Source organism: Clytia hemisphaerica, unplaced genomic scaffold (genome assembly GCF_902728285.1).
Source record: "Clytia hemisphaerica strain Z4C2 unplaced genomic scaffold, Clytia hemisphaerica genome assembly, whole genome shotgun sequence".
In the NCBI taxonomy this organism is placed as follows: domain Eukaryota; kingdom Metazoa; phylum Cnidaria; class Hydrozoa; order Leptothecata; family Clytiidae; genus Clytia; species Clytia hemisphaerica.
Window position 1 is genome coordinate 2,000,064 of NW_027103286.1, and position 287,600 is coordinate 2,287,663.

Below are 287,600 nucleotides of genomic sequence, written 5' to 3' on the forward strand. Positions count from 1 at the left end.
TCACATAAACAATGACAAATTAAGATAGCCGATCACTGTCACACCCCCATATTTAGATCATTCTATTGTGGGCGCAAGATAAGGCAGAAACTTTAGTGCTCTTGGCGCAAGATTACCAGTCTCGTACAGTTTGTATGACAGTATGTGAAGTTAACCCTTCATAGTAGGTTGGTCCCACTTAAAAATTGAAAATAGTCCCTCTGCCCCTTGGTTTTGAAAAAAATCTCCCCCTTGAAAATTGTGTTAAACTTCTCTCAAAACTTGCATTGAGTTTGTAATATGTAGAGCATTCATAGCTTCAGCCAGGTTTCTAGCTCCCCCCAACAATTTAGCTCCCCCCAAAAAATTGCCTAACATTTGGGGAAAAAACAAAAACATTTCCATTTCCTTCTTTAGTTAGCGACCAGAGAGGAAAAAATCTTTTGTCTATCAGTGATTCTGACCTTACTATTATTTATTGTAATGTTAACCCAGACATCAAAATAAGGGATAGAAAGTGCATTGCAATTTTTTGGTAAGAATGATTAAATTACATCCTAAAATGGATCAATTTTCAATTTTTAGCTTGTAAGTAAGCCAAAAACGCATCACAAATTGCGAAATGCGATACGCTAATAATTTGATCCCTGGTTACCTTACTAAAAAACTGGCTGTCGGAATTTAGAAGAGGGATCAACATTAGACCAACTTACGGTACAGTGTAGTGACTGTGAAATAGCTTACAGTCTGAATATCAATTTACAATTAAAGGGACCCTCCGGCCCGTTTCTCTTTTCCCTCAAAAGCTCCACATAAGGAGATTATGAGCACTTTTTGTTTAACGAATAGAAAAAGAAAAATCAATAGTCGCCATCTTGTTTTAAAACGTAATTTTTAACCGGATACCGGGTTGCGACGTAGATTGTTGTCACATAAGAAGTTGAAAAGCTTATTTTACAGTGAATTCCAGTGAATTGGACTGAGATTACCAATAACGTTTTAATTTTTATTTGATGTTTCTTTTTTCTCCCTTCAAAAAATGAAAAACCTTGTTTCTGAAGCTTTCATATAACTACATCATTTCATTTTCATGGGTGTTTTGCGATAAAAATCACGGGAAATACGAGAACGGTTGCAATATATTTTGCCTTTGAATATAGTTGGAGAATGATACGAGAAGCTGGCAGATTGGGCTCCAATGATAGTAAATCATTTTTATTGGGCGGTACAAAATTGCAACGAAAACGGAGAAGAGCTGACAGAGCGGTTTAACAGGGTGATTGTTCACATTGTTAACAAACACGAACTAGGAAACTACTACACAAGTTCCCCACCCCATGACAAATCACATCAGTATGATTGGCTAAAGGCAGGCTCTAAACCACACGAAGCCTTGAAGAAGATTATCTTTAACGTGGAATTCCAAAGAGGTCTTCGCAAGCTCAATTTAAACGTCTATACAACACACTTGGAGGTTTTCCATGCACTGAAGATAAGGTACCTGCCCAAATCTATTTTTTACGAGCAGGATAAAATGGAATGTGGTATGATGCTTGCTGCCTTAGACCACAACCTTAATATCAATAGGGAAAAGAAGCAAACGCTCAAATAGGGAAAGTTAGTAGGGCGATTCAAGATTGCCTATCACAAATACTCCCACCGGTTTGTGGCAAAGCAGGTCAAGAAGGAGAAATCATACGACTTCCTTCGAGACATTGCTGTTCGATGCTACCACACAGTCGTAGATGGAAACAGGAAGTTCATGACGAAGAGAAAGCGGCTTTACGTTACACCTGCTGATAGGGCTGCTAGAGAAGAAACTATCGCTCTACAAAGTTTTCCTGAATGGCAGTGAAAGACAATCAATAGATAGTTAGTTATAGTTCTTAGCACACAAGCTGGTAATCTTCTACGGACATTCTTTTTTCCTTTGCTATGAGCCCACCAAGTGAAATGTTTATATGCGGCATATCAATAATTTCTGGTAGTAGCTTTGTCACGTGGAGGCAAGTAATCACTAAATAAATCATGTAAGCAATGCTAACCAAACCCATGTACAGATAAGATACATGAAGAATAAATTTAGTGAAATCAGAATGTTGAGTTGCGCATTTATTTCTCTCCATAGCGTAATATGAATCGGCTTTCTTAATTATCTTGTGGCAGCAAATTCATCCTCCTCCAAGAAACCATAGGCCGTCATAACACTACATCTATCACATTTACACCAATCATTTCTTTCAGATCTCCCAATTATTTCTGACTGATCTTGTTGATTTGTTCTATTTTCTGGTGTAGTCAATGATGTACTAGTGGTAGTCGTTTTATCCTCGCTTCGCGTTGGCTGGTGTAGTATTTTGAATATAAAGTCTCTACGATGGAGAGCACCCTGTATATAAACGCCCTTAAGGCCATGTGATCAGTTAGTTTATGAATAGATATGAAAGAGATAACACAACATTAAATTGGCGACGAAGATAAAAATTATTTTGAAAGTATTTTGTGTTTTGTTTGTGGATGCCTAGAAGAAGAAAAGATATGGCAGTTAAAAATTTGAACTTACCAGCGTTCCCGACGCTCGACTTGGGAGAAGTTGATACAATATCTTCAAGATGGAAGAAATATAAACAACGCTTTGAACTTTTGTGTACGGCGATAGGAGTTACAGAAGAAAAACAGAAACTTGCAATGTTTTTAACTTATGTAGGAGATGAAACCTACGAAGTGTACGAGAATGTCAAGCCGAGTGACACAGGATTCAATACAACTATTGAGGCTCTCGATAATCATTTCACACCGCAAACAAACACCAGCTATGAGACATTTGTTTTCAGAAATTTAAAACAAATGGACGGAGAAGGTTTGAATGAATTCTACATAAGACTCCGTGAACAAGCCCCAAAATGTGGATTCGAAAATACAGATTGAACATCAAACAACAAATCGAACTTTCAACAAACATAGAGAAGTTGAGATTATACAGTTTCCAACATCCAAATAAAACTTTACACGAATTATTGACAATCGGTCGAACCTACGAAGCCACTACAAAACAAATACAGGAAATCACGAAAAACAAACGTGTTTCAGATGAAGATGTTTTCTACGCCGAGAGAAAAAGAAACCAACAAGACAGGAGATACCAACCACAAGACTCCAGAAGACCAACAAATGACGCAAGGAGAGATGGTAAGAATTTCAAGCGACGTGGAGGGAGTTACTAGTCAAAGCTGTTATAAATGTGGAGGGAAGTTTCCACACAAAAATCGGTGCCCAGCAGAAGGGAAGACATGTAATAAGTGTCATAAAATAAATCACTTCGCAGTAGTCTGTAGGAGCAATAAGGCCAGGGGTAGTAGCTCATCTTTTGATAAACAAAAATTTCAACGAAAAACACTTAACAGCTTAGAAGACGAAACTCAATCCACGACGTTCGCAAACTTTCTTGATACAATGGAATCACTTAGCCTTGACGAAATTCTATTTAATATCGAAGTCGAAGAAACTGTATTAAAGGAGAATACTCCTAAGGCTGAGTGTGATGAGGACCTTAGACCTACGCGCGAGCTTTCGCAGTGAATCAAAAATGCAATAAATTCGATTCTGTGATCTTGGTAGAGGGAGTAAAAGTAAACTTTCTAGTAGACACTGGAGCATCTATTAGTATTTTGACATTGAGAGCTTATAAACAATTATGTGAGAAACTGAAAATTAAACCAAAACTAGAGAAAGCTAAAATTCACGTGCACACGTATGGGAGTGAAAAAGACGAAAAAAATAATTTGAAAGTTTTGGGGAAAACAACCCTTCGATCGAAACACCTAAAAAGATCAGCTGCGAAACGTTTTACGTCATTGACAACAAAGTACAAAAACCTCTTATCAGGAAGCGCTGCAATTTCTCTAGAGATTCTTTTGTTTAACAAACCTTTATACAATTTGCAAGAAAGCGAAAACGTTGAATTCCAAAGCGAACATCTGATAAACAACCCGAGTTTTGAACAATGCATTAACTCTGCACCGGAGAGTCTTCGCCCTTTGTTAAGAAATTTTGAAAATGATGTTCTCAGCAATAAAATTGGAAAACTAAAAGGTCATTAGGTGAAACTCCACATCGACAAACAAGTTAAACCGGTTGCACAAAGAGAAAGGCGTATTCCATTTGCGTTGAGAGAGAAAGCTAGAATAGAACTAGATAAACTTGAAAAAGCCGGTATTATTGAAGACGTAACAAATGAACCTACACCATGGCTTAATCCTTTGGTTATCGCCCCAAAACCAAACGGCAAAATAAGACTTTGCTTAGATATGAGATGCGCAAACAAAGCTATTTCACGAACTAACTATCCAACGCCAACAATTGACGATTTAAAATTCAAATTGAAAGGCTCAGCTATATTTTCGAAACTTGATTTACGAAGCGCTTTTCACCAGCTTGAATTAGATCCAGAGTGTAGATACATAACTGCTTTTCAAACTGACACTCGTATAAAACGTTTTAAGAGATTATTATTCGGTGTAAATTCCGCACCAGAAGAATTACAACATGTATTAAGAGCACTTATTGCCGACATCGACGGGGTATTAAACATTTGGGACGATTTACTTATCCATGCAAAAACAGAAACAGAACACAATGAAATTCTTTTGAAAGTCCTTACACGCTTTAGAGACAATGGACTTACACTAAATTTGGGGAAATGCGAATTTTTGAAAGACTCTATCGAATTTTTCGGTCATGTGTTTTCCAAAGACGGAATGAAACCCAACCCTGTCAAAGTTGAAGCTATTCTTAACGCTAAGCGACCAGAGAACCAAAAAGCCCTGAGAAGTTTTCTAGGACTAACAAACTATTTGAAGTCATTTATAAATGATTACAGTACAATTACTTTCCCACTACGTCAACTTTTGAAAAAGGACACTGATTGGCACTGGACCCCTGAGTGCGATCGAGCTTTTGAAAAACTTAAAACGGAAATGTCTTCCGACAAATGTATCGCGTATTTTGATAACAATAAAGAAACGTTTATGTATACAGACGCTAGTCCATTTGGCGTCTCAGCTATTGTTCTACAAAAATCACCAGGAGAAGAATCCCGAAAAATCGTTTGCTTTTCGTCACGCGCACTGTCAAAAACTGAAATGAGGTATGCGCAGATTGAGCGAGAATGCCTAGCTCTAGTTTACGGCTGCGAGAGAAATAGACTTTATTTACTGGGTCGACATTTTACTGCAAACACAGATCACAAATCGTTAGTAAACATTTTAACAAATCCATGATCGAACATTCCGTTGCGAATAGAAAGACTAGCTCTACGTTTGCAACACTACGACTTCACTCTGAATTACGTCAAAAGTGAAGACAACATTTCTGACTACCCGAGTCGACACCCACACGACACATCCGACAATGAACTTGCAGACACGGTTGAAGAATACGTCAACGAAATCACCGTCCAATCATGCCCAAACGCTCTTACTCTAGAAGACATCAAAGAAGCAACCAAAGCTGACTCAACCTTACAAGAAGTGATCAAATTCATAAACGATCGTAAATGGTACAGACTCGACGAGAAAAACGATTACGACCAGACATTATCAAATGAACTCAAAGCATTCCGAAAGTTTAAAGACAAACTTACAGTAACCAGTACCGGTATTTTATTGAAAGGTAGACGAATCGTTTTACCAAAAGTATTACAGAATGTCGCTATAAACATTGCCCATGTTGGACATCAAGGAATTCACAAAACAAAAGCTCTGCTCCGAACAAAAGTATATTTCCGAAACATGGACAAACTAGTAGAAAACAAAAACGCCAACTGCCTCGCCTGTCAAGCCGTCGAACGCCAAACTCGATCAACTCCACTGAAACCAACCGAAATTCCAGAAAACGTTTGGGATACTGTCAACGTCGATTACCTTGGTCCATTACCCAATGGTAAATACTTGTTCGTCCTTATCGACCAACGTTCACGATATCCCGTAGTTGACTTTACCAAGACAACCGATGCAACAACAGCAATTTCATCCCTATCTCGCACCTTCAACTTGTTCGGAAATCCAATATACATTGTATCCGATAATGGTCCTCCATTCACATCGCAAAGATTGAAAGAGTTTCTCCAATCCAGAGGAATCAGCCATCGAAAAATCACACCGCTTTGGCCGCAAGTGAACGGAGAAGCCAAACGTTTCATGCAACCACTTAACAAAACAATCCGTACCGCTCATCTCGAAGGTAAAGACATTGAAACTGAAGTTCAAAAGTATTTGTTCGCTTACCGCAACACACCACACTCATCGACCAAAGTCTCACCTTCCGAAGTTATGTTCAATCGAAAAATAAACTTTAACCTTCCACAAATTGATAACCCCGCCGAGACAAATCTCCAAGCCAACACCAACGAAAACGATAGAAAAAGTAAAAGTTATAATAAGAACTATATAGACACTAAGAAGCGAGCGCAAGACATCCTTTTTAAGCGCGGCGATAGGGTTTTAGTCCGTCAGCCTAAAGAGAATAAGCTCACACCATATTACAATGCAACACCTTTGCGCGTCACTAACGTCAAAGGAACTATGATAACTGCACAATTCGAAAACCAAGAGAACGGTATTACAAGACATGCTACACATTTCAAACGAATAGCCCCTTCTACAGGCCTTCCTACAACACAGCGAAACAAAAATGAGCAAAACACAGAACGCAAACAATACTCCTTGAGAGAGAGAAAGAGATAATTTAAAAACTTGTATATAAAACAACAAACTTGAGACTTGTATAAAGCGAGCAGACATATCCACAACGACATTTATTTGCATTTATCAAGACATTCTTCTGCTCGTTTCTCCCTTCCTTTCTAGTTTTAGCGCACCAACCAAGACGGTACTGCTGACAACATCAAGAACATAGATCATTGGTAGGCAACGAGCCACCAACAATTATCAGGGAATATTCGGTAGACCAATAGGGTCACCAGAGTTGAGCATAAGCCACTCCCCTGACTCATCAATATGACAAGGAGGAAGATGTAGTATTTTGAATATAAAGTCTCTGCGATGGAGAGCACCCTGTATATAAACGCCCTTAAGGCCATGTGATCAGTTAGTTTATGAATAGATATGAAAGAGATAACACAACATTAAAGCTGGAACTGCAAACCCATTATTTTCCTACCTTAGATTTTCCTAGGATAATATTTTTGACAAGAAAAAGTTTTAACCGTTCACAGAAGGGAGAAGAATTGAAAGAAAGATAACTTATCACTAGACAAAAAAGAGAAAAAACTTGAAAAATCTGAAGCTTTCTCTTCTGTTAAACAAATCATAAAAGAAGAGAGGGCAACAAGTGACGTCACATACGCACCATTTCGATTCAGCTGTTTGGAAGGGAAGGTCGAAGAGATAATTTTTTATGAAGCTTCGACTGTTTTAAAATTTCATTTTCATGAAATAGATTTTCCTTCTCATATTCACAAACGAAAATTCAAAGCCGAACTTGAAGTTGATATTTTCTCATATCAAATCAACAATTTCAACCTTCATGACTCCAAGCAAGATTTTTCCAAAAATATGTGTCACTTTTCAAAGTAAAAAAAAAGCCTCCAAGAATTTGGTGGTGTCACATTACTATGTACAAAACACTGAACAACTTTCAAGATGGATCAAGCAGCCACATAATAGGGTTTTTAATGAAGACCGGACCATGAATGGCACAGTTCACAGATACCGTCAACTGCTCTAACTTGGGACTATCTGACAAAAACCTCCAAAGTCATTTGATTTGAGTTAAATGAACGACGTATTAAAAAATACACGATTTCTCTTTTGCACTGAATACCGTAAGTTGGTCTAATATCGACATCCCTCGTCTAATTCAGACATCCTTTGTCCAATTCCGACACTCTTCTTTAGAGACAGAAATAATATGAAAGCTTGAATCACTGATTGAAAAAGAATTACTCCTCTAAAGCCAAGAAAAACAGTTTCAACCTTTCTATCAATTTCAGCTGATAAAAGGGGTGTCGGAATTAGAGGAGGGATGTTGACATTAGACCAAGTTACGGTAGGCTTTTAAATCGAAATATATGAAAAAAAATCCGTAGTGGAACACACGCGAATGTCTGGAACAAAGAAGAAGACCAAATTAGTGGAAATACGATGAAGCGTTTGACGTCACTCGCGCGGCATATTACACATATTACTCATTATTTGTTAATCCCATGCATCGGGCGATAGACGGTTAAGTGGCAGACATTCTCTAATTCTCCAATCGGTGTCCGGTCATTTTGAATGAAAACAAAAAAGTTATAAAGAGGGCGCGCTATCAGTGAAAGTTCTCGTGACATGTTATGACAGAAAGTATGATTGATAAACTTGGTGGAGTTATCAAAACAAATCTGTTGTCAAAGAGATTTAGCAGTAAGTGAAAATACAGGCGCCAGAATATCATCAACAGTCCCATGTTTGGTTCGACCAATCGTCCCAAGTTATACCAGTTAGAGTACCCTGCCCAGTTGGCGACCAAAATTTTTAGATTCAAATTTTTCACTTATACTTTTTACTTTTTTGAAAATCCTTTTCAACCAACCGTTAGACAACTTTTAACATGTTCTTCGTGTTTATTTTGATTATTTATTTGAGGCAATCTTCTTAGAATAAAAAACTTTCGAAGCGAGCGGTACTAGTGCCCAGTTCCCGACCGACGTACCAGTCTGTGACCGATCGCTAAAAAGAGAAAATCAGTGCTCCACTTGCAGGTAAGGTCATATTAATTGATCAGGGTGATAAAAAAACTCATAAGCTTTCGCGTATTAAATTTATTTGCACTCATTCTTTTGTTTTAAAATAGCTCACTTACATTTCGGCATGTTTTTTCAGAATTTTTCTTCAAGTCGCCATTTTTTTCTAAAGTTTGTTTTTGTTTTGTTTTGAAAGTGACGGTCTATGGAGAGTCTTCATTTGATAAAAACGCGGGAATTTTCTATGTCTACCCGGAGATTCAATATACCCGTTTCCTTTGTTATTTCAATCCGGAGCTAGAAACTTCGTATTGGAGATGTCAAGTTGAAGACCGCGGGCATGCCCCTTGAATGTTTTGATCGCAATGTAGAGTCTTCTTTTTCTTAGTTTCGATTTTGTGGGTCGCAGACTGGACGTCTAATTTCGAAACTGATTGCATCAACTTTTTTATCAATATTTCAGACGAAGGGAACTGTATTGAGCTGAATTTTATAGAAATGCTTTCTAACATACTCGTTGTTTTGGACAAGTATTTTTTGGAGTGGCAGTTGAAGCGTTTTTTCTTACGTAGCTTTTTTGTCCACAGGTAGCCATTTTTAATTTTTTTTGAAAAGTCCGTTTTTTTCGTGTGCTTCCATGCAAAGTTTGATCTTTCAGATTCTATTTGTTCTTTTCTGGAATTTTTTTTACACACTACGGGAAATAGGTCAAGGCAGATAGAGTACCCTGCCCAGTTGGCGACCGAAATTTTTTGATTCAAATTTTTCACCTACTTTTTACTTTTTTGAAAATCCTTTTCGACCAACAGTTAGAATACTTTTAACATGCTCTTCGTGTTTGTTTTGATTTTTTATTTGAGGCGATCTTCTTAGAATAAAAAACTTTCGAAGCGAGCGGTACTAAAGCCCAGCTCCCGACCTACGTACCAGTCTGCGACCGATTGCAAGAAAGAGAAAATCAGTGCTCTACTTGCAGGTAAGGTCATATTAATTGACCAGGATGATAAAAAAACTCATAAGCTTTCGCGTATTAAATTTATTTACACTCGTTCTTTTGTTTTAAAATAGCTCACTTACATTTCCCTTCGGCATGTTTTTGCAGATTTTTCTTCAAGTCGCCATTTTTTTCTAAAGTTTGTTTTTGTTTTGTTTTGAAAGTGGCAGTCTATGGAGAGTCTTCATTTGATAAAAGCGCGGGAATTTTTTATGTCTACCCGGGGATTCAATATACCGGTTTTCCTTGTTATTTCAATCCGGAGCTAGAAACTTCGCATTGGAGCTGTCAAGTTAAAGACTGCGGGCATGCCACTTGAATGTTTTGATCGCAATGTAAAGTCTTCTTTTTTTCTCTTTGCGTCTGGAATGTTTTGATCGCAATGTAGAGTATTCTTTTTCATTTTTTGAGTTTGGTCAGTTGCAGACTGGACGTCAAATTTCGAAGCTGATTGCATCAACTTTTTTATCAATATTTCACACGAGGGAAACTGTATTGAGCTGATTTTTACAGAAATGCTTTCTAACATACTCATCGTTATGGACAAGTATTTTTTGGAGTGGGAGTTGAAGCATTTTTTCTTACGAAGCGTTTTTGTCCACAGGTAGCCATTTTTTATTTTTTTCTAAAATACCGGGTTTTTCGTGTGCTTCCGTGCAAAGTTGGATCTTTCGGATTCTACTCGCTCTTTTCTAGAACTTTTTTTACACAGTATGGGAAATAGGTCAAGGCATATAACTACCAAAAGAAATTCTCCAGAGGTTTGTTTTTGTAAGACTTTTCTGCATTCTGGGTTCAAAGAGGACATGTTCATAAAACATAGGGCGAAATGTTACACTTTGTACCATTGATTTTTAATTTGTTACTGATTTATCTCTCATTCTTTTCAAGACAAAAGACTTTGGTTTTTCAATTGTAAATAGATGATATTTTGTAACTGTCCAGGTTAGATTTTTAAATAATAAGCGAGGCTTAAGATATCAGCTCCCAAAGTCAGGCAAGAAAAATGATAAAAATGTAACAACTGGAAATTTTCCCAAAATGATAAATACATAATATCTCTGGAAGTAATGCATATTTTACTATGAAACTTTCACAGATGATAAAAATGTAACTCAGGAGTGTTTCTAGCTTTTCAAAACTGCTGAAAATGGTTTTATGATAAAACTGTAACAGTTTGAAATTTTAATTTTGTACATTTTTATCACTAATTTCAAGGAAATGGTTTGGGTCTACTTGATTGCAATAAGTTTAAATTGCAAGTCAAATCATTGATAAAACTGAAACATTGGTTTATTTTCCAATAATCAAATAAATTCCTGATAAATAAGTAACAGTTACTTTTTGATCCAATATCTTTTCGGGAAGGGTGTTACATTCAGTCGAGCACACTGTCATATTTTAAACGACAAAAAAATGAGTAATCACATCATTTAGCGCCACGCTAAACAAAAGAAAAAAAAGAAAGATCAAAGGCTTAAAACAAAAAGTACTTAAAACGTTCAATAACACGTCGTGGTGAAAACAAAAATACGATATTCGTATAGCGGCTCTTATAAGGAACACATTGATATATATTTCTGCTACCCCACAACTTGCAGTCGAAAAATTAAGCAAAATATTGAAAATATTTCTGCGGTGAAGTTTTTCAAATTTCCTTATAGAAATCTCATGTTTGGCACTCCTGCACGGTAGAAAAAGTGAAGAGATGAGAAATATGACGTAAACATGATGCAAGTAGTAATTATATTCCCAAGTGATTACGAAAAGTTATTCTTTCAACAATGGTAAGTTTTTTATTACGTCTATTAGGATGACGTCTTTGCAGATTCCTGCGAGAGTTACTTTAAGAAGGTCATTGACATGCAAATGAGTTCAAGGATATTATCTAAGGCCCTCTTTATATCACGATCAATAGGGGATAAAAGCTTGCTTTTTTATGCTTTCTCACAAGCATTAATGTATACTAAGGCAACGTAAAAAGCTCGGTAAAATAGTGGGAAGAAATATAATTTTATCAGATACGTATTATCCCTGTATCACGCGAGTGGTATTTTAGCTCTCCCGCCTCTCGCACATCCCTGTGTCACAACAAAGGAAATATACCATATTACATCCCTGTCTCATGCGAGTGTGCGAGTGATGTTTTGCTTTCCTATCTCCCTGTCTCACAACGAAGGAAATATACACATCATGTCCTTGTCGGAATACACATTACATCTCTGTCTTGTGCGAGTGGGATTTTTTACTTTCTTGTCACTTTTGTCTTAATGACGCGACTTAGAATACCGCTATTATTACCCTAAGTTGATTAATTTTCGCATGTACTTTTTTTTAGCGAATTGAGAATTTGAAAAAATTACTTGCGAAGCAGCCTCTTTTTCGCTAGATTTCACCAAATTTCTTTAGTTTTAACGGATTTTCAATTTATAGCAAGAACTGAGTTTTGCGAAAAGGGCCAAAACTCATGAAAATTACGAATTTACCATTTTCATCGACCTCTAACGTTAGAGGTCGATGCCATTTTCCATTACTCCACGCGAAGTTAGAGGTCGATGCCATTTTCAATTACTCCACGCGAAGTTTAATCCACCTAAAGCGGCAGATACGTAAGGTATTTGAGTACATAATTTCACCGGTTTGGGGACTGTAAAGATCTTCTAACGCCACATGATGGACATTTAAAAATGTTAGAAAGGTTTTGAAACGCTGTTGTGTGTCAACTGTTTCATATTTGATCGGTATTAAGATGTGGTTTTGCCAGTTGAAGATTAAAATAATTTGAATATATTGCTTTTCTTTCTAGATATTCCAAATGGACTTGCCGAATAATGGTACATCTATCAAGTATCCCGGATCGAGAAGTGAACGCATCGTCATATTGCACATACAACATTAATTAGGAAAAGGTATTTCGTTCTCGAATGTTTCACCTGGTTTTATCGTCATCCTTTCATACCATTTTAATATGTATCTTTTCTTCTAGTAAAATAATTTTGTCATACACCCCTAAGGTCGTTGACTTCTATCTAAAGATAAGCTCAATAATCTAATGAAGCCTTGAATATACCGCAAAATTAGTTTCATGACAATTTTTTTTAATTCATTCGTTGCCTTTTATAGGGACCACTGGGTGAACCGATAATCAAGATCGTTCTCAGGTAGACATGACTCTTAATTGTCAACTTGACTAAAACACGACAGAAAAATCGTTTGTTCACCATCGAAGCGCGAAGAACTATGCACCCGATTGTATCCACAGAGATTATATATACAAATTCTTTTATTACACCCCTATATCAGTGACCCGGTCAGTTCCACTCAATGATGAATTACCCGGTGAAAGAAATTGCATAGAACCCAAATCAAAGATCTTATTTATGGTCTTACCGTCTTACCCCGGTCAATCTCAGTTTTTTTAAGAATTCTTGAATATTAGTTGAAAGTCAATTTTTCCCTACCAAAGGAAGTTAAAGGTTATCACTTAGTGAGCTTTGGAGATCCTATATTAAGACCCGGTGGGTTTCAAAACTTCACTGGGTCACTGAGAAAGGGGTGTTCTGTTATATATGAAATATAGAAAATGTACGTCTATGCGTGTTAGTAAATGTCCCGGGACAATGTATATCATCCGTTTATGAATTGGGGAGAGAAAAACTCCATATTGAGTAACTAAGTCATTCTGAGGGGCTCAGATAGCCGATAGAACTTTCCAAAGGGGATAAACTTGAAAAATTTTTGGGGGGGGGGATGATGAAAATTTCGAAGAGTTAACAAAAGTACACGCCGTCGCAATTTTTCCCCGACCATTTAAAACCCCAAATTTTCTTCCCCGTCAAGATATTTTGCAATAGAAATTTCCCGCTGTAGGTCCCCACCGGGTTCTATGATACAAGAGTGTTGTGCAGATTATTATGTTCTTCTATTGCTCGCTTATCCTTCTGACATGTGATCTTCACAGCTTTGGTAAAAAAAAAAAAAAAAACGCAAAGCAAATGCTTGACGAGTTTTTTTGTTCTCATAAAAAGTCTTCGTTTCTTGCTCCATCTTGATTCCAAAGAAGACAGGCCCTAAAAATGAAATCGGAAAATGATCAAATTATATCTAATCTCACTAATTATGCCAATTAACTAAGTGTTAATAACATTTTCAAGTTTCAATTTATACCGTTGCAAAATCAAATTGCTTGCGTATTCTCGAGTTTTTGGATTATCGTGGGATTTGAAGATTTCTAGTGTTTTAATTGCTTTGATAGATTCAAAACACAAGTTACTCTGCGGTGGAACATTATGATGTTCTCATTCGATAGGTCTTTTTGCTTTTCTTTTTTGTATAGAGATGACTTGAAAAGATCGCTCAGTACTCGACTGACATTACTTGCCTAAAGCTACATTACCAATGCTTCAAAATTATCTTTGTTTTTACAGAATTGTAAATAATCCATTAGAACCTTAATAATTGATAATTTAGTAACAAAGTTACAATTTTATCATTTTCCTTGTTTGAGGAGTATATTTTTTGAAATTTTTTGATGCAGTCCTTTTTGTTACATCATTATCGTCATTTTCACCAATTTTCAGCAAGATTACTGCAATACTTACCAAGTTATTGATAAAAATGTAAAAAAGCCATTTTTCAATGTGTAACATTTCGCCCAATGTTTTATTATGAACATGTCCAAGACGTTCGGTTGCCAACTAGACCGGTCGCCAACTGGGCATGCAGGGGACTCTAACTACCAAAAGAAATTCTCCAGAGGTTTGTTTTTGTATGACTTTTCTGGGTTCAAAGACGTTCAGTCTACAACTGGGCAGGGGACTCTATAGAGCAGTGTTAGTTGACGACGGTACTATACCGTAGAGTCGTCTAATCTCGACATACGTCTTGCAATCTCGACACCGGATCTGTAAAATAATCAAAACAAACCTTGAATGAAATTCTTGGTATCATTCTTATCGAACAAGTTCATCCATCAAACTAGAAGTTCAGTAAACATTGCAATCCTTTCAATTAAAAAAACAGCCAAATTATAAGCAGTTTTACACAACACATGAAACGCATGCAAACTTCCTCGTAACTTTCTTGTGTCCATCATTAAAATTTTACAACTTTATTACGCTTCAAGTCACGTGATAAAAATAATTCGCGCGCTCAGCCTGGTTTCCCCTTGGTTATATATAAAAACACACGCTCTAGGCGCTAACAGGCCGCACGCCGTGATTGCCAGTATGGCGGTCACATTAAATTCAAAAGGAAACCGGGTTCTTTTTATTATTTTCGGTACACGGTAAAAATGTCTACTAAAAAATTCCTCGCGTGCAAAATGTTGTGTTTTGTGATTTGGACATCTTCGTTGAAAGTATGCTAATTAGTTTTTAGCGATTACTACATCGTTAAAGTTTTCTTTTCAAATATAAGTAATAACTCTTCACATTTCTCATATTATATTAACAATCTGTGACGTGATAGAGAGAGAGTACATTTTAGTGATTGATTGATAACTTTGGTATGTATTTGTTTATGTTTGATTTTTTATTTCGAAGACCAGCCTACAGCTATGTCGAGATTGCAAGACGTATGTCGAGATTAGACGACTCTACGGTACCATGCAACCCCTATAATTTGAAAATGATAAGACTCCAAATTGAAGGTTGAAACAAAATTCTACTTACTTGAATTTGATAGATAAGTGGCTAGGAAAAAAGCAAGCACCCCTCAGTTCAAGACCTCTCTAGTATATTGGAGAAAAGAGACAACAAAAGCGGCGCCATAAATTTGAGTGTGGTCTTCTAGGATAATTACAAGGTCTCAAAAGAAGGTTGTCTATTGCTCATTCCGACATTTTAAATTTTCCGGGGGTTTTGTTGTTTGGAATTGATTAACTAACAGTTAGGTAGGGTCAGGGTTGCTAGTAACGGCTTGTCACTGTGCCGGGTGCATACTCGGCGCCTTGGGCCCCGCAGGGTTGCTAGTAACGGCTCGAATTTCAGTCAGGTTATAAGTCGATGTCGGAATGAGCAATAGACAACCTTCTTTTGAGACCTTGTAATTATCCTCTCCCGGTCTTCTAGGATGTGATTTCGCCAACTTGTTTCAGTTTCACTTTTGAAATGCGTGTCAAATCGGTGTACAAAAATTACAAACTATGGAGTTGATTGCTATAGATGCTTTCTAATTTTATCTCCCTAGTAAGCAAAGCTCTATTATTCCAGGTATGCAATAGACTGAATATGAACTGAACCTAACCTTTTGAGCTGCATGATTTTATTAAGCAAAGAAACACGCAATGTTTTCCTGACCTACTTGGCCTTAAGGCCAGTCTACATTTCAAACTTTTGGAAACAAAACTTAAAAGTGTAGCACCAGCTTTACTGAAAATGTCAATATTCGTGAGTAATGGTACAAAAATATGAATTCTTCAAAACTCACATCAAAAGAGTATATCAAACATCTACAGAAACATTAAAGCTTCATGATGTAATATTCAAGACTCAATCGATTGAATGGTGGTAGTTTTAGCAAGAACAGCTTCAAAGGTCTAACTAATTTCTTTCATTGTATGTGTCCAGTGTTTGTGTGTATAAAGAGAGATTTATTTCAAGTTATAGCTAAATGAACAGGCAACAACTTTTCTCACATGTTACTATCATCTACTAGATCATTTTATTGAGAAATTACCAGGGCCTTCCCTTGAGGAAATCAATGAAATGTTTTGTTTGCTTGGCTTGGCTGGCAATGATGGGCAGGAATTATTGTACAGTAAATTCAGTCTGGGAAATCCTCTAAATTGCATGCTTATGTTTCGAGGCCGTAAGCGCCAAGAGATTCTTCTCTCATCACCAGGCAATGTAGAGGATGATGATGATTGATCTGTCCGTTATTTTGTGCTGGTTTTAACCTTGGTTCGGTTCTTGCCGTCCTTGATGTGTTTATTCGTTGATTTTCCTATAAAAGATTAAAGCCTGAAATGGAAGTGAGAGGAAATGGTTAAGCAAAACTGTTGGTTTAATGTGATTCTTACCTGATGGCCTTGTCCCAATGATGGTTTATTTACTTGTGGTTTTGATCGGTTTAGGTTTTGAAAAAAAGAAATCGTTTTTTTTTTTTTTTTTTTTCAGGTTCGAGTTTATGTGTTTATGACAGTGTATATGTATGTATCACGATTCTTTTTTTGGTGGTTTTTTGTGGAGGATGTTTTCCCCACTATTTGTACTAATAGACCTTCTGATTACCCATAATTATCAAGTGTAATATACAAGGTGTGAATTCCCATGTTACTATAGGTGTAAGGTAAATTATCTCTTGAATTTACGAGATTACCCATTACTCTGATTTCCATTTCGCCTCTCTGTCTGGATGTTAGGCACCCAAATATTGGGTAGAATGTATGAAATGCTGTTAATGTGATTCTCATCCTTTAAGGAATGAATCGTCTCTTTTATCTTTCTGTCCTTGATATATGCCTCAGTAAGCTATCACTTTCCTTTCGTTCCAATTCATTTCATGGTCATTCTCCCAGCAATGATCAGCTATTTCGTTTTTTCTGTATCACCATTTCGAACAGCTCTATTATGTTCTTTGTATCTGACACCGAAAGATCTCTTAGACTCACCGATATATGTAGCATTACAGTCTTTACAAGGGATTGACAATTCGCTCATTTTCATTTTCTACCAGATCTTTCTCGTCACTCACTATATCTTTTGCTCTTTGGAATAAAGATGATATAACCGCATCTTTAGTTTGAGAGGGATGATTTGAATTGTAATTCAAGTATTGATCTGTATGTGTGGGTTTTCTGTACACTTTGACAGATATCCAACCATCTTCGTTTATTTTCAACAGAGTGTCTAGAAATGGAAGTTGACAATCTTGTTCCTCTTCAACTTAGAGTTCTTAGAGTTCTCAGAATGCGGCCCCTTGTTGTCTAAGTACAGTCTTAGTATGCTAGCAATGTGTTTGGACACTTTGTACAGAGATGTTCCTCTATAAGATACGATGGGTCTCATAGGAATGTTTGCTTTGTGAATCTTCGGAGTTCCGTAGAATCTCGGAGCAGGAGAGTCGATCGGTTTAAGCCTATAGTATTCTTTCTCATCAATGATTTTGTTGTCTTTGAGGTTTCTTTCTACATTCCTCTTTTTTACCGCCTGTTGGATCTCTCTACACTATTTCGTAATTGTATGAACCTGTGGTTATATTATGTTCATCGCATTTTCTATAGTAATCTGTTTTGTTCATGACTACTGTGGCTCTTCCTTTATCCGCTGGTAGGATCAGTATATCTCTATCTTTACGGCGGTTTTTCAAAGCTTGCCTTTCTTTTGCTGTCAGGTTATCTTTTGGCTTTTGCTTGTTGTAAAGTTAAACTCTTATTGTGGCAGCTTCTGGCTTTTTGAAATTTGAAAGAGAATCTTCTACCTTCGTAATGATATCTTCCTTTGGTATCATTGTTTGCGTCATTGCAAACTTCATACCATTGGATAAAAGACTCGTTTCTTCTTCACTTAGCTGTTTATCAGATAAATTCATTACCCATCTGTCTTTATCGAGGACACTATTGTGACAATTTAACCCATCTTCTGTCTCTTTGCGTGCTTTTAACTTGTCATATTTCTTTAAATGTCTTTCTTTTGCTTTAGCAAACACCTTGTCTTGTGTGAAGTTGTGGACAGATTTCATATTATGGTAATGAAGCTTGCGAAGGATGTCTTTTATCTTGGTGTCCACCTTGTCAATTTCTTGTTTCAAGAAATCTCTCTTGTTATGATTCAGACAAATTCTTTCTTGAAGAAGTGCCTTTCCCACCTTGTTCAGTATATCCCTTGCTTTCTGTGTATGTACCTTACACCGAGGTCACTCGGGAGCAGATCCGAATGTTGACATCTAAGTGAAAACCTTAGACCCAGTGATATTCATATTGGAAGTTTATCGTGGCTTGGATCATGAGATTGATTTACGTTTGGCTACGTTTCGAGAGATTCTTCTCCCATCATCGTAGGAATTGGATTGAACTTCATGGTCAAGCAAAAAAAATAAAAAGTGACTCTTTCCAGCAAGATTTTAAGCCAAAAAGTCAAAAAAATGATGGCAGTTCTGTTCCTCAAACCTTCCGGTGCAAATCTCGGAAAAGAACTCCCATAGGAATTCTGATACATAATCTGATTGGTTAATTTCAGAACAGCTTCAAGAAACTCATAATCACAGTTATTCTAATGAGGAAATGTGTTGATTGTCAATGTTGACGGCTTGTTGATTCTGTAAAGAAATGAGAAAACAGGTATTATATAGCTTTTTTCCAACCAAGGATTTGGAGAGTTCCAGCTAAAAACTGCCCTTGACCAGTTGGCAACCAAAGTTTTTTAAAGTGAAATTTTTCTTTTTTAGAAATCTTTTTGTTTGTTTTGATTTTTGTTTGAGGCAATCTTCTTATAAATAAAAATTTTGCAAAGCGAGTGGTACTAGTGCCCAGTTTCCGACCAATGTATCAGAGTGCGACCAATCGCTTGAAAGCGGTTATGGTAATATGAATTGTTCAGGATGATAAAAAACTTATAAACTTTTTGTATTAAATTTCTTTTTGCTCTTTCTTTTGTTTTGAAATAGCCATTTTCATTTCCTTTTCGCAGGTTTTTTTCAGGTTGTCATTTTGTTCTAAAGTTTGTTTTTGTTAATTTTGCCTAGCGAAAGTTTTATGATAGGCTTCTGTGTATGTGTATGTATTTGATGGTGGACTTTTAGGCGCCCTTGTATAAATAAAAATATAAGATTATTCTATTTGTAAGAACTATAGAAAAGTTTCCATTGGTAATTGATGAAACTATTCGTGTATTACAATTATCTTTCTTACAAATAATACAAACTAAATATTTTTTTCTTTTATTATATCTTATTCACTTATTGCAAAAGTTCTAGAAATGAAAATAAAAAGATAATTGAATACTATCCACTGATGATCCACAGCACTATCGTAAAGCTATAATCGCTTTGTGTACTCTTCGCTCAAGAAATTGATTGAATCATCATCATCATCATCATCGGTCGTCAATGACTGATGGGAAAAATTTTGAACAAATTTGACTCACTAGGCTGACTTATGACTGGAAAATGAATGAAGAAAAGCTATGAGATCAAATCAAAAACTAAGAAAAATATGGTCCTTTTTAACAGATTATCTTGCATGTAGCTAGCTTCTTAACATTAGCAATGTATCTAGATAAATTTTACATGACATTTCATCAATCCTCTCTTTGAACAAATTGATTGCATTGTCAAATTAGATAGATAGATATGAGCCATGCATTCGGGATGGAGTAGGAATCACGGCGCTGACAGACACTGCGACTTCACAGGCGCAAGCTGCCAAGCCATGGCGTATACCATGATACTCAAACGACACTGGGAGAGCGATGCTCACGCAAGGCCGAACCTTATTAGTGCCACGGCATGTCACAATGTCTGTCTAATCTACCCACACTCTTGTATCAGAGTAATGGTACCCAATTCCCCTCACATGGCATGGGTTGACCCAGGCGAAGGTATATTCACTTGCCAAGTGAATCGTAGAGACACTGTGGGTATTCGATCTCGGGCCTCCCAGGCGGGAGTCAAGGATAGTAACCACTATACCACTACGCCTTTTAAATACGTCAAATTAAATAAGGGAATTAACATTTAAAAAAACTAGATGTGTGGTTTTTATTTTTCGATTACCCTGTATTATGCATTATGTTTGAAGTGTTTTGTAGCTGCCAAAAAAATACTACCTTTAATGAAATGATTTGGAGCTCAATCTTCGAATAGCAAGTATTTTTGAAGGTAAATTTTTTTGAATTTCCTTGAGATTCCATCATACATCAAGAAAGCAAGAAAGTCAATTTTTCTCAATTCGAGATAAAGCCCAGAGAAAAAAGTATATTATTGACAGGCTAAGCAATCCTAGGCAAAATTCAGCAAAATATTTTTGACATTCTGGCTTTCTTCAAATTTTTGATTTCATTATTTTTGGACAAAAGTCTGGCTTTGAAGAAGTTCATAATGAACAAACAGCCGACTTTTTTGCTCCAAAAAATAGATAAAATTCTGAATAAGGCTGTAATCAGGGGGGGGGGGTCGATACTTAAATCTAGGACATCATGATGTTTAGTGATGTGGTGGTATACCAAAAAAAACTTAAAAATTCTTTTAGTACCTTTTAAGGCCAGTCTCCACTTGTGCGAGCTGCGATTGCACCTTTTGGCTTCAATCCTTTTTGCTTGCAAAAAAGATTACGTCATAAAAGTGTTGCACGCGCTCGAAAAAAAAGTTGAACACATTTGAACTTTTTTTTCAACCGTTACGTCAGATCGCTCCAATGGAGTTGTTTTCTTTTTCTTTTAACCAATAGCATAGAAGCTTTGCTTGAAAAAGTGCAATCAAAGAGTGCACAAGTCGAGATGGGCCTTTTAGTACCACAAAAATTTAAGAGTTTTTTTAGTAAATTGGTACTAAAATTAGTAACTTTCAGAATTTTTCATGATTTATTTCGAATTTTTCCAATTTTGCAGCAAAATTTACTCATTTAAAGAAAATTTCCCAAGTTCAATTATTTTTGCATCACCCAAATGTCTTTAATGTTTGCTCAATTCATAAAGCATCATTGTTTAAATGTATCAGTTTTTGAGAAAAATGGTCCCAAGAAAGGACAAAAAATGTCCCTAAAAATTTTAGTACATGGGTACTAAAATACCGCTTCCCTAAAATGGGGTGGTGGTATGCAAGAAATTCTCTAAAATCCTTTTTTTTTTTCTTTTTTTTTTTCTTTATTGAAACAAAAACACGTGTACACTACGAACATATATTACAAAACATTACTTAAACATAAAATATAGTCCCTCCCCCCGCTAGGAACTAACGTTATATCGCCAGAGGTACTAGACTATGTAAAAAATAAATAAATAAGTAAAATAAAGAAGAAATAAAAGAAAAAATCTTGGAGAAGGAAGCTACAATTGTTAGGTAAAAGCCCAAAATAAAGCACCGCTAAACCTTCCAGTTTCGTTAAGAAATTCAACAACATATAATAAAAGCCGACAGAAAAAAGGAGGGTTAAGTGGCAGATGAAAAATTATGCCTAGGGTCTGAAGTTTGTCGAACAAAGATTGTCTTGCATGGGAATATATAGAGCAGTGCAGAAGAAAGTGCTGAGTGTTTTCAACAGAGTTAGTTCGGCAACCACAGAAAGGGTCTAAAGTGTCGCGGAAGCCATGTCTAAATTTATGCTCGTTGAGATGGCTGAAACCGACCCGAAGTCGATTAAGAAAGATCACTCCTTGAATGTCAGGAACATCAAAAACATGAGATTGCTTGGGTCTCAAAAATTCATAGATTGCTTTTTTGAAAGTTTTAATTGAAGGTAGATCTCGGATATTACCTCCCAGAACATTCCACTGAGATATGCAGTACGGAAAAAAAGTGTTACGGAAACGCTCAGTTCGTATATTAAGAGGATAAATAGGATTTCTTGTTCTAAGGCCACCTGGTGATGTAAGTCTTACTGGCAGGTAGTTACGTAAATACGAAGGGGCTAAATTGTTAATGATTCCATAGAAGAATGTCATTCTTCTAGCAAAGCGCCTGTCAGCAAGACTTTCAAGACCAAGTTCTGAATATAGTTTTTCTTGAGACGTTCCACGAAAACAGCCTGTTATAGCTAAACAGGCATTATATTGAATAGATTCAAGCTTCTGCACAAAGGTAGCATTTCCTGGCAGGGGGGGTGAAGCAGTTACTACAAGACATCATGCCGGTTAGTACCGTGGTGGTGTGCCATATGAATTGGATAAAATCACTTAGTACTCAGATGTACTAACTGCAAAAAAGGGTGGTCCCCTGCTAAAAATTTGCCAAATTTTGGTACTAACTGTGTAAAAAATAGGATTTTGTGAGAAAATTTAAAAAAAAGACCATATTTTACCAAAAAAGATTTTGGGGAAGTAGATTTTTTTTTCAAATTTTCGAAATTTTTTTTTAAATCTTAAAAACAATTTGCTGGTTGCAATAGAAATTTGATTTTCTAAAATGTTGTTTTTTCCTATTGAAAGCTATGGAAAATTGAATCATTTTTAAGATATTAAATTTTATTTTATTTGATTTTATTGAATTTATGAAGGTCAAAAGCCTTTTTCAAGGCTAATTTCAGTTAGTACTAACTGTACTAAGTGTACCAAGGTGGTGGTGTTACTAACTTCTTCCGAGAAAGCAGTTAGTAGGCATGATGTCTGGTACTAACTGCTTCACCCCCCCCTGGGCGGTCATATACGATATCACCATAATCAAGATGAGGCCTAATGAAAGATTTATAAATGGTTAGTAGAGATCTCCTAGGCACATGCTTGCGAAGTCTGTTAATAAGACCAATTCCTTTATTGGCCTTTTTTATCTTCTCGTCTAGATGGCGATCAAAAGAAAGTTTTGAATCTAAGATTAGACCAAGATGTTTCTGGTACTCACTGGTCGCGATATTAGAATTATTAAAGGAGATTACTGGAGCATTAGGAGGAGTGAGTCTACAGGTAAAATAGACTTCAATGGCTTGCTTAGATGGATCAGGGTAAAAAGACATCTTCCATTGATGAGCCCAGTCAGTTATCCTGGAGAGATCTCTGTTAAGTTCATCAAGGCTCAAGAGTTGATCAATCACAAGAGAGAATATAGAGGTATCGTCAGCAAAAATCTTGGGTTTTAACTCAAGGTTTTCTGGAAGATCATTAATATAAATTAAGAAGAACAATGATGAAAATGAAAATCCTTTTAGTACTCATATGTCCAGGATTTTAGTACCGACCTGCCCCCCCTGCTGTAATGGTAGCTCGCTTTTCGAAAAAAGATTGATCTACAGCACTTTTGCTTTCAAGTAACAGTTTTCCTGACAATTTTTACAAAAAGTTGCAATTTTAATAAAGTTGCATTACAACGAGTCTTATTTTTTAAGGATTTTTTTATTTAGGCTTTTATTTAACCTTCATAAGGGGGTAATGCATGAGAATTGGTGTTGTTTCACTTTCATTACAACAATTTTTGTTTTCTGAGCTTTCTTAATAAATGAATCATGAAAAGAGCTGATTATAACCTGTAAATTGTAAATTGGTTTATCTTTTATTATCCCATCGAAATTTATTTGAGCTCTTGTTTTGACAGTCTTCATCAAGTAGGTCCATTTCAACAGCACCCAGCTTGTTTACATTTGTGTCAAGGCATGTCATCTCAATTTTAGGTCTCCCACATTCAGGTCCTTATTTTCTAAATGGCTCAAACATAATGTACAAACAGAATCTATTTTAAATTACAATTCAGGGTTTTGATCTGACAATTTCTGGTGTCCAAGGGTAATGCTGTGTAAGCACTTCACTGTCTTGATTTGCAATCAAAAAGATACCTAAACTTCTGAAAAAAGGTTTATTAACATAGAATGCAACCCCCCTGGCTCTTAGGGGGGGGCTAGAGCCTAAAGTTCTGGTTGGGGGCTCTTTTTCCCTAAGATCAGGGGGGGGCTACTTACTCAGGGGGGGCTATTTGTTTAGGTCTGTTGACTGGGGGCTAACCTAACAACTTTTTCCAAGAACTAAGAAATTTTTCTTACTTAATTTTTGATACCCTTACAGTGCACTTTTTCAAAATTTTCCAAGAAAATGTGGAATTTTTCCTCTGAAATTGACCAATTTTGTGCCAATTTTACCAAAAAATCGTCCTTTTATCAAATTCCTACCCTACAGTGCAGTTAGTGCAGTTTTGTAACCTACCTTAAAGTGCTACCTAAAACCCTTACCGAACGTCTGGTAGGCATTTAAACTTGAGTGCCCCCCCCCCGGGTGTAATTGAAGTCTACTATTGACGTTTGTTGATTAGAATTTCAAAGAAGACATTATACATTTGGTATCTCTTTCTCTTGTGTGGACATGCAAAATGAAGACCCTGCATTGTTTGAAATTTTTTCCATTCTAACATTTTTGTTTTTTGTGTATTTTGGTAGGGGGGCTGTCTATTTCGAATTTTGGTGGGGGCTAAATCTCTGGGGGGGGCTGAACCTTCAGGGGGGGCTTCAACCCCTCTGCACTCTATGATTAAAGAACAACCTAGAACTTTTTTTATAAGTTTCACAGTGAAGTTACATTCTCTAAATTTTGAGCTAAAAATGGAAATACTTTGAGCCAAGCCAACTGAAAAAAATTTGTAACAAGACCCTTGGGTGTGGATTATGGAAATTACGGGTTACAGGTTAGTGATGACAGGTATTTTCTCATCAATAGAGGTCAATTGAGGTGGGTCTAGGGCCGGTCATATATTGTTGAAATAGGCGCCTCAAAATGGCTTCCTTAGTAACTGGACTTTTCGCAGCCTACCGGCTTATTTTTACCAGTCATTTACTTGCCTTTGAAAGGCAGGCAGGATTCAACATGCAAAATTGCTTAAGTAACTTTTTGCATGTATAATTGTCATTTTAAAGTTAAATAGAATTTCCAATAAGGAAAGTGGCATGTAGAAACACAATTTAAATTATTTCAGAAAATCAAGTGTGCAGAGTGTGCAATGGATTAAAATTTTGCTTAAAAATCGAGGCAATATTGCTCCTTAGAATTTATTTATTTTTTAAAGTACTGAGGCCAAATAAAAAAAAGTGTCTTGTTTCTGGAAATCAGCCAGGTAAGAGTCGTTGGGCCGCAAACTTTTTTGAACTGATTATTTCAGACAAGTGAGCTCAAAAAAGCAGAACGTTTTCAATAAAACATTAAGGTTTTATAACCGACGAAGGAACGTTCTTTTATATTTGTTTTGTATAAAAGTTGTGACATATTCATAGTAAACAACACATATAACTGTATCTCTGCTCAAAAAGAAAAATCGAGAGAGTAAGGAAATCCTGAAAAATATAAAAAAAATATTTTGCGGCCGACCGGGTGAGTTTGTTTTGTCGCTCGCATTTCTGGAAACAAGATTTGTTTTTTGGCCTGGCATTATGAAAAGTAGCAGATTTTTTTTTAGAATAATAAAGGTATGGAAAACAAATACGATAGCTTAATAGTCCAGTAGAATGAACATTTTAAATGGACTAAATTTCCAAAAAGCTGAGACTTTATTGTAGATATGTTATTATTAGTGAATTGAGCCTCCAGACAAAAGCCCCATTGATGTACATTAGCAATGGGGAAAAGTTCCATAGGCCTTGAGAGTTTGTTGAGATTTTTTTCCAGGTTTCAGTGGAATTTTTAGACTTATTCTACTGAACTTCAAGGTCTAAATTCTATGGGAAAAAACAGTCAGGGGGGTGTTTCTGACCCTTAAGCCAAATAGGGTTAAAAGGGTTTGAAAGTGCATTTGATAACTTTAGGAAATTAGCTAAAGTGTTTTTCTTCAAATTTGTATTAGACTCAACGTTTTGTTGGACCTACCCCGGTGGATGTCCTATAAATTAACCTGTGCTTATTCGTCCATTCTTTCGTTCGTCTGTTACCAACTTTTCTCAGGACTGAATCATAGGAATCTTTTGATTTTTGGTACAAAGGTGCAAAATGGTAGTGGCCAAAATGTGACGGAGCCCGATTTTCGAAAAAAAAATTTTTGGGCAAATTTGGGCCAAATAACGGCTAAAAAACGGGTTTTTTGGACTTTGTAAAAAATCGAATCATTAATTTTTTCTGATTTTTTGCATGAAAGTAGGGTACCATCATAGGTATAAGATGGCTCAAGCAGCTCAATTTTTTTATGAGATAGATGTTTTTTTTTGCTCATGAGGGCTTACTTTTAAAGAATATGTGTGTTTAGACATGAAATTTTGGTTGCATAGCGTGTTTTTATAGAAAAACTGACCAAATTCGATATTTTTTTTTAAGCACATTACAATTACTTAGGTATTAGCTTTTCTCGAGATTGGCTCTTTCATTATTTATGATTTTTTGCACAAAGATGCATAACTATAAACCGAAAAAAAATGTTTTGGGCAAATTTGGGCCAAAAAACGGCTAAAAAAAGGGTTTTTTGGACTTTGTGAAATATTGGATCATTGTTTTTTTATGATTTTTTGCATGAAAGTAGATAAAAGATGGATCAAGCAGATTTTTGTAAAAAAGAATTTTTCAGCTCAAAAAACGCATCTTTATTTATAAGAATCACTATTAATAAGCATACATCAATGTTCTTAGCCAAAATTACTCAATTTTTTGATGAGGTAGATGCTTTTTTTTGTCTTGAATATGAAAGATTATTTCAAGAAATTTTGGTTTCTAAATGTTTTTTCTATAAGAAACAACGACTAATTTTAATAGATCGTCACTATTTGTGTTCTGAATGATTGTTTAACGGTCATGCTCACGTAGATATCAATTATATTTGTTAAATGCATAACCAGGTAGGTCCATAAAAGTATCACTTATTTTTCTTTTTTTTTATTTCCAAAAAATATGAAAAGGAGACTTTTTGCAACATTGTTGGTATATTCTCCTCATCGGACAATTAAGTTTTATTAAAATAGTATCTGAATAAATAGAAAATTATTCAGCCCATTAAATTGTCATTATAAGAAAGATGGGTCGTTTTTAATGACTTGTTCTCTATTATTCTTTTCTGATGATACTACATTTGTGTTTCTATGTGCGCAAGAAAGAAAGAGAGAGAGAAAAGGTAGCAATATGTATCAGCACGTTTGTTTCTGAAGATATTGTTTGCGTTATTTTGTTGTTGTTGTTGTTGTGTTTATTTTCCTATAAATATTTTGATTATTTTGGTATTTGTTAAATTTATCATGTTAAAATTGTATTTTTTTTATGTTGATATCAAAAGAGTATCGATTTAGGAAAAGAATGTCATTTGCCAAGTCTTTATTAATCATCAATTTGGCATTCTTAACCGATTAACGAATTATGTGAAAAGAAAAGAGAAAAAAAAGACGAAAATTGAAGGAGTGATTTAAAGAAAAGACAGTTTTGTTTTTTTAATGAAAATGTAAAGTTGAAAATGAATCTACTATCAATGGAAGAAATTTGCTTGATGTTTTTCTAGTTTAAATTCTTTTTTTTTTCAGCACTCAGAAAAGAAGGGATTGTGTTGCAAGTGCTTGCTTTTTTATGGTGTGTCAACTTTGATAGTATTACAACTTTATGAAAGGTGATACTAAAACAACAATTTGTAAACAATTTGACCCATACATCCCTACTTTGATATTTTTTCTATATTACTCATACTAAATCTATTTTGGAGAAGTGTTTTTTGACATATTCTATCACCCCCTTCTCTTCAAAGAGTATTGATGTATCACTTTTTTAAATGGTATCACTATTATTTTTGATTCTTTCTCACTCTGTGCTCTCTGTCTCTATCTTTTCTTCCTTGAATTGTGTATTCATGATGTTTACGATTTTTCAATTCATGGGTGTAATACATATCAGCACTCTACTTTTTTCTTCCATTTTATCACCGACGTGTAAACTTTTTAGTCTTATTTTTGACTTTTTTAACATTTTCTCATTAATTTTTCAGCTACATGTTCTATTTTTGTGCGTGTGTAAAATTTAGTAATGCAGCTTGTCTTTACATTCAAGCTTCGTCATCCATAGTGCAATATCAATGTTTTTTGAATAGTATACTCATTGGGAATTAGTTAATAATTTAAAGAACTGTTGGTTTTTTTTTCAGCAAAAAAAAACGAAACGAAAAACGAAAATATTTAAAAAACAAAGTGATTTTATTGGTTACTGAGTGATAATTGATTGACTGATATTAGAAACTTCACACCAACAAGCAACAAAGAATTTTATTGAGCATTATTTTATTGGCTGAAGATTTTTGACCAACAAGAAAGCATTAGAAGGGCTTCATGGAATATAATTTTTTAAACGCTTTTTCATGATAGATGTAATGTGAGCAAGCTATGGAAACATGCATGTGATATTTTTATGGTTTGAAAATATTAATTTGATTTGTTTATTTGTCAACAAAATTATACCGCCTTTAACGCCAACATGAAAAGCAACGGAACCGCCCCTGGTGAACAAGGAAAAAGATTTCTTTCTACCAGTATTCCTACCTCGCCAATTCGTAGAAACACAACACCACCACCCACAGATGGTGACAATAGCACTGGTATCATTATAGGAGCAACCATAGGAGGAATAATCTTATTCATACTGATAGTCATATTATTCGTATTTTATACCAAACGTAAACGACGCCATTTGAATCGTTCACAATCTCAAGGACAACATTCTAATGATTTTACTGATCTACATATTAATGGATCCATTGAGAGTGGACAACACAATCCTGGTCTTGATGCCAGTGTACAAGGTTTGTTGATATAATGGAGAGGACAGTTTAATTGTTGAATAATGTTGTCTGATTCAGTAACACACAAAATGTTGTTCCAATCTAGCTAATAAAGTTGGTTTGGGTTTGGTTGGGTTGGGTTGGGTTGATGGCTTCGAAAGTATTGATTCATCTTGTAGCTTTATAGTACTGTAAAAGGGTGATATTTTAAAGATTTGAAATAGTGTATTAATATGATGAGCTATTTTTGTATTTAGGGAAAAATAGTGTGGGATCAGCTCTCTTCAATTTGTTTATGAATTTGATACCTTTCAATTTATACATCAATCAACATTTTAATTATAACTGATTTTTTTTCAGAGATCTACAAGGGACCAGAAAAAGCATTAGAAGCAGCAGTCATCGACGATACGCTACCAGAGACTGAAAAAGAAGGTATTATCACCCTTAAACTTCAAATGTCTGTCAAAAAGAATTATTCTCAGTAAAGTTTTGTAAGACTAAATCTCTAGATAGAAAAGAAAAGAAATACATTACATCGTTTACGATACTTTTTCTGTTAGGATCATTTCCCAGAATTCAATTTCCATTTTCAGATCATTTCACAACTTTCTAAAAGATTCTGCTATACTTTCCTAATACTTCTTAAAAATTAGGCTCTATATATTCCCAATTTTTAATCTCTTTCCTTTTTTATGCAGACTAAAATTTCTGCAACCTTGCATAACCCCTACTAACGAAAGTGGCTGTTTTAGAAGACATTTAGTAATTCTTTTTTCTAATGAAGGTTCAAAAAGGGGAAAGGGGGAACATGTAAAGATTTTAAATTTAGACCTGAAATTTATCTGAAGTGAACACTTAGAGAGAAATCTCAGAAATAAAATGTATCTCTTAGCCAAGAAGAAGCAACCTAACATAACATTGGACAATCTTGTTTTCTCTACAGAGACCAGTAAGAACCTGATCCACAATATCAGTATCAAGCTGTTGACAACGTGGAGTGATATCTACACCATGATTGATTCGGACCAATACATTCGGATGAAACAACACGTTGAAGATTCTGTAAGTTTTCTTACATTCCATGTGTTTTTTATTTCCTTTGCCCTGCTGGTTTGTCTTATTTCATTCTCTTGTATGGCAGATTTCAAGTTCAGAATTTTTTCTTTTGACGGGGGGGAGCTTTAAAAATGTGCTTGGGCTGGGGGCAATTTTTAAGAATGATCTCTGCTGATTATTAAAAAAATTTTACATTACATTCTTTTTTTATAAGAACCAGTAAATTTACATTAAGGCTCATCAGTTCTCATTGTTTTACCCTTTGAGCCTCAAATTGTTCTCGTAATTTTTAATTGTCCTTATTAAAAAAGAGTACGACCGACCTTCTTTAAAAGCCTTCTTATTCTTTTTTTGTCATATCGAGTATTTTTGAATGGAATTTTTCCAGTCAATAAAAAACAAAAGGTCGACTGTGAAAAATAAAAGGTCGACCGTGAAACAAGCTTCGAATTATAGGAAAGAATCATCTCTTTAAACATTCTTCATCGGTGAACATTATGGATAGGTGATGATTACTCATTAGAATGTTGACGTAAAAGAAAAAATTACGATTAATCAGTTTGTTAGTAATTTTGTTGTTCCTATACTACAAGACACAAGATTCATTGACATAGTGTTGGGTTTCATCTCTTGCCAAACGAGAAGACTCAGTGACTTGTCATTTTTTTAATAGTATTGCAAAATAATCAACAAGCATGATGATATTATATTCAAAGAGGAGATCATTTTCCAAATGATAGCATATCAAATTAAAATGACTCATCGCAAAGGAATTTATTATATAGTTGTCTTTTTTCAATCGAGTATTGGGAAAAAAATATTTCCAAAAGAAATCCCTCGGTAATTTCGAGTGGTTTTTTTTTCGTCTTTTACAATTTTCACGATTTTCACATGTGAGAAAGTGCTTTCAATACTTGTTCATAGTTCATACTTTCTATATAAATCGGTCGTTAATGTATGCAATTAAGTCGAACCTATTAAATGGTAATTGTATCAAAATTAACTTCATGAGTCAACTCAATGACATAATGATGTGTCTTTCATTCTAATGAAGTTCTAGCTTTCGTCACTGAGAAGTGAAACAAAACTTATAACAAGCCTCCCTTCTTGATGAGCTCTTTTTCTCTCACTTTGATGATTACGGAAACAGTTTTTATTGATTGATTTTCAAGGGAAAGCATTCGAAAGTAGTGTCATTAGACGAGAATTACGAGACTCTTGCATGTGATCATTTTTGTCATGTGTTTTTTCCCTCAATTCCATTTTCGTGTGAATTTTATAAGAACTATTTTAAAATAAAGACATCGATCCTACAAAAATCACGAGGAATGCTGTACACCAATCAAATTTCAAGCTTTAAGAGGTTTGGATTGGAGTTTAGCACCGGTTTGAATGCCATCAAATATCTTAATCTTCAACCCCAATAAACGCTAGCCCCTTTATGTAGCTTTTGGTTTGTGTATTGTTGGATAAGTGTTAAGTTTTAGAACAACAGGGTTCTTCATTGAAAAGAGAGTAAAGTTGCCAAAAAATCACATCTTACTGACCCAATGAAATGAAAGATCATGATTATGGTTTTATAAACGGACCAACGATATATGCGCCGTCTTGTTTTCTAAGGCTTTTGCCAGTAGTGGCAAATTTTTAAGCCAATGAAAAATTGTTTAAAATTTGCTACTGCTGACAAAAACCGGTGAGGTTTCTGAAGTTGGTTGCGTATCACCACCGGAATTTGGAGAACTGTTAAAGTACAAAAACATTTTGACATGGACCTAACCTAATTTTGAACAATTTTCCAAAAATTGTTGATTTCTGCAACTTCAGCTTGAAATGGTACTATGCTACTACTCTCTAAGCCTTTGCTGTGTTTGTTAGTAACAATAATATCCACAACACCAATCGCTAAGCGAAGGGTTTACAGGGTTTCAATTTATCCATTTTTTGTATGATTTAACGATTATCTGAAGTAATTTCCTTTTCTTTTTAAGATGGAGACAGTATATTCGCCATACAAAGGCTTCGAAAGTGCAACTTTACTGAAATTCAGGTATTTCTTTTCTTTGGTTCCGCATTTTATCCTTCTTTTCCGGAGCGCTGATCGTTTTCGGATACACCACGTTAGCAACAGTTTGATACCTCGTTTAAAGGATTTAAGATTCGGATTAACCCTCATATCTTAATTAAATCAGGGTGTTAATCATAATGAATTTCGATTTATAGGCTTAATGGATTTGAAATTATCGAAGACTTTCAGTTATTCTTCTTCTCTGAAAAGGAAGAAAAGGAGAATAAAATCCGGTCTTTTCAGGAGAAAATAATGGCCTTCGTGAATAATAATGCGTCCTTTGCTTACTAATTCCTATAGCTTGTACAGGCACCCATGTAAAACAAGTCTTATTGTAGTTTTAGTAAACGATTATTGTTCTCGAGAAATCTTACTTTTGTTGAGTTCGCGAATTTTTGACTATGGGAAATTGCTTTACCTTAAACCCGTTACTTTGCACTTTCTTAGAAAGGCAATCGTGCGAAGCTACCATCTGTTGGATTATGACTGAATGCCTCGAAGTCAGAATTCGTCCCTGGAGAGTCTTCGGTCAAAGAGAGTTTTCAACGAAAAAAATCTTCCAATACTGCAGAACCTTTCTTCCTTTGAAAAATAAATACTTTCTAGCCTTTTTGTAAATCTTAAAACTCGGTTATTCGAACGAAGGATTTTTTGTTATTCTTTAGTCTGTTGAGTCATAAGTTTGTGGTGATATTAATATACTAAACCGTGTTATTCTTTAAAAGATGGTGAACATTTATTTTCATTTTTTTTTCATTACTAAAATTTTTGGAGAGAAATATTTTTTCGAGTTTCTTCATCTTTATAAGGGTTTTAGTTATTTTCAAAACCAAGTCGTTGGAATTACTTGTTTTGATTTTAAGTGTTTTTTTGCGCATGATTCAACTTAAATGGGTTGGCTTTCAAGACCTGCTAGGCTTTTTTCCTTTCAGGCCATAATAACGGAAAAAGACAACCCTTTGATAAATATGTCCTCTAATTTTTCACTCCAGTTTTTTCTTAGTTTTATTCTTTCCTTTGTTGCCATAACAACATTCTAACATTACGTGACCTTTACTACTACATGTTAATGAGCTCTTACATAATTTGCAATATGTTCGACAAAGTATCTCATCATTACATCAATTATTACCGTTTTAATGACTAATACAAGCCCCCTTTATGTGACGTCCTCGCCATCAATGGTTTTGTTATTGCTGGTTTTCTGCAAAATTATGAAGCTGTGCAATCTTGATCGGTTTTCAATACGCCTTCCAACGGCCCTTAAATTTATCTATCATTTTCTTCTTTTTATTGGGCTCCTTTTTATTGGGCTGCTCCAGGAAATTTTTTAACATGGGGATGTTGAGGATATTTTGTCTGGGGGTAGTTAAAAATCTGCAAAATTTGCCTTGTTTTTAGGGGCAAAATGAATGTGTGAGGGGTCCAACTGATGCTTGTCCAGGGGATGAGATCTGATGTCTGGGGGGGGTCAAAATTCACAATTTCCGGAGGGGGGGGTAAATTTTCTAAAAATTTTATATCCTCCATCCCCCATATTCAATTTTTTTTTTGAAGTGCCCATTATTCAAGTTTAGGCGCACTTTTTGACAATTACATTTTTCTCATTCGTCAGATTTTCTCACAAACTGTAGCAAATTTTTGCTGACTTTCCCTAAAACTGCAGAATGCAGAAACAACCAAAGTGTTGCATGTGAATGTGAAATAGTCATTTTAATGAAAACATAAACAATTTTTTGTCTTGCTGAAATCAAAAGACTGTCAAACTTCACTGATATGTGACGCTGGACGGAAAGTCATGCAATGGTTACTTTCCGTCGATTCTAAAATTTTTATTTCCCGAATTTAAAACTTATCATACTCGTTCTACTTTATTAGTTAGGTAGATTTAACTTTGTACAATTTAAAGCGTTGGTTTTATGTAAAAGTTGAATACAAGTTAAGCTTTAGTAATATTGTAGTAAATACAACTATAATAAAATTGATAAAGATATTAAAAGCTCTATAATAATACCTTTAAAAGCACTATTTATTTCTTTACTACCGCTTACTATGACTTTATATCTTTGTATGATTTTATTGATATTTTTGTGTTTTGTCTAGGGAAGGAAGTGTGATAGCGGATATTCAATTGAGATTTGATGCAGGAGTCATAGAACCTCTTTTAGTATTGGAAAAGGCCATTCGAGCAGGACGATGCGCTGATTTAGAGGTTGATAAAAACTATTTCTGCATCATCACACCGAATTTAGGTGAGTGTTTTTCTGTTCCTCCTCTCTCTCTTGTTTTTTGACATTTTTGTTGTTTTGACATTTGATGAATATTTCATTCGTGAGAGCAATCAGGGAAGGATAAACTTTTTTACTAGAGCTTTCATTTTCCATAGTGTTGATCTGTCTACACCAGAGACAGAAGTATGTGGAATTTCTAACTTTCTTTCGTTCAGTTTTTAAGCCAGGCTTGAACTTTTTGTACTTTTATCACTATTTATTTCTTGATAATAATAGCAAATAGAATAGTAGAAGCTTTAAAGAGATCAATAATTTTTGTTTCTAAATTTTCTACTAGTTCTAGTAACTTTATCGTTCGTTGATTTTCAAATATTGAAATTTTGACGTTGTAAAACTGACGATAGTTAGTCACGAATAGTTTTTAAGTATTCATTATTTGTTTCCATAGAAACGATCGACGGATTCTCCAAGAAGAGGATGATTGAGAAACAACGCATCGAGTCTGGATATTACGAAGGTACTGATTTCGATGAACATCATCCCAACAAACTATCTCTTAAACAACGGAATGGTCATTCCACTAAAAGCACAGAATCAAAGGAATCGATGACTTCAGAAATGGGGTCTTCTTATGTCTCGTCCACAAATATTTCCATCTATTCTGGAGCTGAAGAGGGGCCATGACACGATACAAGGACATAAGAAGAAGACTGGTTTGCTCCCACATTTTACTAAACATTACGGCAGCCGAAAAATGGACGGTGGTGGTAACAGCTTAAAAGGAAAGTCGAATAACGGATTACAAATGGGTGAGTAGTCTACACTTTTTCACAATCAGGGCAAATAATTTGAAGGAAATGGAGCTTTTGATGAGCTTATTTCTTTTGCTCAGAGTGTAAACTCTTTTTAAGCACGAATCAGCCTATTATGTAGATTGTTTTTTGGTTATCCTGTCCTAATATACCGATACAAATTGTAAGTTTTGCGTGAACAATATGTTCATAGAAACAAATTTATTCATTATCGCATTGTTGTCCAATGTTAAATAACCAGTTTTTTAAGTTCATACTTAACTTTCTCATTTGCCAGGTGTGCCACACATCGCATTGTTTGATTTCCAACCGCAAGATTATCGCGAGTTGAAACTCACCCGAGGCGAATTGGTCGAAGTGACGTCAGTCGATTCAGGGGGTTGGGCCAAAGCAGTAAACAAAGAGAAAAAGTTTGGATGGGTACCGCAGAACTTCATCTCGCCTATTGAGCCGAAGAAATATCAAGAAATCAAAATGAAGACAGAGGTATAGGCCTAATCTCATTAGATTTTTACATATCATACAATTGAAAATCTCTAGTTTGACGTTCTTCTATTCGATACGATCCATTGTTCGATAGTATTGAAAGTCGATTTAGATAGCGTTACCTGTACATGTGTACGCATATATACTTCGATTGACAAGAGAAATGTCCAGTTGACGATTTCAAATAGGTAGTCTGAATCGCAGACCTCTCTAGCACGGAAAATGAAGCATTTTGTACGAAATTTCGATCTTTTATCTCCACTGACTGTCATTAAATTGCACGATACAGTGTTAAATAGGTCTCACTAAGCGTAAAAATTCTTCAAATATAATTCTGACGTCATTCTGAAACAAATTTCTGTTACCGCTCATCGTGGAGACAATTTTTGTTTTCAATTATGTGAGATAAATTTGTCAACAAAATTGATTTATGAATTTTCATAGTTGAACAAGACATTGTACTCGAGGTAAAAGTTAATTTTACGGTGCGCTCGATGTTGCTATTAATCATTGTATTTTAATAAAAAATTCGGAAATTACTTGATGAGGATTTAGTTTCCACTCTGCGATAGGAAGTTTCTTTCGCAATGCTTTTCTTCTCTCAAATCCTTCGTACACCGTACTCATTGCCTAGTCTGTCTCCTTTTTGTGTCATTAGCGATATATGATGACTACTCATGATGTCTCTAGCGGACATTTTTGAAAATTTCCTTTACATTACAATCTTTTGCCATCCTGTTTGTTTTTTTCTAGCGAAATAGCTTACTAGCTTTAGAAAATAGCTTACTAGCTTATCTTTACAGAGAGGTTCTGCATAACACCAATCAAGTCTTCAATTCAATTTTTACACACAAACTCTGAGATCATTCTTCTTAAGATATATCGAGACCTATGATTGGGAATGATTGTGCCATTAAAGTCATTTTATAGAACGTTGATAAATGATTTGTTGTTTTTTGACGTGTAGACGCAAAATTTTACTGTTCTCAAAAAACGTCAGCGATGCATTTTGTACAGTACAATGTGGTCAACGAAATTGCTATGATAATTAATATGTTTCCACATGCAATTTGAGCGGTGGTCTTCTTTTATAATGAGCTGCATTCAGTGGTTAAGGTATTGAACTATCCGCAAAAAATAAAATAACATATACGGGAAACCATTATCTTATATATTCCTGTCTATTTCTCTGATGTTTGGTTTCCAAGCCACCTGTTTTGGATTAAGACCTTGGAAAAGGAAATTGGTTTTTATATCCAAGCAATATTTTGCGGTATCCTACTAATTGATTTTGATTTGTACGTGATTCTAGGCTCTACACGAAACCTTGATGCGTTTGAATCAAAATACGTTGTCCTTTTGTCTTTGATATAAATTTTGATTTCTATCGTTCAAAACTTTCCCTTACGTAAGGATGTGAGTCAGATTGTCTTTAGTTTGACTTTTTTATGGTCGATGATTACCTGCGGTGCTCTTAAAGCTTTGAAACCTGTAAAACCTAACGGGTTTATCTTTCTTCACTCGATTATAGCTTCAATTTACTTTGATAGAACCGTTAGGCATAAACATGAGCCTCAAAAAGAACTAACCTTTGTTTTATAGGCTATCCACACATTAGCTGGATTGGATGTAGCTCTTGGAGCAGACGAGGAGGAGGAGTGTTATCATGTACCGCACTCCATCCCAAAGCCTCTTCATCATAAAAGCGATTCTGATTGTAGCGAAGAGATCAGTCAGCTCTTCATCACCATCTATCCTTTCGAACCAAACCAAATTGAAACGGAGTCAACGTCAAACGAATTGAAATTAGAAGTTGGTGATTTGATAGATGTTTTGAAGACCAATGAGACTGGTTGGTGGAAAGGACGCTGTTTGAGAACGGAAGACGAAGGCTGGTTCCCTTCTTCATACGTAAAGGTATAGTTGAGTCCCTCTAATTCGATCTTCAAGGGACTTCGATCTTCAAGATTTTTCTTCGGATTAGAGAAATATTCGAATTCGAGAAAGTATTTTGTACTGATTTATAACTGAGGGAACAAATATTTTAGTTCGAATTACGGAAAGATTCGAATAATCGAGATTCGAATTAAAGAGAGTTGACTGTAAATGGAAATTCTCCTTTTTGTCACGAAGAACGCCTCTTCTAGTTTGAATCACAGGCCTCTATACTTCCTACATAAGACACTTTTTGCTGGAAGATGAGCAGAAAACTAGCCTCTTACATACATCTCGGATTGGAAAAACTGATTATCATATCTGCAATCTCATAAGCACGCGCTTTTTAAGGTTTCCCCACCCTAGGTCGATGTTAGTAAGTAAACTCCTTTTACGTAGTCGTCTTAAAAGTATTTCTTAGGTACCTTTCTATGGAAAGGTCGATCACTTATTTTAACCGTTGCAGTATAGCCTGATAATGTCAGTTTAGCCGTATCTGCGTTCTCTAAACAGTTATGTTTATTTATCCAACAGCCGTACATGCCAGAGGTGATCGAAGAAGAGAAGAGCATCGCTCTTTCAGATACTGAAGTCATTCGGCGTGCAGCTGAATCGTCCATCTTGAAAACCAAACCTATTGATGGCTATTCAAGTGATAATGGAGAAGTCCGAACAAAGGTTAATATTGTTTTCTTTATTTTTTACTATGAATTGAAAATTGTACTACCTTAAGCCAAAATACTTCTTTAGTTTGATTTACAGATCTATACAAAGACACATATAGTATAAGAAGTTCAATTCGTTGAGAATTCCAGCAACCAAAAAATTATCTCGGTGAAAACCTTTGTTTTCTACATGGCTTTCTGGGATAAGTGATCTTGTTTTTGACAATGAACTTTTGACTGGCTGATGACTTCTGTCGAAAGTTCTAGCCTGCCCTTCATCTTATATTGACTCAGAAGTAGTTTCATCAGTTGATATAATAGAATAAGAATTTCAGTTATTTAACCTATGGTAGTTGTCCTTATTTTACTGTAGACTAAGTCATGAGGAGGCTCACAGAGAGAAACAATAAACAGAACACAGTTTCTTGATTTTACAAGAATGAAACTTTACCCTATATTTTGGGCTTCTCTTAAAACAATTTAAAAATACACTTACATCGTTATATCTTTGCTTCGTGTAAAATTTACGATGCTTCTTAATTAAACTTTTTACACTCTCTGAATAATTTTCCTATATTTTTAAAATCTTATATCACTCTTACATACAATTCATAATAAGTATTAATAACAATACACACAAAGAAAATAGCTGAGGCCTAACAAAAGGGGAGGCAAGTAAGGGGTGTAGGAACGGGGATGGAATTTGGACAGAACCAACAACAACAGGTGGTCGACACTAAGCAAGCTTATGGTCGACCAAATGTCAGTGAGCGCTGACGGAACTGTCATGGATAGAAGGGGACTATTCTGGGGTTTATGTCCAGTGGCGTTGTGGCAGGGGGGGGCCGGGGGGGCCATGGCCCCCCCAGCGGAGCTTTTTTGAAGGGGCGCCGAAGAGCAAGGGGCGCCAAAAGAGATTTTTTTAAACGCCCCAATCTTAAAAATCATACTTTATGCACCTTAATTTTATTAAGATAGTTTTAAAATACTTGCGATTTTCTTTCGCTCGCTTCGCTCGCAATACAGCTAATTGGTAATTTCTTTGCAATCTAGCTAAAATTTACAAGTTTTCTTGTGTACAACATAGCATTATTAAATGAAAATCTAACTTGATGACAACAATATTGAAATCATAAATCATAATTTTTTTCGCTCACTTCGCTCGCATTACACATTGTTTCTTTAATTTGTCAAATTTGTCTATTTTTATTTTGTGATTTAGGGTATCTTGTTAGTCGATTTTCAAAATTTTCTAGTCCGGCCCAACCATGGTGGGGCCTGTTTTTCCATTTTTCCATTCATCAAAGATATTTAAACTAAATATTTCCTTCCTCATTATGCCTAGGCAAATGAATAAGTAAAAGCCTAGAAACTAGTGGGTGGGGGCACCACTTTGAAAAATTGGGGGGAGGGGGCGCCATTTAAAAAAAATTGACTTTGGTCCCTCCAGAAAAATCTTCCCACAACGCCACTGTTTATGTCATCGGTGTCAGGGATTTATGGAAGTTAGAATTTAAAATAGCACAACATGAAATTCTTTATGGTAGGTTACATCATAACCATGTTTAGCTGTTAGAATAGTAAAGTAAGGCAAGAAAGTCTATAAGGGAAGGCCTAAAAGAATTGTATCCTAACTCCAGATATCGAAGATATTACGACACTTCCCATTTATTTTCTGGTGCCTACAGCAGCTACACATAGTCAGAGCTTTTTATCTTCTTTCCTCTGATTGAGATTCTTTGTTATTTTAGATGCTCCGTGAGAATAGTACAACTTCCAAAGATGTGGAAGATTCTAACAACGCTGAAGCCGCACCAGATATTACCGCCAAGAAAGAGTCTGTCATCCTGAGACCAAAGAAAGGTGAGCAACTAGCGATTTTTAATTAATTTGAAGTCTGTCTCAATATAATCTGCACCGGAAACGAAAAAGTCCTTAACTTTTGATAGAATTCGAATTAGATTATGGTATTCATGATATGCACCACTGGAGAGCCTTCCAAGAATTTTCAAAAATTTCCACCCAATACGTCATTTAAACAATAGAAAATGTGACGTATTGGGTGGAAAATTTTAAAAGTTCTCGTAAGACTCCAGTGGTGCATATCATGAATTAGTGGTAATGTTGAAAAGATTTGCTTTTGTGAATTATCAAACGCAAGTTTTACTTTGAAAACTCTATTTCAAGGGGATTTGACACAGAGTTCCACATTAAGAGTCTTCATTTGTTTTATAACAACGTCTATTGATTAATTGTCCTTAGGTTCACCAAAAGAACGAGCAGTGTCACTTTACATCGATACAGAAATGCCAACAACCAAGATACAATCACCTGCGCCCTTAACGCCTCCGCCAAGACTTTCAAACCATCGAGATCACGGAACTGAGAAAGCGTTTGCAGTGCCACCCTCCAAACCAGTACCGCCCCCGCCTCGCCAAAAACACATCGAAAAAGAATACAGTCATTTAGTGGCGTCTGGGCGACTCGGTTCACAGGACAGTTTAAAAACGGTTTCAACGGAATGCTTAGCTTCTCTTGGAGGACGTTCACCACGCAAACGTGGGTCTGATCGAAGACGGAATTCTGAAGAAATTAGTAAAACAAATATCGATGACGTCGTTAGGAGATACCAAGACCCTGCTAAGTTGAACCGTATCCGACCGAAGTCATTCCAAGCACCAGAAACACCCAAGAGTTCCTTTTTATCACTAGTTACTAAAATGCATCAACAATCAAGTATCAAATCTGCTTTATCTTTACCTTCGTTAGTTGGTGATCAAATGAAATTGAGTCCCGATGATGATCGACCGTTCCTGGATCCAATCCCGCGCAAAGCTAAAAGTCGTTCATTTGTTGGTTCGAATGCTACCATTGGCTTGTTTTCTGAACGAAATTGTAGTTCAATGAAAGACTTATCACAAGCAGGAACAATCGAATCAAATTGGTTACAACGACATCATTTGAAACAAAGTAGCTTGACTGATATTAGCCGGGATTCCATGCGTTCAGCCTCTGCAACGTCCCTTTCATCATCTACCAATGATCTGAACGTGATGAAAAAACCTCTCCCTCCTGAACCAAATGAAAGCGAGGCTGACGAACTAAGATCGAGTCTCACATCCAAATCGTTTCAAGGGATGGGTTTATCCCATCATGGACTGGGACCAAACTCTATGATGTCTCAGCTGTTACGACCTCCACTGATCAGTCAGAAACCAGTAGCCCCTCCACGATCCTCGTCCAAGAACAACAATGCTAAAAAATTAATCGAAGAACAGAGATCGCGACAAGGAGGTAGTGGTTTACTATCAGAACATTACAGTAGAGCTCCTTTCGTTTACGGCAGATTACGACAGCATATCAGTTTCGAGAGTATAAACGAGGAGAGCGAACAAGCGAGTACACCGAAAGACGAAACTGTAAAACTTCCCGGTGATCATGATCACCGGAGAAGCCGGTCAGAACCTCATGAACGTATTTTACAAAACGAAGCTCGTAGTTTCACTTTATCCGGTCGTAAATTAACAGAAACTGAAATTTCATCGCCGGTTTCTGAACAGCCCGAATCGAATAAAACCCTCCGCCCAACGTCAATTGAGGACAGTGATTCACGTATACAGGTAGCATGTGATGAACGTGGCGTCAGGACTTTAACGTACGACAGTCGTGTGTCATCCCTACAAAGTTTGACGTCAGTCGGTTCTTCTATACGATCGACGGTGTCGTCTAAACACGAGCAGCAAAACCTTCGTAGGGCCATCATGAACGTTCATGGTCAAGGAGCATACGATTTATCGTATAAAGTAGGAGCAATTGTATACGAATGTCGCCCTAAGAATAAAAACGGTCTGTGTTATGGTATTTTAGACGATTCTACGGAAGGCTGGTATCCTGCCGAATCTGTTGAGCCCTTTTATATGGATCAACAATTGTAGTTGAGAATTTATTATTGAAAAAATCAATCTCATATTGAGATTACTAGTTTTATTTAGTGTTTTAGGGATAATCTTACTATTAGTAAAAAAAAACTTATTACATCCATGTCCGACAAAATATGTGTTTACCTAAGGGTCGCCAATCACCTTGTTGAGGGAATTTAACCTAAAATTCTTTCAAGCTTGTTTTTGAAAATTCTCTGAACAAACGAAGCAAGTAATATTTTTACTGGTCTATCAAAAACATTTTAACACACTTAGGTTTTATTTGTGCTGGTTTTCTGATTCGGATATTCCATGAGCTTTGTAGATGATTTTTTGGTGTTTTGCTTCGTATTCAGCGGGCTGATTACGAGCTTCATATTATCATCTGTTTAATGATATTTTTTTCTTGATCTTGGTTATCAGGAATCTGGAGTTTTAAAGAAACTTTTCTTAGTATTAGGTAAAGTACATTTTTAGTACCAGTATTTTTTTCGATTTCAGGACTACCTTCGAGCAAAATTAATAGTTTTTTTTTAAAGGTTTTGTATTTTTTTGGTGTTGTGTCATATATATCCCCTTGCCTCTATTTTTCATATAATCATGCTTTTATAGTTAAAAATTATATTAATCCTCAGACATATTTTTCTTTCTTTTTGTAAATCCAAAACATAAATACTATTTTTATTCAATTTATTACAATGTATATATATTTTAGTGCTATCATTTTTTAAAACACGTTTATTGGTGACTTTCCAGACCCAAAAGCTATTTTGATTATTTGTATCCGATTCTGTAAGAGGGGCGATGCTCGATCCGAAAACCATTACATTAAGTCTGTTCCCAAAAAAAGTTTTGCAGTTCGCACATTTTGATATATTGCTCTCGAAGGAGATAAGATTATGTCTGACTTCTCCTTACAGAGGATGCCCAATTATGTATTGAGTGGTCTAGGAGTCGTCTCGTTTATACTGCCTGCCAGCTTGTAAGACATTAATGTCAATATTGACACACAGAGAAGTGCGCTAATCCAGCGTGGACCACTAGGGAAGGCCAGTATCATATCACATCCGATATGTATTGTAGAATTGATACCTAACACAGTCAAAGACAAGTTTCTTGAGTTTCTGTCCACTGAATTTCCCTCAAATGACATGGGTTGGCCCGGGCGAAGGTACATTCACTTAGCAGGTGAATAACAACACCGAGTTGGAATCGAACCCCTGACCCCTGGACGTCAGTCAAGATCACTACTACATTACTGAACCTCTAAAGGAAGGAAATAAGATATAACGAAAAGTATAATAAATACAGGACACTTCTTAAGCATAATTTTAAGCGAATTGATTAAACGCTTTAATCTAAAATTAAATAGTTAAATCTAAAAAGTAAAAAAAATAATGATTTTTTCTTCTAGAGTAGACTCCATAAATCTTGAATTTAGATTCAAATTATTTTAACGAATTCGTCTAACTCCCCAAATTAGGTTCCTGCCAAAGCTTCTTCCTGTTAGCTAACAAAGGTATTCATTCCCCAAATTTGTACCAGTTCTTATAAAACCAGTGTTGGCTATTTAACAATCGCCTAGTTAAATGTTTACAGCCAGCTACCAAATTAAATTCCAATCTTGTGATAAAATTCTGAAAAGTTTCAACCCAATCAAGAAATATTTCTCATTCAAAGTTATTTTGTTCGTGTGAAAAATTTCATCTTTATCTTGATTCGCGAAAAAGATTTTTTCGGCATATTCGCGAAGCGAAAGTGAATGTCGTAAATTTTGCGATTTTTCGACCTCGTGAACGTTGGTACGCCTGAAAGTAATGTTCAATTAAAATCTCGAGAAAAGAAAACGACTAAAAAACCGAACCAAAAAATATTTTCATCGAAAATCGGGCTCCGTCGCATCAGAGAGCTTTCTTTCTTAAAGTGTGTTCAATCATTCAAATTGATTGTGAATTATTGTCTAGGTGCGGGTAGAACCTTGAAAGCCTTGAAAAATGAGTCTTAAGACCTTGAAAAGCACTTCATCCTTTTTGTTCTATTTATCTTGTACATGTTTTTTTCTTTATAAGCATTGCGCTTATAAGCATAACTAGGCTCATATGGCAAAAATTTAAGTATCTGCTAAACATTACCTTGAGCCTTCATGCTCAGAGTTAGTTTCTTTTTGACTGGAATTTTAGGGATTTTCGAAATTTCTCTAAAATTTTGCTTAGGATATAAGCATCCTTCAAAGCATTTTCAGCTTTGTAAATCTCTCGATCTAAGCAATTCCGAGCCTTTTTTGGATTTTTGTATGCTTATAGAAAAAACATGTACTTTATTCATAATAGGGCAGTGACTGAAGACTAGCTTTTCCACGATTTCTACTAGCATTCTAAAATGCTGAAAAAAATCCACCCTTTGGCATGGTCGTAAAACAGATTCTGAAATCTGAAAATACAATGCTTTTGGAAAGAAATCTCATGAAAAGGGTATACTTACCTTGAAACCTTTTTCATAGAGCAAATGAGCAAATCCCTAAGAAAAACTGATGAACATGCAAACGAACGAATGAACAAATGAATAAAGGTTGATTTGTACCTCTAGGTACCTTAAGGGTACTAATTTTCGCGGTAACTTATTTTCGCGAGACAATTTTTTCGCGAAATAATTTAATTTTCGCGGGACTTATTTTCGCGAAGACGGGAATTCTAAATTTTCGCGAGGATTAAATTTCGCGAATCAGCCCCTTTTTAACCGAATTTCTTTCATTTTCCTAGGGGTTCAGGCAAAAATCATGATTTTAAATTTTTCGCGAGGATTATATTTTGCGAATTTCGCGAATCCACAGGTTTTTAAAATTTTCGCGGGGATTATATTTCGCGAATTTCGGAAAAACTCGCGAAATTCGCGAAATATAATCCCCGCGAAAATTAATACCCTTAAGGTAACTCCGAAACATTAATTACTTTAGGCGTACAAACTGCTAGGGGGAAATTTGTAAAATCGCTCGATTTTTTTAGTCAAAGCACTTATTGCTATACATTTTTGGAAAGCTAAGGGGTAGGGGAATCAAAATAACTTGGGTGTCAATTTCGTTTTTCGGACACTTTGGTGTGATTTTCGGACAAAGACGACGGTCTCAGGCAAAAATCATAGGGTGAAAAATTAATGAAAATTTTAGCTTGAGAAAACGGAGACCTGTTATATATTTTTGGAAAGCTCTCAAAAAATTAAGATTAGTGATATATTGCGAGTATAGGTGATTTCTTTACCTAACTCGAGATATTGAGCTTACGAAAGCGCAAAAACTGGACAAAACTGCTGTTTCTGGCTGAAAAACACCGAAAAACACTGTTTTTAGGATTAATATCTCAAGTTAGGTAAAGAAATCACTTATACTCGCAATATATCACTAATCTTAATTTTTTGAGAGCTTTCCAAAAATATACAACAGGTCTCCGTTTTCTCGAGCTAAAATTTTCATCAATTTTTCGACTATGATTTTTGCCTGAGACCGTCGTATTTGTCCGAAAATCACACCGATTTTCGCGATTTTTAGCCTTTTTCGAGAAAGTAAATGTTATTGAAAATTCTTAACAGGGCAATTCGTGAAAGCTTATGCTCGCGAAAAATTCAAAAAAATGGGAAATCTATGAAACCGCGAAATCGTAATAAATATCAAATTCGCAAATTTTCGACCTCGCGAAAGTTTCTGCTCGCGAAAGTTTGTACGCCTAAAGTATTTCAAATCAGACGTTAACTGATTCTTTTCGTTCAGACTGGTCAAAACAGGTTTTAAAAAAGAAGATCGCAAACGAGTTCATTTTTAAGGCAAATTTTTGGAAGATTTGAGCATTCCCTTTATATTCTAAAAACCTTTATCGTCCTTGAGTAAAACCACAAATAACTTTTTGATAGGACATTTTTAAGTTATTTAAAAGAATGCAGATACCATAAAAGAAGGAAATTTGTGTTGTTTGATTAGATGAATTCTGAAGTCGTTCGTCATTATTGAAACTGATTATATTGATCAAAAGAAAGTAAAAATTATGGTACAAGAAAATTAAAGTCTTATAAAATTTTTAGTTATCTCAACAAGATTTACATGTTCAAACCGACAGCAGCCATTTGCATAAGTTGTATTTGTCCTTCATCAAGGGTTGTTTGCAAAAGTTGTTGGGCTTCCTCAGAGTTAGGATCGACTTCCACCGCTTCTACCGTCTCATGTTCACGCTCAACGTCGCTTTCGGTCGCCGTTATAATATCTGCACTTTGAATGGATAACTCTTCGCCTGTCAGATCATCTTTGGTACGTTTTATTTGAATAGTGTTGACAGGCTCCATGCTGTTCTCGCGCTTCAGTTTTTTAATGGCTTTAATGGTTTCACCAGCTTTCAAACCACGTTGGGGTTGATATTTACGCAGATCATCCTCGATATTGATCCCCAAACTCATTTTGACGGCTAAAACATGAGCGCACAGTCCGCTCCTCATATCCTCACACGAGCATGAGATCTTTGGGAATAACTTGACTTCGTAATACGTGACAGGGTTAGCTTTGATCGTAAAAGTTTGTTGTTTACTGTTCATCGTAATAGCACCGGCTTTGACAAGTTGAGTTGCCGTTTGTTGTAGGTTAGCTTTCAATTCTGAATTTGTGCTGTCCTCTTTCAAAATACCCTCAGCGATCAAAGCTCGTTTGTTTTGAATATAGAACAAAATCTGATCGGGTGGACAAGGAGTGGTGGGTTGCGTAAACTCGGATACAGATCTTTGGAGTGGTTGGAATTCCGTGCGCACTGTGTACGGGCCGACTCCACAGTAACTCTTCCAAATCTCACTATGCAACCAACGTTGTAACAAGCATAACGATAGGACAGTCGAATGAACTGGTGTGTTTCCAGAGATCTTCAACTGACGAATAACGACCTCCATTCCTTCATTGCTTTTATCCGTGACGCCAGTATACGGATTATAAACATTCCATTTCTCCAACGCCCATCTACCTAAACGATCGTTGACAACTTCGTGGATTTCCTTCATGTAATACTCTTCAAAGAAACCGTGCCAACGAGTTTTGCATTCCGCTAAAGCTTCTTCGTAAATTTCTTTAGATTTCCTTGAGAAGAGCTGTCGAAGATCTTCGATGTAAACCGTCACCTCTTGTTGGCTGGCCCCATTAGCGTATAACCATGCTTTGGTGTTGGCGATAACATCCTTCCATGAAAACAACGTGTGCATGTTTGGGAAAACAGTGCTGACTGCCGAAAATTTGTTTGGGTCAAGATTGAGAACCACCGGGTTTGAACTTGCAGCAAGGCTTGGTACCATTTGAGAAAGGATTCTACACATTTCTTGGTGAGCCAAACCACAGCTTTTCTCGTGAATGACAAAATGTGAGGGTATGGTTGGACGTTCTAAAAATGCTGGGTGGGTGTATAAGAATGTTGAGACGATGTATTCGCCCAACTCGTACGAATTACTATAGGAAAACAACGGGCGGGGCTCTTGATTCAACTTCAAAATGTTTTCTAAGTCGTCGGATATTTCCCTCATGCCAAAGACGATGATGAGGTCAGGATAGTGAGAGATAAGTTTGACATAAGAGCCCAGACCGTAAGATAAACGATGAAGTTCTTGAAAGTCGTCTTTGGATAAAATACATTTCTTAATGTTCTTAGGTTTCACTGCTCTATGGACTGTTAATTTTTTATCAGTGCCATCAAATTTGGAGTATTGATGTTCATTAGAGACGTTTCCACCAGCACCATTTTCGAAACCTTTCACGTCTTTTCCTTTTGTGTCTCTTGTGGCAGCAATGGAGTGATCACCAAAATAATGGACTACAACAGGTATACGTTCGCGATCATCGTTGATTAGTTGGTAAACGTTCTTGTGAAATTTGGAAACTTTGCCATTACTCATGTAAGCAGCATAGTATCGTTTTTGAACCAAAGGACTTTTTCCTGGGACAAGTTTTGGTCCATAGTGACACCATCTGTAGCCATCGTTCTTCCAAGCATCTAGAAATAAAAACAACAGATCAAATTGGTTGAGCATCCTCAGTCTGGACAGGTCTGGAATACCTGAAAATTGACCATAAGACTAATTAGGGAAGATAAAAATGTGATGTCTAAAATTTGCGAAAGTAACAGAAAGTAAATGTTTTGGAAAATTCTTGAAGGGACCTTTTGCAACTGTTTGCAAAAAAACTTAAAATTTCAATGTAAGATTTAAGTCACTTTTTAGTCTGCCCCATAAGCCAAAAGACAAAAGTTTAAATACAATTTGAGTAAACGTCCCTCTAAGCCATTTTTTTGTGTGAAAAATTTCATCTTTATGTCTTGATTCACGAAGTTTTCAAAAGATTTTATTGTCAAATCTGCAAAAATAAATGTCCTAAATTTTGCAATTTTTAGACCTCCCAGAAGTTTGTGCTCACAAAGGTTTAAAATCTTCAAGTATTTGTTTCATAAAGAAACAACCAAAATACATCAGCATCAGGCAATATCATTGAAAGCAAAAATTTTGCAAAAGATTTGGGAATCGATTGCTTGTTTAAAGAACAAACAATTTCAACCATTCAAAAAGCAAAAAACTTCATGGATATTAATTAGGAAGCTTTTTCAATGCAGTCATTTGAATGTATGACTACACTCTACAAATCGTTGGTAATACCAATTTTAGAATATTGCTCCGTTTTATGGAGTCCAAATACTGTTGCTGTTGGTCTTATTCAGAGACTTGAAGACATTCAAAAATCCTTTCTAAGATGGGTAAAAGGTACCTCAAACAATTATTGAGAGTGTCTCAAGCAGTCCAAAATATATTCCCTTCAAAGGAGAAGGGAACGCTATCACATCATCTATGTTTGGAAGGTGTTAGAAGGGATAATACCTAACGTGAATAGCAGTATAAAAGCTTATGAAATCCTCGGCTCAGCCTGTTTATCTCCAAGAATCAGATATCCAAGCTTAGAGATTACACTCTTTCTGTACAAGGTGCAAAACTATTCAATGCAATGCCAAAGAGCATGCAAAACTTAAAAACACTTCAACTGAAAAATTTAAAAATACTCGCCTGTTTCACTTTTGATCCCGGATGAACCCCAAATTCATGGATATACTGGGTGCAGGAGAACTAATTCAAATTCAATACTTGACATGAAAAATATCTGCGGAGATTCTTTTCTCTCAAGAGATTGATCAAACAGATGCGTGGTTCACCAAGAATTATACCTGAGCACTTCGGCCGAACACCTACACAAGTAACACATTAAACTGTTGATAAGAATCTGACAATCCAAAAGTTTCTTTGATCTGATGGTCACAAGTAAGTGCAGCGATAAAATAAGCTATTTGGTTGTTTAGTCTGAAAAGGTAGGCCTTCTGAAAATGGACTCTCAGCTCTCACTTGCTAGGTATACAGATTCAGATACCAAGACAGGTTCTCATGTTATATCTGACAGGGTCAAACTCAAGGGGCACAACCCCATTGGCCTTCAAGGTCAGTGTCCCCCATCCTAGACAAGTAAGCAGAATCTTATATATATATATGGCTTTCGTGATACGTCATTTGCTTACTCACACGTGAATTACCACCTGATTTTTTGGAGGCAAAGAGACCATAGCATTAGCTGGAGGCAAGCAGATTTGTTGTTTTGACGTCTGTCAAAATTGAAGTCTCTGGTAGGACTTTTGAAAAGAAGTTTTAGTATATTTTCTCAGAGGTATATATATTATATATAGACTTACCACCATTCAAATTTCGAAGAGATATGACTGGTACAGTAGTTATCAAAAATTTGATTGATATTCACTCGCCTCAATACCGTGAGTGGTCCTAAATCCGACAGCCCTGCCTAAATCCGATGGGGTCTTTCAAAGATACAAACTAAAATAAAAACAAACCTTTCGCTGTGACGCAACGAAGATACCAAAGTGTCAACTAAACTGAGAAATCTGATACACTGAACCAATCTGCCAATTGAACCACCAAATAACAATAATTGCTTTTATACAAAAGTGTCCGAATTGTTAACGTTAAACACGAGCAACGGATTCAGAGTACCGTAACTTGGTCTAATCTCGACATCTGTCTTCTAATTTCGACACCCTTCTTTAGAGATAGGAATAATATGAAACTTGGAATCGGTGATTGAAAAAGAATTATTCATCTCTTACCACTAAGCAAAGAAAAATAGTTTTGATCTTTCTACTATTTTCAGCTCTAGAAAAGGGTGTCGAATTTAGACGAGGGATGTCGACATTAGACCAAGTTACGGTAATAGAGGTATATAATTATTTTTACAACTCACACGTTTTTGATCTCATTAATTGACATCTTGACATTATAGTCATATTGTTAGATGTTTTGTTTCAAGAGTTCTTGCAGGCAATAGTTTATTGTTCAACTTGGAGAGGGAATGTTTGTAAACATAGAATTTTTTTTCATAACAGTTATTTGGGGGGTCGGATTTAGGCAGGGCTGTCGGATTTAGAACCACTCACGGTATAAATCTTATATTTTTTTGTCTCCAATAATCAAGCACGATCGCCCGCCTAAATCAGTCCGCCCGTACAAAATCAAAACATTGAAACCTGTCTATAAATGTTAGACTGGAAGGTTTAATCTTAGTCAAAACAATGTTAGTATAAAGATTGTAAAACTAATGACTACAAATGAGATAAATTTGTTATTTTAACATATCTATTAAAATAAATGAATAATATTATATAAAAAAATTGTTTACCATCATCTTTTTGAGCAGGTATCAGCAAATATGTGTCTCCTCCTTTTGGGTTCTCTGGAACTTTATTTATCACTTTGTATTGGTCAGTGTTATTCAAGATTTCTATGCTGTCTCGAGCTTCAAGGTTTGGTTGCATCTAAGAATTACTGAATCAGAATCTGGTTGATTTACAGGAACATTGTGATTGTTCAGGTCTTCAGCAGTTCCTGCAACAGCAATTGAGCTGTCTATTGAATTTGTAGCCATACTTTTATTCTACTGACTGACCAGAATGGCAAGCACCAAAAATGAAGACCGCCGAAAACGTTGCCGAATCTGCTGAAAGGAAAAAAATCGAATGCTTCTAAAACGGGGGTAAATTTTGATTCATACGCTGAACAAAATGGATGACTAAAACTCAAATAAAGACTTTAAACCAAAGATGCATCATAAAATATTATTTAAAATATGGATTTCTTACATCATTTTTTCTATAAAAACGAATCTTTTATTAGTGAGTACATATCATATTGTTCAATATTACCCCCTAAAACTTTTTTTTTGAGTCTGTATTTTTACCTCCACAATATTAGGATGTCATTTTGGATTTCTGATTTCTCAAGTTAATTCAGTAGAATTATTAATCTCCCTAATGTTATTAAGAGATACCTTGAGATATTAGTATCCACGGCGCGAATGACACACAGACTCGAATCCAAGATGGCGACCGTTAATGTGGCTGAACTGTCTGACAGTGAACTCAGAAAGAAGATTAAAGAATTGGGTAAGGAGGCAGGACCAATCACTAAGACTACTAGACATATTTGGGAGAAACGTCTACTGAAATACTTAGCAGAAAATGATGAAGTCGATGCTCCAGTTGTTGCAAAGAAAGAGAGGAGAAAGTCTGGTGGGAGGGCGGCGGCGGTGTCATCCTTAACCAGCACCACATCTTCTTCACGCTCTTCTAGTCGAACAAAAACCCCAACACGAAATTCTAAAAAGCTTGCTATGTTTTCAAGTGATGAAGAACCAGAGGAAGCATCTTTACGCTCCGTGCAAACCTCTCCAATAGGATTTCCATCTCCCAATGTTGTTGTAGCAGACAAAAAATTATCAGAAGATTTGACCTCAATCAAAACTGTTTCTCCAAAAAAAGTTAATGAATCGAACATTAATGTTAAGAGAAGAGCATCAAGTAGAGTAGTTTTAGACTCTAAGAAATCAACAAGTACAGCCAGAGCAACTTCCAGTGTTGCTGCTGATGATCTAATTTATCAAGTTCCAAAACCACCAAAGCTTTCAGAGTTTAGTGATGACGATTTCACAGACTTGGTATCAAAAAGGAGGTCTAAAGCATCCTCTCACGTAGTCATTAACTCTCACACTTCTACAAATGGTTTACATAATGATGACATAGACTTTAAACAGCGGGAAAATGTTTTAATGAAAAGAACATCAGTTACAGTTCCTTCATCAAGCACTCCATCTGCATCTCCCCTAAATTCAACCACTCGAATCTCAAACATAACAAGAAGAAACACACCAGATAGAAATAAAGATACATCATCCATTGATAAGGAAATAGAGGCAACTCTCAGTCAAGTTAGGAAGTCTTTTGTATCAAAGAAGCCGAGTCCTCTAGGGACCGCAAGGATCATTTCAAATACAAAAAAAGTTGAACCAGAGGAGGAAGAGGAAGAAACAGAAGATGAAGAAGAGCTGGAAGTCCAATTTGCATCCACCTTTTTAACCTTCCAAAACATATTAAAGAATAAAAAGACATTAATCAGTATTATATCACTGATCATCTTGATTTTTGCATTTGGAATTTATTTTTACACAGCTGGAGATAGAGAAATGAAACTTGGAATTACCCAAGGTATGGATAGCTTTATCAATTTTGCTCTGTTTTGCTTTATTCTCAAACTATAACGGGTTGTAAAGTGTCCATAGAAATCATAAAGGGAGGGATAATAAAACAATGTAAAAAGCATTTTTATTGGCTAGAAAATCATAAATACACCTTATCGGAAATTCCACCTCCTCGCGCTGTTGCTACGCAACACTTTTTGGGAGGTAAACAAAGCTCGATATTGCGGTTTTCAGGCAAAAAGCCTTACAAAACACCCAAAATATTGATGCCGAAAGAGCCTCCAAATCAACTGATGAACCACCGAAGTTGTTGTTTTTCTCTTTCTAATAGCTTCTGCTAGCATCTTGAAAGCTTTGTTCTGTTTGTTTTTTTCAAATTCATTGTATTTTTAGGAACATAAACAAGCCAGATATAAGCAAATGAGTTCTTGTTTTACGCGGGAACTTTTTTACAGGCATGGAATTCATGTAGTATATTTACGTGACGGAAATGTAGTGTTGGAGCTGGGCCGTACTACGCAAGCGTACTCCATGAATTGCAAGCCATACCGCCACTACTCGCGCTACCATTTATGTTTACCTCCCAATTTCAACGGATCCATTTTAGCGCTATTGTTTTTGTGGAATTTCCGATAAGGTGTATTGTAATTAATGAAATGTGACTCAATTCCAAGATCAATATTACTGTAAGCTGGTCCAGGGATATGTTATAGGGAAGCTGGATGAAGGACGAGAATTCCTTAGGGGTCTTCGACAAAAAACTTTCGAATTTTTTATCGGCATTGGGCCGATAAGCTTCAGACCCCCTCCCCCCCTTGCTCTTATCGGCCAAAATTTTTCAAATCCAAATTTAACATCTTCGAAAACACAATTTCCTCCAATCTTGTCCACCATCGCCTTCCCACCCGTCATCGTTGAATTTTTGTCTATTTGTGCACCAACATTGAGTTTGTTCATACCCGCATTGATATTATTAATCAAAACGAAAGATAAAACTACGGGATGAAGTCGCAACATTTCGAAGGAAAAGGCAGCGCGCTGGCCAATGAAAAAGAGTTTTTTATCAAAGCTATTTCAAAACTGTACCTGACTGTACTTTTAAAGTTGCAAATTTGCGCGCAAAGGTGAAAGCACCAAGTGAAATCATATGCTTTCAGTGGAGTTTGTGGACGAAATCAGAAAGAAATTGGCTGAAAGGATTTTCGTCTCAATACTTGTTTTTTTATCGGTATTTAGTTGGACCCCCCCCACCCCCTTATCGGCCCAATGCCAATAAAAAATTCGAAAGTTTTTTGTCGAAGATCCCTTAGCAGATTGCTTCTTTGTCTTTTCTTTTGTAAGGTGTTCATAATAGAAATCCCTCTCTCTCCCCTTGAGTTTTCTGTTTTTATAAGAAAAATGAAGCAGACAAAGTATTCATGCAGTACGTCTGGACATATTTTGCTATGATGTATGATGTTTTACATCAAAAAAATATTTGCAGACTAGATACCCCAAAAGCTTCCTTGTAAATGAAATCTAATTTTATCAGTGTGTGTTATGAATTTGAGAAGCTTTCATGATTTCTTTTTTAAACTTTCGGATGTAAATATTTTGACAAATAGTGTTTCAATTGACTTGAAATCTTTTTCCTTAATCAGACATACTGGCTTGCTATCTGAAAACATCAGTTAGAAAGTGAGGCACCCCGTGGTGTAGAAGCACGATATTTCAAATGAAAAAGTGCCATTTATAATCTTACAGAAGAAATTTCTTACATATAACTTTTGTTTTTCATTTTTTTAAATTGTCATTCACCAATGTTTTACAGACCCTCTTGCTAATTAAAAGTTTTTAAACGTGAAGGATAAATGCAGCAGCAGAGTCATTGGCGAAGAGGAAATCCAAAATTTCATATCAAATTTTAATGTCAGGGTTAGAGATAGAACAAGGCTTTTTTAAATGTGCGTTATCACCTGACTGGTGTAATGCTGACATTCCTCATCTAATTTCATGAATTAGAAAGGTTCAAATCACTGATAGCTAAGCAGTTAGAGAGAAAAAAAATATTAACAATCAGTGAAATTCAATCTTCCTTTTAATCTTATCTCTAAGAAAGGTGTCAGAATTAGATGGAGGTGTCTCCATTTTAGACCAACCTTAAGGTTTGTTGAAACTTTTCTTCACACTTACTTATACTTGGAATACTTAAAAGTAGTTCAATGCTTTGTGGCATTGTTGAAAAAACTTTTGAATCTACCTAAGGTAGATTGATAAGCAGTTATTAATGAATCACAATAATAATCATTTAAAGTTTTTGAAACCATCAAGCATACTTCTTGAAGTACCAGATGTCCCAGAAAAAAGTCCCCCTCTTTGAAGTGAATTTTCTTGATTTATATGGACTGTTAAAGAATCAATCCTTTTGATTTTGATGCATTTGAAAGAGGAAGGGTGAACTTGGATTTTGAGGGGTCATTTGTTGAATTTGGTCAAATAGATCAAAAGTTATTGTCTAAATGCTAAAACATTACTTTTCAAAAAAGTCGAAAAAGGCAAAAATGAGGGTATAAAGCCATGCAATATAAAGCAATAACCCAATGAATATATCCCATTCATTGTGAAAACGTAAGACCTTTGCTTGAACTTTTTCATGATTTTCTTCTTTCTTTTTTACATTTTCTAACCTAGTTTGCACCTTTTACTAATGCAATGCTTTTAAATTACCATGTAGTACTTACAACTTAGCCTGACGTCATACCATTAGGGTACAATTCAAATTTATTTTGCCAGGATTGAGAAACTGTCTTCAGGGTTATGATTTCACTCAGTGGGTAGGATACATGATTTCCAGTTTTAGTAAAATGTACATTTTTAACCCAAATACTGATTTCCTCATCATTGTAGCCTATGGCTATTTTAAAAATAATGCATTTTCTGAAAATCCTTTCATGAATGACCACTAATATTAACCGCCTTTCAATAATCAAATTATCACTGGTCAAATAATATGTATATATTTATGATATGCACCATTGCAATGTCTTCCACAGACCCAACAGCTGATTGGTTGAATGTGACGTATTGGCTCCATAGTGGGCACTTTAAAAAGGGGGGTTTGAGAATTTTACTGAATTTAAAAGAAAGGGGGGGCTTGTGAAAATTTCAAATAAAAGGGGTGGCTTGGACAAAAAGAGGGGGGGTTAATTTTTTAAGGGGGGGGCTTGGAAGATTTGGCAATTTGCAAAAGAGTGTTTCCCATTCATTTTTAAGTTTCTCAACAATTATTATATTTCCATTCATTTGAATGAAGCAAAATCTCTGTTTCTACAACTCTTGATGGAGTATGTTGTTAAAAGGTCGAAAAAAGAGGGGGGTTGAACTTAAACCTGGGAAAAAGAGGGGGGTTGAGGAATTTTCATTTTTAAGAGGGGGTTGAGCTAAAAGAGGAGGTGCCATTTTTAAGGGGGGGCTTGATACCCCTCTGCCCACTATGCTGGCTCACTGATTTTACGTCACTTATAACCAATCAGCTATTGGGTACCTGTGATATAATGTCAGAAGGCATTGCAATGGTGCATATCATGAATAGGCTTTGAAAAAACATGAAAGAGAAGTTAGACCATGGTAATTTACTAAATTTTCTATTTGTTTCCTTATAGATGTGGATACTGATAAGCCAAAAATCAAGGCTGCCAAATGTCTCTTCAATTACTTATCAAAGAAAGCTGGTAAGTTCTTTACAGATTTTATATTGTAATTTTTACAAAGTAAACAAATTTTTGTTCTTGCATATGTTTTGCTCTAATTTCAAAAATTTCATCGCAAAAATAAAGTGTAATTGTTACGCTAGAGGGATTTTCTGGTTAGTAGTATTCCTGGTGAATGAGTCTATCCAAAACAAAAAGAAGGTTAAAAGAATCACTTGATTACATGACCAATTCTAATATTACTTGTTTTTGAAAATATTGTTAGACATATTCCACTTTCTCAATATTTCAACCCATTTAAAATGTCTATTTTAAATTAGCTGGCAGTGTTTTTTCAAACCTCAATAACTTTTGATAGAATTTGAATTAAGTAGCAATTTTGTGCTCGTTGAAAAGACAAACAGGGGTGCGATATTGTCACAAAGAAAAAACGCAAAAAAGATCGGAAAATGAAGACTGAAAATGAAGAAGAAATGAAATATTTAGCTACAAATTTTTTAGTTTTTTTAATTTTAAATGTGCGTACACACCCCAGCTAAGAAAAAATTACAATCTTAACTTTTTATTCCGACATACTAAAAAAATAGGGCTGCATGGGCATGGTAAAAAAAATGGAGTGATTTTGTATGATTCCAATGGCCTTCCATTGGTTAGTTTTTTTTTCAGTGGATTTTGTAAAAATGTATATATACTGAAAACTAAATCTTGCAGACATCAAGTGTATCCTAATAAAGTGTCTTTCTTTCTAAGTGTCCCTTTAAAACGATTTTCATTATGACAGGAAACTGTATTTACCACAGCTTATCAGGCCATGGCAACCATATTGAGAAAACCAGACAAACAGGCTTTTTATAAGCAAAAGACCTGTCCCCTATGGTTACTTACTATTTAGAGATTTCAGTTATTCCTTATAAATGAAAAGCGTCATGAATTGTTTTCTTAAATTTATTTTCTAATGAGAGAACTTGAATTGTCGGATTCTGATCATTTTGTCTATGAATTAAGTATGTATATTCTCGGCGCCATTTTGTTTATTTTAATCTCCTCGTCATTTTGTGTGGTCTTTATACCTTGCTGGGTAAAATTGTCACCCCTTCTTACCTAGACAGGAGACCCGTCCTGTATTTAAATAAACTGATGTATACAGGACGTGTTCGGGCTGTGAGGCAGATGAGAAATCTGCCTCAAAAGATTTACAGTTTGAAATTTGAATTTAGCGCTGTCTTCACTTACTAAAATAAATTTAGAAAGTTGTGTTTTTTCTAAGAAAGTATGAACAGTGAAATAATAACAGAATGTGATTGGCTGTGTTTTCAACTGTCGTTGGGAGTTGAGAGATTCAAACTCCTAGCACAAACCAAGCTATTCATTTCGCCATCAATATATAAAAAAAGAAATCATAGCATGGATCTATAGGCTACATGTCACCTTCCTTAAAAAAAGCTTCCTTCATTATCATTAGCCTTGTCATTTTAGTAGTGATCTAAAATCACTAAAAAATAATCTGATTCGGGCAGACATGGCATGGTTATTTTTATAATTATTATAATGTGCTCGGTTCTCTTAAAATTTGCACGAAAAACCTCCCAAAAAATCTATCTACACAGCTTAAAAAATTCAAAATCTAGCGCTTTTAATCAGAAAAGACGGCCTAAGTAATGAATTATAAATATCAATTCATCTAAGAATTTCGTCGCTCTGATCATATCATCAGCTTTGGCACGTTAATTCTTTTTGTTACAGGTGATGTTGCTTGTGGATCTGGCAACGGTAGAAAATGGATAAAAGTTGCATTACTCGAACAGAAGCTCAAATCCTGTTTTACAAATGGAGCGGTATGTAACATACGTTTATATTCATTAGCATTTTTACGTACAAATTAACAAATGAAATGTTTCTTCCTTTTAATGGGAAAGGATGGAGCTTACTTCTTTGACTATGAATGTTGATTCAAGCAAGAGACAAATTCCTGATTGATATTTCCGTCATTTTTCAGAAAGCCAAAGAAACTATTGACTTCATCAAAACTCATTTTGAAGATAGCTTTGAGTAAGTCCAATTCATCTATTTTCTTTGCTTTGATCTATTAAACTTTGGTTCCATCTCTAATTTCCAGATGTATTAGTCGTTTGAGAACCTGCCAAAATGATATTAAAATGCCATACTCGAGAGCGAACCGACGTTTTCTTGAAAATGTTTCTTTTGGAAAATTAGCAAATTAGATTGTTGATTTCAAAAGAATTCTTATTTCCATTTCATCAGGTTTTCTGAAGACGGTAAAGAAATATGTTCACGTGTAGCATCCAAATCACTAGGCTGTCGTATCTCCATCGCGTTATCAGTGATCGTATACAGGCTATTTGTTGTCATCGCAGGTACAGCCATTAACTTTTTGTTAATTCGTGATAGCCGTCTATTATTGCAACCATTCTGAACTTCAAGTCATTTTTCCTTATTTAATATCAGGCTTTGATTTATTGTGAGCACATTTTATTGAGCGGCGTTGATATATGAAATCATTACAGTTTCAAATAGTTTGAATTCAAGACTTTCCATGCCCTAGAAAAAAAAGGAATATATTTTCTGTAATAGATTGTGAAAGAAGGGAATGTCCCAACCGTCCCCTGTTTATAATTTGTTGAAACCAATGATAATTTAAATCCATAGGATCAAGATTGAAAAAGTTTATATTTTTCTCTTGCACAGTTGTGATCATTGGAACGACGATTTATTTCTTCGTCAAACGACGTTGGATCGCTGATGATGAGGAGACAAGACAAATGCTCTATTACGTTGATAAAATATTAGGTCAGTATTTTTGGACCTACCGTCCGTCTGATGCAAGCTTTTCCCACGGTATTTCTGATTTTTTTTTTGCTCTATGATTATGTCGGATAAACCGGTTTTTTGGTATTTTCTCGAGTTTTCATCATTAGTTTTTTCTGAATTTTTGCTCAAAGATGTGAATTAGCAATTCCCAAAGCACAGTAGAGTCTGATTTTCGAGGAAAATTCCGGAAATCGCCGTTTTGTGCCGCATAGTGCCTGCTATCTTTTAGATATAGTTGACGATCTCTAAGACTACGTTCTAATATTCGATACATTCCATTATTCGATAATATTGAAAGTCGCCGTCAACAGGAAACTCTCATAAACGACGCTCTACTATTCGATACGCTATTCTATTCCCCTTGAGAATCGAATTGAAGAACGTCAACTATATATCTACTCTTACACTGCCGTCTTCTTTAACTAGAAAGACCAGGAATAGGCTGAAGTTGAAGTATTCTTAGAAGTTCTGTTTTGCAGTGAATTTACATAATATTGAATTGGATAAGTGCTTATTGATGAGGAACTGCAATAAAAATACTACGAAAAATCATTTAATCGTGGAAGAAGGGTGAACAATAATGTCATTACTGCGGACAAGGCTTGTACATGAGAAATTGGCAAAAATCAGCCAGTTGTTTATCCAGAGTCTCTATAATAAATCCATGATCTTATCAATTTGAAAAAATAACACCCTGCAGCTATTTTTAAGGTATTCTTGGTTTAAAGACTATCCTTGTATTAAAAGGCGTGTATCTAAACTGTGTAGATGTAGATAAAACTCCGGGGGGGCAGTGGGTTTACCAACTGACGGTATGTGCGGCGAAAAAATTGGCTTTTAGAATCGCACCCTTACAGTGCAAAAAAAAATCGGTGAAATTCATACCCTTACAGTGCATTTTTTCAAATTTTAAACTCTTTTAGAGCAAAAAAAATCAACATTTTCGAGCAAAAATTTGCAATTTTTCCCAGATTTGCTGAAATTTCCACCCTTACAGTGCATTTATCAAAAGTCCACCCTTACAATGCATTTCTGATATTTTGAAAAACATACCCTTAACCGCCGCACATACCCGTCGGTCAATTTGCCTGACTGCCCCCCCCCCCGTGATAAAACTTCATAGTACATAGTACCTAACCTCTTCTACTCATCTCCTTGTCACATAAAATTGTTGACCTGGCTTGCATACAACACTTTTTCAACGAAAAGTAAATGGCAGTGATCAAAGCAAATAGAAAAAGGTTACTTTTGATTGAGACCACAATAAAGAGGAAAGTCATAAATAGACACACGCTTGGTTGACCGTCTCACAGAGCGAGTTTTTCTCAAATAGTAGACGAGATCTGTGAGGTTGATTCTTTTGTTCCATTCATAGACAACATCTGGGTGTTGGTTTTTTTGTCGGCATCTAAAAATTACATTATCCACTGGGCTAGGAGAAATCTGTTCTTTCCTTTATTTGATAAAAATTTAAGAAAGTGAAAAACCGACGTATTCTTTTCTTTATTTTTCCTGTCTCGCCTACTACAGAAAGCGCTCCGTGTTGTTATTCTGAATAAAACATAAGTTGGATTGTCGGTAGATCGAAGATTGCTTCATTTATTTTGATTCAAAGGTGTCTTCTATAAAAAAGCCTATCGAATCTCAACTGACGTGATCCTTTCTCACATCCTTCTCTTAGCTCTGATGAAAATAGTCTTGATAATTCTTACTTGAGTTAGTCCTAAAGGCCCGTAATATTCTGAACTAATCATAACTTGACAAAATCAAAACTAAGTGTATCTAAATCTTGAAATCCTTGAGATTTGACCAGCAAACCTGGGGAGTTCGGTGATTACTGAAGAATGCTATGAAAACCTTGAAAAGACATCGTTTGAAGGTAGTTTTGAGCATTTTTATTTTGCCTAAAATTTACTCGCTTGCTATTATTTGTGAAACCTTATAAAGGCAATACAACAATAAAATGAAACAAATTTTTATGAAGACTCGACGATCAAAGTTCGTAAAAGTGGATTCAAAGTGTATTTACTTTTATGCTGTTTTTGTAGGTTTCTGAAGTAAGTAGAGAATTGCAAGACGGTGAAAAAGTTCATCTCTAGAAAAGAAGAAAAAAAACTTATAATCCCAACGAAGTTCATAATCCTTGAACTTTACTCTCAGAACTGTTTTTTCGTTTGTTTGAAGTCGTCTATTTTTATCAGGGCCTGAATATGAAAATGAGTTTTTCTTATCCTTTTGGCGCTTGTTTGGCACTTAACGATTCATCAGAGCAGATTATATCTCTACCCAAGAAAAGAAATTTTTGTGCTAAGCTGCATTGTAAGTTCACATAAGACGATCGACGGACTGAGAAAAACCCATTTTTTGTTTTGAAAGCAGAAAAGATATATAACTTTAAATTGTTAGCTCCCTTCCCTTCAGACAGTCCACGTCTCCACAGATACATACTTTTATTTCTTTATCTTAATTTGGCGCGTTATAGGGCGCTATTTTTTGTTTCGTAACGATGTTGAGGAGTCTGAGATAAAAACAGAATACTTATGGATGTCGAGACAGAAAATGTCCCTTTTTGTGAGTGACGAGTCTACTCCTGTCTTCGAAAGATTTTTATCTTTCCATGGCGAGCCAGGCTAAAACAACATGTAATTTTTGTTCAGGTTCAGGACATAAATGAAAGTGAAAACGTATAAAAAGGTATCGATTTTGAATTTATTTTGTGCGGGCCGGTGCGAGCTAATTGCAAGAATGCCACGTCTTCTTATGTACTTGTCTATTTTGGTACCTTTTTTTCGAAGAGCGAAACAGTCTTTTGTTATTCGTGTATGTATCAGTTTTTGTAATTTTTAGTAATTTTTGTGATGCCTTTCACTTATATATATTTTGTTGATCTTTCTGTCGTCTTCTTCAAAGAGATGTTTTATTTAAAGTCTTATCTTTAATCAAGATTTCTTGACTCTCAGCTACTCCCAAAATAAGGGCGACTTAAGATTAATTTTATCTTCAAAATCGTGTTTTATGGGCGACTGGCTCAACAAAATATGAACAGACAACTTGAGAGTTGTGAGGAGAAAGTAACGAACGAGACTTTGTATTTTAGATATCGCAATAAAAATATACTCGAAAAAAAAAAGAGAGCCAGTCGTTCTTAATTCGATTAGGATGTAACAAGAAAGGAAGATTACTATTTTAAAAGATTTATCCGTAACCAATAGCAACAGTGTGTATCAGCTGACTATTATTCTACCAGAAAGTTGATTTTGATTCGTACGCCGTCCGACTTCGAAAATTTGATTGTATTTCATAGGCACCAACTTATGATTCTATATTCTCTTTTTTTCAATTTTCTTCTTCATCACTATGTAAATTGTGACCATCCAATCTTATCTGTTACTAATCCTGTTTTAAACGGCTACATATATTCTTTGTAATATCATCGTCAAATGAAATTAGTCCGTCTACAGTCTAGTCAAATTCCATGTTCGCGAAAAAATGAAAAACAACTAAAAGAACAACTAAAGGTTTTTCATTTATGTCAATTGTATTATATTTTTATCATCAATCGGAAAAGGTATGCGTTATTTTTCCTATTCTCATACCTTCTAAACCATAGTGTCTCTTGGGACGTTATTGCATCGCGCTCGTATAACCTTGTATTAAAATGTTCTCGATATCTTGACAATTTTATTAACCATCTTATTTTGGCTGAAAAGATAAGCCAGATTCGGCACCGTTTTCTTTTTTTTTAATTATCCCGGCCATTCGGGGTGGGGAAGCTACCTGCTTGTAAGGTACCTTAAGGGAAGAAATTTTGACAGGAATTTAATTTGGCGGATGGCTTGAAAAATTTAATTTGGCGGATGAAGGACATTATTTGTCCAACTAACGCAATTAAATAAGAAAAAACCTGTTTTAAGGCATGAAATAGCACACATTTAGGGGAATAAATGCAGTAATTTAAATTTGACGGATTGTGGGAAAAAATAAATTTTGCGGAAACTTAATTGGTGGATTTTGACGAAACCCGTCAAATCCGCCAAATTTTCTTCTCTTAAAAACCCTATTTTTATCATTTTATTACCCCCCGTGTTTTCCACCAGGCTGGCACACTTTTGCTAATAGTTCGCTGAAAATTTTTTTTAACACTCTGAAAGTTTTTGACTTTTAATATAATCCTATTAGCAGCATGTATACCAAATTTTGTAATTATACACCGACCAGATCACTTTTTTGTGCAGGCATATCATAAAATCCAACTAAAACCCTGTAAAATCCCAAAATCTTAAATTTAGCATAACTTTAGATCTAGGCATCCAACTGACTTCAAATTTTGACAGGGATTTAGGAATCAATGATAGATTCTAGAAAATATTTTAACAATTTTCAAAAACTGCTGACGTCATCAAAAATGACGTCATTATTTTTTGAAAAAATTTACTCATTTTCTGCACGGATTTTAAACCTCGATTTTATTAGTATGTTAAAAGCCGGCAAATATGTTAAACATATTCTTTTTGGCTTTTAGAAATTTAAAACAGAATTGAAAAATCTCCATTCGTTCAACTTTAACTGCTATTTTATTGAATAGTACTTTTTCGATAATTGTGAAACTTTGCGATGACGTCATCATCTTTATGATGACGTCATCAACCCAAATTTTTTTCTATGAACTCCTTTTATGGTAGAGAACATTTGTGCCAAATTTCAAGTCCATACCTTTTCTAGATCAAAAGTTATGCAAGGCTGGTGGAAAACACACCCCCCCCCCCCTTGAGAATACAAAATCCAAAAAAGCCTGATAATAATAGGGTTAAGGCAGTTTATTCGGTGAAATAAGAAATTTTTAATTTATATTCCATCTTTTTTTCTTTCAGATGCACTGAAGAGACATCATATTTTATGTCAAACGAATAAAGATATCCCACCGTACCTACCGATACCACAAGTCCGTGATATGCTCATCCCCTGTGCCAGCAGGTTAATACTATCTCTCTTTTGGTCGATTGATTATTCAATTTTTCGAAAACCTTCGTGTACTTCGAAACATTTCCTGTTTGGTTTGCTACAGAACATGAATTGATTTTTAAAGAAGCCCAAGGTTTTAAGGTTTTAAAGAAACCCAGGGTTTTAAAAACCCAGGACTTTTATGAAAATCAAGACTGTACATTCTCGATGAGCACAAGTTCTTTTTTTGCATTTGTATTCTGTTGACACTCTGTGAATTACCGTTTTTCTAGAACGTCGAGAGAATCTTAGGCTCTGTTGTTTGGTCATTTTAAATTAATTCACCTTTCACGAGCATTAGCATTCAAATTATGGAGACTGTACTTACTAAGCTCACAGTTCTTCTATCTCTGTAAAGTTTAAAATTTGAATGTAGCAAATTCAGCAAAATATTGAAATTTTGGGCTCATTTGCCGTGTTGAATCCATTTTCTATCTCAGAAGGAAAGCTAGTTTTGACTGATGACAGTCTTTTAATTCAAGTAAGAAACTCAAAAAAAAAGAGGCGAGAAAGGTCTAATTTTCCTTCAATAAGGTGGCAGTCTGTTTTGTTTTTGTTTTTTTTCCGAGCATGAAAGAAGTTCGAGAAAAGTTTGTTGCTACATGTTGAGTACGCGACATGAGAAGTGGGAAGCAGACAAACAGGGGGTTAAAGAAAGAGCAGACTTTCTACCTTAGACAGTAGACTTTATCATTTGGCGCGACAGTGCTGATTAGTCTTTTTGAGAAGAAAGAGAAATAGAGAGAGAGATGGATACTTTTGGCTTGTGTTTTTCTGATAATTATGCTTTAAGTATCAGTACGGTTACTTACAGACGTACTTTTTGATTATAATCATAATGATGATGATAAGAATAACAAAATCTCCTTTTGTTGTGGTCTATTAATATACGGGGGATTTTTGTTTTTCTGTGTCTGATTTCCCTCATTCATGAACGATGGAGGCTCTTAATCATTAGACAGTTATAAGATGTGTCTCTCGTATAAAATACTAACTATAATTTTCTCTTCATTTTGATGTCCCTTCTGGTTGACTTGTATGTCTCCTTTATTTGGTCACGGAAAGCTTTGCGGTTTGAGTCTTGTACAATTGTTTGACCCTGATAAATAATGGACAGTTACTTTTGGAAGTTCCTTGTGATTGCACCTTTGATAAGGGTTGGTAGCTCAGTCTCGGTTGCTTTGTTTGTGACCATAAATATATTTGTTAAGTGGGTTGACGATTTTGGAAGATGTGCTAATGACCATTAGTGACTTTTGATTCGTACGACAAGTTTTTAATTAAATTATTTATATAATGAATTCCAGATTCCAAACAAACTACCACGCATTATAACCTCTTTCTTTATAAACACGGTGGTAACCGTTGGGCGAGAGTTTCTGAAAGTGCTCAGTTCTGCAGATAAAATTTAGTTATCTAATATATTTAGTTATCTAGTTATCTTACAATGGATATAAAGAAAGGGTTAATTAGTGATTTTCGTGGTGATCGCATACACTGGCTAACGATAATATCGTTTGTTTTAAATAGCTCAGACTATATCATAGCGCCAGTAATGAGTGTAGAAGAGATAGGAAGCTAGATCTGAGACATTGATAACCGTTCAGGTATCGCTTGTTCGACCATCTCTTCTACTGAGAGGTTCTTTGTAATTGGTTTCTGTGGTTCACAGACGTCTTCTTGTGGAGTTCGTGTTTGTTAGTTTCGTTAATAGCAAGATTATTTATTTGCACTTTTGAGGACGGTAGAGTAACTGAAGCGATTTGGAATAACCCAACATCGAGGACGGTAAAAATTGTGATTTACCGTTGTCTTTTTCAGTCAGTAAACAAATCTAAACAAATCAGAAGCTAACCGTCTCTGTCACATAAAAACACACATACATAAACCACTTACCTTTATATATCCCTGGACCAAGTTACTCAATGCCGGCCAAGCAAAATATTATGATTGGATTTTTTTTTTGAAATTGGTACCCGCGGAGAGAGCGCTAGATCTAGTTTCACTTGTACACTAGTAATGATGTAGCGCCGTTTGTCGTTAGGCAAAGTCTCAAACACTACACTGGCTTCTTTGCGGGTACCAACTTTCAAAAAAACTTCGATCAAAGATGGCGGATATGCTTGGTCCAGGGATATATAAAGGTCAGTCAGTGACCATTGAGTTTCAAGCCCGAAGGGCTAGAGGTCAATCTCTAACCTTTCTCAGGCAAGAAAAATCGAAGCCTTAAAATATACGCCGTATTTTTGATGACGGATTGAATCTAGCAATTCTTTTGTTTTCGAGTGATATATTTTTCGAAATTAAGCGGTAAATTTTAGTTTCAATCTGTCATTTGTGTAAAAACCAGGCGGGTCGCTCAAGGCCGCGCAACTTTGGTAGGATTTGTTGGCTTCAAATCCTACCAAAGAGATTGACCTCTAGCCCTTCGGGCTTGAAACTCAATGTCAGTGACATAAACCCGCTATTATGAATTGAACAGCTGAAATGTAACCTTGACTCTTCGTGAAATGCAATGGCGAATCTGGAGGAGTCTATAATCCGATAATGAGTGTTTAATTTTAAACTCGCTGCTTATATGGAAACAACGCTCTCCACCGTAAAGTTTTTGACCATGCTAGTGGTTGTCGGTGGTTGTCGGTGGAGCTTACTTTGTTGGTTTTTGGTCATTAAAACTTCTGACAGTCCTAATTCGCGGGTGGGCTCCCTCTTAAAAAAGTCTCGAAATTCTATCTACTTTCGAACCAATCACATGCCGTTGAGTCCCACGAAAGATACTACGGATTCTAAGGGTTGGCCCACTACTATTTAGGTGTTCTGACTGAAAAAACACCTACACCTAGATATAATAGAGTACGACAAATGATTTAAAATTTTATTAGAACGTTATTCTAAACAGAAACGAACGCCGGTAGACACGAGAAAAGTATAAGAATAACCCTCGTCCTCCGTCTGTCTCTTGGGTATTATAACTTTGGTTTTGAAGGTCGCCATTTTAATGGTATTTTAACCATCTTATCTGATATTCTTCATTCTGATTTTTAATCTGAGTGGATTGGAAATTGGTACACCTCCTTTGATCTCACCTTAATCTACTTCTCTTTCCTTCTTCTTCTTCATTTTCGCTCCTCGTAAAGTGCAAAAGCTTCTTTCCTTTTTTATGCCTCTCAAGTTAAAGATGTATCCTTTTTTTATTCTTTTCTATGCTTCCTTTTCATGAGACTATTCTTCTCTTTATGTTTTAACGTAATAAAGATGAAAAACATTATAAAGAGGGGAGGGAAAGAACACTCAGTCATTCGGTGAAAAAGAAAACAGCGAAAGACCAGATTGAATATTAATATGAATTTTGTCTCATGCTAAAAAAGTTCAAACGTGGTATTGTCGCCTTGTGAATTTGCAACTTTTTTTTTTCTTTCTCCCTTGATTTTGTGTCTCAAGACTTCAGCCTGTCTCCCGGCTTCTTACTTTCTGACTACCCTATTCCTCTTTTACTTATATTCGGGTCGCTGTCGATTCTCTTTTTTGTCTCTTATTATTTTTCAGAAAAAAAGTTGTTTAGGTTGACAACGTTATGTTTCTTGATTAATTTTAGACATTAGCTAAAATAGCTGGTAGGTTGGGTAATTCGGGACATTGAAGATTGGGTTCAATGCTTGAGCTTTTTCTGACAATACCTGTGTGCATGGGGTAACATAGAAACCGAATGTGAACTGGACGGTAATATTTATATGAAATCATCCACACTTGTTCCCTGTTCGAATTTCGAAGCGTATTTTTTAGCTTGAAAACCTTTTTGCAGCTTAGAAACCTGGCTTTGAAAAACAGTATGCTTTGGATGAATTTTTTCGAACTTGTTTTGTTGTTTTTGGTTTTTTAGAGTGTTTAGCCAGGTAGATGAAAAATGCTGCAGTCTGCTTAGTTCGTATTAGTGAATAAAATCTCACTAAAGCCCGGGGGTACTAGGTTTGCGAGGTGACGGGTATGTCCGAGCCAAAAATCGAAAATCGACTCTTACGAAAAAATTGGCGTTTTTGGGGCCCTTAGAGAGACTTTTATCAAAATGAGAAAGAGAAAAAAATAACGTTTTTGTCGATTTTCACCCGATTTTTGTCGAAATTTTTGAAAATCACGACCGTTTGAGGGAGGAAATTTCGATTTTCGTGAATTTTGGACCCTTACAGAGACTCAATTTGCTTTTTAATGGTTTTTGTACCCATTTAAAAGACTTTTGAGGGTAGGGAAAAGGGACCCTTATGGCTCGCACATACCCGGTACCCATTTTGCCTAAGTACCCCCCCCCCTGCACTAAAGTAAACTGTATACCATCGTTTGCTCTTGGGGAACCTCCTGTGCATTCGGCTCTTTCCATTGAATAATTTTTTCTGCTAGTTTTCATCAAATAAACTTCCATCTCTTTCCCTGATTCTTCAGTATTTAACCTCCTTTTCACATAGTCTATTAGGTATCCGAGTATGGAGAGTTCGTATCTTTTCTTCTTACTTTGTCCTGAGAATGAAATCTGGAGGAAAATATACTATTCATGACTTATTTTTAACTTTATAGAAAGAAAATGGCAAAAATTTGGCGAAAAGCAGTCGACTTTTTGAACTCGTCCGATTCGCGTGTTCGCGTGGAAACACAACAAATCGCAGGTGAAGATTTCGAGGTTTGGAGATGGATTGGTGTGTGCATTCCAAAGCCCAGTAAAAAGCAAAAGAAAGAAAGCCTCTCAAGTCCACGACATGTAAGATATCTTTCTCTTTAAAACTTAAAACCCCTGCAAAGTCCTCCGCTTTGGTTAGACGAGGATAGCTCAAAATGAAATGAAAAATTCTCGTAGATGCCTCACTTCCAAAGGCAGTAGCGATCTGTTTTCGAGTTAATTTTTCTTTCGTTTTTTGTATGTTTTTAAGACTTCTTTAGATTTTTACTTCTATCTTCCCACACGCAGATTTTTATGGTATTATAATACTTCGCTTTCGAAACTAGACGACCTCCTTGTGAAGACTTTCGAAACGACATTGCTATTTTTATTCCAGGAAAAGTTTGTGGTTTTAATTTTCGTACCGGAGGAACTTTTTTGAAACCAGACAGTCGTATTTGACAATATATGTCGAAATGGCAAGAACTGTCATCACGGAAAATATTTCCAGTACAGGAAGATGGAGCACCAAAAAGGAAATAACAGTTCAAGATTTTGCTTATGTACTATACGTTCTGTTTTTTTTTTGTATTATATTTTTCTGACTTTCAATTTTTCAGCTTCAACAATTACAATCCTGTAAAAGCTGGCAAGGGCGAGGTTAGTTTACTTAATTAAACATTTCCTTATATAATATAATTTTAATCATTCACTATCAAGTTCTGCTACCAAAATTGGCTCAAAATTTTATTTCTTAAGATGAATGGAACCTAGTCCAGTCGTTTTTTTTGTTTTTTTTTAATAGAGCCCATAAAAGCTTAGCAAGTTTCTCACACGGTTTTTATTGATTGCTTTGAGATAAAATTTCGTTTGGATTTAATTTTGCAGATTTTAAGTCCAAAGGGAAATTTAAAAAGGCTCATCCGCGAAAATAATTCCCCGCGAAATATTTGAAAATCCATACTTGCTCTTTTCAGCATGAAAAATTAAAAACTTTAAAAACTGTGAAAATTATCGCCATTGCTATATATCCCGTCAAAGTACTCCAACGTCTACCTACTTCCAAAACAACTGAAACTCTTTTTTTTTTTACTTTCAGCGTTTGACGAGATAAATGATGTTGTAAAAATGCCGATTGTTCCCCCTACACCTTGTTTGAAAATTAGATACCTCCATGAAGGACCAGAGTAAGTTATTCCATTCCATCGGAGTTTATCAGTGTTATTTTGTGGTTGTTATTTACAGTTAACGCTCTCTAACTTGACGCTCTACTATTCGATACTCCATCAACAAGAAACCCTCATAAACGACGCTCTACTATTCGACGCGCTCCCTTATTCGATTCCCCTTGTAAAATAAATTAGAGAGCGTCAACTTTACTTTTATAATAAACATGTACTGTGGTAATAATAAATTTACAATTTCGTCGTTCTACTATTCGATACGCTCCCGTTATTCGATGAAAATCCAATTCCCCTTTGAAAATCGAATTAGAGAGCGTTAACTGGTAATTATGTTGTATGAAACTGGTTCGTTTCTACGCGTATGGGATATTAGGTGAGAAATATCTTCTTCTTTTCGAGGACTTTCTATTTATATTTCTAGTCAGTGTTTAAGGGTTAGAAGGGCAAAATAGTTTTCCTTTTTATTGATGTCAGATTGAATACTTATCTTTTCACCATTCATTACGGGAGAGTGAAAGTGTTCTGAATCTAAGGTTGATATTGAATTTGAAATTATCCCTAATTGGCTAAAGTGAAATTTAATTTTTTATCAATTAAGATGATCTCTTTGGTTTTTTAAAGATTATGTTATTTTCAGTAACTAAAGTAAAAAAAGTCACTATAATTTTAAAATACCTTTCCGGCAATTTATTCCTTTTAATTTTTGCAGTAAGTACTAATTGTAAAGTACTAATTAGTCAGCCCCGGTGACTCTTCAAATCGGTTCGACGATTTTTTTCCCGCTGGTCGTCGTCGTCGTTAAGACTTTCATTTTTAATTCCGATTTCGGATTATTTTCGGGAAACAGGATTTCGGGATTATTTAGCGCGCGGATAAAATAAGAAAAGAAAAAAACACATAACATAAAAAGACGCGTATAATTAATAATAAGAAAAAAAGAAGAGAAAAAAAATTCTTTTTTGCGTCATATCCAATAGTTAATAAAAGATGCTTTTGCATTGTAAATAAAGAGGGCATACCGGATAAGTGGGATGGGGGAACCCGGGAACCTAAAGTGGGAACCTAAATGAACACCTGAAAAGTGGGATGGGGGAACCTAAGTGGGAACCTAAATGAACACCTGAAAAGTGGGATGGGGGAACCTAAGTGGGAACCTAAATGAACACCTGAAAGTGTGATGGGGGAACCTAAGTGGGAACCTAAATGAACACCTGAAAAGTGGGATGGGGGAACCTAAGTGGGAACCTAAATTTTTATTTTTATTATTATTTTTTTTATTTACGATCTAGTTTTTGTTCACTCTTGATGCAATACACATTGTTTTTTATTAGCAGCTCCAATTTTCGGGTCAGGGCTGGGGTCGCTTAGCATTTAACGGATTCTAGCTCGTTTTTCTTTCTGTACCAACCAAACAGTACAGCGTGTGAATACACTTCATTAATTAAAAATGTTTGATAGTAAAATAGACATATTGCACGGCTTGCCACGTTTCAATACACATAGGCATAGGGGGCACTCAAGGTAAACGACCTACCGTACGTGCGGCCCTTTTTTCCAAGCTTCCCAAAGTACACTGTAAGGGTGGAAATAAGCAAAAATGAGAATAAGTTCACTCTAAGGGTTTCAAATTTGGTCAAAGGACTGGCTTTTAGAATTTCATCCGAACAAGTGTCATGTTTTAACACTGGGTAAATTTTGGAACATCAAATATGTCCATCCCTATACCATAGCAGGATCTGTTCTAGAACATGTTGACCAAGAAAAAGATCTAGGAGTGATAATCGATAGTGACCTGACCTTTGAAGCCCATATATTCAGTAAAATCAAGAAAGCTAACTCTATCGTTGGCTTGATTAGCAGGAGCTTCGAATTTCTCTCACCAGATATGTTTCGAACGCTTTTCATTGCATTTGTCAGACCCCATTTGGAATATGCACATGTAGTATGGTCTCCAAGGCTAAACAAACATATCAAAGCAATTGAGGGCGTCCAACGAAGAGCTACAAGGCTAGTTAGTTGCTATAGAAACTACTCATACGAAGATCGGGTACGACTCATCAATCTACCTAGCCTAAAGACCAGGTGGCAAGTTGGTGATATGGTGGAAGTTTTCAAGAACCTCCACATTTATGACGAGTCTATAAGATCAGAGAAATTTACTCCTCGAACACGACCACGACGTCAGCATGATTACGAGCTTCAAAGGAACTTTGCTAATGACGGTATGAGAGGCTACCAAAGCAACTCTCTTTTTCACAGAAGTGTGAAACCTTGGAATGATCTAGAAGAAGATATTGCTGAAGCACCATCCTTACAAGTCTTCAAAGAGCGTTTGATAAAAGAAAGGGAGAAAAAACTTTATAAAATGTAAAATCAAAAGTTCTGTTTCATAGAGGTCAATAGACCTGCGAAATATATTGCTATAAAAAAAAAAATAATAAAAATAAAAATTTAGGTTCCCACTTTAGGTTCCCCCATCCCACTTTTCCGGTATTCATTTAGGTTCCCACTTAGGTTCCCCCATCCCACTTTTCAGGTGTTCATTTAGGTTCCCACCAGGTTCCCCCATCCCACTTTTCAGGTGTTCATTTAGGTTCCCACTTAGTTCCCCCATCCCACTTTTCAGGTGTTCGTTTAGGTTCCCACTTAGGTTCCCCCATCCCACTTTTCAGGTGTTCGTTTAGGTTCCCACTTAGGTTCCCCCATCCCACTTTTCCGGTATTCATTTAGGTTCCCACTTAGGTTCCCCCATCCCACTTTTCAGGTGTTCATTTAGGTTCCCACTTAGGTTCCCCCATCCCACTTTTCAGGTGTTCGTTTAGGTTCCCACTTAGGTTCCCCCATCCCACTTTTCAGGTGTTCGTTTAGGTTCCCACTTAGGTTCCCCCATCCCACTTTTCAGGTGTTCATTTAGGTTCCCACTTAGGTTCCCCCATCCCACTTTTCAGGTGTTCATTTAGGTTCCCACTTAGGTTCCCCCATCCCACTTTTCAGGTGTTCGTTTAGGTTCCCACTTAGGTTCCCCCATCCCACTTTTCGGTGTTCGTTTAGGTTCCCACTTAGGTTCCCCCATCCCACTTTTCAGGTGTTCATTTAGGTTCCCACTTTAGGTTCCCGGGTTCCCCCATCCCACTTATCCGGTATGCCAATAAAGAGAGCTAATTATAGAGCAGAGAAAGCATATATGGAGAAAGTGAGTATATCAAAGAAATTTTTTTCCTTCGAATAATGTTAAAAGTTATATACTGGGAGTTTCAAAACATCGACCAGAAATGGCGACCACGACCAGCGACCACGACCGGCGACCAGATAAATTTGGGTTATCGAGTTTTTCCTCTTTCTCCACCTTAGAGTCTTTCTTCTATGATCAATTACTTATCGAATTGAAGAGTAAAGCTCACCCCTGTCTCACCTACAGTAATTATAAAGCCACGTGCAAAACGTATAGAACAGCCATTTCAACGCTCTTGGAGCTTGAATGGGGTGTCAATTTCTATCCTTTTGTATTTTCGGCATCAAATTAATTAATGGCAAATTTTTCGCTGAAATTTATTTAAGAAGCTTTATATTTGATCATTTGTCAAAATAAGTCATTTTGACAATGTAAGGACAATAGAATAATTGATGAGATTGATATCTCTAAAACTGCCCTTCCCAGCTTTTGCCTACTGACAATTTCTATCTATTCATACTAAAGGCATCTCATTCAGCATAATTAAAGTATTTGGTGTAATAAAGTTTACAGGCATCACACTTAATTGCCCTGTCAATATTTTTGTCAAAAAGTGTCACTTTGTCTAGAAAATAACTGGTAACGTCAAAGGTCACTTTTAGTATTCTAAGCTACAGTAATTTTCTAAGCCACGTGCTCAGTGGTTCATTTGAAAGCCACACCAGGACTCGATTTGGATGTTCTCTACGGTGGAGAGAGCAGATAAACTCGATAACCCAAATCTATCTGGTCGCCGGTCGTTGTCGCTGGTTGTGGTCGCCATTTCTGGTCGATGTTTAGAAACTCCCTTATATACTACTTGTAGACTATTTCTTCTATCTGGGTCTTTTATTATTGTCATGGAAAGAGTATAACAACAACGGAATAAATCTTTTTCACCGACTTCTGCTTTGGATACGGATTCCACTATGCACTGCTCTGTTTTCTTCTGAACGTTTCAAGCAAATAGATACGTTCTTTCAAGCTGCTCAGATTTTAACAAAGCCAGATTTCTTATCTGTACTTCCTATTAATCCTTCTAAGCCTTCTAAGCATTTTGGGCTGACTTTCCAGCGCAGCTGGTTTATTCTCAACTTCAGTTGAGCTACAATCTGACAATGTCTGTCTGTCTGTGTGTGTGTGTGTGTCTGTCTGTCACAAAAACTTTAGGGCAGCCTGTAGACTTCAAAAATGCTTGGATTTGGCTGAAATTTTGCACACTTGTTCCTTGGGTGAATATCTGGGGGTGTTTTTTTCTTTTTTTGAAAATTTTGATTTTTGGGGCCTGGGGACGAGTTTTTCGCCAAAACGAGGCTAAAACCTTGGGGCAGGCTGGAGACTTCAAAAATGGTCCGATTGGGCTGAAATTTGGCACACTTGTTCCTTGGGTGAATATCTGGGGGTGTTTTTTTCATTTTTCAAAATTTTTGATTTTTGGGGCCAGGGGACGAGTTTTCGCCAAAACGAGGCTAAAACTTTGGGGCAGCCTGGAGACTTCAAAAATTGTTCGATTTGGCTGAAATTTTGCACACTAGTTCCTTGGGTGAATATCTGGGGGTGTTTTTTTCATTTTTCAAAATTTTTGATTTTTGGGGCCTGGGGACGAGTTTTTCGCCAAAACGAGGCTAAAATTTTGGGGCAGCTGGAGACTTCAAAAATTGTTCGATCTGGCTGAAATTTGCACACTTGTTCCTTGGGTGAATATCTGGGGGTGTTTTTTTTCATTTTTCAAAATTTTTGATTTTTGGGGCCTGGGGACGAGTTTTTCGCCAAAACGAGGCTAAAATTTGGGGCAGCCTGGAGACTTCAAAAATTGTTTCGATCTGGCTGAAATTTTGCACACTTGTTCCTTGGGTGAATATCTGGGGGTGTTTTTTTCATTTTTCAAAAATTTTGATTTTTGGGGCCTGGGGACGAGTTTTTCGCCAAAACGAGGCTAAAATTTCGGGGCAGCCTGGAGACTTCAAAAATTGTTCGATCTGGCTGACATTTTGCACACTTGTTCCTTGGGTGAATATCTGGGGGTGCTTTTTGCATTTTTCAAAAATTTAGATTTTTGGGGCCTGGGGACGAGTTTTTTACCAAAACGAGGCTAAAGCTTTGAAGCAGCCTACAGCCCTCCAAAATGGTCGGATTTGGTTGAAATTTGGCACACTTGTTCATTGGGTAAATATCTGGTGGTCTACAATTGGGCCTATGAATAATTTGAAGCCACTGAAGTTGAGCCCAGTGCGTTGCGCACGTTCGACTATTATAGATATAGCGCTTGAAATAACAGAAAAATACCGGTATTTGCGTCACTTCTCCACCTGTGGTGTACAACGAGATCTCTACCTTTATAAACCCCACCCCTTTTCACTGCTATCGTTGAGTGTTCTTCATTTAAGACAAAATTGTATGATATCAGTCAAAATTATATTTTAATTAAAATAATACTACAAAACTTCTAACTGGAAACGTTCTCTTTATCGTCCCTTTATCAAATTTACTGGTCAGAAGCAAAACAAACTTTGAAAATAATGCACACTATGGAATATGTTTTTACAAAAATAGTGATAGTCGAACTCGTTCTGTGGCCTTATACATAATAGCGAGTTTATGTATTCGAGATAAAAAGAGGGGGACGGTATCGACGACGGTAAAAACACCAAGATACCGTCGTCTGTTTAGGTACCTTAAGGGAAGAAATTTTCGCGAGAAGAAATTTTCGCGGAATTTAATTTCGCGAATGATTCGATTTTAAAAGTTTCACGGAATTTAATTTCGCGATTGAGAAGAATTTATCAACTTAGATTAACTTTTAAGCATCACGGAGTTGTTTATATTTGTTTATATTTGATAAAAAATACACGTTATAATGCTTAAAAATCAATTGTGTCCATCTTTTTTTGGTAATACCTAGTCAAAAACAACCAAATAAAAGAAGAAGAAAAAAAATCAAATTTCGCGGAATTTAATTTCGCGATTTAACAATTTTGGTGTGTTTCGCGGAATTTAATTTCGCGAATTATGCCCAAATTCGCGAAATTAAATTCCGCGAAAATTTCTTCCGCGAAAATTTTTTCTCGCGAAAATTTCTTCCCTTAAGGTAAGCAAAGGCGATATAGAGCCGTACACCAACTTTGTTTTGTATCGATTTCACTTACCGTAGCCCTCGATATCCTCCAATACATAAACTCGGTAATGAAAGACCTTGGCAATTTTAAGCATTTGACGGTTAACCCATTTGACGATGTGTTATGTAAAGATCCTACAAATAAGTCTCCAATCCCTAACAATCCTAAAATTTCTTTCGAATCATTTCATTACAGAGAAAAGGAAGCAGGTTGGGAAGAACAAGTACAGAATGCGGTGCTGGAGAAATGTCAAGAAGCTGGTGGTGATATCCTTCACGTCTTCGTTGATAAAACTTCTAAAGAGGTACAGTACACAAACTCGCTATTTTATAAGAATTCTCGTTAACATATAGACAATTTTGTAAATCGTATCAGAGTCTACTTCTAATTTTTGATGACACTAAATTAGACATCGAAAAACCTGAAGTGGTATCCATGCTATTGTTAGATCGACATCCCTTCTGATTTGAGTTAAATTGATTTGATATTATTCAAGTGAAATCAGAAAAAGGATGCATACAGCTAAAGTTTTCAATGGTTGAAATATTTTGAAATACTTTATTCTACAGGGTTGTGTCTACGTCAAGTGTTTGAATATTGAGTCAGCTGGCAAATCGTTTCGTGCCATGTACGGCAATTGGTTTGATGGTATGTGAAATTTCTCTCCTTCTTTCTTCTTCAATCTTGTTCAATCGTACCCAAAATAGTATTTAGGTGGACCTGACTGAGAAATGAACTTAAAACCGTATAGCATCTCAAAAGCTAACCTTCAGATACCATTGACTGAAGACTCAGAACATGACATTTAAGAGTCACATGACCGGAAATTTTAATAAACGTGGGGGGCGACCTAATTGCCGGGGGGGTTGGAAATTGTACTTCTTGTACTTCCCAAAATTAAGGTAAATATAGGCTAAAATCAGGTTTTTTGGAGCAAAATAAGGTGACTTCATTTTGCCAACTGAAAATATTCTTAAAAATTAATAAACGTCCTAATAAGGTCCGTTGGGGTTGGAAAATTTTCGAAAAATTAACAAGCGGGGGGGGTCGTTTATTTGGCACCTAAGAGTATTGTCTTGAACTGTGTAGCATTAAATCTATTAAATTAAATTGTATTTACTTAATTTTTCACAATTTTTTTCTGTCTAGGTCGATTAGTAATCGTGAAATTTGTCACATTGGCTCGCTATCACCAACGTTTTCCTGAAGCTCTCGCCCATACCGCCCCCTTACGACCTTCAAATACCATCGATTCTTCAATGAACTGGAATCTCTCATCCTGAACATGAGGGTGGTGAGAGGGTGTTTTTACAAAGTTCCTATCAATACTAACCGTTGTTATTCGGAGAGAAATGTCTCAAAGGGTTGGGATTTAATTCGTGCGTATGTCGCCAAGACGATCAAGTCTAAGCGAATGGGTTCCATGAATTTTTCGTGGTACGACGCTCTTTAAAGAAATAACAGGATTCATCAGGTCAAAACGGGAACATCGATTTTCGATCGAGATTTAATGGAATTTGAGCCCTAACAGATTTTGTACGTCAAAAACATTTCGTACGTGTTGTATTTTCCAGAACAATATGTTGATTAATCTACAGAACAAACATTTTTAAGTTGAAAACATTCACCGAATTTGTTACAATTTTTTTCAAAAGCTGAAAATTATTATTATAAGTATTATGATACACGTTTTTTTTTTTATAAGAACGTCAAAAATTTTCGAAGCCTTCGGATGTTCTTAGTTTTTTGGATTTGAAGCCTAAAAATGTTCTTAAAATGTTCTTATTTTCAGCATTTTTTGAGCATTTTGATGTAATTTCTTAAGAAAATGCATGTTTTTAAGTCTCCAAAGTCTTAGAATGTTCTTAGAATGTTCTTAAACTTTTGGGCCTCGAAGCCTTATGTTCTTATATAGTTTGTTCTTATAAAAAAAAAAACGTGTAAATAGTTAATAATTTTTGTCTTGGTATATGTACACCATTTAGATAACTTCCTTGTAAATATTTTTTAAACTTTCTTTTTTGAGATTTCTTGCTCAAATGATTTGGTACTGTCAATGCTCTTAAGGTCTGGGGCCACTTGAAACGTTTTTCATCAAATAGAAACATTTGAAAACTGAAACACGCAAGAAGTTTCACTTTGATAAAAAAAATGACGGAAAGAAAACATATGCAAATCGGCTTCTGAAACAAAAAAATGTTGCAGAATACTTTTGGAAACTTTTCATTTTGTTGAGATTTCTCTTCTTTTTGCGGGTGGGCCACTTGAAACAAAGTTTAACAATTAACATAAACTTTTTTATGTTTATTTCATTTTGATGAAATTTGTTCCAAGCGGCCCCAGGTCTTTAAGCTTTTGTATTGAACAAACCAATCTGGTTATTAATTGTTAAGCTTTGATAAATTCATCTCTACTAAGTATCAATGTAACCGTTCTTTTTTCAGGAAATTTTTGAACCTCACCTCTACTTGACTTTATCTTGATAATTTTATTTCCGAATTAATGTTTGTTTTTTTTTAGTTCTAGGCCCGTTTTAATTACAATATTTATTCCATACACATATTTCATACTATGCTTCTGAGATATGCTCAGCTTCTCTAATTCATATTTTACAAAAAATTTTAGACATAACAGCAGTTAACAAATTCAAAGTTCTGTGTAACAGTGTTCGCATTTCCTCCGCTTTTAATGTCTCTATTATAAGGTTTTGAAGCTCAATTTTTCACTACTTATTACAGCATCACGCTGTTTTTTTTTTCACGTTAGACTTCTCCTTTTTTTCTGTCTCCACGTATACTCATTCCATTATATTGATTTTTTAACTCAGTTAAACAATAACGAAATAAACAATTCAAAAATGAGAATGTGTTATTGTTTTGATTTACCTGAAGTGTATATATTTTCGCGGGTACTAAATTTTCGCGAATCGCAAAATTTTTTCTGAGAAATGTGTTTCGCGTGTATTGAATTTCGCGAATCACTACTTTAGGCGTACAAACTTTCGCGAGCAGAAACTTTCGCGAGGACGAAAAATCGCGAAATTCACGACATTTACTTTCGCGAATTTAACGGAAAAATATTTTTCGCGAGCATAAACTTTCGCGAATTAAGACGTAAAATTAAAATTTTCACGTGAAAAAATGGTATAGAGAGACAAATACTTCTCGGATTGGCTTGAAACATTTGTCCTTTGACTTATTAGTCTTCTAGCAGGCTAAAAGGTGCCATAAAACTTAAAAGTTACATTTTATTCAAAGTTTGAAGTTTTAGAGATTTTCTATTTTGTCAAGAATTTTTCGCGAGCAAAAACTTTCGCGAATGGCCCTTCCTATAATTTTTAAAGACATTTACTTTCGCAAAAAGGGCCAAAATTCGCGAAAATCGCGAAAGTTTCTGCTCGCGAAAGTTTGTACGCCTAAAGTAAGTTGGATATTTTTAAAGAAGAGGTTTAAAACAAGAAAAAGACTGATTTTGCTTGAAACACAACGTAATAGGTGCAAAAAAGTGTCCAAATTGGACATTGAAAACTATTTAGAAAATCTTTTTTTGCGTGTATTTATTTTCGCGATTTTGTGTTTTTGAAAATTTAAACAGCACTAAATTTCGCGAAATTTTACCTAAAAACTCACGTAATTAAGTACACGCGCAAATTTAATACCCGCGAAAATATATACAATTAAGGGTTTGATTTGTGTCTTCGCTCAACGACATGCTTCACTTTTGTCCGGATTGAAGTATTCATTGTCTTGGTCTTGTTTTAACATCTTTATGCTCTCTTTGGCCGAAATTAAGCTGAAAGGGTGAAAAGGTGTCAGAAATTTTTTTATTCAGGACCCCCTCCATCGTCATTCTGTCAAATTTCTTCTAAATTCCTTGTCATTATTGGCAACTAAAAAAACCCAAACCTTTTTCCAGACTTGAAATACCCAAATCAATAGCGCTCCGCAACACATACGTCATAATTATTATTTTTCACTTTTTTTGACATTTGTCGAGTTGCAATCCCACAATTCAATGCGGCTCAATTAAAGATACGTGCAAGTTGTTATACATCTTTTGTCAAATGATGCAATTAACGTGCAAAAGAGATTAACGCAAAGGTTGATGGGATTGGAACTCGTACAAACACATCGAGAGTAATGATTATGTCAAAAATGAAATCTTCTTTTAGATTCAGCGCGGTGCGCTATTATAAGATCTTCCCTAATCTCAACTATAATAGACCAACTTAAAGCAACTACAAAATGATTCTTCAAAAACATTTTAATATTCTCCCATTTTTTCTCCTCAAAAAGAGACAGACGTAGGTCCAAAGCCAACCTAGGCAACGGCAAAGATTTACAAGATCAAGCAAAATATCAAACAACACCCCCAATCAAGATATTTCCACGAACAGTATTTTGTTTCCAGAGAAAAACATAAGGCAACATAAAATATTTTTGCGAGGTTTTCCTCGAAAAAATCAGTTTTCGCTTCAAAGCGAAAATCCTAACACTGTTGCCGCGATACCCGGAGTATATAATGTTCAAAAAATATCACTTCTTTTCGTTTTCCGAGTATCTAAAACTTCAAAAATGAGATCAACCGATTGTAAACATAATGTCCTAGAAATCATTACCAGGCAGTGAAATATGGGCTCACGGGACTATATTGGTCAGCGCAATCCCTATAAACCCTACTACATTAAAGGAAGAAATTTTGGCGGGAATTTAATTTGGCGGATCGGCAATGAAATTAATTTTGGCGGGAGTTTAAATTGCCGGACTATGAGTTTCAAGGTTCAAAATCAGTGTGAAAATGTTGAAAATACGCCCATTTAGGGCCTAAATAGCGAAGAATCGAACGAAATATGAGAAAACTTAAATTTGGTGGGAATTTAATTTGGCGGATGGTGGAAAGAATAAAATCTTGCGGGAACTAAATTTGGCGAATTTCAGCAAAATCAGCCAATCCGCCAAATTTTCTTCCCGCCAAAATTTCTTCCTTTAATCTAAGGTCTTCCTGAAGTGGGATCGCCAGATTGACTTAAACCTCCATAAAACTCTTTTCATTTATAGTAAAATCTTGCTCAAAAATGCAGTCGAAAGTTACTCAAATTAAACCATTTTGCACATATTTTTGAGGTCCTGGAAATTTAGGAAGGACTAAAATAAACGGCATAACGATTTGATTATACGATCGATATGAAAAATTTACTTTTTTATCAAATATACACAAATTCTTTCTAATTGTAAAAAGCAAGAATAAAATGTTCAAAAATGTAGATACTCTTAGGTTCCAAATAAACGGGGGGGTTGGAAAATTTTCTAGATTTTAATAAACGGGGGGGACCTAATTGCCGGGGGGGTTGGAAATTGTACTTCTGAAACCCAAAAATAAGGTAAAAATAGGCTAAAATCAGGCTATTTAGAGCAAAATAAGGGGCCTTCTCTTTCACAGCTGAAAATATTATTAGAGATTAATAAACGGGGGGGTCCTATTAAGGTCCGGGGGGGTTGGAAAATTTTCGAAAAATTAACAAGCGGGGGGGCCCGTTTATTTGGAACCTAAGAGTATGAATTATCTTTGCAAAGCAGTATTACGAAGGGAAAAAATTACAAGACTTAAATACAAAAAGGTAGGATTTCCCATGCTTCCTTCTATTTGAAATACATATTTTTTATAAGCAATCAGGTTGTTAAGGAGGGCTCAAATTATCCGATTGTTTCACTATCTCGTAAAGTAAAAGCTTTTCAGATAATCGAAGCACAGCAAACGACAACCCTGGGCCCAATAAAGATAAACATGGTATAATATCAGGGGTGGTCAGAGCAAATATTTTTCAGAAAATGAGCTGGAATGCTAAGCAACCATAGCCATGTTCTGAAAATAAGAGTTGCTTAAAAAAATCAAGTTCACATACCGTAAAGTTCTCATAAAGTCACATAACACTCTAATGGGTTGTGCTATCACATAATTTAAATGTCTATAAAGTCACATTAACAAAGTCTGGGCAAAGTCTAAAAGGTTTTACTTTATGTCGTTGACAGACTAGTTGACAATGGCTGATAAAAAACAACCTACATCTCTGATAATCTAATAGACCTTTGCTAGTTAGGATGTTATGTTGATCTATAATTAAAAATCCAGTATAAAGAAAATAATTATGCATTAATGTGTCATTGTTTAATTGCCTGAGTTTTTAATTATTCAACATGACATCATGCCTAACAAAAGGTCTATAACAGCCAATACCAAGCTCAGCACAACGATTATGGATACGCCCATCACAACAGCTTCCGTTTAACCTCCTTTGGTTTTACCTTCCAAAATGTCTTTGGCTTCATTGATTTTGGATGCAAGGTATGGTGATCCACCTTTGTCAGGGTGATTAACAATCATGATACGACGGTGCGAGTCACGTATACGTTGAAGATTTGCGCTCTGACTGACTCCTTTAAAGTAAGAAATTCGAGAATCAGTATACAACAAAACATGGATCTTTTGATATTTTTAACCGGGTCCAAATCCTGAGAACAGCTTTTCAACGTTCACTGATGGAACTACACTTTTCTCTGGTGTCCAACAGTAACATAATTAAAGCAATTCACAAAAGAAAGAAAGAATGCGAGTTGAAAAAGGGAATAAATGAAAGACCTCCAAGTAACAAAATTTGATATGTTGACCTTATACTACTAAGAGGAAGGACAAAAAGCCGTTTAAGTAACAAGAAGAACAACACTAGAATGACTATACATCTTAAAATCTATCCTACAAGAATGGCCGCCTGTACATGTAGCTTATCATGAATTTAGTTCATTTTGTAACCTTTGGGAGTGAAAGGTTTTTAAAGCCTATGCCAGTTGAAAAAAATGAGTGTTGAAAATACTTTTTGTACAGGAATAAAATACCTTTGACTTGAGGTATTAGTTATCAAGCTTACCTAAGATCAGCCCTGCTTCACGCTTGGACATTTTAGATTCAAAGCCACCTTTGTAGTAAGCATTCAAAGATATTTCTGGGATTTGTGGCATTGCTTTCTGAACCTGTTTCCAATTCACTCTTTTTGCAGCATGCATTGCAAACCTACCAGCATATGCAGCACCTGAAAAACCATAAATCACCTGTGTAGCATTTCATTATGACCCCCTCCCCCCACTTTAGAATTTTTCTTTTTCTTCCAAAGTATCTGCCACCTTATCTTTTATTTACAGACAGTTAGACTAAAACTCTTATATTAAGATTATGGGGTTTGGAGTGCTGGCCAGCCAATTTTACTTTTGCTTTCAGTGGTTCCATGTATGATTTCAAGCCAACATCTTAGCAACGGGCTACTTGCCCATAGTTACAGGGGTTTGTGCAAAAAACCAAAAAAAACTTGATTGTAATTTTTAAATTCTTCTTCCATTCCAGAATTTTTTACGGTGTTTTCTTGACAATCTACGCTGGAGTAAATTAGTTTCTGCTGGAGTAATTTGTTATTCAATAGACCATAGTGTTCTCTCAAACGACTATATAGGAGTTTTAGTCTTGGCTGATGAGCGATATACCGTGAAATAATTCCCTAATACTTTATATACGGAACATCGCACGGTGGAATTTGCAATGTTATCCCATGCTAATTCAGGAGGATATTATCGTACAAATTTGAGCAAAACTTATCTATAGGTAAATATCTAGAGGGTATCGGGATTAGATTAGGGATGTCGTGACACTTTACAACAGTACCGTCAACTGCTCTAACTTGGGATTATCTAACTTGGGATCCCAATCAAAAATAAACCCCTGTTTTGTGACATTTTTACTGTCAGCCACTAAATTGACCATAACTTGCGAAAATTATGTGGCTTACACTTAGGATTGCTTTGGTGGTTAAGCTGAGGAAATTAGCTATCCATTGCATAAAGGGTGAATTTTTGTGGCTTACTTTTAAGGGGAGTTACAAGCAAATGAAGTGTGGGCAAAAAATGTGGCTTACTGGTCATGTGGCTGACCCTACCAAAGTTCTCAATAATGGAAACAGTCAGAAATATACTATCTTTTCAGCATTGACAGCAACAAAGGGCTAAATTTTTCATTAGCTGCACTGATTTGTGGCTTACAGTTTGTTAAGTGGGCAAAAATGTGGCTTACACAAGGGATATATAGGTGAATAGGTGAATATAGGTGAATAGGTGAAATATAGGTGAAATTTTATGTCTCACATTTTTTAAGTTTTTGGCACTCAATCATTAAAGTATAACACCTGTAGGTGTAAAAAATTACAAAAATTTTGTTGTAAGTACAATTTTGTGGCTTACAAAGTCACATTAAAAATTATCGAAAAGTAAGTCACAAAAAACAACATTTAACAGCTACAAAGTATGTACATTTAACATTTTCTGAAAAATTCAACCTTTCCTCTGTCAAGTTAAGAAAGTCCCATTCTAAGATCTCTTATCTAATTTGTGTGGCTTACATTTCTAAAAAAGATACAAATTTTGAGTTGAAGCCACATTTTTAGCTCAATTAACGAAAAAATAATTTTTTATTCATAATGTCTTAGTATTTCCCACAACATTGTAAAATTTCAAGACTTATCCATTAAGACTTCATCAGCTATGACAAAAAGTTGTTTTTGGGCATTTTTCAAAAATGGGATGGCGATTCGGCCACCATTTCACCGAACCTCCAAAGTCATTTGATTTGAGTTTATAAACCGCGTATTAAAAACAATATCTCTTTCGCACCGGGTAGGCTTTTAAATTTAAAATATATGAAAAAAATTCCTTAGTGAAACACTGCAACACAGATATCTACAAAAACCCATTAAATCTAGCGCTGTATTTTCAGACCTGTTAACTTTACATGGGGGTGGTTTTCATTGAGCAATGTAAGTTTTGCTTGTAGATTCAGCGTAGCCAGCGTTTTGATCTTGAGTGTTTTAAGATATTTATTAGCAATTATTCAAAGATTTTTTGCGTTAAAAAACTCTAGGGAAAATGCTTTTTGCGCGGTCGCAATATGCAAAATAATCACATCACATGCAGCTCACGCGCTCGATGATTCTTGTCGCCTGAACAAATCTATGCTCAGAGCGCATTTTTCAGATGATTTTAGCACCGCCCGATTGCCATTATTCAGAGCGCATTTTTTCGATGATTTAAGATGCCGAGCGACCGACTGACTCACATTTTGGGTCTGGAAGTGACACAAACACAACTTATTGGTGACCCAGGCCTTACAAGAAATCAAAGGTATATATATCTTTTTGTGAAAATTGCGAACATTTGTTACCACCAAACACACTATACTTTTTATGCTGTCAAAAATATATTTGTGTATGAATTACATGAAAATTTGCTTGCATAATCCCATTGGTTTGCGCTATGGATGCCATTACATCATATTTTCATTGTTTGTGCAATCGAGCACAATGCACAGGGCAAAGAAGGTGATTGATAAACTTGGTGGAAGTATCAAAACAAATTTGTTGTCAAAGTGATTCCGTGAGTGGTTCTAAATCCGACAGCCCTGCCTAATTCCGACACCCCAAATAACTGTTATGAAAAAATTCTATGTTTACAAACATTCCTTCTCTGAGTTGAACGATAAACTATTGCAAGGACTCTCGAAACAAAACATCTAACAAGATGGCTATAATGTCAAGATGTCAATTAATGTGATCAAAAAGTGTGAGTTGTAAAAATAATCACCTCTATTATTATGAATTTGTTGCTTGTGTTTAAAACGTTGACAATTTATGTAATAAAAAGATGTTTTGTATGAGAAGCACAATTATTGTAATTTGGTTCAAATCAATGTGTATCAAATCTCTCAGTTTAGTTGACACTTTGGTACCAAGTTTGTTACCAATCTTCATTGTGTCACAGCAAACAGGCTAGCTCTAAAGCTCTAAAACAGCATCTAATAACATGAAAACCAGAATATGATTCTTCAATGGGAATCAAAACAATAAAGTGCACTTACAAACATAAATTTGTCAGATCTAACAAAATTAATAACCACACTGTCATCATTGACAATAAAACAAACGATTTTCTGTCGAGAGCCTTGGAAACATTCCAACAACTTCCATCGAAATGATCTATCACAGCTCAATCTACCATTTTTAGTGCGGTACGAGAATTGAGCTGAGAACGCTCACTGAACTCCTGAGAGCTCCCGCGGGTGAAAAATTTGAATCTGTCAATCATTTTCTCAAGCGAAGAGTATGCGAAGCGATTCTAGCTTTACGATAGTACCGCGGATCATCAATGGGTAGTATTCAATTATCATTATCCCTTTATTTTCATTCCTAGAGCTTAGTCAAAAAAAGGTAAAATAGAAAAGTTGTATTTTTTACTGCTCTATTCACATACTGAATTTGAAAGATCTTCTATGTGGCGTTTTTTTTGCAAACTTCAAAAAACTGATTTTTGTCCCACCTTTGCGGGACTTTGGCTTTTAAAAAAGTGCTTCAATGCAGCATAGGGTACAAAGTCCAAACATGCGTTTCCCCCTCTAATAGACCTTTTTTCAAAGAGGCCACCCTGTTGAATAATTATGTAGTCCAGCATAAAAACAATGATACAGCATAGTTCGAACCCCCCCTTATTTAAGGGGGATGACACCTTCCAAAAAAGTGAAGAAGGGGGGGATCAGAAATTTTTACTAAAAAGGGGGGGATAGCAAGGAGGGGGGATCGTTTAAGAAGGGGGGGCTTACATATATCGTAGATTATTTTCCAGCACTGTTATGAAATTTGGTCTGCATGAAAGGAAGTTCTTTATTTTCACTAAAAAGTGGTATATATTTGCCAGACTTAATTTTTCTTTACTGTTTCCCTTCCCTTTTTACCAGAAAAAATTTAGCCTGAAATCCTTGGGGGATAGGTATTTTTAAAGGTTGGGGGGATGCCAAGAAGGGGGGGATCATTTAAGAAGGGGGGATCAGACCCCTTTCCGCACTATGTACAGCCATGCATAATTACTGTTTCATGCATATTGTAAAAATTATGCATGGCTATATCATTGTTTTTATGCTGGACTACATAATAATTCAACAGGGTGGCCTCTTTGAAAAAAGGTATATTTTTGTATGAAGAGTTAGGTCTATACTGGCAAAAGGTTTGTTTTTATTTTAATTTGTATCTTTACTTTTTTGAAAGATCCTATCGAATTTAGGCAGGGCTGTTGGAGGTAGGACCACTCACGGTTTAACAGTAAGTAAAAATACAAGGCAGGTATCAACAATCCCATGTTTCAAACCAACCATCCCAAGTTTTTAGAGCAGTTGACGGTAAACCATAGAAGTCTTTATGATTTCTGTCATACCCTGGAAATGCTGGGTGAATGGCTGGTATGGAAAAAAATTGGGAAAATGCTTTACATATTTTCAAACACTGGAGCGGGGTGAAAAGGCAAAGTGTACCGTGAATGGTCCTAAATCCGACAGCCCTGCCTAATTCCGATCTCCCAAATAATTGTTATGAAAAAAAATTCTATGTTTACAAACATTCCCTCTCCAAGTTGAACGATAAACTTTTGCATTGAACTCTCAAAAAAAACATCTAACATGACGCATGATCGCTATAATGTCAAGTGGTCAATTAATGTAATTATTAAAAAGTGTGAGTTGTGCTTTGGAAAGTCAAAACACAATCATTATTTTTTATGATGCTGTTGCTACTGTTAGGGTAGGGCGTCAACAGTCATTTTTGAGGCAAAGTCAGAAAATTCAAGATGTAGTGTTTTTTTATGAAAATTTAACCTATTGTGAGGCATTCTGCGCAATTTTTAAGGTCAGAAGTTCAAAATTGGCCGAACCCCCCTGGGGGTACTGATTCGCACTACAGGCAAAAATTGGAAAAAATGGCATTTTCTGGCCTTTTCAGGCCTGTAAATATGTCAAAACTATTGCAAATCTTATTTTTTTCACTTGCTGTACTAAATTTATGAAGAAACAACAAAATAATCATATTGGATTGAAAATTGTCCCCATTAGAGCCCTAAACGAGCCGTTTTAAGCCAATTCTGGGTAGCAAAATGCTTTTTAAGGCCAATTTTGCAAGCTCATAAACTTTAAACTGATTGATTCACATATCTTAAATTTTTAGAGATGGAAGTCTTCAATAAAGTCTTTAAGCAAAATGAATTTCAAGTTTTTCACTTTTTTCAAAAAATCATAATGGCGTCTTCAAAAATCGCTTTTTAGCAAAAAAAAATCATATTTCTCAAAAAATAGCATTTTTTAAGGCAAGCTTCTACAAACTGAGTTTAAATGCTGACTGAAACTTTTTTTGCAGTGATAGTATACTTGAGATACTCCAGGGAAATCAAAATCATTTGGGTCTGGGATGCGTCTATGTCCGCCATTATGGAAATAAAATTCCTGCTAAGAGCCATTTTTCAGGCCAAAAACCCAAATTTGGACTGAAAAAATCTCTAAAATGTCAATAGACATGGGTCCAAATTTTCTTGCAGTGATAGTATTCTGGAAATACTACAGGAAAATCAAAGTCATCTGGGCTTTGGATTTGGGTAAATCCACCATTTTGGGATTGAAATTCCTGCTAAAACGCAATATTTCAATCAAAAATCCAATTTTTGACTCAAAAATTATTAAAAATGGCAATAGACATGAGCCTAAAATCTTTTTGCAGTGATAGTCTTCTGGAAATACTCCAGGGAAATCAAAATCGTTTGGGTTTAGGATTTGGGTATATCCCCCATTATGGAATTGAAATATGTGTTAAAACTGGCTAAAATACAACGTTTCAAGCAAAAACCCCGTTTTTGAATAAAAATTGCCTTAAAATGACACATAGACATGGACCCAAATTTTTTTGAAGTGATAGTATTCTGTGAATATTCCTGGGAAAACAAAATCATTTCAGTCTGAGATTTGTTTACATCCACCCTTATGGAAATGAAATCTCTGTTAAAATGCTACATATTTCCATCCGATACATCATAATTGACTAAATATTTTGTATATTACATTAAACAAAGAATGTGAATTTACAATCCTTTAATTTAGAAATACTAGTTGAAATAAATCATTTAAAAAATCCCATTTCACTCAACAATTCTTATGGCCCACTTACATTTACATTTTCAAGACTTGTTCCGTCAAAAAAAGATTGAATTTTAGCTTGAAATATTAACATTTTAAAACTGGCTTCAGTTTAAAAATTGCGGTCCCAGAGGCATCTTATACCTGAATAGTTTTTACCCCTAGAATATTTACAGAACACTATCACTGCAAAAAGATTTTAGGTTCATGTCTATTGCCATATTAGAGCAGTTTTTAAGTCAATATGGGATTTTTGCTTGAAATGTTGCAATTTAGCCAGTTTTAGCACAGATTTCAATTCCATAATGGGGGATATACCCAAATCCTAAACCCAAATGATTTTGATTTTCCTAGAGTACTTCCAGAAGACTATCACTGCAAAAAGATTTTAGGTTCATGTCTATTGCCATTTTTAAGATTTTTTGAGTCAAAATTTGGATTTTTGATTAACATATTGCGTTTTAGCACGAATTTCAATTTCAAAATGGTGGATATACCCAAATCCCAAGCCCAGATGACTTTGATTTTCCTGCAGTATTTCCAGAATACTATCACTGCAAAAAAATTTTCACCCATGTCTATTGACATTTTACAGATTTTTTCAGTCTAAATTTGGGTTTTTGCCTGAAAAATGGCTCTTAGCAGGGATTTTATTTCCATAATGGCGGACATAGACGCATCCCAGACGCAAATGATTTTGATTTCCCTGGAGTATCTCCAGTATACTATCACTGCAAAAAAAATTTCAGTCAGCATTTAAACTCAGTTTGTAGAAACTTTCCTTAAAAAATGCTATTTTTTGAGAAATATGATTTTTTTTTGCTAAAAAGCGATTTTTGAAGACGCCATTATGATTTTTTGAAAAAAGTGAAAAACTTGAAATTCATTTTGCTTAAAGACTTTATTGAAGACTTCTATCTCTGAAAATTTCAGATATGTGAATCAATCAGTTTAAAGTTTATGAGCTTGCAAAATTCGCCTTAAAAAGCATTTTGCTACCCAAAATTGGCTTAAAACGGCTCGTTTAGGGCTCCAATGGGCACAATTTTCAATCCAATATGATTATTTTGTTGTTTCTTCATAAAATTTAGTACAGCAAGTGAAAAAAATAAGATTTGCAATAGTTTTGACATATTTACAGGCCTGAAAAGGCCAGAAAATGCCATTTTTTCCAATTTTTACCTGTAGTGCGAATCAGTACCCCCAGGGGGGTTCGGCCAATTTTGAACTTTTGACCTTAAAAATTGCGCAGAATGCCTCACAATAGGTTAAATTTTCTTAAAAAAACACTACATCTTGAATTTTCTGACTTTGACATTTGACGCCCCACCCTACACTGTCATTTATGACGATGTACATATTGCAATAAAAAATTACGTTTGTATAAGATGCAATTATTGTTATTTTGTTCAATTGATTCAGTGTATCAAGTCTCTCAGTTTAGTTGACACTTTTGTATATATCTTCGTTGCGTCACAGCAAAAAGTTTTTTTTATTTTAGTTTGTATCTTTGAAATACCCCATCGGATTTAGGCAGGGCTGTCGGATTTAGGTAGGGAAGTCAGCTAAATCTTCAAACTTAGTCAGAAGAAACAAAAGTAGGCTATCTGATAGCCCTAAACATAAGAAGAAAAAAAGGGATAACCTTTAAGAAATGATAAAGTACTTCAAAAGATATAAGAAAAATGGATTGTGAAGAACTCACTTTTTTGGTCAAAACACGTCCAACCTCGTCCAAGCCAAATCGAAAGTGCAGCGCGCACCAAAATATTCCAAAATAGGGCGCAGAAGCAGACTACAAAGATGACGTCACACACACGCGGTCTGCTGGCGCGAGGTTAAAAACTTCTCAACCATCATGTTTTAAATAGCAATCGCTATTGAAGCAATTCATTTGAATGAAAAACAAATGCTACCAACAGAAAGACCAAGCTATAAGGATTCTTTTGTTGCCTGCTTTTTTTATTCTCTCATCTCTGATAAATTCTCTACTATTTGGAAAAAAGTTTGGATGCAAAACTCAAAGTATTGGGTAAGTTGTGGGTCAATAAAGTCACTCGAAGACTCTTTTTCCTATTTTTCTTTTTTTTCGCGCCGAAAATATGCGCGAGTTTGACCTCCCTAATTTAGGACTACTCACGGTACTGTACATAATTTAAAAAAATACACAAAGATGTTTTGATCAATAGACCTTTTTTTAAAGAGGCAGCCATGTTGAATAATTATGTACTCCAGCATAAAAACAATGATACCAAGCCTTGAAATAACGATTTCAAGTGGGTCGGACAAAATGTCCGATTAGGGTTGCTTTAGCTTGAAAAATATGATTTTTGGGTCAGACATGAAGCTATTTGGGTCGGACAATGTCCGATGTCCGACCGTTATTTCGAGCCCTGTGATACAGCCATGCATAATTACTGTATCATGCATATTTTAAAAATTTATGCAGCTGCTGCCTCTTTAAAAAAAGGTCTATTTTGAAACAAAACAAATGGAATTCGATTCAAAAGCAGATTGAAAATTTACCTGCAATACCAAGTCCTGCTAGTATTAGAGTAGTCATGGTTTATTTGAAATGAATTTCAGAATAAAAAATTTCAACTTCCTCTCGTGTGTCCTTTCAGCTGCCTCACCTAGTCGGGTTTATTCGGTATATACAACATAATGCAACATAACCGGCTTGATGTAGTCATATGTAGTGAATACGATATGCAACCTATTATTAATTTATTACAGTTTAACCAAGCTTGTATTCAGATTGAACCCGACTGCTGGGCAAAATGGGTTACGGGGATGCTCTGCTGGTCAGGGTACCTTTTTTAAGGATGCTCTTATATCGGATGGCCAATAGTCACTTTCACTTTTTAATTTTATTTTTTTATCCACGGATCGCTGATAGTCACTTTTCCGGGGGTTAGGTAGGGTCAGGGTTGCTAGTAACGGCTTGTCACTGTGCCGGGTGCATACTCGGCGCCTTGGGCCCCGCAGGGTTGCTAGTAACGGCTCGAATTTCAGTCAGGTTTAAAAAAGGGGTACTGTTACCCATATTATAATAATATTACCCCCGTCTTTTGCCAGTTCGGTATAATATGTTATAAATTGCGTGGTTTTGCTGTGCGGCGATGGCTCAACGGATAGAGCGCTGGCTTCCGAATCTGAAGGTCTTTCTTTGGTGGTTATGGAACGCCATAGCTGCCATAAGTGCTCTTTTTGTACGCTCTTTTTTCATGATATTCGCTCTTTTAGTTCGCTGAACTCTTTCGGTTCGCTCTTTTGTTCGCTCTTTTCATTCGCTCATTCGCTCTTTTCATTCGCTCATTCGCTCTTTTCATTCGTTCATTCGCTCTTTTCATTCGCTCATTCGCTCTTTTCATTCGCTCATTCCCTCTTTTCATTCGCTCATTCGCTCTTTTCATTCGCTCATGCGCTCTTTTCATTCGCTCATGCGCTCTTTTTATTCGCTCTTTTGATGCGCTCTTTTATTCGCCCTTTCCGTTCGCTGAACACATTCAGTTCGCTCTTTTATTCGCTCTTTTAATTCGCTCTTTTCTTTCGCTCTTTACTTTCGCTCTTTTAGTTCGCTCTTTTAGTTTGCTCTTTTTGTTCGCTCTTTTAGTTCGCATTCTTTCAGTTCGCTCTTTTGGTACGCTCTTTACATGCGCTTTTTGTTCGGCAAATTATCAGTTAGGGATTTTATTCATTCTGCAAATTATCAGCTCCACAAAGTAAAGTTCTGCAGTTCATTTTTTGGCGCGAAAACTGCTGTACTGATGTACGATGGCCCTGAAGGCTCAAAATTTCTCTTGAAAAAACAACCAGAGTTTCCCAAATTTTAGACGGAGTTTCCCAATGATTTTAAACGGAGTTTCTCAAAACCAAGCCGGAGTTTCCCTAATTTTAGACAGAGTTTCCCAAAATCAAGCTGGGGGTTTCCCAAATTTGAGACTGGAGTTTCTAAAAAATACACAGGCTGCAAAATTAAAGTCTGAAGAAAAATCACGCTTTTACTCGAAATTTTTATGTGCTTATTACATGACATTAATTTCTGGTTGGTTCGAATTTATTGACACTAATAAAGTTATCAGCTGTAAGTTGTAAAGCAATTAACATGGGAATAAAATCACGTGAACTTTTTTGAGTAGTCACATGTTTTGACTGCATTGTACTGATTTGATATAATTTTACATTGAGAAACTCCATTTAAAATTTGGGAAACCCCCTTTTAATCTTGGGAAGCTCTGGCTTGGTTTTGGGAAACTCCGTCTAAAATTTGGGAAACTCCAGCTTGATTTTGGGAAACTCTGGTTGTTTTTTCAAGAGAAATTTTGAGCCTTCAGGGCCATCGTACTGATGTTTGGTTCTTTTCGCGCAACCTCGTTCCAGGTATCATATCTACATTTTCCCCGGGGGGGGGAGGAGCACTCAAGGTAAATGACCTACCGGACGTGCAGCGCTTAAGGGTAGGTTTTTCGAGGTTCTGACAAAGCCTAGGTACGCCCAGGTGCACTGTAAGGCAAGGGTAGGTAATTTGAGAAAAATTTTAAAATCTTTGCTAAAACTTGGGGGAAAACGGCCGAAAAATGCACTGTCAGGTCGGTTTTCAGCAAATTTTGCAGTGCACTGTAGGGATCGGATTTTGAAACCCCGATTTCTGTCCGAAGATACGGTGTAGTTTCGAGATCGAGCCCCCCCCCCCCCGAGATTTGTCTTCAAAAAGAAGAGAATGCCCTGGAAACTAGCTATGTTTTCGAGCCATATCAAAAGTTAAAAGGCGTGTGACGAACCTAGATATATATTTGCAAAATATATTTACTCGTTTACCTTAGTTAGAGGAGGTACAATCTAAAATTTCACCACAGTTAGTCCCGTCCTCCTCACTCAACACACTCTAGCTGGCCATGCAACCTTGTCCCCCAGGCTTTGATGCGCAGTATGACAAAATTAATTTAACAGAATTTTGACCAAAAAGCAAAATAATAGAAAGAAAACGAAATTCTTTTTCATGAACGACTCGGCTATTCAAGTTTCGATAGAATTATGGGCGGGACTTTCATTAAAACTCAAAATCCGTGAAATGTGTGATTTTGAGATATTCCCCAAAGTTTGCCAAAAATTTTAATTTTTCAATCATCAAGGTTTATAATTAAATAAAGCTATTAAATCATAACACAACAAGGTGAAATTTATTTCTCAACCGACAATTAAATGTAAAGTTTGAATAAGTTTACAAGTTACAACTAAAAGAGCGAATATCATGAAAAAGAGCGTACAAAAAGAGCACTTATGGCAGCTATGGCGTTCCATAGTCAGCCATCTTTTAAAAAAAGACTTCAGAATTTTTTTTCTGAAACTAGCCGTTTCCATGCCGTAATAAGCTACTTTACAGAACACTAAATTTACGGAACTGATAATTTGCAGAATGGATAAAATCCCGAACTGATGATTTGCCGAACAGAGAGCGCATGCAAAGAGCGAACGAAAAGAGCGAATTGAAAGAGCGCAATAAAAGAGCGCATCAAAAGAGCGAATGAGCGAATGAAAAGAGCAAACCGAATGCGTTTAGCAAACAAAAAGAGCGAATAAAAGAGCGCACGAGCGAATTGAAAGAGCGAATAAAAGAGCAAACTGAACGCGTTCAGCGCATCAAAAGAGCGAATGAAAAGAGCGAATAAAAGAGCGCATCAAAAGAGCGAATGAGCGAATGAAAAGAGCGAATGAGCGAATGAAAAGAGCGAATGAGCGAATGAAAAGAGCGAATGAGCGAATGAAAAGAGCGAACAAAAGAGCGAACCGAAAGAGTTCAGCGAACTAAAAGAGCGAATATCATGAAAAAAGAGCGCACAAAAAGAGCACTTATGGCAGCTATGGCGTTCCATAGGTGGTGGTTCGAATCCCACTCGGTGCGAAAATTAGACAGGTCGAAATTGATGGACAAATGATTGACAGGTATGAAAACTCAGTCAGAAATGAGGAACTAAGTCTCAGAAACTCAGACAGTCAGAAAAGAGAAAAATAGGATAAGAGATAGGAAAGAAAAGAAAAGAAGGTGAGGTGACTTTTGGCCATCCGATATAACATTTTCCCTTTTTTAACCTCCACGAGTCCCACCGTCCCAGGTAGGGTCGCAAAAACACCAAAATAGAAAAATCAGTCCCTCGTAGGCAGGGTGCCTATTTTTGGAAAATTTGGGGAAAAAGTAGAAAATTTTGTAATTTCAGTCCCATTCAGCCCATTCAGGGTCACTTTTTTCGCAAATTTCGAGTCCCACGTAGGGTCCATTTTTCGAACCTCAGCGGAGCACCCCCGTCGGTCGACAAGGGTAGTACCCCCCCCCCCGGGACGCACTTCCAGTTCTTATAAAATTTGTGAACTAGAACTGTCTAGGGTCATGGCCCAGAAGGCTCACGAGGATGAATATTCCATAAAAATGATCATATTAGAAGATTAGAACACTTAAAGGAATTGTACGGTGTTATATATATATACACCCGACTCGTCTGAAACTGATGTCAGCAAAATTTTAATAAAAGAGTCCTTTCAAATTTGTAAATAAAAGGAGGAAAAAAATCTTGCTCCACATTTTTCTTTATTCATTACAAAAGATTCTATTTATTTCAATCTGCTGAATCAACATACATTATAACTATGTAAAAGGTCAATGGCTTTAAAGAATACTTTAAGAATAGACTACTTTAAGTAGTAGGGAGGAGGATGAGCAACCTCGCTCCCTGCGTATTATCACATATCAGCTTTCTTGATACTTACTTGATAGCGCTAGATAATATTCTCTGGCGTTCATAAGTAACGTAAATAAAGCCTGGAATACACGGGGACGAGGTTGGAGGATGAGATCATTCTTCGCCTTTGGCAAGGCTTTTAACCAGAGATTAGGTCATTTGGGATGCATCATGATACGTTTAGTTCTAGTGTAGGGTTACTCCTTAACCTTGGCAAGTCAGTAGTCAGTTACTTAGATTCATCCCCTAAGGTCAAGGATCCAGTTAGATCTGGATTAGGCTCGGCACACTGTAGTCCCAACGTTGTTAAGGTTCACCAGGGCAACCTCCCTGTTTATTATTAGCCTCCGTCATCAAAACGGGGCTATCAACCTCCGTCATCAAAACGGGGCTATTATTATTATTATACAGATTTACCAGCTAGGCTCACAGTGGGCCTCTAACCGATCTTATTTTACACTATTCTTGAATCGTATTTTGAGGGATAGTTTTCCCATGCATTGTTGAGGTTTTCTTTGAAGGTCTTGATAGACTTTGCTGTAACGACATTTCTCGACAGTCTATTCCAGGTTGGCACACATCTGTAATAAAAAAATTTCGTTTGTGGTCCGTTGAAACCTTCATTTGCGAAGTTAGGTAGAAGCTCATGGGGGTGTCTTCGATTTGGACGCGGACGTTTAGTCAACTTGTCAGGTATTGTTGTTTTATCGTAGTAGTGGAGGTGTTTGTAAACCTGTACCATATCACAAAACCGTCTTCGAAATTCGAGTGTTGGTAAGCCGAGAATTTTGAGCATTTTACTATATGAAAGGCTGCGGTACGTTGGGACCAATCTTGTTGCACGTCTTTGCACTCCCTCAAGTAAGTTGACGTGTTTACGTAAATCTTGGTAACCAAACTGATTGTGCGTACTCAAGGTGTGGTCGGACAAATGTTGAATATAGCGTACGGAGGATCTCCGGAGTTAAGTTGGTGAAACCTCGTTTGATGACATCAAGCATTGAGTTTGCTTTTTTTACTCGATTGGCTAAATGGTCTTCAAATGTCAATTCAGCATCAACCAATATACCCAGGTCTTTTTGTTCAAATACGTGCTCAAGCTGAATATCACCAAGAGAATACGGATGAGCGTGTTTTATATTTACGAATTTGCCGATTGTAAGAACGTGACATTTATCCGGATGGAGCTGTAATAGCCAATCATTGAACCATTTTTTGTTTGAGTGTGTCTATATCACAAGGAGGGAGTCATAGACTGAATCTACCTCTTTGAAGATCTTTGTATCATCTGCGAAAAGTAGCAGAGCCGAAATCACCTTGTCAGGCAAATCGTTTATGTACAGTACAAAGAGTAGAGGGCCCAAGACACTTTCTTGTGGTATTCCACTTAATACACTATCCATGTTGGATTTTGCTTGGTTTACTTTGACCAACTGCTTCCTTCTACTCAGAAACGATGAAATCCAGTTCTTTATCGATCCAACTATGTCATACCCTTCTAGCTTTTTGCAAAGCCTACGATGAGGCACTGTATCAAATGCTTTAGTGAAATCAAAATAGATGCAGTCTACAACTTTTCCGCTCTTGAAGATGGGCGTGACGTGAGCAACCTTCCAATCCTCGGGTAGTACCCCTTCAACCAGTGTCTTATTCATAAGCCTTGAAAGGGGCTCGGAAATTTCGTCGACAAGTTCTTTCAACATTCTTGGATGTATTTCATCAGGATCAAAAGATTTGTTTGTATCCAGATCTTTGATCTTCTTACTTATCATATCTTTAGTTATGACAATGTCTGCAATATCTTGTTCTGTTCTTCGTGGAAATTCCGGAAGTTCTCCCTCAGGCTCGATGGTAAAGACACTGCAGAATTGTTTTTGGAGAATGTTTGCTTTCTCTTGGTCTTCGTGACGTAGCGATGACTTGTCTTTAGGTGACTCGAGAAGTGACGAAACACCTGTCGCAGCTTTCATCTTACATGCGACCAAAAGACCTTTGGTTTCGTTTTGGCTTTAGTGCATATGTTTCGTTCGTATGTTCTATGTGCTTGCGACATCAACCTATTTACCCTGTTACGTGATGTAACATAGGTAAGCCGATAGCGACTCTTTTCCTCTGGACACAAGGCTCGAACCCATTTCCTGTGCAATCGATTTTTTTCGCTTACTTCTCTTTGCAGATCATTTCCTATTGGTATAGACCCCTTGCTCCAGCTCTGACAATCAAATTCTTTCAATGGAACAAATTGATTTCTAAGCTCTAAAAATTTTTTTTTTAATTATTGCCAAATTTCCTCTACAGATTTTATGTCCATTGCATTGAGTTATCCCTACTTGCCATTGATGTGCTACAAGAGACTGTTTCATTGCAGCATAATTACCATCGTTGAAGACGTATCGCTTTGAGTTAACTTTGCGCTCAGTGTAGCAAGCAAAGGTGAAAGCAAAAACACTATGATCGCTCTTCCCTAGTGGGCTTAGATATTGTAAGTCACATATTTGATTCTCCTCGCCCGTGAAGATTAAATCAATCGTAGATGGGTCATCAGTTCCTCGACAACACTATGCGACACCTGTCATCAAAACAGGCTAAGTAAGACCCCCGTCATCAAAACGGGTTACGCAGGACACCCGTCGTCAAAACGGGTTAGGCTCTCAGTTATATATCTTGATTTGATGCATCCCCAATGTCATCCCAAGTTCTATTATACATTTTCGTTTCCATTACTGCACACTTATGTCTCTGAGACGTGGGAATTGACTTACGTTTTACGTTGACGCACGAGAGATCTTTTTTCCAAGGGTCGAGGGTCGGCCTTTTTCAAGGGTCAGGGTCGAGGTCGAGGTCGGATTAATATAGATTGCCAGGATTTCCTACCTAACCTCGGCACACTTTTCAGCAAAAACACGATATAATATCTTTTTGCTTTTTTGCGTTATATATAAACCCAGGGGGGAGGGGAATATCCGGCGAGGCCCGGAATTCCCGAGTTATTTTTTCCGAGTTAAAAAAACCGAGTTAAAAAAAAACCGAGTTATCCCGAGTTATGACGTCATTTTTGGAATTTAGTGACGTCATTTTTCATTTTTTAACTCGGGAATTTTTGCTTCCTTTAACTTTCCGAGTTATTTTCCATTTTTTAACTCGGGAATTTTTGCTTCCTTTAACATTCCGAGTTATTTTCCATTTTTTAACTCGGGAATTTTTGCTTCCTTTAACTTTCCGAGTTATTTTCCATTTTTTAACTCGGGAATTTTTTCTTCCTTTAACTTTCCGAGTTATTTTCCATTTTTTAACTCGGGAATTTTTACTTCCTTTAGCTTTCCGAGTTATTTTTCATCTCTCTTTAAATTTCTTTTCAATCGACATGGCAAACTTTATGGCGCAATGGCGACAAACTTTATGTCAAGATTATGAAATGAACACAACACGTTTTCTCTTCTTATTTTTGCATCGCACGTTTTTCAGTTTCGAACTCACTTCACATTGCGCAGAATGGGGTTTGACGTTCGAATTGTTTTTATAAAAAGACGGGGGCAAACATTCGAATAACAATATACCCTCAGGTCAACATTTAAAGACTTTCCACTTTGAAAAAGTAGCGTATTTGACCCCCGGAACGTTTTTTAACCGCAAGTCTAATTAGAGCCTTATGACACAAAAAGATTCGATTCATAATTCGAATGTTTTGCAAAGGTCTCACGCGCGCGGGAAACTTTCGAATGTTTTTCTGTAAGTTGATTTGGTGAGTGTGTGCACTCTGGACGGTTTTATTCATTTATTTTTTAACATCTCTCATAAAAACGAATAGTCTGTGAAATAATTGATTCAATAATCGTTGTTGGTGATTCATTCAAAATTTTTACAGCGAAGGGGCAAGGACTCAGTGAATTTTTCTGAGAATCTTGTCATGTCACTTACAGTATTCTTTAATGAAATAGGGAGGAAATATAAATTTTGAAATAGCTTTATCTCATCACTTACCTGCTGTATTTTTTGAGATTTACACAGTATTTATGCTGTAATATTTTTGAAAGGCTTACACTTTGTTTATCTAGCAGGTTTTAACTTCAGTTCTTGCTTTTCAATTATTCAATTGTTTGTTGATTTTTCATTTTATTAAGCAGGTTAAGGTTTTTCTAGTTGGTAATGGATGGTTATGTCTTTGATTTAGGTTGGTATGGGATCAATAGATTAAAGCTGGTGTTTTTTTATGAAGAAAAATAACTCGGAAAGCTAAAGGAAGCAAAAATTCCCGAGTTGAAAATTCAAAAATAACTCGGAAAGCTAAAGGAAGAAAAAATTCCCGAGTTAAAAAATGAAAAATAACTCGGAAAGTTAAAGGAAGAAAAAATTCCCGAGTTAAAAAATGAAAAATAACTCGGAAAGTTAAAGGAAGTAAAAATTCCCGAGTTAAAAAATGGAAGATAACTCGGAATGTTAAAGGAAGCAAAAATTCCCGAGTTAAAAAATGGAAAATAACTCGGAAAGTTAAAGGAAGCAAAAATTCCCGAGTTAAAAAATGAAAAATGACGTCACTAAATTCCAAAAATGACGTCATAACTCGGGATAACTCGGTTTTTTTTTAACTCGGTTTTTTTAACTCGGAAAAAATAACTCGGGAATTCCGGGCCTCATATCCGGGGGGAGGGTGGTACTAGGGTTAACGAATGAGGGGTATGTGCTGACGGGACCTCCGAAAACCGAACCTTAGAGAGACTGATTTTTGCTGAAAAGGTGACCCTTAGAGAGACTTTTTGAATTTTCTTTTTCGATTTCTGGAAAAAGTCAAACCCTTTAGAGAGACTTTATTACAATTTTTTCTCTGGAAATCAAAAAATTTCCTAAAAATCCTGATTTTTTCGACCCTTAGAGAGACTTTGAAAGGTGAAAAAACCGACCCTTACCGTCCGCACATAAACATCATCCATTTTTGCCCCCGGGGGGGGGGATACACTATCCATGTTGGGGGTACTCCCCCCCCCCCAGAATCTTTGAGCAATTTATGATAACCATGGTCAGTTTTCGGCGCTTTTGCTAAAATCGCTAAAATCCGAAAAATAAAAACAATTTTACTCATAAACTACTTACAGTAGGTCGGTTTTTTACATCCTCGGCCTTCGCAATAAACTTTATTGACATTCGCCAATTTATTGACCCCACCAGTGACGTCATCACTCGAAGAAAAATATGGTCAATGAGCTTAATATAACGGAGATAGTAAGGACGTTCTGCTATTTCGTTCGTTTATTTTTTACCTCCCTAGTGTCAAGCCTCTACTGCAAAACCTTCTATTTTGAACGAATGTGATCGTGTATGAAAACGAGATAAGACGAGAAGTTGACAAATCTGCTTTTCCTGGACCCATTCTTCTGATAATTTGGAGTAAATACAACATATTGTTCAAGTAATCAGATTCATTTTAATGGCATCAAATATTGGTGGCACTGGGACCTCTGGAGGAGGATCATTTGGTATTCTTGGTGGAGAGGTGCTACCGCCGAAAGGTAACGAGAATAAACTCATTACGAGCTCCACCGCCAATAGAGCGGACGACCTCGGAGAGGATGATGTGTTTGCAAACGAAAACGAATCACCTCGTTCAGCTCATTCTCATTCTGCACACATATCTACAAAACCCTCTAAAGTTTCAACAGTATCTGTAGTTGGGGTAAGCCAAATTTCTTCTTCTACATCTAGTCCAGCTTCGATTCCTTATCCTATTCAAGACTCTGTTCTTCCAGTCACCAGTGTTAACCATGCTGCAGCTGCAGGCACAAGCATTGCTGTTACAGTCCCAACAACAACCAGAAGACCGTCCTACACTTCAAAAGCACCCTCAGCTCTCACTAACTTACCAAAAATTGATGATATTACAACATCCCCAAGTAATATTCAAACATTTACACTCAACCCAACTGCAATTATTGAGAAGCGTAGTTCCTTATCTGGCTTTGACAATGATGACAATGGTAGACCAGGACACAAAGATCTTTTAAGTTTGCATGGACAAGCAAGTTTTGACAGTATAGACCATGAGGAATACTCCAACCCAGGAACACCAACATCAAGCTCACTTTCAAGTGGACATTTGCTTGCAGCTAGAAATAAAGATAAAGCAAACAGAATGCGTGCTGACCTACTTAGTAAAGGCAAATGGGAGATGGCTGCAAAAGCCAACATCTTGACTGTCCGGTGTAGAGAAGAAGTTGCGGAATTGCATAAGGACAAATTTGGATCAGGATCTAAAGGCAAATGCATTAAGGTATACATTTTGGCACTTTGCTCCCCCATGAAAACATTTGTAGAAAAACTATTGATGTGCCAAGAATAGACTTAGGGTTGTAGACCAGTTTTCATAACCTGATAGCATTCTATTTCTATTTCTATTCAATAATTCAGAGGGTACATACGTACAATTTCCTGAATGTAAAATAAAATGGTAATAAAATAAAATCTATCTAAATATAATAAAATCTAGAATTTAATAAAAAGGCAACCACTTTGGATTAAGAGGTAATTGAATTTTGCAGAAAAAAAAGAACTTAGATTACTGAGGAATTTAATTGGTTACCAAAAAGAGCTACATGGCTGTATTGACATTGAAAACAAACTAAAGGCTAAAAATGTGAACGATAAAAATATGTGAAGGATAAAAACAATTCTGAGTAAAAACATTTTATTAACTAATATATAAAACATAAGATAAATTGAAATAAATTAGATTGCAAGGTTGAATTGAGGAGAAAAACTACAGAAGAAGTTATATGACCTCACGCATCACTGAAAGAATTTTGAAAACTTGATAAGACAAGACAAGATTAATTAACACTGAGATTTGAAGCAAACTTAAGAAAATAATCTATTTGAGGAAGGCCACTAATTTATCATTAAATATATCTAACGACTCAGCATTAACCAGACCAGCTGAAAGCATATTCCATTCTTTGATTGTGTATGGGTAGAAGGAGTAGGTATACCGTTGAATTGCACCTTGGATTGGCTGAAATCGAAGATCATTGCATCTCTGAGGTTTAATGGTATTAGGAGGCATGAACTTGATTCCATTGTGAAACTGGTAGAGAGATGTTAAACGCTTGACTGTACGCCTCTGCTCCAATGTTTGCAGGTCAAGGTTCTTAATCATACTAGTTGGAGAGGCTTCTCGTTGCCATTGATTAGAAATCCATCTAGCTGATTTTCGTTGTACAGACTCTATGTGTCGATTGAGTTTTAGATTTCCTACTGGGTCCCACACTATTGATGCATATTCGATTATGGGTCGTACAAAGGTTTTGTAGCATTGGAGTTTAACTTCCTTGTCACACATTCGAAGATTTCGTTGCAAAAAATGTCGACAGTTATGAGCCTTTGCAGACGTTGTTGTGATATGTTTGTTGAATGTTAATTTGCTATCCAAGATCACTCCTAGATATTTAGCAGATTTTACCAATTCGAGATTGTAGCCATGGATTGAATATGTTTCTTCAGTTTTTTTGTGTTTATTTGTAAATCGCAGGACTTTACATTTGTCAGCATTAAACTCCATGGACCAGTCCTTTTCCCATTGGGTAAGGTGGTTCATGTCATTTTGCAGATCTCTGGCATCTTTGATTGATTTGATGGATTTGTAAAGTAGAGCGTCATCAGCAAAAAGACTTATCTCTGAGGATGTGACTGCTAATGATATGTCATTTATATATACTAAAAACAGCAGGGGTCCCAGTACCGATCCTTGTGGGACTCCGGATGTTACTTTTCCCTCTGGTGATTCTACGCCTCTAACGAGTACTTTTTGGGTTCGGTTACTGAGAAAATCCTCTATCCAAGTCAACAAGTTGTTTTTGATTCCATAGAAGCTTAGCTTTAAAAGTAACTTGCGGTGACAAACTTTGTCAAATGCTTTACTGAAGTCCAAAAGTATAGCATCAGTTTGCCCTTTTTCATTCAATATCTTGACTAGATCATTAACAGTTTTTACTAGTTGTGTCTCACAGGATCGTTTCTTTCTAAATCCATGTTGTCGGTCAGTGAGGATGTTTTGCTGCTCTAAATGGTTGATTATGTGACTGTGAATTATGTGTTCGAGTGTTTTACATAGTACAGATGTTAGGCTCACAGGGCGGTAGCTTTCAGGGTTTGATCTGCTTTTGTTGTTGCCTTTATATAGCGGAGTAATGGTTGCTTTGCGCCAGTCATCTGGAATTTTTGATTGCTTCAGCGAAGCTTGAAAGATGAGAGTAAGGGGTTTACTTATTATATCAGCACACTCCTTCAAAATTCTGGTGGAAATTTGATCTGGTCCATTAGCTTTGCTGGGGTTGAGCTCTGAAAGTAATTTTTGAACACCATTTTGTGTTATTTCTAATTCACTGATGGGTGGACAGGTATTTCCTTTTATATCTGGTGTTCGGCCGTCATCTTCTGAAAAAACACTCAGAAATTGATTATTGAGGATTTTTGCAATTTGAGTGTCATCAGTAAAAGTATTTCCATTTGAGAGCAAAGAAGTGATTCCGATATTATCCTGCTTTTTCGATTTGATGTAACTGTAGAACTTTTTCGGATTTGATTTGTGTTCTGATAAAAAATTGTCGTTGATAAATTTATCACAAGTTTGTTTACAAGTCAATCTTGCTTTCTTTGCAGCTTTTATGTATTTGTTCCAGTCAACTGATTGCTTTGTGCGTTTGTATCTATTATATAATTTTTATATAGCAGCTGTGGAGTTTTCTTAACGCGACACGCTGAAGCTCTAAAGATCGCTAAAAACTAACATCTGAGGAAAATGGCCCTATCTCTACAGAAAATTTGAGTCAACTTTTTGTCTTGTGCCGAAAACTTAAAAACTAAAATGGCGCTCCATGAAAAGTGCGTTTTATAGATAGGAATTAAATTCTGTCACACAATGCTTTGCGAATGGAAAGGTTTCAAATTGAAGGCGGAAGGTGAAAATGGATGTTTGTTATTGTTTTAAAACTCAAGTTTTTTGGTCTTTATACTTTATAAACTTCATAAAAGTATTCAGTAATGGTTTGTATTCATTTTCTATAGCTTCAGTTTTCTTCTACTGATAATATAAAGAGGTTTGTTTATGATTTTTCTCTCTTTTTAAGTGATATTTGTGTATGATGTTATTATACTTGGTTTTCTCTTGTGTGATCAGTTTAAAGTTTCTTTTTTGAGCATATTCATCCATTAAAGAACCTTGTTTGTGAAATACAATAAGTTTTGCATGCTTCTTTTCCAAAAAAGCTCTGAATTTGCTTTGAGAGAACTTGACATATCTCCCGACCCAAAAGTTGTCGGTCATGACACCCTTCCCTGTCGACATTGCACTCGGACCTGTTCCTCTTAAATAAAATTCTACACGGTCCGCGTACAGGCGCGCGACCATATTCTTCAGATTGTATATTTTCGCCCACGTCTTTAGAGCTTCAGCGTACTGGGCCAGAAAATACACAATCTGTTATCAGGTTAAGTTTTCAGAGCATGTCGTGGTTGCCCCCAAGGAAAAATTTCCAACATAAAACTCTGCCCCTAAGATCCGTTTCCCACCACAAAAAAAGGCAGAAAAACAGGTAAATATAGCCAGTTTTCAATGATTTTGCCCCTGAACTGTAGGGTCCTAGGTCACTTGTTCGACAGTACACTTGAAGCCAGGTTAATCCCCAGTCCTTTTAGACGAACGCGGTCCTTTACGATTTCGAGATTGCATATTCGTCAGATTGTATGTTTCCACCCACCGCTTCAGCGTGGTGGGCAGAAAACAACCACAATCTGATCTCAGGTTACGTTAACGATATTCAACTTCAGAATTTGTCAAATAATTCGACAACTTTTGTCGAACAAGTGGGTCGTCGAACAACTATATGATCAGTTGTTCGACAATGTAATTGTTCGACAATACAGTTGTTCGAGAATACATAATTGTCGAACAAGTGGGTTGTCGAACAACTATATGATCAGTTGTTCGACAATACAGTTGTGCGACAACTTTCGTCGAACAACTGTATTGTCGAACAACTGTATTGTCGAACAATTACATTGTCGAACAACTGATCATATAGTTGTTCGACGACCCACTTGTTCGACAATTATGTATTGTCGAACAAGGGGGATTTCGAACAACTGAGAAGTCTGACAATTGATCTTCCCACTTGTTCGACAATACATTTGGCCGACAATTTTCACGATTTGTCGACCAAATGTATTGTCGAACAAGTGTACTGTCGAACAAGTGCAGAATCCCCAACTGTAGATATTATCAAAATTTTGCCCCTGCCCTTGAAAAGTAAGCAATCTCCGCCCTCGAGATCTCGATGATTTCTGCCATGCTCTGAAAACTGGGTTGTCGACAGGGCCTGAAATGACGGTCAGACATCGGACATTGTCCGACCAAAATAAATTCTGATCGGACCCATATTTTCAGTCCCTCAAAAAATTTAAACAAATTAAAAGATTATTTAGGCGGCAATCACAAATATGTTCATTTCGCATCCCCGTTGGGTCTAAAAAGTGAGTCGGTCGGTCGGTCGGTCGGTCGGTCATAAAAATTTCGGGTTTCCATTTTTCCTTCCATTTTTGGAGTGCATTCTTTGAGTAAACTGCCAGCCAGCCAGCAGCCAAAACAACCACGTGTAATGGGTGGTTTAAAAATTATGACCTTTGAAAACTTGGGTCAAGCTGGAGTTTTTACAAGGTTTTCGATGATTCGGTTGATGTTTGAATCTTGAGACAAAGGATTTTATTGCTTTTTCTAAAGAACGTGTCATCTCTATTATTTCAAATGACCAATTAGTGAAGTATCTTATAAAAACTCCAGCTTGTGACCTCCGATCCCAAAATGATGCATGTAATGATAAACAAAGTCAAAATGCTGCAAATGCGCTAGAAATTGCTCGCAAAAAATCGACAACAATAAAATTTTTGAATGAAGGAAAGGTCATGACAGAAAAAGTCCGACAAATTTATCGACTCACCGACTCAATTCTACTCAATTTTCGAGAGTCGGTCGGGCGACGCGAAACAAAGATATTTGTGATTACCGCCTTACGTAAATTTGAGATTAACAACCTTCTTATAACAGCTATTTTTTTTAGAATCTTCCTTACAATCTAGTTTTTCTATTCATAAAAAGTAGATTATTGACGTGTGGAAAGGAATTTTGGCATGACTGATCCTTTTGTTTCGATAATAACATCAAGTTCTAGTTCTATTGAATTATCACATAATACATTACGTACATTTTCGTGATTTTAAACATATATAAAGGATAAAATAAAATAAAAAGTTAAAAACATTAGCGCAAGATGTTCTAAGACGCTGGTGAAAATGTGGAAAGTACAAAAGACTCAAAATGTCAAAGTGTAAGAGTGAGCTGGGACGAGACGATGACATGCCAAGCTAAGTAGAAAAATTGTAGGAATTACAGGGAAAAATATTTGTAATTTGGAAATTGAAAACTATTAAAATAAATATTTTCATATCAAAATGTAAGATAAAAATATTTAAGTCGAAATATTAAAATTATCCATGTCCATATCCACGATGGTGATGAGGCCAGCAGTGCTAAGTAAAAAAAGAAAACACGGCGCAAAAATTGTTCAAACAGAAGACAAAGCATGGGGACACAAGACATGAAGAGTAAAATCGCAAGAGACAAAAAGGACTACCTCAGGATAGAAAAAAGTAAAAATCAAAAAGAAATAAAAAATAAAAAATAAAAAATTCCACAAGCTAAAATTCTTATTTTGAAATGCTAAGGCTAAATTTATATCAGGGTCTTCTTCATTGACGATATGGGTTGGTAAGGCATTCCACAACCTAATTGTTGAGGGGACATAGCTGTATGTATCAAAGTGGGAATTAATTTTCTTCTCGATTCTCAACCTCGTCCCCGTGTATCCCAGGCTTTATTTACGTTACTTATGGACGCCAGAGAATACCCTGGTGTTGGCTGATGCGAGTTCCCCCTCTCAGAGGGGGAACTTCTCAAAACAATACGTCATAAAAAAAATTGACGTTACAAAGTTGCACTGCAATGCAATGGTTTCAAACCCAGGAACAAATGAAATCTGACGTTTTGTTTTTGAATTACATAATCATACGCGTTCGAAAACCAGCCAATGCCAGGGTATTATCTAGCGCTATCAGTAAGCATCAAAAGCTGATAATACGCAGGGAACGAGGTTGCTCGATTCTTTCTTTCCTTTTTCTTTCTTATCAGTTCACGCTTTCTCTCACTACCTTCAAAGCGTGGTTAGCTCAAGCGGTTAGATCGTCTGTCTCATATGCATGGGGCTCCAAGTTCGATACCAATGGATGTCCAATTTTTTCAATTCTTGATTTTTTTGTGATTCTCTCATCACTTTAATTTTGTATCATATTTTCATTAGAGTGAAGAGATATCGACGTGTTATGTAATGTTAATTGCTATTAGTAATTACGCATTCAATTCGAATCTATGATCTGTTCCCTCATAGTGAGGAGTTTAATACTCTTATAACAACGGTATTTTATAAGCATTGAATACTGAATTCAAATAACAACCTTGCAAGAAAGATAAGCAAAAGATTGGATCAAGTGCCAAACATTTTGACCCGGAAATCAATTATTATTCTGCTTTTAAAGTATAAAACGAGAAGTTCAATGATTCTGAAAGAAGTTATTTGACAATTTTTTTACAAAGAATCGCTCGCTCACTCGCTGGCTGAAAGTGAAAGTGAAAGTGAAACTGTCAGTCAGCAAACGCAGGTGCAAACGCCTATACCCGTTCTTCTATATCTCAGCCTTGAATAATCGCTTGTGGCAAAAAAGAGATTGAAGAAAAAAAAACTTTAAAAAATTCTTATTAAGTGATGCTAGCATAGCTTATCTAAACCTTAGACAGAGAGCGGAGGTAATATACGCTAGTTACTTGTTTGATTGACCTTCATTATAAAAGAAACATAATTAAAAAAAGAAAAATTGAAGAATTGAAAAATTGGACACTCATCGGAATCAAACTCGGAACCCATGCATATGAGACAGGCGATCTAGCGGCTTGAGCTAACCACGCTTTGAGAGTGGCGAGGGAAAGGGTGAACTGATAAGAAAGAAAAAGGAAAGAAGAAAATTAATTCCCGCTTTGATGTTATTATCGAAACAAAAGGATCAGTCATGCTGAAATTCCTTTCCACACGTCAGCAATCTATTTTTTATAAATAGAAAAACTAGATTGTAAGGAAGATTCTTAAAAAAAATAGCTGTTTTCTTAGACGACTACGTTATAGGTTAGTATTCTTGTAATAGCCTACTTGTGAGCTAACCAGGAAAGGTATGAGCTTAAAATTTGACATGGATCTTTCCCAAAAAAAAAGTGAAGACAAAAAACAAAATTTTGTTCATCCTTGACGTTTCGATACTTCTTGTATCATGATCACAAGCAAATGTTAGCTTACAAGCAAAAACGTGTTAATAAATCAAAATTTCAAAATCACATCTAGCAATTATAGGTCATAAAATTTACATAATTGAACGCATACATATACTTATTCAAAAAAGCTCTAGAGGATAAGAAGATACCGTTTTATTTAAATCAGGTTTCAAATCCCTAATGATTAAAGATTCTTTTATATAAAGCTCTTCGTCAGTTTTTCCTTTTTCATAAACCTTCATGTTCTCTAGGGACACGTCGTGCCCAGTTCTAAAAAGATGTCTCGTTACAGCAGTTGGTCTTTCAATATTTCGATGCTCCTTGTACCGTGTCGCAATATGTCGTTTTGTTTTCCCAATATAGTAAGACTCGCAATCTGTACAGTGCACTCCGTACACAACAAATGAACGTAACCTTAGAGGTATTTTATCTTTGAAAGTAAACAGATTTGAGAGTCGAAACGTAGTGCGGAAAACGATCTTTAGGTCAACTTGTGGGTAGGTCTCAGCTAATAATACAGCTAATATGGCAACTAAAGAAACTAACTTCATTTTCAATGGTAAATGTTACGATCAAATTGACGGGGTTGCCATGGGTTCACCATTAGCACCTGTATTAGCTAATATATTTATGAGAAATTTCGAGGAAAAGGCTTTCGAGATTTGTCCCGTTGATATTGAAAAACCATCCTTTTATCGACGTTATGTTGATGATAGTTTTCTATTGTTCAAAAATCAATCACACGTTACACCATTTTTTGATTATTTGAACACTCGCCATAAAAACATTGTGTTCACCAAAGAAGAAGAATCGACATCAGAGGATAGTTTCCCCTTCCTTGATACAAAGATTGTCAAAGAAGATGATAAATTCTTAACAAGTACCTACTCAAAGATAAAATACCTCTAAGGTTACGTTCATTTGTTGTGTACGGAGTGCACTGTACAGATTGCGAGTCTTACTATATTGGGAAAACAAAACGACATATTGCGACACGGTACAAGGAGCATCGAAATATTGAAAGACCAACTGCTGTAACGAGACATCTTTTTAGAACTGGGCACGACGTGTCCCTAGAGAACATGAAGGTTTATGAAAAAGGAAAAACTGACGAAGAGCTTTATATAAAAGAATCTTTAATCATTAGGGATTTGAAACCTGATTTAAATAAAACGGTATCTTCTTATCCTCTAGAGCTTTTTTGAATAAGTATATGTATGCGTTAAATTATGTAAATTTTATGACCTATAATTGCTAGATGTGATTTTGAAATTTTGATTTATTAACACGTTTTTGCTTGTAAGCTAACATTTGCTTGTGATCATGATACAAGAAGTATCGAAACGTCAAGGATGAACAAAATTTTGTTTTTTTGTCTTCACTTTTTTTTTGAGAATAATCTGGGCCAGGAGAAAATTTTTTCATGGATCTTTCCATCCATAATGCCTGCCAGCACCCAAAAAATTATAGCCTGAAACTTAGTAGAATTCCCAGCGGGGGGGGGGGGTTAGGGTATAATTATGGAAAATTCCACCAGTTTCCCTTCCTTCCCTCTTCATCTCAGTCTTGTATTTTTGAAGGAAAATAACTACCGTCTGATTTCTGTATTTTTAAAGGAAAATTACTTGTCTTGTCTTTTTAAAGAAAAATAACTAACATCGCAGCTGATTGGGCCATTCTGAACCCATTTCTATATATTATATGCAAGATATTCACTTTTAAAAAAAAAATTTCGCCTCAGCTCAAGCGTACTCTGGACTTGACTCAGAGAGGCGGCAAAATTTAAAAAGGAAATACTTTTAATATTTACACACAGAGAAACTCTCTGCAGTTAAAAATGTCCTCCATTCATTACGTGTGAAAGCAAACAATTCATCCTTTTTCAGGATTGCTTCAAGTCAAAATCATAGCGCAAAAAATGCCTTCCACTATAAATGTCTTGCTAAATTTCTAGCTGGTCTATTTTTTTGTCTAACCAAAAACGATCACGTCGGACAATCGGACCAATTATTAGCTAAAAATTCATTCGGACATGTCCGACCCGAATCGATTTGCTTTGGACATCATGTCTGACCATCAAAATATTGTTATTTCAGGCCCTGTGTCAACATGAGCCCAATTTACGGTGAATCGTCATATTAGTACAGTAGATTAACAATGGTTAGTCAGAATTTCATTAAAACCTGGACAAATCCCGGGTTGGTCTAAAAAGCAGGGTAGCCAATGGGGTAGCCAATTGGACTAGGTTATGGGGTACCTCTTTTTGCCTAAACTTTTGAAATCTGAAACCTGTTTTCATGTGGAAATAACTATTACAACATCTTGTTAATGATTCCTTGTAATAAAATTTAAGATTCCTTTCGAACTTCAGCCACAATAGTCTTTTTTCCAAAGGTACTGAAACTTGTTACTTCTCAAGAGACCTGGTGCCATTTTGTCTTCCTTCTTGGCTTTGTTTGAAAATTTACAGACCTGAATAAAAAATATATACAAAACAGTTTTTAATATTTTAGATTTAGATTTTATTTATGTTTTTAATTGTTATTTCCGTGAAGCTGTAATTCGATGATAATAGCTTTGGAATCGCCTTTGGGCCATATGATCTCTAATCTTGTCATATCTTAACAATCCTTTGTTATTGAATCTATTGTTTAATCTAAATCATGTTTAGTTGTTTCAAACAATTAATTCCTTTCAAAATTTTTAAATATGGCAGCTTATAATAGGTACAAAAGGTCTTTTGAAATAGCTCTATTATAATGAAGCTCTATTTCTTACTCCTCGTGCATTAGCACGTGGTAATTTATATCTTTGTTTATCTTTGGAATCATACATGATCAATCTAAGTATCAATCAGATTCATGCTCCCTGGTCAGTAAAATGTGGTTCTGTGCATTCATTTTCGGTATTTCTATTCTGGTCTGTAAAATATTTAGGTACCCCACAACCTAGCCCAATTGGCTACCCCAATTGGCTACCCTGCTTTTTAGACCAACCCACAAATCCCCATCAAGCAGAAATTTAACATAGCAGGCTGTAGGATGATTACTCTCAGAAAAAAACCCTTGATATGATGAATTATCAACAAACCCTGGAGCTATTCCCCATTTGTGTATAGAAAGAATAAAAGAAGAATAGGATCATAGATATTTTTGTTTTGAAGATTTTCTGCAAACATGTGAAACATGCAAACAAATTCTTTTATTGGTTCATTAGCAAGTTTTAGCTGTTTGTTTTTTCGGTCAAAACACAAATATTTCACCTGATTTCACTGTTACAAAAAAATTAATTTCAATATATGTATGATGTTCTTAGGTTGTGACCAAAATTAAGCCTTGTGTACTTGATTATTAACAATTCATTTGAATATTTTCTTTAAAGTTTGGTGACAAATGGTGTACCCCTATAGAATTTGAAGGATTGGCTGGACGTGCTTCCTGTAAAGATTGGAAGAGAAGTATTCGCTTTCATGGTCTCCACCTACAGAAGCTGATTGAAGACCAATTTTTGACGTTGCATGCAATCTCATGCACTTGTGGTATTTGTTGTGGGGATGAAACACTAGTAAATAATCTCATCTTAAAGAAGCATTATGCATAGACATGTATTTCAAATATTCAGTAAACTCCAGGATTCAAAAATTAGTTCTTGTAGATTTGGCACTATCCCACGTTTATGATGTGTTTACTGCTAGATTTTTTTCAATTTCCCCTGGCTGTGAGCCTCAACAATACCTAACTTGTAGAAATGTAGTAGTCGTAGGTTCAATTGTTTTCATTTTCAGACCGGTCCAGTGAAACTGTTTCAATCTGTGAAAAGGAAAAGATCTCACATTGGCAGCACCTTAGGTTCTTCTCCTGGTCCTTACAAGAGGAAATCTTTTAGTGATGAATACAAACAAGGTTGGTGGAGTTTCATTAAGCGTTAGATTTTGTCTCTTAAATTAATATGCCTCTTGTTTTATTCACAGTCTATTTGACATGTCATTTCACTCTGCTGTATAAAATTAAAACAATGTGCAAGTTAGTTAGTATTGTAATGTGTGGAAATCTCATCTTAGTGCTCTCTTTAAATGAGTCTTCTTATTAGGTTTAGATATACCACTGCAATGTAGTGTCTAATTATCTAATTGACAAAAAATAGTGGGTACCTGATGATATCATTACAATCGTGATATTCTTGTTTTTAGCATTTCGTGAAAGAGGTGCATCATTTTCAGTCGAGGGCGATGTATTTACACTTGGACATGATGGTAAACTGAGATTTTATTTTCTGATTTTTCCACCCCTTACAGAGACTTACAAGTTGCAAAAAGGCACCCTTAAGGGCTGCCTTCATGTACAAACATTTCCTGGAAGAGCCAATTCTGAGCCTTTTTAAATGTGTCTTTCAGAGTTGGATAAAATTTCTTCCTTGCATGAAATTTCAAGGTAACTTGATTTCATAGATAGTCAGTTATAAAGGCCCTCGTGTGCCTAGAACTTGTTACATTATAATGATTAAAATGATATGACTTATTTTGTCATTTTCAGATCCAGGAATGCCTCCAATGACGCCATTGACACCAATCACACCTCTAACACCACATACTCCTTTTGGAGCAAATTGTTTGACACCATTACCTGTTGGAGTTGTAAGGCCAACTTCTCCACCAAAATCAATCATGTTACAAGTCCCTGTCTCTTCAACTTCAGCTGGTTCCACAATCGCAATTCCTCTCAAAGAGGTAGTTTCTCTGATGTTTTTTATTAAGTGAGAACAATTTCTTCTATAGATGAGGTCTGCAAAATAGACATATGTCGGCTGTTATGGATTTTTTTTTATCACGCTCGGAAATCTCTGTCAAATTTTAAACCACTCTCATTATACTTTCTGATTTTCTCAGTTTCACAAATTTTGCTGTCCAAGGCACAAGAAAAATTTCAATTCGTTAGTCAAAAAATTTGATTCGCTACCTCAAGTTAATATTCACGCTAGTTAATGCACTGGTCTTGCTAAGAATTCCCGGGAACTAATTTTCTATATGAAAGCCTATCAAAAACAAACCAAAGCCCCTAAATGTGAATCACCTTTCACTATAGATGATTCACCAACAAACTATCCAGCATCATCAGCTAGCACCTATGATTCCCCCACCTACTCCTCCAAAGCCTGATATCAACACGTTGAACCAACTGACTGCACAGCCTTGGAACCAACTGGAAGAGGTATATTGACTCTGTTGTTTCCAGTCCCTTGTGCCAGAGATCCTGAAATGTAGATGCACTAATTTGAAGCAGCAAATGTTCCTACAAACATTATTTTACAAGCAGTCTGGTACTTTTTTTGGCAGATAAATTATTGGTATTTTGATTTCGTGGTGAAATTGCAGAAAATCCTTGTGAAGTTACATTTTTCTACAGTTTCCCAATTTAATTTTTCAAATGTTATATTTATTGACAAGTCCAATGCTGTTTATGTTGTAGAAAGAGAAACTTGTTTCTTTTAGATGGCATCAGCACTGGTAATCATGGCCAACAAATTCAAACTGATCATCGAACAGACAAAAATCCAAGCAGAAGCATTGAAAGATAGTGCTGTCACACAAGCCAAAATTCAAGCTGAAAATGAAAAAGCAGAGGTGATATTCAATGGAATTTTTTTTGGAAATATTTCTTAGTTTTAAAGAACTGAATTATTTTTTGCTTTTTTTATTTAATCATTAAGCAAGGACGCTTGATTCAAATTATATTATTCTCGAATGTTTGTCACACAAAAATTGAGGACAAGCTGGAGTTTTTTTACAAGCTCTTATTTGATTTGGTTGGTCGTTAAGATGTAATAAAGGAATCTTATTACTTTTTCTAAAGAACGCGTCGTCTCTATCACTTTAAATGACCAATTAGTGAAATTTCTTGTAAAAACTCCAAGGCATCTCAAAAATTGAAATCTATTCCCATGTTTTCAGATAAGAAGAGCTCATTTCCAACACGGAGCTGTTCAACTGATTTCTTTACCAAATGGTGACCCCACAACACAAATAACTGTCCACCAACAGTTACCAAAGGTATCAACTACTTTCTTCTTCAGTTACAAATTTTTTTGATGTTTTCGAAACGTTTTTTTACTTCGTCCCAAGGATTTTACAAAGAGATAAGGAAAAAAGGAAAGTTTCGAATATAAATAAATGGCAGGAGTGAAGGTCATATAAGTAAGATTCAAACTTTGAGGATTCTCTCAAAATTTTCCCTTTTTTCATATAGCCCAAAATTAAAAAGTAGTATTAAAATATAGAAGAGTATTATAGGTCGTTTAGGTTGCAAAAGAGTACGCGCGAGTATATCAACATTTTCTCTAGTTTCGGCAATTGTTTATCTTTTCTTTCACTAGTGCAACAACTGTGGTCGTGACGCGTCGCAAACATGTCGTGGTTGCAACAAATCACATTATTGTGGGACTTTTTGTCAACAGAAAGATTGGATTCTGCATAGAAACAGATGTGGTCGAATTGAACATGCTATGGTACCCGATGAACATGCAACGCAAGTGGTCACATCACAAAATGCCACACATCTCACCATTCCAGGAGATAAGTAAATATGAACTGACTCAAAACAACTTCTCAAATGTTGATACTTGACAGATTCGAGAAAAGGCGAATTTTTTGGTCATTGTTTAGGTAAGCAAGATGAAGTTGAGTACCGGAGAAATGCAAATCGGCTTATTATCTAGGTAAGTGAAATGAGGTTGAGCTGCAAATTGGTTATTTCTCTGGCAAATATCTCACATAAGCTTCTCCTTGATTATCTGTTTACAGCTATTATATTTATCAAGTTAAAAAATATAATCATGTTGCTTGTCAAATCAAGAAACTTAAATAAGCCTGTCAATACAAGATCTTAGAACCAAAATGATCTTCTCTTTCGAACGAGATTCCTTTTATCTTCAGGCAGCTCAAGTCATGTCTACATCGTCGTCTTCGCTTCTCTTATAACCCAATGAGAGCTTGAAATGTAAAATATGTATTTAATCAGTAATAAGGTAGATTTCTGTATATAGCTTGTTTTAATAAATTTAGAAAATTTTATTTTGCATTGTAAATATGTTTAACAAAGAAATAAAAAAGGATTAAGAGCTGGTCTCTTCAATTCAAATTTATCTAAGATTTTAAGATGACAATATATTTATTTATGAGTATGTGTCATTTTGTTACTTTATGTATAAAATTATGTAAACATTTTACCATATGTATATGTAATGTATTAACATTCTTTAGTTTTTTCAGTCTTTTTGTTATGATCTTTGTAATATTTCTTATAATGATATGCGCTAAAGAAATAATTTCTTTTCATTCTTTCATTTGATGCGTTGTATCTTACTTAGCCAGTAAACTGTGCTTCCCTAATTCTCTCATCTCTCTGATTTCAAGTCTTTCCTCTGGAGTGTTTGCCTTTTCTAACTTTATTTTCGATAAACCTCAAGCAAATTAATTTTGGCGAGAACCAAATTTGGCGAACGGAAGCATAAGAGACTAGGGACCTTTAGCATCTACTTTTGGCAAAAAATGGGAATTCCCTAAAAACTTTAAAACTGCAAGTGATAGTTAAGTGCTTTGTAATACGGCTAGAAAGTAGAGTTTTAACATTAGACTTACGGTCTCAGGATCTAAAAACTCAAAAATGTTTCATTATGGCTAAGAGCATAGCCTAGAAGCCACTTAGCCCCTCCCAAATCGAAAAATCCCCTGATAATAATTTCAAAACGAGGCAAGCTATTGGCGGCTGCCCACGCTAAAGCTCTAAAGGAGCGGGCAATTTCCCAACTGAGAGGAATGATAATACTTAAGGGCTCTGACCATAGTCAGAAAATTGATTTTAGTATCTGAACATAAAAGTTATGTTTTAGATTCTTTAACACTTTTAACAAAGAATTTATAAATTGCTTTTTAATCAAATCCCTTAAGAATTTAATTGCAAAAATGACGTTATGAGCTTTAAAAAGACGTTGATAACATGTTGCATCACCTTCTTTTATAAAAAGTGGTAAGTTTTAATGGGTAATGAACCTTTTTGTTTCGAACTTTTTTCAAACTGTCCGCAAAGAATTGAACTATTTTAAATTTTGCGGAAAATTTTTCTAAAAAGATGTGTCAAAAGTTGTGACTGTTTTTTAAGCAAAATCCAGATGAAAAATTGATGAAAAACCACTATTTTGAAGATTTCGAGACAAAGAAGCATTTACAAAGATTTTCCGCAAAAATTTTTATTGTTCGGTAAAAGATACACCATCTACTGCGAAAAAATTTTCAAAGTGTTTTTTCTCCGCCGAAACTAAGCTCTTAAAAGTTGAAATACTCTTCCTCGCAAAAGTTTTCATTTTCTTCTTCATCAATTTTTTTCAATGCAATTTTTGAATTTTCAGATTCAGGAATAGTTTGTCTAACAGAAAATATATAACATGCCATAGTTTTGTTGGTTACATCAGTCAGAAAACACATTTTAAACACGGCAATTATGAAAAATTCATTATGGTCAGAGCCCTTAAGGAGAGCAAGTTTCGCGGGCAGAAAGTTTTGCGAAGTTAAAAAGTTGCGAAATTTAACGAATTTAAGTTTCGCGAATTATGGTTTTAGCCGAAATTTCACAGATAGAACTTTCGCGAATTCCTCAAGAGGGTAAAGACCAACGGCCCAAATCAACAATAAATTCAACAAAAGAAAAACAAAAAAACAAAAAAAACCGTAAAAGAAGTAAGAAGCAAAACCAAAAACATACCAAAAAATCAAAGGACACAACAAGCTAATATCACATCTACCAACAATATTAAAGTTCAAAAAGACATGAGAATTCTCTATGCTAACGCCGATCAATTTACATCTGGAAAATTAATTGAATTACAAGCCCATGTACAGAAAGAAAAACCTCACCTGGTTGCAATATGTGAAGTGAAAACGAAAGTAGGCCAGCTGAAACATCTACACGAATACGAATTTGGGGAGTACACGCTCGTTAATCAAACAAATGTTGACACTAACAAGGGACGTGGTATCATCATATTATCGCATAACTCCATCAAGCATTTAATTGTCAGGTCTTCAACAGTTGAATTTGAAGAAGCTTGCACTATCGAAGTTCGTCTTGCAGATAAAGATCTGTTGGTGTTTGCTTGTCTTTATCGTAGCCCAACAAAAACCAGATCGTCTGACGAAAACAATGCCAAGCTGAATTCTCTTGTCAAGTCCATCTCCCTGGACAAGAAGTACTCTCATAAAATCCTCATTGGTGATTTTAACTATCCGACAATCAATTGGGAGAATTGGACCACACCCCATAACGAGGAGAGTAAGGAAGAACAATTTTTGGATGCGGTGCGTGATTCTTTCTTACACCAACATGTCGATGAGCCGACAAGATGCCGTGGATCTGATGATCCGTCGACCATCGATTTAATCTTTACAGATGAAAAGAATCAAGTTCGTGATCTACAGTACCTAAGCCCGCTTGGAAGAAGCGACCATAATGTTCTAGCTTTCAACTTCACAGCTTACACTGAGCGCAAATCAAACTCAAAACGTTATGCGTATAACCTGGGAGACTACGCCACCATGAAACAAGAAGCTAGTGTATGGTCTAGAGAGTTTCTTGAAGGCATAGATCAAATGCCAATAGGGGAAACTTGGAATTTATTCAAAAAAAGTAGCTGTTGGAGCTTAGGAATCTTTATGTGCCATTGAAAGAAATTGATCGTCAGAGTTGGAGAAGAAAAGGATCGATACCAATAGGAAGAGACCTACAGACAGAAGTAAGTGAAAACGACGACGACTACACACAGGAAATGGGCTAGATCGGTTTGCCCCATTGAAAAAAGACGCAACCGTCAAATCTACATAACAACAAGAAACAGAGTGAAATCGCATGATGACAAGAGCTCGTCGAAACTACGAACAAAACATTTGCAACAAAGCCAAGTCCAATCCGAAAGTTTTCTGGTCACACGTGCGAAGTAAGATGAAATCTGCTAGCGGAGTTTCCTCTCTTCTAGAAACACCAAAAGATAAATCATCCCTGCGGCACGAGGATAATGAAAAGGCGAATATTCTCCAAAAACAGTTCTGCAGTGTTTCACTAATGAACCAGAAGGTGAAGTCCCTGATTTTCCAAGCAGGACCGAGGAAATTATTGACGATATCGTCATAACCAAGGAAATGCTATCTAAGAAAATTAAGGAGCTTGATACCAATAAATCACTCGGTCCCGATGAAATCCACCCGAAAATGCTAAAAGAGCTTGTAGACGAGATCGCAGAACCTCTTTCCCGTATAATGAACAAGACCTTGACTGAAGGAGAATTACCTGAGGATTGGAAACTTGCCCACGTTACTCCTATTTACAAAAACAAAGGTGCTCATAATCTAGCAGTCAACTATAGACCAGTGAGTCTAACATCAGTAGTTTGTAAACTAATGGAGTCAATCTTAAGAGAGCATATCACAAGATACCTTACAACCCTAAAGTTGCTATCCAAAAAGCAATACGGCTTCATCAGCAGACGTTCTACTGTCACTCAACTACTGATGTATATAGACAAATGCTGTGAAAGTATGTCGGAAGGTAAAGTCGTCGACTGCATATATTTCGATTTCGCGAAAGCGTTTGATACCGTGCCGCATCGCCGACTTTGCAAAAAGTTAGAAGGATATGGAATCACCGGAACAACCAAAAATTGGATAACATCTTTTCTCAAGGGACGAAAGCAACTAGTGAAAGTGAACCAATCTCACTCAAAGCTAGACGATGTAATCAGCGGTATACCACAAGGAAGTGTATTAGGACCTCTACTTTTTGTGCTGTATATAAACGATCTTCCTGACAAAGTTGTTTCCGACCTATTACTTTTTGCAGATGACACGAAGATATTCAAAGAGGTCAATTCCATCAATGATTCTCTTGTCATTCAGAAGGATGTAGACTCATTGAATGAATGGTCTAAAGATTGGCTCTTAAAGTTCCATCCCGATAAATGTCATGTTTTAACACTTGGCAAACTAGCTAACATAAAGCACGCACATCCTTATTCTCTCGCTGGTAATCAACTGGAGCATGTTTTCGAGGAGAAAGACTTGGGAGTTTTGGTGGATGCTGAGCTGATGTTTGAAGAACATATAGCCAAACAGGTAAACAAAGCGAATTCGACACTTGGTATTATCAGAAGGGGGTTTGACAATCTTACTCCAAAGACCATAACGACACTATACTCCGCCTTTGTGAGGCCGCACCTTGAGTACGCGCAGTCAGTCTGGTCACCCAAACTACGCAAACATGTGAACATGCTCGAGGGAGTCCAAAGACGAGCTTCAAAACTTATCCCAATATATCGACACCTCCCGTACAGTGAAAGGCTAAAAAGGCTTGGATTACCAACCCTCGAATTTCGGAGACAGTTTTTGTGATATGGTGCAGGTCTATAAACATCTTTCCTTTTACGACAAAGATACTATACCTTCAAAACTAATCAGCCGTGCACGTCCTAAACGAAGACATTCCAAAGAGCTTTTACCAAACTTTGCTAATGACGGCTTCAATGGACCCCAAACTAAATCGTTTTATTATAGATGTGTGCCAACGTGGAATAAACTACCAAGAGAAGTTGTATCCGCACAATCGATTAAGTCGTTTAAAGAGAAACTGAATGATGCATGGAAAAACCACCCACAAAAATTTGTTACAAGAGGAATGTGAAAGAAGATCGGTTAGAGGCCCATCGTGAGCCTAGCTTGTAAATCTGTATAATAATAATATAAAATTTACCTTTTTTGGTAACAAAAACTCATAAAACACGCAAAAATTTAGCAAACAGTGCAAAACTGAGTAGGAAAGTTTATTTTTCGCGAAAAAAACTTTCTCGCTTTTGAGGTTTAATTTCTTAGATGGCAGAAACTTTCACGTAAAAAAGGATCAAAATTGCGAAAAACGCGAAAGTTTCTGCCCTTAAAGTAGTCGGCCTTTGATGTGCCGCATCCCAAGTCGTGTTCAACTCTTGTGCGTAAAGCTAAAAATATTTCGGTTGGACCCGCCAATCCTCGAAAATGAGGGCTAGGTTCCAGACCTCCTGCTGCAAAATCCTTGACGCAGTCTTGCAAAATTCCGTAATCTAAACGTTCCAGATGTTGAAAATTTTCCGACCTTAAGAGCTTAAGCGTGTCGGATGAAAATTTCTGCATCTGGTTGCCAGATAAACGGGCGAGGGTGGTGTTATCTAGTCTGAATTGCAGACCTCTACAAAACCCCAAGGAGCACGAATCCATTAGTGGATGCCAGCAGCCCAAATACACAATGCTTCGTAAACTCGTAAACAACCTAGGGTTTTATTACCCGGGTATCCGGGTAATAAAAGGGACGGATGTATGTCATTACGGACAACTAATGTTTATAAATTCAAGATTCAAGATGGCGGTACGAAAACGAAAATTTTCAGAAGTTTTCCACTTTCTCTTTTTTACCTTTTAGTCTAACAATTTAGGGTATATAACATGTTAAAATTTTATCAGCATGGTGTGTTTTTTGGTGTTTTTATCGTTCAAGATTTTTATTATTTGCTATTCTACGAGATCAGAACGTCAGAGGATTTAGGAATTACACAACAAATGTATTTCATTGGCCACCTCCCTGCTGGCTGCTGGAGCTTGACTGACTGGTGACTGGGTGCGTGTAGCAGTCGTTTTGAGCTGTTTTTATAGTTTTTGATTACCAACCGAACTAATCGAATGTGTTATCAAGAAGAAATTAGCCTTTTAATAGCCAGGGGGGGGGTAAGGATTAAAAAGTGAAAGTAGGTTGGAATTGTTGCTGATTGAAAAAAAATTTTCCAATTTTTTCCTCTCACCAGTATTAGGATTTAGGGGACTGGTGATTCCAACCTTCCATCCTAATATTCCTAGCTCTAAAGAAGGGTGTTGGGATTAGAAGAGGGATGTCGACATTAGACCAACTCAAGTCAATGTTGTTTTGTGGGGGAGAGAACACATGAGACGGTCTTTTCTTTTTGGATAACAATTTACTCCAGACAGTGTAGACCTAACTCTTCATACAAAAATTACGGGAAACGCATATTTGGACTTTGTACTCTATGCTGCACTCAAGCACTTGAGCCAAAATCCCGCAAAGGCGGGACAAAAATCAGTTTTTTGAAGTTTGCAAAAAAAGGCCACATAGAAGATCTTTCAAATTCAGTATGTGAATAGAGCAGTAAAAAATACAACTTTTCTATTTTTCCTTTTTTTTGCAAAAGTTCTAGGAATGAAAATAAAGGGATAATGATAATTGAATACTATCCATTGATGATCCGCGGCACTATCGTAAAGCTAGAATCACTTCGCGTACACTTCGCTTGAGAAAATGATTGACAGATTGAAGTTTTTCATCCCCGCGGCGCGCGCCGCGCGGGAGCTCGGGCGCTATGCGAGAGTTCTCGGCTCAATCCTCGGACCGCGCTAAAAATGGTAAACTGAGCTGTGATAGATCATTTCGATGGAAGTTGTTGGAATGTTTACAAGGCTCTTGACAGAAAATCGTTTGTTTTATTGTCAATGATGACAGTGTGGTTATTAATTTTGTTAGATCTGACAAATTGATGTTTGTAAGTGCACTTTATAGTTTTGATTCCCATTGAAGAATCATATTCTGGTTTTCATGTTATTAGATGCTGTTTTAGAGCTTTAGGTCTACACTGAAAGTTCTAGGAATGAAAAAAAAGGGATAATGATAATTGAATACTATCCATTGATGATCCGCGGCACTATCGTAAAGCTAGAATCGCTTCGCCTACTCTTCGCTTGAGAAAATGATTGACAGATTGAAGTTTTTCAACCCCGTGGTGCGCGCTGCACGGGAGCTCGGGCGCTCTGCGAGAGTTCTCGGCTCAATCCTCAGACCGCGCTAAACATGGTAGACTGAGCTGTGATAGATCATTTTGATGGAAGTTGTTGGAATGTTTACAAGGCTCTTGACAGAATATTGTTTGTTTTATTGTCAATGATGACAGTGCCGTTATAAATTTTGTTAGGTCTGACAAATTGATGTTTGTACAAGTGCACTTTATAGTTTTGATTCCCATTGAAGAATCATATTCTGGTTTTCATGTTATTAGATGCTGTTTTAGAGCTTTAGAGCTACACTGCCAGAGCCACTAAAACAGGATACATTATTCTTTACCTAAGGCAACAGCTGTACTGTAAAAGACAAATCAATTATTGTAAAAAAATTACAGTATCAAACAAAAGAAAATGTTCAAAAGGTCAAGGAAATCACCAGCGTTAACTTACAATTGGCATTGATAGCAAATTGTTGCGCTTTCAAAGTTTGTAAATATGAATGGCAGCTTTCATGAGCTAAATCTTGATCATCTGGGGTACTGTCAACTGCTCTAACTTAGGACTATCTTACAAAACATGGGACAGTCATTCGGCCACCATTTCACAACCGAATCTCCAAAGTCATTTAATTACTGTAACATACTGCAAATCATAGATACAGCAAATAATGTGAATATGCTACTCTCACCTGGAAGGCTTTCACGTGCAAAAGGAACAAATCTTTGCGATGAGAAACATATAAATGCAATCGCGCGCATTCGCGCAAGCGTCCAAACACAGATATAAGAAAGTCCGTTCTTCCGCAGACACTTGGTAACTTTGACATCTCAATCAATCGTGCAGGCTGGAAAAAAGTCTCTAGAGAAAAACAACACAAAAAATGGTGTCAAGATTTGAGCAGCACGAGTGTGATTAAATTGTTTATTACCTCTTCAAATTATGTACTTTCAAAATGCTTTAAAAATATACATTTGGTTGTGATTATGAGATGGTGAAAGTTTGATTGATAAACTTGGTTGAAGTTATCAAAACAAACTTGTTGTAAAAGAGATTTAAAAAACATTAGGTGAAAATACAGCCCAGAAATCAACCGCCCCAAGATTTGACCAATCGTCCCAAGTTAGAGCAGTTGAGGGTAATTACAGAACGATTTTGACTAATCTTGAATAATTCTGAGAATGTTAGAGATGCGATTTTCTGCTATATTCCCTTCCAAAGTAGGACAATTAAATAGCACAAATTGTTTTTCTAGTATTAACTAATGATCTCAAAATTAATTAAAAAAGTGTCCCATAACTAAATCTCGCCAAACTTGTTTATTCTTCATGACTTGCAACCAACTAAAGTTTCTAAGGCATTTCCATATGATTCTTTCAATTTCACTTCTCCTAAATTTTCAAGCATATTGAGGTAAAAATGGACACTTTGGACAGTGAAACAGGGGATTAAATTTTTAGACCAATTGCTACATGTTTGCAAATAAACCCTTGGTGTTTTAACATATTTTGAACAATTATTATGGACAACAAAATTAAAAAAATTCATTGTTGAAGTATTTTAACTGGAAATTACAGTTTACTGTAATTACAGTTTAAAAACATTCTTGCATGAGGTAATTATGGGACACCTTTTCAGAAACAGGGGTGTGTTGTATGATAGTGTGTATTATAGATTCACCTTTTCTTTCAGACGACAGTGAGTGTTTGATATTTTACAGACCCGTACGACCTGTATAACACAAAAAAAGACTTGTAGGTTGTATAGCTGCGAGAGTGGTATGAGTATATGGACCAATCAGATATGCCGTTCATACTTGTTCTGGACTACTACCATGTACATGCTCGTTTTGATTACAAAAAATAATCATATTGTCTTTTGTAGAATTATAAAAATTAATTTTTTAAATGGTTGCTGGTGTTCGCTTCATTGATGGAAGAAAATCAAACTGTTGATGATGCCCCTCCTCCTTCATATGATTCAATTGCAGGTATAATTATTCATGTCTTTTGTTGATATTCAATGTTCAATGTTCGAGTTTTTATTTGACGTCAGTTAGTCAACACGCATTTTGTGTAGTTCTTCAAAAATGGTTGAAATTTAGCAAAATCAAAAACATGAACGAAAAAACGACAAAAAGCAAGAAAAACAACCATTTGAAGAAGCTAAACAAAACCAAACATGCACTCCCACCTCCTGCTCAGATGATGATGACCAAAACCGTCTAAAATGCCGAAAATGCCACCGCATGGTACACTACGAGTGCACACAATTACCGCTTTATCAGCTGCAAATTTTTGCCAACACTTATAACGAACAATATCTATGTCAGAATTGCGTGCGGATAACACGATCTCTAATGAGTAAAATAGGTGAGAACTCGTATCATATGATGCAGAGGGAGATTGAGAAGAAGGACGACGTCATTAAAAAACTCAAAAACCAGCTAGCCAAGAACCGTAGCCTTAAGAACGATATCGAAAACATCTTAACCAATAAGATGGCTGACTTTGAAATAAAAACCAAGCAGATTATAAAAGAAGAAATAAAGCAAACGACGAATTACATAGAGAAAACATCAGAAAAAACATACGCTGAAATAACTAAGAAACACAAGGATAATTTCAAATCAGCAGTGAGAGAACACCAACAAGAAAACAAGAATGAAGAAAGAGACATCGAATCAAGAAAACGAAATATTATTATACATGGAATGGTGGAATTAGAGGTAGACAACAAAGAGGAACAACAGGAACAAGACAAAATAGATATTGAAGGTATACTAGGTAACATTGGCGTTCAAGATATCAAACCGTCCCACCATCATCGCATTGGACAAAACCGAAAAGGGCTACATTGGCGTCCAATCAAGTTGATCTTAAAAAAGTATAGAGGAAAAAGAACGGATAATGCAAAATCTGCATAAGCTGAAACGATTCAATGAAATTGGTGGCTTTAGCATCACAGACGACTTCACCATCAACGAAAGAAAAATTATTAAAGATATGTGCCAAAAGGCGACAAAAATGAATTCAAAAAATGACGATTTCGTTTGGCATGTAAGAGGAAGCCCTAGAACAAACCTTCGCCTAGTTCGAAAACCTAGGACAAAGACCAAAACAACGTCTTCTCTTCTGTCCATATCTTCTGACGACTGGACGACAGATGAAGAATTAGACAATTTATAAATCTAAAATTATTTCGTAGAGGTCGATAGACCTGTGAAATATAATTCTATGAATGTTTCAATGCTTCACTGAAATAAACGATGAATTTCGGTTCTTGATAACGATATGAGGATAAAAGAAAAGCTTTAAGGCCATATAATGCTAATTTTCAAATTGCACCATGATAAGATGACATTTTGTGCATGGTTTAATTTTTTAATGTTTTTACAATTTCTTTCTAAAAAAATCATTACTTATCATCCTTTCTGTTTTTCATTTTAGCTGATCCACCACCAACATATGACAGTATTTTTGGTGAGCTGAGAAATGCACGGGCAGAATCATCTGGCACAGCAGATTTTATAAAGAAAGTCATCTTTGTTATACTTTCTACAAGTAGGTTTTTTTATGTTGAAGGTATTTTACTAATATAATAATTAGATAATTAGATTTTAAAGATTAAAATAAGACTCTCTTAGTAACAACATTATCTATAATAATAGCTGTACGTGTTTAAAGCCTTTCTCTGCAGCGTTTTGATTTTTGCTAGCGATTTCAGATTTCCGTATGTTTTAGATTTGCATCAACATTTTTAGCGTAAACACAGATAATATTGATAATTCTTGCCCCCTGCTGATTATTGTCCATGAATTTTATAGATTTCAACAATAGGCTGCAGAAAACTTCCACATTCTTCCACATTGAATTTTTTAAGTGACCTGTCATCTTCCTAATTTTGTGGTATTTTGGTATTTTTAAAGAATTTTAGAAGCACCCTACTATTTCTACTCTTCATTTTCAATTTTTACGAGAAACATTTCAAAAGATTTTTAATGATTTTGAAAGACTTTCAAAGTAACACTCGAATGTCTACACACGATGATGGCTAGGAATCCCTTTTTTTATTTTGAAGCTTTTTGGAAGCAAATCTTTTGTGGTAGAAACTAGCCTTGCAAGGTCATTTTTTAAACTTAGATCTTTTTATTATATGTTTTATGTGCTTTATTCAATGTAGGTAATGAATTAGAGACAAGTCGTCTGTGACGACGACCTGGGGCCGCTAGTTTCTGTCTATATACAGTTATTGCTATGTTTATTTTTATCAACCATTAATTTATCTTTGTTTTCTAGTTGGATGCACTATCTGTTTGGGATTGTCCATTGCTTTGCCAGTGGCATGTATTGTAATAGGTTCGTTTTTTTCTTTTCCTCAGTCAATACTCAACATAATCTTTGCTGAAAGTGTCCTTTAATTTGAAATTTCTCTTTGTTTGATTACAACGACTAGTTGTCACGATCAATTAGATTATTAACTGTACTGTAGGAAGGTAGAACATCAACAAAATTCGATTTTCTCTTTTCCTCTCTATAGGAGTCAAATACAAAGATGATTGCCCACGTCAACGTTTGATTCCGATCTATTTGATTGTGATGGGTGCATTTGGTACGGTACGTCATTTCTTGGGAATGCATTCACAGTGTAAACGAAGGAATCAGCAAAATGATGGTGACAGCTCAGATGAAGCAAATAAAAAGACATTCTTAGAAAGACTTATTGATTGTTTCTTGGTAGCTTGGTTCATAGCTGGCAATGTATGGATTTACAGTATTTATGAGCCGTCTTATAATAAGTTTACGGATCCCTTGGATTATTGTGATGAGACGCTTTATTTGTTTTCATTTTGGTTGATGACCGCTTCATATATTTGTATTGCGTTGTTATGTTGCTGTATGTGCTGTATGGCATGCACTGCTGCTTTCTCTGATGATTAGAAGCAGATGCAATACAGATTTACTTTATTTTTGTTTCTTTGGTTTCTGATGAAGAATCATTTTTAGTTTATTAGTCACATGATTTTTATTTAGCAATATTAATTTATTTTCAGGAGGGTTGGGGAGAATTCTTTTTTTGCGATTTTTAGAATATTCTTATTGAAAATATTATCCCACATTGATTTATTTGTAATAAAAGCTATGAATTTCAAATGAATACCATCATTTACGGGTAGTTTTGGTCCTGTTGTAGAATTTCATTCTAGCAAAATTATTCCACGTACATTTTTTCACCGGACATTAGGTGAACCCTAAGGGCTTTTCCACTTTTCCACTTGAAATGTTTTACAGAACTTTCTTTATGAATCAGATTTGCGTTGATTATCATTTGGTACTGCTACAATTAATTCATTTTTCTAGCATTACATACGCATCTTTATATAGTGGCTAACTACAATTTACAATTTCTGAAAATTATTTAGAGTAAAAATATTAAAATTATTGAGTTTTTTCGTAAAATAAATAAATCATAGGATAAAAATGTCCGAATTTGATATCCAAGTTTATTTAAAGCTCCCAACGATGCATAAAAAATCGGGCACGGGTCTAAAAAGATTTTTCTGTCTTTTGTACACTTCGATGTCTCAGAAGTGCGTCGCTACCCCAACCTTTTTGAAATCCTTTTTTTTTTTTGTACAAGTAGCTCTCTACCGCCCCCTTACGAATTCTAAACATTATTATCGATCTGTTTTATACTGTGGGAAAGACTGATGAAAATATATAAATAGGTTTTTAAAGGTTTCATTTTTACATAAGTGTTACCGTTTCATATCAGGCACATCTTTCATATTAGGACTGTGTCTGCCTATTGTTATATTGTTCTGACTGTAAGTAAAAAAATGTTTTTTTTCTTTCCCTCTTTTTGACCAATGTTGCTCCACATCCGTTTTAATTCAATATCAAAAAGCTTGTGAATCAAAATTGATGATTAAGAGTATTAAGCAAACCATATCACTCTTATCAAAAAACAAAACCTTTTAACGTTTTAATTTTAAAAATACACGTTTTTCTTTTTTTAAGAAACATGAGGCTCAGAATGCCTAAAAAACTAAGAAACATGCTGAAGCTGAGAATGAGAAAAATAACATCTTTTAATTCAATTTTTTAAGAACCTTCCAATCAAAACAAATGTTTTTTTTCTTTGCATGAAAAATAGGCTAATTATGTCAAAAAGTTTAGAAACATGTAAGAAACATTTAAGGCTCAAAAGGCCGATTTCTTAAGGAGCATTGAGGCTGCTTGGTAAAACTAGTTTCTTAAAAAAAAACGTGTAGTTTACAAAACTCTTTAATTTTTTCAATACCAACCTTCATTTTCACTAACATCGTACAATATATTTTTCGTACTTTTTTTTGCGGTATTAAAAAAACAAGAAACAAAATATGAATAAACCAAAAAAAATGGAACCAACAAAAATACTAAGAATGGAAGTCTCTATTCGATCAATTGATGGAAGAACTTGGTGTGTGGATAAAAACAAAGATTATTTGGACGCTATTTATCGATACAATGTGGAAATCAAAGGGGCTTTAACTATGTATATAGTAAGTACACTATTTCTATTTTTTTATTTCCTTACTGCTTTTCATGTTTTAAATGTTTTCTGCAACCATTGATCTAAGTACCGATGCTATCCCTATCTCGTATAACAAGGGGCTCCTGAAATACAATGTCCTACCAGCATGTTTTTTCCACACTTTATCGCGTTTGTTTATTGCCAAAAAATGAAAATAAAAATCACAAGAGCTTAAATTCCATCTTCCTTACAAATATTACCAAGACGACTAGATTAGATTCTCGTTATGTTAAGTATTCTCAACTTCCTTCAGTAACGTGTTGACTATGTCGAGTGTTTGATTTGATTTGTCAGAAGATTTAACACATCGTGGAAAGATAGACTTTTTCTTACGACTCAATAATACAGTTTTCAGTTCTTCTAAGCCTGTTTTTATTACATGATCGATATCCCTCCTTTCATGAGATTCTAAACTTTGAACGTCAATTCTTTTTGATAATCTTCTCGAAAGAGTATCACTGCATTTGATTTCACCTTCAGCATTGGTCAATAACTGTTCGTAAATCCACCGTTGTTCGCGTTCGTTGCTCATTTTATCCATATAGTGTTCCAACATATTTTGTTGATCCTTAGTTTGATTCAGTTTCGATTCAAATGAATTGCTCTTTTTGACAGCCTCGTTCACCGTGATCTGCAGCTTTTCAATGATATTTTCCAAGCCTTCATTTTCCTTACGAGCTGAATGTAAAGTTGCACCAAGTTTCTTTCTTTCTTTTTCAAGGTACTCAATTCTTGACTGTTTTTCATCAACATTCAGTCTCAAGTTTCTTATTCTCTTCAGCAATTCTGTGATTGATTTCTGGCTTTCGGTAAAACACTTCTGATAATGGCAATTCTGAGGATCATGCTGCTTGATGCACACAGCTTTGGCAATCATCGGCAATGTGATAGAATCATCTGTAGAATCGACCAATGTTTCTATCGTTTCCTCAGAATGATTAAGTGTATCACTATAATCGAAATTCGCCAGAGCTTCAATCACATCAGCGTTGGAACTGTCGAATTTATCAACTGTTCTTTCTTCTTCGCACGCCTCAAGTTCATCAATAACGTTAGAATCACCAGTATAAAGAACACCATCATCTGAGTCCGGTATAGGACTTGATGTATCAAGTGAGTCCATCAATATCATACCATCCAAAGCTTGTTCTTGTAGGCTTGTCAAGCGGTCTTTCCATAAATCGATCTCTTTTTGTAGCTCAAGAACTCTTTCCATGCAAAACAATTCTTGATCTGATTTCTCTTGTAATCGTAACTGATCATTTTCCTTCGATATTTCGTCCATCTCGGTATTCTTCTCTTTGAGCTTAGTTCGTAGTTGACCAATTTCTTGACGGAATTTCTGAATTTAAAGAAGATGTAAGTAGTCTAGTATAACCTAAAAGTAGAATTAACCTTTTGGAAGGTCTGGCGTTACAATTTAGGACTTTACAGGAAAACTTACACCCGTTATTTTCAGGATTTCCAACTTTTCAATATTTACTATCAAAATTATATGATTATTTTACTGCTCTGAATGGTTCTACTCTTTGATATGCATATATTTATACTTAGACTTATGCCACAAACATTACATGAACCAGAGCACAGTCATCACATAAGCTTTTTTCTATGGGCACAATGGCTAAGCCAGCCAGAAGGAATAGGGAGAGACACTTACTTCTTCTTTCATTTCGACCTCCGACTCTTCCAATAAATTCTCCTTTCGAGTTTTGATGTTATTGTACAATAAACCCGCATTTACCACTGCTTCAGGCATTCTCTTGCGATAATTACTTTTAACGATAATTAAGTTCAACAAAAAATCTTCTTAACTGTATAAAAAACACAACAAAACTCTTCATCAACGTTGGTGACCTTAAAAAAAAAACAATCAACTTTCAAACGTTTGCTTTATACATTTGAATACGTTGCAATGCTCTTCGAACGTCTGACGTCAATTATATGTCTGAGACCATTTTTTTTTTAGTTTTTTTTTATTATTGTCTTTCAGGTTCTTCCATATTTTACAATGGCTATTCGTCCCGGGGGGGGGGGGCAGCTGGGCAAAAGGACCCCGGGGGGGGGCACTGGGTTTGCGGACTGACGGTAAATGCGGGCCAAAAATTGGCTTTTATAATTGCACCCTTACAGTGCAGCAAAAATCAGTGAAAATCATACCCTTAGAGTGCATTTTCCCCAAAATTTTCTATCCTTTTCGTGCAAAAAATGGTCAAAATTCTAGCATTTTTGGTCAAAATATCTAGGTTTTTCAAGAATTTTCTGAAATTTCTACCCTTACAGTGCATCTCTAGTTTTTCCGACCCTTACAGTGCATTTTAAACATATTGGAAAAGGTACCCTTAGGGCCCGCACATACCCGTCGGTCCTTTTCCCGGGGGGGCAGCTGGGCAAAAAGACCGACGGGTATGTGCGGGTCCTAAGGGTACCTTTTCCAGTATGTTTAAAATGCGCTGTATGGGTCGGAAAAACTAGAGATGCACTGTAAGGGTAGAAATTTCAGAAAATTTTTGAAAAATCTAGATATTTTGACCAAAAATGCTAGAATTTTGACCATTTTTTGCACGAAAGGGATAGAAAATTTGGGGGAAAATGCACTCTAAGGGTATGATTTTCAATGATTTTTGCTGCATTGTAAGGGTGCAATTTTAAAAGCCAATTTTTGGCCCGCATATACCGTCAGTCCACAAACCCAGTGCCCCCCCCCGGGCTATTCGTCCTATGTAAAAATAATCATATTTAAATAAAAAGATAATCAAAAATATATTTCAAAACCAAAAAATTAAAAATCCATAACTCGGAGTTTCATGCTCTAAGCAATCATCAGATGTAACTAAAAAATTAAAAAGCTGTGTGAAAACATATGTTACAAAGTTGGTAAAATGCTGATTAAAAAGTCGTAAAAAAGTGATAAAATCGTAAAACTATGAATTGTCACGAAGGACATCAAATGTGTCCGGAGGGACGTCTTTAAAGTTTTTTAAAAAGAATTTGCTCATATGACGGCACGTGGAGATTAGTTCGGTTCTTTTGTTTATAAGTTTGTCTTTGGAAGTAATTATATGGTACTTTTCGGTCATGCAAAGGTTGCACGATTTTCCCCCATTTGAATAGGGTTTTGCATGATCGATGACTTTCCAGGATAACAGGGGCGAAATGTTTTTGCGCTGTAGTTTCCATACGTGCTTTGAAAGTTCAGTGGAATTCTCTTTTTCCTCATACCTAAAAGTATGTTTGTGTTGGTTCCATCTCGTTTTGAATGTATTTTCGGTAAGGCCGATGTAGTTGACACCCTCGTCGTCTGGGGAGGATTTTACCGTGCGTTGGTATATTAAATGCTTATCCAGACGACGAGGGTGTCAACTACATCGGCCTTACCGAAAATACATTCAAAACGAGATGGAACCAACACAAACATACTTTTAGGTATGAGGAAAAAGAGAATTCCACTGAACTTTCAAAGCACGTATGGAAACTACAGCGCAAAAACATTTCGCCCCTGTTATCCTGGAAAGTCATCGATCATGCAAAACCCTATTCAAATGGGGGAAAATCGTGCAACCTTTGCATGACCGAAAAGTACCATATAATTACTTCCAAAGACAAACTTATAAACAAAAGAACCGAACTAATCTCCACGTGCCGTCATATGAGCAAATTCTTTTTAAAAAACTTTAAAGACGTCCCTCCGGACACATTTGATGTCCTTCGTGACAATTCATAGTTTTACGATTTTATCACTTTTTTACGACTTTTTAATCAGCATTTTACCAACTTTGTAACATATGTTTTCACACAGCTTTTTAATTTTTTAGTTACATCTGATGATTGCTTAGAGCATGAAACTCCGAGTTATGGATTTTTAATTTTTTGGTTTTGAAATATATTTTTGATTAAAGAAGCTCTACTCCTGGTTGGTTTTATCGAGCACTCTTTGAATATGATTTCACCTTATTTGATTGATAAATAAAAAGATAATTATATTCTATGAAAGAAATATGCTGTAGAAACAAAACACATAAAAAAAACTCAAGGATACTGACAGAACTCGCAAAATTGTAGATTGTAAAACCGTAAAACTGAAGAAACAAAACACAAAACAAAACTCAAGGATACTGACAGAGCTCACAAAATTGCAGAAAAAAAACAGAAAGTATAGCTTGTTGGTGTTATAGTGGTTGGTTTAGGATAAGTTCGGTTGAGTTGTAGTCGTATCCCGGGGGGGGGGGGGGTACTAGGTTTGCGAGGTGACGGGTATGTCCGAGCCGAAAATCGAAAATTGACCCTTTGAGAGACAAAATTTTGGTGATTTTGGGACCCTTTGAGAGACTTTTTCCTAAATTTTGGTCCATTTTTTCCAAATTTTGGTTTGATTTTCACCAAATTTTGGTCAAATTTTTTGGAAATCATGACCCTTTGAGAGAGAAATTTTTGATTTTCGTGATTTTGGGACCCTTTCAGAGACTAACTTTTGAATTTGTACCCCTTTGAGAGACTTTTGAGGAATGAGAAAAGGTACCCTTATGGCTCGCACATACCCGGCACCCCGGGAGTCGTATTGAAGTGGCTAATCCTGCGAAAATTTCAGTGTTGATCAGACCACCAGACTAAAATATCAAGTAAATATTGTAAATATTTTAGGTAAATATTAATAATAGACCTCATGATCATCAGGGCCGGCGAATCAATTTTGAAAGTGGAGGGGCCAAATAGTAAGTGTCTAAGGAGGCGCCACCACGGTTGGTTGATTTTTTTTTTCTTAGCAAAAAAGTGGGGGGGCCATGGCCCCCCCCCCGGCCCTCCCCGTTTCGCCGGCCTTGATAGAATCTACAATATATTGGCTTGGAATAGGAAAAATTGGGCAAAAGTGAGTGAGATGCCAAGATTGAAAAAAACAAAACAAAAAAAAACTGACACGACCCGAAAAACGTTGCTAAGACTTAAACATGATGAGAAATTGTAGAGTTGAATAGTAATACTGCTAACTCGAACGAAGAAAACTATAAGATTGAGTAATGTATAGATCGCTGTGAGGTTACCGATTGTAGGAAAAAAAAATTTGATGAAGCGAAGCCGTTTTGATCTGTTTTGCTTCGTAACGTCTCTTTTTTTGACGTTTCGAATTTTGACGTTCACACGGTGTTTCGGAACCGTTTTGTTTCGGAGCGATAACAAAAACGAACATGGTCTGAATCACAGACCTCTATAGATATTATTCCTATAAAAACTCTTTGTGCTAGAGGTTGAACAGAAGCCTAGATCCATCACTTTTCAACTTAGCAATAGGTGTGTACTGATTCGCGTTCATTTTTGTGGAGGCTTTTTCAACTGGGTCAAATGTTCTATTGATAGAGATTTGGGATAGTTCTCACTTAACTACTACAAAAGAAAAGGTCTGCTTCAGCAGGGTCCCACCTTATCTATTCACTTCTATTTTGTTCAGCTTTCTAAACATTTACAGATGAAGCTGAAAAAATGTACGTTCACGTTTAGTTTAAGAGCAATATAACTATATTCTTGATTTAATAACTTCGGAAGAAATGGTTTTTAATCGATTGGAATTCGACGAAGGGAAAGCCAAATCAAAACAAATTTTTCTAATTTTTACTTTAAAAATGTGAATATTCTTAAGGAACTTTTTAGTAATTATAGAACTTAGATGTGATAATTCATATTTTCTAATTGAACTGAAAAAAAGCTAGAATTATTTTTTCGCAGTATCGTGCTTACACGTTATAAGAAAAATGAAGATCTGAAGAAAAAATCACACTTTTTGAATGAAGAAAATGAATATAAATTCACGTCCCAGCGCTCTTATATTTTTTTTCGAGTGTTTACATAAGGCAAGAGCTCTTCTATTTTTTGCAGATTTTTTCAACCTTGGTCTTCTCACATTAAAATACTTTTATTTAGAAATTTTCATTTTCATCTATTGATTAACAGAGCAAGAGCTGCACTATGTGACAACGAAGAAAGGAAGAAAAACAGAAGATTTTTCTGAAGAAGAAGAAGGAGAAGGAGGTGACAGAGAATCAAAATGACACGTGATTTGATGCCGCAGTTCATTCGCTTGCATGAGCAGGTAGTTACAATTTAGTCAACAAAGATGGGAAACGAAGTATTGGGGAATCTCGATAATTAAAAACCGGGATTTGAATATCTACTGATTGAACAGGGAGTTTTAATTTTACTTCAATAATTCTAACCCCCTTTTGATAATGAGTTTCGAGGATTTTACTTTGTAAAACAATTTCTGTCTCTTTCAAAGCTATTTGATGTCCCAGACTTTTGTTATTAAAGCTGCACTAATTGATTCGATTTACAAGGGAATTTGATTTTCATTAAATACAGTGCCGTAGCAACTGGGGGGGCAAGGGGGGGCTATGCCCACCCCAATAATTTTTTCAAAAATGGCTTTTTTGCAAAATGCAAAATTTTTCTTTTTTAATTTGTCATAACTGTCTTTTATGTGCATGTTTTGAGTGTATATTTAAGCAATCTAGAGCTCAAATTTTCAAAATCCCCCCCCCCTCGGGCCAAACTATGGTTTGCGCTTGCGGTGTCACTAAACTTCAGCCCCCAATATGAAAATGCTTCCTACGGCACTGTTAAATAAGGGAACGTATCGATAGTAGTAGTCTGGGAATCAAAAGAAAAGAAACAAAAGATACCTCACCTCACTAAGTTCTAAGATTATAGAGCTTGGTGCAGATAGATTAGTCTGATACAGAATGTTATAAACAGTCTGTGTGTTAACCCTTGTTGACAGACTTTACGAACTCTGGAAACCCAGGCAAACACACATAATCAGTTACCATAAAAACTCTTTCACAAGCTCTAAAGACTTTCAAAACTACTAAAAACCACATCAAAACATCAGCCACATGTGTTTAGACTTCCAGTCAACAGCCATTTTGTTTCTAAATGAATCTATGTTTTCATTTTCATTTGTTTTACTTTTTTTTGCAGAGACAGTTTTTTCCCTAAATTGTGTGCGTGCATCGAAATTATCATAATGCGCGCGAAAGTACTGCTAAGTAATACGCCGAAAGCTGGCCAATCAGGCCGAACCTGCATTGTAGGGAAAAATCTCCCTACAGGCGAGTTACCTGCGTCAAGCGTTAAACAAGCAGCAAAAACATCATAAACTAGACTTTGAACAAACTTTAACGCTTGGATTCCCAGGCTACGATAGTAGTAGATCGTCAAATTAGAAATCTCCAATTGTAATAAGAAATGAAGCATGGAGGTATAAAGAAAAACAGGAGCTGAATTTGTCGGTAATTGGTCGTTAAAGTCTTTTGATTGCTTTAATGAAATATATCAAAAGAAAATACTAGCCTCTGCTGCCCGCCCGCAAACTTTTTTTCCGTCAGCGAACGCAGACCTGATTTAGCGGCCGAAGACCTGAATTAACGGCCGAAGACCTGATTCTGCACGGCCGAAGACCTGATTTAACAGCCGAAGACCTGATTCTGCACGACCGAAGACCTGATTTAGCAAGTCACCGGCCGAATACCTGATAGATAAGTTAGGGTCAGTTAGACTAGCTTGAACCACTCGGTAAGGCATCAGTTGCGATGGACCAGTGATTAGTGCAGTGGTATTGAAGACGAAAGATGGGTAGTTCGAGACGAGTTATTGGCATTAATTTTCATTCTTTTTAGCTTAAAATATTTTAACTTAATTTGTTTTCAATACTATTTCCCATTGAAACATCATATAAAAATCTTGATTGAATTTATAAAAAAGATTTATAACAAATTTCCACAATTCATTTTCCCCAGGTCTTCGGCCGTTAACAAGGGTATTCGGCTGCAGCATCAAGTCTTCGGTTTTTAATTCAGGTCTTCGGACCCTAAACATTCTTACTATCAGTATTGAAGATCTCGAGCCTTATAATATACGAAAATTAAATAAAACTTCGTCCACGAAACAAGTATATTCAATTTCGTTGTCTGTTAAATTTTGTTTTTAAAACATATTTTTTCAAGCCAGAAAATGAAAAGTTCTTTAAAAACACACACTATTTCAGACTTAATTTGTAGACATAAAAAGAAATTTGGAGGAAAGTATCGAGCAATATAGTTCACCTTAAAGAAAACATTGATCGAAAAATCTTGTCATTTGACGAAGGATTGCCAAGTTTACAGGCCTTTTTGGCCCCCCCCGGATTTCTCATACTCAGCTTTATTTTTAGAATTTTGTTAAAAATCAATAAGAATTAATGCTGCCCTGTGGTGAATCTTCATTATACTTTGTTTAGAGTTACCAACAATCTTCGGAAGATGAGGAGCGAGATTTCTTGATGGAAGTTGATGAACCTTTCGTTGATCACCACCTTCCTGATGATGTTGAAGACTTCCTTCTTATGGTAAGTTTTCCATAAAATTACCTTAAAAGTTTCACGTAAAACTTATAGTCATACACGTTTTTTTAATATAAGAACATCCAAAATTTTGTTTAAGCCTAAAAATGTTCTTATTAACATGTTTTTATTTTGAGCTTTTTTTATTTTTGACCATTTTCCTAAGAAATAGGATGTTTTTGAGTCTACAAAGCCTATCTTATTAACTTGTTCTTAACATTTTGGCCATCGAAGTCTTATGTTTTTATATATAGTTTGTTTTGTTCTTATAAAAAAAACGTGTATACACCTATTCTAGCCCGGAACGATTGACTTTTCTGCCAGTAAAGAATTCGTAGAGAAAACAAAACTTAGACTTTTTCAAAACAGTTTAGTTTTTGAACCATTTTGGTTACATTTTCAGATCACAGAGCTACACCAAAGAGTGGAGCAAATACATGTCTTGTTAGCTGACCTAAAGAAACATCAAGGAGAAATCATCTCAGAAATTCACATGAATAAAAGTAAACATTTCTTTTATAAGAACGTCCAATATTTTTGGATGTTCTTAACTTTTTGAATTTCAAGCTTAAAAATGTTCTTAAAATATTCTTATTTTCATCATGTTCTGAGTACTTTTGTTAAGTGTTTTAAGAGATTGGGTGTTAAGAGACCGCAAAGCCTTAAGTTAACTTGTTCTTAATATTTTTGACCATTGAAGTCTTATGTCCTTATAGACTGTAGTTTGTTCTTATAAAAAAAATGTATTATTGTATTCAGTATTCAGTTTTAACGCTCGCTGATACTTTGTATGGTTTGTGTACCTGAAATCTTACCAAGGACTCGGTTTCTCTTTGACCGATACTCTTAGGTTCCAAATAAACGGCCCCCGCTTGTTAATCTTTCTAAAATTTTCCAACCCCCCGGACCTTATTAGGACCCCCCCCTCGCTTATTAATTTTTAAGAATTTTTCAGCTTTCAAAGAGAAGGTCCCTTATTCTGCTCTAAATAGCCTGTTTTTAGCCTATATTTACCCTATTTTAGGTTTGTCCCAAGTATAATTTCCCACTCCCCGGCAATTAGGTCCCCCCGTTTATTAAAATTTTGAAATTTTTCAACCCCCCCCGTTTATCTGGAACCTAAGAGTACCTAGCCACTTGAAAGGGGTGTAATTGGATTGGTACAGGGAAATGAATGACACACCCTTCATTGAGACGAACGCCTATTAGATACATAGGTGGAATGGTCGGCTTTAACTCTCTTTATAGCCTTTATAAATGCTTTATAAAGGCTTACTACTAATTTGATTGTCACATGTTGTATTATTGTTTATGGTTCGTTCATTTAACAGGACTTCACGAAGAACATGATATTTTGGTCAGTGAAATCAAGAAAGAATCTTCAAGTGTCAACGAACAAATTAAACGTAAGAGAAAGGGGATCCAGGGAATGTTTTTACTTTTTTAACGGAGTCTGGCTTGAGTCGGGCTTTGACGACCAAGCCTCGTCTACCTATATTGATAAGCTTGTTTGAAGGAAACTCTGAAATTCCCATGGATCTTAATTTTTAAGGGGTTGAAAGTTATTCTGAAATTTCCATAGGACTATTTTAGTTTGTCTACTCCTACTTTTTTTTGTTATGAATTGTAGATTATAATTTTTCCCAAGAGGGTATTTGCACAATTTCAAGATTTTTGCTTGATTAACTTGCATCCTTGAATGGATATTAAATGGAACTGCTCATCAATATCCTTTTGTTTATTGCATTGCTATGCTTACATTTGACCAAACCACTCTTCGGAACAAGCATCATACTGTCATGTAATTAAGAAAAGGACTGATAGTTTTTATCATAGACATAAACAGATGTTTGCTTAAAGACCTTTGCATCGTAAATCCAGCCTTAAGTTGACAAGTAAAGAAAATATCACTTGCTATAGTTCATTTTGTTTGAATGTCCAATTTAGAAAGAACGTAATCTTTGTCATAAAGGTCATTCTTAATTTAATGTGATATTTCGGCACCGCAATTTATCCTAGCTTAGTAGGGCAGTGTATTTTAAAAGGGCCTTGTATCGACACTGTGATGTCTGCTTACTTTATTGAGTAACAAAATTTATAAAGCTATGTAGAACGAGCGAAAAATTTCTCGTCGTTACACGTTTTTTTATAAGAAAATCCAAATTTTTTGAAGCCTTTTCAAGTTTTAAGTCTAAAAATGTTCTTAACATGTTCTTATTTTCGCCGTTTTTTGAGTATTTTTCCTAAGAAATTGGGGTTTTTTGAGCCCACAAAGCCTTAATGTTCTTAACTTGTTCTTAACATTTTGGCCATCAAAGCCTTATGTTCTTATATAGTTTGTTGTTAAAAAACGTATTTTCTGATATTTATCGTCAAAACATACACTCGACATTCCTATAGCTCACCGGATGGTCATAAAACTGAGGGAAGGGAAAATAAACATTTAGAAACCGCACGTTGCAACATGTCACGAGTTAATTACTGTTAAATGTCGTTCATGTTATTGAGCTTATTACAAACAAAATTTTGTTGTTACTATATAGAGTTGTGTAAGAAGAAAGTATCTGTTCGGAACTCAAAAGTTATGCTTTCTGGAAAGATTCTGTTATATTTGGTAGCCGTAGATACGTTATCGAGTGTCGATGGTCTAACCAGCAGAATACCAATGAAAAAGTTGTTAAACTCTGGACATAATATTGTCAACACTGAACGTTTTTATTTGGTAGCTTTTGTCCCAATCAGAATGAAAAGATTTAATCGTAGTGGTTTTGTATGGCGTGAAGTTTTAAAATACGCTTATTATGAAATGATTGAAACGTTCGAAAAAGAGGGGTTGTATTTAAACCTTGATCTGCTTATTCTGGACTCAGAGAATCGTTTAGACATTACAACCAGTCATATCATGGATGTATTATCCAAACAGATGCGTGATTTTCATTCTCCATGTTGTTCTGCCGGAGCTTTCAACGACCACATTATTGGCTTCATAGGGCCGGCATCTTCATCGACGTCTAACCATGTTTTAAACTTATTAGCGTTTGACCACTACCCTGTTATTAGTTACTCAGCAACAAGTGTCCGTTTTCACGACAAAAAAGAGTACCCAAATTTTATGAGAACATTACCGTCAGATGACGTACAAGTCAAACTAATATTGGATATTTTATTACGTTACAATTGGACTTACGTTGCTGTTATTGCGCAAGATGACGAATACGGACGTACGGGAATGGACGAACTGAAAAGGTTATTTTCAGAACATAGAATATGTACAGCTGTAGAAAGAACCATTGCTATTCATAATAAGACTCTAATGGTTAAAGAGACTAAAGAAGTCTTGAAGTTGATTCAAAATGATCTATTGGCCAACGTCGTCATTTTATGGATGGACGGCGTCAAACTACCGACTTTCTTTGAAACTGCAGAAAAAATAAAGTTCTATAATAAAACTTTCATACTTTCTGAGTCAGCCAATGAAACTCCAAGTATTCTTAGTTACGACTCAAATATCATCCGTGGTTTGTTAAGTATCGTCCCTAAAAGTGGTCAATACAATGCTTTTGAAGATTATTTTCGACGAATGATGTATAGGAAAGATGCAAAAGATGATTGTTTGTTGAGATCATTCTTTGAAGAAAGTGTTGGGATAGACCCTACTTCTGATGCATCGATTAACGATTACTGGGGAGATCTACCAATGACCAAGAATGGGTTTGTTTATGACTCATTACATGCTTATGGGCAAGCAGTAAAAACATTCGTTAACAAACACAACGGAACTTGTAATCACACACATACTAATGTTTGTCTTAGAAGCATCACAAGTAATCGTTCAGATTTTATTCAAAATTATTTAAAAAAAGTTGCGTTTATCAACCTACATAATGAGAAAGTTTCCTTCGATTCTAAAGGGAATGTCAACTGTACACAATTTTGGATATCGACCATTCAACCTTCCACAAAGCACGAGGGATCTTTGTTTTGGAAGCGAATAGGCAACTGGAGTAACGATCAAGGTTTAGAAATGAATTTTGAAAATTTCACATGGAATAATGGTCTAACAATACCCCCGTCTTCGAAATGTGGAGCTAGGTGTGAACCTGGGTATGAGCATTCGAATGGATCCACCGAGTGCTGTTGGACATGTATACCGTGCCAAGGAAACACAATCAAACAAAACGTTGGGCATGGTTTGTGTATGACGTGCCAACCTGGTTCGTACACAAACAAACAGCACACCAAATGCGTTATATATCTAGAGAAAAGATTCGATTTCAAGAGCAGTATGGGAATCATTTTATTATCCTTTTCGATCACCAATTTGATTGTCATCATATCTTTCACCATCGTTTTTATCGTTTACCGGAAAACCCCCGTCGTTTTATCCTCGCAATTATCAATCAGTCTAGCTCAGTTTTTCTTTTTGGCACTCTTGAATCTAATAGTACCGTTAAGTATCAATAAACTAATGGGTATCAAATGTTTAGTATATGGAACCCTAATACCAATTATTGGTACATTAGCAATTTTACCGACCGTCTTAAAAACGCAGAGATTGAACAGGATTTTTATGGCTAAACAAAGAATACACCATCACCATTACTTTCATACGAAGGACCTGCGTTTGTCAGTTTGTTTGTTACTTGCTCAAGTTTTTGTTACCGCGTTTTACAGTATTTTCAACAGTTATGATCAGCCAGTCACTAAGGTTGACCCTGAAACGCAAACATTTACAATCAACTGTAATTTTAATTGGTTTATTTACATCCAATTCGGTTTCGTTTTCACCATTGTTTTGTTCTGTGGGATTTCCGCGTTTCGAGCGCGGGTATTACCTCACAATTATAATGAAACGCGGATGATCGCGTATTCAATGTTCATCACGTGTGTAATCCTCGTTTTTACCGTACCCTTGTTCGTGAGTATCGGCTTGGAATCGCAGACCCTTATCCTCCTATGTGCACTTCTCTTGGTAGACTGTAACATTACTCTTTGTATGTATTCACCTAAAGTGTGGGTCATCATTTTTCGTCCGAACTTAAACACGACCAAATATTTCACAATATCGAGAATGAAGCATGTAGAAGAGAGCGTTGCTAGAGAATATCGGAAATCGCACCTTCTAGTTTCTCAAACATCTAGCACTGAGAATAGTCCTTCGCGTCACTCTTGTCGGAGCTCAATGTTGGTTAAGACAAATGAGCCTCTTTTGAAATAAAAGTGATTAATTAAGGATATATATTTTTTAATTTTAATAATAGATCTATAATGAAAATAATAAAGAAACATAACAAAAAATCGAAAATTTCACACTCCAGCTAAAATGCGTGCCCTTTCTAACGATCACCATTTACAATTCACGTTAAGATGTAACCGCTTGACATGACCCACACGGAGGCCATCAAGGAGCGTTTAAATAAGGTCAATTTTGGTCTTTAACCTACAATCCCCAACAAATATCTTGAGACAGAAGATTTCTAGACATTTTTGGAAGATAAAAATCCGTCACCCGGACCCCATTATCAGTGTTGAGTCCGGAAATGGCCGAGAACTCAACGCTGACAGTGGGGTCTCAAATATAAATTGGGGGATTGTAGTTAAGCAAGCAAAATTCTTTAAGTTCATTTACACTTTCTCGTTTAAATCTGTAAATGCCTACCTTAAGTTGATAAATTTTGGCGGGGATTTAATTTGGCGATAGATCAAGTTCGTAAAATTTAGCGGGGATTTAATTTGGCGAATTGGAAATTTTGTCACACTGAAATGGGTGAACATTACTCAAAAATGTACTAAAAAGTTGTGATTTTTCACATAATTCTCTTTTTGTTAAATTTGGCGGGGATTTAATTTGGAGAATTGCCGAATTTGGAAATTTTGCCGAGGATTTAATTTGGCAAATTTTGGCAAAATTCGCAAAATTCGCCAAATTTAATCCCCGCCAAAATTTATTCACTTAAGGTATTCTCGTTTCCAAGCCATTTTTAAAATAGTCTCTTAAGGTCTTTCTGTGAAAATTTATTTTGAAATCACTTCTACTTCATCTCTGATTTTTACCTTTAAAGCTAATTATATGATAGTTATAAATTTGTATATTTTCTTTGTAGGTCTAAAGGTGGTTGTGGAAGGAGAGAAGAGAGATGGCTACATCACAACAGAAGGGAAAATGAAGAGAGATCAGGTGACTACTCCCAACAGAATCCTATTTCAAACACCCTCAATCATCAGTTGAAACCATAGATTTGTAAAGCCCGATGGGCTAGATGTCAAGCTTTTGCTAAAAAGTGTGCCGTATTTAGGTAGAAAATCCTACCTAAGTCACGTGACACTACAATAGAATTTCAGCGCTTGACCAATCAGAAGCTTTGCGGACTTTCGAAAACAATAGCAGTAATATTTTTTCCGATATTCACTTTTTTTTTGCTTTGAAGAGCTTAAAGCACGACATCTAGAACGATCCCGAAGGCTTTACAAATCAGAATTCTTTACACGATAGTCTTTCCAATGTGAATTCTAATTTTTCTATAGCTTAAGCCGTATCAAATGTTTTCTAAATAGAGCATTTAAGTCACGACGGAACTTAGACAGCATAGTCTTAGTCTTATCGGTATTTTTGGTTCTTGGTGGATTAAAGTTCGACGTAAAAATAGGGGGACTGTGTGGTCTGAGAAGGGCGACGGGAGTACAACAAAAATGTGCCTGTTTGGAACCATCTTTGCAGGTAGTTCAAACTAAAAATTGAATACAAAAGAAAACTATCAAAACGGATGAAATGCTAGGCTATGAACATAGACTACTGAATGCTAGAAAATTGGACTATAAACATAGAAAATAATCATTCAGTCAAAAGATATCAAACAAATAAAAGTTATAAGCTGATTGACGTCTAAAAACGCTGTTTTCTGCTGGTTTCTGCTGTTTTTTGGGGTCAACCACTTGTTAACTTTGTATCATAACTTTATATTGAATAAATATTTTAGTGAAATTTTTTCACAGTGATGACCTCCTAAGATCAAAGAATCTCTCTAGTGAAAATGAAAGTCATAGCACTTTTCTACAAGATCTTCATTTTTTTCTTCTTTATTTTCATCTTCGTTTTTAGAATTTTTTTAAAGACTTTTTTATTTCAAATTTTTCCACTCACAAATATCTCTCCAACGATACCAAATTTATAAAGATGGAAGAATTCCTTCAAAAGTTATAGGTAAAAGAAAAAAGAGTGCACACTTATCGTGAACAGACTTCAATTAATTAAAATTCACTCTAACTGTTCCTTCTTTAACTGCCTTCGCAGGTCAATGTGTTGGTCTTGATCTTCCAAGAAGTGATGGAGGAATTCAATCGAACGCAAATCGAACATCGCGATCATTGTAAAAGTAGAATCAAACGACAGTTTGAAATATGTGAGTTATTTTTGTTGTGATATGCTTCTTTAATCTTGAATTTCTTAAAGCATTCATATCATTCATACCTTTGACAGGTGTTTGAAGATTTAATGATCATGGCTCTTGGCAGCAGGTTTTAGGTGCCCCCTAAGAATTCAGGTGACCCCTAAGATTTAGGTAACCCCTGGTTGCCAAATATTTTAGTTGACCCCTAAGCCGTGCTATTGTACAAATTTTTAGAAATAGCTCAGCGCACACATAGTTTTCTCAGAAACACGATTTTTAGACAGAAGACATTCCGTAGTGAAGTTTATGATGAAAGAAAAACAAGTTCAGAAAAAAATCACCAAACATAGAATCTAGCCCCCAGGTCCATCTGAAAAAATTTAGGTGACCCCTAACATGGTTAGTCCCCCCTGTTCCAGCCATGATGATACTTTAAAGTGGAGAAAACATCCTCCACATTGCCCGATGATGGGAGAAGAATCTTTCGAAACGTAGCCAAACGTAAATCTTGTGACATTATGAATACCACACTGGGTCGATAAGTTTAAACTTATTTAGTCCCACAAGTATCTTTGGCTTTGGAAAAATGAAAACAGCTGAAATTCGAAACATTTGAATCCACATTCATATATAAACGTCATTAATATATCAAGTCCACTACTCAGGATATTGTTGTCAATCTAATTTTATGATCCCTATCAACACTCCTATCTCACATCCCCGATAAAAATGTTCCTACAGTGGGAATGGTTTTGGAGATTCATATTAAATATGAAATTGTGATAAACTCAAAGTCAATTTCTCAATGTGGCTGAAATTGTAGGGTGTTTTTTCCCACCGCCACCGGAGACAAAATTTTAGCCAAATTTTTAAGTGATTCGTCTTTTATTCTGTGTACCGTTTGACAGGTGGCCATGACGTAGATGGAGAAGATATCGAAGAAATGCTGGAAAATAATGAAGTCAATGTTTTCACCAAGCATCTGGTATATACATAAACAACATTTTCGTAAAGACGACTGAATGTCGTGTTGAATAATTAAAAGCTCCATTAAAGAAATATCCTAATAATGCATAATTAGTGCATACTAAATATTTTCTTGCCATTGTTTCGATGCTGACGCTTTTTCAATAATTCAACATGACATCGGTCTTAAGAAAAAGCCTGTTGATTTTCTCTGTATTTATTTTTGTTCCTTCTTTTTAGGTGTTATTGGTTAAATTCTTCTCTCTGACTCAAAAAGAATGTGTTTGCTTTCTTACGACTCTTACAACGTCGAGAGATCGAGAGCAAAGTCAACAAGTGCCTTGTCTTTTCACTAACTATAAATCAGGAAAATTGAAATGAAAACATAATTTTTAGGTTAGAATATTGAGAAGGTATTTGGTGAACAATGAAAGAGATTACAATAATAAATTATTGTATTTATGACAGGGTATCGATGATCTTGCTAAAACACAAAATGCTTTGCGAGAAGTTGAAAATAGACACGCTGATATTTTGAAGCTGGAAAAATCTATAACGGTATGGAGAGATAGAATCCCTTGACCTAGAAAACCGGACAGGGTACTACCCTTGCCGACCGACGGGGTGAGCCGCTGAAATTCGAAAAATGGACCCTACGTGGAACTCGTTTTTTGAAAAAAGTGACCCGGAATGGGACTAAAATTCCAAATTCTAAAGTTTTCTCAAGAATTTCCAATTTTTTTTTAAATTTCCCCCAAAAAGGTTTCCTACGAGGGACTGAATTTTCTATTTTGGTGTTTTGGCGACCCAACCTGGGACTCATGGAGGTGAAAGAAGGTACTCTGACCAGCGGCACATCCCCGTAACCCTTTTTGCCCAATTACCCCCCCCCCCCCCCTCCCTCCCCAGGAAGAAACCTAATAGTAATGATTTGTTATCTTAAAGAACCTTTTCGTCCCTCAAGCCAACAACATTCATAAATCTGCACCACTGTAGTTCCCTCCCATCAGGCAACTATGCTTCTGCGTTACTGAAACTATTCTTAGGCCCATTCAGATTATTGAAAGTATTTAGGAGGATGTATAGAGTAAATTGCTTCCAAGGGAATCCTTTGACCTTAATCGTTTATAATCATATGTCACTACTTTTTATCTTGTAGGACTTATTCGAGATATTTCAAGAAATCGCCATACTAGTGGAAATGCAGGTAATAATAATCTCATTCGAAAACCATTCGAAAATCTTTTGCATATAGTAGAAATTATGCAATACTCTGGAATAAGCTTCTATAAAAATGGAGGGCAAGTGTCACATATAGTACATAGATTGGAACCCCAAAATAACTATAATTAAAATTAAATTTTCCTGATGGAAATCGACCCTTAGAAAAAACCTTTATCCCTGATTTTTTTTCATTTCTCTGGAACCTTCAAACCTTTCAAGACAAGAATAATTTTTATAATCAGCGACCGTAGCATAAAGGTAGAGTATCCAGCTACGGTGCGCAAGGTTATGGGTTCTGCTTGATGCTCATCAACTAAAAAGACGGATCAAGGGTAAGTGGAGAAATCCAGGAAAATGAGTGGCGCCCTCCCCTACCTTCGGGTAGACAGCTATACGAAAAGAGAGCCTTCGGGTCGCCCTCGACTGCGGTCGCAAACTTACTTTATAATTTGTTTGATTTCATCACAAATTCTTCTCTGGTTTCATCAAAGGGTGGATTGATTGACAATATCCAACATAATGTCGAAGAAACCATCATCATAGTGGAAGAATCACAACAACAATTACGAAAAGCTATGAAATACAAACGTCAAAACATTTTCACTTGTTGTTGTCCAGCATTCGTTCGAAACAGTATACATTGCTGTACCGTCATGTGAATATCAATCCGCCCTAGCTAGCTCAGCATAAACAGCCTTATTTGGACAGTCATCTAACGCTATCTGGATGTCATGGACGCTACATGGATGTTGTTTTGACGTAATGTGCTATAGTTCCTATTTAGAAATGTCCAAATCGTTGACCATGAGACTGATTCCATAAAGCCAATGTGCGATTTCATGTTGTACATGTTTTTTTGATAAGCATTACATTTATAAGCATATACAGGCTCAGTTTTTGGTACCTAACAATAGCTCTATTGTTTTGGAACAATAAAATGCTAAACATAGTACTAGCCTGATATAGAGGTAGGCACTTTATAAAAAAACATGTACGTGAAGCTCATCATGAAGTATAATTCGAACAAAATGGAAAATAGCTATACTTTTCAAACAGAACTAACAGTTAACGTATCGGCATATTTAGACCTTTTGGCAAAAGTGAAAAGATGTTTAAATAAAATCATGATGATGGACACTCCCTTTAAACAGAAATGTTTTGCAAAATCAAGAATTATTGAGTACTGATATGGATCCAGGTATACTAATTTCATTTGAAAAATTCTTCAAAACCTATTTGTTTCAGGAGTATTTTTTGTAATCATCAAAAGTCCTAATAAATAATCTAATAAATTTTTATACAAGCAACTAATAAAATACCTTAAGGGAACTATTTTTTGCAGGAACTAATTTTTGCGGTTCGCAGTTCAAGATTTAATATTTAATATTTGCGGGAACTTAATTTTGCGGATTTCTCACTTGAAAGAAAATAAGAGCCGTACTGTGAATTATTCGACCTTTCTTTTTCGCATTTGAAAAATATTTTACGGTTTGGGCCTAAATCCGCAAAAACCGCAAAATTTAGCTCCCTTAACCAAGGAATTCCTTGCCTTAACATAATAAGCAATTTTTTGTGTGTGAAAATACCTATAAATACGATTCAATTAAATTAAGTCTGCTCATTGTCACACACCACCCTTGGTCCTTCTTATCAGTGTAAATTTACAATTATAGTTCATTCAACATTGTGGCTGGCAGTTTTCTTTCAAAGCAAAAGCGCGTCAATCCCTTCTACGTTATATTCCTCAAAGCAGTTCGAATTACATCATTGTACAACAAGCTTGACAATAATTTTGTGATAGTTGTGCTTTCTGGTACACTCTCAACGCTTTCTTGGTCAAATAGAACGAATCGTCTTTAGGTTTCTCAGTATAAGGATCTACAAGAATGAAATCAGTCGTCTTATTTGCTTTTTCTTCGTCATTTTCTGATGTTGTCGATTCTTCTTGATCGATTTGAGAATCTTCTTCCTTGATCTCAACACCTTTATCAACTTTATCAAGGCTTTCTACATCTGGAGATGAATTTCCATCAGTCATGAACGGGTTCTTGCCATCGCAACCATGTTTTTCGGTGGTGTTTTCTTCTTTCTCCAACATTTGTGTCACATGCGTCAAACTAGATGCTTCCAATGTATCGTCAACCTCGTTGGACTGGTCTGGCGATTCAGTTTGGTAATCTTGATTTTGACTTTCTGCTGAAACCTCTGCATCCTCTTGTTGAGCATTTTGATCAACCACATTTGTAATTTCGCAAACATCAGTTTCTTCACCAGTCAGTATACTTGATTCATCATCTTTGGGTATTTCACATTCGCCAGCAGTATTTCCTTGATTCTGCTCTTCCAATTCTTTAGAGGCAGCCAACATCGAGAATCTTTTCCAATGAAATTTCTTACGTTTTTCTGTTCCTTGTTTTGATGTTGTTTGATCGTTACCATCTTCAACAGCTTCTTGGGTATCAGAAGCTTCCTGTACAACCGCTTTATTCTTTCGTCTCATTCTGATTGAACGAGGAATCTTGCGGGAAAATTTCCTTTTCCCAACACCACCAGCAGAAGCAGTAGCTTCATTCTTACTTGATTGAGGCTCTTCACTATCTGCTTGCTGATCACCAGGAGAACCTGGAGGTTTTGATTCTTCATTCTCGGTATCTTGGTGTGGTTCAGAATCTTCCAAAGATTCTTCTTTCTCTGGCTGAACATTCTCATGTTCTGCACCATTGTTAACCACTTCTTCTTCCTCAGCAGATGTGATGGCGACTTTGACAGGTATGCCAGTTCTTTTCCATTTGAATCTGTTTCTCTTAGGTGGCAATGGTGGTGGTGTTTCATTCTCTTCATCTTTGGCGATTTCTTCATCAGCAGGAGTTTCCTTGACTTCCTCTTTCGAAGTCTCGGTGATTCTCGACAGACTGAATTCTTCATTATTATCTTGTATTTGTTCTTTAACTTCCTCTTCTTCATTTTCTTTCGTTTTTGTTGAAGACGAAACAGTAATCTTTCGTTTTCCAAATCGATTGAAAAGTTTATAATGACGTTGTTTAGCCTGTTGCGGTTTCTTGTTGTTTTCTTGTGGATTTGATTCATCTTCCTGAAGTTCTTCTGGAACTACATCTTTACAACTTGCTGCATTAGAAGTTTCCTCAAACACAGCACTTGTTGGTGCTTCTATATTGCCAGGCTGTTCAGCGTCATCTCTGTTCTCTGTGGCGTTTGAATCTTCACCACCCATAACTTTCTCCGAATCTATTTCTGCGACCTCATACATGTTTGACTGTTACAGCTCAAGTATAAACTAAAATAGCTGGAAAACTGTTTTTCTTTTTTCACATTGCAGAATGAAATTGAGAGGAGAAATATAAATGAGTTCAAATCAAAAACATACCGAATGAATCTGAAAACAATCGAAACAAACAGCCACAATCAAAACTATGTTGAGTATGTTTCATAGTGAGCAGCTTCCAACTATAAGAAGGTGTTAATGCGTGCAATTCAACGCAAAACGAAAGCTGTTTTCAATTGAATACGTTCCTAAGAGACCCTAAGAATAAAAGCTTCGAAATCGAAACTACGGAACCTCCTAGCTTTACCGTGCGGAAATACCCCGACCTGAGAATAATTCGCCTGTGATCGCTGTCTCGCTAATGTTTTTGATTCTTTAATTTTACACAATCCCTTGTTTTTTTACTCCATTCAAGCTTCAAGGAGCATTAAAAACGACACCCCTATGTATGCTTTAAGACCTTTGGACGTCCTAGAAACGTACATTAGACGTCCAAAAGACGTTTGTACCCATTGTGCCCTTTGGGACGAACTGATGAAGCAACGATCATTTTAAATCATACAAAAAGTTTGATCAATCAAGCTATATCTTCCCTAAAATGAGGACTTTGCCTACATAAATACTACAAGCCATCAGGTTTATTTGTGTAAATAAAAACAGACACTTAGCAGCAACGAGGAAGTTCTCTTCACGTTCTTCCTTCTAAAGTTTCTTCTTCTTTTTCAACGACTTTCTACATACAGTTCAGGAAAATTTCTTTTCACATTTTTCTTTTATCATCATATGAATATTATGTGGATTATGACAGTTGTTTCTTAGTGAAATTTGTCTCCAAATTCACTTTTCCATCAATTGATTCCTATACTGATAGGCTTATTTCATCTTCTAGTAGTCTACATAATTTGAAGATACTTGAAATAATATTTCTTTTAAACTTTCATTAATAGCTGTTAATAGTGTTATTTTCAGCTATTTATTCAAAAAACTTTTTTCGATTGATAGTAGTTCATAGCTGGTCACCTAAATCAAGCTACAATCGACGCTCGCAAACTCGAACTTTTATCAATTGATACTTTCTATAATCTAAACTAATTCTCAGAGCACGTTCATACACTACGGTTTCGTTTCGCTCCGAAATGAAATGAAGCCATTCTATTGGTTACATTTAAGTTTTACATCACTTCTAACCAATAGAATGGCTTCATTTAGTTTCAGAGCGAAATAGAACCGTTACGTGCGAACATGGTCTCAGTCCCGGTAAGTAGCTCGTAAATTACTTTTTATGATTCTCGAATATTTCTGTAATTCGAACAAATGAAATTTTTCGTACAACTTCGAATTAGCGAGAGTTAACAAACGTTGATAAGGACTTCCGCACCACGCTTAGTCAGGTAAGGTAGGCAGAAAATGCGTTCTTAATTAAACATAATTACATCAATTTCTACCACGAAGAAATTAATTATGTAAGTTATTGAATAGTTTTTCTTTGACCATGCGGTCAGGTGATTGCCTTGACTGCCATATGATTGCTTAGTTTTCTTAATTTTGAATAATAACTGGTCACTTTTGTCGCCTTTGAATGATCATATTATGTCTTTTAATATATTTTTTACTGAACACAAATTTCCTAATTTTTCCTTTATTCATTAGTCTGATTTTGAATATTGAGTATCTCTACTTATTGTCATGGGTCGAAAGATGGAAATATCGTTCGAAAAAATGTCTAGTATTTTATATGATTTTTTGGTTGCACATTATCTTTTGGCTTTTTATGTTTCACTTTGCTGTATGTCATTTTTTTAGAGTAATATATTCCAGTTAGTCATTTCAGGGAAGACTCGATAACATGGTGACCAAAGATTTGTTCGAAAAATTTGTGATTGCTTTTGAAAAGGTAAGATTTTCTTCCAGTGAACTTTATGTGAAATTCGACGCTTTTTTAAAAGAATGGTGTATTTCCATTTCATCAAGTTTATCTATCCTTAACTTTTTTGGGGAAATCATTTTTCTGTACTACACTGAGTCCATTTGTTTCAGCACCATTTATGCCACTTATGCCATTTATACCACCTTTTTCCCATTTGTTTCATCGAAATGTGTTCAAAAGTGTTAAAAAATACTTACATTTTTACCACCTCATTTTACATTGATCATTTGTGTTCTTTGTGTCAAAAGTGGAAGTTCGCCAAGCTTTTCCAAGCAAAAAGAAATTTGCATTTGTTTCTACATTCTGGGTCAAAAGTGGAAGAATGGTATTGTAAATGGCGGCAATAATCGAATGCATAATTACGGTGCGTTTCACTTTCGTTTTCTTGTTAGTTTTTTTATATTTCTTTATAGTTTTTTTATATTTATTTATAATTTATGCGACCATTCTTGACGTATGTAACTAAGAGTTCGCAAGATGGTATATTTTCACATTTTTAACACGGTTTCCACTGTCTATGGTTTCACACGATGGTGGCATTTGGGGGAAAGGTGGCAAAAATGGTCTTGAGGTAAGAAACAAATGGACCCACTGTATTCTTTGGTTAGCATCCGAATTCAACCTGCATTTAACATGTAATACATACTGGGTACATACAGGAAGCATAGAATGGTATTTTTGCGAACGTTTTGAGCCTTATTGGGGAATAATCAGCAATTCACAGTCAAAAATGCTCTAAAAATGCTAAAATCAATCAGATCCCAATAGCACACAACGTTGTTTCAGTGTTTATCTAACGTTCACAACGTCCATATAACGTTAAATGAACGTTGGAACAACGTTGTGTACCAGCTGGGGAGCCTCGTTTTCAAAGTATTGTTACCAAGATATCTCAACGTTATTAGACATAATTCTAGAATCTTGTTTGTTGTTTTGTTCTCAAATTGCTATTTTTTGGACTTTTGTGAGCCTTGTTATTCTTATAAAAACTTTCTTATCTTCATTTTGATTTCTACCCGAACAGTATCATGGATATGCTTATGATGACGACGTCAGTTATCTTTTGGATGTCGATGCAAGCCCTTATTCTGCAGCTGAACAATTATCAAATGAAATGGAAGATTTTCTCAAGAAGGTTACCATATACGCTTTTTTTTACAAGAATGGTGTTAATTCATTTCATCATGGATATTCTCAACTTTTTTGGGAAAATCATCCTAAAATATTCTTACAGCATTCTTACTAGTAGGTTAGGATCCTAATTGACGATTTATAATTTAAAATGGTCTAAAAATGTCATTCTTAGCTTGAGTACAAAATTCTATGATGGTGATATTCTTAGCACATTCTTAATTTTTTGGTCATTTTCATCATGGACATTCTTATAAAGTGTATTCTTATAAAAAAAGCGTGTAGTCATTATCTGAATGATACTTAGCTAACAAAAGGTTGATACAGACAGCAATATTGGTGATATTCTTTTTAGTGTCATCAATTCCACAACCAACAAAAACACACGATCTTTAAAAAAAGCGCTGTTTGCCAGCTGGATTCGAACCTTACAAAAGTTCCTATTTTGAGATTACTTCACTTTCTTTCCCAGGTGACGAACTTGCAACAAAGAATCAATTTGATGAAAAATCTGATCATCGATTTGCAACGGAAACAATCAGAAAAATTTACTTCTATCGGACAAGATGATTGTAAGTGAAAACTCTGAGCCACACTCTCATTCTCCACGCTACTATTTTGTTCTTGAAAATCAATCAAGAGATAGGTTTTAAAAAGTAGGCACGACAGAACGAAAAATCTCGTAACAGATCCTCCATTCTGCGCATACCACGATCTGACCTGGTTATATCTCGCCAAAACATTCAATTCAAAACTGCTTTGCTTCATTAGCCAATCAGCACGCTCAATAGCTCATTTAATATTTATCTCAGATCTGGATAAAAATAGATCAAAGCGGTATGCGCCAACCCGGGCAGATTCTCATACGGAGCTATGGCCTTTAGAGTGAATGCATGTCATGCGCGGATTATCAGAATCTGCTCGGATATTATAAATTGAAAGATTCAAGCATCCGCCTTCGGGCATTTAGACATTTGTACAAGAAACCTTTTTTAGGAAAGTACAACAAAATCCAGACTAAAATTGTTTTGGTTAGAAGAACAATAAGAACAAAGTTTCAATGGCAGCTCAGTTGGAACAACATGAAAACGCTAGATACCAGTGAGAATGTAAAAATTTCCTATTTCTAAAATGGGTTTGGTTTTAAAATTTCTATTGCGTTAACATGTCAAAAATATATATTTTGAACCTTTCCATCCGGACGAATACCGTGGGCCTTTTCTTTTTTGCCTTTTTCGCGAGGAGACTAATAGTTGATCAATCCTCATTGGGGATTCATTCTAGCCAGACGTCTGAGAAAGAGGTTATCACCAATGTCTAAAAGAAATTATAGTAAGTACAGTACTTGGAGTATTCTTAAGTTAAGAGAAAATGAACTTGATAGCGACGAGGTTAGCGAAGTATTTGTAATGGCACTGCATTCTCAAAAACACAAAAGCTTCTCTGAAATGTCATAAATGATATGTTAACTATGGTACTGATCATATTTCACACGCAAAAAAGAGAACGATAATAAGTGTATCACAGTGGTTTGCTTAGTCGTAAGTGTAGTTTGTTGAGTCGTACGCAAAGATGGCCGTTTCAAATGCTTCCACAAACCAAACTACAGATGTTGAAAAAATGAGAGCAATGTACGAGAAAGAGCTGAAAATCAAAGATTTGGAAATCCAAAATCTTACATTAACTCTTGAGAAGATGAAACTTCAGAACAAAGAGCTTCAAAAAAGTTTGAGAACATCACTACCTAAAGATCATTTGGAATCGATTTTCATACCGATAAAAGATCGGATGATCGATGGATTTGAGAAATTTGTCGAGCGTGTTGACCCGAGAGCTGATATTTATGAGACGTATGAAAGCTGGTATTCGGATATCTTTAAAAGAATGGACAGCAACAATTCCACATTTATGTATGATGATTACGTTTTCACGAAAATGATTTTCTATGTCAATTCTTATTCAAGTATTACTCTCTATTCAAAAAGGGAGAAAAGTGCTAATACAAGCAATACAATAACAATCAAAGGATTCGATGCTGGCTGGACACATGAGCAGACAGAACTAGTTTTACTGCTACACCCCACAGATCGCAGTAAAATATTGGAATTCCATCAAGCCAACTCGGTCGAATGTTCAGCAGGCAATCATTCATTTAGTGTTACTGGTATTAACCAAGAATATATCTGTGGTAGTTATGTTCTTATTTGCTTAAAGAAAAAAACGAAGTCCAAAAATTTAGAATGTTGATGCTGGTGAGTTTTGAGAATAAAACACAATTATTTTAAAATTTCTTTGACTGTAGTATTTCTATGACAGTATATATTGATCAGGATTTTGTAAAATATGAAAAAAATGAACATTATTTTCAAACAAGATACTTTCGGGTCTGCAATAGACACTTTTTCATAAGAAAAGTGAATCCACCAAAAATCGAGGATTGGATATTTTTAACGTATTCTTCTAGTGGCGTTGTGGGAAAATGTTTCTGGAGGGGCCAAAGTCAATCTTTTTTAAATGGTGCCCCCCCAATTTTCCAAAGTGGCGCCCCTACCCGCCAGATTAATTTGCTTAGGCATAATGAGAAAAGAAATATCTAGTGGATAAGAGTTAGATATATATTTGATAAATGGAAAAGGGATAACAGGTCCCACCATGGTTGGGGCCGACTAGAAATTTTTTGAAAATCGACTGCCAAGATCTGCTAAATAAAGAAATAGATACTGACAAATTTGACACTTGCTACAATCAGTGACAAAATACATGGCACAAAAGGGAAATCCACCGGGAAGTTTTGAAACCACAATCGATTTGTAAGTGCTCTAAATTAGGTTCGAAAGGTAGAGTTTTAACGCTAGACTTAAAAATCTGAGGATCCAAAAGTTCAAAAATGGTCCTGTAGGGCTTGAAATATAGCTTAGAAACCAATAAATCCCTCCCAGATCGAAATAATCGATGAAATCAAGTTGAAGGCCCGAAATTGACATTCTCGCTCAAACTTCAATTTTCGAAAAATGGTAAATTAGCCAAAAGTGCCAATATGTTATGGCACTGATTGTAGAGTGAAAAGAAAATTAAAGAAAAAATGTGTAATACGAGCAAAGCGAGTGAAAAAATTGATTTTTTATGATTTTCATATTGTTGTCAGCAAATTGGTCTTGGGGCGCAGTTAGATTTTCATTTAATAATACTATCATATGCACAAAAAAACTTAGCTAGATTGAAAAGAAGTTACCAATAAACTTTATTGCGAGCGAAACAAGCGAAAAAAATGCAAGTCTTTTAAAATTATCTCAGTAAATCTGGTCCTGGGCGCAATTTAAGGCGCATAAAGTATGATTTTGATTACTTTCTTATTTGATTATATATATTGTAAATCGATTCCACTGAGAAACTACGGAAATATATTAAAGAATCCATTTCATTTTTTATGCCATGCCCCATAGATTAGGACTTTTCAGGTCCAGTACTCCAAGAAATCATATTTGCTTTAAAAATATATATATACATGGTGAATCTCAAACATTTTACCATCTACAATCATGGACAAAATATTTGAGACAAAGGGGAGTTCCCAGCGAAATTTCAAACACCACAAATGATTTTTAAGCGCCTTAAACTACAGTTGGAAAGTAGAGTTTTAACTCTGAGATTTAACATGAGACTTAAGACTTAGAACCTTAGGATCTCAGGATTTAAAAGCTCAAATTTGCTCGAATAAGGCTTGGAATATAGCCTAGAAGCCACCAAACTAAAATCGAAATATTCAATGAAAGAAAGTGGAAGTGCTAAAATAGCAATTCTCGCCCGAATTTTAAATTCTGAAAAACGTTAAAATACACTAAAGTGTCAAAATATATCTCGATTATGATTGTACTTACATTTCTACTTTGTCTCGAAGCACCTATCGTTTCTGGTGTAATTTCACTTGTCTGATTTATCACGAGACCGGAATTTATTCCAGATGTTCTGGGAAAACTAGTCGAAGTCAATTAAACATTGATGCTGGATTTTCCATATTTGAGTCTCGATTGAAATTACTGACTAATCGGATTAGTCAGTAATTTCAATCGAGACTCAAATATGGAGCCAATAAAAGCTGAATTAAGATACAAAGTCTACGATGTGTGTGTAATAATCTCACCTATTTAGCTAAAATCGCTCAAAATTGAAGCTTTTGGAAAAAATTAATGTGTGTTTGGAGCTCTATCAGTATCACCATGGATTTATTATAGAGACTCTGGATAAACATCGAATGAAACGGTGGAGAGCGGAGTATTGTCTTTCTATTGTTTCAGAAAACAATCGATGTAAGGCTTTGTCCGCAAAGGACAACTGTCATGGCGGCTCGAAGGACTCTGATTTTGAAAAATAATTAATACTCTTCTTATTTCTAAAAAGTTCTCTAACTTTTTCTGATCGTACTTTTGCTGGCTAAAAGTTTGAAAATAAATGCTAGAATACCAAGCGAATACATTTATGAAATCTGGTGTCAATAGACCTGCGAAATATATTGCTATAAAAAAAAAAAAAAAAAAAAAAAAAAAAAAAAAAAAAAAAAACATCATCGGACGAGTAAAATCAAACAAAATGCTTATAATGACACGAAATTTTGAATTGGGAATATCTTTCCAATATATCTCCGAGAAGAGCTGGGATTGATATATATTAGACGTGGGTCTCATAGCTCCACTGTGGTCTGAAAATCTTTTGGTGGCACGTGGTGGCACGGTGGCTTTTTTGAGGTTGAAGTTTAAAAATATCTGGTGTCAATATTCAATTTCTTATACATAGCATGTTTTTGCATCTTTCTCGAAATTTAAAACGTCATAACGAGGTATAATTAGTAATTAACTAGATGAGTTTGAATCTCGGAGGAGAACTTAAAGTCTCATTTGGGAATTGGATAAGTGTATTTTGATGAGAAATGCAATTAAAATGCTACGAAAAATTATTTAATAGTGGAAGGAGGGTGAACAATAATGTCATTACTGCGGACAAGGCTTGTACATGAGAAATTGGCAAAATTCAGCTCATTGTTTTTCCAGTGTCTATAATAATTCCATGGTATCACGTCGATCTAGAAATTGAACAGACAGAATTCATTCATTAAACAGTTACCAAATACTAACCAACAAAAAACATTAGTTATTCTCTATGGTAAGTTGCATCGAACAAAGAACATTTTTTGTAGACTGAATGGCGCAATTTAGTGGCCTGGTAGTATTGCTTTTACTTAGGCGGACTGTAAAACAAAAAAAGAAACCCTGCTTATATATCTCGACTCAGCCTAAAAACATGGTAAAATTGAACGTTTAAAAATTCTAAGTCTAAGACTGAACGAATACTTGAGCAATTGAACTCATTGCTTTCTTGCTTTTCACAACAGTACTGGCAGAGGAGTACGACAAATTACTGGCAACCATCAAACAAACATCCACATATTTGAATGATGATATCAAAGGTACTCCACTTCTCTTTGTTTTGATTGAACCATCTCTATCACGTTGTTCTTGAAATTATCTTTCAGCGGAGTCCTAAACTTTCAATTTGATTGAAATCCCTTTAAGGGAAGTCAGTTGAAATAATTGCTGCCTCCTCGAAATTAGTTCTCTCCAAAATTAAACTTTTTGCTGCATTGCTAAAATAAGTAATTTTTGAAATTTAATCCCTAATTTTTATAAAAACTCATTTTTTGTCGAAAGAAACTGATTCACCCTTCCATTTGTCTGAATTAAACCTCGCTTCTCGCAAAAAACAAGTCCTCGATAAATTCAACTTTTCTGAGGATTTTTACCCCTCGCCAAAATTATTTCTTGACAAAATTGGTTCTCTTAAGGCAGTTTTCACCGAATAAGTAATCAAAATCACTCAAATGTCAACTATGATTATGTCCTAAACAAGTTTTTTCATTTTCAGGACTGAAAAAGCAGGTTGGAGAAGAAAGGAAACAAAAAGAATTAAGATTTAACAACAATAACAACAACAACGAAAAATTTTCCAGTAAAGACAACGCATCCATGACAACTAATGATAAAATCAAAAGGGATCATGTAAGAATAGTTCTTCTCTCAAAGGTGTTTTGCTTGCTGATTATATTGGGTGTCTTAACATAAGTACACCCCCTTCCTCACAGACTCACTGGGAACCCTTCCCACTGGAAAAATTGGCCAAAATATCGTCCCCGGTGGGAAATTATTCTGTGCCCACTGAAAATAATCAAATAAACCAATCTTCACTGCAAAATATTATGCTATTTTTCCCATCCCACTGAATTTTCTGACTTGAAAACAAAAGAATTGAAATCCCCAGCCATAAAAAGTATGGGAGTATCAATCATCATCGAGGTTGAGTCCGTTATTTTCATCCCAACTGGTTGAAAAAATCGTACCGGGTCTGTGAGAAGGGGTATAAAACTGAAGCGCATTTGTCAAAATTTACCACAAGAATGAACCACGGAGGAAAATTTCTATACGTTTTTTGATAAGAACATCAACAATTTTTTAAGCCTTTGGATGTTCTCCTTTGAGTGTTTTTAAAATGTTTTATTTTTTCGATTATTGAGAGAATTAAGTTGGGTTTTTTAGACTCGGTGAAGTCTTGAAATGTTCTTAACTTGTTCTTAATATTTAGGCCATTAAAGCCTTATGTTCTCATAGTTTATTCTCATGAAAAGCAAAACACTTGAATTTTCTCATGTTCTTCTCGCTCACTCGCAGTTGGATGTTTTGCTTCGAGAATTTCAAGACGTAATGAACGAATATAATCGAGTGCAGTTGGTTCATAGAGACCAATGTAAATCAAGGATCAAAAGACAATTTATGCTGAGTAAGTCTTGGTAGGGAAGGAATATTGTACGGTTAGGTCACAAGTGAAAACCTACTGTTACAGTTGACTCTCGCTAAGTCTAAAGTCTATTACCTTATCGGGGAAAACTTCGTCGGGGAGAAGTGACGAAATTTTGGACAAGTGACGAATATTTTCCCCGGCCTTAATGCGTTTGCCAACTACCAGCAAGTGACGAACTTTTCCCCGACGAAAATTTTCCACTTTGATTCGAATCTTTCCGTAAATCGAACAAATTAGAATTCCCGTTCGATTCCAAATCAGTGAGAGTCAACTTTCCCTACTAGTCATACAACAATAAATCTATTGTTCTCAAAGCCCCCGCTCATGTTATGTTTAAGTAGCAAACAAATTCAGCTTTCAATTCTCGTCTCTTTTTTCAGTTGATCGATCAGTTGATAATGAAAAGATCGAAGAAATGCTGGAACAAGGAAACCTTTCTGTTTTCCACCAAGATATAGTAAGCTAACACTTCTTTTCATTTACTTATTTAAGGTGTCATCAACTCTCGACAAAAGCTTTTAAATTAAATTCTTGGAGCATGTCAAGCAGACAATATCTCAAAAGATTTCTAATCTTCGACCAGATCTTGATTAAAGGTTTTGTTTTTAAATAAGAGTTATATCGTTTGCTTACTCATCACTTTTAATTCACAAGTTTTTTCACATTGGATTGACACGGATGTGGAGCAAGATTGGTCAGAAAAAGGAAAAGAAAAACAATTTTTTGCTTATATCAGCATAATATAACAATAGGTAGACATTGTCCTGATATGAAATATGTGTCTGATATGAAACGGGAACACTTATGAAAAATAAAATCTTTAATCTGCGCTGGTAAATGTGCACTCTAAAGGCCATGCTTCCGTAAGAGAAACTGTACAGTTTTTTTCATCCAGACTTGAGGTGAATATTATAAATGAGCTTTTTGAGCGGTGATTGGTGAAAACAAACACTACAATCAAGTGCCAAGCATAAACATTAGAACGCTTTTGCTTCGTAAAAATTTATACAGTTTTGAATGTTTTGCCTAAAAACCAGGTCAGATCATCGTCATATTCGCCATATCCCTTTAGAGCAGAACGTGGCATGCGCAGATCGGATGATCTGTTACGAGATTAGATATTTTTAGCCCATCTTTGTCCTAACTTTTGATGAGCTGACATCTTAATAGGCCTTTGGAACCGCACATACAGTACCAGCATGATTTAAATTTTGATTTTCAACAGGCATTCGAAGATATCGAGAAAGCAAACAAATCGCTTCAAATCGTAGAAGAGAGGCATGCGGATATTTTAAAGCTTGAACAGTCCATAAAGGTAAGTTTTGTTACCTTCAGGGAACTAATTTTGGCGAAAGATTGGTTCCTTTTCCCCTTAAAATGAGTGTTGTAGTAAAAAATTAAGAGGTCATTTCAGAAAATGATAGCAAACTTAATTTTGGCAAAGGAACTTATTTTATTTTATTCTACTTCTTGTGATGTTTTTTTGTTCACCAGTCAATACTAGTACTACCCTTGCGAATATTACACATTTAAAACTAAGGGTAGACCTTAGTATCGAAATCCCTTCCTATGTTTAGGATGATAGGTTCACCCCATTTAGTCTTGGTCCTTGATAGGAGGGCATAAAATAGAGCATAAAAAGGGGAAGCCTAGGGGAAGCAAAGAGTTACTTTAGACAAGTATCTTGAAATTAAACAAACACTTTTAAAACTTTTTAGGATTTGTTCGAAATTTTCCAAGAAATTGCAACACTTGTAGACTCACAGGTAACAACTTGAATTATTTTTAATAAGTTTGTGTCCAACTTTTCAAATATTTTGAATTTGAATTAATAGTATTGATTTTGAAAATACACACTAGAGGGCTCCTCTTTCAATATCTATCTACCCAAAGGTAGGGGAGAGCGCCCCACTCTTTCTCTCTGCTCCAATCCTTTCCAGAAGAAGAGATGTAAAGTCAAGCCTGTTTCAGAACATAAGTTTAACCATAACCCTTTCGCTAGTTTTCGCCGTCTTTCAAGTTCAATCAAAAAAATCGTTAAGGAATCCTAATTTGAGGTCAATAGCACCTATTCTAAGGTATTCACTTATGAATTTTAGTTGACCTATACCTTAAGGTTTCAGGACTCAGTTGTGACGTAATTAAATGTCGACCGAAAAAATTTATAATTAAGGAAAATGTGAATTAAGACGTCATCAAATTATAACGTCATAAATTGTAAAAGGGCTGTAACTTCAAAAGTATATGTTGAATCTTTGTCAATGGCTAACTTTCTAAGCTAAAGTTTTTTGAAAATTTTGATGACATCAGCAAAAACTACAAAAAAATCGAAAAATGCCATTTTTTGCTGACTTCAAGGTATAGAGGAACTTTTGAGCCCTAAGTGGATCTCTGAATATGGCTGCTATTAATCTCAAAAACTTAGGGTAAATTGTTAGGAAGGCTTTCCTAAGTCACACGAGTTTATTTATCGAGTTTATTTCTAGAGTGAAATGATCGACAATATTCAACGGAACGTTCAAGAAACAATGCTCAAAGTTGAAGAAACCAAAAAAACACTCAAAATTGCCAGACGATATCGTTCACGAACTATTTTCAGTTTTTGTTGTCCAGTATTTTTACGTAAATCCATGTGTTGTAATATACTTTGATCACGTGGTTTTTAGTTGAAAAAGATTGGCACTGGACCGTGTTTCAGAGGGTACTAGGTATCACAGATTTCTGTAAAGCTCGAAGGGCTAGATGTCGTGCTTTAAGCTTTCCCAAGCAAAAAAAATGAATATCACAAGAAATATAGTTGCTATTGTTTTCGAAAATCCGCAAAGCTTCTGATTGGTCAAGCGCTGAAATTCTATAGTAATGTCACGTGACCTAGGTAGGATTTGCTAGCTAACCATGTCACACTTTTCAGTCAAAGCACCAAATCTAGCCCTTCGTGCTTTATAAATCTGTGCAAGGTAAACCAGGTTTGTGAAGTATAAGGTATGGACTGAATTATTTAGAAACTGCCTTAACTTTGAGTGGAGAAGGACAGTATCCCAGATAATTTTTGTAGATTATCATAATATTTTATATTGTTATAGACCCACTAACTGAATACAGCATTTCTCAGGCTTGAACAAGTGAAACCATGAACACTTTTTCTTTGTTTTGTATCCATTTTCAAAATCTGGCGTTCGTAAGAAAACAAAACACATGTCAGTGGACGGGGAAGCATATTTGATAGGATTTATCACAACAGTTACGATTATCATTTGAATTGTATATAAGAATTTTTTAAAGAATTTGTTACTTTGATTGACTGTATTTTTTATCGTCTTCAACTTCATTTTCAAAATTTTCCAATAATTTATCAAAATTCGAAATTTTTACCTGCTTACAATGCTACAACGTACCCACTGACTTTTATATATCCCTGGATAAAGCTATACCCGCCATCTTTGATCGAACTTTTTTTTTGAATTGCTACCCGGGATTTAGAAACTTTGTCTAGGGTATATAAAGGTCAGTGAACGTACACTGAAATTCGTTAACAAAGGTTGCTAAAAATAAGTTCACATTTAAAGTGTATACTCTTAGGTGCCAAATAAACGGGGGGGGGGGCTCGAATAAACGGGGGGTTGGAAAAAATTTTCAAATCAAATAAACGGGGGGGACCTAATTACCGGGGGGTTGGAAAATGGACTTTTAAAAACCCTAAAAAGGGTCAAAATAGACTAAATTTAGGCGTTTATTTGGCACCTAAGAGTACGCTTTTTCAGAGTTAATTAAAAAGATAATTGAAAAGATAATCATGGGTGGTATGTTAAAAACACCAAGAGTGTTCAGTTGGGTTAGAGATAGTGACAAGGCTTCCAACATAGGGTGCATTTCTTTTGAGCGTTCGGGTGTATCAATAATACGGTAGGAGGATGTGTAATGCTGGCGATTGTTCTCGTTGTCAGAAGGTCTGAAAGATGATAAAAAAAATGGGAAGACTGACCTCATTCCAGTGTATCCAAGTCTTAAATTCACGTTTCTGATGGACACCTATATAATACCCTGGTGGTATAGCTGACGCGAGTTCCCTTCTCAGAGAGGGTCTTTGTCTAATAATACGTAAAAAATCTTGCGTTGCAAAGACGAAGAATCAAAAAGCTGAGAACAAATTTGTGGGAAAAGTTGGATATTTTGCGACCTTTGAAATCCCAAATCGAGAAGAACATAGAAAATGCATTTCGAACAGCCTGACCAAGCTTTTGCAAATTATTTTGGTCGATTTGATGCTGTCTTGGAATTTAAATGTTACCAAGATTGAAAACCTGCATTTTTTGCATAATTTACGATTTTTTAAGTTTTCAGGCAATACAAGGTCTTAACCGTTCGACCATCTTCCTATTTTTTTAGTAGGGGAAGCATCTTGGGGGATGCTTAAAATCTCACGTGTTATGACCTTGAAATTTTGACCAGTGGTTGATATGGATAATCAAAGAAGATTTGCAAAATTTTCGTTCGGCCACCTGTTTAGTTAGTATTTTACAGACCAGAATGTGAAATTGACCAGAATCATGTATTGACTGATTGACTTGTTCGGTTTTACTGAAATTTGTTCCTGAAGGCTGATTTAACAAAAACAAGTGATACTTTTATGGACCTACCTGGTTATGTATTTAACACATATATAATTGATATCTACGTGAGCGTGACCATTAAACAATCATTCAGAACACAAATAGTGACAATCTATTAAAATTCGTCGTTTGTTTCTTATAAAAAAAAAAACGTTTACAAACCGAAATTTCATGCTCTTGAAATATTCTTTCATATTCAAGACTTTATGAGCAAAAAAACATCTATCTCATCAAAAAATTTAGTAATTTGGCTAAGAACATTGATGTATGCTTATTAATAGTGATTCTTATAGATAAACATGCGTTTTTTGAGCCAACAAATTTTTTTTGACAAAATCAGCTTGAGCCATCTTTTACCTATGATGGTACCCTACTTTCATGCAAAAAATCTGCCCAAAAATTTTTTTTTTCGAAAATCGGGCTCCGTCACATTCAAGGGTTTATAGTTATGCATCTTTGTGCAAAAAATCATAAAAAATCAAACAGCCAATCTCGAGAAAAGCTAATACCTAAGTAATTGATAATGTTCTTATAAATAAATATCGAATTTGGCCAGTTTTTCTATAAAAACACGCTAAGCAACCAAAATTTCATGTCTAAACACACACATTCTTCAAAAGTAAGCCCTCATGAGCAAAAAAAATATCTATCTCATAAAGAAATTGAGTAATTTAACTAAGAACATTGATGTATGCTTATTAATAGTAATTCTTATAGATAAACATGCGTTTTTTGAGCCAACAAAAATTTTTTGAAAAAATCTGCTTGAGCCATCTTTTACCTATAATCGAACCCTACTTTCATGCAAAAAATCAGAAAAAGTTAATGATCCAATTTTTCACAAAGTCCAAAAAACCCGTTTTTTGGCCGTCTTTTGGCCCAAATTTGCCTACCCCACCGGGGTAGGTCCAAAAAGCTTGTAAATTAAAATTGACGAGTAAGCAAACGATATCACTCTTATTTAGAAACAAAACCTTTCATGCAAGGCATTCATGCCCTTGGGCATCTTGTTATTATTAAAAAATAAAGAGTTACATGCGACTTTCTTCTTCATTCGGTTTTAAGACCTTCCTACTATTCGACTGGAAAGTCTGTTGTCGAATGTATGCCAAGGTATTTTTCTCTTTCTTAAAGAGAACATTAAGAAGCTTCTTGCCGTAACATAATAAGATGAAAATGTTCGAATTCAATGAGATTCCAAGCCATGTGATCGATGATTGGAAAAATGGATCTCGACTCCTAAATTTGAGCAAAATAAACATGACTCCAAAGAATATGGTTGAAGCAAAAGAAGCATACAATAAAGACATTGATTCGTTGAAAACGTCCGGCAAATTTCTTCCTCTGTATGCTATGATGAATGTGGCAACTTGTAAAAGTCCTGCAAATCCAAGTTGAATTGCTTTTGGAAGTACATTTCTACAAAATAGAATTATGATTTTGTTTGAAATTTCTCTTCGAGATTGAACGATAATGGGTTGTGTTTCCATAGTAGCAATAGTCAAAACAACTGAAGATGTAGTCAAAATAACAATTGTAAACCATTGCTGGAGAATTGTGTTTCGCTTGCTTTTTGTTGACAGTTTGTGCATTGAATTAAAAGCAGTCAATATTTTGTGTGATTTCATTCATGAGCACTATTGCAATGAAAAACGTGTATAAGTTCCCTGCAATGGTTGTGTCAAAGAAGCAGGCGAACTTTCTTGGTTTCGTATGTGGTAATGTCACGAAAGCGGCATTGATCAGGATTGAGGTAAACAAGTGAATTACAGTCAGTATGAAATCTGAGCTTTTAACAATAGGTGTTTTGTGGTATATGATGAAGATTGTCAATGTTAAAATACAGAATGTAATGTTAAAACAACTTAATCCAAAAGCAGTGAAATAGATCGTGCCTTTGACCAGAAATTCATGACGGTATGGATTAAAACAATTGGTGTGGTTTTTGTTGGAAAGATAATAACGTGGACATTTCTGACATTTTTCGACATTTCCTTTGTTCAATTTGATGAAATTTTTTTGACATTGTTTACAAGTGAAACCATATTCGAAATTCCATTTCGTGAATTGTTTCACACGTTTTCCTCTGCTTTGTTCCCAGCCTGGAGGGCACTGAAATGATTCGCATGTACTTTCAACAGATTGTTCTATCAATGCCGTACGGATTGATCGTCTTAGTTTGATGGCCACGTAATTTTCGTCATAGAAAATTAAGGCAAATTTGATATTATTTGCTTTCCTTTTTATTGAAACAAATCCCTTGTTGAAAAAGGGGAGTATCAACACTCATCTCGGTAGGTACCTTTTTGGCCCTTTTTTACCAAACACGTTAAAAATCTTATCAAAAGTTGCATACGCTTTTTCGACCACAGATTTATTTTGAACAAAACGTTTTTCAAGTAGAGATATTCGCTTTTTGAATTTGTCTCGGTTTTTGATAATTAATTGACGCATAGCAATTTCATAGCTGAAAATGGTAAGATCATCTTCAACATTGGGGAATGCTGTATTTATCATAGAGGCTGTAAGCTCGTGCGTGAACCAGATGAAATTTGAATAAAAATGGATGTTGACAGCTTTCACAAATTTCAGTTGATCATTTGGAGTGCCAAACAATGCCAACACATTGTGCGATGAATCTTGGTGTAAAATGTCAACGGCCCTGGTGAAGTTGGTGGAATTTTGAATGTCGATAGTATCTGTAAAATAGCAAGTATCAGAAAAGTCTTGTTGGCTGATTGTGTCAATGAACCTCTGGTGCATCTTAGAGTAATATTCGTTGGAATCTCTATTCGATTCTTTTAATAGTAATAAGCCAATACGCTTCCAATTGTAGATTTCCATGTGTTTAGCAAATACTTTTGATTCTAGCTCTAAGGAGTCAACTGCAGAAAAGTGATAAAGATGGTTGAAGTCTCTAATTATTTGACGGTTTTCGTTCAAAAAAATCACACTCGTATATAGTATTGCCGTCATCAATTTTGAAAATAAGTCAGTCATTTCTTTATCCAAGTGAACTATGTAGAACCATATTGTGCTTTTATTTTTAAATGGATGTCTCCCATCAACCATGCCATTATCGTAGAATTTGATTAAAGAAGCGTTAAATTGTGAATTTAGTTCACGATCCAATATGAAAGTGGTTGTTAGACGAATCAGCAGTTCACGATCTTGACAAACATCCAGACTTACATATTCAAAGTCATGCAATGCTGAATAACGTTCTTTGGCAAGGTTTAATGTTTGGTTAATGACATTATCGTAAAGATCAGTTCTCCTTTGAAAGTCTGTCTGGTTCGAATTTCCATCACATTTTGAAAAGACACCAATGATTTGCTCTGTGGTGGTGAAAGTTAATGCAACAGCTATGAACAATATTTGCACAATCATTCTATCCCTCTATTTCAGAATATTTTAGTTTACCACACTTTAAAACGTAAAACTTAAAGCCAAAGTAGATATTGTTGGTTTTCCTTCAATTTGGTTTCATTTTATCCAAGGCGTTTTTTAGTAAAATTAAAATTTTTTCGTAGTCTATTCTTATCTTCTATAGCCATCTGTTCGAGTTCCGTGGAGTTTTCTTTTATCATTGCTCATAGGTCTCCCATTTTTGAGTAATAATCAAGGATCAAGGAACTTTTCATTTATTGATTTAGAAACCCAATCTTCATTTTGTGCAAAATTTTCCATCTATTTTTCAAAATTACGAAAAGAAGATGACCCCTAGAACGGGCTCTAGAAATAATTATTCTTAAGGACATTTTCTTTTTCGACTTTGAACATTTCAAGAACATTTTTAGGCTTGAAACCCAAGTTTAGGAACACTCGAAATCTTCAAAAATATTTGTAGCTCTTATAAAAAACGAGTACATCACCTTCGTAACTAACCATAGATTTATAAAGCCCGAAAAGCTAGATGTCGTGCTTTAAGCTCTTCCAATTAAAAAAAGTGAATATTGCAAAGAAAATATTGCTGCTATTATTTTTTCGGAAACCTACGAAGCTTCTTCATTGGTCAAGCGCTGAAATTCAATTGTAATATCACGTGACCTAGGTAAGATTTTCTATGGCACACTTTTCAACCAAATCACGACATCTAATGCTTCGGGTTTTAATTACTTTTAACTCGTTTTAGGTTTTCAAACACATGCAGCTGGTTGAGCAAAATTAAAATTAAACACAGTACGACAACAGTTAACAACAACAGATTTTTGCCTAGGGATAACAATTCTAATAACGTAAGGTTCAATTCTGACCAAAACCTACGACGAAACAATTAAGGGAAACCTGAGATTTAGAAAACGCAAATGCACCATGTTTGCAACTTGGTGCAAAGAAGTAACCCAAAACCCGGCTGGTGGTGCTCCCACATCCACTTATGCTCCTGTTTTTGGGTACCTTCCTATGTGGTTATAAACAGTTAGCCTAACCCGTGAGATCTAAGTGAAGATATGTAATATCTGCCATTGTTTTATATATAGTAACTGTCCTTTATAAATATTTTCAAATTTCGAATTTTTGCAGCGTATCAGTACCGTGAAGTCGGGTAACTTGCATCAGTGGAGGGAAAAGTAAATAACCCTCAAATGAATAACCGGGCTAGTCATTAAAATACAAAGTTAAATCAAAACAAAATGGTAGAGTAGAGCTACGAGCGAAGCTGCGTAGTTTATTTGTTTTGAAATTTTGCTGTTTTGGTTGGTCCATCATTTGATGACTATGTAAGTTTCCCTCCACTGATGCAAGTTACCCGACTTCACGGTAGCACATGCCGGGCTCAAAATTATTGACAAATAACTTTGGTGGTTCGAGCCAGGCTCAAATCTACTGTTTTGAAAAAGTTCTAAATCGCGAGGCGTTTTGAGCATTCTCCATGTTGCAGCTTGTATCACGGATTTGTCTGATTTTTCAAGCTTTCTTTTACCTGTTTCTCCTGGTAAAAAGGTAAAATTGAGCTAAAATATAAGGCTGAAATTTTGTACACAATTTCAGAATATCATAATGATTAAGAAAATATACAATAAGGACATTTTAGATACATTTATCTATGAAAATTAAGCCATTTCAGTCAGCCATTTCAATTTTGGAAATAAAAAACACACATTGTACAAAATTTCAGCCAATAACTCCAAATAGTTCAGTTTTTATGGACATTTTTATATACAAATTTGCATTTTTGGGGTGCCGCTGAGGCTGCAGCCGATGTGGCTGCTGGGAAATTTTTAAATTTTTAGGGGTTTTCTTAATTTTACTTTTTATCATTTTTTTGCTCCCTTTAGAGCTTTAACACAGTCATGTTAACCTTTGATTTTTTCAAAGGTTTTATTTTTACATATTAATAAGTGTTCCCGTTTCATATCAGACACATGTTTCATATCAGGACAGTGTCTACATATTGTTATATTGTGCTAATATATTATATTAGCTTGAAGCTTGAAATGTTTTTCTCTTCCTCTTTCTGACCAATCTTGCTCCACATCCGTGCCAATTCAATGTAAAAAAGCTTGTAAAACAAGCGATACTTTTATGGACCTACCTGGTTATCAAACTAATCAGTGAACATTGAAACAATGAAACACATAAGACATAACTGGTCAAAATACAAAAAAATAAAGAAAATGAAAGCATATCTATTGAGAGAAACTATCAACACTATTGAAAAAGATTTTTGAAAAATAAATAAAAAAGCTATTAAGCGCTTTTCTTTATAAAAACCACTATCAGAAAAATGCACAGCTTAATAAATAAGTGTTTACAGAAAACTCAAACCATCGCGCTCTAAGGTGACATTTTCATTGTTTAGAAAAAATAATAATAAAAAAATAATTTGGCTAATAACATTGATCTATGCTTATAAACAGTGATTCTTATAGATAAAAATTCCTTTTTCAGCCAAAAAATAATAAGTGTTTACAGAAAACTCAAATCATCGCACTTAAGGTGACATTTTCTTTGTTTAGAAAAAATAATAATAAAAAAATAATTTGGCTAATAATACATTGATCTATGCTCATAAATAGTGATTCTTATAGATAAAGATTCGTTTTTCAGCCAAAAAAATAATAAGTGTTTACAGAAAACTCAAACCATCACGCTCTAAGGTGACATTTTCTTTGTTTAGAAAAAATAATAATAAAATAATAATTTGGCTAAGAACATTGATCTATGCTTATAAACAGTGATTCTTATAGATAAAAATTCGTTTTTCAGCCAAAAAATAATAAGTGTTTACAGAAAACTCAAATCATCGCGCTTAAGGTGACATTTTCTTTGTTTAGAAAAAATAATAATAAAACAATAATTTGGCTAAGAACATTGATCTATGCTTATAATTTGTGATTCTTATAGATAATATTCGTTTTTCAGCCAAAAAAAATAATAAGTGTTTCTAGAAAACTCAAATCATTACCCTTCACCGTGACATTTTCATCTTAAAAAAAACTGATAAAAATAATAATAATAATATGGCTAAGAACATTGATGTATTCTTATTAAAAGTGGTTCTTATAGATAAAAATGCGATTTTTGAGCCAAAAAATTTTTTTTGCAAAAATCTGATTGAGCCATCTTTTAACTATGATTGTACCCTACTTTCATGCTAAAAATCAGAAAAAATTAATGATCCAATTTTTCACAAAGTCCAAAAAACCCGTTTTTAAGCCGTTTTTTGGCCCAAATTTGCCCAAAAAATTTTTTTTTCGAAAATCGGGCTCCGTCACATTCGAGGGTTTATGGTCATGCACCTTTGTGCCAAAAATCAGAAAAAACTAATGAGCCAATCTCGAGAAAAGCTGGTAACTAACTAACGAACTAACGAACTGACGAACTAACGAACTAACGAACGAACATGGGTTAATTTATAGGACCTCCACCCCACCGGGGTAGGTCTAAAATGAGACTAATTAAAGAAAAATTCGGTACTTGCAGACCAGTATACCAAATACATGTTTACTATCTGCCAGTACTCAAGACCTACTGGAGCTTTTGACTTTTTCACCAGTGATAGATATGACTATCTAAGACAACGTGCGAAATTTCCATGTAGTAATTTGAGCGGTTGGTATTTCAAAACAGCGCTTGGTCCGTTTTTTACTGCTCACTTTCAGCATAACTACTTGTCCGATTTTGCTGAAATCTTTGTCAAAATTTCAAGTCAATAGCATTTTCCAATCACTAGATACAGTATCCTAGGCCTGTTTAGGCAAAAAAGGGCAATTTTGGGCCGGTCTATAAAATATACGATACAAACAGGTGGCAAAAAATTACGTGTCACGTGGAGTTGCCTCAAGTTTAAGCAAAAAGAATTTTAAAGTGAAAAAAAGTTAGAGGGTGGGTCCTATTTTCGGTATGTTCAAATAATGATGACATCATTAGATGACGATGACGTCATCAATGATGCCGAAAAATTCGTTTTTGGGGGGGGGGGGGGCGGGATGGGATTTCAAAGGTCGTATCTTCTCTTTCTTTCGAAAATTTCCCGATTCTTTGTGTTGCTTCTATCTTTGTATTCCTTAGGCGTAGCATCAAAGGTAAGACTTTTTTATGAAGGTATTCTTCGTCATAAATTTTGGTTGACTCCTCTGAATCTTCAATGGATTCGTCAACTCCATGAAGAATTAAATTACATGCTGTGGATTGAATCAGTCGTTCCTTTTGTTTTGGATGGGGGGGGGGTCGGTACTAAAATTCAAGACACATATGAGTACTAAAAGGTTTTTTGACGATTTTTGACATACCCCCACCTAATTTTTGAAAAAAGAATTTTAGTACACATGTACTAAAATCTTTTTTGACATTTTAGCATAGTGACCACCTAAATTAGGCTTATTTTGGAATTCGGTTCAGAGAATGGGTCTTTGGACTTGAAATGTACAATGACACAAAATGCCAACTCTGGTTATTTAAGCTGTCTATGAACCTGATCTATCGCTCTCTATTCTAGACAAAGACTCAGAAACAGTCCAGATACTTTTGCTCTGCTCTACTTTAGCTATTGCAAAGATTGATTGGTTAAATTTTTCACCTCTAATTTAGTTTGCTATTTCTTTTCTATCCAGTCATTCATGGTTCTTTACAAAAACAAAGCATTCAACTTCGAAAACATTTTGTATTCCATAGTATATAAAAGCAGAACATTAAATACCTGTTTCACAGCCCCGGTGGAACCTTTTTCCTCAGTGGGGATAAAAATTCCTATTGAAATTCTAATGGGGATAGAAATTCTATTGTTCCAAGGTTAAAAAAACCAGTGGGGATGGTTTTGGGGTGCAATTTTTAAACATGGAATTTCGAGTGGGGATGAAATCAAAGTCAATTTCCCAGTGGGGCTGAAATTCAAGGGTATTTTCCCACCGGGGACGAAATTTTTGCTTAATTTGTGACACAGGGGTGTTTAAATCTTGTATAGGAAGTTTTTATTTTTTTCATTTTGCCTAAAATGCTCGGTCAATAGTTAAATTTCCTAAAATTTGGTGATTTTTAGTACTCATTTACTAAAATTTGTCTTAAATTTCTTGAAGACCCCACCTAATTTGGGATTTTAGTACACATGGTACTAAAATGCTTTAAGGCTTTTTTTGTAATACCACCACGTCACTAAAAGTCATGATGTCTGAAATTTTAGTACCGACCCCCCCCCCCCTGGGTCAGGGACTATTGGAAAAAAGTGAATGAGGATGCGGAAAAGAAAATTTAGCTCCCGAAGTAGTTTCAATCAAAAACCTAGGCTTTTTCATATAAGAAACCCAAATTAACTGGGAGATACTAAAGTCTTTTATGCCGTAAATCATTCGCAAATCTCCAATTCTTCTATAGAGAAAAGGCTATATATGCTAAAACTTTTGGTCTTTCCTGCCTGGATTTTCTAATCTTTTTTGTCTACCTTTTTACACTGCACACTGAAATTCAAGGATCTAAAGTGGACCCTATAAAAAGTATCAAAAAGGTTATTTTCTATTTTCAAAATAACATACCTTCCGTTTAGGCCCTTTGGAGTGGGCTATGTGTTGTATTGTATGACTGCAGTTGATGACGCCATCTCAAGTACAAGGATTGCTATAATATGAAAAAGAGTAATGAAAATGTAAATGTCCATTTGAAGTGTGCACTTATTCTTTTTTTGCTTGCCATTTTTTAACCAAAGCTTTCATTCTAGCAAAGTGCTTCAATTCTAACATAGTCTATACAATTGAAAATATAATTCAGAGCACTACAATCTTTGAGAATTTTGTATTATTTTATGAATGCAAATTCATAATCACGGTTAAACGTACCCAGTAAAATCCCTTTTTGTGAAACAAAGGATTTGAATACCACAAAAATATCATTACTTCTTCAAGGATAAGAGAGAACAAATGGTTTCAAATTCGGTCTTATAATATTGTGTTTCACAACTTTTTCAGAGTACATAAAAAATTCCAGGTCCCTTACGAAGAAATAGATTTTATATGTTACACAGGCAAATTCACCGCATACGGAAGGCTTTAAATACATCCAAATTCTCACAGACCCGATGGGACCCCCTCATCGGGAAAATTGACCAAAATATCGGGGAAAATTATACTTTCATTCTACTTTCAGTCCCCGAGGAATTTTCTGACTTGAAAACAATGGAGTTCAAATCCCAAGCCATAAATATCAATCCTTCGAGTTTCAGTCTGTTATTTTTATTTTTACCCCCGCTGGCTGAAAAACTACCGAACTTCGACAGCAATGTCAATTTTTGGTAAAAATATTGACGATTGATGACGTAATGTCAATACATGACGTAATTAACGATTGTGGTCAATATTTTACACGTTTAGGTATTCGAAATCGTCTCATCTAGCCGACATCCGACAAACCACTTTTCCTGACCGTTACCACATACTATTTCAACGAAACAGGAATAATTTTCTTTCAAAAAAAAGCAAAAATACAAAAGTTACACCTCTGAGGGGATGAAAGGTTTTCTTTGGAGGGGTACCGTGTTTATATATGAGCAACTATGGTGGCCGTGCATGGTCAAAAATTGGTGTTTTTAAAAGTGCATACAAATTTTACAAATTGCTCCAAACTCTACCGCCACTATTTTCTCCCGTAAACCACCGTTATGACTGTAAAATCTGCACATATATATTTCCCACGTTTACTATCCCTCTAACGGAAGATAGCATTGTCTAATACTGTCAGTGCACTCCCTACGGTTAATTTCCCTTTGATCTTTTGCACAGTACCATACGCAATGTCTGTAAACCGTTTGTCAGTACCGAGTTTATGCGTGTGTGTTTTTCTGCGACGGTAGACAGTAGACGGTAGACCAGTAAACCACGTCGTTGTATTTCGCTGGAGCTTAAGCTTCCAATGGGCTCTATGTCTATATATGATCACTGAATACAAATGTCTTTCCAAACCACTCTCCCGCGGCAATTTCTATTTTTTATAAGAACTCTTTATTTACAAGAACTCTTTATAAGCACTATTCCCGCGTTCCTGTGTCCAAGGAAAGATAGACGCTTGCTAGTCTACTGCGATGGATACAGTAAGGTTTAGCGAGCATCTCACCAAAAACTGGGATTTTTTGATTGCGTGGAAAAAACGCGGGTGACGTATAATGTAGCGTGTAGTGACGTATAAGCTAAGTAAGGTTCTAATTTGGCTACATTCTGACTGACCGAGGGCGACGGTGGGAAATCAGCACTTTTACCGTCCTCGCTTTTCCTCCCTTTACTGTTCTTAAAAGTGCAAATACATAAACTCGCTAACGGTTTAAGGGGGGAGGATGTCTCATCTCACATGGGCGGGTTGGGCGATGAACGAAGTTTTGCAATTTTTGCACTTTCTAAACACCATAAGACGCTTAATTTGATAAAAACAGGTTTTGAGTTAACATTTTACCCTGAAAAAAAGGTGAGTGAACCTGCTTTTGCTGGTCAAAACTGCAGGTTATTCCAAATCGCTTCAGTCACTTTACAGTCCTCAAGTGTTGGCGGGGCCAGTGTCAGTGCATTAATAAACAAATGATAAGCTTATGAAGATAAATGGCTAGGACGATGAGTTCAGCGTTTAAAAAGGATGAAGTAAGGGTCAATCAAGTTATTATAGTACAATTGAGCGTGCTATACTGTACCATTCACCAGTCATTACCGGCGTACTTGCTGCAACAGAAGACGCAAAACAAAATGGAGATGCATTACAGATAAACAGTTTGGTATCAAAATATCATTCAAAAAGGAAAACAAAACAACAAAATAGTGGTCTTAAAATAATCCGAAATTACGGAAGTGCATACCGTCTGAAGTGTTGTATATAGAAATGTGGCCGCCAGCACCTTTTTATCTTCACAGATATCGTATATAAAAACATAGACGATGCTATCGTCCGTTTGGAGGTCAGTAAACACGGGAAAGAGTTAGGGCGTCAGGGCGGTTTACGGGGAAAGTGGCAGTAGAATTTTGGAACACTGTGAACATCTCCGCCACTGCTTACTCCACCCGGGTTTATCACGCCTCTCCTAAACTATTCCCTTTTTTAGTGATCTTGTGTAGACGATAGGATCGTCTAATAAAAACACTAGATAGAGCTAGTATGTCTTTTTCACGCAATTGCAGTTGCAGTAAAATAATGGGCCATCTTTGCACAGGCCTCAGTAGTAGAACACAGCTCGGTACCAGCAACTGGTATGGCGGGAATGAGAAGGGGAGAGAATGGTCTTGATTGATCGTATTGCCGGCACCGAAAGATGTCGCATTATTTTCCTTTTGCCAGGAGCAGAGAAGCTCTATCTGGTGTTTTAAATGAGAAATCTATGGTTGTCTTTTAAAAGTAGGGGTAATTTAACAAAATGGTAACTAAGTAGTTGTAGTTGGAAATGAGTTTGTTTGCTAACATTTGTGGAGCATGAGAAATAATGGTTGTTCTAATTGTCCGTTAACAATGGGGCCTTCATCAATCAATCATAATCAATCAATCAAATAAAACATGTAATGATCATTCAAACAAAAGATATTTGAAAGGGGGAGATGTAGAAAAAAAAAATCAAAAAAAGCACCATACCTTATAAAAAGCACTGTGTGTCATTGTAAAGGGTGATTAGTTCATGGAGTTCAGGAGAGTATGTTGTCGAGTAGGCGGAATTTCAGTCGCTTGATTTCAGAGTGATACGATTAGATTAAAGTCACCTTTTGTTTAGTGATTTGTCATTTTAGTAAGAGGGAAGGAGGTATTACTTTTTTTATATATGGGGTATCAAATCATCTTAACATATCAATCTTCATTAGACTTTGTTTTCATAACTGGTTAATGTTAGTAAACCTTTGTATCTTTTGGTATAGTATTGAAGGTTCCGTAAAAAAATCGCTTCATCCTGTTTTGTAGGGTACAAGAAAATCTCCCAGATAGATAGGGAGGCTCGCCTTTGATCTATTGATATGTAGAGTAGCAAAGCTATTAACAGTAATTTGCTTTGAACAAATTCTCCGTGGACTTTTAAAGTGCGCGTTTTTTGTTGTATGAAGATCAGAGAGAAATGATCATTGTACATTTTTGTTAATTCTAATGAACTGATTACGCGTTTTTTTATGAGAACGTCTAAAAAATTTTGAAGCCTTCATATGTTCTTGAACTTTTTGAGAGTCTTAAATTGTTCTTAAAATGTTCTTATTTTCACCATTATGTGAGTACACTAGAGTAATTTCCCGAGAAATCGGGTGTTTAAGAGTCCGCAAAATCTTAATGTTCTTAACTTGTTCTTTATATTTTCTCATCGAAGCCTTATGTTCTTATGTAGTTTGTTCTTATTAAAAAAACGTGTAATCGGTTTCGGCGACATCAAAAAGTACAAACAAACTCTCATGATTGTTGAGAAATCGTTAATTCGGAAAACTTACAAACGACAATGATACTCCTTGGCGTAAGAAAATTAGCGGCAGTACGGAATACCAAGGTCGTTGGTTTTATTTTGTTGTGGAGAAAATAGACTAGAATTTGTGGGAGAGTCGTAACAAACACTCGAAAGGTTTTAAATTTGATATTTGGATATTGATTCTGTAACATGATACACCTCACGCCCACGCACCTTCCAAAGAATAACCAATGTGTGACAGCCTGGCGCGCTTGAACTCTTAACGCTTGGACACTTGGGCGCGTCACTAAACAGAATTTTGGATTGCGAGAGAACATATAACTGGTTACTCGGAAACCGTTAGGTTATCGGAGTTTGCGATCATTAATGACAAATACGGATATAATCTTTTCCGTCGATGTTAGCGATTTAGATTACGTTTCGAAACGGAAAAGTAAGCGACATAGAGTTGAAATTATTCTTTGAAGCCTTTAGCTTGTAAGTTTTGAATTTGTATTGCAAATGTAGTGGAATATCTGATGAGTCGAGCTTTTAAACTTATTATAGCTTATAGACATCATGAAATCACCAGGGGTGACTAGCTTTACATAATGCGTCCATACAATGACAAATAGATACATATCTTTCTGATTACAAACTTGGAAGTTTGGTGTGAATTTTTCGTTCAAAATACATTTCACCCGCATGGTAGAAAATGTAGAAAAACAGCAGGTTTATAAAGAATTGAACACTAAGATTAATTAACATTGCTGCGTTAGAAATGTTTCTTAATGTCACTACTTCATCGATTAGATTCAGACGATTCCCCTCTTTGACTCTTACAATATTACGATACTACGAGCTAGCATGTTCATGGAACTAAACAAGTATTGGCGAGAGTAAGCTTTATACAGTTGCCGTTGATGCTCTCTAATTCGATTTTCAAGGGGAATTTTGGTAGAAGAGAGTTGTTTATGAGAGTTTCTTAGTGAGGGTGACTTTCAATAGTATCGAATAATGGAGCGTAGCAGATAGGAAAACGTCGAGTTGTAGAGGGTCAACTGTACTGTAAGCTAGCAAAAGCATGTCAAGTTTATAATGACATCTTGCCAAGTCTCATAGAATTTATTTATTATTGTCGAACTTTCAGATAAACAAAAACAAAATAACACAAACAAAAGGTACAAGATACAAATAAAGCATTTCTTCTACGACGACCAAGCAAGTGAATAAAGCAAGGAAGTGTATAATTTGAATGGTCACTGCAACAAAAGAGATACTGTAGGAAGAAAACCTATACGAATTGATGAATAATGGTTTGGTTGAAGATTGTGTTGTTCTTGATTCTCGTTCAAACTGTTAGTAGTCATTGGTGGTAAGTTGATATTTACTTCCGAGATGAGAGAAAGTGAAAAAGAGCACAGATTTAAGACATTTGATACACTATTTTGTCAATCATCCATAGCGACCTGGACACTCTTGAATAAGCAATTATCTGCCTCGAATTATCCGGTTCAAAATTTTAGGCTGTAATACAGTTGTATTGACAAAAATGAATGGATTGATAGAGTCAGAAATATTTACGAATGATATAGTTCAAAGTGAATTCGATATAATCTTTTGCCCTTGATATTATGGAGAAAGAAGTTTTGAAATAGTAACAAGAGGTTACGCACACTCAAGCAAAGTTTAATCTTATTTCGAACAATTTTCTTATCAATATCTGTGTAAAGAGGGACACCACAGAGACACAGTGGTGTGGTATAGAAGGATCGTACAAAAGAAACAGTTGCTTTTTGATTTCTTCTCCTCCTACCTAGTATCAAGGAAATGAACAAATTCTCATATCAAAAATCGAAAAGATATACACTTTCTCTTTCTAGATCTATAATACAATTAACCTAGACCACCCTAGGCCACTGGCGTATTTTTCTATTGATTTGACTTTTATAATGGGCGGGGTTTTCAATGATTCGCGACATGCACTTTTGAAAGTCTAGCCTGCTTGATAACGGGAATTTAAAGTTTTTGGCACGAAAAAACGGAAATCGAAAAAAGCTTTTACAAAACAGGTTTCGGCTTGCTGTACTTGAGATTTCGACATTATTCCAATTTTTGTTTTCCGTTATAATGCTCCCAGTACACTTTGTTATTGTTTTGATATCTTTCACGATGAGGTCGGAAATAGTTTTCATTTTAACTCCTACCCTAACTTTTAAGGACTTTGTTTACCATTGGCCATGGATTTTGTAGTAGTGACATCAACAGTATGACAGATTGAGCTTACACGGTCAGATTTAATATCAATTTTCATATTTTTCATTATACTTAAAGTTAAAGTTCTTAAAGTAAAATAAGAGATTAAGGCACGCCTTTAGATAAACCAAGAATATGTCTGATAAGGATAGTTACTGTACGACCGACCAATCTATTTCAAAAACAGTTTGTCCTCTCAGTACCTATATTCCTATTGTTTAAAATATATCAAAGCCTGACGGAAACCAAGATTTGTCGAGTGCGATTTCAATCGAGTTAAAATCTTTCTCAAAAAAACTCATGATTGTGATTTGCGGTCAAAGGACTTGCGATTGTTTCGGAATGTGGAAAAATACCATAAGGTACAACCCTCTTTATTGACACTCGTTTCAAACAACCAATTATATCAATATCTAGATTTGTGATTATTTGGTAATTTAAGGTCCGTTTTCTATAACTTGAAGACTTAAGGGGTAAACCAAATTAGTTTGTTAAAGATGTCTCTCTCTGATTCTCCAATCTACTGTATAGAATATGAGAATCTTTGTGAAGATTTAATCAAGTTCATTCTTGAATAATGTCCGTTATATCTCCTTTCATTCTAATTTTCGGGCACTTTCTCATGCAGTTGTTTTAACGTTTTTTAAACAAACAAACAAACAAACAAGCATCGATGATAATGTAGGTTTGTAAACACATTCTGGTTTTTTTGAGAGATAGCAAAACTAATCTTCGATACAACATCACTTATAAGCACATAGGACTGACAAAAACTAATGATTTTGAAGTCACACATGACTTTGGGTGAACGAATAGAAGTTTCCTATAAGAGTATATCTCTACAGAACAGAGTCAGAAATACCAAAGAATCAACACATCAATGGCCTTCAAGCTGTCGAATCCGATTTAACAGAAGTTTAACGGCTATAGTAGGATTCTTTTAAACGAGGAAATATTCAACCTAAGCCTGCTGATTAAGCCGGGAAGCTAGTGATCAAGTGATCCATTGAGCTTAAGTCAGATTAAGAGGCATGCTTCATTAATAACAATTTAATAGAAGGAGAACAAAACCATTTTATGTGACACTATGGACGAATTAAGTATTTGATATCTATTAGTTAATTGTGTACACTGCATGAGGTCTAAGGGAATATATTGATATGGTTATGATAGTAAATAAATGAGACCTATTTAACAAATCTGAATCAATTTATCTGAGAGAGTGTATCATGCATTTGTATTGAATAGATACTCGCCAATTTACGCAATGTCCTAGTCTTTGGCTATTTCGGCTATCGAATATTGACAGTGGATATAAATGATTTTTACTAACTATAAGAAATCGATATACCTTAAAGGCACTAAAAGAGAAACAAACCCAAATAGAGGTTTTACCGTTAAAAATAAGCAAGAAGTTGATAATATTTTAGAGAAAAAACAAATGATTTTTAAATATTAAGTCTAAGCTTAAAATCTTAGATCGAGTTCTATTCTTAAAATGTTCTTAAATTTCAGTAACGAAAAAACAAACCTTTTAATGAAATTCCAATGAACTGAGTGAATAGAGCTAAGGAGGTCGCTAGGTGAGAGGATGACAAAACCTCATGAAAAGAGAGGAAATTGAAAAACTAACAAAATGATATCATCATTTTTTTGTAATTAATACGAGACTCTGCCACACATGTGTATAATACAGCACGCGACCACTGACCTTCAAAAAAACTTAAACTAGATCAAGTTACTCGAATCTTAGTCAAAAATAATTTCTGACAACAATTACAAGACGAAGGGAGTTAGCTTTCAGACTGATTGTAGACTGGGAATCCAGTCGTTTATAACGTTTTTGTTGAAAGCGGGAAATTTTTATGTCGGGATATGATTAAAATAAACGACTGGGCTAAGGTGGTTTCCGTAGCTTACGGGAGTTCCAGCAGGGCCCGCAGATTTCTGCGGGGTGAGAAAACAATCATATACAACAAAATATATAAACAAATAAAAATTTCAGCCAATGAGAATTTCTAAGTGAAAGAAAAAAACAACAAACCAAAACAAACAAACAAGACCCCTGAAAATGTTACCCAAGAACATGAAAAAAGAGAATTTTTATGAAAAGTTTGTTGTGCACAAAATATTCTAGACGACTATATTGATGCTCCTGTCAAATTTCTACTTCCTATTTTTTACTGAGTTAAGTCGTCTAGCATGCTAGACTAGACTGATTGCCACTTAATGTGGGACAATTTTTCGAAACAAAAACAATGTCTCCAAATAAAGTTTTCTAGAGAAGGAAATACATGCACGCCAGTCGTGGAGCGATATCATGCGGGAAAAGTGAGCATAGGAAGAAAATTTGTCGGTGGAAGGGGCGGAAAACTGTTAATCAGCACCCTCCCATCAACGTTTGCACGTTCTCCTACGCAGCTCCTATTTTAACAAACGCCAGGCGCCCTTATGTTCTCGCTCTCCGACGCGATTTTTTCTAGTTATAAGGGAGAGAGAGAAATCTTTAGGGTGTGGACACTTGTAACTGTAACGAAGGATAAAAAAAATCACCCACAAAAACATACTTATATTAATGAATGATTTCTGTAAAATACCTGTGGATAATTTGTGACCTTAAAAATAGAACATCGAAATTACCAACCTCCCACATGAAGGCTCGCCGCAAATCTAAACTTTTTTGAAATTAGTAGTAACAAAAATTTTGTCGTACATAGAATAACGAGATATGCTTCAGTCAAAAACTGCATCAGTAAATAGACGATATTAAAGGAATCTTGCGAGAAACTTTTTATGCTTAAAATGCTATTCTACCGCCATGACTGCCACCTCCCCCCCCCTTAGCCTCCACTTACTTTGAACTAAACTATACAAAAAAAAACTTTATATTAAACTTTGAGGCTTAAAGAAGGTCCTAACGCTTTCAAAAGTTTTAATTCTTTCTTAGTCTTGGTTAAACGTAAGCATCATGTTCTTAAAGAAATGGTTCGCTAACAATCTACAAAATAGTATTCTCAATTCTTTCCAGGTTGAGCTCTCAAGTTTTCACCGTCGGATCAAATGGAGGTTGCAATAACATAGCTGGTTTAGTGAAAGAACAAAAATCACTATGTCGAAAATATCCAAAAATGATGGAGGTTGTTGGACAAGGAGCTAAGCTAGGTTTGCAAGAATGTCAGCACCAGTTTGCAACTTCAAAATGGAACTGTTCACATTTGGATCAACGAAAGAAAGGATTACTTGGCCTGCTCACCAGTAAAGGTACAACACATTCAGTTGTCTAGTTCGTAAACCTATGCTTCCTATAAGAACAGAACAAGTGTACAGCTACTAACAGCTACAAGTATATACTGTTAGCGGATAATGAAAAAATATTCGTTCATTCAAAAGTTTTGAAATGATTTTGAGCCCAGCTGGCATTAGAATCTCACCTCGTCCCTGTGTATCCCAGGCTTTATTTACGTTACTGGTAGACGCCAGAGGCGTTATTAGTAACCATCAAAAAAAACTATAATACAGAGGGAACGAAGTTGTCAGAATCTTCGATTTTTAACCTCTTTCTAAAATCTACTTTTCCAGGTAACCGTGAAGCAGCATTCTTTCAAGCGATAACGTCAGCCGGTGTAGTCTACAAAGTGACTCGAGCGTGCAACAATAATAAATATTCTGCCATATGCACTTGTGAGAAAAGACATGGACCCATACCCCTACAGAACAATCAGCCACTCAAAAAAGGTGAAAAGAGACCATCTTTCAAATGGTTCTATTGCAATGATAATATCAATTTTGGAATGAAGTTTGCGGAGAACTTTTTGGACGCGCGGGAAGTTGGGAATGATGCGCGTGTCCTGATGAATAAGCAGAACAACTTAGCTGGTAGAGCGGTAAGTAAAACTTTATCAGGATTTATTCATGATATTCATGAAATAATATTTTCAATGGAAACACCCCAGTTTTCACCAGTAGTGGAAATTTAAGCTGTAGTAAAATTGTTCAAAGTTTTTCGCCACTGATGGCAAAAACCGGGGTGTTTTCCGAAGAAAACATTCGTAATAAATATCATGAGTTGAGCAACTCTCTTTCGCAGTCTCGAAAACTTAAAAACTTTCTTTATTTTTCACGTTCAAATAACGTATAACTTGTAACAATAAGAAAATAATCTTGATGACCGCTAACTGTTAAAGTTTGGTACCGCTAGAAAGATCTATTCTTTTATCATACCAACTTTTGAATCAGGGCACAAAGACTTAGACTTAAGACTGAGTAACTATATTAAAATGTGCACAGCAACAAAAAAAGTCGTCATAATTTTGAAGTAGCGAAGAGAGAAAAACTCTTAATTCAATCAAGAACATTTTCTTCAGGGTAATCATGCCAAACCAAAACTTAATCAAACTTATGAAACAGTTTTTTTTACAAATTCAATGTAGTTGCCAATATGTAATAGCCTGAATACGCATGGCATAATTTTGCCGTAGTAATCGAAAGTCTCCTGACTATAAAGAAAAGAAACAAAGTCAAAAAAAAAATTGCTAGAATTCCAATGCAAAATAGTTTGTTTGATTATAATGAGTCATGGGTAGTTTGAGGATGACCAAAAAGGCTGGACTTCCAATCACTAGCACTTCATCATATTTAGAAAGTTTGTCCGGAGAAAAACACAGGCTGAATTATTTTACTCATCAGTTCATCATCAAATGTAAATAGATATTTTTCTTTATAAAAAGGTCAGTGCAACAGGGAAAATAAGGCAAATCTGGAATCGCCAGGTCAATCACTAAACAGTGGGTTCGTTTGTCCCAAAAGTGAACCTGAACACAAACTTTGAAATCTACCAAGTACCCTAATTTGAGCAAACGCGACTAGTAAATGACGTCAAAACAATATCCATCTCAAGCCCATAACGACCATAAGACGTCAGATAGACGTCAAATTAACTCTTTTTGACCGCCTAGGTACAATAGTAAAAAAAAAGGTACTGGCAAAGAAATAATACTTCAAATAAGAGCGGCGGTACTAAGTTTTCTTTCATAATAAACATATCGGAAATAAATTATCAGGAAAATTTGGGGTGACAACCAGCTGGCGTTAGATCGAAGCAGGAAACCCTCCCAGAAATTAAAAACAGATATAAAAAAAACAGCCAAATTGGAAGTGTATTATTTATTCCTCTGTCAGCGGAAACAGTGTAGGGTTTGTATATTTCCCGCCATCACTCATGCAAAGGTAACGTTTGCAAAGGAAAACATTAATATGATAGACGACCACCTAATGACATCCTCTATCCGAATCTAATTTCCATAAATGGAAAGATAGAGAGAGGTTACTTTTATGAATACATGACTAATTAATTTTGGTTGCAACGCAAGTTTCCATAATCGAACAGGACAAGAAAACGCCCTTTTCTTATAAGCTATAGTAGAGCCTCTTTATCTCAGAGCTCTATAACTCGACTCGAACAAGCTTTTTCGTCCCTTTTGTTAGCAATGCATTATAAACCTTACTCCTTATGTCGAAATTTCCTTAACTCGAACAAATTCGTGTTCCCTGTGCGTGATCGATTATGCAGACTCAGCTGTATCACATATTTTCTATCAAATATTCCCTTCAGGTTAGCTTAACTTTTCCAAATTGACTATAGAAAGTGATTACAAACAACTTGAATACAAAACTAGGTGGTGGTGAATAAATTGAACATTTCTGTGCAGTTTTACTATTTTACCTTTTGCGATAACGTTTAAGCCTAACCGAGCTCTAAAAACGGATATCTCATAGATTCATTGAATGAGACAAGGAATCTTTCCCGCATTACCAGTTCAATAGATTTTAATAAAGAGGGCGATTATTACTGACTAATCGAAAACCAAGATGCTAAAAATGGTTTAACACATTATTAAGTATCACATTATCACATTGCAATAATGATCTTTAATTAACTATTATGCATCTTGAATCAAGCACTTAAAATAGAACAAACAGTACCCAGTACCGTGCTGAGTCAATCCCATATTCAAAATTCAAATTCAAACGAACCAATACCGTGCTGAGTCAATCCCATATTCAAAATTCAAATTCAAACGAACCAATTCCGAACCAATTCCGTTATAAAAAAAAGTAATTTTCATCAATTAATTTTGTTTTCAGGTTGTTAAATCCTTAATGACGTTTGAATGTACGTGCCACGGTGTATCTGGAGCGTGCAACGTCAAGACATGCCGGAACTCGTTACCAAATTTTTACCGAGTTGGGGATTACCTTCAACAACAGTATCACGGTGCGATATTCGTGACGTTGGATCAAGTCCGGAACATAATTACACCACGGAATCCGGGCGTCAAAGAACACAGTCCTAAGGATTTAGTTTATTTAGAAGAATCGCCAGACTATTGTGAGGTCAATATCAAGGAAGGTACTTTAGGCGTGGCAGGTCGCAGGTGTAACAAGACATCACCGGGTCCTGATGGTTGTTCTGTGATGTGTTGTGGTATGGGACATCATACCAAAAAGGTAATAGTTTGAATTCTTCCAGTTAAACGATATTAAACCGATTTCTTTCAGTGTAATGATAAAAAGCTAAAATTCAATTCGTGTCCATAAATTGTTTTTAAAGGTGTTTTTCTTGGTCTATGGTGTGATCCAGAGTCGACTCTCGCTCATTTAAACTTTTTACTTTTTAAATGTTTCTTTAATTCGACCTAGCGCTCAGTCACTGTCAACCAGAAATCCTCAGGAAATCTTTTTTAGATTTCAAGTCGGGTTTCAAACTAGGGAGAGTTACTGTATGTTACGAAATTACAATGTTATCAGAGGGTAGATGAAAAAGTTTTGTAATGTAAATATATTATACTTTTTCAATTTATCAGGTTTGGGTGGAATCGAATTGCGACTGTACGTTTATCTGGTGTTGCAAAGTTCAATGTCAAAAATGTCGGTCTCTTCAACAACAACATTTCTGCCGTGCTAAGAAGAAGAGAAGAAAAAACAAAAACAAAAGACGCCGGAAGAACCGTAACGGAAACCACCAAATACAACGGGACGAACCGTCAAACCATATCATGGATAGGAAAAAACGATCAGTAATGTTACGCGAATACCTAACCTAAAGAGGTGGCTACAAGTAGAGAAATAAGGAGACGAAAAGGAAAAAGTGGGTGTGCTCAGAGCCTTAGTGTTGGCCGGCAACGTGTAAACAATGACTTTCATTCTTTCCGGGAATTTGGCCCCCTGATGAATTTCCCACGTAGAAAGCGGTTACACAAAACATCCGATTGAATAAACGAGACTAAGAGAAGGAAATTTGTGGTTAACAAAGACAAAGATAATGACTTAACCAAAAAGGCATAAAAATGACATTATAATAATGACAAAATAATCTTAAAATATTCGATGTTAATAGTTTTGATTTGAATATTCGATGGAGACGTGAACAAATTGTAAATAATATATAGTTGTTCTGGATGATGAACTTTAGATTTACTAGATACTTGGTGAATAAAAAAACGTAAAAGATTTTAACCCTGATATTTTGTAAATAATCTAAGATGACTCATGATAAATATTTGTTGGTATAAAATACACAAATAACCACAAGAAAATATCTTTGTTATCAGATATCTTTGTTTCATGACCCCTTCCAAATAACAGTTTAACAGGAAAAACTGGTAATATTCTCTTGAGAGACATCACTCCGAGAAAGGTTATGAAGTTTGCCACTGACTAGAATACCTTTTACTGTTGTTTTGTATAAAATTCCCATTTCCACACTAAGATTCCTGTCACTTTTCCGGAATCTTTCCGCTATTTTATCCCGGGATAACCGGCATGAGCTTGGAAAGGGTTTGTTTCTAAAGGTAAGGAAAATCTTGTCTAACTTGCCTAACTTTCCGAAGCTTATTTTTAAACTACCCGAAGTCCTGGTCTTTTTCCACTAGAAAAGTGGCAAAGGAATCTTAGTAAGTCAAAATTGATAAATAAGCACCTTTTTTCAATTTTTGGAAAAAACACTTTAACAAAGTGAGTACCTGGTACAGGTAGGATGTAGACCTCAGCAGTACACCCCGACTGTCGCCAAGTTTAATAACCCACATGTATATACTCCACTGATATCTTCTTTAGTTGGAAATACCTAAGGTTTTAAGGCCTGTCAGGGTAAGCATGAATGGCTGGCCTTAAAACGACCTGAAGAGTTAGTAAGACATCTACTTGAAATTTTTCATGTAGACATTTTCACCAAATTTTTCAAATAACCTTAAATTTCCCAACGGTAAGAAAGAAGATTTTTTAAGAATCCATCGCAGAGATTTTTAGCCTTGTTAAGGGTCTCAGCGTCCCGGACCCACAAAAATCAACCAATATTTTCAAACGACGAAAGTGAAAGAAACCGGGGGCGATTGAAAATAAACTCCCACGAAAATAATGTTAGTTAGTTTCAACAAGAAAGGGCGCTATTTGGCAATATAAGGAAATCGGTAGTTAACCAAATAGCCTTTATAGTGACAAAACGGACGGAATATTGAACAGTAACACTCACTTCCTCACTTCCACATTGAATTTCCTGTGTTCGTGATATTGACCTAGCAATAAAATTTCAGAACGGGAAATTGTATTGAAAAGCGAATAAACTACCCCTCCTATTCAAATCTCTCCATTTCCTCTTTTGCAAAATGAACCTTCCCAAAGTGAAGCCATGACTTTGTTTATTCACTGTAAAAATTTCAAATTCTCATGTGACACTAATAGCAAAAAGTTTCCCCGAGCTCTATTAGGTCTTATCGGAGTTTTTGATTTTTCAAAAAAAGCGGATGCATTGTGGGATTGTTTCGGGGGTATTACAATAGAAATCTCTTAGGAATTCCTCGAGGGAATTCTATTGTAATACTCCCGAAACAATCCCACAATGCATTCATGATATGCACCATTGTAATGTCTTCTGACATTACATCATGGAAGGTGGGAAGTCTCCTTTGTGGTGTGATGAATTGTAATAACTGGTGTAATAACTAAGACCAATATTTGTACTCTTAGCTAATTGCCGGGGGTGTTGGAAATTGTACTTCTGAAAACCCAAAAATAAGGTAAATATAGGCTGAAATCAGACTATTTAGAGCAAAATAATCTCTTTGACAGATGAAAATATTCTTAAAATTTAATAAACAGGGGGGGGAGGGTTTTGATAAAGTCCGGAATAATTTTCGAAAAATTAACAAGCAGGGGGGGGGGCGTTTATTTGGAGCCTAAGAGTACTAATAATGAACAATATTTCTCTTGAAGTGTGTTCTCAAAGTTCTACAGCTTTCTAAGGTTAATAATAACAGAGGCTATCTTTTCCCTAATCAAAGCATCAAAGTTGTAAACACTAAGAATTTTCAGAACGTTCTCAGTAGCGTTTTAGGAGGGAAAGGCGTGGGAGGAGGGCAACTGCCCCTAGAAGATTTTTTGGGACATCAAAAGGTGCTCTTTATCACTTAAAATTTAGCAGAAAAATATCCAAAAATGTTGGTATATAGTGCTCACATATTTTTGAGGCAGACTTTAGTTCCACGCTGGTGAACATTCCCCTAAAAAGACCACCACGTAAGAATAGCAGAATATCATAACCACAAGAAAGAAAAGCAACCAGGGCTAATATTTCACAACTTCGGCACAAACCTGATGGGAGTTAGCCAAAAGGAAGCGGTGTTGGAACGGGCGTAATGAAATGTTTCACCGCATCGAAGATTGAAGCGCCAAAAGGAAATTAATCTCATTTCCGAAATAAAAACAACATCGAGACAGAAAGTTTTGAACCAAAGCCAAATTTAAACCTACTCAGCAATTTTTCTAGACTTTTGAACAACCCCGCCAACAAAGGTGTTTGATACTTATTATAAACGGAAATAAAATTTTAATCAACTTTCGATAAGTCTGAGATTTAACCGCTTTTTAAATTCGCTAAAAAATTCTTTTGCGTTTTGACAACCAGATAATCTTGAATGATGACTTTCCGGTGACTTTTTACCGCTAACGCCCGTTAAATCATTTTTAATCATTTTGTTATTTTTTTCTGAAAATACTTTAGGCAGAAAATCCACTAATACTTTTAATTTACTTCATGAAAAGAGATTCGCGACTTTACCACCGAAATCTTTTTTCTTGATAGCAGCTAAAACTGTTCAAAGAGTTTATTGATTCCAGAAGGGTTTGCAACTTAATGAGTCCTAAGATGTCCCCGAGATATACCTCAGATGTCTTATCGTCGAAATGGTGGATTATTTTAGCTTTAATATATGGGCTGAAAAGGTGTAGCGGTGAAAACACACAAATTTTGTCCTGGAACAATAAAGCGACAGCAATCCAATTGATGCACTATACGGCAAAATACCGAAAGGAAAAGCCACAGAAAAGATATACATCCATAAACGAAAATAGATCACTAAAAAAAGCCTGAAAACAAGCAATGCACGACAGGGTAATTGAAATCAATCTGTACTCATTAGAGGATTTAATTATCATCAAATTTTGGAACGGTAGATATAAAAAGAAAACCACTTACTCTTTCAAATCAAAAGTAGGCAGGATCCAAAATAACCGATTTCGCAGTTGACGTCAACTCTCCGTTTTGTAGAGGTTTCCGACGGCCAACTTTGAAGTGAAACAACAGGGGAACTGTAGTACGTGCACGCTGTTGTCTCTGCTGTGTCTAGGAATCGAAAAACAAAAAAGTATAATATTGCTGACGCTCTCTTATTCGACGTTCTACTATTCGAAATGCTCCGTTATTCGATAATATTTAAAGTCACCATCAACAAGAGACTCTTTTAAACGACGCTCCCTCATTCGATACGCTGCCTTACTCGATGAAATTCAAATTTCACTTTTTCGTTAGAGGATTTAAAAAAGTCATAAAGCTTTAAAAAGTCGCTTATAGGGAAAATTAAGATTGTAACATAAAAAGTTGTACCTACTTTTGGCTGAAATCCATATAAATTTTAGAGGTTTTTGTTCAAATAAATTTTGTTCTGTTTCGGACACACTGTAGTGTATATTATGATACTAAAGACGGAGTAAGAGGGAAAACTTTTATTTTTAGTGAAAACGAAAGATTTGGCGATATCTAACTCTGGCCACTTTATTTTGAGGATATCAAACTTTTTTTCAAAAATAATTTATAAAATATTATACATTTCGAGGTGACTAATTATCCCAACCAAGTTTCTCTTTAGTCCGTTTTTTATATCACCGGAAGGGATGTAATTTTAACGTCGTACTTGATTATCGTATTCAGTTAATCTTAAAGGCGGGGAAGTGTTTATTATGCATAACGAGAAGAAAATTAGAACACACGAGAAACATCTAAAAATATTCAATTTTATATTACGGCCTATGTAATTAAAGGATTAAAATTAACTGCCCCATTATCATTAACACAATTGTTAATTCAATAAACCGCTAAATTTCCTTTCCATATTTATTTTGAGCAACCAAATTGGTCAAAACTTTCCAATTTATGCGTCATTAAAAAGAAAAACATGCTGAATTAAGAACACGCAAAAATTCCGCAAGCCACTGGCTGATTTACGCAATATAAAATACTAGGGTTCGATCATACCATGCACGATGCCTGCGTTACCAAAATTTCACCAATTTACGAATTCAGTTTTAGTGCTTTTGTAATCTTTCGGGATAGTAAACAGCGATGTTTTTGAAATGTTTAAAAATTCTTCTATATTTCAAAATTAATCTTGAAAAGGGGTTTTTCGAAAGTGTCTCAAAAAGAATTTGTATGATTTTCTCTGAAGAGATTTTTTCCTAAAATTTTTTAAAAAGTAAAGTGACCCGAACTTTAATACCCCCCCCCATAAAAACATTATTTTGACGACATTTATGATCCAATACCTCCTCTGAATTATTGACCGTTACTTGTTGATTATCTAAATGCCAGAAATATGAATTTGTAATATTTGACAAAACCACAATTAAACTTTTAGTCAGTTATACACGTTTTTTTTATTTTTATAAGAATGGTGTTTTTTTCATTTCATCATGGATATTCTTAACTTTTTTAGGAAAATTATCCAAAAATATTCTTGGGGTACTTTTTTAGGTTAGGATCAAAATTCAACCAAAATTTAACAAGAAATACACACCTGAAGCAAAAAATGGCATTTTTGTGAAAAGTTCGCCTTACTGGGGGAAAACTGGCAATTTACAGTTAAAATTGCTCTGTAAATGGCATTCTTAGATTTTGTTGCCTAATTCCATGGTGATATTTTTTGGTCATTTTCATCATCGACATCCTTATAAAAAAATGTAAAATGTGCAAAAATAATATTATGCAACTCACTGAAAGTAATCGTGATAAACAAAAGCGGTTGTTGAGGAAATTTGAAATAAAATTAAAAAAAAGAAATCAAATGTCATAGAAGTAAGGATGATTAGCGATGGCTCTCATAGTGACGGCCATAAAATATTTTGGTCAGGACTATTTTGATGACCATGGGTGGGCAGAGGTTGTTGTAGTAATGATGAAAACAAACAAAATGCAAATTATGCCATTAACATAAAAAAATAAAAGAAATTTTCCGTGAAAAACCGTGCGGCTCTAGTTGTGGGGGCGAAAATTGGACAGAAATGAACCTTCTCAGCCTGTCTCAGCAGGGGTTTGTACAGTTATGAACAATAAAACCAAAAAAAAATACTCCAAAAAAGCACTTTGATATCATGGGTCGAAGAAAATAAAAAGTGTGCTAGAGGAAAATTTTTTAATATTTTCAATGCGAAGAATCAATTTAACTATTTTGCAGGCCTGGTGGAAGCGGGGATGCTGGTGAGACTTCAGCCTCCCCACTTTGCAGCAAATAACATTTTGTTCTCAAATTCCTAGCGAATTTTACCTCATTTTGAGCCTTCAGCCTCCCCACTTTTACGATTGTTCCGCCGGGTCTGTTTTGATAGTAAGGATACTGAACAATCAATCAGACCATAACTCACCATGTGGGCGTTTAAATAAAGTATTCTGTTTTGAACAAAATAGTGTAAATATTTTAAAAACAAAATTTGAGTTGCTAGGCACCTAATTTTTCGAGCTTCCAATATCACAATATTTCCAATTTGCAGAAAATAACAAATCAACAAAAATTTACCACCCATTCACTTTAACAAAAGTAGTAATAGGTTTGTAAGGACCTCGCCCATATAGTAAGTATTTCATTAAAGAAAAGGTTTGATTGGTTTTTAATGAGTTTTTTACGTAGAGGATTCAGAGGATATTTTTTGGTTTCGACTACCTTAAAAAGAATCTTTGTGTAATTGCCTGATTACCTTAATCCTTTCCGATAGATAAGGAGAAAAATTCTAAATTTCTAAATCTCAATTTATTGAAAATGGTGACTAATATTGTGATGACTTGACCATGCTAAGACCATTTGAATAAAAGAATGGTAGCTAGATTTACAGGCATTCCCAAAAATGTTTTTGGTTGGTGCCATAAAAAAGGCCATCACAGGCCTGGCGGGATAACCGTTAAAGTGGGAAGGCTAAATGCTCAAAATTAGATAAAATTTGCTAGGAATTTGAGAACAAAATCTCATTTGCTCATAAGTTGGGAGGCTGAAGTCTCCCCAGTCTTCCCGCTTCCGCCGGGCCTGTATCATGCCATACTACACTAGAACTTCACACAAATAAAATCGGGGAAGCATATCTTAGAATCAGAAAGTATTCATTTCATGCCCTTTATACAATTATTTTGTGATTTGCTTCTCAATTCAATTCACATACGTAATGGGAAGGCATTTATTGATATTGATCAAATACTTTACATTTTTAATTGAAGAAACTATTGCCAAAAAATTACTTCACTTTTGTGTTAGGTCACTTTGTCTAGCCTGGATACCTTTATCTACTAGCCTAAATTCTAAATTTATTGTTGACTGTCCTCAAAATTTCTAATTCATAGAATTATATTTCACCCTCTACGAAATAATTTCAGATTTATAAAATATTGTCTGATCTTCATCTGTCGTCCAGTCGTCAGAAAATATGGACAGATAAGACGTTGTTTTGGTCTTTGTCCTAGGTGTCCTATTTCTGAGTAGGAAATATGAAGAAAAAATCCAAAAAAAACTTTCTTTTAAAGGAAATATATTAATTATATTGTTTAAAAAATGATTCAAAAATACAAGATATACAAAACTGTAACAAAAAATGAAGTTATATACAAACGGTGTCATTTAGAAGTAGCCAGAGCGGTGTTCGGCGGCGCAGGATTACATCGATTAAAGTCGGTAGAATGAATGTTTCGCCTGCGTTCTAGCTCCACCAAGACGCTCAATTTTGGTGGAGTGAGTTGCGCACAGCGGGCCCACTTCTCGGCTACACGTTGGTGTGGTTTCTCTAGGATAACGGGTAGGTGATGATTTGATTTGTCTGGTGAACTCTGATTGGTTCTCTTTTTGTTCTTGTTTTTAATGCTAGTGTTGTTATGGGCAACTGATTGTGAATTGAGACTCATGTCATAGGAGGAGGTCCACGTTGTCCAGTGAAAAGCCATCGAACCGTATTGGGCATGTCCTCGTTTGTCTGTTACTATAAAATAGAAGATTTTTTATGAAAAGGTTAGGATTGCATTTCAATTCTGATCTTTATTAACCCTGGACAAGGCTATAACCGCCATTAGAGTTTTTTTGAATGTGATACCAGAAAAGTCACTCTAGTATCAAAAATTAATGTCAAACGGCGCCAGATCATCACAGATATTTGAGGAAAAATAGATCTAGTGCTCTCGAGGTATTTACAGCACTATTGTGTGTAGTGCTGCAATTAGGTAACACTTTCGAAAAAACGACTATCAAAGATTTAGGTTGGCTGGGATTGAGAAACTATCTCCAGGGTTCATAAAAAGTTTAATGATTATATTGAACTATAATATAATAATTGATTTCTGAGCCTAGCGAGAGATACCAAGGGCAAATAAAAAGACTGGATTATTTTTTTCGGTTCAAATCCCAGTTCGTAACCAGTTCGTAACTGTTTGCGTCTTAAGCCTAAAAATGTTCTTAACCCTTTAAGTGCCAATGTGGAGTATATTGGACACGGGCTGTATAGGTGGGCGACGCCCTCATGTAATGCCCAGTTTAAGTTAGAAATCGTCATTTTTGGTCTAACTCGTAGGAATTCGATTGTGCTTCATAGTCAAGCAAAAAAAGAAAAATTCAGTGAGTCTTTCCAGCGATGGATGTCCAGTCGTTTATATGTTCATGTAAAAACATGTATTGTAAGTGCCGTACATATTTTAAGGAAAAGTTCGAGTTAGGAAAAAAGATTAGATTCAATAAATCCAAACGCCAATTCTCTTCTTGAGTGACAGGTGCGTGTCAAAACCAATGGTATAACAAACGTTAATAAGCATTAGACTGAAATCATTAATTAACGACCATCTATATATATCAAATAAATGAGACGCATAATTAGACGATAAGGATTATTAATTATTTCCTGGACTTTCCCAGACCGACCCTTTGAAAATAGCTATTGTTTGTAGAAAAGGAAAATTAATTTTGTCACTGAAAATAATTGTCAAACATAAAACGAACGCGATGCGTTATTGAAAAAATTTGGAAAAAAAACTTGCCTATCAGGTTAGAGGGTTTAGCAGCTGTGAAAGATTCTTATTTACAGGTAACTCTCTCTAATTTGAACATCTATTATTCGGATCTTTCTATCATTTGAACTAAAACATCGCTCCTTTCTGCTGGAAAGCCGTCTAAAGTACTCCCCTAATAATTCGAATCTTTCGAAGAAAAATCTTGGTCGCTTGAAGATCCAATAGACCTTATCGGAGTTTTTGATTTTTCTAAAAAAGTGATGCATTGTGGGATTGTTTCGAGTGTATTACAATAGGAATCTCTTAGGAATTCCTCGAGGGAATTCTATTGTAATACACTCGAAACAATCCCACAATGCATCGTTTTTTTAGAAAATCAAAAAACTCCGATAAGGTCTATTAGAGACAGTCAACTGTAGTCTTCCCGACCAATACTTTTATTTTAATTACTCAATCAGATTGCGATATGTAAACCATTGATTTTTTTTTCAAATCTTTTTGACACAGTAGCGATACAGCAAGAAAAAATCAAAATATTTTTTAAGTTAGCATTAGTCTAAATAACAGACCTACCTCTACTAGTAGTGTGAGCACGAATCCGCTAGAGGGGCAGCATCTTTAACCCGGAATACTTATGACATATCTCAATATTTACTAAAAGGATCGGTAAGGCAACCTCAGAAGTCAATAGAGAAGCAAAAAAAGGAAGATTTTTGTCAAAAAGGAGAAAATCGAAAATAAATATATCCTGAGAACCATCAGTTTGGAAATTCGTCTAGACGTCTGGAGTTATTTCATGTTAATGATGCCTAATTTACGCTGTCAAAGTTATCTTTGGCCAAATAAAATATGAATGGTAATAATGGTCTTTATACTTCCGTTATTTAAACTAAGTACGTCACAAAAAAACTCCGAATGATGAGACCAAATTTGAATTGGCCCTTAAAAAGTAGCCCGCGTACCGCCATCCCAACCTTCTTTAGAGAATATTTTGGGTTTCTTTCAACGTTTGTAAAGAATCTCGCGGGTAACGATGGTGGATCTAAATTTATGACAGGGGCTACCTTTTTGTCTAATTCCATCTTCTTATCCCAAGAGGAGGTTTTGGTAACGCGATCAAAAAGTATGCAAATCGCAACAACTTGTCTTTTGTTTGTAACAAAAGAAAATTGAACAAATAGCTAAAACAATACATTGCCAGACCAGGGTTTTTTATAATGACTTTTCGAATTTGTAGAGACGATTGCTTGAAAATCGAACCGGGCTAGATGTAAGAATCAAAAACACAAGTTTAAAAGCTTACCAGTAGAATGTCCATGGCGTTCAGGAATAGCTTTCATTCGCCAACAATCATCTCTTGGTGCTTTTGGAATACTTGGTAGCACGTGGAAACTGCTCAATATACGTTCACCGTGGACACCGGGTACCATGTCTCTTTGAACCGGACTGGGTATCAACCGGACATGTGTGATTTGTGTAACATCTTCAGTTTTCTAGAAGAAAGATGGAAGTCAATTTTTGGAAAGATACTGACAACAATTTAGATAAGAATCTTAATCTTATAACAACGGTGCGGGAAATCGAAAATGCATCGTAAATTAATTGGCCCAACATCGGGCCTCGCATGTTTCTATCTGTGGTGCTGTATGACCGTTTTTGAAGAAGCAGCGTTTTGTCAATTTAAATTCATTTCGGAAGAAACAGCGCCTTGTAACAATAAGTACAGATGTTCAATAATCAATTGTATATTTGACTATTGATACGTCGCTGGGCCTTTAAAACGCTTCGGCTTCTTGTATCAAATTGGGATCTATTGGATTAGGGTAGAAAAATAGTAAATCAAATTGATATCATGGTTACCTCATTCTTATTGGAGAATTGCAAGTGGTGATGGCTTTTATTAAGGGGTCGAGCGGCAGGTTGAACCAGGCCAAATTCTCCTTGTAATTCTTCTATAATATTGTACACAGCACTCAGTGACTTTCTATTGAAAGTGTTCTTAGATTTCTGGAACATGACCAATAATGCACTAATATCATTTAAGGCTTGATTACCCAAGATGCCATGCGATGGCAGACCATCAGTAGTATTTCTTCTTTTATTATTGAGAGCAGTTATGGCGGTAGCTAGAACAGCTTTTTGGACGTTTAAAACATCAGATTTCTTTGCTGGAGCGTTAGGATTTTTCGAACGATTCTTTACTCGTCTCTCTGAAAATAGAAAAATGAATTCGTTAGGTTGGTTTTGTATCTTAATTCTCACATGAAAGCCTTCTTCAGAACATCGAATTTCCTGGCTCAACTGCGGCTTCCAAGCTGTGCCTTCCAGGTTCATGTTTATAAGATATAACTTATTTCATGCTAATTTCAATCCAAAAACCGTTATCATGGATCAGAACGTCCGGGGGTATAAAAATTCTTTAAGGGGAAATCTCCGAAGTAACATCCCCTTCTCACACCCGGTAGGATTTTTCAGCCGGTGGGGGTAAAAATAATGGACCAAAACTCGATGAGGATTGACATTCCCATAATTTTTATGAGTGGGGATTTGAATTCCATTGTTTTCGAGCCATAAAATTCAGTGGGAATGGAAAACATAGCATCATAGTATTTTGCAGTGAGGATTCGCTTATCTGATTGTTTTCAGAAGGGACAAAGAAATTGGAGTATAATTTCCCACTGGGGACAATTTTTTGGCCAATTCTTCCAGTGGGAAAGGTTTCCAGTGGGTCTGTGAGAAGGGGGTGTGAAGTAGAAACTGTATTAACCGTAAACACATACTTTTCTGATCCGTAACCAAAGTTTGATTATCGGTAGTGGGTGGTGAGTAAATAGCACTTGGGTGACGGTTAAGTTCTGCAAGTTTCATGTGGAGAACTTTCAGTGCAGGAACACTTTTCTTTTCATCGGCTCTTTGTTGCTGCTGAAGTATTTGGCTTTCTGTCATCTCGAATTTCTGAGCAAGTTCTATAATATATGATATAACATATTATAAGAATTACATTCAAAGTATTACGGTATGAATGAAATTTTCCCCATAGAAATTAAAATTGATCAACGCCAGCCTTAGGTTTCATGATGGCAAAACAAATGCTGATTTTGAGGCAATCATGACCTTCAAGTTCATAGAGTAATATGATGAGAATATTTTAAAAGCGTGAAGCTTAAGGCATCGGCCAATCCACTGGTTCTTATCAAAAAGCGTGTAAAGTATAAGAATTATAACATAAATGCATATTTAACATAACACATAACATATAACATATAACATGACATAGCATGACATAATATTTCAAAACGATTTTACCCAGAAAGTAAAGAATATAAAATGAAAAAACACCATTCTTATAAAGAAAAGCATATATTCCAAGAACTACTTTATGTGACAATACACCTACATCACAAAGATTTTGCCTTAAAAGGAAAAAGATTGGCGAAAATGTAAGTAAGTAAACCACACTTTCCTTCCCTTACTGTCATGGATATACAAAAACAGGTGGGTCAAATCGTTAATTTTTTGGCCATCTCCCGACCACATCAAAGCCAGAGAAACAAGCTAATAGAAACAAATTCCAATTAAAACATTAATGAAAAATTTTACATATTGACGTAGGTAAAAGGGTAGAGGCACAATATCAAAAAATTGAAGATTTGCGATCCAATTTTAAATTCTCTCTCAACGAGATGATTTTGGCACGTACGGCAGTTATATTTGACGAATATCTAGAATATTCTCTCTAGATTTGCTCTTTCCATTTCTATTAAAACAAAGTACGTGTCACGTCCTCTAGTTAAAGTTGATGATGACTGGATTCTCTATACAGAGGATGCCCAGGTTTGTATTTAGCGGTCTAGGGAGTCGTCTCGTTAGAATTGTCTTACGCTGTAGTTTATAAGTTTATACTGCCTACCAGGTTGCGAGACACTGACACGCGGATCGAGTGCGTTAATCCGGCGTGAACCACTAGGGAACAAGGCCAGCACACTCTCACCTAATCAACGATGTATTGTGGAATTGATACCTAACACAGTCACCGACAGACTTCATGAGTCTCTGTCTACTGATTCCACTCGCATGACATGGGTTGACCCGGGCGAAGGTACATTCACTTACAAAGTGAATCACAGCACCAAGTGGGAACCGAACCCCGACAGACGGGACGGCAGTCACGATTGATAACCACTGCGCCTATCTAGTTTGAATTATAGCTCATAATACACAGCCAATTTCAAACCATAAAAATTATGGAAGTACTGCTTAATTCTTAATATTTCCATATTATTTTTGGATTTCTAAACTTTTTAAAGGGTACGCATTATCCTGAATATTTTACATAAATCACAAACTTTTAAAATAAAAACAAACAAGAATACTTACCAGGTTGGGCTTCAATAAATTTATCATAGATTCGTGGTGCAAAATGCTTGATCGCATCCTCGCAACCCTTCAAAATAAATATAAGTTGACTAACATAACTATAACTTGGAGCTTCTTGAAACATAACTAGCAGTACTTCAAGTACTTAAATCGAATTCTTTTACGAGGAAATAGGATACTTTTAAATAAGGTATCAGTATACATGGAGTTATATCGAAGACTGAAGTGCCAAACAAATCTTATAACGTTTTTGACTACAATACAGGAATGTTCAAAATGACCCTAAATTTATATCTAAAACGCCTATTTTAGACGAAAAGAGAAATTTCACCCTTCAATTCGCCAAAATAAGTACTCTTATAAATGGCGTTACTTTTAATTGCCAAATAAGTTACCATTGCCAATTTATAATTTTTGTGATTTTTGCGCCTTATTAACGAGAATATCAAACACTCCACTTACCTCTCCTTGTTAAAATAAGTACTCTTATAAATGGCGTTACTTTTACATGCCAAATAAGTTACCATTGCCAAATTTATAATTTTTGTGATTTTTGCGCCTTATTGACGAGAATATGAAACACTCCACTTACCTCTCCTTGTTCGTTCAGCAACATACGATTCACCATTTTGATTTCAAAAATATCCGAAGGGTTTGTCATTCCCACATCCTCTTGTTTAGACTTTCCCACCTTCTGTTTTGTCTTTTCCAACTTGGGTTTTTTCTTCTGAGAAGGTGGTTGACCAGTCGGTAAAAGAAGGTTATCCACATTAGTGTTGGATGAAGTGATAACACCTTTCTTGCTGGTCATTTTAGTATCGGTGTAAGAACGAGGTGAAGCACTTTTAACAATGAAATCACACGTCTCAGGTCGATCATCAGATTCATCGCTGCTATTATCACCACTGACGCTATCGTCATCAGTGGTGGTGACGTCACTGGAGGTGTTGGTGGAGGTTTGGGTACTACTTGTTTTATAGTATAGACTACTATCATCATCCTCCTCCGAAGTGCTGGATGTGTCTAGTGAATCTGACGCTACGTTGATGAGCGGTACCTGAAATCATAGAGAGTAGGGCATATAAGATATCAGTCGGTACTAAATCTTTAATGATGTACCTGTCCCATAGGTGGTGTTGAAGACAAGTGTTCTACGACTTTTAATATGAAGGTCATAAGGACCATGTACTCGTGCTATACATTTTTCCTTGACTCCTTGACCATATTCAGCTCATTTTGAAATACTATGTCGTAGGCCCTTTGATTGTAATTGTTGGAATTACTGTAACCCTTAGGGATCAAAAAACCCTTACAAAATAAATAAATGAAACCTTAAGGCATCAGAGAAAGTAAATTTTGAGACACCCATCACCCAAACATAGCTTAAGATTTATCTTGAAGTACTTTTGTATGTCAGAGAAAATGCAATGTACCTGAGAAGGTATCGAGTCAACGAGAACATATGATGCTGGTGATGTATTAGGTGATTCAGGCTCATCAATGGAATCGTCCTCCTCCTCTTCAACATCATTGGTCTTTTTCTTAACACGTCGTTTCTTCTCTCCTTTATATTTGGTTTTCTGCACAATGTTATCGATCCGTTCTTTCTCATTAGCAGGTTTCTTCCAGCCTTTAGTGGCAGCTTTAGCTTTGGTGTTGGGCATTGTAGCCGTCCAGTTTTTGATGACTTTCTTCTTTATTTTTTCTTTTCGTCTCTCCTTCTTCCTTTGTTTCTGTGTTAAGAAATTATGTACTGTAAATTGACTTCGATACCGATCAATAGTATCATACAAATACCTTTATATTTCAGAGAGACACTCAAGTGGTTTAAGTGGTTAAAAACTTATGGTTATTCTACCCCACAGTTCATAGAAAATCGAGCAAACAGAGAGTAAAATCAATATAGAAAGGTCATAGATTACTGGGCTATTTAGGTGAGTTAAATTGGGTATAATGGTTTAATGTTGCATTAACGACAATAAAAATCAATTAGAAGTAATATAGAGTGTAATAAACTCTTGGGAATTACCTCTTGATACTCATCCGACAGCTTGCGTACTTTTCGAGCAACTTCTTCTGCACTCTGGTGTTTGTGTAACCAATCTAAAGGGAAGAAAACAATGTAAAAGAAAGTGCTTTATAGCAAAGTTTTCATCACAGACGGAGATTGACTTTAAACAACACATCATTGGGCAAGATTCTTCAAATTTTGCTGAGTTTTGCTGAATTTGGAGACGAGAAAGCTTCTTTTAGTACCTCGCTGAGACGAAAATCCACCTGAGACGGAAAAACTTTGTATACTGAAAAGAAAATCAATAAGACCACGTCTCTAAGTAAAATATTTCTGATTATTGCAGTAAGGTCGGGGTAAAGGAATCCTTCTTCCTGAATCTAGAACAAGACTCGAGATCAACATTTTAATAAAAAATCCTAAGAAATGAACGGTCTTGTTTGTTCTATGAGTTCAAAGGTTACCCCGTTTTTCAGGTCATCATCATATGCCTTTGCAATGGTGATCGGTTGAGATATTAGAGGTTTTGTTTTTAAATAAGAATGATATCATTTGCTTACTCGTCAATTATAATTCACAAGCTTTTTGATATTGAATTACACGGATGTGGAGCAAGATTGGTTAGAAAAAAGAAATTGTGCTTATATCAGCAAAATATAACAAAAGGCAGACACTGTCCTGATATGAAACATGTGTCTGATATGAAACGGGAACACTTACGTAAAAATAAAACCTTTAATTATAACTCACTGAATATGCTTTGTCGTTGTTCTCTTCGGTTATTCTCCAGGGTAGCTCTTCTGAGCACTAGGTGTTGTCTGGAAATGATAGTGCTATGGAACGTTTCGACCACGTCAGCATCATTAGACATTGGGTATTCTTGATATTCACCAATTTCTTCTAGAATTGTTACTAGAGTGTCTGCACATGTGATGCCTACAAGATGGAAAGTTGGTATATTATAAGGCTGCTGGTATCCACTAACGGATTCATGTTCCTTCTTATATACTACCTTCGGATTTGTAGAGGTCTGCGATCTAGAGTAGTATATTATAATAAAGTTACATAGAAAGTATGGTACAAAACATCTTATTATATACCTAATGCTTTGATTATTATTCGATAAACTTTGATTAATATTCATTGAACAACATGGATCATAAATTAAAAGATCAAACTTTGACACACTTGACATAAAATTTGACTTGCTTCAAATAAAACCCTTTGGGGAGTCTGTGATTAAATACAGTCAACTCTCTCTAATTCGAACCTCAAATTTTGGTCTCCTCAGTTAGTAATTAGTATGAAATAAGTTTCTGTAATTCGAATCTTTCTCTAATTCGAAGAAAGATCTTCGTCCCTTGAACATCGAATAAGAGAGATACAACTGTATGACAGTCAACTCTTTCTAATTCGAACTAAGATATTGGTCTCCTCAGTTAGTAATTAGTATGAAATAACTTTCTGTAATTCGAATCTTTCTCTAATTCGATGAAAGATCTTGGTCCCTTGAACATCGAATTAGAGAGTCAACTGTAATGTTGTGGTTGGTTAGAATCTTCTTAAAATCTATTACAAGACGGGCGGAAATTGAATCATCCATACATACCACACATAGCTGAGAGCACCATTTTAACTTCTTCACGGACAGTGACAACCGGATCATCTAAGCCCTGCACCAATCGGATGATGACATCTTTACGATTCTCACCCAGTTTTAATAGCGCTTGCACAGCGTAATGCCGCACTTGACCAGATTTGTTGTCCAAAATAGAAAGAAGTTTTTTGATAACTGTATCCAAACAGTTTTCAGAGAGAGGTTCGATTCTATGAAGCAAAAATGAAGTGTTTGATCTAAAACTTGGTTCTTGTGTTGTTAGACAAAGAAAATTATGTAAGACAAACATTTAAAAATTAGTTCTTTCAAAAAGACTAGCATCCAGGGAAATCGGTATATATCTATACTTAGCTGTTTGATAAGGAACGCACTCTCGGGTACCTAATGGCCGTCCCCCCGCTTATTCATTTTTCGAAAATTTTCCACCCAGGACATTCCTATTCCAAACCCAGGGGGGTTAATAATTCCCTCTTTCGTCCTAATTCTGCTGTATTAGCCACCTTTTCAAAAATTTTCCAACGAGGAATTTTTATTCCAACCCCCCCCCCCCCCCACTTATTAAGTTTTGAGATTTTTTCCAGCCCCATCGGCTATTAGGTACCGGAGAGTAGTTCTTGAATGCATAAAATAAAGCTTAGTCCAAATCAACCAAGAAAAGTTCCTTAACAAAGTTATGCTTTAAACTTTAACAACACAGTTTAAGAACGAGGGTAATCATACTTACATATGGAGTTCAGCCAGAAAATCCACAATTTCTCTGAGTTCGAACGGTTTGATTTCATCAAGTTCATCCAGACATCTCCGTGCGATCTTATTGTAATTACTGTGATCAACATCCTTAGGGAACCATTTCTTCTTACGAAACTTTTTAAAGAATGTATTGAGTGAGATCTTCTTGGGAATTGGTCCAATTGAAGGTGGCGGTGAAGGGGTTTCAGGGATGGCATTTAGTTCAAATTCTGGTAAATCAGGAAGATCGTTTCCTTCTTCTTCTTCATCGAATTCTTCCGTTCCTTCACTTCGCTCCGATTCTTCTGTTTCGCTAATCGAACCTTATTTAGATAACAAAGATAAAACCGTCATAATCCAATAATACTCTCTATTCATGATATTCATGACGTATTGTTTTCTACAGAAAACGCCCCGGATAAACCTGTAGCAGCAAATTTTAAACGATTTTTTCTAGCTGAAAGACCATGTTCAGACGTTACGGTTCCGTTCCGAAACGAAACGAAACGAAACGGTTCCGAAACAAGTGTGAACGTCATAATTCGAAACGTCAAAAAAAAGAAGACGTTACAAAGCAAAAGGGATGATCGAAACGGTTTCGCTTCACTTTTTTCATCGGAACGGAACTGCTCCGTTTTCTTGCTCCGAAACGTTCCGAAACTAATATGAACACACTCGATCCGTAACGAAAATTATACTGGAGCGAAACGGAACAGTAACGTGTGAACATGGTCTAAGTTTGCCACTACTGGCAAAAAACCAGGGTGTTTTCGTATAACAAATTACGTTATGAATATCATGAGTTGACCCTATTTTGATCACGGTGCAACAGAAATTACACGCACAGTACTGCAGTCTCCATAAATCTTCATAATCAGCTCAAATTTTACTGAACCCTTCAGACAACGGATCCTAAAAATCTCAAAAACTCAAATTTTCTATAAGTGAAATAAATTCCTGTATGTGTTTGATTTGTTGAGACTCCACTGTACCAAGAATGGATTGAACAAATTTCTTTCAATACTCGGTATTTCTTGTTGTTTCAGATATTCTTCAAGCACTGTACGTATTTACGGCCAAACTCACCTTTCTCACCTGTGCGACCTCTTTTCTTTTTTCCTCTCGATACTGACTTTCGTTTTCTATTGAGAGGTTTGGCAACGATAGCCACCGTTTTGGCTGTTTTCTTGAACGACTTTTTCGGTGTTGTGGGTGTCGACGATGGACTAATAAGATATAAAAATAAACGATAAAAACACAATTAGGATTTCGGATACCTCCAATTTGGGCCTTGGAATTATCAACGATAAATCTGGTTGATACTATTATTTGTAATGTTAGAGGAAGAGCCAGAGGACTCTTAAGGAGCACCTTTCTATTATTCTTCAAAAGCCGGTCGGAAAATCCGTGGTAAAATATCACTGAAAATATCGCAAGTTTATATCAACTTGAAATTATAATGTTTCCATTTCTTCATCGTCGTGAGCCTGGCACCATCTCGTTAAAAGGTTAACAAGTTTTAAGTTCCATGCTAAAAAGGGAAAGGTGCGTTTACCCTTTAAGAGAAACACTCGATATCTCTTCAGTTCATTTTGAGAGTTTGAAAGAACATCAAATGGAGGTCAAAAATCGAAGAAGAGTGAATTCAAATCGAAAGATAACACAAAGGTAATTTATGTTCTACAATCTGTGACTAAGTATTCTGGCAAGAATTCCCCCCCCCCTAGTATCAATGTCGATGGGTGGAAAGGCTGCTACCATGCTCAGAGAAAGCTCACATCAAAACTGATATTAGGGGGGAAGAGATTTTTCAAGAAATTACTACATATTTAGTCACTGATTGTAGAACATCAGTTTTTCTTTCGATTCCATATAATTTGCACGAAGACAAGTGATACTTTTATGGACCTACCTGGTTATGCATTTAACACAAATATAATTGTTATCTACGTGAGCATGAACGTTAAACAATCATTCAGAACAAAAATAGTGACGATTTATTAAAATTAGTCGTTTGTTTCTTATAAAAAAAACGTTTAGAAACCAAAATTTCATGCTCTTGAAATATTCTTTCATATTCAAGACTTCGTGAGCATAAAAAGACATCTATCTCATCAAAAAATTGAGTAATTTGGCTAAGAACATTGATGTATGCTTATTAATAGTGATTCTTATAGATAAAGATGCGTTTTTTGAGCTGAAAAGTTTTTTTACAAAAATCTGCTTGACCCATCTTTTACCTACTTTCATGCAAAAAATCAGAAAAAAAACAACGATCCAATATTTCACAAAGTCCAAAAAACCCTTTTTTAGCCGTTTTTTGGCCCAAATTTGCCCAAAAACATTTTTTTTCGAAAATCGGGCTCAGTCACATTCGAGGGTTTATAGTTATGCATCTTTGTGCAAAAAATCATAAAGAATGAAAGCGCCAATCTCGAGAAAAGCTAATACCTAAGTAATTGATAATGTGCTTATAAAAAAATATCGAATTTGGCCAGTTTTTCTATAAAAAAACGCCAAGCAACTAAAATTTCATGTCTGAACACACATATGCTTCAAAAGTAAGCCCTCGTGAGCAAAAAAAACATCTATCTCATAAAAAAATTGAGTAATTTGACTAAGAACATTAATGTATGCTTATTAATAGTGATTCTTATAGATAAACATGCGTTTTTTTGAGCCAACAAATCTTTTTGCAAAAATCTCCCTGAGCTATCTTTTACCTATGATGGTACCCTACTTCCCTGCAAAAAATCAGAAAAAATCAATGATCCAATTTTTCACAAAGTCCAAAAAACCCGCTTTTTTGCCATTTTTTGGCCCAAATTTGCCCAAAAACATTTTTTTTCGAAAATCGGGCTCGGTCACATTCGAGGGTTTATAGTTATGCATCTTTGTGCAAAAAATCATAAAGAATGAAAGAGCCAATCTCGAGAAAAGCTAATACCTAAGTAATTGATAATGTGCTTATAAAAAAATATCGAATTTGGCCAGTTTTCCTATAAAAATACGACAAGCAACCAAAATTGCATGTCTAAACACACATATTCTTCAAAAGTAAGCCCTCATGAGCAAAAAAAACTTCTATCTCATAAAGAAATTGAGTAATTTGACTAAGAACATTGATGTATGCTTATTAATAGTGATTCTTATAGATAAACATGCGTTTTTTAAGCCAAATAAATTTTTTTGCAAAAATCTGCTTGAGCCATTTTTTACCTATGATGGTACCCTACTTTCATGCAAAAAATCAAAAAAATTTAATGATCCAATTTTTCACAAAGTCCAAAAAACCCGTTTTTTAGCCGTTTTTTGGCCCAAATTTGCCCAAAAAATTTTTTTTTCGAAAATCGGGCTCCGTCACATTTTGGCCACTACTGTTTTGCACCTTTGTACCAAAAATCAAATGATTCCTATGATTCAATCTCGAGAAAAGCTGGTAACGAACGGACAGACGGACGAACGGACAGAGGTGAATTTATAGGACCTTCACCCCACCGGGGTAGGTCCAAAAAATCAAGTAAACAAAATTGAAAGGGTGATATTCCCATGGAGGAGATCAAGCTTTTTGTGACCTCCAAAGTAATACTTTCTTAGTACATTCTGGTCTGTAAAATATCAACCAGGCAGGTGACTAAGTCTAATTTTTGTTAATCAACTCTAATTATCTATATCTACCACTGGTCAAAATGGAAAACATGCAACGATAGAATAACTTATCTTACCTTGATTTCTTGACCCGTTTAGATTTTGAGGATCCTTGAGAAGATCTTCTTCGTTCTTGTTTCAAGAAATAGGACAAGCTATCCATACTGTTTGAAGTTTCTTCCTCATCTTCCTCTTCATCGGCGGACAACCATACACGAACTTCGTCTGATGAAAACAAGAAAGAACATTTTAGAGCATATTTTGTATAGATTACAGTCTGCAAAGCAAAGTTTTTCATCTCAGACGGATAATAGACTCAACATGACCAATTAGAACAAATTTTCAATATTTGGCTAATCTAAATTCTAAGGGTGGAATAAAGGTCTCTTTTCATACTTCACTGATACGGAAATCCGTTTGAAAGAGAATATTTTTTAACACTGGTATATTTTTGTCTCCGTTTCCATACTTATATTCTTTTAAGCCTAAACTTAGAAGAAATAAAGCTGTTAGAAAAGTTGCAACCAACACAAGCGCTCGAACAGTAGACAAACTTCCATAAGGTGGTTGGACACTGTTGGACACGCAAAACAAAAATTTATGTGGGAAGGAGTTGAGCTTAAGAACGGAATACAAAATTGAACACAATCTAACAACTTAAAAGCAGAGGAAGATTCTTACCATCGCTTTCCTCCTCTGGTGTTGGGCACTCCAATTCTTCATGCTTCAAACTACCCAACATATCTAAAGATTTTGGTCTCCATGGTTCCGCATCATCCCATTCTGGTTTCTTTGGTGCAATCAATTTACGAATAATGGAGTTTGGTATGAAACCATCTGGCGCGCATGGCCAAAACTTCTTTCCATCTTCTTCTTCAAGTAAAAATGCAGTGTCAGCGTTTTCGTCAGCATCTTTTGGTGGAAGGCTGTCCACTGATAGAATAGTCATAATCTGGAAACAGAAAAAAAGTTCATCTTACAGCTCAAATTACAAAAAAACTCTAAAAAGCCAGCGTCGTAGTTGTAATGTAGGGACAAAATTACATCCCATTTGATTGAAAAAATAAAGCCAACTAACCTCATTGGCTAAAGCAGTTGACAATGGCATATTTTCAGTACTCTGTATTGTTGGAGTCTGCTCCGAATGATCTTCGCTCTCACGTCTACTACTAGGCTCTGAACCCACCCAAACAAGAGAAGAGGTAGGAATCAGGCTATTGCGCCGTGAGCTCTTTAATGTCTCTTTGTCTATTATGGTTTTCTTTGGTTGTCTGTGAGTCAATTCTGCAATGTCATGTAAAGCATCAAACTTATAATGAGATTCCCGGATATTGGTTTGACGACTTTGTCTGACGCTCACGAGATCGGCTGCTGCAGGGCATAATCCTGTAAACCGTTGCTAAAAGTGGACAAAATTATAAAAGGATTTGAAAACAACATATACTGGTTGGAAAATCTTAAACCACGATGATCCATCCCAAACAGTTATTGGTGTATTGATATTTTCATCACTAATCTCAACCAAAAAAATGAAAAAAATCAAATATAAAAAAACTTTTAATTTGAGATGTAATCTTGTTACCATTCTGTGTAAAATGTATACATTGTATCTTCAAAAGTAATAAATCAACTTGTATTATTGTCTGTAGTTAAGGTCACGGAAAATGACAAAAAGTATCACTGTCTTATATTACTTGAAACACTTAGTAGCGGCTATCTAATTTCAGGATTAAATGCTTCAATCTTTCCTGATATTCAAGCATAACCCCTCAATCTGTAGTCAATAATTAAAAAAAACTTAGCATACACATGGAGAACTCTCAGAATAACGAAAGTTCAGATCCGCATTATTTTCATGTTTAGGGACTTTCGTCACTTGAGTCAATGATACAAAATCCAAAACCACAGACCAGTATCAGTGTTTGTTTACGGAACTCAACGAATTAAAAAATAGTTCCGTTAAATCGAGAACATAAACTTACTGGACTGTAAAAGTATACTTAAATACAAAATTGTATCAAAAATGAAAGAAAATCTCTACTTAAAGTTTTCTTTCACTTCGTTTGATGTGTACACATTCAAATACTGAATGTGACGAAAATAGCAAAATTTGAAAGTTTAAACTCCATTTTACGTTAGGATACCAGATGTCTTCTTGAATGACGATCCCCTTCTACATATCTTACGTAAGAATTTTCAAATATAACTGAGAGAGAAACAGCCGGCGCTCTCTAATTCGATCTTCAAGGGCAACTAGATTTTTATCGAATAAGGTAGCGTATCAAATAGTAGAGTGTCGTTTATGAGAGTTTCTTGTTGATATCTTATCCTTTCCTTCAATATTATCGAATAATGGAGTGTACCGAATAGTAGAACGTCGAACTAGAGAGCGTGAGCTGTATATCAAGAGATTTCGTAAAATTATTTCAAGAGTTGGGATAAAGAGTTCACTAAACTCACCACAAGAGAATCGCCTTCTTCACATCTCTGATTCGTTTCATTCATTCCAACAGTTTCCACCCTATCTGGATCATACCAAAATTTCAACAGCGGATCAAAAGAAATACAAAACTCAGTCCGGTCATCGGGCACCTCTGTCTCTAAAAGCGTTTGCAAGTATCCGTACGGAAGGTACTCTAACACAGGGACGTAATGTAGATTAGACTGGAAGCCGACTAATAAGTCACCGTGTCCGTTAGCAAAACACACTCCGGATAGGGTGCTATCGAAAACAAGCTCTCGTAGAAGGTGACATTGCGTGTCCCATATTTTGATATGTCCATCCAGTGACGAAGTGGCGAAAATGGCAAGGTTAGAACAGCTGGTTAACTAGAAATAAATAATGATAAACATTGGTGATTAAAATAAGTGATTCGCTTGAATTCTCTAGCTTCTCCTACTTTTTAAGGGAAATAATAATCAATTATATAAGCGAGTGTAAAATGGCAGTCAACAAATTCTGTAAAACAAACCGAGTATTCGTAATCTAAAGACAAGTAACCCCGCAGATAATAACCAGCACCACACCCTTCTCTAAAGAGGTACAGTAACAATGATGATCTGACAGGGTGTTCAGTATTTTCAACCAATTTATTCAGAACTGCACTGCCTTTCACTTTAAAACGAAACCTTTGAGCGATTATTTCATTTCAGCCAATGACCATAATCAGAAACTTATTTCAAAAACATTTAAAAGTAGGATTAAAAAATCAACCTGGGTGATAGACTTTGTATGCTGCTCATCCTTGGTATGTTTGAAAAGTGTCACGTGACCTGCGCAAAAGCCACGTTTCTTGAAGTCAACATGATAAGTCACTAAACGGTTCTCATGAGAAAGCGCAAAAAAATCACCACGGAATGAAATATGTGTTGGAACGCCCTCAATTTGTATATCGTCTATCATGTTTAAGTCAATGAGGCCTGGACCGATCGTGCGCACTTTCCATAATGTGATTGTGTTTTCCGTATTGTAGGTCAGGAAATCAGCGTAACTGTGTTGGACAGTGTTCGATTGAAATTGTGTGATGATTCCACGTGCTGGACTGACTTTCTTCATCTCCAAACCTGCATAAGGGAATATTTGAATGGTTTTACTATCGAATATTACCGTACTTACGGCAAACTATACAAAAGTTCGGATAGTGCTGCAGCAAAGCCAGTTTGAAATAAGCCAAGACCAAGCTGGCACATAATTTTGGAGCAGTTTATTGAAAAGTTTTTATAAGTGACCAGCTTGGTATATAACAAAATATTCGGTTTTTTGCATTTTCAGAAATTTTTTCATTTGAATGTTGACCCGTTGAGCAACCTTTCGGAATAAAGCCATAAAGTACGGTATGAGAGTAATAAGATTACTTTTTTTGGGCTGGGACTGACTAAGGAACAACACCTTGACAGTTTAATGCACGCTTTTTTTATAAGAATAGTGTACTTTGGCTGAGGGTGAGCATTATTTCTTATTTTTCTATTGTTCTAAACTGTTCTAAAACAAAATAAGCATATTGTTCTAACTCTGAAATCTCACCCTGATATTCTTATAGAAGTTATTATTGTAAAAAAAGCGTGTATTCATCCTCTCTTAATATCAACAAGTATTGACTCAGTATTGAAAATGATTTACACTGAACCACATAGCTTGATTTTGTTGCAATTGTTTTCCTCAATTAGACTCGATTCGATATCGAGATCTAATGTAATGAAAAATTAATTCAACAAAAAATGGAATGCATTAAGATATACCTCTTGCTTTTAGAAGGGATATACAGCCATCAAGGTGTGCACCCAGCAGTATACTTTTCTTATCTGCACCCACATCCAAGAATAAGACACACATAGAGACGACTTGTTCGTCATCGCAACGTGCTTTCCATATCTTGACAGTTCTGTAAGAAAACAAGAGCGTTTATGTTGATCATTAGAAGATTATTTATCTACCGGTATAAAACAGGTACCACAAACCCATATTAACTTTTTTGTCATTTCTACAATACCTGAAGTGAAGTTGTTGTTTTGAGGTACCTGCAGGTTTTGTAACCAAACATGGGACATAAATGAGGCATTGTTGAGAAACAAGAAGGCTAGAGAGGTACTTTAGAGGTAAGAGAGGGTAGACAGGTAGACTGAAAATGGAAGAATAATACAAATTTCACGTGGAGGATAAAACATCTTTCTCGTAAAGAAAGTCAAAGAATAAACGCATAAATACCTGCACGGATTCGATTTCGATGAAACGACCATAACATCACCGTCATGAAGCCGAACGTAAAGTCTGTGTTCCATTGGATCATGCGTGTAGGATACAGGACGATGCGTAACCACTGGAAACAACATGGTCAGGATATTACCGTGTGTCGGAGAAATAATCCGGACACCCCCGTCATCACCGACAATCATGATCCGGGCAGGTTGATCGGGACCCGGTGCATACCGACTAAGAGATAAACACTTAGCACCAACGAGCGTGAAAATCGAATGAAAATAATTGAAGTCAAGTAAACAAATGTATTTTTGTGACGTATAGTATAATTTTCTAGGGCCAACTAAACGTAAATCGTGGATAGTATCCAGGACATCAAACCGATATGTTTCTTGGAACGTTTCGATTCTCCAGAAGCGGATAGTGGAGTCATCGGAAGCAGTGATGAGTAAGGGTTCATTCGGGTGAGCAACTATACATACAATCTTCTTCAAATGGCCGTTAAAACAACCAACATACGGTAAACTATACATACTCATATTCCATACTTTAATATCTCCATTCTTTGCTCCTAGAATTAGAAATATTTTAAATGATTTTTATTAATCAATCAGTCTCTTATTATAAGAATTTCAAAGAGCTATATGATAACTCTAACAAATTTAATAGTTTCTGTCCATCTAACGTATAAACGTTTCAACATTATTTATTTTACGAAATGGATAGACTAGAGTCGTTTATAATCCGTGTAATACAGTAATATGGGTGTTACATGATAATACGATAATTGTAACGGGATAATATCAGTTTGTATAAAATAGAATTTTGTCCTTTCCATTATGACACCTCCGTCTCACAGCCCCGGTGGAACTTTTTCCTCAGTGGGGATAAAAATTCCTATTGAAATCTCAATGGGGATAGAAATTTTATTGTTCCAAAGTTAAAAAATCCAGTGGGGATGGTTTGGAGTGTAATTTTTAAACATTGGATCTCGAGTGGGGATGAAATCAAGGGGATGAAATCAAAGTCAAATTCCCAGTGGGGCTGAAATTACAGGGTATTTTCCCACCGGGGACGAAATTTTTGCCAAATTTTCCAGTGGGGCTGGGGTCCCAGCGGGTCTGTGACACAGGGGTGTATCATATTTTGCTTATGTTCTAATGTCTGAATTAGTCGCCGTCTAGCATAGACTTCGAAATGGATCACAAAAACCACAAAACAATATCCACAAAAACAAAATTAGGGTTGATTGAACAAATGCTAAAAGTCAAATTCAAAAGTAGAAAGATACTTATGAAATTTTACCTGTCACTAGATATTTTGAAGGGACGTACGCGTAACAGACCGTTAAAGGATACGCGTGACGATTCTCTACGAAAGCCGTTTGCTCGAACCGTATGGCGTCGATGAAAAAGAGAGCTGTTCCTGATAACGCGATATAAACATTCTGGTCTTTGTTATAGTGTATGAAAGAAATCCATGGTGTGATACCGGAAAAGTCATCTGTCAATTCAATCTCGCGTTGCATGTGCGGTGTTTGGTGGACACCATTAGTTAGTTTCCATTGTTGCAAGCAACCCACCGCACCCACAATGATAGAACAGCGATCTTCATCATACAGCATCGATAAGATAGAATAAGTCAACTGTAAAGTACACTGCTCGCGTAATTTATTACTAAACACGCGTAAAGATAGATCTGTGCACGCTGCGAAATAAACATACGCGTTAGATATGAAAACCATGTGAGAGATACGACAATTCAACGCTTTCTTGTGTCGCTTGATGTGTCCGTCCACTAGCGATTTATTCCAGACGTGAAGCCCATTTTGGGGGCCAGCTCCGTAATGGCCCACGTAGAGATCATGCGTGGGTGACGTGATGTGTAGAGAGCACTGTAACGGTTTGGGTACGTGAAAGGAGTTATTTGGTTGTAAACCACTAGGTACCACGATGGACTCTGGTTCCCTGTACGTATCCAACTGATTGACAATTTTTGAATTTAACGTCTCTTTAGTGATGACTTTTCGCCGATGAAAATTCTCCAGGTCAGCATGAAGTTTTTTCATGTTGTTTAGGACTTTCATTTGCAATTTTAAATTTTTCATTGCTGATTCTTTCGTCATTTTGCTTGATTTTTGTTTTAATTTTGCGTTTTAACTTTTCTATTTAGCTGATTTTCTTATCGAGTGCTCCAACGTTAAAGCATCTCTCCTAATTTCTTTTTAATGTTTTTAAAGATTTTTCTTGCCGTTTTAAAAAATTTGACAATATTTGACGTCAATCATCACATTTAACGTCAAAGATTTTTCGTTAAAATAAAGAAACTATGGCGCGATTCTTATATATACTGGATTATGTGATTTTGACATCACTTCAAAATGAATTTGACATCACTTATTTTCTTGAAAACATAGAAAAATAAAGTTTTGCGGAACAAAACTACAAACACTTGAGCTATGTAACCAAAAAGCTCGCTAAGCGAGATGCCACCAAAATCGTAAGTATAGAATCATTGATTGTTTCAGCTAAAATGTCTTTTTTGAACCATTTCTGATCATTGAAACCAAAAAAATAGTTTGAAATGTAACAAAAAAAATTTCTTTTATTTCAGTGGCAAATCCTCGGACAAGAAATCAAAGAAAGGGAGAGCTGCACAAACCCTCCAAAGGTATTAATTAATCTAACTCTTTTTATTTTTTTTGACAGCCACCACCGCGTTGGTGTTTACACTGCCCCTAAGCAGCCTCAACGACGCTTAACTTTTTCAAGCCGAGAGGAGCAATTTAGTCAAAAAGAAGAAAATTTTCTAATTTTTTTGCGCTCTTCCAGTGGGAAGGGTACCCAGTGGGTTTGTGAGAAGGGGGTGTTATTAGGTCTTAAACAATACCATTTAGGGCACTAACAATTGTATAATAAAAATTGATGTTGAAGATTCTAACACAGGTGTATTTCATGATATTCATGACGTAATGTTTTCAGTGGTTAAACCAAGGTTTTTCGTCCTAGACGGAAAACGGATTTTACATTGCACTTGAAATTTCGGTGAATCATACCGAATTTTGAGACAGCAATACCTCTTTATATACTTCACTAAAACGGAAATTCGTCTGAGACGGAAGAACTTTGAGCACTGAAAACTTTTATACGAAAGCACCCAAAATAGTCCTGGTGTTTGGTAATATTTTTTATTGTTTAAATTCAAAATTAGTGACAAACTGGGCTTTTTAGGTGCTTTCGTATAAAACATTACGTCATGAACATCACTAACAAAATTGATTCTGAAGATTCTAATACACCCTTTCGACCGTAGCCACCAATTGTCGCACGGGCATCTTTTTGTCCGTTTTACCACCCTAAAACCGTCCCAGTCATTTTTCGCATCTAAAGACAATAGAAAAAGTGTAAAAAAAGGATTGAATCGAGTTTAGGATGGTAAATTGAATTATAAAGTGGCACGTGCCTGATCACTACGACTACGGTCGAAAAGGTGTAATATTTGCTTCTGTAAGGATTAACTTCTTTTTTTGGAATTTCATTTTCAGATATGCTAAAGGATGGATAGCAAGATTCTTTTATCGACAGTTCAGACACATTGTAAGTTAGATTTGGAGTTGAATTGACCTTTCCCGTAATTCACAAAACAGATGCTCGCGCATTGTTTTGATGCTCTCCATCGTTTGGTCTCTGGAGGTAAACAAACCCGTTTTTGTCTGCGTCTCCTTAGAGGAAGTTTACCCCTCGCAGGCAAAAACGCGTTCCAAACAATCTTATACACAACGGTGGAGCGCCTGGAAGTTTGAATTACGGGAAAGGTGTATTGACCAGAAATTTCCTCGAATCGAGTAATAAGTAACCAGCAACGTACACTCTAAATTGTGTACGGATTAATTTTCCCCTGATGAAAAATAGACCTTTTTCTAATCAATTAAAAACTCCAGCATTAAAAAAATAGGTTCTGCATAATTAACATAAGCAGTGTGTACTAAATTATTCTTATCATTGTTTTGATGCTGGAGTCAGCTAAGAGTTCTTAATTATTCAACATGTCATTGTAATTAGGAAAAGGTCTATAAGCAGGACGAGGATTAACAGTCAAATAGTTTTTGATACGTATCTAGAAAAGAACGGCTTACACTCAGAACTTGTGTTTATCAGTATTATCAAAAACACCTTTTTCACAAGTGCTCTAAGTGTAAACCGGCCTTAAATTCCCTCACTTACAGGCAAAATTGCGCAAGACGGCTGGGCGTGATTTGATCTCCATTTACAAACAACACATCTATGATATAATCCTTCGACATGACAATGGTCAAAGTCTTGAAAAGCCAAAGGTTGCTCTTGATCTTCGCGAACTTTGTGATTACTATATCAAATTAGACAGTAAGTCAATATAATTATTTATTCCATCATGCTATGCCAGTACGGATTAGTTGTTAAAAAAAACAATCATATCAATGATAATGATTGATACAGCTCAATCTTTATTCTGAATTTTTGCAAATGGGAGAATTTCACTTCCAGATAAAAAAAAATCAAATTCAAAATAGGAAATTTACAGATATAAATTTGGTCTCATATTAATATGAGACCAAATTTATAGTTTTGTCAGTATTAACCTATGTTGCTTCTCAGTTACGGAGACGGTTAATTTACAGAATGATTATACAGTAGAGTCTCTTTGAGCTCGAACCTCCAAAACTTGAATGTCTCCTTGACGTAAACAAGTTTTCCCGTCCCTCCAGTAAACAATGTATTATAAACCTTACTCCATAACTCGAAATTTCCTTAACTCAAATTTGTGTTCCCTGTGCGTGTTCGAGCTGTGAAGACTACATTGTATTGATAAATGGCGATGACAACCACAGATTTCAGTAAAGCCCGAAGGGCTAGATGGCTAGATGTCGTGCTTTAAGCTATTCCTACCAAAAAATGAATATCGCAAAAAATATTGCTGCTATTGTTTTCCAAAACCCGCAAAGCTTCTTATTGGTCAAGCGTCAATTCTATTGTAATGTCACGTGACTTAGGTAGGATTTCCTACTTAACCTTGGCACACTTTTCAGCCAAAGCATGACATCTAGACGACATCGGGCTTTATAAATCTATGATGGCAACATCCTAAAAACAGTACAAACCTTGGGCTATTTAGGCTCTCTATTCCAAGAAATCTTCGCATTATAAAGAGGCAATTCAAAACTAAACCATGCCATTTTCCCCTCTTGTAGAATATGAGATTGCGTTTGACGAACTGTCAGAAGAAGACCGTACAACCATCAAATACCAAGAAGTTCAACTGTACTTTGAAGTGCTCGGACTGACACCCACAAAAGCTGAAATAAGAATAGCAACAGATATAATACTACGTAGGTTTTACTCATTCAAATTATATTATCTAGTAAACAGAAATGTATGTCAAGACTTGAGTTTAATTTAACCCTATTCATACTATGCTTTTAGGGGCAGGCTAGGGTGGGGGTGTACCACCCCTAAACTTTTGATCTAGTGGGTCTTTTTGGATAAAATTTGGCACACAAGATCCTTGTCATATAAGGTAGCCTTTGACAAAGATTTTTTTGATGACGTCATTCATCATGCCCAAAGTGAGCAAAAACCGAAAAGTTAAGAATTTACAGAAAATTTCATGCCAAAAACCGCCCCAAAAGCTTTATTATTTCAAGAGCTATTCACATTAGTTCCACCCCCGAACAGAAACACCCCCCTAATAGGGTTAAGTTGTAGATAGGTGTTGTGATATTTTATGAAGCTTTAGAAAGCAAATATAAATTTCTATCGCATTTTGAGTTTTCCAAAATGCTCCAACTTTACCATCTTATTAGCAAGTCTATGTATGTGTGTTTCCTGCAACGGAATAGCTAGATCCTGATCAATTGAGGACGATTTCGCGGATCATAAATGCGGGTTATTCTAAATCGCTTCTGTTCTCTAAAGTGCAAATACATTAACTCGCTATTTACATCCCCTTATAATACGTCAAGCTACATTGGGCATTTCCAGAAATAGTCCGTGCCCCCTGTTGAGGATATCAGATATCCAGGGGGTTAAAGATTTTTGTTCAAAAGTGGATATCCAGGGGGTTAAATATGTACAAGGGAGGGGATATCTAGGTGGTAAAGTGTCTTTTCAAGCAAAAAATACGATATCCGGGGGTAAGCATCTTTATAAGAGAGGATATCCAGGGGGATGAGCATATTTTTAAGAGTGGATATCCAGGGGGTCTTTACTAATAAAGTAGGATATCCGGGGGTTCGATACTTCGAAAAATCAATATCCTCAACAGTGGGGGTAAATTTTTTTTCTGGAAAAGCCCATTTTGAATAAAAGACAAGAAAATTATTCATTCCTCCTTACAAATTTAGGAGAGGACTCTCCAAACTATTTAACATATGGTTACACCAAAGAAAATGTAATTGACATAGCACTACATATTTTTGTACCGAGAGGAACACATTTACAAAACACAAGAAAATCAACATGGCTCTGTCCAATCGTTGGCAATGATGACGCACTCAGGTTTGGAGCTGATAAGATCAAACAAATTACTATGGGTGAGTGTGTTTTTACAGGTGTTTACAGGACTACAGTGGACTTTTGTTAGTTCGAACTTCTATTATTCGACTATTTCTGTAATTTAAACAAACTAGTTTTTCACGTTCAAGATTTATAAAGCTTTAAGATCAAAGAAGATAATACACATTAGTCAATACGTTTTATGTATGAAGTTGTACCGTAAATTGGTCTAATGTCGACATCCCTCTTCTAATTCCGACACCCAGTTTTAGAGATAGGAATAAAAGTAAGGTCAGAATCACTGATAGACAGAAGATTTTTTCCTCTCTGGTCTCTAAGCAAAGAAATATAGTTTCCATAGGTAATTCTGACCTTACCATTATTCCTATCTGTGAAGAAGGGTGTTGGGATTAGAAGAGGGGTGTCGACATTAGATCAAGTTATGGTATGGGCTTTGCAAGACGAAATAAATACCTTAATGATGATGTGGTGGTGAGATTTCAGTATCAACGACCATCAAACCATTATTTGACAAGTCCATTGCTGTGAATTTAGTGTTATTTTGTCCTGTAAAGTATACTTGATTGTTAAGAATTTTGAAAAATTGATTACGTAACCCTTTATATTTCTATTAGACAAATGTATGCGGATGACAGCTCTATCAATACGTGAGAGACAAAATGCATATACGCTGGGCGATATCGAAAAGATTGAAGAGGCGGAATACAAGGCAGCACAATGGCACAAAGCAAAAATCGAAGAACATCGGAAACTTTATAAAAGTAATGGGGGAAGTAATAGAAAAGGAAAAAGTGCTAAAGGAAAGAAAAAGAAATAAGGTCATAAAAATAAAATCAATGTCTAGTTTTTGTTGTTCTACAAGGTGTCCAAAACATAAAAAAATTATACTGTAACAGACCTTGAGCAAAATAATGTACACGTATAATACAAAGGTAAAAGGAAGAGAATTTTTTTAAACTTAAGTTATATGCGAGGTTGGAATATTTTGTGCTGTTCGAATAAGCGTTGTGTTGGAGCAGACCATGATAAGGATTTCCAAGAAAAATTTTAGACAAAAATACTTCTAATAGAGAATTTCAAAGAATGTTTAAACTAAGAAAAGCTATTGTGTTAAAGTTCACATTGCCGTTATATTATGTGAGTCAAAACAGAAATTACATTATATAAAAACGTTTACAATAAATTTAACATAAACATCTAAAAATTCAGTTTGATAATTTCGCATACATCCTCAATTCAAATAATTATCTAATTGCATACAAAATAATTAAGAATAATCTGAAAGTGAATCATATTTCATAATCAACATGAAAAGTAAATAGTAAAAACATATCCAAATTTTAACAAGGAAAAAAGACGGAAACCAAATTTACAAAGAGAATCCTTTTCAGAAATAAAAAAATTGATTTTTTGGAATTCGTCGAAAGTTTGACTTTCAGAGGCTCATGCCCGGGGGGGGGTACTAGGATTGATGGGTGTCGGGTATGTGCGTGCCAGACCTCTGGACCCTTACCCTTAGAGAGACTGAATTTTGGTGAAAAGGTGACCCTTAGAGAGACTCAGTGTAGAAAAACCCAACCCTTAGAGAGACTTTTTCACAAAAAATTTCTATAATGGGCCAAAGAAATTCGATTTTTAAAAGAATTTCTCCAATTTTCGAAAAATTTCTCTAATTTTTGAAAAATTTTCTCACTTTTTTTAAAAATGTTCTCACTTTTTTGACTTTTCACTTTTCTTTGACCCGAGTTTGTGAAAAAACCGACCCTTAGAGAGACTGATTTTGACTTTTGTTGTTTTGGTAACCCTTAGAGAGACTTTGGGAGGGTGAAAAACCCTACCCTTAAGGCACGCACATACCCAGCACCCATTTTTGCCTAAGTACCCCCCCCGGGGGCTCATGTTGCCTCGATCTTGCTCCAAATGCCTGTATAACTTGTATACCTATCGACATATGTAGAATTACACGTATATTTCAAAGATGCAATAAAAAAGCAAGAAAGAATTTCTGTATAATATCAAAAGTTTGAAGTATGTCAGTATGTAAGTAAGGCCCTTTGAAGTATTACTATTTTGATCCCTCTACTACGAGTATGCTCTTTGTTGGCAGGTTAAAAACCTTTGAAACCTCATCAAAGTGTGGATACTTTTGCTGAGGACCTTTATATGATTTTTCAGTACAACATAGCCCACCATGTTTAATTTTTTTCAACGAACAATTTGTATAAGTTAAAAAAGAATATAAAATACCAATCGTAAAAAAGCCAAATCCCACCAAAAAACAATATTACTTTGTTTTCCCTTGTCGTGCATTGCATAGTAGAATCAAGTTTTGAACTGCAGACAGCGTAGACATATCATTTTGGCCAGTGATAACATGTCGGTCAATCACCACATGCATACAATCGTTCTTACTATGACTATAAACTCCGTCTTTTTCTTTAATCGTGTCTTCAATTACTAAAGGTAGTTCACCAAAATTGTCCAAAAGGGCCATCTCATAAACAGATGACCCTGTCATTGAATATTCTTGAAACGCCCAGGAAGTCTTATCTTTAGCTTTTGCGCCAAATAATGCTGCTACACCATAACCGACTGCACATATAGGTTTCATTTCATTTTTGAAAATCTCTACAATATTTTGTAAGTCTTTATTCTCCACCAAATCATACATACATCCCAACCCACTGGGGATCAATAATGCAACATACCTTAGAGGTTCGATATCTTCTAACTTACTAGGTACAGAGAATGGTTTAGATTTAAATTCATTCAACCAGCGTCGACTGTTATCATCGATTTGTGCAAATTCAATAGCTTTTCCTCCTGGGGTAGCAATAACAACATTAAACGCCGAATGTGTCAGTGTAAATGAATGGATAAAAGATTGGGCTGATACACCATAACCTGAACCTGTACAAACCATCAAACAATTCGGCTTCTTGTTAGCCATAGTCTTTTTTAAATTTTATACACTTTTATATCTGAAAATATAAAAAGAAAGAAATATTAAAGAACATGTTCAATAAAAAACTTAATGTAGTATTAAAATAGTTTAGTTCTTTTGATTTTATGAGTCCTTTTTTAAGCCAAACATGAGATTCAAGTTTTTCAAGTTAATGGGATAAATCAAAAAATTGATGAACGGTTCATTGCGAGTTGCCTTTGTTTTGTTACAAATATGTTCAGTATGAAATTTATAAGCACAAAAATTACAAAATTGAAAAAATATTTCTCCTTGTCCCTTTATCTTGTCAATCTAAATCTAAATCTTCATCATATTCCTCATCAGTATTGACATTTCTTGGTAAAATATGATATAGTGCTTCTTTAAATTGATCCGCACCTTCACCAGTTGTTGCAGAAAGAGGGAACACATTCTGAAAATTATCACAACAAAGTCCTTCAACAGCATTCAAGATCTCTTCAGAGAATTCACAATCCATTATTAGTGGGTGATTCTTGATATTCAATAAATCATCATAGATTTGGTTTGCTTTTTGAGCAGCATTTTCTGTGTCCATCTTATTCAAAACCAGTAGAAGTGGCCGATCAAGTAAAATATCTTGATATAAGAATAACTCTTTCAAGAGAAGAATAATTGTGTCAATAGGTGACCGGTAAGGTTGAGAGGATTTCAATTGAAAACCGTTGACATCAACAACCAAAGTGATTAAGTTTGTTCTTTCAACATGTCGCAAAAACCGATGACCCATACCTTTGTTGAGATGAGCATCTTCAATAAGACCAGGTAGATCTGCAACTGATAGCTAAATTAATAGATTTGAAAATTAATGACTGGATAAGGGGTTGGTTTAAAAAGCAGGGTAGCCAATTGGGGTAGCCAATTGGGCTAGGTTGTGGGGTACCTAAATATTTTACAGACCAGAATAGAAATACCGAAAATGAATGCATAGAACCACATTTTACTGACCAGGGAGCACGAATCTGATTGATACTTAGATTGATCATGTATGATTCCAAAGATAAACAAAGATATAAATTACCAGGTGTTAATGCACGAGGAGTAAGAAATAGAGCTTCATTATAATAGAGCTATTTCAAAAGACCTTTTGTACCTATTATAAGCTGCCATATTCAAAAATTTTGAAAGTAATTAATTGTTTGAAACATCTAAACATGATCTAATTCAAACAATAGATTCAATAACAAAGGATTGTTAAGATATGACAAGATTAGAGATCATATGGCCCAAAGGCGATTCCAAAGCTATTATCATCGAATTACAGCTTCACGGAAATAACAATTAAAAACATAAATAAAATCTAAATCAAAAATATTAAAAACTGTTTTGTATATATTTTTTATTCGGGTCTGTGAATTTTCAAACGAAGCCAAGAAGGAAGACAAAATGGCGCCAGGTCTTTTGAGAAGTAACAAAGTTCAGTACCTTTGGAAAAAAGGCTATTGTGGCTGAAGTTCGAAAGGAATCTTAAATTTTATTACATGGAATCATTAACAAGATGTTGTAATAGTTATTTCCACATGAAAACAGGTTTCAGATTTCAAAAGTTTAGGCAAAAAGAGGTACCCCATAACCTAGCCCAATTGGCTACCCCATTGGCTACCCTGCTTTTTAGACCAACCCCTGGATAAGTAGTATTTTCCTAGAAGTTTATCTTCTAAATGCATCTTTCTTTATACGATATGTCCTGTTCCCCTTCCCGAACACACTGTAGCTATATAATGCTGAAGGCTTTATTTATCACAAAATATCAGAAAAATTGTTTCTTAAGACAATACTCTAGTCCTAGGAAAATGTAAGAATTCAACATAATGTGTATGTCAACTGCATAAATATTTCTACAAAAACGCCAATCGTAGCCACACACCATTGGGTGAATTGCACCAAATCTGTACCATGGGTTTGTAAACAAGCAAACTGTCTTCAAATTGCCATAGAAGTAGATGTGTTAGGTATTAGAACTTGAGTTGTTTGGATATGGTAATGTGGCAGAAGGTATCAGTCAGGACTAAAGTCATTTTTGATACTTTGTTTCGTCTTTGAAATATTAGCAAAAATCTGTGACGGACGGGACGTCCCGTCCGTCACGCATATGCCTGTCTTCTATCCCCTTGATTTTATATTAGACTTTCTAGATTTTTGTCAATTTTATGTAAGAGTGTTCTTCTTTAATGGAAGTATATGATTTGAAAATTTTAAGCTATTTTCTTGAACCAAACTTGAGTTTTATAGCTGAAAATGTGTGACGGACGGGACACTATTTTTTTGTTTTCAAAGGTAAATTCGGCACAAGATGCTTATTTGTTCAAGAACTGTATGTTCTGAGGATGCATTTTTGTATTTTGAGTATTCTCCTATCAAGATGTGACCAAATAGTGCAGAAAACTGTAAAGATTTTGATTCAGTTTTTCCTCTAAGAAGCTTTGAACACCAAATTTTGCTCTGAAAACAACAAAATTGTGTCCCGTCCATCACATATTTTCATTTATAACTCAAGTTTGGTTCAAGAAAATGGCTTGGAATTTGCGAGGCATATACTTCCATTATAGAGTAACATTTTTACATAAAATTGAAATGCATTTAGAAAGTCTAATTAAAAACTAAGTGGTAGGAAGACAGGCATATGCGTGACGGACAGGCACAGATTTTTGCTAGTAATTCAAAGACAAAACAAAACATTAAAAAGTGACTTAGTCCCGGCTGATACTTTCTGCCACAGTACCAAATCCACAAAAACTTAAGCTCTAATACCTAACGTATCCCATTCTATGGTAATTTGAATACAATTTGCCTTGTTTACAAAACCACAGCACAGATTTGGCGCAATTCACCCCATTAATATGAGTGTCTTTGAAAACTAGTTCCCTTGATACTATGTTTTCACAGAATAATATTTGACAAACCTGACTGTTATCTGTGTAGAAGACGGATCCAACCATAGGGTTAATAGTTGTGAATGGGTAATTCCCCACTTTTGGTCGAGCTCTTGATATCAATCTAAGGAGTGATGATTTCCCCGCATTGGGAAAGCCAGTCAATGCTACATCAGCAATGGTTTTCAGTTCCAATGAAATGTTTTTACGTTCACCTTTCAAACCATTGAAATCTTTGGTTTTGGAGGATCCCCCAGAACCACCATTAGCAATTTTAATGATGTCTCCATCAATATTCATGTCATGAAGTAACATATTTTCACCAGATTTGATTTCAGTTCCAGGCGGTACAACAATAAAAGCATTTTTAGAAGCTTTCATTTTCATTTGTCCTTTCTTATACTGGGCACCATGCTCAGCTATAATTCTACGGTTCTTTTGTAAAATATAGGGTCTCAATGAAGCACCCTTAGTACACTTGATAAAAACGTGACCACCACTTGAGCCTATACCACCAGACGAGGGGCATCCTTGGCCCCCAGATCCTCCTCGAACATATAATCTGATTTTATCAACAATTTTAGATTGTTTGAATGAGGTAGTAGCAGGTTTAAGTTGAGCCGCAGTAATGTTAGCTGAGCTTGATGAATATTTTTTAAATAGAAAATTTGTTAACAGCATATTTTTTACCACTTTAACTTTTAAAAACGAAATTAATGATGACAGTTAAACAAATTTTCCCTTTTTAGCTTTAGTTGTTTTCATTTTATTAGGTATTTTTAATAACTTTATTTTCAATATCATGACAATGTACGTAGCGTATTATGTGTTTAATTAATAGAATAAGAACTCAAGAAAAAGAGATTATTTATTCGTCAGATTGTTGGTTTTCACTGCCTGCATGTATTTTTGCACAAAGAAACTGTGGGGGAGAAAAATGACTGCCTTGGATGGGAAATGACGCCACATATTTCCCATCTAAAATGCCTGATCCAATATTGGACTCACATTTTTTACAGTGGGAAATTCGAATTTAGCGCTGTCCTCACTTACTAAAATAAAAACCAAATTTCGAAAGTTGCGCTTTCTCTAAGAAAGTGTGACCAGTAAAAGAATAACAAAATTTGATTGGCTATGTTTTCAACCGTTATTAGGATCTGAGAAATTCAAACTCTCAACCCATACCATGCTATACATTTCGACATCAGTTTATCAAAGAAGAAATCATAGCATGGATTCCCAGGCTAATCCAATCAGTTCTCAAGGTTTTACTTTTTCTTGCTTGAGGAAAGTTAATTCCACTCTAGTCCATTCTGGCCTTTAAACTTAATGTGGGAACAAAACCTTCATTTTTATGAAGCGAATTTATGAGCGAAGCAGTTTTGCTGTATTGTGTGCACGTACTTTTAACTTCTATTCCATGGGAAAATTTGCTATATAAATCATATCTTTAAACGGTGATTTTGTCAAATAATTTTGTACGGTTTTCCTTGGAGCTACAAATTTTTTCTCAGTTTGATAGATGGGACTGTGAAAAATGCTGTTTTAAAATGGTACCCTAGCAGCAAACAGCAAAATAGTTACCGGAAGCCAAAACATGGAGCTAGATTCTGAAGTTAATCAAATTGCTGCGCGGACATGCATATAAACAGTGGTTCTTCGGTTTTAGATATTTGTTTTGCTGTTAAATGGAAGGAGATTTAATTCGATCGGTGACGGCAAAAACCTTCAGCATCCTTGACTTTTGAGAGTAAATCAAGTATCAAATTAAAGTCAATCAATGAGAGATATTTTCTAGTCGCGTGGGCAAAACGAATGATAAAGATGTATATATACAGAGGTAATCAAATTTGTTGAATTTGTCAAGAAAACAAATCAAAACTGGTAAAGAACCAATAAGTCATCTTTGTAGATTTTTGTTTTTGTTTTGTCATGTTTAGATTTCGACAGACGATTCAAATAAAAATGTTTGATCATTCGACGACTATTGTTCGATTTTATTACAGCACCATTCTGCCATTTACATTAGAAGAACCGGCAGGTACAAAATGCATAAAACATAATGCATATTGCATAATGCATAATAGTATTGTGTAATTTACAGAACGATTTTATATTTTCTAAAACTCTCCTTTGTAGAGGCTGAAACTGCGAAAACCTCTTTAGAAGAGTTTCTTAATTAAACATTCCAATCAGAGGGATTTCCCCAGACATGATATTTATACTTTTCGAATCCGAACAAAAGAGAAAACATTCGAACCATAACAACAAAGGGTTTTCCGTCAGCATAAGTAATAAGAAGATGCAACAGATCAGAAAGGTTTCCCCCTTCTCCTTTCTCAAAAAAAGGTAAACACAAAAACATTCATCGTAAAAAAATTTGAATTGTCTATTTTCTTAGATCTAGCTTTCACATGAAGCTCTTTAATTTATATTGGCTGGATATTGGCTTATCTAACAAAAAACATTCACATGGTTAATGCTTTGTAAGAGGGAAAACCCGTTGAAATTTATTAGCAATTGTTTGAAAAGATCTCTGAGAAAACCCAGAATAAAGATCTTGATATAAAATTTACGTTTTCAAGTTAGAAAAGTAATATACGGAGGAGACATTTTCGTGTTTTTTCTACACTATACTACGTTCTGTAAAATACAACTATGAAAATCAAAATGGCGACAAACATTTTCAGTGGATCATGGATTTTCTTCATCATCCAAAATTCAAATTTACAGCTTTACTCTTTATTTTCTGGCAGAAAGTAGTATATTTGTTTTGTTGAAAGTATTATCTTTCAAATTCTCCTTATTATAGCTTCTAAAATTAACTTTTTTCAAATATTATGCATTATGTTTTATGCATTTTGGACCTGCCGTTAGAAGAACTAGTAGAAGGAAAAAAGGGCATTGCGCTGGGCGTGGCGGGTCAGTTAGCTCTGGTTTGGGAACGCAAACTACGGCTGTCTAAATTTTCAATATCTCTAATATAGAACTAACAGATTTTTTGAAATCCTGTAAAAAAGGCTGTGCTCCCAAATAGTTTAATTATGTTCTGTGAAAAAAATCATAACGATCAGTGTCACAGTGAAATACTTGTTATCTATTTAAGATTGAAGACAAAAATTTGCAAAAAAAACGGAAAAACAAATAACTTTTATAGACTTACCTTCCCCAGACATTGAAGAAGCCTCTACTAATTAAAGTAAATGAGAGAAGATAAGATAAAACCTTAAAATCAACCAGAATTTACAACCTTTTGCCCATAGCAAAAAGACACGTGCTTTTCTCTCTGCCATCTTGTTTTAAGGCCGGTCTCCGTCTCCATGTGCGTGCTTCGATCGCACTTTTTCAAGTAAAGCTTCCACGCTATTGGTCAAAAGAAAAATGAAACAACTCCATTGGCGCGGTTTTTCTGAAGGACAAAAGGTATAGGAAACTTTACTGAAGGCGGCATAAGGCTGGGACTATTTATTTAAAAGATATGTGCAAAAAAAGGTACTTTTTGGGGTGATAATTAAGATTTCACTTAGAAACTTTAATTCTGTTACCCCTGTCACATGCCACCTACCTTGACATATGAGCGAGGGAACCATGTTGGCCACTGAATATTTCAGGTCAAAACTCAATGAAAATTGGAATAAGCTGGTTTTTGACTGTTTCTGATCCTAAAGTGCTATTTTTTGGTAAAAGCTATGCAATTCATGTTTGGATTTCTACAAAGCTTACCCATTCATTGTCAATATATTTTTTATTTGAAAGTAATTGCTTCATGGAATAAAAAGATATAGTCAAATCTTGAAGGGTCATTTTTCAAAAACAATTTGCCTGAATCGATTTTTGCCATTTTACCCTACGCAAACGAACGTGGGGTGTGTTGCTGCCTGCCCCCGTGGACGTGGTTTGTGTGTTGTGTTGGGCATTATTGCATTATAAGAGGCTCACGATCATGTGTCTCTTTAGGGATTTTTTAGACTGTCTCTTATTTTGCTAGCAACTTGCGAATTGAGGTGGAGTCTGGATCGCTTTGCAACCCTTATACAATACGGCTAGTTCACAATTCAATAGATAGCCGCCCCCAAAAACGTGAGTTTGGTTTAGTTTTAAGTGTGGTTTTATATTGATCGTTACCGTGAGATCGGATAAGGCCAGGCCCAATTGATAGTTTGGTTCGTGTCATCCGACCGACTCTAAATTTTTGAGAAAAAGTGTTTCACTTTGAGTTGGAAAAATCAAAAAGATTTTACGTCCTTTTCACATGATACCTAATATTTCTGCAGTTCTTTTTTAACTGACTGCTTTGATTCTTCTAAGGGGCTCACATATCGATTTTTCCACGCTTAGCGTCATTCCGACGCTAATTGAAAAACCCTTCCACCCCCTACCCTTAGCGTCATATTATGAAATATACGGAAAATCAATGAAAACCTTTTTCCTTTCTCACTTCAGGTATAGATGTTCCACTGCCAGATAAGTGGCTTTCTCCCCCTTCTGCTTTGGTACATTTTGCTTGTTTTTCAAGTAGTGGTTTCAGTATATGACTTTTACACAGATTGGTTCCCAGATCCGCATAAGTTATGACGTGGGAAAAAAAAGCCTCAAACTTTTTTAACATACCGTAATTGGTCCTAAATCCGACAGCCCTGCCTTAATCTGATGGGGTCTTTCAAAGATACAAACTAAAATGAAAACAAATCTCTCGCTGTGACGCAATGAAGATACCAAAGTGTCAACTAAACTGAGAGATTTGATACACTGAACCAATTGAACCAAAACATTAATTGCTTCTTATACAAAAAATAATTTTTTATTACAAAATTATTAACGTTTTAAACACGAGCAACTGATTCAGAATAATAGAGGTAATTATTTTTACAACTCGCACTTTTTTATCAGATTAATTGACATCTTGACATTTTAGTCATCTTGTTAGATGTTTTGTTTCGAGAGTCTTGCAATATAGTTTATTGTTCAACTTGGAGAGGGAATGTTTGTAAACATATAATTTTTTTCATAGCATTTATTTGGGGGGTCAGATTTAGGCAGGGCTGTTGGATTTAGGACCACTCACGGTTATGAGCGTCGCCGGCATTTTACAATACTGGTTTATTCTCGATGCCGTGAAAAAGAGACAAATTTGAAGTGAAGATGTTTTGTTGAATCTTGAATAGGAAGAGGCTGATGTACAAATAATAAGTATGAAAGTTATAGTTTTCTGGAAATTTGATTACCGTCAACTGCTCTAACTTGGGACTATCTGATAAAACATGGGACAGCAATTCGGCCACCATTTCACCGAATCTCCAAAGTCATTTGATTTGAATTAAGCAGTTAGTCAAACTAGGAAATCAAGCTTTCAGAAAAAACAACATCAGTCATCTACAGGATGTATTTGCAACAACAAGGATGAGAGTTACCTGAATCAAGTTCGCAAGACAATTAATTAAAACTTGAAAGTTTGAAACAAAATAAAACGTGCAGCAGCCAAAATCAGCCAAACAAAATTTGTCATTCAATTCCAGAGACAGCGCTTCGATTTTTAAGGCCTTGTTTAATACGCTAAAGTAAAAACAATTTCGCACATGTAAATGGGTCAGTGTTTGAGGTCCGGCAAAATTTCCGGGAAATAGCCTATCCGGCAGTGCGCGGATCTAGGTGGGTTCCGTCTCCCCCCGTAGATATTTTTCTTGGGAAGTTGATCTTCAAATTAGTTCTCAAGGTTGGCTTGGCTCAAAATTTTTCATCTATGGCTCAAATTTTAGACAATTTCTCATAGTTTTTGAGAATGTTAGTTTCATTAAAAAGCGCCGGGTTATTTTTTCATGAATCCTTTTAGAAGTTTTGCGGCACATTTTTTTGCTTGAGAGTCAGGTTTACAAACGATATAGCGCTTTTGCAGCATTAATCTTTGATACGCATTTCGGCGGGACACTAGTGTGACAGGAACAGTGTACTTAAAAATACACGATTTCTCTTTCGATTTTACAGTAAGTGAAAATACAGACTAGATATGCAAGATATATTATAGATTTTTAGACGAAAATTGATTTTTATGGTGACATGTGAAATTTTTGTTGAATCATCAAAAGTATATGTTAGAATAATCTAACTAGACATTTTCCTAGCAGCTAGAATGACTCCAAAATACTCTCCATCTGAATCCAAATTTATAATAATAGCACCATTTTTAGGGGTGTCCCGTATTTGCCCCTTAATTTTAACTGTCCCGTAATTACCCCCAGATGACTGTATCTCTTGGGCCTTGAAAATCGATATCTGTAGTAGTAGCCTTAATCTCCAACTAGAAGTTATCTTTGCGATCGTGGTGCATGTCTTTGTGGACCAGGGCTTTAGGCTATTTCTTTACACCAAACACGATCAATCGAACTTGTCGAACCAATCGAACAATCAAACTAATCAAACTCCATCGAACGATTAAAGTTTGATTAAAAAAATTAATTGAGACTAATCGAACACTCACAATTTTTTAAGCTATAGCAGTTCGATTAGTTCGGTCAGTAAAAACTTTGATTAGTTCGATGATATTGAATCCTCATATCTTCCCTCGCTTGCAAAAACTTTATCCTGCCACGCAATTGCCATTTCGACCGATCTCGGACTTAACAGCTTAAAACGTTTATTGTACCCGGATATTTGTCTATTCGGAATAATAAAGTCCGTAGCCCGTCTGTTGCAATACTACGCCCCAACAAACCGCCTCTGGCGCTAAAAGGAACAAAATTTCATAGATTTTATAAAAATTGGGTTGGTTGAATAAAAACCTTATAATACATAAGCATATATTAAGCATATGTTGTGCCTGGATGTGTTGAAAGCTTAAGCATACTAGAGCCTGGCCAAGGGTAGGGCGGTCGGAAGTCGCAAATTTTCCCGCGTGACAAAAGATGCGGCAACAAAAAAAGGATAAAAATAAAATTCAGAATTAAATATCTAAATGATCAAGAAAGACATCTGCATGATTTTTTGTTCCAAAATGAAAAGAATTTATTCACTATTACAGTGCAAAAAACCAGAAGTCTTTAACGTTCTTCGTTCATTTGTAATCTTTGATTTTCAGAGCTTGGGTTGCCCTATTTGTTGTGAACAAGATTACGGCACCGCGAATTTGGAAAAACCATGGTTACTTTTGTTAAGATCACGAAGGAGCAGATTGGTCCCGTAACAAATGGTTTTTTGTGTTTGAAAGATGGTAGATCATGCTTTCTTTTGAAACCGTTCGTTCTGTGGGGTCGTGCATTGTCTTCCAACAAATGTAAATCAAAGAATTAAATCCAAAATTTTTCGAAGAATCCGTCAAATTTTTATGTTGCAAAAGGTAACAGCAGAGAGCTTAGACCTTCCTCTTCCATGCTGTGCAATTATCTTTTGTGTATCTATATCTGCTCCATTGTAAGGGAAGTTTAATGGTATAGTGACCCCCATCTCTATGGCTCGCAGTACGGAAAAACACTCTCGCCCCACCCCCACTCCTGCGCAGATTTTTTTGTAAAACACTTTCGATTTCAGTGCCGTGGACATGTTACAAGATGGTAGGAAGTTTTTGAACAGGAATCTTCAAAAAAATGGAACTTCAAAATGGAATATCTGAAAAACTACTAAAGGTTGAAAGATAAGTGACCCCTCATTTTTTTTCTGAGGATAAGGGCTTTTCATTAAACTTGGTTTGACATTTTGAAAATGATTTTGAAATTTCGACTGACCCCCTTACCAAGGGGCATACACTAGCCTGGATATCCAGCCCGTAAACTTTTTTTTGATTTTGATATTTCTTATGTTTACGGTCTGGTTTACCTAGATCATCTGCATTCTGATCTGAGGATGATTATGCGGATATTCTGATTGGTTGGGTCCAAGCGAATCAGAGATCTGAATGGTGGCGCGCGTATAAGAAATTATGCGAGCCGACTTGAAGTGTCCGCCAAAGTAATTGGATGGATCGCGTGGGCGATCAGCAAGGCATGTATGCTGCTTTGTTGCAAATCACCCTGATTTTTCTTCTTCGAAGCAAATAACAATAGAATGCCTAATTATCTCCCTTGGGTGTTTGACCATGCGTCCAAATAAAAATAACAATAATGGTAGGGAAGAAGTGGGAAGATCAAAACATGGGAATTTTTAGATGTTCTGGTTGTTTTCTTTTCATACTTGCTTAGATTTCTTGTTTTAATTTTCTTAATGACGTGGTTGCACCAAGTAAAGAACTAAACAGTCAGGTGTATAAGATATAAACTGCAATTATTGCTATTTTCGGCAATTATTGCCGAAAACGGCAATTTTTTCGATGATGAAATGCTGAATCAGCAGAAAAATAAAAAAGTAAATAAATGAAAATTGCCGTTTTTGGCAATTATTGCCGTTTTTGGAAATAAAAGTTGGTATTTGACACCCTCCCGATAAGTAGGTCCACTGTGCCTCGTTTAGTTTTGTTTTCAACTGGTTTTTTTTGGAAATGCAGATAGCAAAATCGAGTCATATGTAAACAAATTTACACAGGGGGTTTTGTTGTCTCTTTCTGGCTGTGTTTCGGCATCAATGCAGGATCTTTTAACATATTATTTTAGAACTTTTCATGTTAGGCGGCAAGCTAAAATATGTTCCGTTCGCGTCATGAAACATCTTCAAATCCAGTCGGTTGGTCGGTTGGTAGTAAATTTTGTCGGGTTTTTAAAATCTAGTAAATCCCGAAGAATCAAGTCGGCAATCGGAGAGAGTTATATCGGATCGCCCAAAGTTACCTTCATTTTTTTTTTCTTATACACGGATTGCTGATAGTCACCTTTCCGGGGGTTTTGTTGTTTGGAATTGATTAACTAACAGCTAGGTAGGGTCAGGGTTGCTAGTAACGGCTTGTCACTGTGCCGGGTGCATACTCGGCGCCTTGAATTTCAGTCAGGTTTAAAAAAGGGGTACTTTTACCCATATTATAATAACATTACCATTAGTATAATATGTTATGAATTGCGTGACTCTGTTGTGCGTCGATGGCTCAACGGATAAGGCGTTGGCTTCCAAATCCGAATGTCTTTCTTTGGTGGTGGTTCGAAACCCGCACGGTGCGATGATGTGGTTGGTCAAAATATGATACAGGTATGTAAACTTAGTCAGAATTGAGAAACTAAGTCTCAGAAACTCAGACAGTCAGAAAAGAGAAAGACAGGATCAGAGATAAGAAAATAAATTAAAAACATGAAGGTAACTTTGGGCGATCCGATATAACTTCTTCCTCGGCAATCAACAAAATCTCTTGCCGCCATCTTTGATTTGCCAAATTAAATGTGCGCGCGCATGTGTGAACCTTAAAAGCGGACCTTATTTTCGGCTCACGGGGCTATTGGCCCTACCGCGTTGCCGAATTTTAACTTGAAAATTTCAATATGGGTACATGAAAAAACTCAAACGCGACTCAATGTGGGTTAAGTAAACAAAAACTCGATTCAAAGAAGTGCTTAGCTATCAAAAACTTTTTCCGACATTTTTCCGACTTGTCCGACTCGGGATTAATGTTTTGAAGGTGAGTAGGTCGGGCGACGCGAACGGAACATATTTTAGCTTACCGCCTTATTGAGCAACGAAAAATTGAAAAAATCTCTTTTAAAAATCCGAAAAACCGTTTTCTCCATGCAATTTTACTTTTTTCAAACACCTCTGACATCTTTGCCCTTAAAAGGACAAAACATTTTGCTGATTCAGCATTTCATCGCTAAAAAAAATTGCCGTTTTCGGCAATAATTTCCGAAAAGAGCAATAATTGCAGTTTTTATCTTAAACACCCGACTGCTAAATATTTTTATTTTGCTTCAATTCTTCTTTTCTGTTTGCCAATTTTGTAGTGTTGTTTTGGGTTGGATGTTTTGTTTTAATAATTTTTTTTCTCCAAAATTCACTTTGCACTTTCTGTCTAACAGACTTTCCACCACACTCTCTATATTTTATGGTCAAGGCTGCCATTCTAAATTAATTTATCACTGCTGGGGTACCATCTTGAAATTATGCATTTCATTATGTGCATATATTTATTTGCAGCCATGGGATTCATGTAGGAGAATCTGCTGTCAACAGGGGTTCACCTGATTTCTAGGTGAACCAAGCTCTATAATTTTAGAACTTTGTCTTGAGGTGCCGTAGTATAGTGGTAGTCGACATTGGCTTCTGTGCAGGCGGCCAAGGTTCGATTCCCACTCACGGCAGTTCACTTGGCAAGTGAAAACGCTCCTTCGCCCGGGTCAACCCATGCCATGTGAGGGGAATTGGGTAGTCAGTTCAAGGTGCTGATGGGACGGTTATTAGTAAGCGTCTATTGTTGCGAGAATAGGCCTCTGAAGCCTCCTGCAACCCAACCAAATAGAAAAAAAAAGTCTCTCTAAAAAAGTCTAAAAGTTATTTTTTCTAAAATATTGAGCTTGGATATCCAGGCTAGGCATACACTTGCTTATAAAAATAACATGTACTTTACCTACACCCTAGATTTACATTGTTTATGCTGAATAAAAACTCACAGCTAGCTTACCTACGACTTCTTCCGACGTTTGAGATGAGGAATTAAAACTAAAAAAAAGATAAATTTTGATCTTTCACCGCAGTTCGAGTCTACCATTTTGGATTGAGGTTTTTTAACAATGATGTACCAAATTTTGAATATTATGGAGATAAGAGCATTTGCCTTCTCTCTATGATTCTCTAAAATTTATTATCTCCTTCATCATTATGTTCCTTTTTTACGGTAGCGACTTTTATAAACAAAGTGAAAGTATCCAAGGAACGGTCGTAAACAAACACAAATTTTGAAATAAAGAGCCTCTCTTCACCAAAAATTTATCAAATGATCAGGCAGTTTCAAGTCACCACACCATTCGTATTAATATCTTAGCTTGATCAAGCGATTACAGACAACATATAAAAATGTACAAACTTGATTTGCCAATCGATTTACGTGAATCTGCTGCGATCGAGAGAAGAAGGATCAAAGAGCAGCAAAGACAAAGTAGAATTTTCAATGCTCGTGTGCGAACTATTGGTGTAAGTATCCTTCTTTTAGTTTGGTCATTATATTTGATGATTGATGATTTCCTTTTCCCGTTAGTTGATATAATTGTATTTAAATTCGATTGTTGAATGCAATTGAATCTCAATACACCGTTTAGGAGTCTCGCCATTTCACGGTACTCCATTGCAGAGGCCCGGTAAAAATGGTAGGTAAAAATGCGCACTTTAGTACTGTGAAAGGTTAGAGGAATGTAAACATTGTGAATTTTTGTCTCTCCTTTAAAGAGAATGATTTAGATATTTGAACATGATATCAATGATAATTTTATAAGTCTCTCCTGAAAATTTCACAAAAATTCATCAAGAGGAAAAGAAGTTATGATTAAAAGGAGTTCTTTACCTACCGTTTTTCTGCTATGTTTTCTTATGAGAACCAGATGTTTACCTACCATTTTTTTACGGAGGAGAGTGAATTTTCCGTTATCGCTAAAATCAAAACAATGGAAAATTGGATTGACGCGTGCGCAGTCGACACTCCTAAACGGTGTATTGAAGAATATTATTTTAAAACGTCAATTTTTCCAGATTCGGGGATTGTGCTCGAACAATCAAATTTTATTTCAATCCTTTAATCACAATGAAATGCCATCATTTTAAAGAATAAACATAGGCTTTCGCTAGTCTCTATAATGCCCCCCCCCTTTACAACTTTTTCACAACTCGTTTTTCGAAAAAGACTTTTTTTTGCAAACCAGAGATCTAAAATAATTGCATTGACTAAATTTTGGGAATCAGGCTCTTTTTCACCTAAATTCTTTCATTTTCTTAGGAATTTTGGTAAAAATCTTGGTTTTTAGGCTGATGGGTGGTAAAGCCCCAAAAAATTTTGGCTGTTTTCCAGACCAGCAGGGGTTTTTTGTTTACTACCAACAGTCAGGCACATCCTGGCAAATGAACGGGGTGAGCATTTGCATAGGGTATTCGTCACCCAGTGTAAATGAGATAGGACGTCTCAGGCTAAAAGCGTGAAAATGAATAAAAATGAACTTCAAACTGAAAAAGGGAAAAAAGGAAGAAAACTGGGAACTTTATTTTTTCATTAAAAGTTTCTTCAATCTTTGAAGACAAAATTGACCCATGGAAAAAAATTTTATCTATGCAGTTCTTTGAAATGAAGCAAAATATTTCCAACCTGGTTCAATTAAACTGGGTATTTGGCGCTATTACGTCACTTTCGTTTTCGACCCCGTTCATTTGCCAATGGTCGCAAGTGAAAAATACCCCGTTCATTTGCCAGGATGTGCCTGACTGACCAACAGGGAAGTAAAGGTTGGGCAAGTTTATTATACCGCCAACTACTCTAAAACTTGGGACGATAGGTCGAAACATGGGACTGTTGCATATCTGGACTGTATTTTTACTTACTGTAAAATCGAAAGAGAAATCGTGTATTTTTAAATACGCCGTTCCTTAACTCAAATCAGTCCCATGTTAATTGTCAGATAGTCCCAAGTTAGAGCAGTTGACGGTAGTTCACACCCTCCTCCTTTATAAGAGAAGGCGGCAGGGATGTTATATTTCTTGTAGAAAGGGGTCGACATTTTCAAAAAGAGGTTCATCTAGAAAAGGGGGTTAACGTGTTAGCAAAGTTCTTTGGACTTTCTAGCTTTCACACTGGATTAAAATCTTAAAAAGTTAAAATTTTCTTGCTCACTTTGCTTGCAATCTATTTGAACCAATTTTTAGTTAATATGGATGGTGCATAATGTCTTGAAAGTGGGGGGAAATCCTTATGACACCCCAGTTTTGAGTTCCTTCAAATTTTGAATAGGGGTAGAACCTAGAGTAAGAAGGGGGATTGCTCTAGACTAGGGGGGGTAGAAATCCCCTTGAAGGGAAATATGAAGTTCATTTTTCAAAGCTTTAACATGAATGAACCTGACTATAGGATAAAACACAAAGAGCTGAACAAGAAAATGGGGTCATATTTTAGGTCATATTATTTTGTTTCTGATCGCCCCAATTAATTGCAGAGTAAGGGCTCGTTAAATTCATTCAATTGCTCCTCAGCTTTTTGGCTGAAGTTAAAATTTTTCTTCAGATTTCTGAAGGATTTTGACACTACTGTAGAAATCCTTGAACAAGTTAGCAAAAATATTGGATGATGGTGGTTTGTTATGTTTCCACTTTTAGACACTATAAAATTTCAAAGGCATCATTTACTCTTTATATGAAAATATTGAATTTCTAGGTTGATTTACAATCACTTGAGCAACAAGTTGGGGAACGAAAATGGATGGAAGATCAAGAAAGAAGACGTCATGAAGCATTTGGTGAGTATCGAATATTATTTTAATATGAAGGCTGATTCGAGGTGAAGTCTTATTTTATCCACCTGTATAAAACGTCAAAAAAGTCAAACAGTTTTAGCATTTTTCTGAGCTTAATGAGATCCTCGTTTTTTTAACTATGAAAACGTCTTTTACATTTATATATATAATTTACAATGTATATCAATGTGCCCTCCCGGTTATTACCATAATGGCTTTATGGCAACTCCTGAACTTGGGCACAGGATGTACGGTTTATATATATATTCTTTTGTTGGTGAACTTCTCAGGATTGCTCGTTCTACGTTACTTTTCGAGGACTTGAAAGTTAAAGCCAAAGTTTTTATACAAAGAATGCGATGTCAAGGTGCTGAAAACGCAAAGTTAGATTACAGTCTTCGACGGGTTATAGTTCGTCATTTTTCAGAATTTTCAAGATTTCAACTCTCTCAAGATTCACTCGTTCGCCAGCTCTTGCGGTGAGCGGTCACGGTGTACGGGGCTTCGAACCGGGTTATAGTCCGACTTTTTTAAATTCTCATTCTTTTCCCACTCTTTCCATCTTCTTCTTTGAACTGTAAAATGTGTGTGAGAGCCACAGGGTTGGATAGTGGCGATCCAATCCCAGTTCCTTCCCATCTAGTATGCTTTCTACAACGTTGTGGCAGAAACGTGTCAAAGGTGTGGCAACTTTGTCTAGTAGAAAGTACACTTCTTTTTTCATTGTTATTTTAGTTTCTTCGGCTGGTTCCGTGGAGTTTAAGTTTTAGTTTATTTTATATTTGCGCGCGTTTCATACTTTCACTAAACACATCTTTTTACATCTTTTTATCTGTGGTGGTGTCTAGATAACACTGCTTGGTCTACCTACACAACCCTATTTCCATCATATAGGAGGATATTTTCACAAATGGCCGAAATCCTGTGTAGGTCGAAAACTGAGGAACAGATAATGTGTTTTTTTTTTGAAATATTTTTTGACTCATATTGAGTTACTTCTTTCCATCTTAACTCATATTGAGTTACTTTCTTCCTTAAAGTCATTTTAGATCACTAGTTTTACATTGACGGATTTCTATGTCATCATATTTTCCTTTTCTACTCCAACCTGATTGATTTTCTGTGAATGTTCATTCTAGATTTTTGTTGTATTTGTATTGTCTTTTTGTTTTGTGGGTTTTTGTCTTTATTGTTTCCATTTTGAGTAGTTGAAGGTTTTATACTTCTAGACTATATATGAAAATAAAATGTTTTCTCCTGTATATTTATATTTATATTTTATCAATTTCTACTCATACGCTCATACGTTTAGAACAAGGGGAAGGGTCGTATAAACGAGGAGGCTGGACAATTCCCAAATCTTTTATAATTGGGAAAAACTGTTATTTTTAGCAAATGATATGGCTATGAATGACCGGATTTGTGTCTTACTTCAAAAACGACAAGACCAAGACGTCAAAGCTTTAGAAAAGTCAACCAACGAGTTTCGTAAAGAGCACCAACGACCTGAAGATCGTCGTGAATTCGATATTTATGATCCTGATGGTAAAAAGAAGGATACTCCAGCTCGTGTGTCAGATGATGACCCACGATGTGGTATTTCTAGTTTACAAAAATTTCTTGGTGAAGATCTAAATGAGAAAGCAAGAAAGAAATTACAACAAGAACAGAACAGGTAATATTTTTTATTGGTCACTATTTGTCATTTTTATTATTTTTCGTTAAGTTGAACAGAGTTGAAAGACTACCTTCTAATTACCTCTGTATCAATTTTGGTACTTATTAAATTTGGCCGTCAAAAGTTTTCAAGGATATTTAGTTCTAATTTGTGGGCTTTTAATTTGCAGTATTTTACTAGGAACTGCTTATTCTAATTCCTGACTAGATTAATACACTTTAGATAGCTTTATATCTAAGCAAATAAAATAGTGACATTCTCAAACCATTCTTTATCAGGGAGTGGTTCACATCACAAATGAACGAACGAGCACAAGAAGACGCCAATCGTGGACAAGCTGATAGACTTCATGAACTCAAAAGCATCGAGATGGATCAACGTGCAATGGACCTTGCTCGTGCTGAAGATGAGTGCCGTGATGCTGTCAATATGGCTACTAAGGAATACAATCTTGCTTTAGCACGTGAGCGAAAATCTAAAGAAAATGCCGATCGTCAAAAAGAGTTAGAAGATAATCTAACGGAAATTTCAAATCACGTCAATGGAGATATGTTGACTGAAAATCCAGCAGTCGCTCAAAGTGCGTTTGGATCACATCGTGTCATCTCAGATCGATGGAAAGGAATGAGTCCAACACAAGTCAATGACGTTCTTCAAACACAACATCAACAAGTAGAAGAAAACATGGTATGTACTGTACTTTACATTTCTCTCCTCCAGAATAATACACGCTTTTTTTATAAGAATATTTATGATGAAATGGGCAAAAGAATTAAGAATATGGTAAGAATATTACCATGATGGAATTTGGGCTACAGAATCTGATTGCCCTATTTAGAGCATTTTACCATTAAAAATTGCCAATTATCCTGCAGTAATGCTAAAGGGTTCCACAAAAATGCGAGTCCTTTGCCTGAGGTATGTATTACATGCTAGATTTTTGCCTGGGTTTGGATTTAAATCTAAGAATACTCTAAGAATATTTCAGGATGATTTTTCCCAAAAAGTTAAGTATATTCATGATGAATTGGAAAAACGCCATTCTTATAAAAAAAGCGTGTATTCGTTCAAGAAGCAAAAAAAAACGTTTATCATAACAAATCATGGGAAAAGAACTACGTTCTTGAAGGTAATGACTATCACTAGCCGTATGCGCAGCGTCGCAAGCTGCGTGTCCCAATTTAGCAAATCACTATACATCTAAAAAAACTCTAACGGAAGAAAGATAGCTGCCCATTGATGATTAGATTTTGACTTTATAAAGGAGAAAAAAGACAACATTGCATTGCAATTTTTAACCACAATTAAGTAAATGGCTTAGAAGAATTATATTTTAGATCTATTTAGCCATCGTTGCAAGACATTCGCGAGTGACTTTGACAGACTTTAAAAAGTATAGAAAGTGATAGAGAGGGTCGCTATTGTAAACAGAAAGTTTTAAAGAGCATCTGAAAAATTAAGAATGAAAAATTATATTTGAGAAGAAGGTTGATTTTTACCCATCCAGCTCCCAGGCACCTGTATAGAAAATAGCATCTTGGCGTCTCAAAGTTATTCTAGTGATAGGAAATCTGCATAAGGTGCAAAAACATGATGGTTCAATGCCATAAAGAGGAGGCTTTGTAGAGCTTTTTTAGATTTTCGAAAACTTTTTACAAAACGTTGTAAACATACACGTTTTAGCGTATTAATATAAAGATTCTTTATTCTTCTTTTGAACAGAGAAAACGAGATGAAGCAAATAAGCAAGAAGAGGAATGGAACGAGAATATGCTTCGAAACGCACGTGCCGCAGTCATGATGGAACGACAACAAGAACGAACACGTAAAGAGTTACTTCGTCAACAAGCACTTGAAAATCAACGACTAGCCGGTGAACAAAAAGCCAAGTAAGTATTCTACTCTTTTGACTTTGTTTGTGAACACAGCGTTGGTTTAAAGGATTTTTTATCACTATCACATGTCAGACTGTATTGAATGGCAAGCTAGGTGCAATCTTTAGCATTGTAGGGTACGAATAAAAAAGTTTAATGCAGATTTTTAGTGTGATGATATGCTGTAATGAGTTTGCTTTTAATTTATTGTATTTCAAGTTTCTGTTTTAAAAATTCAGGCAGCGTTACCAAACTTTCTTTTACGTTCATTTTTTCAGATTGGACGATATCAACAAGAATGTATACACTAACCAACCGACAGCTGCTTACTTCATGCAGTTCAATACCTCTAGTCGATAGCCTGATCAAAATATACTTTTTTTAACCTTTCCTCTATGTAAATAATAGCTACGTAAATTTTAATCATAATGAAATTTTTTTATATTTCCAATAATAAATTACCAATTAGTTTCTTAAAAATACCCTTGTCGTTTATTTGTGGGTCCATTAAATGGGTCTGATCCATTAAATCTGAACAATGGAATTACCATTTGTTAATGACTACTCTCCCGATTATCAATAGCATTACATTATAATAAATCAAAAAAGATTTCTATAGTATCACTTTATAGTACTTTAATGGGATATACTTTCACGGGGATTAAATTTCGCCGATTTTGCGGATTTGGGTGTCATCCGCGAAAATCCGCGAAATTAAGTCCCATTGGAAATTTGGAAGGGCCTCATCCGCGAAATATTTCTAAACAATACTCAAAATATGTCAAATAAATACTATTTGAATGGTTACTTGTATCAAAGAAGCGCAAATAATGTGTATTTCAACAACCAACATGCATGATTTGACAGTAGAAGTCACAAAACCGTGAAAATATTGCCATCCAATTTATAATAGTGCCACACGGGAAATTAAGTCCCCGCAAAATTTTTGAATTTCGCGAATAGGCTCAACCGCGAAATTTAATACCCGCGAAAGTTTATGCCCTTTAAAAAAGTATTGTATAGTATCACTTTACAATAAGTTCACATGACAAACGACTTTTGAGTGAACTGGTTGTTAATTGGTTGGGGCCAGGCGTAAAGCTCATTCGTCAATTCACTTTAGGCTATGATGAACTTTCATTATTTCACTCATTGGTTGATAAAGTATGCTTTGGATATGCAAATTATTACTCAATAACAAAATTATTCCATAATCTCGTAATAATTAAAATGAAATTCTTCCGTACTTGAAGTGAAAAACCAGCGAGCGACATCCGATTTTCGCTTTTCGTTTAATTCACAGATCTTTGTTTCTTTCTGCACACCAAAATTATAGGACTTACACCGGACTTTGTATTCAATTGTGCATTTTTCAAAACATTCTATTTGGTTTTGGACGAATATAGTTTTGAAAGTGTGGCCAGTTAGTGTGTGATTTGCATGCTCCGTGAATAAAGAATAACTGATCGGACCAGCGCTGGAAATACCAGTAAATTCCATTGGTGAAGCTGGAATGAAAATGTCAGTATTATCAACTAAAATATCATTTTCCTCCATGGTATAAAACAGAAATGTCTCAGACATTACTTTGCAATCTAAAATCTATTCGCTTTAAGTGTGTACTCTTTTTTGAAGCCATTGGGAAACCACTCTTAAGCAAATTTCTTGTATATTACGCTGATATGGTTTCCACACGATAACAAAGAAGAATGCACACTTAAAGTGAATGGACTTTTAATGAAGTAATGACTCCAGTGTCATGGATCTGTTGGTATTCACTGAAAAAAAGCGACAAAAGAGTCACCCAGTGAGAGAATACGCAGCCTAGTATAACTGTGTTGTTGCAAAATAACATTTGAGATCCAGTTGTGCTTTTGAACTAGAATCAGATTCAAATTCACTGATAACAAGATATTTTATTCTATTTGGGAGTAGTTAGATTCGTTCCCATTAATTCTCATTGGCTAGAGAGTTCTCACCCGGTCAACAGACAGTGGTGTAGTAAATATAAAGGACAAAATATGAAGTAGTCGTACTAAGATCATTCGTTACCGACTAACAGTTATTTCCTTTCAACAAATTGAGGCCAACAAAGTCTTTCCTTACCTTCTTGTTGATAAACTGTCAGAACTTCATCTTCAGATAATTGCTTATTCCATATTGCAAATCTTCTCAACGAAATATTCGGCCTTGGCGATTCGGGTGAAACCTTTGCTGCTGATTTCCCTAAAGAAATTCTTTGAGGTTTCATTTGATTGAAAGGGTTGAACATTGAAGAAGTAGCTTCAATTGTGTTTCTTAGATCTTTAACGCCATCTACAAACACTGTGATACCATCATCTTTGGACCAAGTAATAACGTAAAAAGACCATTTCTTTGTGGTATCTCTACTATGAAACAACCTCCAAGCCTTATCTTCTCCATTCCAAACTTCAATAGGTATGGTATCTTCAGTAAAATGTTTCCAATTAAATTTTGAAGAACTTATAATAAAATCAGTGGCCCATTGATCCCATTTTATCCACAACGAAAGACTAAACCCATTGACACAGGTTGATAAGTCTGTTAAACATATACCAGAGAGCTGATCAATATCTATACCACTGTTTTGACCATTGGAGAAAGCAATGTAAGATTCAATACTCCAGTCGATTTCAATAGCGGTGCCAGGATAAAGTGTTCCAATATTGGTATTGTTTCTTGTCCTGTTTTCTGGGAATGTCTTATTTCCCTCGTAGTAGTTGAGCTGCCATACTTGATCTGGATCAAGTGTAAATGCTATTAAGAAGAGAAGGAAAATCACAAATCAAAAACACAATTAAAATCTCAAACACAAATATTCAAATACAACAAAACCTATTTCAATATTTCAGACCCGAGTCTAGTTGTCATGCTTCAAAAGGCCATCATATTAAGCTCTAGTTTAGACGGTCGACTTTCTGCCCTGCCTATTCTAATTGTTCGAGTAGGCGAAAAGTGGGTGCAAATTGGTGTTAAAAAAGACTTTTGCATTGACGATGAAAGAGGGCAATGCACACTTTAATCCACAATTAGAATAGGTAGGGCGGAAAGTGTGCCGTCTAAACTAGAGTTAACTTAACCTTTCCCAAAGAAGAGCTCTTTTAACTAACGTTGGAAGTTGCAGAGTTGGAAAGACCATGAATTTTAAGATAGATTTTGGCATTCTTGACACTGTGCCCGTTAAGAGTTGTCCACTACGGGAACACACCAAAAAGGAACAAACAACAATCATAATAATGAAATGTTGATCATGATAGAGTGGTTTTGTTGTTGGTTATCAATAGACCTTATCGGAGTTTTTGATTTTAATAAAAAGGCGATGCATTGTGGGATTGTTTCGAGTGTATTACAATAGAATTCCCTCGAGGAATTCCTAAGAGATTTCTATTGTAATACACTCGAAACAATCCCACAATGCATAGCTTTTTTAGAAAAATCAAAAACTACGATAAGGTCTATTGTTAGCTTCAAAAACTGTTTATATATACCCCTGTGTCACAGGACCCGGTACGACCCCAGCCTGCCAGCGGAAAATTTGGCCTAAATTTCGTCCGCTGTGGACAAAATACCCCATAATTTCGGCCACACTAAGAAAGCTAACTTTGTTTTTTATCCTCATTTGAAATTCAATGCAAAAAATTGCACTTTAAAAACATCCTCACTGGATATTTTAAGCTTGGAAACAATCGAATTTCTATCCCCATTGGGATTTCAATCGAAATTTTCATCTCCATTTTTGAAAAAAGTCCCACCGGGGTGTTTATATATTGTGTCCTTAACGGTCTTGGATACATAAAAAAAACGAAGTGCCTTACCTTTGGAAAAATATATGCCAATCAGACAGAAGGAACATAAAACAACCATATTCCCTTCCCACTAAAGTGTATTTGAAATAGCTTCATAGGCAAGCTTCTCAACTCATGAATTTGATAACTGGGAGGGAAAAATAACTTAAGTGAACGGCCCTGTTTCACCATGGTTAATTCGAAAAAATCCTTTTATGAAATAATCTTTTACCAGTACCAAAAGAACAAAAAAATCACACCTTAACCAAATATTGATTTTTATTTAGTTCATGAAAATTTATTAACATGTAGTTGATGAAACCTGAAACGTATACTCTCCTGTTGCTGATTGTATTTCAAAATGTTTTAATTGATCAAATTTGGTTCAATCAAACCCAATTAAGTAATTAATTCTCAGAAACTAATACCGTATTACTTCGAATAAGCGCCCGGGGCGTTTATTAAATTTTTTCGATTTTAGGAGGGGCTTTTATTCGAGGGGGGGGCGTTTGAAATAAGGGGGCGTTCATTAAATTATTTTAGTCTATAGTCGAATATTTAGAGCAAATATACCCTTTGTTTTAGTTCTTTATCAGGACTTTAGTGCAAAATTTCTTTGGTTCAACGACTAAAATTGCATCGAAAACTGCTCTGGTTACAAGAAATGACTAAAATCTTCCTTTTTAAACCCAGTTAACACTGGGATTGAAGTATTAAAGTCACAAGTTTCTAATAAACGCCCTTTTCCTAAAGGGGCGTTTATTAAATAATTTTTCTTTTAGGAGGGGCGTTTATTAAAGGGGGCGTTTAAAAGAGGGGGGCTTTTATTCGTAGTAATACCACACTCCTGTCTCAAGACTGACCCGATAAAATTTCGATAGTGGGATAAGTTGTTGATTGAAATATATCTTGGAAGGATTTCAGCTATTGAAAAACTTTGGTTATAAACCCGGGAAGGATGCATGCTGGGTATGTTCGGGTGATGAGGGTCAGTTCTTCACCTTCCAAAGTCATGTTAAGAGTTACAAAAATCAGTTCAGAAAAGTACAAAGTACTCCCTCTCAGTGTCGGCAAATCCGCGATTTTTAAAGAATTTTTTTTTTGTCTCTGTAAAACATTTTCAAAAATCGAAAGAAAATTTTTAAATTCTCTCTAAGGGGCACTTTTTCACTAAAAATTTAGTCTCTCTAAGGGTTTGTTTATAATGGAGGTCCCGTCCGCACATACCCCTCATCCGCCAACCCTAGTACCCACTGGTCAACAAAGGGAGATCTGTAGGTTACTAAGAGTAGAGCAGTGTAATGGTTATTTGGATAAAAAATAGATCAGTACAGTAAACCACGAAAACACGGGAGACGGGAAACCATCGGCCTCTATTGCAATTTGGGGGAAAAAGTTAGACGACGCTGATTCACCACAGAATCATTCTCACGGGTGCCAATTGAACGGGCGCTAAACCCCTATTGTTAATTTTTTCAATTATTTCCACCTAATGCCGTTCATAAAATGCAAATACATCTGTGACTTTAGAGGCTGGGTAAAAGATATAGCATCTTGAAGGTCAACCAGTATTTTGGAGCCCTAGAATCAGCATTGACAAAACCGAAAATTCTAAATATGAGAAAAAGCAAAAAATCTTGGAATTCTATTCCTATCACCTTGAGTTGGTAGTTTATAACAAAAAATTAACATTATATATAATTTTTTTCGCTGAATCAGCAAAAACAGCAAATTCTGTCATTTTCTTGCAAAATATATGAGAAAAATATCTTTAAAGCTTAATATTTTCAGTTTCAGTTAAGCTTTTTTTCTAAAATTTTCACAGCTTATTCCATACATGAATGGAACTATTTTCAAAAGAGATTTGTTTTCAAAAACTTGATTAAGACGTTGTTAAATCAAAATTGTCATTTTGAAAATTTCTAAATTTTCAGTTTGGACTTTGAAATATCGAAAATCTTGAAATATTTCATAAAAATCATAAATTTTACATCCATCGGCTCGTAAATTTAAGGGAAAACACAAATATGTTCATAGTTTTTCCTTCTATTACCACTGGGCTTATAAATTTGATTTTAACTACACCTCCGTTTTGGGGGCCCTAAACCTGCATTTTGACAACCAGGGGTATACTGTAAAAATTTTATCAAATAAATCCATGCCCGAAACCCTCTAAATCATATTTCAAAACTATGGTCAAAATTTTGTATTCATATCTTAAAGATATCTCGAGAAATCGCTAAAATTTCAAACCTCCGTTTTGGGGGCCACTAGAAAAAAGCTACCTATCTTTAAGCGATTGAAAAATATTGTTGAAATTGAAAATTTTGAAAAAGAACTTCCAGGAAATAAAGAAGGTTTGTTAAAGGTTTTCATGCAGTAAAAATTTTTGTAAAATCTCTTTTCCTCTAGATTTGAGAGAAATTTCAAATTTGATCGCCGTTTTGGGGGCCACATACTGTAAGTTGTTGATTGAAATATATCTTGAAAGGATTTCAGCTATTGGGTTATAAACCCGGGAAGGATGCATGCTGGGTATGTTCGGGTGATGAGGGTCAGTTCTTCACCTTCCAAAGTCATGCTAAGAGTTACAAAAATCAGTTCAGAAAAGTACAAAGTACTCCCTCTCAGTGTCGGCAAATCCACGATTTTTAAAGAATTTTTTTTTTGTCTCTGTAAAACATTTTCAAAAATCGAAAGAAAATTTTTAAATTCTCTTTAAGGGGCACTTTTTCACTAAAATTTTAGTCTCTCTAAGGGTCTGTTTATAATGGAGGTCCCGTCCGCACATACCCCTCATCCACCAACCCTAGTACCCACTGGTCAACAAAGGGAGATCTGTAGGTTACTAAGAGTAGAGCAGTGCAATGGTTATTTGGATAAAAGATAGATCAGTACAGTAAGCCACGAAAACACGGGAGACGGGAAACCATCGGCCTCTATTGCAATTTGGGGGAAAAAGTTAGGCGACGCTGATTCACCACAGAATCATTCTCACGGGTGCCAATTGAACGGGCGCTAAACCCCTATTGTTAATTTTTTCAATTCTTTCCTACCCCGGACATTATGGCATCCCCCCGTTTAATAATATTTGAAAATACTTTCAGCCGTTAAGAAATATTCTAATACCTAGCCCCCGGTAATTAGGTCCCAGCTTTATCTTTATTTTCAAAATTTTTGATAGAGTTTAGATTCTTAAAATCATTCGCTTAGGCGTAGTTTATATGGCCGGTTTTTTGCCGTGTCTAATTCAAATATATAAAATCGGCAAAAACGAGGCAAAAGTTTGATATTAATTGAGATCGACAGTATAAACTGAAAACTTATTTGAAGTCGACTTTAAATAAGCTTTTATTTTGAACTCGACTTTAAATGAATCGAGGAAACCACATTTTAAACAAAAGAAACAAAGAAGTTTGGTGTCTTTTCACATGAAAACATTATTGTTTGAATTAAGATCGACAAAAAAGTAGGCCGTTTAAACCAGTGCCGATCTTTTGCCGCTCTTTTTAATTAAGTTCAGCAAAATTTGCCGTGTTCAATTGTTAAGGTCGACCTCAAATCAAAATTTGATTTATACAGCCGCTCTTTTGCCGCACTCAATTAGACTTAGTTTTTTTGATGAAGTTATTTGAATTAGACACGGCAAAAAAACCGGCCATATAAACTACGCCTTAAAGTGATCTTTTCAACAAGGTATTACTTTTTATTTTCTGGTTATTTTAATTTTAATTTCCTCTCCTTCAAAGGCAAGGTATAAAAATATGCGGACTGCCAATATTTTTGGAATAGATTTTAGTCGAAACAAAGTCCAAAAAATGGCGTATACTATTTTTTTCACATTATTATCTCAGGGGCTAAATTTTTTACAACGTTTAGGCAATTTTCACAATACAACATCCAAAACGTTATCACAAATAGTTTTCAGTAACACCTTTCCCGAGTTTATTTCGACTTTTTGAAAAACACTATTCCAAAACACTGTTCTACATGCATTTAATTCAGAAAGATTCTACTACAAAAAAAGAATTATGTTAAAAGCTCTTCCGATTCTTGAGATATTTCAATTTTAAAGTTTTTTCTTAAACAAAAGTATCCCATGGAAACGGCATAGAAACGAGGCCCGGTAGAATAAAATATCTTTTAAGAGAGGTTTGAATGTAAAAACAAAGGAATTAAAACAGCCATAAAAAAGGAACGGAAAAAGCTTTTGATCTCAAATTTTCAGAATGACTTTGTATCACCAAAAGCTTCAAAAGTATGAAGTTCTCGTTTCAAACTGATGAGGTCAAAAAAAATTGATAAACTTGGGAAAGGTGTATATACTCATAGAATTATTATCAGATAGAATGAATTCATGCTTTTTTCCTCAAAATGATGAGATGCCTTGGAGTTTTTACAAGATACTTCACTAATTGGTCATTTAAAGTGATAGAGATGGCGCGTTCTTTAGAAAAAGTAATAAGATTCTTTTATTACATCTTAACGACCAACCAAATCAAATAAGAGCTTGTAAAAACTCCAGCTTGTCCCAAAATGAAGCGTGTCTGTAATGGGTCCCTTAGTTGCAATGGGAATTCAATTGCACGTGTGCAACGATAATGTCATGTCTTTGTTCTTATCGTATTTTAATTGCATATTCTCTCATGCTTGATTGGATTCTTTTGAGTTCTCAAAAAATTATTTTCAACTGGAAATTTCGGGCACTTCGGTCCCCTCAATGCAAATAAGAATTACATATTTGAAATCAGCTCATTTTATAGATTCACCAGTGTTGAAAACTATTTGAAAACGCACTTCTAAGAAAAGAAAATTGGGTGTCAAGTTTTCACCTAAATTAGTTATTCTTTCCATATAGACTAAAATTGATTTTTTAATTTTAGGAGTTAAAATCGATGGAATCACTAAATTTCAGCTCCTAAAATTCCAGATTGTAAGCTAAAATAGATTTGTAAATATCAATCGTTTTCCTAAACTAAAAATTTCGTAACTGAGAAAAAATACCGTGCAAACATACCCTTATAATGAGATTTCTATCCACGCATCAGATTTTGAGAAACTGTTTTTACGACCAATAATCACTTTTAACAAAGGGAATCTGAATAGATGATGAAGTAGCCAAAGTGAGATATTATTCTATCTGATAACAGTCTGAAAGTTATGGAGGTAGCCCTACATATTTGTTTTTTTTTCAGTGATTTCCAAAAAAATCCTATTCAACATGATTACTAATTCAATTTAATTTAAATTTGGGGATCGATTAAGTAATGGATCCTAAAAATAACGAACTTGAAGGATAGGCAAATGGATTAATGGCCATTAATTTTGGTGTGGATTTAATTGGGCGATTGATAAATTTTAAATTTGGCGGATGGGAAAGGTTTTAGGCTCTGGTAACCCAAAGATTACGTGGTATTCTACTAAAACAATGCATACAGTATATGCCCCCCAAAACGGAGGTTTTCCCTTAACGAGCCATGTTGGTACTTTAAAACCTGGAAAAGCTTCACATTCAATCCTAACACATTTCTCCGAAAAAAGAAAAATACCAAAATTTCATTTTTAACATGGCTAATTTTCTTCTTCCTTGTTTTTTCAAAAATTAGTTTCGAAAATTCCTTTTTTTGGACTAAAACCGTCAAAAGTCAAACAAGATTGGAAATTAAAAACTCTGGTAACTCTGGAAAGCATAAACATATGAAAACATACCAACTCAGTAATTCAAAGAAAGATTTCAATTAGGATAGACGTTTTGGGGGCCACATACTGTATGATAAATAGAAATTCTATCCTTAAAATTCTTTGTTAAATTTGGCGAATGAAAAATTCTTTATAAACTTCAAAATTTTGAAATAAATTTATGAATTGCTCTACACAGTTATCGAGCACTCTTTTAAATGCTGTTCAACAACAATATATGGAGATCTAATTTAGCGAGTTTTCTCAAAATTCACCAAATTCATTTATTTCCGCTAAAATAAACCCACTTACGGTAAACAGTTGAAGCTTTTTTTATATTCTATACATTTTTTAATGCCTTAATCATTGACGATACTCTAAATATAACTACAAAAGAAACCTCCTTAAAATACGGCAAATATTTTCAAATACTGGTTATACAGCTTACACAAATATATCTTTGGTAAAATCAAAGCTCTCAAGAAAATAATAATCTTGCTAAAAAGTGTTAAACCAAATTCACTTCGTTTTGTAAATAAAGTAACCATCATAATGGCTTAAATAATAGCATTTTACTATATTATAGCATTTTACTAATAAACAACTTCATTATTCCAGGACAGATTTAAATTAGAGAATTTCATTAAAACATCATTTGCATCCTTACAATTTTGCAATTAATTTACATTAATAGTTTAAGTTTGCCTATGTATAATACACCATGCCCAGCAGATCCGGCTGGTTTCAATCTCATTAAAATAATGTTGATCATTCACTGAGAATTTCCATCGAAAGTTACATAGTCCAAGAGAATCTCATTCTGCAGTTTGAATAGGAATAGCACCAGCAATAGGTGCATTACTTTTACAATATTCACAATTATCCATTGCTGTTTTCGACGAAGAAGATGATTCCTTACCAGCCATCAATCTCTTGTCATTGTTGTGTTCATCTTTATGGTGGTGAGAATGATGTGAATCATGTGCTCGTTCCCGATGCGAGGATGAAGAATGTTGATGATGGTGGTCTACTACTGTTGAGGATTTCGTTGATTGCTGCTGGTAGTTTGTTGAATGGTTATTAGATGTTGGAGGGTGCTGAGATTTTGTTGAGTGAGATTGTTGATGATGGTTTTGGTTGTTAGATCTGTGGTATTTTTGTTGACCGGTACTGTTGTTGGCTAATGGAGGAATTTGTTGTTGGATGGGAACAGCTTGTTTAGGGTGTTGTTGTAAGATGTTCTGAGGATGTTGTTGATAGTTGTTGGTTTGTGGTGCGCGACTGTAGTGGAAACCATGTGGGAGAGTTGTCGTGGCATCTAAATAAGCATTGATTTCTTCCTCGGTGTAATACAACATATCATCTGCTATTGCACCGTTCATTGATGGAGGTGGAAGGTCACGTGTGAATTGATGTTTCTCACGGCGACTCGATTCGTACGTGTTTCGTGGCTGGTAATAATTAGACGGTGCTTGATCACGTCCCCTTTGTTGGTTTTGTTGTTGTGACTGTTGATATTGCTGCTGGCTTGAAGATTGATGAGGGTACTCTCCCTGTTGTACGCGACTCGACGACTCCATCTTGGTTTCATACTGAGTAGGGTCAAACACCCCTCTTTCTTGATAGATATCGGAGAATTTAGCAGGTGGTGCAACAACTTGAGAATGTGATAATACACTGACCTCTTCATCTCGAGCAGCTTTGTACGATGATTCCATACCGGAGAAGGAGTTGCTACGACGCACTTCTTGTCGTTGTCGGATTTGTTTGGCTTTGTTACGATCACGAACTGACACTGAGAAAAGAATACCAGCATCATCACATGCAGGGGATGGGTCCATATTGGTCCGCACTTTGATACTATCTTTAAACATGGACTTGATGCCTGAAAACAGCTTCTTCTTTCGTTTGCGAGGCTTATACTCATAACCACTTTGATCATAATAAAGTCCTCCTTTTTCAGTGGTGGTTTCAGGGTAATAAAATTGATTATACCCAGCGCCTGTCTGCATTATTTCCTGTGGCGTTTTACCCGTTAAATGTGACGCTTGTTCTCTTTGCTGTGGTGCTTGTTGCAGCGTCGGTGGTTTCCGGCTTCCTACTTGAATATCCGGTGAAAACGCATATCCAAGTTTCTTGCAAGTCGGACAATTACAAAATTCATTGTTCTTATCGACCGGGTTAAACTTAACGTTCTTGGATTTGCCACCGCTCCCTGAACTGCTAAGAGTGGAATTAGCTGTTGGTGGTGTGGTACTGTACGGTTCCGTTAGCTCTGGCTGATTATTGCTTTCGTTGGATGAAGCAAGGGCTGATCGAATAGGAGTATCTTTAATAATAAGTGTCTCATTACTCAAACCAGTATGTTCCTCAACACTTTCCAAGCTAGGTCGATCTGAAGATTTAAATGAACTTCTCTCATATGTTTTTAAGTGTCCGGGTGAATGAGAATCGGCATTATTGGGTTTCCGGCGATTAGGTAAGGAGTTGGTTACATCTGACGGTTGAGTAAGGTATCCGTCATATTGGTCGGCTACAAAAGCGCAGTCGTCATCACTTTCACTTTCTGTTGTATGTGAATAATCAATATGTAGCTCAATTGTGCTTTGTTTACGTAGATTCTGACTGTGTCGTTTGTTGCTAGATGTTCGTTTTAAAGTACCACTACGTGATTTAGATTCCTCCATGCTGATTGGTGGACCGTCTACCTCACTGATTGAAGCTAGTTGAATTTTCTCTTCAATCACAGTTTTACGTTGCGGTGAATCTAACAATGGAGGGTTTGACGAAAGTGCTTTTAAATATTGTCCTGACGCTGGGTCGAAAACGACTTCTGATAAATAACCACTCGAGTATGTGAGATATTTCGTTTGTTCTTGGGCAGGGTTTTCAAGCCATAAATCCTTTTTCGGTGAAGCATCAATACGGAAAGCTTGTGAGTCTTGTTTACGAATTGGAGAGTGGATGTACATTTCACGTTGTTGATTGTATTGACGTGCAAATTCACTCCCCAGGCTTCCTTCTTGTTTGTCTTCACAGGCTAAATCTAACAGAGTATCAGCTGAAAGTACATAGAAAACGCCTTCACGGGCTGCTAGTTTACGCATATACCATTGCGCTAACTCACTGTAACCGATACGTGACATTTCCTTAGCAAGTTTGATTTTGATATCACGAGATGCTGCAAGATCAATAGGTAGTTCCTCATTCTTAGTCAAGGCTACTAAATCACAACAATGGTTCACTAAGGTGGCTAACATATCAAGATCACCTAATGCAGAAGCGATGTGTAAACAAGTCCAACCGTTTGATGTTTTTGCCTCGATGTCTGCTCCAGCTTCAAGTAATAATATTGCCATTCGACCGTTTCCATCGAGAACGCATTGCTGAAGTGCAGTCAAACCTTGACGATTACGTTCGTTTCGCTTTGGATAGATACCGTATTTGAGAAGAAGTTTCACGATAGCTTTATCATTCCGTATAACAGCTTCTTGGAAGATTTGATTTGTGAATGGATTGGCGTGGTCAACTCGATTATCAACCGTGGCAAAGTTCTGTTAACAAGAAGAAATATATGATATAAGTTACAGTTTTCTTTTCAGACTTCTAGATAAATGTAGCTTATTTTTAAGTCCTTAAAGTGCGTTTTACCGTTATGTGAGAAAACCGAAAACTCCTGGCTGTAATTTAGGGTTTTAGGCAATTTTTTTTAGAAAAACAATTACAATAGTAGATAATCTATCCAAGACTGCAATTGCGAATTGTAAAAAGTAAAACGATTGTAATTATGAAAATATTAAAAAGATAACTAGAAATATAAATACCATTTTCAACTAAAGTAGTGCAAAAACAAAATTCTTCGAAAGGTAGCATATGCAAAATGTATGTAATAAATGTTGATAGCTAATACAAGTTTAGAAGTGATTTCTCTCCTTCCCTCTCAATATATATAATTTTGTGTTGTGAGTTTGTTGTTATTCCTGTAGTATTTATCTCTCTCCTTCCATGAACCCTTTCTACTCTATTTTTTCATCTTCTCCTTTTTCAAAATTTCTTTATTCTTCTTTTCATTATTATTATTTTTTATTCTTTTTATTCCTTTCACATCAATATAGAACACAGCACACACAAAAAAAAAGAAGAAATATATTTATTAAAAGATGAGCGAAGAATCGTATAGCTACTCCTCACATTAAATAAACGACTCTTTATATTGGATCTAACCAACTAACTAAAAAAATGAATTGATGATAGACAGATCCTTTTGTGTTGGATTTTCTTTTCATAATTTCCCCCATCATCAATAACATGGTGTTTTTTTTCTTTTTCTTTCCCTATTATTGTCACACGTGGGCATCTATCTAATGAATACCGTTTGCAGGGGGTGTGATATTATTCAGGTGTTCTTCCCTTATTTCCATACTGTTGTATTGTTTTCTGAAACAAAAGAAAATAGAGGAAACTATCCTTCTTAAAAACTTATACAAAGTGATACAAATATGTGTTTAATATCTTATTCGATCATTTTAAAATCTATACTAACACCTTTTCAGCAAATAATTCTGACACAAAAAAAGTATTGATAGCATGTCCCAGGTGGTGTTTGTCACTTTCGATGCTTGGGTATCTTTCAGGACACTAAAACATTAAGGTAAACTGATTATGATTTCAAAGAGAAATCCGACCGACTTCTATTCGAGTTTTCATCAAAGTTAAAACAATCTTAATGCGATTTTCCAACCGTTTAAGATCAGGAAAAAAACGCACAAATAAAATTAGTTTTACTGAGATACTAACTTGAAGATAGATGAAAGAAAGTAAAGAAGAATTAATCAAAATTAACCAAGAGAAGAAAAAATAACAAGGATTTACTTCTCTCTGAAAAAGATTCCCATCCCTTTTTTTAATTAAATACGAGGAAAAAACCACCTGCCCAAAAAATCGTTAAACAGATGATTGAGTATTTTTGTTAGAAATATTTTAATAACTGTTAATCTTTCAGATAAAGAACATCGATTTTAAACCCTTTTTCGGTAGATAAGGACTTCCATTTTCGCTAACCTAAGGAAAAACGGTCAAAATAGATTTAGAATATTGTTTATAACAATCAATAACAAACGAATATTTTCGTCTTCTTCGCATATCCAAAAATCAATTAGAAAAATTCGACCACAAGACCAAAAATTTAAAACTTCGTGCATGTTCAAGACAACTTTTGTGAAAAATTTATCTTTGATAAAAAAACATCGTTTCAATAATGTTGATATTTTAAAATTCCATCATGTAAACTTCTGCAAGGCTTACAAATCATTTTAGCTAAATAGAAAAATGTTTTTTCCCTTTGGAACTACAGCTTCGAGTCAAAATCCCAATAAAAGTTGCTCATAATACCATGAACCATTACGACTTTTAAAGCATTGGAAAACAGAGATTTCTCTCTAGATTTAATAATAGTCTCTTATCTTGGTCTTTTAGTTGATCTTTTAGCAGGACCTCTATCCGATGATGCTAGTGATGGTTTGGTACGTTTCTTCTCAGCTCCCCCAGCAAACATGTTGGAAAACATTTCAGAAAGTTCAGGAATTTGAGGCTGATTATATTTTCCCATTTGTTCTTGCATTTCCTGTTGAAGAAAAGTCACAAAGTTTATTATCTTTAGCCATCATTCACAGGTTTTGGACCATAAACGAAGTGCGGCCAATATAAAATAAGTAAGCATATTCATCTGGTGGCTGTCAGCCGAAGAAACCGAAAATGAGACAGTCTGTCCCCTTATCTACCTATCGACGTTAGACCTAGGAGGTCAAATGCTGAGGTGGAACCCCACATCTATCCTAAGCTCCCAGTAACTTAACGCCTAGATCACCTAGTTTACCCAATCAAAGCTACTCATCTGCTGAGGTGGTGATGACCGGGGATCGAACCGACAACCTTAGTTTGTAAAGTTAATGCTCTACCGAATGAGCTACACAGTCACGTTCAACATAAAACCAAAAGATATATCCTCTTTGAATTTAAAAGATAAAGTAAAAATTCTAAAACCCATTGTATGACTTTCAGACACATCTAAATGCATGTATTACAAGGCCGGTTCCTTGATATGTTATATGGCTTGCAAAAAAGGTCTTTAACCGAATTTAGGGTCTAAAAAACCATTGACCAAGCAAAGGAATTGACATATAATGAATTAGCGGCTTTGATACTCTCAGAAGACTACTTCAGAAGTAAAATAATTCATTTTTAGGTTACCTTTTGGGCTTCAGGATCGGCCATTGACATCATTTTAGGCATAATGACAACGAATATCAAAGGTAGCACCATCATTATTACCTACAACGTCAAGAAAGATCCAATTGGTCATTTTGGATGAACTTGAGAAGTTTATGATGAAAACTAAAGCTTACATTAGAATAGAATAGTCTGGTTCGAATAACTTTAGTCAATCATCAAGTATTGCGTAGTAATAGTAGTATCCTAGTGACTGGACGAGATAAAGCAAGGTTTACACGTCTCTGCTCATTGAAGTCCGAGAAATCCTCTATTCAAATTATTTGGGAAGTATGTCAACAATACCAGAAACATGATATTTTCAAAATAAAATAAATTACCATTGGGTTGAACAAGAAATCCGTGACTTTCATAGTTTCCCTGATCTCAAAGAAGGGGGCTGGTTTAGATGCCACAAATCGTAGTGGGTAAGGGACAACATGAACAGCTTTTGGTTGTAATAGATTCAACTGACGCGCCCTGATCTTGCCACCTTTGTTGATATCAACACGGAATCTATCGAATAGATAATTGGCTGATGCAACCTCAACAATGTAGGAGCCTGAAGGGATGTTGTTAATCACAAAAGTTCCATCTGATTTCAAAAATCCTTTATAAGCACCGCTGTCAACCAAGATTGATGTTTCACTTTGCCAATCTATAAGTGTGAGAAAAAAACAAAAGGAAAATATAATAATTCACGTTTTACTCAGTACTGCAAATAAGGAAATTTCAGTTGGCCAGTAATTTTTTGAGCGCAACGAAGCACAGAACCTCCAATATTAGGGCCAATATTAAGAAACCAAATTTCAAATTCAAATTTGGCTATGACGGCACAGATCGTGGGAATGAGTGCGACAATAGTAGTTGAGAGTTTGCTGAGCCCTTATTGAATCAAATCTTTTGTGGGGAAATACACGCTTTCTTTATAAGAATAGTGCTTAAAAGAATATTAGGGTGAAAATTGACTAAATGTTAAGATTATCTTAAGAATACCTTGAGGGATAGATTTTATGGATTGACAAAAAATAATAAAAATACCAAGTCAATCGTGAGAAATACTCATTTCCCCTAAAATTTACTGAAGAGTATTTCTCCAAATAAAAAAATCCGAATTATACAGTAAGAAAAATTTTTCCGGAAAAAACGCCGTGAGCCATTTTTTTGAGAACCTTGCTCTATCTCTGTGCAAAAAAAATAGAAGAAACTGTTGAAGCACTTTCACACAAAGCCCAGAAAACCCCACTTTTAGGCACTTTTTGGCCCAAATTTGCCCAAAAAATTTTCGAAAATCGCATTTCATCAGGTTTTAAATATTACTATTTTATATCACTGTGCAAAAAATCAGAAACAAATACAAAGCCAATCGCGAGAAATGCTCATTTTCTCTAAGAATTTCCCCAAATAAGAAAATCCAATTTTTACGGCAAAAATCTGCCAAAAAATTTTTCCGGAAAAAACGACTTGAGCCATATTTTAGAGAACTTTGCCCTCTATCTTTGTGCAAAATATCTGAAAAAACTAATGAGCCAATCACAAGAAAAGCTGGCAACAGGAAAATGGTAAAAGGGAATTTCCTCCAAAAAACGAAAATCCGTATTTTACAACGAAAAAAAAATTTCCAAGAAAAATCACTTCAGCCAGATTTTAGGGTGCCTAGCACTCTATCATTCTGCCAAAAATCAGGCAAAACTAATGAAGGAATTTTGAAAAAAAACACCTTATTTTAGGTAGTTTTTTTGGCCCAAATTTGCCCAAAATTTTTTTTTTTCAAAAATCGGGCTCCGTCACTTTTTAGACCTTAAGCTATTTTACATAATTGTGCAAAAAAAAAAAAAAATAATAATGAGCTGATCCCGAGAAAAGCGGACGGGCGGACGGACGGACGGACGGACGAACAACGGTCAAATTAAAGGGCCTCCAGGTAGGTTCAAAAATATAAAAAATTCCTTCTCTAGTGTCTTCTTCTTCTTAAAAATTTTGATAAAAAAATAAGAATCAATGAGATTCACAAATTTGCTAAGAAAACTTCACCTTTAGCCAAAAGACTATTTTTATAAAACGGTTTACGATGGGGATGAGTTTGGTAATTTTTATAAAAAACGACCTATAAACTTTTAAACAGTTGGGAGAGAGCCTGGTTAGGCTCCTCATATTATCGCACTATACACACGCGCCGCATATATTACGTTTTAGTAATACAAACCCAAGTATTTTTTAAACCCTTATGTTATCTTTTTATAATAGCCAATAATCTTTTAGTTTAAATTATTTATTTTTTATATCCAAGCTCTCTTCACGACCTCCTGAAATCCGCTTTTGATTATAATACACTTACTTATTATACCTCTCTAATATTCTTAGATAAAACTTTTTTTACATGCTTAGCAATTTTGTTGCTTTATACTAATTCTTCTTTTTTAAGCATAAATTCTTTAATCCTCAGTAAGCTGAATGCAGAAACTAAGTTGTTGATAACAAAATCCGCAATGGGCAAAGGTAATCTAACAGATTACAACGCCCTCCAAACAGCATCACAACTGGGGATGAGTTTGGTAATTTCGAGTTGTGACTCGAGAGTTGTGACTCGAGTTTTGTTGACTCATTATATCAAAATAAATTAAAGTAAAATGGCCAAAAACTTTCAATGAAGTTTGTTTTGGAGCTCAGGGGAAGCTCTAAAACGAAAATAAAGAGAAGAATTTTCTCGAGTTTTAATTATGTCTGAAGTTCTCTAAATGTTGCTACAACGCCTTAAAATAACCAACCAGTATGCCAAATTTGAGCTAGTAAGTATATTTGCCAAAACTTATAAAAATAACAGACTGAAACTCGATGGGGATTAATATTCCAATATTTCTTATGGCTGGGATTTCAATTCCTTTGCTTTCAAGTCAAAAAATTCAGTGGGATAGGAAAAATAGCATAATATTTTGCAGTGAGGATTGGTTTATTTGATTACTTTCAGTGGTGACAAAAATTGGAGGATAATTTTCCACCGGGGACGATATTTTGGACATTTTTTTTCGAATGGGAAGGGGTCCCAGTGGGTCTGTGAGAAGGGGGTGTTGTATTTGAATGGTGTTTTACTGAAATATACTCAAAATGAAGTTCTGTTATTGTTGTCAACATGCTTTAAAAATTACTAGAGCACTAAGACAACCCAGAATTGAAATTGAAACTTCAGCCCATACCAAAACAAATCAAATAAAATCTGGTCTGGATCTTATAGGCGTACTGTTGAAAATTCCTTTAAACAGGCTCTTAAAATCTCGAAGAGTAATATCCAATAAAGCTATATTTATAGAATTTCTTTGACTGGATATTTTCCTCAAAAAGTCTCAAAAATACTCACATAAATATCTTTCCATTTCCATAGGACTTTGTCGACAAAATCAGACAATAAACCTATCTTTTAGATCTTATCTTCAAGCCTTATCACTTAATGATAGTATCAGTTTTGTCAATAAAAGCTTTCAAAAAATGAGTTTCAAAGGGTATCTAGTCCAAAATGACCCCTTACTTACCCCATGAATGCTCCATCAAATTTTTTTTGCTTTGCCAGTCCTAAGGATAAGTCCTACAACATAATGAAAAAAAAAACCTACACATACTACTTGTAAAGCATGAACCAAAAAAAGACCATTTCGTCGCTAGACTACTTCTACATGTTTTCTTTTTATAAGCAAGTGTATGCCCCTTGGTCAGGCTCGTATATGTAAGTCTAAGTTCTCAAAGCATCCAGGCATAGGTTATGCTTATTAGATGCTTATGAATCATGCTTATGATTCATCGAATCATGCTTATGATTCATCATGAGCCAAAGTTTTTAGTGAAATTTCAGAAATTTTGTAAAAATTTGTTCAGATTTTGGGAGCAGTGGAATGTAGGAAACCGTGGAAAGTCTTTTTTTTTAAACCTTTTTAAACAGATAAAAATGACAACTGGAAAAATATTTCAGGCTGACACATATGCTTATGTTATGTTTAGGAATTCTGCAAACGTGAGCCTTCATATGCTTATAAGCGTTATGGTTATAAAAAGAAAAACATGTATATCCTTGAAATTTTGCTCCCCTGAAGGTCAAGTTGGTATTAATACCAAACTAAAGGGATAGGTATTGTTTTGAAAATCATGATTTTTAAGTTGGTATTGATACCAATTTCAGGGCAACTTGTTCAAAAGGTCAAAAGTCAGGCTTTTGGGCTATGGGTGGTATTATGAATATTGACCCCCCTGGGATTTATCCAAGCTGTTTGTACTCAGCAATTTCATCATGACTTCTACAGAATCAACGACTAGTGACCCGGCTGTGTTGAATTTTATGCCCCGATCAACCAACTCATTTTTTTACCTAAAAAAACGATCCAATCAGAAGTTATTTGTGATCGCAGCCTTACTATTCTCGGGTACCTAATAGCCGGGGGGGCGCTAATTAAATTTTCCACCCAGGACATTCTTATTCCAACCCCCCACCCCCGTTTATTGATTTTTGGGAAATTTTTTTTGAAAGTTCCCTCTTTTGCCCTAATTCTGCTGTATTAGCTCCCTTTTTGAAAATTTTCCACACAAGACATTTTTATTCCAACCCCCCACCCCGCTTATTAAGTTTTGAGATTTTTTCCAACCCCCCCTGCTTATTCCAAACCACCCCCCACCCAAGAGTAGGGGGTGAATTGTACCAAATTTGTATCATGGGTTTGTAAACAAGACAAACTGTCTTCAAATTGCCACGGAAGAAGATGTGTTAGGAATTAGAATTTGAGTTTTTGCAGGTTTTTGTGGATTTGGTACTGTGGCAGAAGGTATCAGTCAGGAATCAGTCTTTGTTTCGTCTCTGAAATATTAGCAAAAATCTTTGACGGACAATGATGATCCGCAGGACTATCGTAAAGCTAGCGTCCCTTCGCGTACTTTTCGCTTGAGAAAGACAGATTGGCAGATTAAAGTTTTTCACCCTTGCGGGAGCTCGCGGACTTCTGGGAGCGTTCTCGGCTCAATCCTCAACTTAGCTGCGGCAGATCAACGGATTAGAATAGGTGGATTAACTTCTCTCGTTGCTCCCAAGAGAGATCCATTGTCTTCTCATTGTTACAAGAAAAATCTGTAAATGACTCTGCGCACTCCTCGTTTAGTTTTTTCATTGTTTTTATAAGAACAATTTTCCAATTTATACAGTTTCGAAAACGAATTTGTCCTATGATTCGATCAATTTTGATGATTTTGCAAATATTTTAAATCCTGCACTTAAGTTTTAGCATCAACAAACGCTAGACCAGTTTTAATGTAAATTTTTAATCTTTTGTCAATGGCAATCTTCAGATAAGTGAAAATTAACGTATGGTCTATAACTAAGAAACTATCGATGGGTCACGAATGGGTTGCGTACTGGTGAAAGAAGACTGTATTTAGAATTAGGAAAATAAATTTCAAATTATTTGGCTAATTTCTGCATTGGATAGAAAGGGCTAAAAAAGTGCATTTTCTTATTTAAAATGTACCACGTGATACGTAATGACCAATGAAAATGTTGAAAGTAATGATTTTTTACAACTTTTTTACAACTTATCAAGTTTTAATTGCTAGCAAACTCGTAAAAAAGTTTGATAACCTAACGAGGAGTGTTTTCTATGAGTTCTTAATCCACCTATTCTAATCCGTTGGGCAGATCATTTCAACGATGGAAGTTGTTGGAATGTTTACAAGGTTCTTGACAGAAAATTAATGATGTCAGTGATGACAGTGCCATTATCAATTTTGTTAGATCTGACAAATTGATGTTTGTGAGTGCACTTTTATAGCTTTTTATTTCCATTGAAGTATCATATTCTGGTTTTTATGTTATTAGATGCTTTTTTAGAGCTTGAGAGCTAGCCTGCCTATGGAAACCTAGGTTAAGTCTCAGGGTATGGGTGCTCCTAAGAAGGTCTTCAGCCCTATATTGTGACTCTCGAGCTCCAATCCTAACTCTAACTGATAATAACAGAGCCCCAGTCTAGGCCCACAGACTGAAAAATTTCACATGACGAATGGAGCGACTGAATTGACTGAAAGAAAACACCATGTATATTTAAAACACACCAAAAAAGAATCTCAATACACACAAAAAATCAAATGATAAAAAAAAAGAAAATGTGCAACAAGAAAACAAAAAACAGGTCAGTCGAGCACACTGTCATATTTCAAACGGCAAAAAAATGAGTAATCTCATCATTTAACGCCATGCTAAACAAAAGAAAAAAGAAAGATCAAAGGCTTTTATGAGCGTTAATCTGGTAATGTCACCCAAAAAGGTGAAAAAAATTGGAAAAAGTAAAGTTTTTAAGTTCAATTTTATCCTTAGATAAATGTTTCATTAAAGACTTCAATTTTTAGAAAATACAAATATCAGAGCTTAATCAAACATGCTTAGTCAAGAAATTCGACCTAGAGTAGTTATAATGAGACAAATTTGGCAAAAAATTCTTTGTAGTTTAGACTAATGTGCAATTAATGCATTTAACTTTTATTCAAGCTGTCAGGCTCAAAACCATCTTTTTCAAAGAAAAACAAAGATTATTTTTTCTATTAAAATTTTCATTTTGGACCTCAACTTGACATCAGAGTATTTGTTTTTTATTTCTAATAGCTTTGGCATTACTTCCATATAATAAAACTGCATGCCAGCTTGCAAATACACTTCATCAGCAACGTTTTAGACAAAAAAGTTACGTCCGCAACATGAAATAAAAATGAAAGAGAAAAATAAAGTGAAATCTTCCCAATAGAAAATTATCAGATTTTTTTCTGGTTGAAACCAACTTGAAGTTATCTTAAAAAATGCAAAAATTTGTCAAAGAAACCTAAAAATGCAGCTTGGAGGCTGAGAAAACTTCATGATTGAATCATTGTACAGTGATGTTGATCTTTTTTTTTTAAACCTTATTTTCCGTTCACATTTTGAATGAAAACCCCCTCTAGAAAAATTTGAGTACCTGATATATCAGAAAAAATGACTGTTTAAAGCTTGCCCATATCAATATTGATCAGAATCAATAAGAATAAGATTTGATATGACTACATACCCCTAGAGATTCCATGTGTTGGCCACATTACCATCAGACCAATGCTCTTATAACATTAGGTACTTAAAATGTTCAATAATAAGTTGTGGTGAAAATGAAAATACAATATTCGTTTTGCAACTCTTATTAGGAACACGATGATATATATTTCTGTTATCCCAACACTTGCAGTCCGAAAATACAGCAAAAGATTGAAAATATTTCTATGATGAAGTTTCTCAGATTTCCTAAAAGAAATTCCATGTTTGGCACTCCTACACAGTAGAAAAAAGTAAAGAGATGAGAAATATGTTGTAAACACGATGCGAGTAGTAGTTATATTCCCAAGTGATTACAAGAACTCATTCTTTAAACAATGGTAAGTATTTTATTACGTCTAACAAAGGAAAAATCAAGTTTTTAGATGTCCTGAGATTTGAAGATTGCTACTATTTTAATTGCTTTGATGGATTCAAAAAGTTACTCTGCGATGAAATATTATGGTGTTCTCTTTCGATAAGGCTTTTTGCTTTGCTTTTTTGTATAGAGATGACTTGAAAAGATCGCTCAGCTAAAAATAGCGATCTGTTCTAAGAAAAACAGGAAATTTAAAAGGAAGTAAAAAGCCCTTTCTACGATTAAAGTAGGATTTAGTGCATGTTTTAACTTTCAAAGTTAATTTTTCTCATTCTTGTATGTATTTATGACAATTGACATTAAAATATTAATGTTTCTTACAAATTCAGAAAAATAATTTCCTATTTGTGTTTTTGGTGTTGTACATCACTTTTTGGGCCAAAATTGGGTCATTTTTAGGCCGAAATCCAAAAAAACAACAAAAGTAACCTGAAAATAACCCTATCATGTTATATATCCAGTGGAAGTGGAATTTTGACTAGATTTTGAATATCCAAGTTTCATGTCCTAAAAAACAACTTAACTCAAATTATTATGCTTTAACAGCTAAAAAAAGACATGGGTATGAGCTTTTTGCTTATAGCTTTAGTTCGACTTATACCTTGTTGTACCTTGCCGCCCAATTTTTTATTTATATTCCGAGGGCGTATTGGCGGCCGCCCATGGGCAATTCTTGCGGGCTATCCAATATCTACCCCATCAGATGGGACAAGCTGGAGATTTTACAAGCTCTTTTACGATTTAGTTGGTCGTTAATTTGTAAAAAAAAGATTTTAATTTTTATCACTTTCTTTAAAGAAAGTGTCATCTCTATTACTTCAAATGAGCAATGAATGAAGCATACATAATAAAAAAGCTCCAGCTCATCCCTGTTGGACGAAAAACAGAAAATGCTATTTACAATTACATGCTTTTTTAAACGACAATCGAAGTCATTGAACATCAATCAAACTCATCGAACATCAATCAAACTCATCGAACATCAATCGAACTCATCAAACATCAATCGAACTCATCGAACATCAATCAAACCCTATCGAGCACATCAATCGAGAACTTCATCAAACAATAAGAACAGTCATCGAACTAAATCGAACTTGTCAAGAAATTTTCGTAAAGTTTGATAGCTGTTCGAGCGGGTTCAGTAATAGACCTTTTTCTGCCATCTTGAATTGTATGCAAAAATACAGGAACGAAAATGCCGTGGTTGGATTTAGTTGGAAAGTATGCAAAACATATGCAAGTTTACACAAAGATTAAAAAGACAACAAAGCATCTTATAAATAAATATTATAATCATTAGAACAATAAAAGATGGAATTTTTTAATCCAAAAAGAAATATTTACAGAATAACAAAAGCCTTTTAGAAATTTGCTCTTAAAGACATAGCATATTTTGTTTTCATGCCATTAAAAAACTCGGAAGTACACACATCAAACTTTCAAAACACGCAAACTGAAAGCAGTAATTATGACGTCACACAGTTACATCAATATGCCTTCTTACCTGTCTTTAAAAATATAAATAAAAGTAATCACGGAAAAGGACGCGAAAAAAAAAGACATAAGTGTGAGAACAGAGTAATCAAACTCGTTAGAAAAAGTACTATTAGAAGTCATAAAAAATCAACCTGAATAAATGCAATCGGAATCCCAGAGAACTTCATAATTCCCCAAACAACATTTCATTACTATGTCAAACTCCCATTACATAAATTTTACAATTACGTCAGAGTAGACTACGCTCGCCACCGAAGAGGTTTATTTGGAAAGGGTAATTACATTTTATTGTTCGCTTCTTTTTTAAAGATTGGCCGGGTTGGAAAAGTATGAATTTCTTTGTACATATTTTACCTACCCCAAATATTTAGGAGGCTGAGTTTAAAACAAATTGTCAAGTTGAAACGAACGATAAATGTATCAAGGTCTGTTTTATTCACCCCCTGGTGACTTAACAAAAGAGACTTAACTCGATGTTACAATCCAATTATTGAAAGTTTGTCTCGGCCTTTTTATAATGAGCGAGACATACATTCTCTGATTACGCAATTTTCATATTGACATTTTCGAGGCATTTTGATGTAACTGTCACACATCATCAATGTTTTGATTTGATCATTTGGCGGCTCTATCCCCAGGAGAATAATTTACCGTCAGCCGAATAAGGATTATTTTTTACCTTCGCGGGTGATTTTTCAGTTTGAGTTTATGTCTAATGTTATGGTCTTTTGAATAGCCTGGGTATCCAGACTCAAAATTTTAGAAAAAAAACTCTTACCTCAACATACAAAGATTCTAAAATTTTAGAGTCTGGTGCAACTAAAAAAGTCTGATACAGTTTTGAATGACACAGTCTGTGAGTGAACCCTTCTTGTTGACAGAATCTCAAAACTTTGGAAACCCAGGCAGACACACATAATTACTTACCATAAAACCTCTTTTACAAACTCAAAAGCCTTTCAAAACTAATTCAAACCACATCCAAACGTCAGCCACATTCATAAAGGCTCCTTTCCATCAGCCATTTTGTTTAGAAATGAACCTGTGTTTTCATTTTCATTTGTTTATCTTTTTTTGCCATGTCAGCTTTTTCCATAAATTATGCGCACACATCGAGAAATATCGAAAAGCCTGCGAAAATTCTGCTCAGTGACTGGGCGCGTACTGACCAATTAGAGATACTCGCATATGCAGGGACAGATATCCCTGCAGACGAGTTACTTGGACCAGACCGTAAACCAGAGACAAGATTATAAGAAACTAGACGGTGAAATAGTTTATGGTCTGGATATCTAGGCTATCTTTTGAAGTGCTTGTTCCAAGAGATGAGTGAAAATTATTGTTTTTAGTTTTCAAGAGAAGCTAATTTTATCGTTTTTTATTAATACTTTCTTTTTCCAGACTCCCACGCTCGATAGGATCGATCAGCTTCTGAGAGGTTGTCCCACCATAAATTTTAAAACTCGGTCTTATTCCATGCAATAGTTAATGTAAAAAAACGACTTTAAGTTACCTGTTGGTCTAGATCTGTCTTTAGAAACTGATACTTTGCCTTCTATCTTAAACAAGAGAGGACTTGATTCGCTCTCATTACAATTTGATGTTTGAAAGAGAAGGAAAAAAACAAACGAAATCGTCGAAAATTTCGCCGCCATCTTGAAAATGCTGTAGCCTTGAATCATGTTCGTTTTCTCTCTCCCAGCATGGCGTTCTCTCTCTCAGAGTTTCTGATGCTCTGGGCGTATATTTCCACGGGGCGGCCTCTCGCGCCTCCCGAATACTGCTGGGAGAACAAGTAGTGTCTTATCTTTGGTCTTAACTTACTTAGGGTTTGAAGTTCGAGTTTTAGCTCCGAGTTTTAACATTAGACTTTAAAGGGCTTGGATCTGAGCAGGAACCAAAAGCCTCGGGTGTTTTTCCAACACAACCTTACGTGTTATACAGTGTATCATTGCATTATCAAGCTAAAAAAGAAGTATCGCAAGCGGCAAGTACACCCTTATAATAGTAGTGCACACCGAGTGCATTTCGAGGGTCTCAAAAAACCCACACCCTTTGGGCGGCACATGCCGTGGGTCGGACCATACGGGAGTGCTCCCACCCCGGCGGGTTCAAAATATCCGCCCTTCCTTAGATTCAACTCAAATTATCATCAATATTCGTAAAACCAAATTGCATTTTTGTGACGGTTAAAGAGGTTTAATTGCAATTTTAGACTCCCCGCTGAAGCAGAAATTGGGATTTTCAATTTTTCAGACAAGAATCTCCCTACAACATTTAAAAAACTGCAATTTAGTTTTTAATTTAAATGCCCTATCATGGAGGTATTTATAAAGAAAAACAGGAGTTGGACGTGTCGGTAATTGGTCGTTAATGTCTTTTGATTTCTTTTATAAACTGTATCAAAAGAAATTCTAAGCTCACCCGATGAAATAAAGACTCTTTAGTAAAACTCAAGATTGCTCTGAACATTCTTAAATCTTAAAAGATATTAGCCTTCTACAATCCTGGACAGAACTGTTTGTCCACCCTCCTCCCCCCAATATCAGTGTTGATGTTGAGTCTTGTGAAGGTGCAAAAATTCAACTCCAACATTGATTTTGGGGGAAGAGGGGGGACTTGTCGGTGGAAAAGAGTTATTGGACACCAGTTTTGACCACGATTGTAATATAAATAATACGAAAATTAAATAAAACTTCGTCCGCGAAACAAGTTTATGTTCAATTTCGTTATCCGTTAAATTTTGTTTTGAAAAGATATTTTCTCAAGCCAGAAGATGAAAAGTTCTTTATAAGTACACATGATTTCAGACTCAATTTGTAGACATAAAATCACTGGAGAATTTTGGAGGAAAGTATCAAGCAATGGAATTCACCTTAAGAAGACATTGATCGAAAAATCTTATCATTTGATGAAGGATTGTCAAATTCACAGGCCTTTTTTAGTCCAAATATTTTCTTACACTGATGTAATGAATTGAATGAATCTTGTCTCAAATAATTTTTAAAACTTCAATGAGCCAATAAGACTTCACCCAAAGAGAATATAAAAACAAATGTTTTTATAGTATCTTTGCTTCACCTATGGCTCAATATATGAGTTTATGAGCATGCATACATCGTAACTTTTTTAATCGTAGGGCGAGCTGGGTTACAATAGCATACAGTATATGGCCCCCAATATGTAGGTTGAATTTGAAAGCTCTCTCAAATCAGCAGGAAAAGATATTTTATAAAACTTTTTCTGCTTTTAAAACTTCAGCATCTCTACTGTTTTTCCCAAAAGTTCTTTTCCCAACAACTTGAACAATATTTTTCAGTCGCTTGAGATAGCTTTTTTTCATGGCCCCCAATATGTGGGTCATAGGAATTTTTGCAATTTCTCCAGATATATTTGAGGTACAAGTATAAATTTTTGACCATAGTCTGGAAGTATAATTTGAAAGATGATGAGTATAAATTTGCTAGATAAAATGTTCACAGTATCCCTTGGTCGTTAAAATGTAAGTTTGTGGCCCCCAAAATGTAGGTCTACCTAAAATCAAACTGTATCGTCCAGTGATGTTAGAGTTGAAAACCATTGATATGTGCTTGTTCTCCTATAAATCTTCCAACTAACTGATGTAAAATTTAGTAATTTTGATAAAGGATTTAAGGATTTTCGATAATGCAAAGTCCAAACCGAAAATTTTGAAATTTTGAAAATGACTGTTTAAATGAAATGACGTTTTGATTGAATTTTTGAAAACCATTTTCTTTTGGAAATAATCATATTTGGGTATGGATTACGCTGTAAAAAAATCAGAATTAAAACTTGGCTCAATCCAAAGATACGAGTTATTTTTCTCTTATATTTTCCACGGAAACGATAATTTTCCCCGATTTTGCTGATTAAGCAAATATTATTGTATATGAAGTTGATTTTCTGTTGCAAACTATGAAGTTAAGTTGGTAGCAAAAGAATTCCACAGGTTTTAGCTATTACCCATCTTTAGAATTTTCAATTCTATTTATGCTAATTTAAGGGCCCCCAAAATTTGACTTAAAGATGCCATATCTTTCATTCAACTTCTCAAGATATAAAAACATCTGGTTTTTTGGAATAGGTATTAGGTGTAGAAAGCATCCTATACTCCATCTTCATAACTTAATTTCAGTATCTAAAGAGCTACAAAGAGTTAGATGTAATTTTTGGCAGATCTTGATGCAACATTTTTTCATTTAGAAGTAAATTAGCTACTCCAAATATGTTTTAGACCACCATAAAACATGTTTTTCTTAAAGAAGAAATACTAACCTACCAAAATAATCAAAAATCATTTCATTTTGACTAATCTACAGATCAGAATCCTCATTTGAATTAAAACCTACATATTGGGGCCATATACTGTACATCTCCTGTTTCTTTATACCTCCATGCTGCTTATATAGTAGGGGGAAATTTGTTCGTTTTTTTTAGGTTGCTCGATTTTTTTTAGTCAATCAAAGCACTTGTTATACATTTTTGGAAAGGGGTAGGGGAATCACTTACACTTTGGTGTAATTTTCGGACAAATATGACAGTCTCAGGCAAAAATCATAGGGTGAAAAATTAATGACAATTTTAGCTTGAGAAAACGGAGACCTGTTCGCTGTTGTATATTTTTGGAATGGCTGAAAAACACTATTTTTAAGGGTCAATATATTGAGTTAGGTACAGAAATCACCTATACTCGCAATATATCTCTAATCTTAATTTTTTGAGAGCTTCCCCTAGGGTCTACAATATATTAAGGGTCTAAAATACTAAATACTCATACTAATACCTTAACTTTTGCTCGCGCATATACGATCGTTTTCATAATGAGTGACAATCAGCTTGAGAAGAGTTCCTTACGCTCAAAAATGTTCGAGATCATGAAAACGTTTTGAACGTAAGCAAACGTTATTTTATGCTTAGGCCTCAAAACACTGTGTAAGCATTTCCCCATTTCTAAAGATAGAATATTACTACATGTGAACCGTTGCTTTATTATTAGAAGAACTACCGTAAATGTCATATCAAAGACTGGATTACGAAGAATACCACGGATGGGTTAGCGAATACCAAAAAATGATGTTCATTTATTCTATGGTGAAAAGCGTTTAGACGATTTTTACAAAGGCGAGACAATTGCATTGAACTGATGTCGATTCTTCTTTTAGCTCTAGAACGGTACTGCAGAAGCTTCAGCAGCAAAATATGTAGTCAAATCTACCCCCGAAAACATCAGGGTAGAACGTAAATTATTGTCCAAACGAAATAAACGTCGCAGCCAAAAACGAAGCCTTTTTAACATCTAGTATACTCTGAGATGTCCGTTCAAAAAGCGTAAAACGAAGAAAGATTTAGAAGTAGCAAATATTCATGAATTTTTAAACTCTACAAGATTTATAAACATCTAAACTTTATACAAAACTAATACATTATATAGAGACAGACTGGTACAAAATTATTCTACATCATAATAAGATTAGTAAACAGCTCAATCTAGGATATCGTTAAAATAGGGTAATATATATATGAAAATAATATCAATATCGTTTAAAATCTCTTACAGTATAGTAAAAATCACAGTTGAATGTTAAAGTTATACCCGGGTGACACAAAAGAACATTTGACGCCCAAAGTTACATAGTCTTACTTTAAATTTGACATATGACTTTTTAAGTTTGAGGTACTGCCAATTTTAATAAAAACTGGTCATATTATGAGCAGTACATGGCTTTTAAAAGTATTATCAACAATCATTTATGCCATAAAACGAGTCAATCCAAAAGCAATTTTCAAATCAATTACATGAAGTTAATACCTTTATTTTACATGACTTCTACCCTTTTTTAAATATGAATTTTAACTTCAAAAGCTTATAAATATGGCAAATACGAGACAGTTCTAGAAAGTTATTCCTCATAATTTTCAAGTAGACAATCCTCAGTTCATAAAAACTTGATTTTGAGCTTAACCAACACTTCATTTGGTCTCAGCAGGGATCCATCAAAAGTTTTTTTTAGCCACCCTGGCAGTATGATTGAATGATTAGCTTACACGTGATAGCTTTCGCAAAAGTCTGTAGGGCGTACAAGATCTCTCAATTTTTGCAAAAGTTGAGGAAGGTTCATGTTTTTCAGAATCTTAGAAACTTAAATGTTATGCATGTTGAAATTTAAGCAAGTTTAAGATTTTGATACTTAATCTCTATTCCACTTTCCTAATTTCCCACGCTCGAAAAATCCGATCTGTTTTTTTTTCGTACGAAAACTTTCAATTTAACGTCACGGTTTCACAAACGAGCAAAGTTAAGAGCTAACTTTTACGAACGGGGCTTTTGAATTTTAAAATAATTCGAAAGGATTAACTCTCACGACTCGTCCATTTTCCCCCCAGCTTTTCACCAAATTTTGTGAAGCAGAGGAAAAAAAACCGAATAATTTTATAATATTCAAGGCTGAGGAGTGAAGGTTAAGAAATTTCGTAGGTTTAAGAAAGATCCTTATTTGAGTGATTATTGTGCTGTTAACAGCTGTTAAAGATGTTTCTCTTTTACAGTATTTGTATAATAGACATTCACTAGCGACCTACCCTCCGTCCTCCTTGTTTGATGTTTGTTTTAATTTATATAGTTTTTTCAGAAATCATCAGACTGTTGATAGAATCCGATAAAATAAACAAAAGTTCATCCCTAGTAAAGAATGATCAGAAAATAAAAATCTGTAAAAGTTTCATGAGAAAACTTATCATAGAAAAAAAGTTATCTAGATCTAAAGTAATAAAAAATAAAATTGAAGCTATGCAGAGCATGTGCTTCAAATCTTAAAATTTATTGGTCTAAAAGATGAATTATAGCCTCATAAGTCAAAAAGGTCACTGCAGTGTGAGGTAATTGGCGTAATAAACTAGTGCCAAATCCACCATAAAGTCCAGCTCTTCCTTCCTCTCTAGCTACCAGCTTCAAACTCTGGAAAAAGTTTTTATATTTCAATCCTCCATTTACATCCAATACATCTTGCCTTAGCCTAGTCCTTATAACTTCATGGGGATACATTATGGTTGTGGCAAATATTTTTGAAACTGTAGCTGCATAAGTGAAATGTAGGGCTTGAAACTTCAACTTTTGTCCATCCATTTTCTTTGAAGAAATCATTCTTTTGAGCTCTTCATATAAAAGAAAGTAAATCACAGTTTCCAAGACACCCACATAAGATGCTGTAATTCCTCGAAAGAAACATTTCATTCCATGTTTTCGATAACCCCGCACAATGATTTGTCGGACTGTTTTATTTTTACCACTCAATTGCAACTTTGTCTTAATGTACCATACTGGATTTGTAACTGTACCAGTGAAAATACCTGCAGACATTGCAGAGAGTGAATGGACAACATGTTGATGAGATTGTAAAGTTGAATTTTGATACAACTTGTGCTTGGCAGTAGCATAGCAAAAGAAGTATGCTGATTTTGCTGGAACGATTCCTATCAACCCTGGTGTCAGGCCTTTGTACATGGATCTAATTCCTTCATTCTGAACCATATGTCTCATGTATGAAAAAAGCACTTGGAAATATCCAAAGAATGGCTTTCTCTGTACTTGAATGGCAGGTCCCCCAGCAATAGCAGGAGCTGTTAAGTTTGCACTTGCACCAACATAACTAAAATTTAGTTTTGTTGACATTAACCGTGTTTGTACAACATCCAGAGGACAAGTAACACATTGGGCAACAGTAGATCCTATCCCACCTGCTAGAAGATGAACAAATGGCCCGAGATTGGGTCGATTGGAAGATGAACTAGCAACTTCTTTTGTTGATCTGCTTGGGTCCTGGTGCTGCTGCGACATTTAAAATGTCCAATGTCTGGATCTCTAGAATCTTTTACTCTGTCTTGTATACTGATCTAGATGCATCTGGTTATAATTTCAAAGAAACAAAAAGAAAAAAAAAATATTGTGCTCCTCTTTATTGTCTTGTTTGTGTGCAGAAGATCTTTGTAGTTTGTACTTTTCAGACGTCTTTTTGTGTTTTTTTTCAACAAAAACTATGTTTTGAAAAAAAACTCAAGAATATATTTAAGTCGGGTCCATGTTTAACATGTTTGATATTCCGCGCGTTTTCATGCTTTTGATGATCAAAAACTTTGCATAAAATGATACTATTTTGTAATAGATTAATATTATTATTAAGTTCGACACGACTGAACTTTTGTGATCCGATTTACCAAAAATTGTGTAATTTTACCGATATTTTGAACCGGGATTATACGGGAATTAAAATGGCCACGATTTCACGTTCCTTTTGCTTTGCCTATTTCTTCTGTTTTCTTTTTTTAGTAAAGTTGAAGTTCAAGGAATGTCCTCTCTTGCTAGAAAATTTGCCTTGCAAAAGAAGAGGTTGGTATATTTTATGTTTTATTAGTCTTTGAAATTTGTTTCAAAACAAACAGGCAGTATGGGTATATCTCACTAGTCGGACACTTTTTACATTTTAGTGTCGTCTGACACGTACATATAACAAAACATTCCGAATCCAGACAAAATGGATATAAACTGATACGATAGACGCATAACGCCTATTTGATGGCAAATCTCCAAGGTTCAATGAGTTTAGAAAGAACAATGTCAATGCTGGTGTAAGTGCAAGAGCAAATTATTTTAGGAATCATGATTATATCTTATATCCTTGTCAAGACCCAATGCCAAGGGCAGTAACTTTCGATGGGTCAGGACCCTGTTTTCATGTATACCCGGGGGGGGGGCACTGGGTTTGCGGACTGACGGTATGTGCGGGCCAAAAATTGGCTTTTAAAATTACACCCTTACAGTGCATGCAGCAAAAATCAGTGAAAATCATACCCTTAGAGTGCATTTTCCCCCAAATTTTCGATCCCTTTCGTGCAAAAAATGGTCAAAATTCTAGCATTTTTGGTCAAAATATCTAGATTTTTCAAGAATTTTCTGAAATTTCTACCCTTACAGTGCATCTCTAGTTTTTCCGACCCTTACAGTGCATTTTAAACATATTGGAAAAGGTACCCTTAGGACCCGCACATACCCGTCGGTCCTTTTGCCCAGCTGCCCCCCCCCATCAATTGTCTCCATCGTTTCGGTAGACTCTGGAGTTTATGGATGGAATATCTTGGTTAGGCCGATGAAATTTACATATGAGTTTACCGTCGGCCGCCCGCATCTCTAAAAAGCACCCGCATGAAAATTTCATTATCTTCAAAATTCCTAAAATTTTCATTATTTCTATAGTTCTTTATGACTACAACCTCCATCGTTGTTAAAATCGTCTCTACGCAGGATTCCCTCTACGCGTGACCTTTTTCCCAGAGTAAACACGGGTAAACAAAGAAGATTTTTTACAGAAAATGTGACCGCCCTCAATCCTACAACTACAGCGGGCGTCACGCCCATCTATCTGCCTAACCGCCCTGGCGGCCATTTTAGTTTTTTGCCAAATCTAGCGCCACTGTAGCAATCGATCTTTATTTTTTGTTCGCAAAACATGCGGAGGGTTGAAGCGAAGCAAAATTTTTTATTTTGAGAGAGAATGGTTAGCAGAAATGGTGGATAAGGTGCTGTTGGGAAAATAATGAATAATGAATAATGAAATCATGCCGCATCTATTTTTGGGTAAGTTCACGACGGTAAACTCATATGTAAATTTCATCGGCCTTAGAAACAGAGAGTATACACCTACAGTGTTGTTGGTTCAAAACGTCAGCTTTATCTTTGTCATTTACCACAAAGTTATCTCACAGATTCTTTCTTTTGATGCATTTGCTGATTTGTAGAGCTTCTTTTTGTTTTATTTAGCTTTTTTAGCTAATTTAGCTCTAGCGTTTTTGTCTTGTGCTGACTGACATGCCCTTTTGCATTATTTTACAATTGCTTTGTATTTGTCCCAGTCAGTATATGGTGAAGATCAGAGATCTGACCTCAAGGAGAGAAAGTGTTGAAAATACTAAATAAAATAAAGATGAAACATAAAAAGGGACTAATATTTTTATAATTATGTTTTTTCCATTTTTTTTGAATTTTTCTAAATATATAAATCAAACCAATCAAACATTCTGTCAAGAAATGAGAATTTTATGCGAAAAAGAACCAACAAACCAATAGACATAAAGTTTAAAAAGCCAAGCAGAAAAACAAAACAGCAATCACATAAACACAAACACCAAAAACCACTCAAAAACCCAACAAATGCAATCTCGAGTCCCCGACTTGCGACAGGCGCAGCGGCTTTAAACATGTTTTAAGGACATCCAACACTCAGCCTCCCCAGATTCCATAACCCTGAACCAACCCGCAGTCCAAACAAACTAACAAACATAGAAAAATAAACAAAAACTCGCACACAAATACAAAGAAACAAAAAAGGGGTTAAACAACAGACAAAACAAACAAGTTCAAAGAGACAAGAACAAGACAAACGACAAAAAAAACACAAATTTTCAAAAAGTTCGACACCTAAAGTCCGAAATGCCGTGCAGTCGTCCGCACGGGAAAGAACGAAAAAGAAATACACAGCTTTGTGCATTTCCCTTGTTTGTAAAGACGTTTTTTGCGCTGTGATAATTGTTTGCACTTTCTGGTTATCCAGCTTTGGGAAAGCTGTTTGGTTGAGATGGTTAAACTAGGCTTAGATAGCCCCCAGCAGTTTGCGTGAATGTGTGAATGGGCTTTTTCACTTGCGTGAATGCGTGAATTGGAAAGCTTTGCGCGAACAAAAGTTGCGTGAATTGCAAAAAAATATTGCATGAATGCGTGAATTGAAGATCCACTGAGATACACACTATGAATTTGTAGAAATGAAACTGTTTTTATATCATGTTTTAGTTCCCAAGATGCAGAAAAACATCGTTGTCAAAAGTGTTTGCAATACGGCCATTGGACATATGAATGCACCAACCAACGAAAATATGTCCAAAGAGAATCTAGATCAAAGCAACTCACTAAGAAGATTAAAGCCATGAAAGAGAAAGAAAATAAAAGGTAATTTTTTGAAACTGTAGTTCAGATATTTGTTCAAACTTTTTATAGTTTTAGGAGTTTTAGGGACTCGATTAAATGTTTCCTGAATAAGGATAAAAGTAATTATGCTGAATTAAAGCTTGATGCAAAATCCTTTTGATATTATTATTGTTGTTTTAAACGAGCTCAATTTCCCAATGGTAGGACCCCTTGAATTCTATAGAAATTATTGGGTTGCTGAAATAATGATAGGTAAGAAATTTCATTTAGTTGTTTTATTTAAGTAAAATCTTTTTATTTACTTTAAAAGTGTACAAGATATGATAAAAGAGAAGGAGAAGACGTCAGATGCAGACGATGAGAATGACAGCAGCAGTAGCAGTAGTGACTCGTCATCTTCCTCATCTTCATCTTCCAGCAGTTCCAGCTCCTCTGATAGTGAACAAGACGACCAAAATAGAAAATCTTCAAAGAGGAGAAAGAAAAACAGTAGTTCTTATCGTCGTAAAGAGAGATGATGCGAATAAACTTTGCTTGTATTGGTGTAATTGTTCTAAACTTACACTGTGGAATATCAGTTCGTTGTTGGCTTACATACAATAAAAAGATTGGCTTCTACAGCTTAATACCTTTCTAAGATAAAAAACAGTTCTGGTATTGCTTCACGATGCATGGACAGAAATTTCCGCCAGCAACTCTTATCGTGAGGAAATTTCTGATGAAGAATGTGAACAATGAGTTCAGATGAGTTTTATCCATCATGACTATCTAAATTACTAATTCTTGGCATGAAGGCTATATTTTTTGAAAGGAACCATTTCTTAGGACTTAAGATCGATTTCATATGCTTAGAAAAAAGTACAGACGTTCATAAATTCGTGATATGCACCATTGCAATGTCTTCCACAGACCCAACAGCTGATTGGTTGAGAGTGACGTATTGACTGACTTTACGTCACTTACAACCAATCAGGTAATGGGTCCGTAATGTAATGTCAGAAGACATTGCAATGGTGCATATTATGAATAAAGGAAATGGAATCCTTTATATCTTTTCGGTAATCAGAATAAAGGATCTTTCTTTAGAATCGTCAAATAATTTCTTATTGAATAGATTATTTAATTCCCACAGCAGTTAAATTAACTTTTTTCTTCAATTACTCAATTACTCCAGGTCCCAAATAAACGCCCCCCCCTGCTTATTAATTTTAGACCTTATTAGGACCCCCCTCGTTTATTAATTTTCAAGAATATTTTCAGCTGTCAAAGAGAATGAAGGCCCCTTATTTTGCTCTAAATAACCTGATTTTAGCCTATATTTACCTTATTTTTGGGTTTTCAGAAATACATTTTCCAACCCCCCGGCAATTAGGTCTCCCCCCGTTTATTAAAATCTCGAAACCCCCGTTTATTTGGAACCTAAGACTAATTAATTACTCGTAAATGCGATCTGGTAGGATTACCTCAAAAAAGATCCCAACCATGAAATTAATGTGCCTGCATGGGTCCTAGAACCAAAAGAAAAACCCTAAATCTACTTAAGGCGTACAAACTTTCGCGAGAAGAAACTTTCGCAAGGTCGAAAAATCGCGAATTTGACAAAAAAAAATTTTTAGTAGAAAATTCATGTTTTCGGTACATAAAACTAGATTTTTGATCGTTCAAATGTATTCAAACCACAATTGATGGACTTTTACACAATATCTACATTAAATTTTACCCTTGTTATCATCAAAGAGGAAAATTTGAGTAAGTTTAAAGTTTTCGAAAAGTTTTGGACCCATCTCACGATGACATAAATCTTCAATACAAATACCTACAAACAATTAAAAAAAAAATTTATTTAGGCTATTTAATCTGAATGATCATGAAAAGTTAAAAAGGAAAATGAGGTTGTTTTAATTTCGTCAATTAGATCCCTCAAATGGTCAGAGACCGCCCAAAATATGCCATATTTCCTGTTGGCGTCATCAACTACCCAGACGATTTACAGTTTTAATTTAGGCCAAAGATCGGGTCTCGAAAAGTACTAACTGAGCTGAAAATGATATGGTGCATAGGCTCTTTTTGGCTAAATCGCGAGATATTTGGGTTTTAAGATCAATGATTTTTGATTAGTCGGCAAAACTTTTTGTGCATCAGTTGTAAAATAGTAAAAAAAATATGTAGGGGCAAATTTTTTATTTTATGCAATTTATCAAGAAAAGACTTATAATTGACTAATGCAAGGAGTTTTAACGACACAATTATTACGGGGGAGATACTTGATGTCGAGTACCTAATAGCCGTTCCCCCGCTAATTAATTTTTCGAAAAGTTTCCACCCAGGACATTCTTATTCCAACCACCCCCCGCTTATTAATTTTTGGGAAAATGATTTTGAAAGTTCCTTCTTTTGTCCTAGTTCTGCTGTATTAGCCTCCTTTAAAAAAATTTTGAAATATTCCCAATACCCCCGGCTATATTAGGTGTACCAGAGAGTAGTCAAAATGGAATATGCTAGAAGGGTCCTATTTTTACACCCCTGAAAGTCTCTTTAAGGATTACAAAATTCACTCCCTTAAATTCGCTCTCTCGAAATTTCCGATCTCAACAAAGGGGTCGCGATTTTTTAAATTTAGACCAAAATCAAGTGAAAATCAACAAAAATTTTGGGGAACAGTCTCTCTTAGGGCCCCAAAAACATAAATTTGTTTCTCTCTCTAAGAGTTGGTTTTCGATTTTTGATATACCCGTCACCTCGCAAACCTTGATCGGCTGACAAGAAAGTTCAAATAAAACAAGTAAACTAGTCATAGCTTTCACTAAATGCCCCCACATAAAGATCGCTTTAATGCTTTAAAGATTAAACATTAAAAAATAATCAGGAATAATTGATTGCTTTAATTATTGATTGATTGGTTGATTGAGGCGTTTGTTTGAAAAAAAAATTATATTCCATTATAAAAAAATACATACTTGAACAATTCATGCAGCTTGATAACTTAATAAAATTTAAGGAAAAGCTGGAAAAGCCTCTCAAAAATATATTTAAAAAGTTATGGTATCATTATCTTACTGATTTTCACATTTCCTGTTTGTTTGTTTTTCTCCTAGTTTCTTTCTTATAACGATATATGTCATGATTATTATTCACTAAATAGACCTTTTCTAATAATGTTCTAGTTCTAGTTCTAGTTCTAGTTTTATATTTGCATAAGACAAATAAATGCCTAATCTCGCAAATTCTACGTAAAAATACAAAAATGAAAAGGTTTAATAGCTAAGATAAAGATATAAAAAATTAGAATAAATAGGTAGTTTATACAATTTTAAATTAGATTTATTAGATTAAAATTCATAAAAATTTAGAAAAGTTAAAAACAGTACAGTAATAAAAAGTGTGTTAAAAATAGTACACTAATAGGGGACGCACAATTAGCAGGGTCACATGAGAAAGGTGTTCAAAAGCTGAAGGAGAGCACAAACTAGAATCGAGGTGAAACAAGAGTCCAGCTGGTCGCTAGAGGATAATGTAGCAAAAAAACATGAGTATGAGCATAAAGTCAGTGGAAAAACGGGCGCAGATTAAGTGTACACTAGAATATTAAGCTATCGATAGAATTTTTGAGTTCTTTTTCAGTTTTCAAATTTGCTCTAATTGGTAATTTGTTCCATATTTTGATGGTAGATGGAAAGAATGAGTTTGAATAGCATTTAATCCTGCCCAGAATGGGCTGATATTTCACATTTTTACAACGCTGTCTAGCTGGGTGAATGCTGCTGTCAACGAATTTGTTTCCTGACAAAATATCAAATAACATTTTCAATTTCGATTTGGATCTCCTTGTTTCCAGTGTTTCGAGTTTAAGTGATTTCCTTAGATCGTTTGGGCTGACTTCTGAACTCCATTCCCTACAGATCCAGCGGATAGATTTTCTCTGAATCATTTCAATTTTCTGGGTAAGGGATTGGTTTTCAGTGGGATCCCATACAGTGTTGGCATATTCCACCGTTGGTCTGATAAAAGTTTTATAACACTTCAGACGTGTTTCTTTGTCTGCCATTGATAGGTTCCTTTGAAAGAATATTCGGGTGTTATTTGCTTTGGAAGTGGCAAGATCAATGTGATTCTTCCAAGAGAGATTATTCGAAATTACGACACCGAGATATTTAGCTTTGTTAACAGTTTGAGCTGTTGACCATGGATTTCATAGGTTTTATCATGAATTTTTCGTTTGTTGGTGACTCTGAGGTTAAAACATTTGTCTGGGTGAAACTCCATGGACCATTTGTTTTCCCATTTTACCAATTCGTCTAGGTCTTTTTGAAGCTTTTCGCAGTCTTCCTGTGTGTGTATTGAGCGGTAAAGATATGCGTCATCGGCAAACAGCGCAATTTTCGATTTTACTTCAAGTGGCATGTCATTTATATAGATTAAGAATAGCAGTGGACCGAGGACAGTTCCTTGGGGGACACCTGAAATGACGTTTGAAATTTTGGAGGATTTCCCACGAACAACAACACATTGGGTGCGATGAGATAGAAAGTCTGTAACCCAAGTTAGGACGTTGCCATGTACTCCATAATGTTTAAGTTTAATAATTAGTTTACGATGGCATACCTTATCGAAGGCTTTACTGAAATCAAGTAAAATACTGTCAACTTGTTCTTTGTTGTTGATAGCTCTAGCGAGGGTATCAATGGTTTGAAAGCAATTGGGTCTCGCACGATCTTTTCTTGCGAAAGCCATGTTGAGTATCTGTAAGACAGCTGTTCTCCTCGAGGTGGTTGATGATGTGGCTATGAACGATGTGTTCTAAAACTTTGCAGGTGACAGACGTCAAGCTAATCGGTCGATAATTTTCTGCTTTGGACCTATTTTTGTTTCCTCCTTTGAAGATTGGACTGACTACAGCATGTTTCCAATCAGTGGGTATTTTCCCTTGCTTTAATGATGCATTGAATAATAGGGTGAGACCGTCAGCAACTTGGTCAGCTGATTCCTTTAGAATACGGGCTCCGATTCCGTCAGGACCGCTAGCTTTAAAGGGATTCAATTCGTTAAGTAGTTTTACGACTCCGTTTTTGGTAACAATGATGTCATTGATCTTTTTTCCTTTAGGGCCTAATGGTGTTGGGGTTGTACCATCATCTTCTGTGAAGACACTTGTGAATTGGTTATTTAGAATCTCTGCTAGTTCCTCCTCTTTGGTATGGATTTCGTTGTTTTCACCCAAGAGAGGTGATAAACCACAAATGTCTGTTCTTTTGGATTTCACAAATGAGAAGAACTTCTTGCTATTTTTCTTATCATTGCAAATGTTTTCTTTGATGTAGGTGTTGTATACGTTTTGGCAGGTCTTTCTTGCCAATTTTGCTGCCTCCTGGTATCTTTTCCAGTCTCGATCAAGTTTAGTTCTTTTGTATACTCGGTATCTTCTTGACTTTTTTCGAACTGCCTTTTTGCATACTACGTTAAACCAGGGTTGATTGAAACGCTGAGATGTGGTCTTTGTTGGTACATGTTTGTCCTGCGCATTCGAGATAATTTGCTTGAACGTTTCCCAACATTTATCGATGTCTGTTTCTGTAGTGTTTGTTGTGCAGAAGTTTTGTATACCTTCAGTCATATCCTTTTGAAGGCCTTCTATATTTGCCCGATGCCAAACATAGATCTTGCGTTGGATAGGTTTCGATTTTTGGGGATGGCAGAAAACATCAGCAATAACAGCTGTCTCATGGTCACCAAATCCTTCATACGGCTCACATTTGTTAGTAAGACCAGGTCGGTTCGTTAGAATTAGGTCAAGTATGGCTTTTTTCCGAGTTGTGAAGTCAACAAGCTGATTGAGATTTAGAGCATCGAAGGCTTCAAGGAAATCTTCGTTTAATTGTTTTGAGTATTGGCTTCTGACAATAGTGTTAGATTCCCAGTCTATGTCTGGAAGGTTGAAGTCTCCACAAATCCAGTGCGGGTTCAGTTTATACTTTTTCACAGTGTTGGAAATATCTTTAATTAACTGAATGTTGTAAGAAGCATCACTTGATGGGGGTCTGTAGCAGGCTGTGAGAATTACTGGCTTCTCATAGGATTCTATTTTAATTGATACAATTTCAGATTTTTGCTGCGGAAGTTCTTGAACTAGGAGGTTATCTTTGTGGATGACGATTTCTCCTCCTTTTCCATCTATGCGATCCTTTCGAATGGCGAGGTAATGCTTTGGAAGGAATTGAGAGTTGCTAATGTTACAAGACAAGTGAGTTTCAGAGCCAATTAGAACGTCTATGTCGTTTTTATGTAAATAGTTTCCAAGCAGAAGTTTTTTGTTCCAGATACTTTGGAAATTGCACACAACGACACGTAGATGGTTGACTTTCTTTTTCTCGGGTGTGATATCGTTGGTAGAGGTTGAGCTGCAGGACGAGATCGAGGTATCGAATAGACTATAAGAGATGTCTGCTAAAGCACAACTTGGACAAAGCCATTCTAAACTCTCCTCTTGGATGTGGCATTGATAGATTTGATCATCCATGTTGGTACATTTAAGGTGAAACCACTGGTTACAGAGGTCACAAGCGATAGAAGCACCAGAAGAAACTGCCTTTTGACATTCACCACAGGGATATTTCAACTTCTGTGATGGGCCAGGGTTGAGTTCGACAGTACCACTAATGATTAATAGCATCTGCTGTAATATGGCACTTGTTTTCGTCTTGCATGGGTGGTATCGATTTTCCTGATAAGTAATAGCAAAGGAAAACAGCGAGATTTCATTTTTAGAGAGAACTTTGCAGCAAAGCAATGAGTTTGCTTGGTTCAAAGGTATCTGACATTCAGTTAGTTGCCAGGATAACATAGCAATGAGCAGCAGTCGCGAGAGAATCATTGTTGTAAAAGATTAGTTTATATACGATAGAATAAGATAGAGTAAGAGGTACCTGCTCAGCTGCACGTGGATCCAATCACACGCACAGCTGGTCCTTGGTTATTTGCCGAGACCTCAGTAGTATTCTGCTTTTTCGTTTGTATTGGACACTTGGCCAGATTTCCTCGTCCAGTCTGTCAGTTCCAAACCAGGGCGTCTTGTAGTAGTGTATTTTATAACTTTTTTAGTTTCTTTTTCTTTTTAGTTCGCTGAAAAAGATGGCTCCACCAGGTTTCCCAAGGTTTTGCCTTATTCACTAATTCTTAATGGAGTGAATTTTTTTATCTGTGTCGCAGACATCTTAGATTGTAGACAAAATATATGGACATACGCAGTGAATAAATCCACAAGGTAACCAATCAGAAATAGCTTTTTTTTTTCATTGGCTGCTATATTTCAACATTTCTCTATTGCTACTTTGCCTAATAAACAAAAGTCAAGAGGATACTGCGTATAAAATTTATCAAAAAGTTCTGCGTCATCTTAAGTTGGGTGAAATAGAAACTCACTTATCCTAGTTAAGGCCCGGGCTCCACTAGCGTACGCTGTGATTGCACTTCTCAAGTAAAATCTTCTATGTTGTTGGTCAAAAGAAAAGTAAAGGAATGCCATTGTGGTTCATTCAGACGTACAGTCGGGAAAAGTTAAAATGCGCCTAAATTTCTTTTCAAGTGCATAGTCCTTTTTCATGATGCAATCTTTTCTCCAAGCTGATCGCAGCGCAGACAATGAAGAGACGTGCCTTCAGGAAGCTAGACTTTTTGAGTTTATAGCTAGCAATATACTTTCCCTTTATGGTGTTTCTATATGACTGTCTGTGTACCTAGTCTCCTAGTCTAACCATCGTTAAATGCCTTCGGGAAGGTCTCTCCTAACTTAGAAAGCCAGAATTTGGAGCACCAAACCACTGGAGCGTAAGTTATTTAGGCTATCACAACTGCATGAAAAAGTTTAACGTACGCATGTAAAGTTTAACGAGTAAAACAAACTTTTTTCAGGTTTTTGAAAAAGATTTACCACACTGAAAAGACGTAAAAACACTCTAAGTGAGGTAAATTATTTTGAAGACCAAAAGAAAAAGTCAACCACGTTTGGATTCAACTTTACATATGCGTACATTCATCTTTTTTGTACTTTGCCGGTTGTTTTACTAAGTTAAGATAAGAAGGACTTTCTCAAGTTACGACCATATATGTATTTAGAGCTCAAGAAGCCCTATAAACAGTAAAGGTAGTTATCAATAAAATGACAGACAAAAATAAATTAGAGTTTGAACAAAAATATCAAATGTACATTTGAAAACTTAAGCAAATTTCTTTAAAGATTCTGGAAAAAGAATTGAAATCATTGCTGAAGTGAACTTCTGACTAAATTACAGTAGTTAGTATTCAGTTTCAAAGACAAGAAACAAAATTTGACATACAAAACACTTTTTCTAGTCAATGAATCAGCTCATCATCATCATAACCAGTCTGCCATTTTGTTTGTTTTGATTTGCACAAGTAATATTGTAATTCGTGTTATATCATACACTGTTTTGATTTGCATTTATAACACTCGCTTCAGCTTTTCAAAGCTAAATCAAAACTAAAATTGTAATATGTAATAATGATAATACCATATAACGTAATATGAAAATATGCATACTACCGTCCCGGAAAAATACCGAACATTTACGGAAGAGACTAACTACGGATATGCTTGCGCGACAACAACAACAACAACAAAACAATTCGCAAAATTTTGAGATTCCAGTCCAATATCTATGCGTGAAACTATGAGAGCCTCCTCGTCGCTACGCTCCTGCGGGGGCAAAAACGATGTTGGAGATTAAAATTGGTGGATAAATTAAAGCCATTACATGAATTGGGCTCTTTCAGAAAATGTCCGTACATCGGACTTGCTCTGTTTGGGGAAATCTATTTGAGAGTAATTTTGAATGTCTAGGGGTCAACTAATGTTTGTCCGCCGGGGGGGGAGGGGGGTTAGAGTTGCTATCTGAGGGGTTAAAAGTCACAATGTCCGGGGGATAATTTTCCAAAAAATGTTATCCTCCACTCCCCATATTCAAATTTTTTTCTTAAAAAGCGTATTTCTCAAAAGGTTAGAAAATATGCAGCCTGTATAAAAATTTATAGTTTAAGTATAAACTTATTTCTTTTTTTAT

General features: G+C 35.5%; 21 protein-coding genes, 3 long non-coding RNA genes and 1 pseudogene across 25 annotated transcripts; 14 read left to right on the plus strand and 11 right to left on the minus strand.

The window, feature by feature from the left end:
- Positions 1 to 11,092: 11,092 nt before the first annotated feature.
- LOC136806693 (uncharacterized) lies at positions 11,093 to 13,324 on the plus strand. The gene is made up of 3 exons (XR_010846590.1): positions 11,093 to 11,503; positions 12,523 to 12,625; positions 12,840 to 13,324. It is a non-coding gene; the product is annotated as an uncharacterized lncRNA (long non-coding RNA).
- Positions 13,325 to 35,066: 21,742 nt separating this feature from the next.
- On the plus strand, positions 35,067 to 42,286 carry LOC136806699 (uncharacterized). Its single transcript, XM_067063295.1, has 6 exons — positions 35,067 to 35,176; positions 35,457 to 35,665; positions 37,268 to 37,582; positions 38,135 to 38,278; positions 40,017 to 40,128; positions 40,528 to 42,286. The coding sequence occupies exons 1-6, from the start codon at positions 35,122 to 35,124 to the stop codon at positions 42,198 to 42,200; spliced, it is 2,508 nt and encodes an 835-aa protein (XP_066919396.1). The 5' UTR covers positions 35,067 to 35,121; the 3' UTR covers positions 42,201 to 42,286.
- A 3,857-nt stretch (positions 42,287 to 46,143) lies between these two features.
- LOC136806710 (uncharacterized) lies at positions 46,144 to 51,224 on the minus strand. The gene is made up of 2 exons (XM_067063305.1): positions 50,920 to 51,224; positions 46,144 to 48,190 (listed from the first exon to the last, which is right to left on the minus strand). The coding sequence occupies exons 1-2, from the start codon at positions 51,053 to 51,055 to the stop codon at positions 46,269 to 46,271; spliced, it is 2,058 nt and encodes a 685-aa protein (XP_066919406.1). The 5' UTR covers positions 51,056 to 51,224; the 3' UTR covers positions 46,144 to 46,268.
- Positions 51,225 to 51,601: 377 nt separating this feature from the next.
- Positions 51,602 to 78,093, plus strand: LOC136806869 (LEM protein 2-like). Its single transcript, XM_067063448.1, has 13 exons — positions 51,602 to 52,780; positions 56,415 to 56,483; positions 58,206 to 58,297; positions 58,459 to 58,511; positions 58,725 to 58,837; positions 59,169 to 59,270; positions 64,163 to 64,265; positions 68,859 to 69,039; positions 69,558 to 69,597; positions 70,037 to 70,124; positions 76,644 to 76,752; positions 77,018 to 77,096; positions 77,598 to 78,093. Exons 1-13 carry the CDS (start codon positions 51,619 to 51,621, stop codon positions 77,729 to 77,731), a joined length of 2,325 nt encoding a protein of 774 aa, XP_066919549.1. The 5' UTR covers positions 51,602 to 51,618; the 3' UTR covers positions 77,732 to 78,093.
- A 4,513-nt stretch (positions 78,094 to 82,606) lies between these two features.
- On the minus strand, positions 82,607 to 92,164 carry LOC136806720 (mitochondrial import inner membrane translocase subunit TIM14-like). The gene is made up of 3 exons (XM_067063313.1): positions 92,010 to 92,164; positions 83,371 to 83,532; positions 82,607 to 82,882 (listed from the first exon to the last, which is right to left on the minus strand). The coding sequence occupies exons 1-3, from the start codon at positions 92,044 to 92,046 to the stop codon at positions 82,731 to 82,733; spliced, it is 351 nt and encodes a 116-aa protein (XP_066919414.1). The 5' UTR covers positions 92,047 to 92,164; the 3' UTR covers positions 82,607 to 82,730.
- A 9,350-nt stretch (positions 92,165 to 101,514) lies between these two features.
- Positions 101,515 to 116,972, plus strand: LOC136806731 (deformed epidermal autoregulatory factor 1 homolog). Its single transcript, XM_067063322.1, has 9 exons — positions 101,515 to 102,482; positions 113,016 to 113,198; positions 113,419 to 113,536; positions 113,824 to 113,886; positions 114,167 to 114,360; positions 114,716 to 114,841; positions 115,123 to 115,254; positions 115,582 to 115,680; positions 116,004 to 116,972. The coding sequence occupies exons 1-9, from the start codon at positions 101,643 to 101,645 to the stop codon at positions 116,208 to 116,210; spliced, it is 1,962 nt and encodes a 653-aa protein (XP_066919423.1). The 5' UTR covers positions 101,515 to 101,642; the 3' UTR covers positions 116,211 to 116,972.
- Positions 116,973 to 125,349: 8,377 nt separating this feature from the next.
- LOC136806743 (transmembrane protein 272-like) lies at positions 125,350 to 128,974 on the plus strand. The gene is made up of 4 exons (XM_067063332.1): positions 125,350 to 125,470; positions 126,930 to 127,043; positions 127,779 to 127,838; positions 128,020 to 128,974. Exons 1-4 carry the CDS (start codon positions 125,413 to 125,415, stop codon positions 128,418 to 128,420), a joined length of 633 nt encoding a protein of 210 aa, XP_066919433.1. The 5' UTR covers positions 125,350 to 125,412; the 3' UTR covers positions 128,421 to 128,974.
- Positions 128,975 to 130,188: 1,214 nt separating this feature from the next.
- LOC136806762 (uncharacterized protein MCAP_0864-like) lies at positions 130,189 to 131,882 on the minus strand. The gene is made up of 2 exons (XM_067063349.1): positions 131,717 to 131,882; positions 130,189 to 131,398 (listed from the first exon to the last, which is right to left on the minus strand). The coding sequence occupies exons 1-2, from the start codon at positions 131,813 to 131,815 to the stop codon at positions 130,286 to 130,288; spliced, it is 1,212 nt and encodes a 403-aa protein (XP_066919450.1). The 5' UTR covers positions 131,816 to 131,882; the 3' UTR covers positions 130,189 to 130,285.
- Positions 131,883 to 135,999: 4,117 nt separating this feature from the next.
- LOC136808348 (syntaxin-1A-like) lies at positions 136,000 to 147,360 on the plus strand. Its single transcript, XM_067064881.1, has 8 exons — positions 136,000 to 136,138; positions 138,323 to 138,430; positions 138,828 to 138,927; positions 139,756 to 139,830; positions 144,529 to 144,602; positions 145,716 to 145,824; positions 146,721 to 146,797; positions 147,247 to 147,360. The coding sequence occupies exons 1-8, from the start codon at positions 136,094 to 136,096 to the stop codon at positions 147,358 to 147,360; spliced, it is 702 nt and encodes a 233-aa protein (XP_066920982.1). The 5' UTR covers positions 136,000 to 136,093.
- LOC136806751 (metabotropic glutamate receptor 1-like) lies at positions 140,813 to 143,732 on the plus strand. The gene has a single exon (XM_067063343.1). The coding sequence runs from the start codon at positions 140,913 to 140,915 to the stop codon at positions 143,640 to 143,642; it is 2,730 nt and encodes a 909-aa protein (XP_066919444.1). The 5' UTR covers positions 140,813 to 140,912; the 3' UTR covers positions 143,643 to 143,732.
- A 2,401-nt stretch (positions 147,361 to 149,761) lies between the features above and the next one.
- Positions 149,762 to 151,270, minus strand: LOC136808358 (enolase-phosphatase E1-like). Its single transcript, XM_067064892.1, has one exon. The coding sequence runs from the start codon at positions 151,268 to 151,270 to the stop codon at positions 149,762 to 149,764; it is 1,509 nt and encodes a 502-aa protein (XP_066920993.1).
- Positions 151,271 to 153,044: 1,774 nt separating this feature from the next.
- LOC136808369 (uncharacterized) lies at positions 153,045 to 159,857 on the plus strand. The gene is made up of 4 exons (XM_067064904.1): positions 153,045 to 153,179; positions 154,237 to 154,347; positions 154,816 to 154,915; positions 159,730 to 159,857. Exons 1-4 carry the CDS (start codon positions 153,132 to 153,134, stop codon positions 159,855 to 159,857), a joined length of 387 nt encoding a protein of 128 aa, XP_066921005.1. The 5' UTR covers positions 153,045 to 153,131.
- Positions 159,858 to 160,269: 412 nt separating this feature from the next.
- LOC136806772 (uncharacterized) lies at positions 160,270 to 161,645 on the plus strand. Its single transcript, XR_010846607.1, has 3 exons — positions 160,270 to 160,393; positions 161,060 to 161,168; positions 161,570 to 161,645. It is a non-coding gene; the product is annotated as an uncharacterized lncRNA (long non-coding RNA).
- Positions 161,646 to 162,414: 769 nt separating this feature from the next.
- On the plus strand, positions 162,415 to 164,335 carry LOC136806779 (uncharacterized). Its single transcript, XR_010846610.1, has 3 exons — positions 162,415 to 162,504; positions 162,908 to 162,955; positions 163,676 to 164,335. It is a non-coding gene; the product is annotated as an uncharacterized lncRNA (long non-coding RNA).
- A 13,531-nt stretch (positions 164,336 to 177,866) lies between these two features.
- On the plus strand, positions 177,867 to 188,470 carry LOC136806787 (protein Wnt-2b-A-like). Its single transcript, XM_067063368.1, has 5 exons — positions 177,867 to 179,994; positions 183,904 to 184,136; positions 184,455 to 184,759; positions 187,020 to 187,382; positions 187,739 to 188,470. Exons 1-5 carry the CDS (start codon positions 179,933 to 179,935, stop codon positions 187,976 to 187,978), a joined length of 1,203 nt encoding a protein of 400 aa, XP_066919469.1. The 5' UTR covers positions 177,867 to 179,932; the 3' UTR covers positions 187,979 to 188,470.
- Positions 188,471 to 194,984: 6,514 nt separating this feature from the next.
- LOC136806862 (uncharacterized) lies at positions 194,985 to 215,924 on the minus strand. Its single transcript, XM_067063436.1, has 20 exons — positions 214,840 to 215,924; positions 213,544 to 214,105; positions 213,078 to 213,220; positions 212,053 to 212,402; positions 211,299 to 211,667; positions 209,917 to 210,237; positions 209,520 to 209,790; positions 208,916 to 209,063; positions 206,277 to 206,416; positions 205,186 to 205,513; positions 204,453 to 204,670; positions 203,594 to 203,779; positions 202,862 to 202,935; positions 202,266 to 202,565; positions 201,425 to 201,889; positions 200,833 to 200,899; positions 199,236 to 199,421; positions 198,316 to 198,665; positions 197,759 to 197,948; positions 194,985 to 195,437 (listed from the first exon to the last, which is right to left on the minus strand). The coding sequence occupies exons 1-20, from the start codon at positions 215,657 to 215,659 to the stop codon at positions 195,079 to 195,081; spliced, it is 5,847 nt and encodes a 1,948-aa protein (XP_066919537.1). The 5' UTR covers positions 215,660 to 215,924; the 3' UTR covers positions 194,985 to 195,078.
- Positions 206,778 to 220,935, plus strand: LOC136806882 (uncharacterized). Of its 2 annotated transcripts, none has more exons than XM_067063474.1 (7): positions 206,778 to 206,858; positions 216,148 to 216,204; positions 217,079 to 217,130; positions 217,760 to 217,916; positions 218,762 to 218,899; positions 219,914 to 220,102; positions 220,700 to 220,935. In XM_067063474.1, exons 1-7 carry the CDS (start codon positions 206,806 to 206,808, stop codon positions 220,900 to 220,902), a joined length of 849 nt encoding a protein of 282 aa, XP_066919575.1. In that variant the 5' UTR covers positions 206,778 to 206,805; the 3' UTR covers positions 220,903 to 220,935. The 2 variants fall into 2 exon arrangements, with proteins under 2 accessions (XP_066919575.1, XP_066919581.1); XM_067063480.1 differs by lacking the exon at positions 206,778 to 206,858 and adding an exon at positions 215,945 to 216,033 and having other exon boundaries at positions 220,700 to 220,934.
- Positions 220,936 to 222,369: 1,434 nt separating this feature from the next.
- On the minus strand, positions 222,370 to 223,035 carry LOC136808377 (glutamine amidotransferase-like class 1 domain-containing protein 1). Its single transcript, XM_067064913.1, has one exon. It carries the CDS (start codon positions 223,033 to 223,035, stop codon positions 222,370 to 222,372), a length of 666 nt encoding a protein of 221 aa, XP_066921014.1.
- A 199-nt stretch (positions 223,036 to 223,234) lies between these two features.
- On the minus strand, positions 223,235 to 285,717 carry LOC136806879 (GTP-binding protein 10-like). The gene is made up of 3 exons (XM_067063461.1): positions 285,682 to 285,717; positions 225,972 to 226,639; positions 223,235 to 223,852 (listed from the first exon to the last, which is right to left on the minus strand). Exons 2-3 carry the CDS (start codon positions 226,620 to 226,622, stop codon positions 223,337 to 223,339), a joined length of 1,167 nt encoding a protein of 388 aa, XP_066919562.1. The 5' UTR covers positions 226,623 to 226,639; positions 285,682 to 285,717; the 3' UTR covers positions 223,235 to 223,336.
- On the plus strand, positions 236,695 to 243,301 carry LOC136806798 (RIB43A-like with coiled-coils protein 2). Its single transcript, XM_067063379.1, has 6 exons — positions 236,695 to 236,972; positions 239,191 to 239,272; positions 240,662 to 240,944; positions 241,226 to 241,634; positions 242,670 to 242,836; positions 243,100 to 243,301. Exons 1-6 carry the CDS (start codon positions 236,856 to 236,858, stop codon positions 243,179 to 243,181), a joined length of 1,140 nt encoding a protein of 379 aa, XP_066919480.1. The 5' UTR covers positions 236,695 to 236,855; the 3' UTR covers positions 243,182 to 243,301.
- On the minus strand, positions 243,982 to 246,733 carry LOC136806807 (uncharacterized). Its single transcript, XM_067063390.1, has 3 exons — positions 246,658 to 246,733; positions 244,928 to 245,599; positions 243,982 to 244,329 (listed from the first exon to the last, which is right to left on the minus strand). The coding sequence occupies exons 1-3, from the start codon at positions 246,704 to 246,706 to the stop codon at positions 244,025 to 244,027; spliced, it is 1,026 nt and encodes a 341-aa protein (XP_066919491.1). The 5' UTR covers positions 246,707 to 246,733; the 3' UTR covers positions 243,982 to 244,024.
- On the minus strand, positions 252,930 to 256,311 carry LOC136806818 (protein phosphatase 1 regulatory subunit 12A-like). The gene is made up of 2 exons (XM_067063402.1): positions 256,131 to 256,311; positions 252,930 to 255,860 (listed from the first exon to the last, which is right to left on the minus strand). The coding sequence occupies exons 1-2, from the start codon at positions 256,131 to 256,133 to the stop codon at positions 253,122 to 253,124; spliced, it is 2,742 nt and encodes a 913-aa protein (XP_066919503.1). The 5' UTR covers positions 256,134 to 256,311; the 3' UTR covers positions 252,930 to 253,121.
- Positions 257,509 to 269,233, minus strand: LOC136806829 (ER membrane protein complex subunit 7 homolog). The gene is made up of 4 exons (XM_067063411.1): positions 269,047 to 269,233; positions 258,915 to 259,231; positions 258,556 to 258,636; positions 257,509 to 257,929 (listed from the first exon to the last, which is right to left on the minus strand). The coding sequence occupies exons 1-4, from the start codon at positions 269,213 to 269,215 to the stop codon at positions 257,765 to 257,767; spliced, it is 732 nt and encodes a 243-aa protein (XP_066919512.1). The 5' UTR covers positions 269,216 to 269,233; the 3' UTR covers positions 257,509 to 257,764.
- LOC136806838 (solute carrier family 25 member 36-A pseudogene) lies at positions 272,899 to 275,656 on the minus strand (annotated as a pseudogene).
- LOC136806850 (zinc finger CCHC domain-containing protein 10-like) lies at positions 275,816 to 280,757 on the plus strand. Its single transcript, XM_067063424.1, has 3 exons — positions 275,816 to 275,937; positions 278,392 to 278,547; positions 278,837 to 280,757. The coding sequence occupies exons 1-3, from the start codon at positions 275,897 to 275,899 to the stop codon at positions 279,042 to 279,044; spliced, it is 405 nt and encodes a 134-aa protein (XP_066919525.1). The 5' UTR covers positions 275,816 to 275,896; the 3' UTR covers positions 279,045 to 280,757.
- Positions 285,718 to 287,600: the final 1,883 nt, after the last annotated feature.

Coding starts and splice junctions, on each gene's coding strand:
- LOC136806699 (XM_067063295.1), top strand. CDS start 35,122: ATGGACGGTGGTGGTAACAGCTTAAAAGGAAAGTCGAATAACGGATTA. Junction 35,177..35,456: donor GAATAACGGATTACAAATGG/GTGAGTAGTCTA, acceptor CTCATTTGCCAG/GTGTGCCACACATCGCATTG. Junction 35,666..37,267: donor AAATCAAAATGAAGACAGAG/GTATAGGCCTAA, acceptor TTTGTTTTATAG/GCTATCCACACATTAGCTGG.
- LOC136806710 (XM_067063305.1), bottom strand. CDS start 51,055: ATGCAACCAAACCTTGAAGCTCGAGACAGCATAGAAATCTTGAATAAC. Junction 48,191..50,919: donor ACCTGCTCAAAAAGATGATG/GTAAACAATTTT, acceptor TTTTATTTCTAG/ATGCTTGGAAGAACGATGGC.
- LOC136806869 (XM_067063448.1), top strand. CDS start 51,619: ATGGCGACCGTTAATGTGGCTGAACTGTCTGACAGTGAACTCAGAAAG. Junction 69,040..69,557: donor GCCTCTCAAGTCCACGACAT/GTAAGATATCTT, acceptor TCAATTTTTCAG/CTTCAACAATTACAATCCTG. Junction 77,097..77,597: donor GTACGGCAATTGGTTTGATG/GTATGTGAAATT, acceptor TTTTCTGTCTAG/GTCGATTAGTAATCGTGAAA.
- LOC136806720 (XM_067063313.1), bottom strand. CDS start 92,046: ATGACTACTCTAATACTAGCAGGACTTGGTATTGCAG. Junction 83,533..92,009: donor AGCAGGACTTGGTATTGCAG/GTAAATTTTCAA, acceptor ATGGTTTTTCAG/GTGCTGCATATGCTGGTAGG. Junction 82,883..83,370: donor TGAAGCAGGGCTGATCTTAG/GTAAGCTTGATA, acceptor CTTACTTTAAAG/GAGTCAGTCAGAGCGCAAAT.
- LOC136806731 (XM_067063322.1), top strand. CDS start 101,643: ATGGCATCAAATATTGGTGGCACTGGGACCTCTGGAGGAGGATCATTT. Junction 113,199..113,418: donor GTTGTGGGGATGAAACACTA/GTAAATAATCTC, acceptor TTTCATTTTCAG/ACCGGTCCAGTGAAACTGTT. Junction 114,361..114,715: donor TCGCAATTCCTCTCAAAGAG/GTAGTTTCTCTG, acceptor CTTTCACTATAG/ATGATTCACCAACAAACTAT.
- LOC136806743 (XM_067063332.1), top strand. CDS start 125,413: ATGGAAGAAAATCAAACTGTTGATGATGCCCCTCCTCCTTCATATGAT. Junction 125,471..126,929: donor TTCATATGATTCAATTGCAG/GTATAATTATTC, acceptor TTTTCATTTTAG/CTGATCCACCACCAACATAT. Junction 127,044..127,778: donor CTTTGTTATACTTTCTACAA/GTAGGTTTTTTT, acceptor TTTGTTTTCTAG/TTGGATGCACTATCTGTTTG.
- LOC136806762 (XM_067063349.1), bottom strand. CDS start 131,815: ATGCCTGAAGCAGTGGTAAATGCGGGTTTATTGTACAATAACATCAAA. Junction 131,399..131,716: donor AGGTCGAAATGAAAGAAGAA/GTAAGTGTCTCT, acceptor CTTTAAATTCAG/AAATTCCGTCAAGAAATTGG.
- LOC136808348 (XM_067064881.1), top strand. CDS start 136,094: ATGACACGTGATTTGATGCCGCAGTTCATTCGCTTGCATGAGCAG. Junction 136,139..138,322: donor TCATTCGCTTGCATGAGCAG/GTAGTTACAATT, acceptor TACTTTGTTTAG/AGTTACCAACAATCTTCGGA. Junction 138,928..139,755: donor AGAAATTCACATGAATAAAA/GTAAACATTTCT, acceptor TTCATTTAACAG/GACTTCACGAAGAACATGAT.
- LOC136806751 (XM_067063343.1), top strand. CDS start 140,913: ATGTCGTTCATGTTATTGAGCTTATTACAAACAAAATTTTGTTGTTAC.
- LOC136808358 (XM_067064892.1), bottom strand. CDS start 151,270: ATGTATGAGGTCGCAGAAATAGATTCGGAGAAAGTTATGGGTGGTGAA.
- LOC136808369 (XM_067064904.1), top strand. CDS start 153,132: ATGGTGACCAAAGATTTGTTCGAAAAATTTGTGATTGCTTTTGAAAAG. Junction 154,348..154,815: donor TGGAAGATTTTCTCAAGAAG/GTTACCATATAC, acceptor TTTCTTTCCCAG/GTGACGAACTTGCAACAAAG. Junction 154,916..159,729: donor TTCTATCGGACAAGATGATT/GTAAGTGAAAAC, acceptor TTTTCACAACAG/TACTGGCAGAGGAGTACGAC.
- LOC136806787 (XM_067063368.1), top strand. CDS start 179,933: ATGGTTTGGTTGAAGATTGTGTTGTTCTTGATTCTCGTTCAAACTGTT. Junction 179,995..183,903: donor ACTGTTAGTAGTCATTGGTG/GTAAGTTGATAT, acceptor AATTCTTTCCAG/GTTGAGCTCTCAAGTTTTCA. Junction 184,760..187,019: donor ACAACTTAGCTGGTAGAGCG/GTAAGTAAAACT, acceptor TTTTGTTTTCAG/GTTGTTAAATCCTTAATGAC.
- LOC136806882 (XM_067063474.1), top strand. CDS start 206,806: ATGGAGGTCAAAAATCGAAGAAGAGTGAATTCAAATCGAAAGATAACA. Junction 217,917..218,761: donor TTACTATATCAAATTAGACA/GTAAGTCAATAT, acceptor CCCCTCTTGTAG/AATATGAGATTGCGTTTGAC. Junction 218,900..219,913: donor AGCAACAGATATAATACTAC/GTAGGTTTTACT, acceptor TTACAAATTTAG/GAGAGGACTCTCCAAACTAT.
- LOC136806862 (XM_067063436.1), bottom strand. CDS start 215,659: ATGACGAAAGAATCAGCAATGAAAAATTTAAAATTGCAAATGAAAGTC. Junction 202,936..203,593: donor ACAACGACAAAGCATATTCA/GTGAGTTATAAT, acceptor TCTTCCCTTTAG/ATTGGTTACACAAACACCAG. Junction 200,900..201,424: donor TGCTGAACGAACAAGGAGAG/GTAAGTGGAGTG, acceptor TTTATTTTGAAG/GGTTGCGAGGATGCGATCAA.
- LOC136808377 (XM_067064913.1), bottom strand. CDS start 223,035: ATGGCTAACAAGAAGCCGAATTGTTTGATGGTTTGTACAGGTTCAGGT.
- LOC136806879 (XM_067063461.1), bottom strand. CDS start 226,622: ATGCTGTTAACAAATTTTCTATTTAAAAAATATTCATCAAGCTCAGCT. Junction 223,853..225,971: donor TCTACACAGATAACAGTCAG/GTTTGTCAAATA, acceptor CTATTAATTTAG/CTATCAGTTGCAGATCTACC.
- LOC136806798 (XM_067063379.1), top strand. CDS start 236,856: ATGTACAAACTTGATTTGCCAATCGATTTACGTGAATCTGCTGCGATC. Junction 240,945..241,225: donor TTACAACAAGAACAGAACAG/GTAATATTTTTT, acceptor ATTCTTTATCAG/GGAGTGGTTCACATCACAAA. Junction 241,635..242,669: donor AACAAGTAGAAGAAAACATG/GTATGTACTGTA, acceptor TCTTTTGAACAG/AGAAAACGAGATGAAGCAAA.
- LOC136806807 (XM_067063390.1), bottom strand. CDS start 246,706: ATGGTTGTTTTATGTTCCTTCTGTCTGATTGGCATATATTTTTCCAAA. Junction 245,600..246,657: donor TGGCATATATTTTTCCAAAG/GTAAGGCACTTC, acceptor TCTTCTTAATAG/CATTTACACTTGATCCAGAT. Junction 244,330..244,927: donor GACAGTTTATCAACAAGAAG/GTAAGGAAAGAC, acceptor TTTTCATTCCAG/CTTCACCAATGGAATTTACT.
- LOC136806829 (XM_067063411.1), bottom strand. CDS start 269,215: ATGATTCAAGGCTACAGCATTTTCAAGATGGCGGCGAAATTTTCGACG. Junction 259,232..269,046: donor AGACAGATCTAGACCAACAG/GTAACTTAAAGT, acceptor TCACACTTATAG/ATTGGCAAAGTGAAACATCA. Junction 257,930..258,555: donor CCGATCCTGAAGCCCAAAAG/GTAACCTAAAAA, acceptor TTTCTTCAACAG/GAAATGCAAGAACAAATGGG.
- LOC136806850 (XM_067063424.1), top strand. CDS start 275,897: ATGTCCTCTCTTGCTAGAAAATTTGCCTTGCAAAAGAAGAG. Junction 275,938..278,391: donor TTTGCCTTGCAAAAGAAGAG/GTTGGTATATTT, acceptor ATCATGTTTTAG/TTCCCAAGATGCAGAAAAAC. Junction 278,548..278,836: donor AAAGAGAAAGAAAATAAAAG/GTAATTTTTTGA, acceptor TTACTTTAAAAG/TGTACAAGATATGATAAAAG.